General features: G+C 42.8%; 2 protein-coding genes and 1 long non-coding RNA gene across 4 annotated transcripts; 1 reads left to right on the forward strand and 2 right to left on the reverse strand.

Moving 5' to 3' along the window:
* Window positions 1-39,380: 39,380 nt before the first annotated feature.
* Window positions 39,381-41,891, reverse strand: LOC135984258 (uncharacterized). The gene is made up of 2 exons (XM_065599030.1): window positions 40,945-41,891; window positions 39,381-39,950 (listed from the first exon to the last, which is right to left on the reverse strand). Exons 1-2 carry the CDS (start codon window positions 41,519-41,521, stop codon window positions 39,475-39,477), a joined length of 1,053 nt encoding a protein of 350 aa, XP_065455102.1. The 5' UTR covers window positions 41,522-41,891; the 3' UTR covers window positions 39,381-39,474.
* A 54,923-nt stretch (window positions 41,892-96,814) lies between these two features.
* LOC122172314 (uncharacterized) lies at window positions 96,815-229,951 on the forward strand. 2 transcript variants are annotated; one of them, XR_010602179.1, is made up of 3 exons: window positions 96,815-96,921; window positions 223,860-223,985; window positions 229,594-229,951. It is a non-coding gene; the product is annotated as an uncharacterized LOC122172314 (long non-coding RNA). The 2 variants fall into 2 exon arrangements; XR_006172509.2 differs by lacking the exon at window positions 96,815-96,921 and adding an exon at window positions 181,686-181,775.
* On the reverse strand, window positions 208,949-212,577 carry HTR1A (5-hydroxytryptamine receptor 1A). The gene has a single exon (XM_005300975.4). The coding sequence runs from the start codon at window positions 212,216-212,218 to the stop codon at window positions 210,983-210,985; it is 1,236 nt and encodes a 411-aa protein (XP_005301032.1). The 5' UTR covers window positions 212,219-212,577; the 3' UTR covers window positions 208,949-210,982.
* Window positions 229,952-288,358: the final 58,407 nt, after the last annotated feature.

Genomic DNA, 288,358 nt, shown 5'->3' on the forward strand with positions numbered 1-288,358 from the left:
TATGTAGCTACACATACCCTATTGGCCGCCAACCCTGGTGTGCGGTGTAGACATAGCCTAAGGTATTGATTTCAATGAGAGAGACAGAGAGTGAGAGACAATAAGCTGTAGCTAGACATTCCTAATGAGGTTTCATCAACTTAGGAAATCACCTCCTCCAACTGAACTTTGATCCAGAACAGCATAACCTACAAGGCATGCTAGGACACTTCCTTTTGAGAGAGTGTTTGAGGAGGGGCTTGGAGTAGGTTTGTCTTTGGGAATTTGAGGAAGGGGAAATTTTGATTTTCTGCTGCCTGTTGTTGTTTGTAAGGAAGTGGGGATGAATGATCTGTTTTGGTCCTTAAAGGTTGTATAATGTATATTTAATTGATGGCAAGGTGCTAAGAGCCTGGAATAGGAATTATTTTATGTATCTTGTTTAAATCTAAATAAATAAACCATAGTTATTTGATTTACAATGGGGATGCAGTGCACTTGGTGCATTTCATGCAAGGTCTCTTTTTAAAAAAAATCTAATCTAACAAGATTCATATTATACACACTTTCTAAAATGTATGAGCACCCTAAAATACACGTACACTTCGAAAAGATTCACCTATTCTATGCTATTAAATTTTAAAGTGTGATCTATTACGTCTATATAGTAAACTACAAGAACAATTTTTTTGTAGCACGTTGCGTGGTGATTTAACTGTGCAACTCTCATTAATGCTTATGGATATTGTGTAGTTAAATCACACTGCACTGAAAATTCTATAGACCCTTAAAGTGTCATTCAGTTTTTGAACTGAGACGGAGCTGTGCTGGAGAGTAGGGGTGTATGTTTCAGTTAAAGGGCGGCTTAGTTTAGATATAAAGCCTGATTCTGATGTGCCTAAATAACTCTACTCGTGTGAGTATTCCAACTGAAGTCAAAACACCCAGGGTAGAAAAGGATTAGTAAATTAAATGGCATGGGTCAGCCTAAATAAGGAGATTATTGTCCCTCAGTGGGACTACTCAAATGAGTAGTTACTTGTAACACTTCGCAGGATTTATTCCATAGTTTGCACTAAGGCCATTTCTCTGATTCTCAGATATGGATTTATGAAATATGGGAGCAGAAGGGCAAGTTAGTCCTAAGTTTGTCTGAACATGGCTATTTAAATTGCTAATCCTTTATTAACCTTTCTAATTGTTGTTGTTGTTTTTTTTTTTTTTTCCGGTGAGAGGGGAAATGTGGAATATTTTATTATTTAGATCGCATTTAGAACCAAATTGTGCACATGCAGTCCTACTGCTTTCATTAACTGAGGTCAGAGAGTGTTGCCTAAATTGTCCTGTCCTTTTGGTATGGGATGAGGAAAGGTATTTTCTGCATTCCCATTAATGTTTTGAAATTAAATGAGTACAGAGCTCATAGAACTCTTATACTGTGGAAATCAGATTTCATGCAGAAACCCCTTCTATTTGGATGTAGCAGTATTGCTTTTGATTCCAATTCCAGTTAAGTACAGGCTGTTTCCTAGCTATTAAAAGGCATCAACTGAAATTAAAATATGCATTTTCCCCCCAGCAGTGGCACCTTAAATACTTGTTGTTGAGTATGTACTGTAAGAACTTAATTTAAGCCTGTTTTAGCCCTGGAATATCCATCGAGATCCCAGAAAAAGATGTGTAGGTATCTGGGTTAAAAATTATCTTGATCTATTGCGTATGTATAGTAGTACATAGTGCAGACACACACTGATAAGGATAATGGTTCCATTTAGAGTAATAGTTGGCTTGTGTGATGCTTTGTTAATATGTCTCTAGCTGTGCAATAATTGCAAGCTCTAATGAAGCAGAACCACAGAGTAAAACACTGAGCCAAATCCTGCCTGTGGTGCCTCAGTGCACATTGGGGGATGCAAGGTGGGAAGGGCAAAAGAAAGGGCAGAGAGGCATCTGTCTAGAGAGACACACACGAGTTTGTCAGCAGAAAGTGCAGCCTAGAAATCTAGAAAATGCTTAACAGGGGGCCCAATTGATGCATTTGGAACACCAGACTCCCAACCTCCCACATGTGTCCAGTTATGCACATATAAGCACTAGGGAGTGTGGAGAGGGAGCAAACAACTCCTTTTCAGATCAGCTGGAAGGTGCCCCCCATCACAGATCCTTCCTCTCTTCTGCCTGTGTTTCAGCAGGAAAACTCAACTGCAGCTGGTACCATTCCATTCTTTACCCACCCACTTAACGACCACTTTGCAAATGGCTGAGACTTTGTCCCATATTTGAAGGTGGGAAATTTGACACCTTCCTCATACTGGACAAGAACCCCATTAAAGTTGTCTAGTATTCTGTTACTAAAATCCTCCGCACTTGGTGACCTTAAACACAATGCTTGAGCAGCAGGTTATTTCTTTTGTAATTAGTCACAGAGAATAAATTGATAATTCCCAGCAGTGGATTAAAGTAGAATCCATGAATTTGTGAATCCAGGTCCTGGCCTACGTTGGGCCTATGGAACCATTAATTTTGGTTCCAAGAATTCATGGGCTAGAAGCAGTCGCCAGGGAGTCATGGAATCCTCCATAGTGACTAGGGAGCAGTACGTACCACTGGCAGTGAGCCACGCCTTTCTGTAGCACTCTGAGTTGTGGTGTGAGACCTTATATTTAGATTGGCTCCATCCAGGGCTTTGGAGCTGTGCTCCGGCTCCGCTCCAGCTCCAAGCAAAAATCTGCAGCTCCACTGCTCTGGAGCTGCTTCGTGCTCCAGTTCCGGGCTCCGCTCCAAAACCCTGGCTCCAGCCACTATTTTGGCTTAATCTCCCCCCGCCCCGCCCTAATTCCTTTTAACTGGCATCAGCTAGCATCTTGCTGAGATCAATGAAAGCATATTACAGGTTAAAATGATTTATCTGTAGTAATTTCATTGACTTCATTAAGCTCTTATGGCCATGTGGTGACATTAGACGTCAAAACATTACAGCTTGGTGAAACTAAAACTACAGAAGACAATGCTATAGAAAACTCCAGTCTGCTGGGACACCTTGATGATAAAATGAGAGAACTGAAATAATTACAGCCACTAAGAAGATGATGCCTCTGATGATTCTCTGTGGCTGCCAGAATGAATAGTTCTTTCTAATTTGTCTCATGTCCCTGTATCTTAATTTTTAATTATTTTTTAAAAATTACAGAATAACTTGTTTATGTGCTTTAATATATTTTTGTTTGCCTTATTTAATAATGAATAGCTCTGGAGTGAAATTCACATGTGGGGCTTTGCTGCCATTCATAAACCATTTCAGCAGCAGTTCTGCAGAGTCCCTTGAGTGAAGTATAACTTTATCTCCAATCCATGGCCACTTATTATCCTCGGTTGTAAATTAAGTGTTTCAATGCGGGTGGTTTTTAACTCTCTTCATTAGAGTTTAAGACTAGATGCTGCATTCTCAAGGAAACTAAGTCACAAAAACGTTACTCCAGATAGTGTCTTCATTAGATCTCAAGATAAATAGGGTAATGCCTGTTCACTGCTTGAAGGGGAAACCATCATGGAAAACCCTGTTGATTCTAGAAACAGTTTTGGTATAACTCAGCAGCTGGCATTCTTCCCTTAAATCAGTATACACTAATGTTCCAGCACTATGCTTTTAAAGGTTCTGGACCAAATCATCAGCTGGTGTAAATCTGCAAAATTCCATTTAAATCTTTTGGATGAGATGAAGACTGAGGTCCCAAACTGTTCTCACTATAGATCCTAGGGCATTTTGCCAAGAGTAAGGGATACTAGATTAGGTGTTGATACATTTTCAATTGAGATTATAATGTCTTGCCCAGATAAATTCAAACTGCCAGTGAATACTATATTATACCTTTCCTACACTAAACTGTTGCATATTGTTTCCCAATGACAGGTGGCTACATTTCAGTAGTGGGTGAATTGATTCCTATATATGTATGATGTAGAAATACTTACATTCAGGGTATGAATTAAATCCTCAAAAATCTAGAAAGGCGAAATATCAGGTTCAATGTACACCTCTTACTGCAGTGTGATCACAGGTTCTTAGAGACGCATGAGTTTGCGGGGGGGCAGGTATTTAAAAAGTATGTGCTCACATTCCTAAACTCTAATATGACTAAACAATTTAAAGAGAACTGTGGCTATTAATAACTCCTTCTATTTAGCAGCCATCGTACTTTCAGTTCTTCCAAGCCAGGCAAGCGTGTACCCTCTTGGGTTTTGCTCATCTTTGAAGATATATGTAGCAGAACAGGATTAGAAGTACCTGAGTTTTAGTCCTCCCCAATGAGAGGAATTTGTAGCATTTGGATTTTCTCTCTTCTAAGGCCTTTGGGATTCAGATTGGTGCCAGCTGAGACTGTGGCTGCCTACCATAAATCTAGCTGGTAAGGTGGCTTTGCAGCTAAATTCCTGGCACTACAGGAAAATTTGTCCATTAACAATAAATGATCTAGCAAAAATATTTTAAAATGCATTCTATTTTGACTTGATATGTTTTGATAGGGAAGCAGCCCGGGCTAGCATGCCATGTTCCCTGGTTCTGGTTTACTCAGGGAAATAAAGGCAGTGGTATGTGATTTATTAGTGGCAGTGGACTTACTATCTGCTCCTCTTTGGACTAATCAATGTATAGGGTTTTTAACTTCCAAAAGGGGATTTTTAGTTTGTGGTTCATAGACCCACAGGATCACTGGATGATTATTTTTGAATTCACCAAACAAAATCTTGAAGAGTTGCCATTTCCAGCTGCAGAGGGTGAGTTAAAAGAACTTGAAGATTCTTTGAAAAAGAATTTGAATGTAGTTTTTGTATGTAATTATGGGTGGGACTGGTAGCACCATCTCTTATTAAGGTTGCCCAACACTTCCCATTATAAGACCATGTTTTAAGCATCTTATAATTTTGCCAAACTTTAGCTGTGGGGCGGTAATTTTCCATGCTGGATGTCTGCCCCAGAGTGAATTATTTTTTGAAAATTTCAATTAAAATGGTCCAGCCATTTCTAAGAAATATGCTAGGGAAAAATAAATTGTTTCAGCTGTTAAATTCTGGTGACCTTTTCTTTGAAAACATCAAACACCCCCATGCTTTTGGAGCAGTGACTTGAAATTTGGTGCGGAGCTGGACTTTGCATCAGGGATGACGTCTTTTGCCATCCCTTTGAAAATCCCCCCAAAATTGTCCAAGTAAAGCCTCTGAAGAATCAATTTACACATGCTCAGTAAAGACTTCTTAAATTTTAGCACCTAAATTCCCCAAAGATTCAGCTGCACTGAGCATGCTTCATCCTGGGGCTAAGCAGACCTTCCCTGCAATTGCAGTTCTGGGCTGCTGCCCCTGCTGTGTCATGTAGGAAAGAGGAGGAAGGTGCCTGATTTGAATACACAGGAATAAAAGTTGGACCTGGGTGGAAGAAGGACAGATCTGTTGAGGAGCTAGATCTGATGGGAAACTGGGACTCACTGGGCAAAGGAACTGCGACAAGGAGCTGTGGGTGGAATGGTGACATTGGACAAGGGGACTGGAAGGAAGATTGGGATAGGAGCATGTGGAGAGGCAATTGAAGGAAGCAAGGGTATGTGGGAGAGAGACTGATCAGATAAGGAGCCAGGAAGCATGGCTCTAGCACTGTCTGGGCAAGGAGATGTAGATTGGACTGGGAGTTTAGATGGGGGAAACTCAGATTGGGATGAGAAGCCTGAGGAGTAGAGACTTGGCCTGGTTAGGTGAGGAGAATGGAACTGAGACAGAGCCAGGGGTGGAGAAGAGAAGGAATGGGACAGGGACAGGTTGGAGGTGATGGGGCAAAAAGAGTCCAGCTTGGGTGGTGGTGGAGAAACAAGCTGAAGAATTTGTGCCCACTAGAGAATAGCTTCCCTTCCAAAGCCTGGATGGAACCCAAGATCCCTGTGTCTCACCATTCCTCTGCTGTCAGCAAATAGCTGTGAAACCCACTGGCAAAGTGCCCCATCCTCTAGTGCTGGTCCACATAGAGGATAATGACCTACTAGTGCTAGCAATTACTCTGTTAGCTCAAGAGGCAGAGGCTGTGTGGTGGATCTAAAGGTTCCAATCCTGCTGATTACCCATGTTGATATCAATATGATACCATGTAATGGAATAGCTGATATTTTTTTTCAGATCTTTTAAAAGCCTAGGAAACAGCACCCAAACTATGTTAAAAGAATGTTGTTAAGGTTGCAAAGTCAAGTACTCAAAAGTTGGGAAATGCCAGAATTAAGGTTGCACAGGCCCTCTTACACATATCCGTTATGAGACCATTTTTAATTCCTTTATCACATACTGTTTTACCACAGGACTCTTGCCTCATTCAGTGCACAGGATGAACCTGCTCATGAGATGAAACAGGATTGTCTACTAAAGGAGGCTGTTTTTCTCTGAGTGATTGTTACAGGTGTGTCCATCTTGTACACCGGTGAATGAGATTTTTCCCTAGTGGTACTCATAGGTTGGACACACATTTGTCCTGCCTCTCCTCATGCCTGGAGCCCAGGGTATAAAGGTTGGAGCTGACCCACCCCTCCTTCATTTCCTTCTTTTTGCCTGTGGTCAGCTGTAGCAGATTGCTGTACTTTAGTACAGTCTTTGTCTTTAAAAATGTGTATATACCTGGAGGATTGATTGATACTGGGCCACTCCAGTCAGCATCCATGGAATCCTCCGTCTGTTCAGCTGCTTAGGCCTGATAATAAGCAGGGAAGAATCCATCCTATCACTAATTTAAATAACAGAGTTTATGGGCACTGTTCTAGACTCAACTTTGGCCAAGGCATATCTGCCAGAAGCCAGATTTCTGGTTCTCTGGACCTTTGTGCAACCTCTCAAGAAGCAGCCACAAACCAGAAAATGGCACTGACTGAGGATCCTGGGGCACATGGGCACTTGCACATATGTAATGCAATATGCCAGGCTCCATTCCTGGTGCATGCAGGCATGGCTAAGGTCTGTCTTCTGTCCACAGATACAGGTTGAAATGCTTCTTGCTACAATTGACAGGTTGCCACAATGTGTCTCTTATGCAGTCTTCAGTCCAGGAGATTTTGGACTATCCTTTGCATCTGAAAGAGTCAGGTCTGGCAATTAGTTTGATTAAGGTGCATCTGGCTGCAATTTCAGCATTTCACCCTCATAATGACTGTTTTCACTAATCCCATGGCAACCAGGTTCCTAAATGGATTGGACAGGCTTTTCCAACCAATTTGGGACCCAGTCCTACCTTGGGACTTGAATTTAGTTCTGTCAGCACTTATAGCACTTCCATTTGCGTCCTTAGCCTCTTGCTCAATGTTACATCTTTTGGCTAAGGTGGCCTTTATAGTAGCCATCACCGCTATGAGAAAACTAAGGGAATTGCATGCTCTGATAACTGATCTTCCTTACAGTATTCTACAAGGATCGGTGCAGCTTAGTCCTCCCACTTCATTTCTATCCAAAGTAGTGTCAGACTTCCATCTCAGTCAACCAATATACTTAATGGTCTTTTTCCAAAGCTGCATGCTCATAGGGCTGGACAAAAGCTGCATACGCTAGATATGTGTCGAGCTCTGACTTTTTCCCTGGACAGAACAAAGCCCTTTTTTTGTTTCTTCTCAACTCTTTGCTTCCTATGCGGGGAGAATGAGAGGTTCTCCTGTGACAAAACAGACTTTCTAAATGGATTACTAGCTTCAGTCTATCTCTGAGATTCCAGTAAGAAGGAACTGAAGGCAGGATGTTGCGACTCCTCCCTTTGTACCCCTCTGCTGCAGGGACAAGGGGAGGCAGTGTGCAGGTGTAGCTGCCCCATGGGTATTGCAAGGGAGGGACTCCGGCACCAGTGCATGAGACATGTACACTCCTACACTGGAATGAATCTATGCAATACATCGCAAAGAACATTAGTTATGATGAGAAGGTAAGTAACTGTTTTTTGTCTCTTGGATCCTTGCTTCATTTCTTGCAGAAGTTAGGATGATGTGCACTGAGAGAGGCAGGAGATTGCAGGAAGAGAAAGGATGGTCTCCTCTTTAAGGCAGTTGAAAGCTTCCTTGGAGAACAGGATTCTCTACCTGCCTTTGCCACAGAGTTCCAGTGAGATGCTGGGCAAGTCATTTAAACCAGACTTTTCATAGGTGGTCACTAATTGTGTGTTCCATCCAGAACCCAGAAAAATGAGGGAAGACCTGGGGTCTGATTTGCAGAAGTGCTGAGCACTCACAACAGTAACTGAAGTCAATGGGAGCTGTGACTGGCACACAAAGTGCTACATAACGCTAAGTGCTCTGAAAAGTCAGGTCCTAAGCATCTCATATTGGACACCCAAAGTTAGTGGATACCTTTGACCTTAGTCTCTCTGTGCCTCAGTTCCCCATCTGTAAGATGAAGATAATAGCACCCTCTCACCTAACAGAGGTGGTGTGAAGAGACATTAATTAATATTTGGGAAGCACTCCGATACCATAGTGATGAGCGCATATAGAAGAGCCCATGAGGCAACTAATAACTGCCTTCATAGCAGAGTTTGTATAGTGTGCAGTAAGTAAGGCCTAGGGCCACACTAAATAATGAGGGGAAAACACACTATTGAATAGCTGCTCGTTAAGTCAGCACCATCCATTCCATGCATTGAATGAGGCAGGAGTCCTGTGGAAAAAAATAGTATGTTATTATGTAATTTAAGAACTGTAGCATAATACGCAGAAGGGGGCTGAATTAGGGTTGAATGGGCAATCTTAATTCTAGCAATTTCTAACTTTTGAGTGCTTGACTTTGCAACCTTAATGTTCTTTTACCATAGTTTTTTGTGTGCTCATTTTCCTATGCCGTAATTTGGCCCCTTGTGTGTATGCATTATGATGCACTTAGTTCTCAGTAGCTACTAGAGTTGAAGTTGTGCTGCACTTTCCAACAGCAGGTGAAACTTCTCTGATGGTTGTTTTCCAACAATAAGGCAAGAAAGTCATTGTAATTAAACCCCTACAGGAAAAAAAATATGGTTGTGTTGGGACTAGTAACGTTGAGTTTGCTTCTGGAATTAGTGGCAGGGAGTGTAACACAGGTGACATTGAGAGTTCGACATGGTGGATCATTTAAAAAAAAAAGTCTAATCACCGCCATCGTATCCAGGCCATTACCTAAGCCCTCTCTGCTTATCCGTTAGGTTTCAGAAATGATTGCCCAATTTCACAGCTTTTTAATAAGGATTTTATTGCTGATATGTTCTTTGAATCATGGCATTCTCTCATGAACATTTTCAACCTTGCTTCTAATGTTTCACAAAGCAAAAATAGGCAATTTTACACAGGGTTAGCTTCTTGTTTTTTTTAAAGGCATAAACAAGATTGTTTTGTTCTGCTGTGGGAAAATATCTGGGGTGATTAATGTTTTCTTTGCTTTTTTTTAAATCAGGCAAAATGTATTTTGAAGTAGAGATAACAAACTTACTAAGTGGTTCTCCCCATAAGAAATTTAGTAAAGAAAAGTACTGGCTGGTGGTAGATTAATATCAAATCACTTCATAGACTTCAATTTTAGTGTGGTATGTTTAGAAATCTGGCGAGAGATATCAGAAGCAAGAGCTAAAAACCTTCATCAGTGGTACTTTTACAGGCATTCAGAATGTCATTGTACTCATCATAATTACAAGCAGAGGCGGATTACTGCATGGGCCCATAGGGCCCAGCCAATTTGGGGGCTCCCAGAAAAATTGCTCCTCAGCACGGCTCCAGGGCTGAAGGAGCTCTTGCTCCTGGCTTTGGCCCTATGGCCACAGAGCTTCTCTGGTCTCGAGGGGCATAGCAAGGGGGAGGCAGAAAGGAGCAAGAGGGGTGGAATGAGGCATGGATGTGGGGGAAGGGGAGGAATGGGGTGGGGCCCCAGGGAAAGGGTGGAATGGAGATGGGGCTGCAGGAAAAAGGGGAGGGGCAGGGTCAAGGTTCCGGCACCAGGCCCCCCCCACTTGCTCCAGCTCAGGGCGCCAGGAGACTTTAATCCACCTCTGATTCAAGAGTGCATGTAGCAAGAGGCTTGCTAAATAAAGTACTGATAATTCTTCTGAATGAAATGTATCAACTAAGGAAGGAAAATATTTAGGGACAAATTTTCCTCCTTAATACTGCTGCAATGCCATTAATGTCAAACTCTGCTTTCAATTAAACAGATGGCCCCACATCCTGTTTCCATTGGAGTGGTATTTTGTGAAAACAACTATTACTGGTTCATTCTTATGGAGAGTAGTGACTAGATCACTATTTGTGTATGATGTGATACACAATTTGCGTAGGATGTCTTCATTTCATAGCCTTTTCTCCTGAACACTGTTTATTTTTGATTTATGCTAACTGCAGAAGCATGCCTATCCCAGGTTCTGTAGCATGGATCTACAAAGGGACTTATGCATTGCAACAGTCAGGCTATGTCTACACTGCACTTTCATTGGTAAAACTTGTCGGTCAGAGGTCAGGCCGACAAAGTTACTGCCTCTTGTTGAGGGTGGTTTTATTTTCTCGGCAGGAAAGCTCTCTCCTGGCAACAAAGAGCAGCTAAACTGTGTACCTTACAGTGACACTGCTGTAGCGGCACACCTGTGTTGCTGTAAGGTGCGCAGTGCACACATAGCCTCAGTATTGCAACACAACTTTTAGGTGCCTATAAAATCACAGGAACAATACTGTGATGCACAAAGCCAGAGTTGGGTGCTAGACTCCCTCTACAATGAATGGGCCGAGATAGGTGCTTTAGAATATAATCCACAAAATCCAGCACGCGAGGTGGAGACACACCAGCCAATTAGGGTTTGTTGATAAGAGGAGTGTCCTGAACCCCTCCCCCTCTCACAGAGATAGGCACCACCCTGAAGCCCGAACTTCCCTGCTTATCTCTATTTGTGATCCATTAACTGCGGGAAGGTAGGTGCACCTCACCTAACTCTCTTGCAGGGCTTGATCCAGGAGGCGTGCTAGAGCCTGCCTAACTCCCAACAAAATGGTTGGGGTGGGGGCCGGGGCAGGAGAGAGAACCTCCTTTCAATCCTTTTGCACTGTGGCAAGGGTACTTTACCCAGAATGTGGGAGACCACCAGTTGAGTGAACAGGAGTGGCTAACGGGAGTTTTGTCAGGGAGTTTAGAGGCAGAGTCTGAAGGGGTGTTATATACACAACATTTTTTAAATGTAAAGCTAAAAACACCCCTGATAAAAACAAAACATCAACAAAGCTGCAGGAGTAAAAAGAATGCAGGCAGAAGTCCAGCAGCAGAGTGGGGGCTATCCAGTTTATTGCACCCAATGCAGCATGTATGATTATCTGCCCTATGGGTAGGCAGTATGTGGTATGTATTTGGTGCAAGTATCTCCTGGCCTTCAGAGACCATGTACGGGCTTTGGAGACCAGTGTGCCTTAACTGGAGGAACTAAGGGAGACATAGATGAGACTTTCCAGGACACATTAGAATGGTCCCACCCCCGGTCTGACAGCCTCTGTGCTGTTGAGGAGGATGAAATTCTCAGGAAGGAGAACATCCAACTGGAGGAGAGGGAAATGATCCCATAGTTGGGACTCTCCTTCCAGATGATGTCATGGTATCCTCTCGCACTGAGGATACCTCTCCAGGGGAGGGAACTCCAGTTATTGGGAAGAGACAGGTGTAGGGAGGAGGAGTTTATATTTATTAGGAACTGGGGAAACTTTTGGGAAAGGGGGAGTCTATACAGGAAGGATGGGTTCCACCTAAACCAAAATGGAACCAGTTTGTTGGCATGTAAATTAAAAAGGTCGTAGAGCAGTTTTTCAACTAAGGGCTGGGGGAAAGCCAACAGGTGCAGAGGAGCACGTGGTTTGGATGGAGACATCTCTTAGGGAAGGATCTATTAATGGAGATTCTCTATATCCTAGTAAGAAGGAGAGGATGGAAGATGATAAAATATGGGTAGAATCTGATGCGAAACAGTCAAATGAAAACAGTCAAATGAAAAAGGCCCATTCAGTTACATCATGTAATGGCAGACAGCTAAAAAGTCACAAGTTTTTAAAGTGCTTATATACAAATATACAGACCATATTATTAGTCTAAATAATATGGGTGAACTAGAGTGCCTCGTATTAAATGAGTATATTGATATAATAGGCATCACAGAAACTTGGTGGAAAGAGGATAATCAATGGGACACAGTAATACCAGGGTACAAAATATATCGGAAGGACAGAACAGGTTGTGCTGGTGGGGGAGTGGCACTATATGTGAAAGAAAGCGTAGAATCAAATGAAGTAAAAATCTTAAATGAACCAAACTGTACCATATAATCTTAATGGATAGTAATTCAGTGCTCTAATAACAAGAATATAGCAGTAGGGATTTATTACAGACTACCTCACCAGGATGGTGATAGTGACTGTGAAATACTCAAGAAGATTAGAGAGGCTATAAAAATAAAAAACTCAATAATAATGGGGGATTTCAACTATCCTCATATTGACTGGATACATATCACCTCAGGATGGGATGCAGAGATAAAGTTTCTTGACACATTAAATGACTGCTTCTTGGATCAACTAGTTCTGGAACCCACAAGAGGAGAGGCAATTCTTGATTTAGTCTGAAGTGGAGCACAGGATCTGGTCCAAGAGGTGAATATATCTGGACCGTTTGGTAATAGTGACTGTAATATAATTAAATTTAACATCCTTGTGGCGGGGAAAACACTACAGCAGCCCAACACTGTAGCATTTAATTTCAGAAAGGGAGACTACAAGAAAATGAGGAAGACAGTTAAACACAATTAAAAGGTACAGTGCCAAAAGTAAAATCCCTGCAAGCTGCATGGAAACTTTTTAAAGACACTGTAATAGAGGCTCAACTTAAATGTATACCCCAAATTAAAAAACATAGAGAACCAAAGAAGTGCCACCATGGCTAAACAACAAAGTAAAAGAAGCAGTGAGAGACAAAAAGGCATCCTTTTAAAAAGTGGAAGTTAAATTCTAGTGAGGAAAATAGAAAGGAGCATAAGCTCTGGCAAATGAATTGTAAAAATATAATTAGGAAGGCCAAAAAAAAATGTGAAGAACAACTAGCCAAAGACTCAAAACGTAATAGCAAAGAAAGTACACCAGAAGCAGGAAGCAGGAATAACCAATGGGACCATTGGATGATTGAGATGCTAAAGGAGCACTCAAGGACGATAAGGCTATTGAGGAGAAACTAAATGAATTCTTTGCATCGGTCTTCACGGTTGAGGATGTGAGGGAGATCCCCAAACCTGAGCCATTCTTTTTAGGTGACAAATCCAAGGAACTGTCCCAGATTCAGGTGTTGTAAGCTGAAATAACAGTTGCAGCTGTCCCTCATAACCCAACACAAATTTTACTGGGGACTGACTTTTTTAATGTGGCTCAGGCTGTCCAGGGGTCTATCAGCAACAAGGAGGAATCCTGTGCTGAAGCCCCAGAGGGAAAGAGTAGTCACAGAAGCTGCTGGGGAAATGGGAGAGTATCTCTTTAATTCCTCTTCAGCAGTAGAACACTGTCTGCTAACAAGGATTGGTGTGGTTGAGGCCTGCTCTTACCTGGAGGCTAAAGACAGTCTTTTCTTCAGAGGGAAAGGGAATGTTTTGCCTGACTGTAAGAAAACCGTCCAGGTTGAAGTTAAGCAGCAGGTGAAGATTCCATGGGTTCTGTTACTGGAGGCAAACCCAATTCAAAGAGGAAGGAGGGTACAGTGCTTACCAGTGAAAGGGCTGTTCTGGCTTTTAGCTGTGAGCCCATAGCTGAACAGGGGACAGATTCCACTCTAGAGAGAAGTTGTGTGTCTTGGAGGGGGGCCCAGAGAAGGAAGGTGGGGGAGTACAGGAATGTCTCCCTGCTAATTACAGGGAAGGGTTTGCCCAGGAGGATTTTGGTAGAGTGGCATCTGGGATCCCACACACCCAACCCGTGACTCAGGTTTTAAGAGGGAAGTGTGTAATTGTCCTCCTAGAGGGGAGGAGCCATACAGCTGACCTCTTGGGAACAGAGAAGGGTGACAGAGGGTACCCCAATCCAGGTCCCGCTTTTGCAAAATGTTGTTCCTGCTGTACTTGTGAAAACCAGCTCTGTCTCTTTAAGGCAGGATAAGAGTCTTTCCAATAGCTCCAGTGTCAATGAAAATGCTAATGACCCACCTGACAAAGGGGAGGAAACAGCCATTTCCCAGGCATATAAACCCCTCCCAGCAGCTAAGCATGGAACACTGTGTAATGGGAGTGAGAAACACAAAGGAATCCCAGGACAGGGGGCTGATTCACATGTAATTAGTCCTGGAGAGGAAATGCAGCTCCACAGGGGATGGCTAGTAACATACAAGGTCTCCATACACCCTTTCCTTGCTAAAACCCCAAAGACATATATGAACTAAGAACTTTTACTAAAGGGAAGAGAGAACCTGTATCTAAACAAATACCATGGTACAGGGAGGGGATGAGAAATACAATAAATGCTGAACAAACTGGATTGTCTAAACACAAGATGTGGTATAATAATCATACCTGGAAGCGCCTCCCTGTCATGAATTTGCTGGAAATTTTACGTCTCTTACTACACACACTATGGGTTAAGACAGAGAATTTAGAACTGATAGTAAATATTTTAAAAATATGTAACATGCATGATTTATGGAAGAAACTTTGGTACAGGCTAGGAGTGGTAACGAGGAAGTCCTATGAGAACACTGCCGCTCGGCTAATACCTGTAAACAGGCTTTGAGCTTGGCACAGCAAGGCAAGCATAACAAACTTAGACTGCTGTGTGGAAGGGCAAACTGAGACACGCCACCTCATGGCATTGGTGGTAAATGCCAAAACACCTACACTTTAAAAGATATTAATATCTATATTGTGTTAACAAAGCTTTACTCTAAAAGGCTTTCAGGCAACTTGAAAAAAGGCACCCAGAACTTTGTAAAAACATCTGTGGGTGACCCTACAACTTTTGGTAACACTAAGAAATTGGCTAAATAAGAACTAAAGAAAATTTTAGGCACACTGCCTTCGCACTGGTCAGTGACCAACCCTCTAGCAGTAATCTAAGGGGAGAGGTGTGACGCTGCACCCCATATTTTTCATAAAAATATTGTTGTAATATGAATATGGCATCACCAAGATATGGGTCATGTGAGGTATCATTGAAAAGGTTATGATTTGCTGAATATGATTATCCAATTTGTATGCATGTATCAGTTCTGTATCTGAAGCTAGGAATATTGACTATGTAACAATTACAACTGTGTGTGTGTACTTGGGAAATGCCTTCCAGACAGCAAGTAATCAGCCTGAATGGGCCGTTAGGAAAGACAATAAGTCTATGAAGATGCTGATCTCCCGTCTTCCTCCTCTAGGGTTCCATTTAGGACACATTTGGGTGCGATCATAAGAACCGCTATACTGGGTCAGACCAAAGGTCCATCCAGCCCAGTATCCTGTCTGCCAACAGTGGCCAATGCCAGGTGCCCCAGAGGGAATGAACAGAACAGGTAATCACCAAATGATCTATTCCCTGTCTCCCATTCCCAGCTTCTGGCAAACAGAGGCTAGGAACACCATCCCTGCCCATCCTGGCTAATAGCCATTGATGGACCTATTTTCCATGAATTTATCTAGTTAACCCTGTTATAGTCTTGGCCTTCACAACATCCTCTGGCAAAGAGTTCCACAAGTTGACTGTTTGTTATATGAAGAAATACTTCCTTTTGTTTGTTTAAAATCTGCTGCCTATTTTCATTTGGTGACCCCTAGTTCTTGTGTTATGAGAAGGAGTAAATAACACTACCTTATTTACTTTCTCCATACCAGTCATGATTTTATAGACCTCAATCATATCCTCCCTTAGTTATCGCTTTTCCAAGCTGACAAGCATACAATGTGCATTTTAATACTGCTAAATTTAAATGTATACATCTAGGATTAAAGAGCATAGGCCATACTTACTGGATGGGGGAGACTATCCTGGGAGGCAATGCTTCTGAAAAAGATTTGGGAGTTGTGGCAGATAATCAGTTGGACATGAAGTCCCAGGGTTGTGGCTAAAAGGGCTAATGCAAACCTTGGATACATAAACAGGGATACCTCAAATAGGAGCAGCAAGATTATTTTACCTCTGTACTTGACATTGGTGCAACTGCTGCTGGAATACTGTGTCTAATTCTGGTGATTCACAAATTCAAGAAGGGTGTTGATAAATTGGACAGCATTCAAAGAGGAGCCACAAGAATGATTAAAGATTAGAAAACGTGCCTTATAGTTATAGACTCAAGGAGATCAATTTATTTAGCTTAACAAAGAGAAGGTTAAGGGGTGACTTGATAGCAATCTATAAGTACTGATATGGGAAACAAATATTTAATAATGGGCTTTCAGTCTAGCAGAGAAAGGTATAAAATGATCCAGTGGCTGGAAGCTGAGTTTGTCTAGCTTCAGAGGGGAAATAAGGCATACATTCTTAACTATGAGTAAAATTAACCACTGGAACAGTTTACCCAGGGTCAGGGTAGAGTCTCCATCACTGACCAGTTTTAAATCAGGATTGGATGATTTTCTAAAAGCTACATTTTAGGAATTATTTTGGGGGTAATTCTATGGCTTGTATTATACAGGAGGTCAGACTAGTTGATTACAATGTTCCCTTCTGGCCTTGGAATCTGTGAATCTATTCATAATACTGAATAATGAGAGTAACAGCTCTCGGTCAGTTTCAAAGAGAGAGAGTTTCACATAGTTACTTAATAAACATTTACATTCAGTGGTGCTGGAACTAGGGGTGCTGCTGCACCCCCTGGCTTGAAGTAGTAATACCAAATACCAAATACATGGTTTCCATCAGCAGCACCCCCACTATAAAAATTGTTCTAGCACCCTTGGTTAGATTTCTAACAAAAGCTATTAAGTAGTACATCTGTAGGTGTTTTTTCCTATACAGACTTCCGCTGCTGTTGCAAATATTAGTGCAAGGTTTCAGCCTAATATTTACACTTCTATACTTTAGCACAGCTATATAAGCACCTTCATTCTTTACCTACCAATCTCTTTTTTCAGAGCTAATTCTCAATCTGTAGTGTGACCTAAAAGGTATTGTGTGTCCTCTGAATTTCTTTAGAACTTGAAAAGAATTGCAGTGTCTCAGTCTTCTCCAAACACTTCAGCCATGTCAGCAAACAAAAGTCTTGTGGCTCTTCATAGCTACTTCAGTCCTTTGATCATAGTTAACTGGTTCCTCAGCTTGTCCTCAGATAGGAGGTCTGTATCCAATAATAGTACAAGTACTGCAATAAGCATGTCAAATATCCATTTCCCTGGACTCTTTTATAAGGCTCTTGCACTATATCTTCCCCATTAGCCCAGCTAGGTCAGATAAAAATTTGAAAACCCAGACCTCATTGAACTCTGCCTCTGTTCGCTCTTTAACTGTGACAGAATCTCAATTTAAAGTGGATAGCTAAAAGCTATAGACTTCCATAAGCTTTGTAGTCTCTAGGGCATGGAAAACGCTTCCGTCCTATCTCTCCTTCTAAGTCCATGTAATACACTGCAATGGACCATGCATTAACCTAACTGAGGGTCTCCCAAGTAAGTAAAAGCTTGAATAAACACTGACCTGTATCCAAAAGAGTACAGCTATTGAGACCCATACCAGCAACAAACTCCTCTGGTGCTTGTGCTGATATTCCTCTGAGTCCACTTCATCATCCACTAAATCTGGTGTTTAAAATCTCCCCTGCTTTGAGCTCTGACTTAGAGCAGGACAACATTTTTCTACTGAAACTTTTTAAAATGAAAGATGCAGTTTTGGTGACACTGAAACATTATGAACATTTGTATGGATTTTGCCAAATTATTTTGGTTTAAAAAAACCTACATTCTTTTTTTGGAAAAAAAAATCAAAACTACTTTTTTGACATTTTTAAAATGAAACACTTATTTTTTCTATTCAAAATGACTTTTTGTTTTGAAATTTCCTTTACTTTTTTTTTTAATTTAAAAACATTTTAAAAGCTCAAAATCAAAATTAAACACTTCACTTTGGGTCAAACAAAATATTTTGTTTCCAAACAATTTTTATTTTTTTATTTTTCAATTTGCTAAAAATTCTAAAAAAATTTCATTTGACCCCAAGCAATTTTGTTTGTTATTCAGGATTGCCAGCAAACTGAAAAACTCAGTATGTGTACAGCTCCACTCATTGCACTTGCATCTAGTTGCATGTGCAAAATCTGGCACTTGTGTGTGCAAATGCATTAAAACTGGCATCAGCAAATACTGCAGGCACAAATGGGAAGGCTGGTTGAGAATCTGGGCTTTGACCCTATTGTATATATTCTAAAGGAACTAAATAACCTCACTCCATCTCATTTCCTAAACACAAAAGAACAGTGATGGTTCTGCTGCTGTTTGGGCCTTTCATGCTCTTGAATGTATGTTACTCATGTGCTAGCAAGTCACATCTGTTACCCATTTACCTACCTACTGCCTTGGCATATCTTCATTCTATGCTGCCTTGATGTTAATGGGAGTTCTAGACCTGGACTGCAAACAATATATGTCCCCATAAATGGAGATACTTGTATGTAACTACAAGGGAGCAGAGTTTAACCCCTGGAGAATAAATAAGGATTCCATAGGTGTTTTCCGATGGAGTATTAAAGGAAGCAATAAACTGCAAGATCTTTTTCTCCCATCACATATCCAGCAGACTCCCGCCTATCAGTAAAAAGTTTATTAAATCACATTCTAGCATATAATTTGTTAGTTTTTACATCATCTGCTGGCTAAATAAATACTCCTTACAGTAGGTTGGAAGAAGGTGTGACTCCTCTTGCATACAGAGTATATTAAGTATCAGATATTGTGAAATTATACACTCTGGATAAAAATAGTTGAAGGACAGGGAGTGGAGAAAGAGGAAGAGAGTGGAATAGCAAGTTATTAGCAGCTTGTTTATTTGTCAAGCAGCTGATAAAATCAGGAGAGAAAATAGGGAAGAAGTCATTGGGCAAACTGTGGGATTTCACACTGTACAAAGCTCTCCTTATGATGATTTCTCATCACAAAGAACCTCTTCCCTTTCCTTCAAGATGTAATCACTATTAAGTAACAACTTATCTGTTGCCTTTTTTGACTTGGAAGGGAGCTGATTACAAAATATACAGCAGGTGTGCACTTAAAAATCTGATTCTAGCCGCATTTCCCTATGTTAAACATAGGAAATCGCTCTGAAACCTGTAATATTTCCAAAAACAAAGTGGACTTTGTACTGTGCCAATTGGTTCCTGCCTAGTATGTGCTGCTGGGACAATATTCTCTCTTCAGGCCACTATATTTTCCTAAGAACTATGGATGAAAGCCAGTTCTCATGCACATTCATCATGCCAAATGCAGCCCTGCTGTTTCCGTACCATATGAGACAGCCTCTTCTGGTCCTTGCCATTCAACGGAGAGTCTTGAGTACATGATGTCTCCGGAACGCCCTGTGGTACTTCTCTTTAGAGTAGGGGTGGGCAAACTTTTTGGCCCAAGGGCCACATCTGGGTAGGGAAATTGCATGCAGGGCCATGAATGTGGGGCTGGTGCAGGAGGGAGTGTGGTGTGTGGGAGGGAGTGTGGTGTGCAGGAAGGGGCTCAGGGCAAGGGGTTGGGGCAGAGGAGGGGTGTGGGGTGTATGAGGGGGTTCAGGGAAGGGGGCTAGGGTGCAGGAGGGGTGTGGAGTGCAGGAGGGGGCTCAGGCTAGGGGTGCAGGGAGGAGTGCGGGAGAGGGCTGAGAGCAGGGGGTTGGGGAGAAGGAAGGGTGTGGGAGGGGGCTCAGGACAGGTGGTTGGGGTACAGGAGGGGAGTGAGGTGTGGCAGGGGGGTTGGGTGTGGGGTGCAGGGGGGGTTGGGTGTGGGGTGTGGCCCAGCGTCGCTTACCTGGAGCGGCTCCAGGGTGGCAGCTGCGTGCTCCCTGCCTGCCCTGACCCCACGCTGCTCCCTGAAGCGGCCAGCACCGGATCCCTGCAGCCCCTGGGGGAGGGGAGGCAGAGGGCTCTGCATGCTGCCCTCGCCTGTGGGTACCACCCCCAAAGCTCCCATTGGCCATGGTTCCCTGTTCCTGGCCAATGGGAGTTGCGGGCGCAGTGCCTGCAGGTGAGGGCAGCGCATGGAGCTGTCTGCTCCTCCCCCAGAGGCTGCAGGGAAGTGGTGTAGGCCGCTTCTGGGAGCCGCCCGGGGCCCACGGCTCCACGGGGGTGGCAATCCCGTGGGCTGGATCCAAAGCCCTGACAGGCCAGATCTGGCCTGCGGACCATAGTTTGTCCACCCCTGCTTTAGAGACTGTGTAATTCCCTCTCATGGGGTGATCTGTATGAAACACCCAAATTATCTCCCCTAAGATCTTGACTAAAACTCTGTTTATTAGAAATAGACAGAGAAGACATAGCACATGAAACTGAATGAAAGCCAACTCAAATTTAAGTCATTAAAACAAAACTATACAGGTGTAAGTGTTCATACGGAGGATAGAAAAATATTTTTTTCACAGCTTCAGCATTCTGTGTTAGTCGCTTCTCATCTGTCAAAATGTCTGACCATCACTCCCTCGCTGAGCAGCTGGAGTTCAGTCTGCTGCCATTGTGTCCAACCCTGAGGTGAGCTTCAATGACCCCCTGCACTTTCAGAGCAATTCTTCCAGTACAGCGTGAAGTATCAGTAAAGTAAAAATGTTACCTTTCATTTCAGCATTGACTATGGAGTTCTTAGACTGTGTCTGCCTAGCGCTGTAGTGTTTGTTCAAGTGCTCTTAGCGTGGGAAGCAGAGTAATCTCCTGTTTCTTGGGCAAACAGGCTTGTTTTGATTCAACTGTTTCAATACCTAATCGCATGTTTTAATTTCATTGGTTACAATAATGAAGAATTATTTTCATCCAAGGGTTTTATGATACACCAGAGGCAAAGCAGCCTGACTTCTGTCACAGCTCCCATTGAGTTCCCCTTCCTAGCCACCCCCTGGAATTGCTATAAGGGGAATCCAAGCCTCTGTGCTCTGGATCCCCTGGGTTGTGTTAGGTTTCTGGGGCCTCAGCAGACTGCAGCATTTTCCTCCCTTGGCCTCTCTGGCACGCTTCCTGGGCACTGACTCATGTCTGCTACCCCTGTCTGGAAATGGGACTCCTCCACCCACCTACCCTAGGTTCCTAGCACCAGCACTGACCCCTGAGGTACCCCACTTACTTAAACATACCCTTTTCTCAGAACTCTACCCTAAAGGTGTGAAGTTTCTGGTTTTTGGTTTAAATTTCTCAGGGGCACACAATAGTTGTAAAGCACTCAGCATGTGTGCACATACACATTTTGCACAGTTTAACACGTTTATCCTTTTTTACACTTACTCATATGAAGTACAGGAGAGTACAGATCATACAAAACAGTTGACACAAATGCATGTCCCTGCCTGAGTTTCCTCACCACTCCAGGGCATTCTTTGGGCTGAGATCTGAATTCCTTGGATTGTCCAGAGTGCTTAGAGAAAATCAGGGCTAAGGAAAGTGGGTAGGGCCCCTACCCCATGAGACTGCTACATGATGGGTGACCTGTCTCTCCTGTAGCCCTTTACCCAGCTTCTGCTCTTGCTATCTCTTGCCCCACACTTCCTCTTCCTGTCTGGCTCCCCCAGTTCCTGTGTGTTCCTTCTGGTCATCTAGTCTTTTTTTTTTGTTCTACTCCTTGCAAGTTTCCATTTCTCCTACCTTCCCGCCTGCATTCAGAGGAATCCGCTAAATTAGAATTCCAAGGCTTGAGCTTCTTTTTTAGCATAACTTTTGTGTGGCTAAAGAACTGTTAATCTTAGGTAGTTCCCTTTATATGTTTCTGGTGTGTACATGATACGTACCCCTTAGCAGTGGTGGATCCACATACATACAGGCATTCAGGATACAGCAGTTTCTCATAATACAACTTCACAATATCAATCAGAATTTACAAGTTGTACAGATGTAGCCCCAGTTCACTTCAGTTTCTATAAGGGAAATCATAGCTTTCCAATCTACTTTAGAGTACTTTAAGCATGTCAACAAACTAGCGAAGAAAGGAGAACCAGTTGATATTTAAACTTTCAAAAAAAATTTGTCATAGCTCCTTAAAGCAAGTTATGAAGGAAATTAATCACAGAACAGTTAAATCCAAGACTGCTTACACAGGTGCAACATTATTCATATGAATTGTCCCATCAGTCTCAGTGAGACTACTTTCTTTGGAATAAATATGGGAGTAAAGTTGCACAGGCATTAAGGTGTTTGCAGGATGATGGCCCACGAATTTATTCATAGAAATTATGACAAATAACTTTAATTAAAAAATGAATTCAGGAAAATCATGATCTGTTCATGGACAATTCATGAACAAACAAGCAAAAAGTAAAATTTGTCCAATACATTATTCAGAAAGAATAAATCTACCAACTCTACTCTTAATTTTCCTATGTAGCATCAGCCTTATTTTCAAAACACGTATTAATTTATGCATTTAATTAAATCTAGTTAATATCAAATTACTTTTATTTTGGACAATCACTGATTTTATTTTCTGCAAGTTGTCTGTAACACTATTTCCATGTATCTGTTGTGCCATGCTTTGCTTCGATATTTCATATGCTGGACAATTCAGATACTACAAAAGACTCTACACATTGCAGTGGGAAGAATTTCCCCTTTTTCCCCTTTGACATTCACAACTGCCAGTTTTGCAAAGCTAAAATTAGATCTCATTTGGAGAGTTTGGAAACATTCCCAAACAAAAAGGGATTTTTCCTCTCATTCATATTTCCATGTAAATTTATCTTTTTCTTCAATTTTATTTATAAATTCATGAAAACGAGTTTATAATGAACACACTGATAGACTCTTAAATTATAGCATTGATGCCCTAGCAGGCAGGCACTGCTATAATCAAACTAATTAAAAGGCCAAGTAAAGGATGGGAATCTGCATATGAAAAGGAACATCATTTTCCTGATGGAGGTTTTACTGTCCTTTTACATTTGCATACACCCTGTAGTGTATAACCACCATTTGAAGATGAACTACTTAAAACAGGAGGTTTTTTTTCCCCTTATCTCTTTAAACCAAAGCCATATTTCAAGGATTGGCCAATTGGGCTTGTGCCTTTCAAAGTTCGTTCTTTGAAGAACTGAAGCACTTTCGTTTATCCAGAACAGCAGATGCACAACACACTTGGGGACAAATAAAATGAGTTAGTTGTGTACTGAATTTTTAATGATGTTTTCCTGGTAAAGACTTCAGAAAGAACTTTTGAAGATTGCAAACTAACATGGCAATAAGCAGTTGCCTTCATTTCAGCCATGAACAGGACTGAGCAGAAGGATACATATTGGTTTCCATGTTCAGAAGTCACTGCAGGACATTCTGTTCTTTTCAGTTTATTAATTACCAGAAAATAAAAGCACTGACAGAAGATAGTGGATGATCACATACAAACCTGGTTTCAATCTTCAATTAAAAATTGTATTACTATTTTAATTTGGACTGCAATTCCTTTTATAAAATCCCAGTTTTGTTTTTGCAACATGTATCCTTGTTATCAAATCCAGGAAGTCTAGGGGAAGAAATGCTCTCAAACCTCTGACGCAGATACAGGTCTGGGATATATGGGCTTTGAGTCATAGGTCAGCCTAATGCTTGACCTTTGAGGAATGTAATGTTTAAAAGTAAAGAGAGGGGATGCTAGAGATTCCCCTGCCTCACCTTGAAAAAATTAGCTCAAAGATTTATGGCTGGTATGAAAATCACAACCATGTGCTTTCACACATGTGCCTCTCCTGACATTTGAAACTCTCTTTCATAGTGCCTGGTCCAAGCTGGGGAAGCTAATGATCCAATGAGCGGACCACATTTGGTGATGAATCCTGGTCATGTGCCATCTGAGGCATAAACTAAGAAGAAGATAGTGAGGGCACCTCCATAGGGCATCAAAGTTGTTCAATGCCCGGCATTGTACTATTTGCTCAGTGAGTACCTTTTTATAAATGTCACCTTGAACAAGCCTGTTAGCGGAGTGTGGCACTTCAAGAAAGTGACTCGAGCAACTGGTTATCTTTGACTGACACCCGCAAAGCTGTAGTTTAGATTAGCACTGCAAACTCAAATTACATACTCTCCATGTAAAAATTCCTCTATGGCTACATATGCTTAAGATACAAGCACCGAATAAGCCCTCTGAAAACTCTGAATTATTTCACCTTGGAAGCCTTCCTCTAAAAGTACTGCAAGAACATTGTAAATGTATCAACATTTGTACATTTAGACACCACACCATCTCTCTTAGCTGTCAGCATAATTTCAAAAGATGGATGACTATTAAGACCTCAGAGTGCACAGAGCACTATTGAGAATCTACAGTTGCTCAGCTGAGGTTTGGTATATAATGCCTTCTCGCCACACTTTGGTTATCTAAAACACATTTTCTGGGGATCATTTAGAAACTGACAGTTAATTCATATATTAAACAAGTTAATGCTGCCCAGAAAAATCCAAGGTGTTTTAGGAAATTTAAAATATGACTTCCAGATGTTGCTTAATTGAGTAATAACATAGCCTTGACTATGATTTTACAGGAAAATGAAATTTGTTTTAAATTCCTTGCTCTGTGAATACATTCTGTGACCCTGCATTACATCTGCCATCCTGTGAGGACACAGGCTGCATCCTGCCACGTCCTAGCACTTTATGTGACACCAAATTCCCTTTGGATGCTTTCATGTGGACTCACATTTTGGGAACATCTTGTTTATAACCTCGGTCTGGTTAAAGCAACTGACATCTTAAAATGACTGTGCAGTCTATTTATGCACATAGACCCATTCATTTCTAAATTAGGGATATTTCTAAGACAGGAAGGAACTTGTCCAAAAGCATGGAAGTACTGTATTAGCTCTGCAATGTGGGGGATGAGGGCATTATCTTTATACTAATGTTTTGCCTCTAGCTTTTTTGTATCAGCGAGTAATTGAATACGTCCTGGTGTAACATACAATGGTCCAAAGGTAAATATATCATCACAAAGATGAAGGCCTGTATTCATCACTAGACAGTACATGATAGTTTTAGATACGACCAGGGGCTGCTAACAGGGAGTTTCACAAGGGAGTTCTCCAGGTGAAGGAGGAGCAATACAGCATCCTTTTGGGGACCGTGTGCTGTGGCTGGCAGTTGGAAGGTTTGAAAGCTAGAAGCCTCTGGTAAGTGGCTGAGCCTTCAGCAGTGGGCGGGGCATTCATACAGGCCAGGGCTTTATAAAGCAGCGCACAAGCGACCAGGGAGCTTTGCGAACAGGGAGTTTCACAAGGGAGTTCTCCAGGTGAAGGAGGAGCAATACAGCATCCTTTTGGGGTAAGTGACTGTCTGTAGTGTGTGTTTGTTTGTGTTTGAGGGTTACTTGCTGTGTGCTGAGCTTGTGTTTGTCAGTCTGTTTGTTTGTTTTGGTTGTTTGAAGGACCGTGTGCTGTGGCTGGCAGTTGGAAGGTTTGAAAGCTAGAAGCCTCTGGTAAGTGGCTGAGCCTTCAGCAGTGGGCGGGGCATTCATACAGGCCAGGGCTTTATAAAGCAGCGCACAAGCGACCAGGGGCTGCTAACAGGGAGTTTCACAAGGGAGTTTGGAAGGGGAGCAGGAAGGGGGCGAGGGTCCCTTGCTGGTTCCATCTGTTTTCTCTTGATTCCCCTTAATACCTATAAAGCAACTACATTCATAACTTTTTGCTTAAACAACCCTTTCAGCTGACAGGGGGCTGCAGACGGGAGTTTGACAGAGGGAGGCTTACGATGGTTAGGAAGACCCGCAACACCTGTGCCAGCACTGCTACTGTCTCCTCCACCTGTGCCTGTAGCCAGACAGAGTGCCTAAGCATGGATGCCTCTACCCAGATCCTGGTGTGGTTTTGCAAAGACTGTAACTTGCAATTTCCACTTACTGATATCCAGGCTGGGGGGACCATCCAATGTGAGAGGTGCCTGCTGGTGGAATCTCTCAGGCAGCAGGTGGGAGAGCTACAGGAGGAGATGGCTAGGTTGAGGAGCATCCGTATCCACGAGCAATTCCTCGACAGTGTCCATGTGGAGACAGCTGAGGTAGCTGTCCCAGTACACAGGACTGCTGATACACCACTGGTGGAGGAGGAGATGGCTCAGGGTGGACGCTGGCAGCTGGTTACTTCTGGCAGCAGGCAGCGCTCCACCCTTGCTCCGAACCCTCCTGCCGTGGTTATAGGTAACCGTTATGCTCTTCTTGATACAGGAAAGAAGGAATCACTCCCTACAGTAAAGGAGGAGAAGCCTCGTACCCCTAAGGCTGGAAAGTCTGCTGCCACCACTGCGAATAGGAAACGTAGGGTAGTGGTGGTCGGAGACTCTCTGCTGAGGGGGACGGAGGCGCCCATCTGTCGCCCTGACATTTCATCTCGGGAGGTATGCTGCCTGCCGGGGGCCCGTATCAGAGACGTTACGGAGGCATTGTCGAGGATTATCCAGCCCTCTGACTACTACCCCATGCTACTCATCCATGTGGGCACAAATGATACTGCGCGGTGTGACACTGAGCGGATCAAGAGTGACTACAGGGCTCTGGGAGTACGGGTGAAGGAGTTTGGAGCACAGGTGGTATTCTCTTCAATTCTTCCTGTCAAAGGTAGGGGCCCGGGCAGAGACAGATGCATCATGGAGGTGAATGCCTGGCTGCGAAGATGGTGTCGCCAGGAGGGCTTTGGCTTCCTAGACCACGGGATGCTATTTGAGGAAGGACTGCTAGGCAGAGATGGCGTTCACCTTTCGAGGAGAGGAAAGACCCTATTCGGCCACAGACTGGCTAACCTAGTGAGGAGGGCTTTAAACTAGGTTTGACGGGGACAGGTGAGCAAAGCCCACAGGTAAGTGGGGAATATGGAGACCGGGGAGATGGGTCGGAAACAAGAGGGAGTGTGGGCTATATTGGCAGAGAGAAAGGAGAGTCAGGACAAAACTGGGAGGAAAGATCAAACCAGTATCTTAGATGCCTATATACAAATGCGAGAAGTATGGGGAATAAGCAGGAAGAACTGGAAGTGCTAATAAATAAATACAACTATGACATTGTTGGCATCACTGAAACTTGGTGGGATAATACACATGATTGGAATGTTGGTGTGGATGGGTACAGCTTGCTCAGGAAGGATAGACAGGGGAAAAAGGGAGGAGGTGTTGCCTTATATATTAAAAATGTACACACTTGGACTGAGGTAGAGATGGACATAGGAGACGGAAGTGTTGAGAGTCTCTGGGTTAGGCTTAAAGGGGCAAAAAACAAGGGAGATGTCATGCTAGGAGTCTACTACAGGCCACCTAACCAGGGGGAAGAGGTGGATGAGGTTTTTTTCAAGCAACTAACAAAATCATCCAAAGCCCAAGATTTGGTGGTGATGGGGGACTTCAACTATCCGGATATATGTTGGGAAAATAACACAGCGGGGCACAGACTATCCAACAAATTCTTGGACTGCATTGGAGACAACTTTTTATTTCAGAAGGTTGAAAAAGCTACTAGGGGGGAAGCTGTTCTAGACTTGATTTTAACAAATAGGGAGGAACTCGTTGAGAATGTGAAAGTAGAAGGCAGCCTGGGTGAAAGTGATCATGAAATCATAGAGTTTGCAATTCTAACGAAGGGTAGAAGGGAGAACAGCAAAATAGAGACAATGGATTTCAGGAAGGCAGATTTTGGGAAGCTCAGAGAGCTGATAGGTAAGGTCCCATGGGAATCAAGACTGAGGGGAAAAACAACTGAGGAGAGTTGGCAGTTTTTCAAAGGGACACTATTAAGGGCCCAAAAGCAAGCTATTCCGCTGGTTAGGAAAGATAGAAAATGTGGCAAAAGACCACCTTGGCTTAACCATGAGATCTTGCACGATCTAAAAAATAAAAAGGAGTCATATAAAAAATGGAAACTAGGACAGATTACAAAGGAGGAATATAGGCAAACAACACAGGAATGCAGGGGCAAGATTAGAAAGGCAAAGGCCCAAAATGAGCTCAAACTAGCTACGGGAATAAAAGGAAACAAGAAGACTTTTTATCAATACATTAGAAGCAAGAGGAAGACCAAAGACAGGGTAGGCCCACTGCTTAGTGAAGAGGGAGAAACAGTAACAGGAAACTTGGAAATGGCAGAGATGCTTAATGACTTCTTTGTTTCGGTCTTCACCGAGAAGTCTGAAGCAATGCCTAACATAGTGAATGCTAATGGGAAGGGGGTAGGTTTAGCGGATAAAATAAAAAAAGAACAAGTTAAAAATCACTTAGAAAAGTTAGATGCCTGCAAGTCACCCGGGCCTGATGAAATGCATCCTAGAATACTCAAGGAGCTAATAGAGGAGGTATCTGAGCCTCTAGCTATTATCTTTGGAAAGTCATGGGAGACGGGAGAGATTCCAGAAGACTGGAAAAGGGCAAATATAGTGCCCATCTATAAAAAGGGAAATAAAAACAACCCAGGTAACTACAGACCAGTTAGTTTAACCTCTGTGCCAGGGAAGATAATGGAGCAAGTAATTAAGGAAATCATCTGCAAACACTTGGAAGGTGGTAAGGTGATAGGGAACAGCCAGCATGGATTTGTGAAGAACAAATCATGTCAAACCAATCTGATAGCTTTCTTTGATAGAATAACGAGCCTTGTGGATAAGGGTGAAGCGGTGGATGTGGTATACCTAGACTTTAGTAAGGCATTTGATACGGTCTCGCATGATATTCTTATCGATAAACTAGGCAAATACAAATTAGATGGGGCTACTATAAGGTGGGTGCATAACTGGCTGGATAACCGTACTCAGAGAGTTGTTATTAATGGTTCCCAATCCTGCTGGAAAGGCGTAACGAGTGGGGTTCCGCAGGGGTCTGTTTTGGGACCGGCTCTGTTCAATATCTTCATCAACGACTTAGATATTGGCATAGAAAGTACGCTTATTAAGTTTGCGGATGATACCAAACTGGGAGGGATTGCAACTGCTTTGGAGGACAGGGTCATAATTCAAAATGATCTGGACAAATTGGAGAAATGGTCTGAGTTAAACAGGATGAAGTTTAACAAAGACAAATGCAAAGTGCTCCACTTAGGAAGGAAAAATCAATTTCACACATACAGAATGGGAAAAGACTGTCTAGGAAGGAGTACGGCAGAAAGGGATCTAGGGGTTATAGTGGACCACAAGCTAAATATGAGTCAACAGTGTGATGCTGTTGCAAAAAAAGCAAACATGATTCTGGGATGCATTAACAGGTGTGTTGTGAGCAAGACACGAGAAGTCATTCTTCCGCTCTACTCTGCTCTGGTTAGGCCTCAGCTGGAGTATTGTGTCCAGTTCTGGGCGCCGCATTTTAAAAAAGATGTGGAGAAATTGGAAAGGGTCCAAAGAAGAGCAACAAGAATGATTAAAGGTCTTGAGAACATGACCTATGAAGGAAGGCTGAAAGAACTGGGTTTGTTTAGTTTGGAGAAGAGAAGACTGAGAGGGGACATGATAGCAGTTTACAGGTATCTAAAAGGGTGTCATGAGGAGGAGGGAGAGAACTTGTTCACCTTAGCCTCTAAGGATAGAACCAGAAACAATGGGTTTAAACTGCAGCAAGGGAGGTCTAGGTTGGACATTAGGAAAAAGTTCCTAACTGTCAGGGTGGTTAAACACTGGAATAAATTGCCTAGGGAGGTTGTGGAATCTCCGTCTCTGGAGATATTTAAGAGTAGGTTAGATAAATGTCTATCAGGGATGGTCTAGATAGTATTTGGTCCTGCCATGCGGGCAGGGGACTGGACTCGATGACCTCTCGAGGTCCCTTCCAGTCCTATAATCTATGATTCTATGATTCTATGATACCTTAAAATCTGATAACTAGAACTGGTGATTTCAGATTATCTTCCTTGCTCTGTATTGTATATGTTAAATATTTATCACAGAGAAGAAATTAATAAAATTTTTGATACTCTTGTAAGAGCACTTGAACCCAATTCAGACCAGCTGATTAAGTGAAAATCTCCTTATCCCATTACCAACCTCTGAACCAGCCATTCCCCTCTTTGTTCTGATGGTACAGATTGGTTGTGATAGTGTTTACTTAAATTTTAAAATGCAAACCTGGCTTGCAGTGCTCTTATTATATCGGGACAAGATTTTATTTATTTATTTCTGCTAATTGTGCTTATTACATTGTTTCACTGATAAGTGCAAGGCAGAACACTGTAGTGTGGTAGCATGTTATCACTTCAAGTCAAGATATGTTAAATCCATATCTTGACTTGAAGCTGCTGTTAGGTTCTTAAGGTGTTGCATGCCATGAACTATTAGGTAGCAAAATGTGCAGTAAAATACAGTGGATAGTAACTCTTATCAAGATTTGTATATAGTGATGCCTACAATAAACCTTGCTGCTAAGCTGCTGCTAGAAAATGTATGATTTTTCACAGGTTCGTGGTTGCACTGCACCTTTTGCATTTTAGGAACCAAATCACATGACCAGATATTTATCCATACAAAGGGCCAAATCCTGCTCATATTACTCATATGAGTAGCCCCATTGTCTTCAGTCAGACTGTTCACGTGAGCAGGATTTAGCTCAAATTTTGGTGCCAATGAACAATACACACGTCAACAAAATTAATGTGCCTAATTAAAATTACCTGTTCCATGTTGCCGACAGACTGACAAATTTTGGCTGCCTCTGCTTAGTCAGGTCTTTCTTACTGTGAAGAGGTTTCTGTCTATGTGCAGACTGGGGTTAGACTGAGTTGACTTCATTTATGGTACCACAGCCATGGGTGTAGTGGGGGCATAAATATACTTGGTCGAGTCTGAGCCAGCTTTGTTCATAAATGTTTGAAAGGTACTGGAGAAGCTTCATTCAGTGACTTATGAACTGGATCCTTGCCCCTTGTGACTGTTAAAATCAAGTGGACCAGGGTTGGGTGCACCTGTTTTAGATTGCTAAACAATAGCAGGGAACAGAGTCTGCTTGTCACTAGGCTTGTTGAAGAGACCAGAGTTGGACATTTGCAATTGACAGTTGAGCTGGGTAAACACTAGTAATAAAGTCAGTATCTGACATTTACAAATGTATAGGAGTTTAGAGCTGGTCAAATATATCCCATCATTCAAATAATTATTCTAATATTGTTTGATCAGGCTTCCTCTTTCTGTGAGCCAACTATCAGCCTGTCTCTAATCTTTCCTTTACCAAAAAGAGTTCTTGCGAAGTTTGTAGTGAGGCAACTCTAATGTCATGTGGAGTCTTTAGATTGCTCTGTCGCTTTCAGTCGGGCTATCTCTGTGGATATGATACAAAGGCTGTGATGATTTCATTGACTGACTGTTCTTCTATCAATATATAATAGTCAAATGCCCAGGCTGTCTTGTAGATCTATTAACAGCCTCATCAAGTATGTATCCTGTTAACCTTTCTTTCAATGTGCAAGTGAGGCCAATGAAGGAGTCAGTGAAGTGATTTAAATCGCCATGTCATCAGTTTGCAGACAAAAACATGCATCGTTTTCATCCCATCCAAATGGCGTAGCGTTTTTCTTCCTAAATGGCTGAGATTAGGACTTGGGTGAGAACTGCTCTCTGAAGTTTAATCTAGCAAGACAAAGGTGATGTTAATGAGAGGGAAGGGGAGGATCTGGAGGGCATGGTGGAGACTTGTGTACCTCCCTACCTCTCAGAAGTTGTGAAGATAAAGTCTATTGATGACTGTGAGGTGCTTAGATACTGTGAGTATGGAGATAGTACATATACCTTTGTAGCCAGGCACACACTCATGTACAGGTTTAATGTTCCTTTATTAGCAGAATTCCAGCTGTTTGTTCCATATTTGCACATCAGTTGCACTCCATCAACCACCATCCGCGCTAGGTTTCCCAGGCATCTAGAAGGAGCATGCCATTACATCATTCCCCTATGCTATAGTGAGACAATAGGGGCGCATCAGCCTTACTTTTAAGGTACTCAGTGGCCTGGGCCCAGGATAGCAAAAAGATCACCTAAAACACCAGGCTGGGGACTGTGATCACCTATTCCATTCCACAGGCCCAATGGGAAAGCTCCTTTGTGCAGGAGACAAAGCTTTTTTAGGGGCCAGCCTTAGCCTGTGGAAGGAACTCTCCCAGGAACTAAGGACCATCACCAACTTCACCACCTTCTGCCTCAAATGAACACTTCTTCGACCTTCTCTTCTCTAATACACACATACAAGAGTGTGTACATATGAAATGAAAGAAACCCTACCAAAGTGAAACACTCCACTGTGTGCACAATTCTCTCTCTGAGGAAAGGATGGGTGAAAGAGTGAACTATTGGTAACGTGTTATTTGCATCACTTAATGCACTACTGGAAGGTGCTCAGATACCATGGTGATGAGGGTGGTACAAGAAGCTACATAGAATAGAATAGGGCTAATAAACATAACTATGGTTTTAGTTCTCATAAAATCATTTCTTCAATGGTCATCTTACTGTGATCACATTCCAAGGGTTTCTTGTCCTCTGATGTTTGCAGTGGTGCAAAGGTGGAACATTTTTCAAATGTTTCCTATGGATTGCTATGGTTTGGATTCATTTTACCATGAATGGGCTTCCTGGATTTTTGGTGGCTTCATTCACATTTTTTTTTCTATAAAGAATTTGCTTGTTTTCTTTCATGGTGTCCATGAATGATATGAAGTGCTAGGCAGGATTTGCCATCCCACTTCTGCCTGTTCGGCTAGTTCCTCCAGAAGCTATTTTGTGTTTCTTTTTTCTATGCTTGCCACTGGATTTTCACTTGCACGCTGATTCTCTACTTATTTTAATTCCTTTTTACTCTTCTTTTACAGTGCTGTCATTCTTTTTCCTTTTCTGTACTTCAGATTTTTTCATGGACTTTCTTTTAAACTGCAACTGCTTGAAATGTAGAGTTCACTTTGTAAAAATGACTTCCATCTTTTTCATTTTGGCTTCTAATTTCTTTTTCACAGAATCATTTTTGTAGGGTTACCATACGTCCGGATTTTCCCAGACATGTCCAGCTTTTTGGTCCTCAAATCCCCCTCCAGGAGGAAATTCCAAACAGCTGGACATGTCCGGGAAAATAGGGATGGGTCATGGGACTTGGGTCCGGGCTGGAGCCACTGGGGCCGTGGCCGGAGCAGCTGGGGTCGGCCGTGCTCGGCCGGGGCCGGGCCAGAACCGGGGCCGGGGTCTCTGGGACCAGGGCTGGAGGTGCTCGGCCGGCACCGCTCGCCCAGGGCCGGGGCTGGGCTGGAGTCACTCAGCCGGAACCGGGGCCTGAGCCGGGCCGGAGCCGCTGGGACCGGGACTGGGGGTGCTCGGCCGCTGGCCGGCGCCACTCGGCCGGGGCCGGTGCCCCGGGGCCCGAGCCGAGCCGGGCCGGGCCGAAGACACCAGGGCCAGAGCCTCTTGGCCGGGGCCAGCCGCCGGAGGGAGCCGCTCGGCCAGGGGAGCCGGACTGGGCCGCGCCTCCTCGCGCCCGCCACCGCCCCCACCCCAGCTTACCTGCTGCCTGCCTGTTTCAGGCTTCCCGTGAACATTTGATTCGCGGGAAGCAGGGGAGGGGGAGGAGCAGGGGGCGGAGCATTCAGGGGAGCGGACGGAGACTTTGGGGAAGGGGCGGAGTTGGGGCGGGGCCAGGGAAGGGTGGAGTTGGGGCGGGGCCGGGGCCCCGTGGAGTGTCCTCTTTTTGGAATATTAAAATATGGTAGCCCTAATTTTTGGTAATTTTGTCCTACACATGAGCACATTATAAGGAATACACTGCTACTGATGCTGGTACATGCTGAGAGACCTCTCTTTCTTTTCCAGTTTTCCTATCAGACTCCAAATTTTCTTGAAGGACACTGAAGTTCTTGCAGACTGCAAGCTGTCCTCAGTCATGTGTGTCTGCTTCATTCATTGCAAATTGTTTTCCTTTTTCCTGTCTTGAGTTTGAAGACTGTCATCTGAGAAAGCATTCATAACAGAATGCTTTGATTTCATGCCACATTCATGACACTCATTTTCCAGTGGGCAAACTGATTATTCTGGTAGGTGGAGGTATGACCCACCACACATTGCAGATGTTCTGCAAATGTTGCAGGTTTGCTTGCTTTAGTATATACACAATGTTATCATGGTTTTCTGTGTCCAAACCTCTTGTTCTACCACTCCTAAAGCTGCCATCCTACATCCAAAAGCCTGTCTGTTTTGTTTTATGGCTTTATAATGTTTCTTTTGTATTCTTTCAAACATGGGAAGTTGCAAGGACCTTCTTTAACCAAGATGTGTCCAAAGAAGGAGTTGAGAGTCTGATTCCTAAATTAGAGTTTTTAGATAAAAGGACATAACTGAGGTTGGAACTGTGATGTGTTAATTTAGTGACTGCTGAGACAAAGGCCAAGTGCTATAAAGGCAAGTACAAGTGAATTTATACTATATATACCTCATGTTGGACTGCCTTATTGGACCCAATCCTGCCCTCTGTACTCAGGCAAAATTCTCATGGATTGAACTGGGTAAATGAGCTCTGTAAGAAATTTCTTAATGAGAAGCAAGGCACTGTAATACATGGACCTCTGCAGAATCTCTCAGTACAGTGTGTTGCTCAGACCATATAAAGTTCAGAGGAATGGACTGTGCTGAATCCTGAATAGATCACTCATCTTCTCCTGTTCATTTTCTTCAGCAATCAGACTTAAAATTAATAGTTGTTTGAAAATAAAACATTTTACAACAGCATTAATTAAAATACTTGTGTCTAGCTGAGAGGGTTGAAGAGTGAAAATAATTGCACATCCCGTAGGGATGGGACTGTACAGTTCTGTAAGTATCTGCAAGAAGTCAATGTCCATACACTGAAAAGTATCTCGCAGAACTCATGGAAAAGATGCATTTTTCAGCAACTTCTCACCAGCTTTTAAAGGTGTTCTTGACTTTTCTGAAGCTGGCAGTTTACTTTTGTGTCTTTGTGCCTTCTTTCCCAAATCTCCATGTCTCTTAAACCTTTCTGTGTTTCCTTTATTTTCACTTTATTTTGCCCCCACTGAGATGATAAAAGAAAAACACTGTACATGAGGGATAATTCCTACCTTCTGTGGTGGCTTCACCATTTGTAATTTAAAACTGTAATAAATTGAGATGTGGAGGAGGAAATCAGGAGAGAAAGGAGAAAGTTCAGGGAAGATTCTTCTAACAAAAAAGGAATATATTATTTCCATTTGAAATGTTGGTTTTGAATGTATTTAAAAGTAAAGATTAGAATAAATCTCATTCAGTGTTGTGACAGCTCCTTTACTCTCCAGCAGTGTGGGCTGTCACACAAAAAAATTAAATTTATGCCCTATAAATATCCCCACATCAAGTTACAATGGGGTCTGTTCTTCTAGCCATGTGTAGAGGATTTGTATGCAAATCTCCTCTAGGAATGAATGAATGAATGAGAGTCACCCAATATTGTAAATCTCTTGCACATAAGTGGGGAAAAAGAGACTCCATATTAGTCCCTGTAGCTGGGTGAATAATTCATAAGAAACATCATTAATCATAATTATTCTTATTTATCCTGCAACAGTGCTTAGGAACCTCAGTTATGGACTGGCTCTCTATTTCACTAGGCTCTATACAAATGCATAACAACAAGATAGTGTCTACTCCAAAGAGTTTGCAATATAAATCTAAGACAGGCAACCGATGGATACAATAGGCAGACAGGAGGAGTGCAGGAAAACTCTGAGACAGTCCTGTCAGTTTGATAGCCAGTGGTAACAGCAACTTACTCTCTCTTGTTCTGTTCAAAATTATCTGGGTAGAGCTGTGATTTTATTGTGTTTATTCACTGAAGAATATGTCTGAATAAATAATCTCTAATAAAGATTCTTGTCCCACAGATAGTTTAGGAGCAGTTTGTTGCCAGTATTTGACATTCAGAATCAGATTGACAAGACACCTAAGTTACATGGTGTGTTTCTTCTTTCTGTTTGGTTGAACTCTTGGACATAAGTTTCCAGTGAGTATATTAACCATGTGTGGCGAGCACTATCTGTAACACTCGGGTCACTGAAGTGGCTGAAGAACTGGGAAGCCTGGCTGCTTCATTGAAGTTAGTTAATCAGTTTCTTTAGGGGATTATTGACCCTTGGGTAGCAATGGCTGGGCTAATGAAGCAATTGGGGAGGATACATTTGGGAGGAACAGGGTAGTAAAATAGACATCATAGGGTGAGCTGGGGAGAGGAGAGAAAGCAGCATGGAAGTCTCCTCTTCCTGCTGCACACCTGTGGCTGAAACTGAAGACTAAATGAACACCTAGTGAAAAGGAAATAGCCTGTGTGTGTTTGTGGACAGGGAACTCACAGGCAGGGGCGGCTCTAGCTTCTTTGCCGCCCCAAGCACGCAGGCAGGCTGCCTTCGGCAGCTTGCCTGAGGGAGGGCCGCCGGTCCCGCGGCTTCGGTGTACCTGCCGCCGAATTACCGTCGAATCCGCGGGACTGGCGGACCTCCCACAGGGGCATGCCACCGAAAGCTGCCTGACTGCCGCCCTCGCAGGGACTGGCAGGGCACTCCCCACGGCTTTCCGCCCCAGGCACACGCTTGGAGTGCTGGTGCCTGGAGTCGCCCCTGCTCACAGGATGGGTGAAGGGACCCCCTTTGACACCATTATAGATTAAAAATTCACTCTCTGTGAACATTCTGCAATATTTGCTAAAAATTCACCAACTTTTGCAGCTGCACAGCAGTGGGGAAGGTACAAGAGCTTGGCATGGGCAGGGAGAACTTTGGGGCTACATTTTTAAAGGTATTTAGGCACAATTTGGAAAATCCCCCTAGGTACCTATTGGCATCTCTAGCCTTGCTCACCGTGGAGTTCAAGCAAGCATTCTGCTTTTTTGAGGCAGAATGACTTCTACTGCATCCCGTGGGACAGGATTGCTGCAACGTAATCACCTTGTCCTAGGGATATCAAATTGCTTGACATTAATATCTCATTAGTGCCTGTGGTATAGAAAATCAGGTAGACACTCTAAGGGTATGTCTACACTACGAGAGTAGTTCGATTTTACTTAAATCAAATTTTTGGAATCGATATTGCAAAGTCGAACGTGTGTGTCCACACTAAGGACAGTAATTCGACTTTGTGAGTCCACACTAACGGGGAAAGCGTCGACATTGGAAGCGGTGCACTGTGGGTAGCTATCCCACAGTTCCCGCAGTCACCGCTGCCCATTGGAATTCTGGGTGGAGCCGCAAATGCCTTCTGGGTAAAAAAAATGTGTCGAGGGTGCTTTTGGGTAACTGTCGTCATCCGTCCATCACTCCCACCCTCCCTCCCTGAAAGCGCTGGCGGGAAATCAGTTCGCGCACTTTTCTAGTCAGTGACAGCGCGGATGCCACAGCACTGCGAGCATGGAGCACGCTGCGACCATCGCTGCAGTTGTGGCCGCTCTCAACGCCTCACAGCTTATCATCCACCTTTCCCTGAGGCAGATGCAGATAAGTCAGGCGAGGAGGCTACGGCACCGCGGTGAGGGCCTGAAGTCTGAGAGTAGCACAGACCTCTCAGAAAGCACGGGACCCAGCGCCGAGGACATCACGGTGGCAATGGGTCATGCTGATGCCGTGGAATGGCGATTCTGGGCACGGGAAACAAGCACTGAGTGGTGGGACCGCATAGTGCTGCAGGTCTGGGATGAATCCCAGTGGCTGCGAAACTTTCGCATGCGGAAGGGAACTTTCCTGGAACTTTTTGAGTTGCTGTCCCCTGCCCTGAAGCGCAATGACACACAGATGTGAGCAGCCCTGACTGTCCAGAAGCGAGTGGCCATAGCCCTCTGGAAGCTTGCAACGCCAGACAGCTACCGGTCAGTCGCGAACCAGTTTGGCGTGGGCAAATCTACCGTGGGGGTTGTTGTGATGCAAGTAGCCAAGGCAATCGTTGATGTACTGCTGCCAAAGGTAGTGACCCTGGGAAACGTGGAGGCGATCATAGATGGCTTCGCAGCGATGGGATTCCCAAACTGCGGTGGGGCCATAGATGGAACTCACATCCCTATCCTGGCACCGGACCACCAGGCCAGCCAGTACATTAACAGAAAGGGCTACTTTTCCATGGTGCTGTAAGCACTGGTGGACCACAGGGGACGTTTTACCAACATCTACGTCGGATGGCCGGGCGAGGTTTATGACGCTCGTGTTTTCAGGAACTCTGGTCTGTTTAGACGGCTGCAGCAAGGTATTTACTTCCCGGACCACAAAATAACTGTTGGGGATGTGGAGATGCTTATAGTCATCCTCGGGGACCCAGCCTACCCGCTAATGCCCTGGCTCATGAAGCCCTATACTGGCGCCCTGGACAGTGAAAAAGAACTCTTCAACTACCGACTGAGCAAGTGCAGAATGGTGGTGGAGTGTGCTTTTGGCCGTCTCAAGGGGAGATGGAGAAGCTTACTGACTCGCTGTGATCTCAGCGAAACCAATATCCCCATTGTTATAGCAGCTTGCTGTGTGCTCCACAATCTCTGTGAGAGCAAGGGGGAGACCTTTATGGCGGGGTGGGAGGTTGAGGCAAATAGCCTGGCTTCTGATTACGCACAGCCAGACAGCCGGGCGATTAGAAGAGACCAGTGGGATGCGCTGTGCATCCGGGAGGCTTTGAAAGCTAGGTTCCTGAGTGAGCAGGGTAACCTGTGACTTTTAAGTTTGTGTACAGAGAAGCTGAACCTGCCCCCGTTTCTTTACCCAGTTAATGTTGACTATCCTCTCCAGTTACATACCCCCTTCACCCCCTTCCAACACACATTTAGAAATAAAATCACTTCTACTTTGTTAATGAACACCGTTGTCTTTATTACTGTTTTCGCGGGAATGTTTTAAAACTGGGACGCAGACTGTGGTGGGGAGCGGGTGTAGTGTAGTGACGCAAAGGAAGCTTCTAAACTCAAGGATTGACAGGCTCCGCTGTGGTGGGCTGGTTGTTTCAACGGAGCCTGTCACCCTTCCTGATCGGGACTGTGTGTATGGGGGGGCTATGTGACTTTGTGGCAGGGGGAGGACGGTTACAGATCCCCTGCTGCGTGGCTCTGTGATCCAGGATAAGGACCGCCGCTTAAGATCTGTAACTGCCCTCCCCCGCCACAAAGTCACAGAGCAACCCACCCCCCACCACATAACATGAAAACCACCTCACAGACTGACCAGGGTAACTAGTCACTGCACTGTGTATGTGCCCTGCTGCTGTACCTGCCCCCGCCTATGTACCCTGCCAAAGGTGACTGTCCTGTCCAATTACCAACCCCCTTTCCCCTCCTCCTCCAAAAGAACATGATGGAAACAGTAGTTAACAGAAACGTATTTTTTATTATCAACTACACATGGAACTGGGAGGTGAAACTTGGACGGGGGCTTGTGTCAGGCGGGAAGGAAAGAACTTGTCAAATTTTGGGGAATGAGAGCCTTCTACTACTAGAGCTCTCTGCAGGGGTGGAGTGAGAGTTAGCACGGACTCTGCCGCCCCTCCTTCTTTGGACTTTGGGTGAGGTGGGTATGGGACTTGGTGGCGGGGGAGGGCGGTTAGAGATAGACTGCAGCGGGGCTCTGTCCTCCTGCCTCCGTTCCTGCAGAACATCCACAAGGCGCCGGAGCGTGTCCGTTTGCTCCCTCAGTAGTCCAAGCAGCGTTTGAGTCGCCTGCTGGTCTTCCTGCCGCCACCTCTCCTCCCGATCCATGTTTGCTTGGTGCATTTGGGACAAGTTCTCCCGCCACTGGGTCTGCTGTGCTGCCTGGGCTCGGGAGCAGGCCATAAGCTCCGAGAACATGTCCGCCCGTGTCCTCTTCTTCCTACGCCTAATCTGCGCTAGCCTCTGGGAGTGTGATGCCAGGCTAGGTTGTGAGACAGTTGCAGATGTGGCTGTGGGAATGGGAAAAAGGGAGTGAATTCCTCAGAAAGATAAATGTAGTTGTGAACAAAGAACATAGTCTTTCTCTGTGAACAAGACCATGCACAGCACCTATCACATGCGCACTCAGCACAAGGTCGAATTCTCGGCCTTCGCATTCAGTGCCTGGGGTCTTGCACAGCACATTTGAGAAGCGGGGCAGGACAACGGAATTTCTGTTGCAGGCAGACATGGTAAGCCGTAGACTTGTGGCAGCTTAAAACTTTAATATTAGAAATGGCCTCATTTCACATTGAAAGCAATGTCAGTCCCTGCTGCCAGCAATCCGGCAAGCAGGAACTCTGCCCCTGTCCCACCCCCTCGCGGCTGTCCCCGGGAACGATCCCTGTAGGCTGCCACTCTCCCGCCTCCACCGCGTGGCTGCAAACCAGCGGTTACAGTTCTGTAAAGGAACGGGCAAGCAGTCCCAACACTAACATTCCCCTACCTAATTCAAGGCAGGTTACCATGAGCAACATCACCCTCATGAGGATCTCTGACAGCGAGAAAGAGAGAATGCTCCGGGAAAGCCTCCAAAGACCAGGGCCGTATGCCGCCCTGCTGTGCAGAGCAATGATTCCCGAGTACTTGATTGTCTCATGGCGCGGCAACGTGTCGTACTACGGAGGACCCAATAAGGCCGCTCTCCCCAGGAACCTGATGCAACGGCTTTCCAATTACCTCCAGGAGAGCTTCATCGAGATGTCACAGGAGGATTTCTGCTCTATCCCCGGACATATAGACCACATTTTACTCTAGCTGCACTAGCAGTGACTAAACAGTAGAGCGGCTTGGGCAGGACAATCATGCAAAACCGGACATTGTTAGATTTTTTTTCAATAGTTGCACTGCCCATGACTGAACCGTTCAGCGCCTAGGGCAAACTAATCATGAGAAACCCATTTTTGTTATTGTTAATATTCCTGTTCTGTTAAAAATAAATGTTTAGATGTTTACAACACTTACTGGCTGATCCTTCCCCAGATTCTGTGTCCGGGGTAACGGCTGGGGACGGTTGGTAGGGGATCTCTGTAAGGGTGATGAAGAGATCCTGGCTGTCGGGGAAATCAGCGTTGTGAGCGCTGTCGACTGCCTCGTCCTCCTCATCTCCTTCCTCATCTTCCCCGTCCGCTAACATGTCCGAGGAACCGGCCGTGGACAATATCCCATCCTCAGAGTCCACGGTCAGTGATGGGGTAGTGGTGGCGGCCGCACCTAGGATGGAATGCAGTGCCTCGTAGAAACGGGATGTCTGGGGATGGGATCCGGAGCGTCCGTTTGCCTCTTTGGTCTTCTGGTAGCCTTGTCTCAGCTCCTTGATTTTCACGCGGCACTGCGTTGCATCCCGGCTGTATCCTCTCTCTGACATGTCTTTAGAGATCTTCTCGTAGATCTTTGCATTCCGTTTCTTGGAGCGCAGCTCGGAAAGCACGGACTCATCGCCCCACACAGCGATCAGATCCAAGACTTCCCGATCAGTCCATGCTGGGGCCCTCTTTCTATTCTGAGATTGCACGGCCATCACTGCTGGAGAGCTCTGCATCGTTGCCAGTGCTGCTGAGCTCGCCACGATGTCCAGACAGGAAATGAGATTCAAACTGGCCAGACAGGAAAAGGAATTCAAATTCAACTTTTCCCGGGGCTTTTCCTGTGTGGCTGGTCAGAGCATCCGAGCTCGTACTGCTGTCCAGAGCGTCAACAGAGTGGTGCACTGTGGGATAGCTCCCGGAGCTATTAGCGTCGATTCCATCCACACCTAGCCTAATTCGACATGGCCATGTCAAATTTAGCGCTACTCCCCTCGTCGGGGAGGAGTACAGAAGTCGAATTAAAGAGACCTTTATGTCGAACTAAATAGCTTCGCGGTGTGGACGGGTGCAGGGTTAATTCGATGTAACGGCGCTAACTTCGACATAAACGCCTAGTGTAGACCAGGCCTAAGCTGGGCCTCTTAGAAAACTTCATTTTGGAGATATCTCTTCAATGCTAATTAACATTGTCTGACGCAATTGCAGCTGTAAACATGTTATAACCTCTTAGTAGCAGGAGTGTCAAAACAGTTACATTCTATCAACTTCTTCCATTGCCCATTCAAAACATTAGTCTGACAATTGAATTACAATGAAAAAGACTCAAAATATTTCTTTTTTACTCTCTATAAAGAAAAATACATTCCTGAAATCCAATCCTGCCTGGCTGAGTCAGGGTACAGTTTGCACTGGCCTGGAGAGGAGCAAGATTGGCCCTTGCAGATATAGGTCTTGTCTACACAGTATGGCAAATCACATTAGAGAGGTGTGATTTGTAAACCACTCTAACTGCCCTGCGTAGACCCCGCTGACATGCTCCAAAAGGTACCTAGTTTGTGTTGTGAACACACCTGCAGGGTCTACATGGGGCAGTTACAGCACAGCATTTCAGAGTGCTTTACAAATCACACCTCTCTAATGCACTTTGCTACACCGTATAGGCAAGTCGTTATTCTTTTATTCTTTAAATTTACAGCCAAAATGGAAGGCAAATGAGCAGCTGAAAAACTACATCTCTGTACTTTCTTTTGAAGTTGCAACCAAGGAATTCTTTCACTTCACCTTTCTTCAAATGCACATTCTGGTCAGGTATGTTTTAAATTAGAAAGTAATTAGTCGGTGTTTAGAAGATATCTAAACAGAGCTGGTGAAGTACATCTGCATACTAATGAGATGGTATCATAAGTCTTTGTAGCCAGAAGCAGGATTTAGAATATAGTGATGTCAAAAATGTCTAGATCTGAGTCTGTCAGGCACTTGGCCTGGGAGGAGAAAATCCCAGAGGGAGGAATGTAATCTTGCATTTGATTGAACAAGCGTATGATTCAAAAACAGTAGGAACATTACTAATGTAGTACTGTGAAGGGAAGAACAATGGCCTGGCAGTGGTGATTGTTTTTGTGTTGTACCTCTATGTGAGGTATGTATAGAAAACTAATAACGGAAAAGCTGTGTTATCCGGCACTTCACCAACCGGAAAGCTCTATAAACTGGCATTTCTGATCTTCATTGAAAGTCCGTTTTATAGTCCACTTGGCGCGGGGCCGGCAGGGGGTAGGGCCGTGGGAGGGGGTGCAGAGCACGGGCTCTGGGAGTGAGTTTTGGGTGCGGGAGGAGGTTTAGGGCGTGGCAGGCCGGTCTGCGTGTCAGCGCTCGGGGCGGGGCAGGGTGGGTCAGTGTGCAAAGCCTTCTGCCCCGCCTCCGCCTAGGAGCAGCCAGGACAGGGCGCCGATTGCGGGGAGCCACCTGAGGTGAGTGCCCCCCAGATCTAGCACCCCGCATCCCCTCTTACACCCAAACTCCCTCCCAAAGCCCATGTCCTGCACCCCATCCCACACCTCAACCCCCAGCCCCGCACCCCCTCCCACACTCAAACTCCCTCTCAGTTAACTGGCATTTTTCACTTACCAGCACCCCCCCATTTCCCCAACATGCTGAATAAAACAGCTTTTACTGTATACAGAAAAATAAGCTCCCAAGTATTATTGATTAGATCAGGACAGGGTCTGTTTGAAAGACAGCGTGCTGCTCATACTATGGAAAGTTGTAAAACAAAATGTAAGGATTAATACAATATATTTAATAGATTTTTCAGATTGGTCAAAGAATGAGTAGTTTGCTTTAGTCCTCCCTCTGGTGAAAGAGGATTGGACTCTGCTTCTTCTTTATTGTCACCACCTGAGTTTGCTGGAGAGGGTCACCAAAGAATAATTCAAAGCACTCCTGGCCTAAGAGCAAGAGGCCAAGGTTAGCATTCGAACTCCAGTATTTCACATGGTAGCCAATGCATTGCCCAGTAGCTAGAACACTGGATCAGTCTTGCTTAAGAAGCTTTAAGGAAAAAATGTGTATTTTTTTACATTATACATTTCTAGGGATTTAGGGCTTAAGAAAGAAGAAATGAAGAATCAGTATTAGTTACATATTATTTTAGAATGGTCGTAAAGAAATATGTGGTTGGAAATTTGAAATAGATTCACAAAAGTAAGTCATAAAACTGATTATTAATCTTAATAAATGAAAAATTGGTTGTGTTTTGAACAATATGTTATTACTCACTAGCCCTATCCTCAAACTGGAAGCAGGACTCCAGGAGATCATGTAGGTGCAGAACTCCCTTATGGAAAAGTCTTATAGATTTTAACATGGATGAAGTCCATGGGGTTCTATAGAAACATAATAAGAGTTCTTTAGCAATTACTCTTTAAAAAAACCCTATAGAACATATTATAGAGTAATATCCTTCAATAGGATTATTTTAACTATCCTATCTAATTGTATAGAATTGGTATAATTTCTCTATTCAGTTCTATAGGGTGGTTCAAAAGAGCTATGAAAAAGTTGCTATTTTCTATTAAATTCTCTGTAGGACTTTATAAACAAAAGCCATATCCACCGATACACCCTGCAGAGTAGTGCACTGAGCTGGGCGGGGATGGGACATAAATGGACGGAGGAAGTGGCAGGGCCTGGGACAGAGGATCTGCTACTGTGCAGATTCCCCTTCATGGACAGGCTTTTCAGCCGCTCTGTGGCTTAGGATGGGGATTAAACCTACCCAGCTACTAAGGTCAGGTGCTGTGTTGAAGGGATGCCCTGATGAGCTTGATGCAAACAAAACAAATGTTTTGCCCTATATGACAAAATGGTGAACATGTTTTTAATTGACTTGGGTCCTGGGAAATCTCACTGATGCTTCCTTCTCATTCATCTTATTCTCTTTCACTACAGCCAGTGGCCAGGGAGGCCAGTCGTGCTCTGGCTTAGCCTATTAGTGGAGCTATTTCTCAGAGTCTGCTACTGTCAGAGGAAAATGCATGATGCAATATAAAGCATTTGAACTCGACTGCAAATCAATATCAAATGTTGACACCTTTTGCTATTCAGTACTCACCGGGCGGCAGAGAGAATGATTTACATTACCAGCTTAAACATTTATGAAAAACGATAAAAGTAATAGAAGACAGACTGGTTATACATGAATTACAGTTTGATAGTACTGGGGACCTAATCCCAGGCTTCATGCTGCCACAGTAACTAATTCATTAAAAAAGCTTTCCTGGATCCCTGGTGTACTTTTCATGACAATGAGGTGAGTATTTTTGTTGTTGTTTTTTGTTTTCCCAAATGAGTGAGCACAGAAGGGAGCTTTTGCAGAATTCCTTTTCTGTTTTGATTATTTTGTTTATCAAAAAGGACTTTGTCAAATTAATGCCTTTTTAAAAGGTAGAAATGCCAGCTCATGCTAACATGCTATAAATGCTTGCAGACTTTGGGCCTATCCCATGTTCTTCACTTGGGCAAAACTCCCACTGGCTTCATTAATTTAAAACTCTTTGAAACACTTTGCTTGAGTGAGGAGTCAAGCCCAGATAAATTGAATCTCATGTAAAACACATAAAATATGTATGTTGCTTTTTTTGTTTGCTTCTAAGTATAACTGATTTGAAATAAATTGAAATCGGGCTCGGTTACCATCTAATAGAGGATAATAGGGAAACACTATGGTCTAATGGACAGTACACAGGAGTGAGAGACAGGGGAATCAGTTTTATTTCCATCTCAGGTACTAATTTACTATGTGACCTTGTTTTCATGCCCCATTTTGCCTGTGTCAAATGGAGATGATATACTTACCCATATTTGTAAAGCACTTTGAAAAATATGAAAAGTACAGTATCAATGCTATGAATTCTTGTTTTGATTTGGTAAGGGATGCTTTGTGGCCCCACATTATGGACTTGCATGGTCCAATAGAAGTGGGGGAATAGTACCTCTATCAATGTGCTTGTGGAGGGAGGGTGCTAGTTGATGTGGTGGTGGAGGGGATGTTCAGGGGATGATGCTTGGGGAGGGGTAGGTGCTTGATTGCATAGCAATGTACTTATGAATGACATGACGACTTACGTAATGGGGGTGTGGTGGGGGATGATTCACAGTGTGGATTCATATAAGGAGGTGAATGAAGTATGGATTGTTGTATTTAACTCTCTAGAGGAATAGTATTTGCTTACTAATTCCCAATTGTTTCTGCTCATTTGTTTAGCTTTATTATTTCAAATACTGATTGTATGATGAGATACAGTAATAGCAATAAGCATTCTTGAGGATATAAAAAGTTTTATTTGTAGATGTGTGTTAAAATAGTACAACAGTCACCCATTGTCAGGCGGGCCAGCTGCCATTAGAACACCCAAACACCAGTTACAAGAGAACATTTCCAAAACAAACAAACAAGTGTGTCAAAAAGTGAAAACATGATAGAACCCCCCTACTGCTGCATGTCACATGGCCCATGTTCTCCTTTCCCTGTTTTACACACACTTGATGCCAGGGGCTGGAGGTATTTACAGGAGAGGGGGTCAAGATGGAGGGCTGCATGGGGTTTAGTTACCCTGCCCAGCTGTCCATAGGACCCGATTGCATGGGCCACCCAGACATGGAGTTTTCCAATCTGTTTCTGGCCTAAGGGTACATCACAGGGTCATCAGGCCATGATATGGGAGAGGCAGCAGGAGCTGGTACCCTTGCAGCCATGATTAAGATGAGACAGTCAAACAGTTCTCTCTGCTGAGCTCTGTCCTCCTCCCTCAGCCGCTGTTCCTGTTCTAGGAGCTGCATAGCAAGTACCTCTCCTGCACTGAAACCCTGTCCTCAAGCTGTGCAGTGAACCTGAGCCTTTCCTCCTGCCTCTTGGATGCTTCTTCTACAGTCTTAAGTCCCTCTGCTTCTGGTACTGGACCTGCTTGTTGACCCTCTCAAAAACTTCAACCATAAGTTCATCACGGAAATGCTTCCTCTTGGAACCGTCCATGAAGGTACATTGGGCCAAGCTTGTACTGCATTGAGGTTGAGCTGTGAAGGTAAAGCAGCCAGTAGAGGTCGAGGGGCATGCAACAGAACAAGAAACAAATAGCTCAGTAGAGGAGCACAGAAATAATTCTTGTGGAATTTAAAGGGCATAAAATGTTACATTTCAAAAAATGAACTGCAATATATTGTGAAAGGGATACTTCAGTCCACAGAATCGCCCTGGACACAGCCAGGTTAATCACAGTTAAAGTAGTGCTGAGATCCTGGTGAGTTAAAAATTCCAAGCTGCTTCTGTTTTATAAGAAATGCATAACTTTTTGGGGGTGCGGTGGATGTGGTCAGTGGCCTTGCTGCAAAAGCATGTTCTGTCCATTCAGGTCTTTCACATTTTGGAGGACATAACTGGCAACGGAAGATGTTATTCCAAGCTGCTGGTGGGGAAAAAACTGAAGCACATGCAGACAAAGTATTTAAAAGTATAGTGACTTAACAGAACATCTATGAGTGGAGTTGTATAGCCTCAGGGTACTGGGTTGCATAGTCCACCACTATTAAAATAAATGGGTATCCTGTGGTGCTCTTTTTCCAAGGAGCTATGTCTGAGGGTCTGACTTGCCTTCTGAGCTCAAAAAGTGTGCTTACTCATGAGAGGGGAACCAAGGGAGCTTTCTCTGTTGGCCTACGGGCTGTCAGCTGACATTCTGGTCATGAAGCACAAAAATTCAGAAAGTCTATATAGACTCTAGGCCAAAAAAACTGGGCTAGAATTTGAACTAGCATCTTCTTCCTCTGAAGGTGCCCCATGAAGGGTATGATGTGGGTCAACCACATAACTTCTTGCTAATGAGGTCTGGGCCTCAGAAGCTGGTTTCAGACTTCCTCGGTCTGATGGTCCTTCTCAAGGCGTTATAAGCAGTTGCCCTGAATTTCAAAGTGTGGGAACAGTTCAGTTTGATGAGGTTGGAAGGTTTCCACATTTACCACCACCATTTGAGTGTATGTTTGGCTCAGCGTATCATCCACTTATTGTTCTCAATGATGATGGAGTACTGGGTTAGGATCTCTGACTCAGGTAAGGGAAGGGCCTCTGGTAGTTGGATGTCCTCTCTCCAGTAATGATGATCTCCCCCACACCTGCAAGGTTTGCTGGTTCAGGTGGAAACTGAGGATAGTGGTAGGAAGGCCATGGTGGCTGGAAAGGGTCCTGAAGTCTCTTTTAATAGCTCTGTAAAATAATTGCAATCTCAACCGATAATAATGGGATAGGTGATAGTTGGGCTAGTCCAATCATCAGGGACTTCATATGTTCACCCACAGTTAGCATCACTTGAATGCAGGGATAAGATTTCACATCCCCATGCACACATGGTAACAGGATGGTGCTTTGGGCCAACTCAGAGTTTGGGACCACAGTGCTCCATACCAGGGTCTGAGCACACCCTGAGTCCATGAGCCCTTCCACTTCTGTTCCATTCCTCCTGATGGGAATGGTCAGCTTTGCAGGTTTTCCTTGTCAAGCTTGGAACCCCAGGTCCAGATTTTCCCCAGGATACACTGCATATAGGGGAAATCTTGGGACCAGTGCCCAGGACAACCACATGCAAAATACCCATCTTGGTCCTTGCTGCTGTGACTAGACCCTCCTCTGGGTACTGAGGAGGCTTCCTCCATGTGGGATCCCCCTAGTTCAGGAATCAGCAATATTCCCTTCTTAAACTCCAGTGGATTGACAATCTCTCAGACTGGGCCCTGGGTCAATAGCTCCGGACATTTGGTCCAGGGTATCTATGGTCCCCTCAATGTCCAGGCCTGAGTCTGGGTGAGGGGAGAGTGGGTTGAAGCCCCTCAAGATGTCTGTTTCCATGGCCCTCTTTATTATTTTGTGGCATGTGGCCTTTAGTCCCAGTGGGTCTCTGGTGGGGCATCATCATGGGGGTCTTGGCCACCGGATAATTTTCCATGAGACAAATGGCATCAGTCGTTGTTTCAGGATGGTTCCATAATACAGTCCCACCCACCCCCACCCCCGAGCAGTTTGCGCAACCTCAGTTAGGTATGGGGCCAGCAAAATGGCCCATTGGTCTAGGGGCCATCAGGCTACTTTGGCCATTCACTTGACGGTCCCAAGAAAGGCCTTAGGATTGTCATCAGGCCCCATCTTGGTAAGCCTTACAGGGGTGGGGACCACTTCTGGGACGAGTCTCACTGGCTCTGTTGTGGCAGATGGCTGTAGTATCATAACCACCTGCTGTATGGGCTGCTACTGTGGTTGTTACTGTTGTGCTCTGGATCACAGATCAACTGCTGCTGCTGGTTGGCCATTTGTTGGAAGAGTTGCTGTTGCTGATGTTGTACATTCTATTCAGCCATCCATTTTAGCAGCTGATCCATCTCCATTAAGCTATAGGAGGAGGGTGTTTCCTTAAGGTTCCCACTTTCCCCTCCCCTCCTGACTCCCTTATGCAGAGATTAGGGCATCTGCCTCTATTCACCCTTTTTTGATAGGGTGCTTAGAGGGCAAGGTAGCCTAGTGGTTAGCATACCTGATTTCCAGCCCCTTGTTTCTCTGACTAGGTGGCAGAGGTGCCTCGTTCCTGACTTAAGCTTGGAATCTTCTGGCCTCTACCCACATCTGGACCTCAGCCCTTATGGTGGTGTGGTAGGGGGACCTGGGTGCTCCCTCTCCACTGAGACCTGTAATGATCTTGGGGTTCATTAAGTAACAAACCAGTGAATGAGAATGGAATACAATTTTAATGAAACAAACTGGAGAGCATCGCTGGTGAACTGCTGCACACAGCCATGCAGTGTTCCCAAGTCCCGCCTTCAGGGCACATTTCCAAATTCCTATGTTCATAATACTGTCCCTTATGAGGGAGCATCTGAAAAATATGATCTTCTACAAACATTTTTCTACATCTTCCCTCTTAAAAACAAATTAACTCTTATATGCATATATTAAAACAGCTAACAACTATCTAATAATACATGCATTAAATTCTTAACCCACGTAGTACACTTCCATAAACCCAATGTGTCAACTACCTAGAGAGGAGAGGTTACCAGCACATCACTCTCGAGTTAATCTTTACCACTCACTTTCCTCAAATAGCCCATCTCCAGGCCAGTTAGCAAGTCTCTATGAGTCTTTCAGGACATTTAATCTCCCGCTGTGATCTTCTCAGTATCAGCCTTTCATTAGAGTCTGAGTTGTTCTCTTGTTCCTTGGCAGTTTCTTCTTTGTGCATTGATGATAAAGTATCAGTCAGATGGGAAATGCCAGAGTCCACATCTACTGTCAATGTGTTGGAACTTTCTTGGATTAGTCGTAGATCCCTTTGATTATGTCAAAATGTGTCCCCCTGGTCTGTCTGGACTATATAAGACTTTGGATGCAGCTGTTCTTTAATGGTACCCCTTTGACCTCAAGTATTAAAGGTGTGATTCCTCAGGCACGCTCTATCACCTGGGTTAAGAGATGGGAGATCACAAGCCCTTTGTCAAAATAATATTTCTGCTTACACTTCTGATTTTCTTTCATCTTCTGTATGGTTTCATTGTTATGAGATTTCAATAAATTATCAGTAATTTGGATATAGAAATAGAAAATAGATCTGATCCTTCTTCCCATTAATAACTGAGCTAGAGAAAAGCCATTCTCCAATGGTGCCAGCAATGCCCCTCTGCCATGTACATTGGCCAAACCGGACAGTCTCTACGCAAAAGAATTAATGGACACAAATCTGACATCAGGAATCAAAATACTCAAAAACCAGTGGGAGAACACTTTAACCTGTCTGGTCATTCAGTGACAGACCTGCGGGTGGCTATATTACAACAGAAAAACTTCAAAAACAGACTCCAACGAGAGACTGCTGAGCTAGAATTGATATGCAAACTAGACACAATCAACTCCGGTTTGAATAAGGACTGGGAATGGCTGAGCCATTACAAACATTGAATCTATCTCCCCTTGTAAGTATTCTCACACTTCTTATCAAACTGTCTGTACTGGGCTAGCTTGATTATCACTTCAAAAGTTTTTTTTTTTTTCTCTTAATTAATTGGCCTCTCAGAGTTGGTAAGACAACTCCCACCTGTTTATGCTCTCTGTATGTGTGTATATATATCTCCTCAATATATGTTCCATTCTATATGCATCCGAAGAAGTGGGCTGTAGTCCACGAAAGCTTATGCTCTAATAAATTTGTTAGTCTCTAAGGTGCCACAAGTACTCCTGTTCTTCTTTTTGCGGATAAAGACTAACACGGCTGCTACTCTGAAACCTTTGGTAAACCAGTAACACTTTATACAGATCATCCCCACTGTCAAAAATCTTTTTCATAATGTTTTTCACTGTCTGCATAGACCTTTCCACGTGTCCATTTGATTGGGGTAATTTGGATTTGATGTTTTTTCATGAAAAACATCTATGGCAAATCTATAAAATCTGCACTGGAAAATTGTGGCCCGTTATTGCTAAAGACTTCACCTGGAATTCCATATATGGAGAAGATTCCCTTCATGCCTGATATCACAGACCTACTATTAGTACTGTGTAGTGTGCAAATTTCTGGATACAGAGAATAATAATTTGCGACTATTAAATCATCCGTTGATTTCCAGGTAAATAAGTCAGTGCCTACCTTCTCGTAAGGCCTTTGTGGGACTTGATGAGATCTCAGTGGCTCTGCTTGTTGGCATGGCTTGTATTTCAAGCATGAAAAGCAGTTTCTTACCACATTAGCAATGTCATGATTGATCCGCGGCCAATACAGCACTTCTCATGCTCGTCGTTTGCGTGTCTCAATTTCTAAATGACCCTCATGGATCTTCTGTGGCATTTCTTTTTGGAGGCTCATTGGAAGTACAACCTTACTGCCCTTGAAAATCACTCCATCTATCACCGTAAGTTCATGTCTGCAGTTCCAATAGACTCTTATACTTGGACAGCAGCTGCTTACTTCATCAGACTACCCTTTAATAATCACTCCAATGATTCATCTTCCTCCGTTTCCTCTTATTTGTTGCAGTTTCCTGTTAGCTATGGGAATTGACTTTACAATCAGATCTACGTAGGCTTGCATCTCTGTATGTAAAGTCTTCTCTGATTTTGTGGGAGCCACTGCTCTGGAAAGTGCATCTTCAGTGAACATGAATTTGTCGGGCACATAGGTCACAACCAAATCATACTTTTGCACTTTATCATTATTCTTTGAATCCTTAAGGTACAATCATTTAGTGGTTTGCTAAATAATGCTTTCAGGGGCTTGTGGTCCATTTCAACTTCCACTGTCTGTCCATAAATATACTGATTGAATCTCTCAGAGGCAAACAATATTCCTAAAAGCTTCTTTTCGGTCTGTGCGTATCTGGTTTCTGCCTCAGTCAGTCAGTGATTTGGATGCATATGCCACTGGTTGCCAACAATCTTCATGTTTCTGTGAAACCACTGCACCTAACCCAGACTGTGAAGCATCTGCTGAGATTTTAATAGGCCTTCCTGGTGCATAGAACTTCAACATTGGTTCTTCTATCAGTTGTTGTTTTAAACCTTCCCATGATTTCTCTTGTTCTGCACCCCAATACCATTCATTTTTATTCTCAAAGCTACTGCTTTGGTAGATTAGGTATGGATTTTCCAAGATAATTAATCATTCCCAGGAACCATTGGACCTTTCTTTGACTGAGGACGTGGCATCATTTCAAGACCCAACCCCTGGCCCTGTGGGAAGCAACATAGGCACAGTCCTCCTGGCAGTGAGCCTAAGTCTGCTGCTCTGGGCTACTTCTTACCTATGTCCTTTCAGTTTGGGGCATGGGCCCTATAGTCCAAACAGTCTGTAGTGTCTCACCTGGAGTAGCACCCTCTTGTGAACCTTTTGCCGCATCCTGCCTTGGCCTCAGGGTCCCCAGACAGGGGTGGATGTAAGGTTGGATGGGCCTAGCCCCACAATGTCCTTAAGGTCCAATAGTAATGTTCCCTCGCTGCTGGGTGTTCCCCAGTCTCCTCAACCATCTCTCTTAGTCAGAGACTTGGTGCTGCTCTCCTAGAGGTTGTCTCAGTTGTCAGACTTGTCATGAAGCTTCCATCATGTAGAGAGGCAGAGCAGCCTTCTGCCTCTTTGCCAGTCAGCCCTGAACTGAGGCAGATTTTCTCCTTTTCTTCCCCCCCTCAAAGCCTGGCATTGGCTTTAGGTGTAGTGGGATGGGGCTAGCTGGGCCTATAGGGTCTCTTTAACCCCTTTTCTGCTGGTGTTAGGTTTCTTTGCTATATCATAAGTGCCGTATAGTGATAGACTCGGAGACCTCAATCTATTTAGCTTAAGAGGAGGTTGAGGGGTGACTTGATTACAGACTATAAGTACCTACATGAGAAACAAATATTTAATGAAGGACTCTTCATCTAGTAGAAAAATTATAACATAATCCAATGGCTGGAAGTAGGAGCTAGACAAATTCAGTCTGGGTGTAAAGCATAAATTTGTAAGGGCAAGAGTAATTAACCACTGGAACAGTTTACCAAGGGCAATGGTGGAGTCTTCATCACTGGCAATTTTTAAATCAAGATTGGATGTTTTTCTAAAAGCTATGCTCTAGGAATTATTTTGGGGAAGTTCTATGGCCTGTGTCATGCAGTAGGTCAGCCTAGATGATTACAATGGTCCCTTCTGGCATTGGAATCTATTAATCTAATGAGGCTCTTGTAGGCTGCGGTAGCTGGTTTCTCTCTCTCTCTCTCTCTCTCTCTCTCTCTCACACACACACACACACACACACACACACACACACACACACACACACACACACACACACACACACACACACACACACACACACACACACACACCAGCAGGTCTGGCTCCTAGGCAGGGAGGCCATGGGGCCTCGCGCACTGTTCCTACCCCGAGCACTGGCTCCGCACTCCCATTGGCAGGTTCCCAGCCAATGGGAGCTGGGGGGGCAGTGCCCATGGGTGAGAGCCATGCAGAGCTGCTTGAGCACCTCCACCTAGGAGCTGGACGTGCTGCTGGCCGCTTCCGGGGCGCAGTGCGGTCCACAGTGCCAGGACAGGTGGGAAGCCTGCCTCTGCACTCTGGCTGGGAGCCACTGGAGGTAAGCCCACACCCCAACCCCGTGCCCAATCCCCTGCCCCAGCTCTGAGACCCCCCCAAACCCAGAGCCCCCTCCTGCACTCCAAACCCCTCCTCCTCAGCCCCACCCCAGAATCTGCACCCCCAACCTAGAGTCCTGCCCCCCTTCCACAACCACCCCCAACCCCTGCCCCAGCCCAAAGCCCACTTCCACACCCTGAACCCCTCATTCCCAGCCTCAACCTGCAGCCCTCACCCCCACACCCCAACCCTCTGCCCCAGCCCTGAACCCCGTCCCACACTCAAAACCCCTCATTACCAGCGCCATTGGAGTGTGGGCATCAACAATTTTCTTCAACTGGGTCACCAGAATAAAAGTTTGAAAACCAGAACTGCAAATCCCATAAGCCTGCTAAAGTTTCTCATTCTACAGTGTGCTTGCATATAATTCTTTGTGGTCAAGCAAGTCACAGAGGGGTTAATCTCTAGCTCAGTCATAATTGTATGGTCTCATTATTTCCATTCTTCGGCCACTTTCTGGTTTTCTGTAATGTTTTGCATTTTAAATTCTTCATTGATTTATATTATTCTTCATGGGCTTGGATCTTCATCTTATTTTATCTCCTGTTCCCTTATACTGCAACACTGAAACACAAACTGGAGATGGCAGAAATCAGAGCCTTTGAGTGTGCTCCAAGACTGGGCATTTTTATGTTATTACATCAACTCCTTCTGTCTCTGTTTAAAAGTAGGTTAAGAATCTGTTTCCTTGATTATTTTAATTGGCTTAAGTGAGCTTTGAATTCATTTGATCATATACCACTTTGTAATGTGTATCCAGAATGACACTATTAATATATATTTATGAATGTCAGCTAGATATGGAAGGAAGGAAGGCATGTTTTGGCCTAAGACATTGATTTAAGAAATTGTCTAAGCAGAATTAATTCACGTGAAGAAAAATATTTCCCATATAATGCTTCCAAGGTCAGTGTTTGTATGTTCTCTCATCTGTTATGTAAATTCTGGTAGTGCAACTTTCAGCTACCTAAGTGGCTTTAATTAGTGCAGCTGAGATTTTAGTAACTTTTAATTTTTACTTTATTGAAACAATAAAACATACCCCTGGATGAAAGATTTTCCAATTTTTCTGTATTCTATATTCTCTCCCTTTTTTGTACAATTACTGTAGAGACCCTCTTATCCAATGTACAACAACCAAATGTTCCTTTGTGCAGCAATAGTCCATGTTCATAAGTAATGACTCTGTGCAAATTACAGTATGGGACTTAACAGGAAAGCACTGTAGGAAATTATTTCTTTTAAATTACAGTACTATGACTTCAATCTAAGGAAATTTCAGTCCTGCTAAAATGTGGAAAGAACAAGTAAATCTTGTTGGTTTGTTCATTCATTCAGGTTCAATTTCAAATACTGTAGAAATAAAGAACTATCAAAGTAAAATATGTGCCTTGTCCATGCAGCTAGCATATGTACTTTAACATAAAATAACCAGTACAAGATGGAGGATAGATGTTAAGATTTTTTATCTTCACTTATAAAATGGGATAATTCACTTGTTCTGTAAATTAGCCCATCTCTAGTTGCTCATGAAGATCGCATAGCAGAGGAGCTAAAGAGTAGATGATTGATGTCTATTATTGTACGTATCTTCATAAACAAAAAAGAATGAATGAGTGGCACAGTCATGAGAGAATTATCCACCACGCTTCTCAATGACAAATTACATAAGAGATCAGCATCAGACAACATCATTAAAGTTCAGGATTGTACAGCAAGTAACATACATGAGAAATAAGTAAATATCAATAATGTTATAGTTAAAAACCTTAACTCTTTTAATGTATGGAAATAGTGAAATGTACATAATGATTCAAATCTCCTTGCAGATTATATAGTCTCTAACAAACCTACTCATGTTAAAATTTACTATAGAGTTTCCAATAACAACCTTAACTCTGACCCCATTTGAAGTTTTTCATGTAATACAAAAATGACATGTCTAAATGACTAAGGTATGGGATAGGAAGTCAGCTGTGCAAGGTGCACACATGACAATAGCTTTGCCCCCTTGTGTATTGGGTGGTATGATACATTCTTTAATTACATGATTACATACTATTTTTTTCTTCTGAGCCCCTCATCCAGTGTTCGGGCTATGCTGTTCAAAATGAATGAAACCAGACTTTGGTGTATTCTTGCCTCATTGTGAGCCAAATTCTGTTCATGCTTAAACAAGAATAAATCCGGATTAACTCCATTGAAGTCAGTTGAATCATCCAATGTAACTGGAGAAAAAATTGGCTCAAGTGAGGATTTTGGATGGTACATAGCTTGGTAAGCAAGACATTGTAGAGAAAACAATAGTGGTCATGGTGAGGCTTGCAGGCTTAACAGGGGCCAATGGATGAGGCAGGAGTGTACTTGATAAACGAGCAGCAAGGACTAAATTATTTTATGGCGTAGACTCTCTGGTGCAGCCCATCTGGCCCTAAAGCCAGTGTAATCAGTCTAGGAAGCCTTACCCTGGTGTAAGACTGATCATGGTAGTGGCTTGGACCTTAAATAAACGTTCTTATACTACTGCCTTTCTTATGGTGGCATAATTAGGAAAAGGGAGCAAAGCTAGGGCGTATCTGAACTTTATGGATCATCAGATGCAATTCCAGCATCTTGTGGTTGTTTTCAGCTGTCTGAGGGCAGCTCTAACGTGGTTCAAGGAAAGCAGAGCTGCAGCAGGATCAGATGAATGCAAAGGTGAATTTTAAACTACCTTTGCATCCCTTTACCCCCTTGGCCTGCATTTTGTGTGCATCAGCACACTCCAGGATCTGGCTTATGTATTTAATTTAAAAAATGATTTTTAAGGAAGTATTTAATGTAAATGAATTCATATAATTTTGACAGAGAAAATTAATTATTTGATGCATGAGCAATTGCATTTTGTGCTGCTTTCCCTGCATGTCTGTTCTAATAAATTACCTAAAAAGAAATGTCCTCCTCTGTCTCGCTCAACATAAAATGAATGAGGCAGGGGGTCCTGTGGAAATAATAGCCTGTGATCTTGTAATTAAGGACTTTATTGTAATGCAGACACACACAAGGAGACAGAGTGTAAGTGTGGTTCTGATATGAAAAGTGACTTTGTATAAATGGCGTTGTAGGGTTCCAGTGTCATTGTCTCAACGATCTCCAAATCCAATGTGCGGAGTGTTCAAAGAAAAGGCCTTGTTTTTTCTAAGTGCCAGCCCTGCAAACTCTCAGTCTGTGTTCTGAGTGTCAAACTGGGTTCTTTCCATCTTGCACTTCATCAGCGGTAATAGCTTCAGCAAGACAAATTCTACCTTCATTTATATCTTTCCAACACTATGGTCTTCACTGCACTCATACAGGTATAATTGATTGGAATGTCGTAAACAATTCCACTGATTGAATAGTGAGAAGGTGACATTGTTACATACTTGTTTTGAGAGGGGAACCCCATTTTAAAGTTGCACAGCTATCTTTAAGTTAGACAATTCCTAACTTTTGAGTGTTTAACTTTTCAACTTTTTTGAAGTATGCACACGCACACATCCCAGACCCAGATCTCTAATCCATTTTGGGTGCTCTGCATTGCTCCCGCAACCTGAGGATTCCCCCTTTGTAAGGAGAATCTCTGGATAGCATGAAATCAACATAGCATCTCTACCATCTCCCATCTTGCCCCCAGGTTAAGAGGCATTTCCAAAAGAAAGGGAGCACGGCCAGTGTGTCCCACACCTCAGTGATGCCACGTTGTTCCTTGAGGCAGGGGGCAACTGGGCACAATTTAGAGCAGCCCAGAGATTGTTCTAAATTACATTGGGGAGCATCCTGGTCCTCAGCCAGCATCAGGATTGCAGTAAAGCAGAGGTGCTGTTCAATCACTTTTTGCCGGGCCTTCTTCAAGCTGCATCAACAGTATCCAGCCCACAGCTGAGATTCTGGCCCTCTATATGATGGTGATATCCACGTCATGAATTGCTTTTAGTATGGACTCCTTGAATGTCTCACCTGCACTCTGCTCATTAATCAGTTTTAAGGACCAATATCTTGAGACTCTTTAGCGGAGTTTTATTACATTGAGGAGAGAAGATATCCAGCTTTCCAACAATTTCAGGTAATCAGAAAGGAGCTGCATACATCTGTATAAGTATTTAACATTTAAAATGATTCAGAATAACATCAACTTAGATATCTCGTGTATTTTTGGAGCCAGAACACAGAATTGATTAATGACTTACAATAAGCTTTCTTAATGTTTAATCAGTCGATCCTGGGTGAGGTTTTGAAAAAGGATATGGTACAGCTGTAAGTTGATAAATATGTTAATAATAATTGCCCAAAAGGGCATTTTTAATCTTTTAATTATCCGAATAGTTGTTCCAAGATTTTGTACTAGTCTATTCTTGCATTAATGTAATCAGATACTTTTGAATAAAGATAGTTAATAGCCATATTTACGATATTTGAGCAAGTAATTTAGGACAGGAGATGAACTTGGTTCTGTCTGCATCTCTGTGATGTCTGACGAAAGCTTACCAAATCAGTGGAAGTATATCCACGTATATTTTTAAATAAACTAAGAATTATTTTTGTAATAACTCAGTGTCTGATATTTATAAGAGATCTTGAACAAGATCACAGAACATCCTTTTTCTCCCAGTTCTCTGTAGGCTAAAAACTGCCTTTAACAGGTGCTGTGGAAAAAGTGGTTGGAATCTGTGGATATAGTTAAAATTTTAATTAACTTGCAGGGCAATATTTTCAAGAGATAAAAGGCCAGATCTATATTGTAATGTGGTATATTAGCCCTTTAAAGATAAAGGGGGCCATAAGACTCCATTCCGTGGAGCTGAAATGACAAAGGCACAGGAAATGGCCACTGTTCTTTTAAGGACCCAGAATCGGGAACACTGTAGAGTAGGGTGGGGGCAGGGATCTGCTGTCTTCTAGCCAATGGGGAGAGCTCTCTGAAAGAGGGAGCCTTCTCCGTCAGAGCAGGGGAGAGATTGGCAAGAGAAGGAAGCCACTGTCTGAGCTATACTGCTAAATTCCAGCAGGAGACAGCTGTGCTCAATAAGGGAAGATCTCTTTGTGGGCGGCAGAAGAAGTGGGAACAGGTAAGTGGGAACCTTTGGATTACAGTGATGGATTTTATTGATAGGACTGTTGTGATCATTAAACCAGTCCCAAGTGGAGAGTTTAGAGGGTTTTTCTTATAAGAAAGGCTGTGGTGGATCTGTAAGGGGTTTTGAAGACTGAGAACAGAGGGAAACTGCTGCAAAAGGAACGCTGGTCATAGGGGACTATTCAGGAAATGGCAGCTCTGGTACATTCACATAGAATATGAATGCACAGATATTCACCCAGGATTATGCATACGATCATCACAGTTGTTTGAGCAGGTGAAGAAATCATATGTACAACGAGCTATTTAGAGGCCTAATTAGTGTTTTCATTCACATTTGCCTGTGCATCACAGTAACATGCAGTCATTTGTGGTTGTGCTTTTGGGTCATAGTCTGAAAGAGCTTGGAGATTGCTGTGTGCAAACAGCAGAACTCCAGTTTAAAAACAAAACAAACAAAAAACCTTGGCCCTTACATTTATCAGAGAAAACAAAACATTTTAATTCGCCTTCTCAAAGGTCCCTGGGTGGCTTTTTTAAGATCCCTAATTCTGGTTTACTTCACAAGATTATTTCAAAGTCTAGCATGACTGACTTTTTTATACTATATATTTTTTATAAACCTAAATAAATAACTTGAATTAACTGGTGCTCTCATTGGCAGTCTCCATCATTATTAGCACCCTTAAAGTCTGCAGGGAGTCCAGAGTCCGAAAGGACTTGGAGATTGTTAGACTTTCTCAGCCTTAGACAGACTGATCTAGGAGTATGTCTCCATAGCAGCTGGGAGGATGCTTTCCAGCATGGGTAGCGAGACACATGCTAGCTCTGATGCTAAAAATAACAGGTTGGTCATGGCCGCATGTGTAGTAGCTCTGGCTATTCACATTAGTACCTACCCTGGAGAATGGGTAGGATTGTACTCAGGCAGCTAGCCCAAGCTGCTACCCATACTGTCGTGACCACACTGTTATTTTTAGTGTACTAACACAAGCAGACCTAGTCCATGTCCAACTGCTATGTAGTCAGCATCCTTCCAACTGCTATGTAGTCAGAGCCTAAGAGTAAGCAAGTAAATGTGCTGAGTCACACTGATGGGGCAGTGTTCTGAATATTGTACTGCCACCGTTTGTGCCCTGAATAAAGTGCTCAGGGCTTTCAAGTAGGCACCTTCCACCAGCGCCATTGTCCCAGCTGTTTCCTGTTGTAACCTTAAACAAAAATTAATGTTGATGGGTTTAGATCACAGAAATGTAGGGCTAGAAAGGACCTTGAGAGGTCATCTAGTTCAGCCCCCTGTACTAAGACAGGACAGTGCAGAATAAGAAATATCTCCTAATCTTTGGCCGGAAGCATACTGTGAAAGGAAGAACAGAAAAAGAAATGACAATAACAGCCTCCTAGCACAGGCCAGGGAATGTCACTCTGGAGATTAGTGAGATGCAAATTGGGTTTAAAGTTGTCTCAATAATTAAATGATCTTGTAATGATCTTTATGGTAATGAAAGATTTCTTGAGACAAATATAACTACACTTACTTTATTCTGAACAATTGTAATAACTACAGTAACACTGAGAGGTAGGTTTTTGGTTTTTTTTTTCAGCAAAGTCCTTTGGTTTTCGGATATCTAAGGTTACATTTGAGTGTGAGTTTTGCTTATTGAAACCATTATTTTCATTGGTAAAATATAATTCTTCAAGATCCAGCCTCCAGTGCCAAAACAATCATTCCTCTTTTGTGCTCTATTGGCAACATCTATTGATTTGGGGAGGGAGGGGGAGGGAATACAGCAACTGAAGGGTCACTGAAAAAGCAATACCGAGAGTGTGAGGAGGATGAGTCTAATCTACCACTTTCCATTTTTATTATATTCAGTGTCCCAATTCCTACTCTTGCTACACAGCTGCGAGAAGAATTTGGTGTTTTGTGGTTAGAAATAGGCCAAACAGTTTGGCAAACATCAGTTGTCATTGCAGGGGGGGATGTCATATTATATTCTCAAAGAGTTACAGTGGATATTTTTCTGTGTATGGCCATGGAATATGGGCCAGATTTAAGAAGGTATTTAGGCACCTGCAGATAGGCACCTAATTGGATTTTCAAAAGTGCCTTGGTGCCCAACTCCCTTTGATTTCATTCTGGGCCATTCATTGATTTCAATGGGAATTAGGTGCCTAATGATATTTTCAAGAGCACTTATCTGCATCTTTAGGTACCTAAATACCTTTAAAAATTTGGCTCTACAAAATCCTATGACCATGAAATTATGAGTTACCTATCTCAAAAAAGCATACAGGGATGCTCAAACTGCTCTGGGCTATGCACATGCTACTCCTTATATCTGAAACTACATCCTCTCTGAACAGCACTGCTAAATACCCATGTTTCTGGATTAGTTTTCCTGATGAGTTGTGGGATTATTTTTAGGTAACTACAATTAAACCCGCTTATACATACCTGATGGATTTTTACTATGTCTGAGAGTCTGACTTTGTGTATGCAATTCCCAGTCCACATAGCCATACCCTGGGATAAGCTAAATTTTCAGCATTTAACCCTTCCAAATGATTTGAAAAATTCTGTAGGATGACTAATCACACAACCACACCCAGACTGTCCAAAAAGACATGTGCCTCTCCCTAGTACACACAAACATTGTGTGTTCGCATTGGACCACTTTCTGAAAGTCCACAGGCAACATATTGTACTTTTAGATGCTGAATACAGCACATAAGTTCCCATTCAGGTGTCTATGCAGCTTTGAAAATTCTGGCACTTGTACTGGAATTCTCTTGTACTGGGTTTGTCCCCTAATGAGATCATAGCTCTGCACCATCTCTTCTTTCTGCTTCATCTCACCCACAGAGGTCACTTTTATAACTCCATAAGTTTGTTCCAGTGCATCTAATGCCTAAGACCCTAAAAGGACCAACTGCAAAGTGGTTTCCTATAGCACCCCACCAGCAGCAGCGCAGAAGTAAGGGTGACAATACCATACCATGCCATCCTTACTTCTGTGCTGCTGCTGGCAGCAGCTCTGCCTTCTGAACTGGCTCCTAGCCAGCAGCCGCCATTCTTCAGCTGCCCAGGTCTGAAGGTAGCTCTGCCGCCTGGAGCAGTGCAGAAGTAAGAGTAGCTGTACCGCAACCTCCCCTACAATAACTTTGTGACCCCTCAATTGTAGGACCCCTACAATTACAGCACTGTGACATGTCAGATTTAGATAGCTAAAATCATGAAATTTATGATTTTTAAAATCCTATGACCATGAAATTGATCAAAATGGGCCATGAATTTGGTAGGGCCCTCATAATGATTGTTCACTGCCTAAGTCACTTTGACAGGAATTCTATCTTAGCTGCAGAGCTGTTGCCTATGAGATACCCAAGCAAACACATACATATTAACTCTTCCCCACCCATACCAAAAAAAGAAAAAAATGGGGTGTGTGCACATGGCTGTAAATGTTTCAAAAGCTCCTAAGTGTCAAAGATTTTCAAATGGACTTGGGCTCCAAAATGACTTACGTGGTCTTTGAAAATTGGATTTAATTTTTGAAAATTCTACCCTACACTCCTTTAGTAACAACATCAGAGTTCCACATTAGGCAAGTAAATGCTTTCAGGAAACAAGCCCAGGTCTCTTCAGGATGGTAGGGCTGGACTCTCATACAGGGTCACCAGTTCAATGACCCTTTGATATATAACTCTAGATCTGAACCTAACCATTGTTTTAACAGTTAAATCCTCTTTAAAGGGATTTTTAAAAAGTGAATAAGGGGTTAAATGTGCATGGACTACAAACATTTATTTTAACATACTTGTGCCAATGTTAAATGCTATAAAAAGAATAAATACATGTATCCATCTGAATGAGACAGGAAGGAGGGGCTTGTGGTTAAGGCCCTGAACTAGTTCTTGAGATCAGCATTCAATTTCTGACTCTACCTTAGACTTAATGGGTGGTGTTGGGGCAGTTTCTCTGCTACATCCAGCTTCCACTGGGCACAGCAGAGCAAAGGAGCGGTCAAGGATCCCATTGTGGCCTCCTGATTCTCTGCACCTGCCCTAGTTTAAGGAGCCTAGAGTCTGTGCTAACTTGATCCAGTGGAGATAGCCACACCCAGTATACCCCTTGCACTGGTCCTGTGATTTGTGTGTGCTGCCAAAGATATCCCCAGCAGTGGAATTAAGGGTGATGTCCATTCTCTGTTTCCCAATGAATCTGCTCCTTTTTCTTTGTAACCTGTCTGTAAAATTGTTTATAATCCTTCCCTTATCTGTGGTGTTGAAGTGCAAGCTCATCGGGGCAGGGGCTGTCTCTCAGTAAGCATTTGTACAGTGTCTGGCAGGGTGGGGCCCTGATCTCATTTGGGGCCCTTAGGTGCTACTGTAATTCAAATAATTAATAATCCTGCCATTGATACCCTTATTGGCTCATTTTTAACATAGCTGGTTGGGGGGAGAACTTATGTGTCAAGCTTGTAATGAAAACGTGTCTAGACACTACTGCTGCAGATTTGTGGTTAAGACCTCAATCTTCCCGTCTGAGCAAATCCTCTTTCTAGCTCAATTGTTCTAACAGACAGAGGCTGCAACTCAGTTAAAAGCATTTCTAATGCCTATAAGAAAGTAACACATTAATGGAGAATATACAGCACATACAGAAAGAACATTCAGCTCATTTACAGAAAGCACTGGATATCAGTACATTGTTAGATGCCTGAAGCACAACTCCATTACACAGATTTTTAAGATGGATTCTATTCATTTCATAAGCTTTTGTCAAACTCAATTAATTTAAAATGCTGCCTGCAGAGCCCTTGAAAATTCCATGGCTCTTTAGGTCAGTTTCTATGGCCAGGGTTATAAAACTCGGGTCAGGCTCCCTAGGTAGCAAGTTCCCTACAGCATTTACACACCAGTATTAATAACAGTCCACTCCCATCCTCTCAATCCCTTCAGCTGTAAGATTCTTGAGTTCTCTTCAATACCCAGTTAGGTGTAAAATATGTGATGTATCCTTTAATCTCCAGGGGAGGTTCCAACCTAAAAATATGCCCAAAGGAAAGGAGGTTTGTTTATTTGCATTTTACCACTGACTGACCCACTCACATCATGAAATGAAAGCTATGCTGATTATCTCCACTTCTTTAATCACGAATCAGACCTGAGGCAGGTAAAGAGAAGCAGACTTGATAAATACTGCATTTGTATGGAAGGATTTTGGCATTAAATTTCCCCCCTAATAACTATAATAGCTGCAGGAGAGAACATAATATTAGCAGAATGCCCTTGGAGTTTATTTGATAGGCTGTGGATTTTTTCTGTCCTGTCATTGGATGTATAGTTGTGTCTGCCAGCAGCACTGTAAACTGAAGTCCTGTCAGAGTTTACACCTAAAGCACTTACTCCCTAAAAGTTTGTCTCTGTATAACACCATTCATCTCAAGAATCCCGGAGAGCTTTGCAGACTCTTATACAAGATATTTACAGGGACTGTTTCATCAGGCTTTGCTTGGGTGCAGCAGTCCACCCATATGGTGTAATTACATGGATTGGGCTCTTAGATGAAAGAACTACCCATACCACTTTCTGAAGCATGTACGTTACAAGTCATGGAGGGTGGGGGGAAATCAGTATCTGACAACTGTGTACCCCACAGTTTACATCCTAGATGAAAAATACAGAGAGTCGTGATATCAAACACCAGTCTGTGGTAAACCTGGGCAAACACTGGCTGTAATGTTGATCACTGTGTGACTTTATTGAAGAGGCTCCCCCATCCAAGTACTGATCTGATCCAACCCTACACACTTTGTGAAATCTGACCAAATCAAAACAAACCCTGCAAAACACACTTTAAAAATGGAATTTTCTATGCTGGTCATCTAATGCTGATGCCTTTTATGTACAATGTAAAAAATTGAGCAGTCAAATTAGTCAAGATTTGGAGACAGGCTACTTCATATGGACAGTAGATTTTCCTTTATCTTTCTAATATAAATTCCACTTTGCAGGCATGTTGATATCTGGATTAGAGAGACAAGGTGCATGCAATATCTTCTATTGGACCAACTTCTGTTGGTGAGAGAGACAAGCTTTTGAGTTTACGCAGAGTTGTTCTTCAGGTCTGGGAAACTAAGGCCTGGTCTACACAACACTGCTAGGTTGACATAAGTTGCCTAGGAAATTTTAGGAAGCTGCTGTGAATCAGACCTGAGAACCTAATTGTAATAACTCTTATCATATACCAGGTACCCTGTAGGACCTAGCTAACACCTCCATACAACCATTTTAAGGTGGGTTGATATGATTCCAAACTCTGTTGGCTGTGAAATACATGTCAGTACCCACTGCAAAATGTGGCAATGGTAAAGAATCACAGAAGGAATCACACTTAATTATGAACAAGGAACAAAGGCCCAGATTTTTAAAGGTATTTAGATGCCTAAGTCCTAGTTGGAGATAGGCACCTAACCACAGCTGGAATACTGTGTCCAATTCTGGTCATCAATGTATAAAAATGATGGAGAGAAACTGGAAAGGATCCAGAGGTGAGGGACAAAGATGATCAGAGGGATGCAACTGAGTATGTTGAGTTGGAAAAGAGGAGATTAAGGGGGGATGTGATAGTGGTCTTCAAATACTTGAAAGGCTGCCATTAAAAAAGATGGAGAAAAGTTGTTCTCTCTTGCCACACTGGGCAGGACAAGAGGTAATGGGTTCAAACTACAGCATAGCAGATTTAGATTAAATCTCTGGAAAAATTTCCTAATTTAAGAACAGTAGGATAATGGAACAGACTGCCTCAGGAGGTTGTTGAAGCTCCTTCACTGGAGGTTTTCAAAAGGAGGCTGGATAGCCAGCAGTCTTGGCTGGTTTAGCCACAAGAAATCCTGCATATTGGAAGCGGGTTAGACTAAATGGCCATTGCAGTCCCTTCTGACCCTATTCTATTCTATTGAAATCAATTGGAGTTAGGTGCCTAAACACCTTTAAAAATCTGGCCCAAAGACACCAGCACAGGACAAGCAACTTTATTAGGAAAACATTATTTCCTCTGAAGCTTCTGCCTCTGCTTCACTGGTGAGCTTCAGCTGAGTACCTTTTGTGGCTGTATTTTACCTAGCTTTCTGTGACGGACTTAAAGAAACAATGAACATCCTTATAGGTACTGGATATTTAAACATACATTTATTTCTTGTCACCCTGGAGAGCTATGTTACCTGAGTTCTTTCTCACACAAGCCTAGAGAATTATCAGGGCCTGAGCTGGACACAGCAAAAAATCATAATGGTACTATTTTTTTCCCTCTCTCAAAATCAATTTAGACCCTTTTGTGAGGGGAATAAAGCATTCAGGGAAGTGCTGATGTCTGAGGTAACCACAATCCTGCGGCACCGGAGCCACTTAGTCTTTGACCTCATTTGTGATATCTAAGAAGGTATCCAGCAATAACCACACAGCTGTTTATTCCTCATTGAGTAAACATGCTATCGTATTCATTTTTTTTAGAAATAAAATTAATAGGAGTAAAGCTTTAAACAGAAGCATCAGTTCATAACTTAAAGAATTTTATTGTATATAAAAGAAACCATTTCCTAGTGTTCATTCTGAAATAGAAAATAATGAAGCTACCTGTTTTCTATCTTTCAATCAGGGCCGGCTCCAGGCACCAGCTTAACAAGCAGGTTCTTGGGGCGGCCAAGGGAGAGGGGCGGCACCTGCGGCAATTCGGGGGCGGCAGGTCCCTCACTCCCTCTAGGAGCGAAGGATCTGCCGCTGAACTGCCACCGCCGATCGCGGCTTTTTTTTTTTTTTGCTTGGGGCGGCAGAAATGCTGGAGCCGGCCCTGCTTTCAATGGCTGTTGTTATCCTCTGCAGGAAAATAATATACTAATGACGAGAAAATATGGAACAGAAGGTGGTGGATTTGCTAGATGCAAATTTGTTTTCAGGACCTAATGTTCATCTCTTTATTGACATTGTATCAAATCTGTTTGTGCTGTGTTACAGGCTCAACACTTTGAATAATTATGAGCAATACAGCGGTAGGATAAATGTGTTGCCATTTCAAAGCCATCCTGTGTAGCTGAGTATCACTAGAATGGATTAAAAGTTCTCAAACCTGACCATCTTGCAGCTAACAGACTATAAATTTAAGTTGTTCTTGTAAGCATGAGCTGGGGAAATGACTCGTGATGAATTGGATTTAAAAATCCATATGTATCCAGTATTGAATCTTTAGGTTCTCTTTATCACTGAGCTAACCATATTTGTTTTAACTGCTTCCAAAAGTACCTACAGTAGTTACAAGAAGGGGTTTAATTCATTTTCTAATTATGGGTAAAGTTGTTTGCACACATTAAGATAAGCAAAATGAAATTTTAAACTGGCAGTATAATTGGAGGAGACAACTGTGCTTTATTTAAGTCTGGGAGCAGAATTCCAAACCCCTGATGGTTTGGGGGGAGCCAAGATTTATCAATCCTCATGAGTCTTAATTTAACCCAGAATTTCCAGATCATTATGATAAAATAAAAATATAGCAATAGCATGATCCGTTTTTGGAAGACTGATTTAATTATATCTGAAAACTATCTATATTCCTGGCCAATGCGCTCCCCCCCCCCCCCAAAAAAAAACCCCAGCTTGTTAAATCCAGTTTTATTCCAGTCTCAACTTTAAGTTATGTATATTGGCTTTGTTCTGATTCTCTGCACAGGGATGAATTTTGTCCTTATTTTATGTAGTAGACCTTACCCTGTTTCTTATGTACCAGATAATATTGGTTTGTCGTATTGTTATACTTTTAACATTAGAAACTGGCTTTCTTTAATATTCCATTAACTTATTTACCTGTAGACTCTAACAAAATGTTCCCCAACAGAATAGTGGTTTAAACATAGACTCTTGGAGAAGTCTATTGTCTATTTCCCCTAATGCAGCTAGATTGACTCACCTGACACAACAATTCTAATTTAAATAGGCATTCATATAGATACTGTTTTATTACAGGTAAACAGAATGATTATAGTATCATTTTTTTATATAACCAGTAGAAGTGTACAATATAAGAATATATTACAGTGGAGGTCAAAATTCCTCATTCATTTCTGAGAGTTAATAGTATTTCAATTCCTACTAACCATTCATGTATATCTACAAAAGACTTCATGCATATTAACTTATCCACATAGATTCATTTATTTGCAAAAGAATTCTCCACTTTTACATTAATGCAGATTTATTTCTCCATCCGAGTCTCAGACCCTTGTTGGGACTCTGTATGGAAGGGAGACTGTGCAATAGGAGCAATAGGTCTAGAGGCAGGATGGGATGAAGCAAGGAAATAGCCATTCTTTATGTATCTGGCAGATTTCCATGTGGAAAACAGTCAAGAATAAATGCAGCAGAAGGCCACGGACTTCTCCATCAGGCTTACCTATTCAGGGGACTGGTAAGCCTGTTGCATTAGACAAAAATGACAAAGCACAACCCCCTGTTCATCCAGGACTTGCATAGCAGTGTGGTGAATTGAAGCAAATGATATCCTTTCCTCACATTCTCTTTATGCCTGGTCAGTGGTTGTTTCCCTCCCCCCGTCCAATTCTTCAGCAATGAAGCCAGGATAGGCAACGAATATCCCATTGGAGGAGCCATTAGATACAGTACAACTTTTTGGCCCAATCCTGTGACTCTTACTTCTAAAATGGGACTACTTCTGTAAGGAATAAGAGTTACAAACTTTATATTCTCAAGCATCCTTCATATAACCTGTATTGCAAATGCATTACAAAAATAAATAAACTACTAATAAGCAGAACTGAAGATTCTTTCAAAACCCAAAATACCAGGCATCCTGTTCAGTATGTAACTTGTTCTCACAGCAACTGAGTTTGATTACCATCATGGTACAGAAATATGCTATCCTCTTTATCCTAGGAAGAAAAGTAACAAATATGATCATAGAATACAGTGGGTTAACATGTCATGTTAGGGATTTGTTATAGCTCAGAGCTTAACCTCACCATAATCCATATTTGTGCCTCAAGTACAACAGAAGAAAACAGCAGAGTTCTTTTTTCTGACAAGCTTAAAGGACCAATTTTCAGACCCCAAGGAAAGAAATCATTGTGATTCATAAAAATTCTTTATGACTAAGCTGCATATATTTTAATCAGATCTGGACACATTAAAAGAAAACGATCTAAGAATTATGATCTGGTATACAGAGTTCTATCAAATGACAAGCCTATTTCCATGGTTCTGAAATATGTTGTATATCATGGGTCAGATTGACAGCCCCACCCCACACACAGAGACTTGGTGCTGCAGACTAAGAACTAGATATAGCTCAGTTTTGCTCCAATCTCAACAGAGTTCAGAGCAATTATGGGGCTTCTCTAAATTCTGCTAGCTGGTATTAGTTCCCAAGAGAGATTCCTCCAGTTAAGATAGCCAGAACAGAGCTATCTGTCATGCCCCTACCCAAAAACACTCTCTACAATGGTGGGGAGTTACAACTGTTTTTAGCTCACTTTGTACCACCAGAATCATGAATTTGTTTTGGATAATGTGAACAATTAGTTTGACTGACTGCATTTTCTCTCTCTGTTTTTATTATACAGTGTGTGTGTGTATTGCGCACACACACAAACTTCTTTAAAAGAACATTAAGTTTGCAAAGTCAGGCACTCAAAAGTTACGAAATGCCAGAATTAAGGGACCTCGGGCAACCTTAATTCAGTCCCTTTGTGCATATTCAGTATGATACAGTTTTTAATTACATACCACAGGACCCCTGCCTTATTCAGTGTACAGAGATGATGATGCTCAATTAATGAGCAGCTATCAATATTTTGTTCTCTCCTTATTGTTCAATGGGTGGATCCATGCCTTATTTATTGCCCACTATTCAAACCCTGCTTTGAAGGCAGAATTATTTAATTTTCTCATGGGCTTTTTTATGGTGCACATCATTACAGTATCCAAGTGTTTCACAAACCTTAATGAATTTATTTTCACAAAACCCTTTTGAGGAGAAGAGGTGGTGTTATCCCAACTTTACAGATGGGGAAACTGAGGCACAATGTAGCGGTCAGAAGTTTCCACTCATTTTGGGTGCCCAATATGAGACACCTAGAACCTGATTTTTCAGCGTTCTTAGCATTATATCACTCTTTATCTCTGCAAAACACAGATTCTGACTTCAGTTACAGCTGTAAGTGCTCAGCATTTCTGCAAATCAGACCCCAGGCTATCAAGTCAGGCACCCACAAAATAAAGAACACGCAATTACTTGTGTTACATAGACACCTGTGAAAAGTCTATTTTAAGTGACTAGTTTAGAATCACACAGGAACTCTATGGCTGAGGAAGGGATAGAATCCAGTTAGCCAGGGAAGCACTCAACTGCCTTACTCCTGAGACAGTCTTTTCCCCTCTTCCTGCCTCATTCCCTGCACACCTATCTCTGTGGGCGGGGCTTGCCGCTGCTGTTGCTGCTGCTGAGCTACCCCTGCTTTGCTACTTTTGGGGCGTGGCATGGAGCACCCCTTCCCCCCCCAATTCCATCCACTCCCCCACTGCTCCTGCTGATGACAACCCTCTGTTGGCGCTACTAGCCTGCCCGTCTCCACTTACCTGCCCTGGGACTATTGCAGCAGAGACTTCTATCGTAAGCACATTTGGGTGCACGTGCCCCCTTTGAACTTTCCCTCTCCTTCCCTTCACCTCAGTTTGCACTGGGCTGAGGGACCTCCTTCTCCTACCTGCCCCTGCTGGCCACCCCCCAATGAGTTTTTGTTTGTCCCCTCCTTCCCCCTGCCCAACATAGCTAAGCAGGGAAGAGCAGTTAGCCTCCATTTTCCATACGCACATCCTGCCCTTTATCACTTTTATCCCTCCACCAACCCTCCTACTTGAGCTGTTCCCATCACCTGCGCTCAATGGTGGACCACAACTTGGCCACGTGTGAGGCTTCTGTTGCCTTTGTCAGGAAAAAGGGGTGGGAGACTGAGGGAGGGGGAGCTGTACCCACTGTTGTCCTCCCACTGTCCCTGTGGCTACCAAAACCACTGCTGGTACCATCAGCACCCCCACTGGCATGACAGCAGCAGGCACAGGAAGGGACCCTACTGCCAAAACTCTTGCCACCACCAAGGGAGCCCCCTCTGTGAGTAGAAAGGCTCAAGGAATAAAAAAAAAAAAAAAGCAAGAACCCTGCCTGGAAGGCTCCTTCCATGGCAGCAACTGCTACAGCTGTGACTCCGCCAGTGGCCACAACTTCCTCTCCCCTGCCATCCCTTCCATGTCCAGAGGGCTGCGGCCCTACCTTCTGCCCCATCGCCATCTGCCACCACCACTTCTTCTACCACCAATGGTGGCCAGGGCCCCTTCCCCATCCTAATCAGGAGGCATAGCATCTGATGACTCCTATTAGCCCAATGAGCCCAGTATCAAAACCTATGTGCAGGCATTGGCACAGGTGGGGGGGCCCGTGGCCATCATGGTGATCTCCAAGAGGTATGGGAAAGTTGTCTTCTTCCTGGCACTGGAGGCAGCTGTCCAGGAGGCTGTGGAAAAAGGCATCTTGGTGGGCCCCTAGACAACCTGGACATATGGGTGGTCTTTCTCTCTGTCCCACCCTTCCTCCCCAGTGCTACCCTTCTGACCCCTCTCGCCACATTGATGAAGCTGGTCTCCACCATCAGCCCTCTCCCACTAGGCTGTAAGGACCCCTACTCTCTGCCACATCCTCTTGTTCTGCTAGCAAGACACCGTCCCGCTGCTAGCAGCAGGGCATGGTGAGGGGAGCTTGGAGGAGTCCTTTATAGTGCTCTATCAGGGTTCCTTGTACCAGATCCACTACTGGTCCTGGGAGACTTAGTGCTTCCTCTGCCAGGCTTCACAGCTTAGCTGGAGGGACTATCCCTAAGACCAGCAAGGAGGGATGATGGGTGCCCCCAAGATCAGGAAGGGCATTGGCCCTGCCACTGCCAGTGACCCCAACTGCCTAGTTCCCCTCCTCCTCCTCCTCCAACAACCTTGCTTGGCCATGGGGGGCAGCCCCTCACATTTCACCAGCTGAGCAGGTAGATCCTGCAGCTAATAGCCACTGGGCAGGGTCCATAGAGAAGGGGGCTGTGGTGACCTCTGGGAGCCCAGGAGAAGGCCCAGCTCAGGGGGAGACCACCCTTTTTTTGCCCCATCCCTGTCACCCCAAACTGTGATCCCATCTCCCTTTCATCCAGGATCCACCCCTCCTGGCCAGCCCTCTAACACCACCACTGAGGGCTCGGTACTAATACTGGGGGGAAAGCATAGCAAACATAAGTCACTTCCCTCTTGAAGAGGGGGGGGGAAAGGCCTCCCATAAGGCATCTTGGGGGGCAGCCACTCAACTTTCCTCTGTGCCACCCCAAAAAAAGTGGAGCTGGCCAAGAAGGCTCTGGCAGAGATGGGGGTGATGATGCCCCATCCTGGACTCCCTTAAGGAGGAGGCCTCAGAGAGAGACCCTGCTGCATCTCTGTCACCTGTCCTTCCCATCTGTGTGCCAAGGTAGAACTCACCTTGGTCACTGATGGGAAGGACCTCTTTATGGTGGGTGGGGACCTCTAGGCCAGCTGCCAGGACATCAAGGCCTTGGGTGTGACCCTGATAGCCCCCGGGGAGGGGGGAAAACCCTTTGCAACCAGGCCTCAATCTGGGCACCAAGTCCATCATGACTGCCCTCCTCCTTCTCCCCTTCCCCAGCCTACCACCAGGGAAGCTGCCCCTGCACTGGTTTCTGGGGCACCCTCCTGCCCTTTCCACTGGAGGGCACTGTGTTTGTGGCTGTCAAGCCTACTGAGGCAATGGCCAGTGCAGAGAAGCCAGATTTAGGGCTTTCCAGGGTACCTCTTCCTGCAGTGGGGCAGTTGTTTCCAGAGCCCGAGCCGTCCCTTGGGTAGCATGAATTGGGGTGACCACTCTGGGTCCCGCACTTTGGGGAGCCCCGCGCTTTGACATCATGGTGTCAGATGGGGTGAGGACAGCAGCTGTCTGCCTTAAGCAGAGCAGGCAGAGGCAGCCAGCAAGCAGGAGGCAACCTGGTGTGTCTGGCCCCATCTCCTCCCAGCGGCTCATACCATTTGGCATAGCTGAGGTGGGGGGGCTCAGCAGGCCCATGTCAGGGGTTTCTGGCTGTCACACAGACAGCTGGGCTCACCCGGGGCACCTGTGCACAGATCACGTGGCCCCCACCTCCTCCCTGGGCCCTGCCAGGCCTGGGGCAGCGCTGGCAGGAGGGTGCTGCGCACGCAGCTCCCCTGCCCTGTGCGCCCACCCCAGTCCCGCCATTATTCGAATGTGGAGGCTGCGGAGTGTGGGGGTCCCAGCCCAGGCTGGGTGGGAGGCAGCACCAGCACCCAGCGGTTGGGCACCCCCACTACCAGTAGGTGCCCCTTGCTCTAGGTAAGCTCCACAGCCCATGCCCTGCGGTGCAACTGGAGCTCCATCTCCCCCCTCCCCCCACTGCCCCAGGGGAGTGCACCCCCTGCTCCATGAGGGGCCCATACAGGCTGATTTGTCCCGGGCCCCACACCCCGGCCCTGTCCTGACCACTTTGGGCGCCCCACACAGTCAGTATCCAACCTGATGCCCAGGCTGTGGGCACCGAGCCCATTGCAGTACCCGAGCCTAGTGTCATAGCCCTACACCTGCCCGTTCAACACCTGTGCCTGGTTGAGGTGGTGCTGCACACTGGTGGCTGGGTTGCTGGGAGCCCTAATCCCATTCGCGACCCTTCCCCTTCCACCTCCCATGCTACTGCCACTCCTGAGGTTATCGTCTTCCCTTTCTCAGGGGGAACCTCCAGGAGGTGGTCTTCATATTTCCTTCCTTGCACCATCAGGGGTTGCTGTGTTCCCTCTACCACGTGCTTCTGTGTCAGGGGCTGAGGTGGACAATGTGATGCAGGTGGTGCAGTACTCATACCTGCATGAAGGCCACAAGGTCATTGATGGGGGGGACTTTAGTCTTGTCCTTCAGGCCTCAAAAACTTTGATGGTAGAAGACCAAAGGGACCAGAAAACCAGAAGCTGCAGCTTACTAGCCCCTGGTTGCCTTTGGGATTGACTAGGGGTTGCTGTGTGTCATCGTGGGGGTGTGTGATGCTCCCATCCATGAGGATCCTCAACCTCCTCCCAATGAGAGCAACTGTCTTTGCGCAGCTCATCAGGGCCTGTATGGTGAGTCTCCACAGGTGCCAGGCACGCTGTGATCTTCCTGCAGGTGTCTCTCACTGATTCAGCTGCCCAAGCCACATGGGGGGCTGGAGTGGCGGGGTCAGGGTGTACTTCATACACATCACCAAAGTTTCAGATGGGGGTGGCAGCCCTGTTTTCCTTGGATCTATGATGCTGGGGGTTGCTGAGGTTCTGCCGGGACACCTGCTGGACCTCTGGGTCTATGTGGAGGAGCTGATTCTCAACCTGGTTAACATCTATGCCTTGATTCCAACACAAGAGTGGGTTTGGGTCTTTCAGCAGGTTCTTCCTCAGCACTCAGGATCCCCACGAGTGCCTGGTGTTTGGTGGGGATTTTAACACTATCCTGGAAGTGCAGGACCACATTGGAAGAGAGAAATGCCAGGCTGCTGTGGATGTCCTCAGGAGGATTGTTGACCAGCACTCACTGGTGGACATCTGGCACCATCCCCACCCAGACAGTTCTACAACCTTCACTTACCTCTTGGTGGAGGACACTCCCAGTTGGACTGCATTTACATTTTCCATCTGAACATCTTGCAGGCCCACTCCAACAGCATCAGGCTGGCCCCATTCATGGCTGTGGTGGCCTTGCTGACACTTGAGTGGCCAGGGCGAGCCTACTGGCACTTCAATAGCAGCCTGTTGGACGATGCAGGCTTTGCGGCCTCCTTTTGTGAGTTCTGGCTGACCTGGTGGAGGCAGAGGCACACCTTTGCCTTGATGCAGAGGTGGTGGGATGTGGAAAGATACATGCCTGGCTCTTCTGCCATGACTACACCAGGAGGCCAGTCAGCAGCAATAGAGAAGTTGGAGCAGGAAGTTTTGGAGCTGGAGAGGTGCTTGGCTGCTCACCCTGGAGCTCCATCCTTCTGTGGAGAGTGTCAGGAGAAGCATGATAAGCTCCAGGCCCTCAACAACCATCGGGCCAGAGCACTTTCATTCAATCTTGCAACCAGCTCCTCTGGAAATGGATCACGGCTCCTGCTTCTTCTATGCCTAGAGAAAAAGAGGTACCAAAAAACATATCACATGCCTAGTGAAAGAGGACAGCAACCCTCTCACAGACCCGGTGGAGACGCAAGGAAGGACCAGGGCCTTCTATTCCTGCAGAGTCCTGTGGGATAAATCCCTATGGTCATCATGAGTGGCCAGATTTGTTTAGAGCAACCTCTCACCAGCTGAGTTCGCAGAAGCCTTCCATTTGAAGCTCATCAACAAATCGCCAGGCATCAATAGGCTGACCATGGAGTTCTACCGTGCAATCTGGGACATCCTCGGCCTGGACCTCGCCTCCATCTGGGCTGAGTTATTGGGGAGTGGGTGCTCCCCCTATCATGCAGGTGGGCTGTCGCCCTGCTGCCTAAGGGGGACGTCCAAGATTAAGCAACTGGTGCCCAGTTTCACTCCTCAGCACAGACTACAAGGTCATAGTGATAGCTTCTCATTGCAGCTGAAGTCTGTGCTGGCGGATGTGATCCACCATGATCAAGCCTACACTGTTCCTGGCTGGACCCTCTTCAATAAATTCTATCTGGTTCAGTACCTACCCCATCTAGGATGTAGGGATGGTCTATTACTTGCCCTCTTGTCCCTAGACCAGGAGAAGGCCTTTGACAGGATGGATCATGAGTATCTCGGGGGCACTCAGTGGGCATTCGGTTTCCAGTCTCACTTTGTGGGGTTTTTCCAGGTGCTGTATGCCTCTGTGGAGCATCTTGGTGAAGCTCAAGTGGGCCTTGACTGAACCTGTCACCTTCAGTTGAGGGGTACATCGGGGCTCCCGTACCAGCTGTGTACCGTCACTATCGAGCCCTCCTCCATCTCCTCTGCAAGAGGATGATGGAGTTGATGCTTCTGGAGCTGGACTTGCAGGTGGTCCTGTTGGTGTATTCTAATGATATGTTCCTCGTGGACCCAAGAGACCTGGTGCAGGTGGAGTCTTGCCAATCCATCTATTTGATGGCCTCCTCTGCCCAGGTCAGCTGGGTCAAGAGTTCTGGCCTGGTGGTCGGGGATGGGTGGCAGCCAAGCACCCTCCCATCTGTGCTCCATGCCATCCAGTGGGACATGGGTCTGCTGCTCTATCTGGGCATTTACCTTTCTGCCAGAGATTTCCTCCCTGCTGGAGAATTGGGTCGATCTCGAGGCCAGGGTGACTCACTGGTTGTGCAGTGGACAAGGCTGCTCCAGTGTCTTTCCCTGTGGGGGAGGCACTGGAGCTCAACCAGCTGGTTCCGTCCATGGTCTGGCACCTGCTCAATACCCTGAGCCCACTCCTGGGAACCCTGGCTAGCCTTTAGAATAAGATCCTGGAGTTTTTCTGGAAGGGGCTGCACTGGGTCTCTGCAGGGGTCCTGAGCCTTTCCTAGAGGAGGATGAACAGTGCCTGGTCTGCATCCCCAGCCAGGTCCCCAACTTCAGGCCCTGCAGAGACTCCTTTACAGTGCAGGCAGTCCAGCATGGAGCATGCTGGTGCATCGCTTTTTCCACCACTTCCAACGGCTCCTATATGACCAGCAGCTCTTTTATCTCCCTAGAGAAGTCTCCCCCATGACCTCTCTGAGTTGCAGGTCTTTTTACTATGACCTCCTCAGGATCTGGAACCCGGTTTCAGTAACTAGAGCTGTAGTGACCGCAAAGGAGGAGGACCTCCTTGTGAACCCCTGCTACACAACCCTCATCTCTGTGTGTAGGTGGTGGGGGTCCCATTCGATGCATGGGAGGTTGGTCCTGGCAGGTACCACTAGAGTCAGAGACCTCCAGAACTATGATCAGAGGGAATGGGTGGACCCTGGGGCACTCAGCCAGCACATGGGGCTGTCCATCCAAAATATCCCCCATCATGAGCTCCACGAGGTGGGGGCAGCCTTGCCTCCTGCTCCTCTTGTTTTCCTTGAGACGGCCCTGCAGGAGGGTGCTCGCAGTCTGCCTCCTATCCCAGGCCCTCTGGAATTTGTCATCAGGCCCCTGCTCCAGGAGCTTCTCCGGCCGCACCCAACACACAACCTCAGTTGGCTACGCAATATCCTGCCAGTCCACCGCTGTACTGCACCCAGGAAAGATCTCTACATGTTCGTGCTTCACGCCACCTACTTCCTCATCCTCATGTCCCATCCTGACACCAAGTGGCAGGACCTGCTGCTACCTGAGGAGGGCAAGGAACCCCAGTGGGCCAGTCTGTACTCCAGTCTGGTCCTATAGCCTGCTGGGGATGTTAGCTGGTGGCTCCTTCACGGAGCTGTGAGCATGAGCATGTACCTGGAACAGTTCATGAATGTCCCTGACACCTGTCCTTTGTGGTGAGAGGGAGTTCCTGATGCATGTGTATGTAGGGTACATGAGACTGCAGCCCCTCTTCCAGCTACTCCAGAACCTCTTCTGAGGTTCTGGCTGCACTTCTCTCTGCACCTCCTCATTTATACACACCCCATCCATTGCCCTGCAAAGTTGTGAGACTTCCTTGTCAACCTCCTCCTGGCCAAGATAGCCATCCATCACTCCAGGAGAAGGAACTGCATGGAGTGGGGCTCACTGCAACTGTGAGGCCTATTTCCGATCCCTTGTGAAGTCATGTCTCCAAGTAGAGTTCCTCTGGGCAGTATCCACTAACTCCTTAGATGCCTTTGAGGAGCAGAGCAGTGGGGGCTGATGGCTTTTCCACTTGCTGTCCTCTTCCGGTGCCCTGATTTTTTTTCCCTTTGACATTCACTCCCATCACTACTTCTTCATTTGTTGTCCCCAGTATTTACTTGTGGCCTGTGTTCAGTGTCCCCTCACACTCAGATGCGTGGGCTTTGTGTGGGCTTAGGCCTGAAGTTTCACACCAATCCCCGTAGGAATACACCTTCCAGCTTCTGCAACAAATGAGGCAGCCCTCTTTCAGACAACAGCCTCTTTTACTACACAATCCTGATTTACTGCAGAGCAGGTCCAGTCTGTGCATTGAATGAGGCAGGGGTCCTGTGGAAAAATAGTAAGTGATCATGTAATCAGACTGTATCATAATGCATATGCACAAGGCAGCTGAATTAAGGTTTCACAGGCAACCCTAATTCTGGCATTTCCTACTGGCCACTACCTATAATGGAAGAGGCTACTATATTTGGAGATAGTAGGTGGGTGAGTTCAGGGCGAAGGGCAAAAATGATTGAGCTGAGCAAATTATTAATTAATAATATAGATGTATTTTGCCTCTATTTCTACTCATGAATTTTCCCTCAACTGATTGTGATTTTTTTTTGTGTGAGTTTATTCATTATTCGCCAAAGAATTTATAGGAGGAAAAAATTGGTCTGATTCATGAGCAGTTTACAGGGATATCTGAAATTCAAGTTGTACTGACTGGATGCATAAGTCATATGGTTCTGTACCCTCATTGGGTGAGTATAACTGTTTGAATCAAGTTCCTGGTGCATATACTCATGTTTGTGACTTCAAAACTTGCTTTCGATGAAAACTCTTAAAATTCAGTGTTGTCAAGTATTCTGTGTAGTCACTAGAATATTAATGGAAAGCAAACATGAAAGGGGAAAGAATGCAGTCAAAGCAAGTTTGCTTAAAAATCAAATGCATATTCATAGAAAATGGTTTGATATATTTTCCCATCTCTACAATTATCTCTGTATGGTATTTGGAAAGGGGAAAACAATACTTTTTTAAAAAGTTGCATAACAATAAGAAAAAATAATTTACACATATGTTACCTTTCATCTGAGGTCTCCAAATGCTGTAAAGATATTAATTAAGCATATGGATATGAGAAGAGACACTCCCGAAAAGAGTGTGGCAAGGATCTAAACTGAAACAAAATTAAAGGATCAAACAATACACAGTATTGTATTTTTCTGGGGGAGATTAAGGACAATGGAAAATTTGCAAAGTCAGTGATTTTTACTGCCTGTATTAAGAAATATTACAGTATTCTACTCTAAGGACCATAACTCGGTGTTACTATAACTCATTTGTAAACTGCTGTGTCCACACTGTGGAATTCTGTAATACTTTTGATATGGGAGACAAGTAGTGATAAATATATGGATTCCTTTTTTTTGATAGGTTTGAATTCTTGATAGGCAAGAGGAAGTATTGCAGTGATCTCCATTGTAGTCAAGTTTAAAAGAAGCTACACAAAGAAGGGGCCGTTAATAGAGAAATTGGAAGTGCAGCAGCATTCATTCATGGAGGAAGTAGATGGCAAAGGGGCTATCAGAACAGTAAAGCTCAAGTACTGCTTAAAAGTATACAACAAGAGGCAGCTCCATGCACTGAAAGATGTTTAATCTTCACTGACAGTTATCCATGAAGCAGTAAAAGACACCTTTGTAGTAGAGATCAAAATAGCAGTTAAAAAAACTCCAGGGACTATAAAGTTGCCATGGAAGAGTGACTGTATTTTAGAGAGTAAAGTTAACTGTGCAAAACAGTGCCAGTATATTTATGAAATTGAAGAGATCTACCTCTGTCTCCTGACCCATCAAAATACCTGAGCATGAGTACACTTGAAGGTTGTAACAGGAATCTAATCTAGATTTAGGCTAACTGTTGCTTTGTGGCAGTGCATCACTGCAGTACAGACAGCCTTGTAATTTTCACTCCATGGTGAGTGGAGCTCAACTGCGCAGCAGGGATGACAGGTTCAGAGTGTGTCAGCCACACAGCACTTTGAAACCCCTGCTGGTTAAATAATTAATGGAGCTGCACTGATAGCATTCCTAGAGCAGGTGGTGGATCCTGGCTTTCCCAAACCAGATCAAAACAAGTTCCTACTGTACTTAGATAAACAGCAAATGCACAATACACCAAGAAAATAAACTCACCCGACAGCACTCCAGCGGTGTACTCATGCTATTAAGCTATTATTGCAAAGAGGCACCATTGTCTAATATACTGAACATGGGCCTGGGAGCCAGGAACTCAAGTTCTGATCCCAGCTCTCTTATGAAATCTCTCTCTCTCTCTCTCTCTCTCTTTCTGGGCAAGTCACTTGGAGCCAAATTTTCCAACAATTTCCACTAAATTTTGGATCCTTTTTTTTTTCTGTTGCTTTGTTAAATAATGTACTGGCCATCAAACACCTAACATGGAAACAATTTCTCTCTCTGCCTCCTGTACATACAGAATTCTTAATGTGCAAGCTAGCAACGGTGGCCCAGGTACATTATCCCTGGTGCTTTGAACTCATATGGGGTATGTAATTATGTGTTGTATAACAAAAGCTTTTCGCACCTTGTCAAATGTATACTGTATTTCTATATAGGGTCAAACCCAGGATGTAGTCAGGATATTGCCATGCCTGGGTCTCTTTTCTGTTATGCTGTCAGCAGGAGAAGCTCCAGGCTTTTTGTCACCCTAGGTGGCAGCGCTCCTCCTCTGAGCAGTTGGCGGCAGGTGTCCTTCCACTCCGCATCTTCGGGGCACTTTGGCGGCGGGTCCCGGAGCGAGTGAAGGACTCACCGCCAAATTTCCACCGAAGACCTGGAGTGGAAGGACCCCCCGCCGCTGAATTTCCGCCGAGGGCGGCAAAATGCCGCCCCCCAAATCCTGCCGCCCTAGGCGACCACCTAGGGTCACCTAGTGGAAGCGCCAGCCCTGGCTGTCAGAGTAACATAACATAAGATATATAACATAAGAACAGCCGTACCAGGTCAAACCAAAGGTCCATCTAGCCCAGTATCCTGTCTACCAACAGTGGCCAATGCCAGGTGCCCCAGAGGGAGTGAACCTAACAGGCAATGATCAAGTGATCTCTCTCCTGCCATCCATCTCCATCCTCTGACAAACAGAGGCTAGGGACACCATTCCTTACCCATCCTGGCTAATAGCCATTAATGGACTTCACCACCATGAATTTATCCAGTTCTCTTTAAATGCTGTTATAGTCCTAGCCTTCACAACCTCCTCAGGTAAGGAGTTCCACAAGTTGACTGTGCACTGCGTGAAGAAGAACTTCCTTATATTTGTTTTAAACCTGCTACCTATTAATTTCATTTGGTGACCACTAGTTCTTGTATTATGGGAATAAGTAAATAACTTTTCCTTATCCACTTTCTCCACATTACTCATGATTTTATATACCTCTATCATATCCCCCCTTAGTCTTTTCTTTTCAAAGCTGAAAAGTCCTAGCCTCCTTAATCTCTCCTCATATGGGACCCGTTCCAAACCCCTAATCATTTTAGTTGCCCTTCTCTGAACCTTTTCTAGTGCCCGTATATCTTTTTTGAGATGAGGAGACCACATCTGTACGCAGTATTCAAGATGTGGGCGTACCATCGATTTATATAAGGGCAATAATATATTCTCAATCTTATTCTCTATCCCCTTTTTAATGATTCCTAACATCATGTTTGCTTTTTTGACCGCCTCTGCACACTGCGTGGACATCTTCAGAGAACTATACACGATGACTCCAAGATCTTTTTCCTGACTTGTTGTAGCTAAATTAGCCCCCATCATATTGTATGTGTAGTTGGGGTTATTTTTTCCAATGTGCATTACTTTACATTTATCCACATTAAATTTCATTTACCATTTTGTTGCCCAATCACTTCGTTTTGTGAGATCTTTTTGAAGTTCGTCACAGTCTGCTTTGGTCTTAACTATCTTGAGCAGTTTAGTATCATCTGCAAACTTTGCCACCTCACTGTTTACCCCTTTCTCCAGATCATTTATGAATAAGTTGAATAGGATTGGTCCGAGGACTGACCCTTGGGTAACACCACTAGTTACCCCTCTCCATTCTGAGAATTTACCATTAATTCCTACCCTTTGTTCCCTGTCTTTTAACCAGTTCTCAATCCATGAAAGGACCTTTCCTTTTATCCCATAACAGCTTAATTTACATAAGAGTCTTTGGTGAGGGACCTTGTCAAAGGCTTTCTGGAAATCTAAGTACACTATGTCCACTGGATCCCCCTTGTCCACATGTTTGTTGACCCCTTCAAAGAACTCTAATAGATTAGTAAGACACAATTTCCCTTTACAGGAACCATGTTGACTATTGCTCAACAGTTTATGTTCTTCTATGTGTCTGACAATTTTATTTTTAACTATTGTTTTGACTAATTTGCCCGGTACTGACGTTAGACTTACCGGTCTGTAATTGCTGGGATCACCTCTAGAGCCCTTTTTAAATATTGGCATTGCATTAGCTAACTTCCAGTCATTGGGTACAGAAGCCAATCTAAAGGACAGGTTACAAACCTTAGTTAATAGTTCCGCAACTTCACATTTGAGTTCTTTCAGAACTCTTGGGTGAATGCCATCTGGTCCCGGTGACTTGTTAATGTTAAGTTTATCAATTAATTCCAAAACCTCCTCTAGTGACACTTCAATTTGTGACAGTTCCGCAGATTTGTCATCTACAAAAGCTGCTCAGGTTTGAAAATCTCCCTAACCTTCTCAGCCATGAAGACTGAAGCAAAGAATCCAGTTAGTTTCTCCGCAATGACTTTATCATCTTTAAGCGCTCCTTTTGTATCTCGATCATCAAGGGGCCCCACTGGTTGTGGGTAGTAGAGTAGAGTAAGGTCATCTTCACTATAGGAAGTTATCCTATTACCAATAGAACATTGCTATATGCTACTTAACATTACATTTCTCCCTCAAAAACAAAGCCAGTTAAGTGCTGCTGCCTCAAAGGCCATTTATCACTATAATGCCATAAGTCACTTTTGGCCACTGTCCCACAGCATAGAGCTGACCTGCCCCAGAGGAAACACAAGAAGATGCAGAAAGAATTTGCTTACTGTGACAGCCCTTCAGGGTGAAGCAACTGGGGGATGGAAGAAGGGTGAATTTCCTCCCCCCTCCTCCCCAAAAAACTTTTTGCACTTGCTTAAAGTTGCATAGGTTGTGGAACTGGGGAGGGAAGGTGGGATTTTGCATCCTCACCCTGAGAAAGAGATCTGAAAAGAGTGTAGAGACAGCAGCTCGACTTCCTTGAGGAGAGGAGGTTAATAGGAAACAGGTTGAAGTGTGTGTGAATAACACATGGTGTGGAAAGGGAAAGTAAGCTGAAAGGGACGGAGCAAAAAAGAAGAAAAAAGAAACCAGTAGAACTAGGGGGGGAAGTTTCACAGAAAGAAAAACCGGTGATCTCCACCAGGAAAGATAAGGCTGCTTCTGTTTCTCTCTCTGCATTGAGGGTGAGAGTGGGGTCTGAAACTGCAGCTTGATTTATCTTTTTTTTTGTTTTTTTTTAATTATGAAAACAGAAAAGTATAGGCCAAATGCTGCGAGGTACTGAGTATCTGCTGCTCAGCACCTGCGATTTCCCACTGAGCCCCTTGAGGGGAGGCATACGTACTTAGCGTCTCTCAGGATTCGGCCCTCTATTTTACACACTGAATAATTCATTACCTCTAAGACAGCAGGTAGTTCTGGTGAGCAGTAAATACATTGGGCACTGAGGTGCTCATGTAGCAGAATGTGGTGTGCCGCCAGGATTTGCAATCAAAATACGGAACATTAGAACTACATTTTTCAAACTTGAGTGCCTAAACTTAGGCACCTAAATCCATATGCAGACAGCTAAATATAGATTCAGATGCCTAACTTTTCCAGGTCACCCATCCTTAGTTATATTGCAATGGAATGAATAAACTCCCTTCTAGGTCACAAGGACTGGATGGCACATCAGATGGTTAATAGAATATGGAGCTTATTACTTCTAGGTTGCTAGTCTGAATCTGGCTTAGACCTGCATAAATCTATACCAGCTGTTTGGTGGTCCCAGTCCAGTTGCTAATGCACACATGATTGTCTGCTTTTAGCACTAATTGGCACCTTTGGTGCCAATCTTAATAGGGAGAACAAGGAATGAATGGTCATAGAGACTGGCATACACTTCCACCCTTATATTTAAAGGCTGAAGTACCTTGGCAGATGAGGGAAGCTGCTTACTTTGCCAATGTTGTATCTATTCTAAAGAGGATTTCAGTCTCCTGAGTTCACAGTCTGGCACCTTTCACAAGTATTAAATTCAGCTGAAAAAATGGGAAGGAAGCAACCACCTCCCACAGGTCTTTCTCTGGTAAATAACCTTCAGCAGCTATAGGAGTGCCATGTTGTAAATGTAATTAATTTTTCTGCAAAGGAATTGAAGCTCACCAAAATATAAGCTGTATCTCCACAAACTCTACCCTAAGTACTAGGGTGTGCTGCATCACAGATTGTTAACCATTATATTCAATGTATCTTTCATATTTTAACAGATTTCTTTTTAGTTTCCATTGCATACTTTTCAGTACATTAATTAGGAATACTGTAAAAGCACTGCCAGGGAGATCCATAAAAAATGTATCTGCAAAAATGTTTTAAGAAAGTTTTGTCCCAGCTTTTCCCCAGCAGTGTATCAATTGGAAAGAAGCTTAAAGATAATCTCCTACTGTTTCAAATACATTAGGGGAGTCATCTCACATGCACTGTTTTGAAAATGCAATCTTGTGTGTTGTATAATTCATTTTTAATATGTTAAGGTATACATTTTCAGTTTAAATTATGCAGTTATGGGGATAAAAAACTATTCTTAGGCAGCCTGGATGCTAAGAAACCCTGGCCACTGGTGCTGACTTTTGTTTTTGCCTGTGGGTGATCCTCTCCATCCCCTCCACCCCGTGCAAGCGGTGGGCGGGGCCTTGGGGGATGAGGCTGAGCAGAGTCGGGGCCTCAGGGCAGAGTGCAGGCAGAGCAGGGGGAAGGGCCACAGTCCAGGCACCGGGGCCCACAAAAGATTAATCCAGTTCTGCGGGTGCTGAGCACCCCCTATTTTTTTTCAGTTTTGCTTGAGCTCCGGAGCACCCATGGATTCGACGCCTATGACACTGACTTCATTTTATTATCATTTTCCATAAAAACTTCCTTAAAGAATATAATTACATTTTTCTGTTACCTGCCTAAATTGAAATGCACACTTCCATCTAAAGTTGTGCTGTGGGCATATTTTTAATCCACATCAAAACTAGATGCTATAGTTCTACATCCTGTCCTTTCCTGTCTCATTTTTACTGTTGCTTTTGGACTACTGTCAGGGCAAAACTGAAGTAGTTCTTTAATCTACCTCATAAGAGTCCTTCTGTCTATTGGTTGTGACAGCAACCTATGTGCCAGCTCAATAGTGTTGAGTTTTTCCTCAGTGTCCTTAACGAAGCTCCTGGAGAATGTGTGTTAGCTCAGAATGCCTTTTTATATAACCTTAAAACATTTGATGCCCTGAGAAGTTTGAAACATAGTTAAATAGTGAAAGACTTAGTATTAGGGCAAGCAAATTACTCAGGTATATTTAGTAATTACCTTAATTGCTTGAAATTATACAACACACAATTTCACAATTTGAAATTGCTTAATTGCTCCCTACTTAGAGTAGGGATGTAGTATTTGATTGGTGTTGTCCATACAAACTGGAAACCTGGGTGTCTAAAAGAAACAGCGGTGCCTGCATGTACAATATAACATTACTTGGACCATGATATCTTGAGAATGGTAATAGAGGTAACACACATGGCCCAGACACATATGGCCTTAAACTACATTTAATCTTCTTGCCATGGGCTGAGTGGTGCTCTGTGCTGGTTGACCATGCAGGTGCTAAGTGTTTAAAATTAAAAAAGCAATAAGCAAGAAAAAAGACCACAAGGAAGCCACATACAACATACATGTGATTGCTGCTGTGTGGCTACCAACTTATTCCTGTCTGGTAGCAGAAGAAAGGCCAAAGAGGGAAGTGCATACCTAAGCACCTTATTCATATGCTTGCTGAAGATCATGCTTACCTCTCTTCAGTCTTCTGTTTGTATTAATTATTAATTATTTTATTATTTGTATGAGTACATCCTACAGGCCCTAACTGAGATCTGGGCTATTATTTGCCCATACTCCACCTCTCTTGTACCCTGTGCTCTTTATAGTAAGGAGCAGGTATACAAAGGGATTTAACATTTCCCTCCACTCAACACAAAGAGCTATGTCTACCACACAACCTTACTTGAATTGGGTTCCACTGTCACACGCTGGAGCACAACAACCGTGTCCTTCCAACTTTGCACAAGGCTATGAAGGAACAAATGCATCACTTGAATGCTGGATTGTTCAACTACTAGTTCACACATTGTGACCAGATGGAAACTGAGTGGTGACACAAGTTAAATAATAGGTAAATTACGCAATTACTGCAAATTACTGTATAAATCTAAGGGATGGGGTCCAAATTGTAAATAAGATCTGAACCCTCTGGAACTTTGGCCCCAGAATTGAACTCATTGTTCAGGTCTATCTCCATTGAGCCAAATCACAAACCCAAACTCCCTTGATTTTTTTATAGCACTAAGTCTGCTTAAATTAAAAGGAATCTGCTGCAGTGCCCTGTATTGTGTAAACTGACTTCTCACAGGAGGGTTATTGTGTTATCATTTGAAATACATCCAAGGGTCACCCTGTCCTAAAACCACTCACCAAGATTTAGTGATGGCCCGTCACAGTGGTGGTATAATTTACTCTGCAGGTGAGAGGTGTGGCGGGGCTAATAAAAGGTAATTTAATGGTAGACAAGATATTTTTTTGACAACTAGTTCTATTAAATAGAGATTTGATTTAAATCAGAACTCATGGAACTGGATTCCACCTACCTACAATAATAGTGACTATATGAAGAGTATAACAAAAAAAGATTTGAATTCTCTTTCTTTCTCTCTCTCTCTCACACACGCACACACACACACACACACACACACAGTAACTTACTATTAAATGTACTAAACTAAATAGAAAACCCTCTAAATATAAAAAAAACCTATATCTCTGTATGCACAGGCTACTCTCTTATAGATTAATATTATTCTTTTATTTTTAGTTCAAGTTTGCCCTTTCTCCAAATATCTCATTGGATTCTGTCTAATTTCCAAGTCAGTCTTTGAGTCTCAAGCGCCTCTTGTCAAGTCCATCTCTTCAGGAATTTACTTCAGTGATGTTTGCTTGTGGGGGAGCACATTAGACCAGACCCAAGGGGTCCTCCTGTTCTGGATCTGCAGGACAACATGAATCAATGACTGGAGATAAGCAGATCTGATGCTGAGGAACATACAGGAACCAATGCACCATCAAACACAGATTGACTTGACCAGCCAGCTTTAAACTGATGGGACCCTCTCCTGCACATCTGTCTGTCCTGCCCAATCTCAGCCTTTCCACTCACTCTTGGTTTCTCCCAGTCCCAGTTTCCCTCCATTCCTCTGGTTGCTCCCTCTTCCCTCACCCTGCATCTCTCAGGTTGCTTATAATGCTCCACTCACTCTCTGAATCTCTCCATCTCTCTCAGGTCAACTGTCCCGTTCTTCTCCTTCTATTGTCACTTCCCCTCCCTCTGAGGAGATGGGCCAGATCCTCCCACTTTCTCAGAGGGAGGAGCTACCATCTCTCTGTAGCATAATGACAGCATATTCACCCTGAACACACCCTAAATCATATATCCCCATACAGTGTTGAGTCCATTTATCATATTTACATTTGAAATGAAGCTTTCATTGTCCACTCCAATAGTGGATGTAATAAAATAGCTCATTAAGAAAATTAGTATTAGTTAAAAGTGATATATATATTAGATATAGAACCCCCCCCCCAAAATGTTAGGTTAGCACATGTAGATGGGACAGGGGTACTTCTTATAAACGATCTGCTTTATTAGGATTTATCTCTCCCATTCTATACAACTTTTCTTTACTAGGCTCTCCAAAGTGGAACAAAACCACAATTACCTTCAAGTTCAAGTCATTTTTTTAAATCCTTGATGTTCAAAGTGTACATGTTTTTCAGACTATTTACAAACTATGGCCCCACTCCTGCAAACCCTTATACATTTCAGTATTCTTAGGCTAGTGAATAGTCCCATTTGGTTCAATGGTAACAGAATCAGGCCCTTTATTACCACAGATTTCTTTCCCAGATGCCCTACTATCAGACCCATTCAGCATTTGCCCATCTACTGCAGCCTGTATACTCATGTGTTTATAGTAGTTTGAAATACCAAGGTGAATAACACTAAAGTCTTATTACATGATAGTTACTTCAAAGAACATTTGTGTAAATCAGCAATAAAAGTTTGTGAGGAACTCCTGTCACCAGTTCTGTCAACCCCTTACTCCACCTGATGAGCAGGTACTCATAGGAATAAACGCACTGACTTCAATGGGACTGTTTGTGTGAGTAATTGCTTCCCTGTTGGATTAAGAGGATCATAATCTGGCTCATAATCTAACCTTTAGAGGCTGAGAGGAGAATTTTGCTCAGAGGCATCTGTGTGTTTATGATTAAAGTGACCTAACAACTGCAGTTGCAGGTTAAAGAGTTATCTTTTTTCAAGTGTTTTAAATAATTTAAAATCTTTAAAATGTTATTTAATGAGCATGAGTTTGGAATCTACCATTCTTTTGGCAGCCTCCATTATTTATAATGTGCTTACTATAGATGGGCCTGAACCAATACCCCAGATCCAACTGCTCCCCCTAAACTTTAGTAAGTTTGGTTCCAGATCCTCCATGGACATAGCATTCATTCTTAGGTAGAGCAGTGTTTCTGTTAGGCCAAGGACATGTGTCTTTGGTGATTTGATTTTAGTTTTTGTGTCAAGGGCCTGTGACAGGGCGTACCAGGCAATCCACTGCCCCCTGCCAGACACCCCACTGCCTTGGTGCTCCCTTCACTAGAAAGCAGACCTTTAAGTGAGTTTGGACCTCCAGAGGTTGCCTAGAAAGGCCTCCTGAGGAACTGTGGCTGGTTTAACCAGAAAGACATGGTCCTACAGAAGCTAGAGGGGCTAGGAGCATCTGGTGGCCAATTGGGGCCCAACAGGCCAGATAAAAGGAACTGGCTGCTTCTATCAAATGACAGTTCTGATTGATGCCAGAAGAGGGGAGGAAGGATCATCCCACAGCCTTAACACAAGATGCCAGGCCTGGTTAAGGCCTAATTCTGACCGTACTCTTGCATTTAGCTCAGTGGCAGACTTTTGACATATTTTGTGGAGTGTAAGGCCCAGGCTGGTGAGCCTTATAGATAATAATTGGGCTACTGAAAATTAGGCAAGCTCACTGCGTGACATACCCATTGGTTCAGGCAACCTGGTAACAGGGCCCCTGAGCCCTGGAAGATGTGTGGATATGAGCTTCAAAGTTCATGAAGTTCCTAAGTTTTGCTCAGCTACTACATCTCCTGTGGGCCTACTGAAGTACATTGGAATTACCCATCTGCAGGCTTTGATGTGCTGTAGAAAGACCCTGGTAGATAGAGCTACCGCAGTGTGGAGCTCAGGAGCTTGGCCAACTTTGGTACTGCTGCTGCTACATTTCCTGAGGACCTTTTAGGGCATGTTGAATCTTGGATGTATAGAAAGGCAGCCCCAGTGTGCCTTAAGTTGCTCACAACTCCTAAACCATTTTTATGGATGAGATTTGCAGACAACACAAACCCACAGTCCTTGAAATCCGTCTCAGAAACACCAAGCATCCAATTCCTGTCTCAGTTCTACAGTATCTTCCCGGTTACAACCATTGATGTTCACCGAGAAACTCTATTTCCACAATAGTGAAGGAGGAATACGAATTTTTCATTAAACTATAGTTAGTTCTCACCTACAAGACATTTATTATAAAATAGCTATTGAATCAAGAACATCTATGAGGCTTACCTGAGCTCCAAAACATCCTCCTAAAATTTCTCAGGGTTAGGTAGTTTGAATCACAAATCATTTGCTTACTGAAAATGTAATAATCTTCTCTGTTATGTCCATTTCAACATGGGCACTTGGCAGCTGATCTGGCATAGGGCTACCATTCATATCTCTGATTAAGTTTGGAAAAGCAAAAAAATTCTCTAGTCCCTCAACTCTCTGAGGAAAAACATGTGTAGACATCCCTTTTCAATTCCATGGCATTAAGAAAGTCATTAAGTGTAAAACTTTCAGAAACCCATAAGTGACTTAGGCTCCTAAATTCCATTTAGAAAAGTGACTTAAGTATTTGGGAGAAATAGTAGGCACCTCAATAAGCAGCTTCAGTTTCAGAAATTCTGAGCATCCGCTACTCCCATGAAAACTAGATATCAATTAAAAATTCCACTTAAATGCTTGATATAAAAATGATCACCAAAAGGCAACATAATAACAAGTATTACCTGCAAAAGGTAGCGGTGCCCTCTTTCAACTGATCCCTGATATGTAGAGCAGGAAGTGCTAACAGTCAGCACTCCACTCACTATTAGAGGGGAAACCAGAGGCCTTGAAGGTTATGTATATTATTACTCCACCACAGACCCAGCTTTCTGGGTTTATTGCCATCCGCACTTTGTCCATCTAACTAGCAATTGACCTGCAGGCATGGCTCGTAGAAGCAATAACGGATAGACATCTGCTCATGCTGTTTTTTTCAATGGCCATAAGGTATGTTGTCTATTTGTTTAGATTAAATATATTTGGTCTTTGGGTACTATGTGGTTATATTATTCCAAAACTGTAATACGGAACATCAGTATTTCAATCTGTGTCATGCTGAGCATCCCCAAAGAAAACTCATATTTGACTGTTTCAGGATAAAATAGGGTAATTTGGATTCAGACTAAAATAGAGTAACCTGGATTCAAAGAAATAACCAAGAATGCAAAAGTCAATGGACAAACACCACAGCAATCCATCCTTTAGTTGCATGTATGTTGATGTGTGAAGACATATACTATTTTTTGTGGGGAAAAGGGTGGAAACATTGGGGAGAGGAGAAGGGGAAATATCAATAGTCAGATCAAATACAGCCTTTCATATGTGTGCTCAAAGGACCAGGCTGATAAATGAAAACGATCCTTTCCCCAAAAAATCTTTACTCAGCTAGGAAATCAGGGAAAGAAATGGGCTATTGCTTTCAATAGCAAAATTCACAAACAATTATGTACTGTAATGTCTGGGGATAGGATTGCTATATGCAATCAGATATGGTTCACAAAGGTCAACAAGTATCAGAGGGGTAGCCATGTTAGTCTGGATCTGTAAAAAGCGACAAAGAGTCCTGTGCACCTTATAGACTAACAGACGTATTGGAGCATAAGCTTTCATGGGTGAATACCCATGTCTGGGTATTTCATGGGTGAATATACGTCTGACGAAGTGGGTATTCACCCATGAAAGCTTGTGCTCCAATACGTCTGTTAGTCTATAAGGTGCCACAGAACTCTTTGTCACTTTTTAAAAGTCAACAATTATCTTCTGAGGTTTCCAGGATGAATAGGGTAGAATGGTTCATTATGTTCTTTCTAGATATTTTTATGTCTCCTGCTATGGTGGGGCAGCTGCCCCATCCCCATGCTAGAGGGGGCTGCAGCAGGCCAGGGGGCCTGTGCAGACAAACAGCCAATAGGAAGAGGGCTTATTGGGAGCCAATCAGGGCCCAGATTGGAGACAGCCAATCAGGGCCCGGCTCAGCCCTATAAAAAGGCTGCTCAGGAAGGAAGCAGTCAGTCTGTCCCAGACCTTCATGGGGGAAGGTCTGTCTCCAGAGCAGGAGACCAGCACCTCAGACAGAGCAGTGCTGGGCAGGCTCAGGGGGAGCACAGTAGGGCTCTAGCCCAAAACCGGCCTTAGAGACAAGGGGCTAGACTTTGGAAGTTGTGGTTGGCCACTGAGGCCAGTGCAAGGACTGCTCAACAACCCCCCCGCCCCTGGAAGGGGGTGAGGATGGACTAGGGGGCACTGCCAGAGGGCAGTGGCCTGAAGAGGATGCCGCCGAGCGAGGAGCAACGTGGGTCCAGACATCAGTGAGGAAGAGACGACGGATGGGACACCACCAGAGCAGAGGGTGCTCCCCATGGACTGAGCTAATTCCCGGAACAACCGGTGGGAGGTGCTGTGGTGATGAGTCCCAACCTGTCACACTTGCCATCATAGTATCTTGATACCACACAGACAGTAAGAATTTTATCCTCCCAGCGTGAAACAGAGAAGTATTGGCAGCTGCATTTTACAGAACGTTACTGAAGCGCAGGAAGATTAAGTAACTTTCCACAGGTCAGCTGAGCATCACACTTGGGTCTTAACCATAAAATCATTCAGCCTCCCTCAGCTTTTGCTTTTATGGATATCTGATGATTTTGAGGTTTCATGCTCTGATATTTCTCATCTAGAAAATAAGTCTCCTCAAGAACATTGATTCTTTACCTGTCTCCCCTGTCCCCCCCGCCCCCGCCACACACACACACCAAAAAAAATGAATAAGGTATTCAAGAAACAACTTCAAAACAAAATGCCCTAATACACAATTTTGTGGCTTATCATCCACCATGTTCTGAATGTCATAATCAACCAAGTAGTCACTGTTATTCCTGAGACTCTATGCTGTTAACACAGAAATAAGAGGGGAATGTAGTGCAGTCTGATGAAATAATTAGGTTGGTGATAGTATTGAAGCTATCTATTACATATGTTACCAAGTCCTATCAAAAACCATACGAGGGAAGAGTAACTTCCTTACTGGAAATATGTGTAGCATAGTATGTAACTTTTTAATTTTCACACCTGCTATGACTGAGAACCCATTATGCATATTCCTGAGTGACGACCATTCAGTGGCCAGCTATTTCAGTTCTGCGAGATCCACACATTGGGCGATGACCAGTCAAAATTCTCATTGCAGAATGCAGCTGCATCACAGACAATTGAAAATATCCATACATCAGAGGATCAGCTGGTAGTTCTCTAGTCACATAGGTTGGCATTGTAAAGGGGTATACTGGCCCTTTAAAGTAGAATGGGCTCTTCTGGCCCCTCTACAAGAGCTGGATTGAATAAAGGCTCAGGAAATGAGCATCAGCCTGCACTGCCCGGTAGCAGAAGAGAGAAAGTGGCCCCATGGAATTAGGAGTTGGATGGGGGGAAAACCCCAGGACATTGTTCCTTTAAGGACCTGGGATCCAGAGCCTAGCAGTATAGGGTGGGGGCAGGGCTCCCGTCTCTTCCAGCCAATCAAGAGAAGCTCTTTGGAGGAGGGCAGTATATGGACTCCCTTCTCCCCCAGAACAGGGGAAATACTGAAGGAGGGGGAAATGTAGGGTTCTGTACCAGCCAGAAAGGGCTGGGCCTGGCAGCTTTGGGGAGAGCTGGCTGACAGAAGAAGAGCTTTTGGAGGGGCAGACGAGTTGGAGCTAAGTATTAGGTGTTGTATTAGGATTTTGGACTTTCTGTAGGCACTTATTGAGGATTGTTTGGTTTATTTTGTGATGAAGGACTCTGGGGACTGGGAATTTTATATGATATTAAACCAGCCTCAGGTAGGGATGCTATGAGCTATCACAGAGACTGTGGAGTGCTTAAGGGGTCCTGCAAGAGGAGGTAGAGTGCCTGAAAAGCAATGCTTGGCCATGAGGGTGCTTGGGTAACAAACCACCCTGTTACAGATTCAAATGATTGTCCAAGATGAGGTGGTTCTGAAGAGGATGCACTCAGAGGTGGCCCACCCATATATTTGCATGTAAGGCCTTTTCCAGAAAACATAATTGCTGCAGGATAATGATCAGGGAAGTGACACATAGTAGGCATTCACTTCTGATGAAGACATAATTGTCCTGAATTTAAAAAGACACTGTCCATATTTCAGTGACTCAGCTATGACCAGCAAACATACCATGGGACTAGAACAATCACCCCCTGATGTTACTGAAATAGACACCACGCTCAGCAGCACAAGCACAGTACAAAATGAATTAAAACACGAGCAAGCATGAGACAGATGGGAAGGCACAAAGCATACAGAGCCTCAGAATGTAGAAAAATCCAAGGAGACAACTGACAGAGACAGCTATATGAATACCTCTAATAGTGTGGAAACAGAAGAGATGAAGACAAGCTCTACTGCCAAGCATGAGGAGTGATTGGAAAAATTGAATGAAAATGTATTGGAGATTGTTAAAATCTAAAATGTCCTGCACTAAAAACATTCAGGCTCACTTGTATACTATCAGGGGTCTTTGTGTAACTGCCCATGTCAGCTGTCTCCTTCCCTTTTGCTACATTCTGATGCTCTGTGCTTGGGCTTATACTTGCTAGATGGCTCACAGCATTAAATCATGATGCTGATAAACTGGAGAGGGTTCAGAGAAGAGCCATGAGAATGACTGAAGGATTAGAAAACGTACCTTATAGCAACTCAAGGAGCCCAATCTATTTAGCTTAACAAAGAGAAGGTTAATGCGTGACTTAATTACAGTCCATAAGTTCCTACATCGGGAACAAATATTTGATAAAGGGCTATCCAGTCTAGCAGAGAAAGGTATAACATATCCAATGGCTGGAAGTTGAAGCTAGACAAATTCAGATTGGAAATAAGACATATATTTTTGGCAGTGAGGGTAATTAACTATTGGAGCAATTTACCAAGTGTCAGGGTGGATTCTACATCACTGATAATTTTTAAATTAAGAGTGGAAGATTTTTGAAAGGATATGCTCTCGAAATTATTTTGGGGCAGTTCTACGTTCTGTGTTAGATACTAGGTCAGGCTAGATGATCACAATGGTCCCTTCTGTGAATTTATTAATCTTTCTTAAAGTTTTCAACTTCCTGTATATGATATCATTTGAGTCAGCATGCCCCATAGGCCAATAACAAGAATACATCCAAATGGGAGCAATCTCCCCACAGTATGCTTTCACAGAACTATGTTAAATGTACTTTCTTTTCCCTTTCAGAACAAGGGATGGATATGATGGTCCTCTGTGTTCACATTGCATTTCTTAAGTGGCTGGAGAATGCCCCTTCATAGTTCCCCTGTGTGTTAGGGGAATCTCTGCCAGCATAAGCTTGGCAAAGGTAGCTCCGCTGCCTCCTGCACCAGCTCCATCACCCAACTCTGTTACCTCTAGTGTGGAGGGTGTTGGGGGTGTGTGGAGGAGACTCTGCTGCCACAAAGCCCATATGCCACTGGCATAAGTTAAAGATGTCTCCCTGCAGCTGTAACTCACTCTGGGGCCAAGTGACTACTAATCAAGGAGCTGCAATCAGCTCCCTGTCAGCCTAACCCAATGTGCCCAAGTACTGCTCAGGCATAGTGGAGAATCGTGTCCTAAGTACTAACCAAACACACACACACACACACAGAGACAGAGTAAATACATAGCCTGCACTAGAATCTTTGCTTATCTATGTTTGGGTTGGAGTCAATATTGGTTGACTGGAAGCAATACACAACTGGCAACTGTTCCTCAGAGTGTGGGTGATCATTGGACCAAAAATATGGCAGCAAAGGATACTTCATTAAAAAGGAGCATGGGTATTAATGCAGAATCCCACACCCTGGCAGTGAGGGATTCTACAATTAATTACAAGTGCGTGGGCAGTTAAGTACCATAGCTTTTAAGTTAATGAAGCATTCCTCTGCAATCAGTTATTGCCGGCATGCCAGAGCACTTGCTGCCCTTATAAGTTCAAAGCAGCAGCAGGTGATTCCCATACAGTGTTTCTCAGGTTTCAATTTTGATATTTGCAGTTCTTAAATACTAACCGGCCATGTGTGAACAGCTACTACCGGCAGAGATGACAGCCAATAACTTAGATTGTTGGCAAGCATGTTTTGAGCAATGGGTACTACCTTTTATGCTCCACTTATTCTGAGTGAGGCTGAATTTTAAAAAGATGGGGCATGAAGAGGGCAGATTCAGAAGATCTGTCACAGAAACTTGACAGACTTGTGCCTTGCTCATGCTGATCCTTTCCCTCAGGCTGAAATGCTTATTTGACAGCAATACTCCGATAAAGCAGCACACAGCAAGGAATTGATTAAGAATTTACCTTTCTGAAACTGGCAGTCCAGTTGCAAAACCACACATCTACATATAATCCCTCCCTACAGAAAGAATGTTAATTTGGCCGACAGTGGGTCTCCACTGTTAAGACATTGCTGTGGTTCCCCAGGGCTGAGCTATTTATTGAGAATGCCTGATAAAGGAATGATGTGCATAATTGCTTGCCCTTTTGAAATACATCTACTGAGGTATGGAGGGACTTTTATAATCCACTCCATACATTGGATTTGATGAAGTCTATGGTCTGAGGTGGTTCATCCGACATAATTGCCTCCATAGGAAAGCAACAAGCTCCATTTGTGAGGCAAATATTCATTGAATCCCTCCACCCCTGTTCATACATACATAAACTCACAAATGTGTATATAAAACCTTGATTTTTTTTATGAGCTCCATTAATGCAAATCACCATGTTATCTAAAAATGCCTTTATGGCCTCAGCCTAAGAACTGCTTCTCTAAGATTGCCTTCTTCCGATCAATGGTGCTATGACCTCTGTGTTGGCACAGTCTGCAAAAACAAAAATAGTTTGCAGTGTTGCTGTATCTTCCCCAGACCTTTGTTGTACCTTTCATCAACAGAAGCTGGTCCTGACAATAACACTGCATTTGATCTAGCAAACAGTATGCTGTCCGTTTGTGTGAGTGCTGTGGCCAAAGAAAGTGAGCTGTATTAGATTTCACACACAAGCTCAGGATAATGGGGTGTTTATAAAATACACAGACAAAAAAACTGTTACTCTGAAAAGGCTGTGAGTACATATAATTTTAATCCCTACAAGAATGTTATAGTTGGTTGTTTGAACTGTCTTTAAAAGCCTGGAAATACTGAGTTAATACTAAACTTGCATGAAATCTAAGTATTTGAAAGTTTGTAAATTCACAACTCTGGGGACTAAACTACCTTCGCTCTGTCCTTGCAGTGGGTCACTGTTAAAAATAGCTTCACAGCTGTATATTCATGCGTGTGGGGGATTTTAAGCGGTGATGGACAGACAGAAAATGTTCAGTTCCATAAACTTTCCACGCTTTTGGATTTTACACCTGTCTATCTGAATGTCCTTGTGCTAGAAATTGAGATGGAAGTCTCCCCTGAACAAGTTCTCAAGATTGCTTCATTTCTGTTGAATTTGAAATCCTCTGGGAACAGCCTTCTTTCAGTATCTTGTTAGCCGTGTTTGCATTATCCAAGTGGAATCCATAATATAGTCACATGGGGGGAAAGAAGCATAAAAAATAAAATGTAATCTTAGGCCTGGTCCACACTAACCCCCCACTTCGGACTAAGGTACGCAAATTTAGCTACGTTAATAACGTAACTGAATTCGAAGTACCTTAGTCCAAACTTACCACGGGTCCAGACGCGGCAGGCAGGCTCCCCCGTCGATGCCGCGTACTCCTCTCGCCGAGCTGGAGTACTGGCGTCGACGGCGAGCACTTCCGGGATCGATCCCAGAAGATCGATTGCCTGCCGCCGAACCAGGAAGTAAGTGTAGACCTACCCAAAGTTTTAAAGTATTAAAAAAAGGTTCTCTTTGGGTGTGGATGAAGGTTCCTGGTAGCTTTTCTTTCAGAACCAGTTCATCCATACAGTACTTAACTTGAATGTCCAAATATCTTTATGGCAAACTTTTCAAAAACATCCATTGATTTGGTGCACCGCAATTTGAGTGCCCAACTCAAATATCTACATCTGATTTTCAGAGGTGCCGAACTCTAGCAGCTCTCATCAACTGGCTTTAGTCAGAGCCACGGATGCTCAGCATCTCTGAAAAATCAGGATTAGGTCTGTAAAGGCTGGTACCAAAAACTGAGTTTCCCAAATTTAATGGACACTTTTTAAAATGAGACAATGTTTTACAAAGGCAAACCTGTAGGAAGATTTTTTTTTTCTTGTGAAATGCTCTTGAACTAATTTTTTGGTTTGCCAGTACAACAAAATGTAGCTCTGTCTGTAACTCAGGAACTCTGTTACTAAGTTGTAGGACTAAAGGACCCTGGATTACAAGGTACTGTAAACAAAAGCCCACCAAACCTTTACCATTTTTAATTCTGCATTTAATACTGAAACATTTCTGACCTATTTGAGTTAAAGTACATCACAGCAGTATTTAAGACAATTTATTTTCAAAAGGAGATTAATGAATCAAGCTGATATGAATTAGCAAATTAGTAATACAAGGCAGTTTGCTAAAAGGCACCATAGTTTCAATGAGTCACATAAATATAATGTTTTGCCATAAGGCCTAATTTACTAGTACTTAGAATTCTGATTTGTTGGGGTTTTCTAAAATACAATAGATTGATTGGTACTTCAAAAACTAATATTGCTTTGAAAGTTTGGATCACAGCTTGTCCTCCTATGCCCCATCTGGTCAACCATGATGTTTTAAATTAAGTTCTCAGAAAGACCCAGTTTGAGTCTTTTTAAAACATTGTGTTACATTCTTGGAATTAACTAGAAAGTAGCTACTGCTCCTTTTATTTCATCCAAATAGTAGCTCTCATTTGAATGTATCAGTACCAAGTCATCTGATTTCCAATTTTGTAAAATTACAGCTAACACATGTTATCCTTCTTGTTGAGGATGAGTTGACATGTCCATAATAATGCAAACATCCAAGTTCAGAGGGTTATAACTGAGGGCTTGTCTACATAGTGTGTTAGTACGCATCAGCTGTGGTTTAAACTCTAGTGCACACCAATGTATCATGTACTAACTGGCCATGTGGATGTTGATGGTGCACACTAAAAGTTCTCTTGTGCACATACTAGGAACTTTTAGTGTTACCCAGTAGGGTCCACACAGGCTAGTTAGTGTGCATATAGTTGGAGCACACTATAAGTTACATCCCAGCTACACAGTAAAATAAAATAGTGTGGGCCTAAAATCTCGGCAAGCCCAGATGTAGATTTAGGGGACATTTAATGGGGTGGCACCCACCTCTCACAAGCACCCTCTTCTGGTGACCCCTATCAGGGTTTCTCAGGCAGTTTTTCAGTGACTCAGCCCTCCAGCTGAGTAACACACATTGTCTGTATGTGAGTCAGACCAGACCCCTTCCAGAGTGTATCAGTACCCCTCAGCTGGTGTCTCTCTAGCCCTCCCTGGGCTCAGTCTTTAAGTAGTCCCCAGCCTTAATATGAGCCATACCCCCAGGGCTTCCTCTCTGGAGACCCTGGCTTCCTGCAGCCCTCCCCAGGCTCAGTCCTTACTCACTCCTAGCAGCCAGCCAGGAGCTCCCTCTCCCACAGTCCTTGCCAGGAAACTGTGTTAGGGTCAATCTCAGCAGCCAGCCAGGAACTGCTTCTTAGCTCCCCTAGCCCCTACCCACACTGAGCTGTTCATGGCCTTGCTACTCTTTCAGCCAGCTAGTAATCCAGTCTTCTCTGCTCAAGCTCCAGGCAGTAACTAATTTCCATTCTGCAATTCCTTTTATATGTCCCTGCTGAGCCCCGATTAGCTGCTCTCTGCAGCCTCTCTCATTGGCTGCTTTCCCACAACCACTCTAGGCTGCTTGGAGGACTTCTCTTCTGCTCCTCTCTGGGACAGGGTGTGGCAGGACCCAAAGGCCTCCAGCAGCGGTGTCTCTGGGCCTAGTCTACCCCGTCACAGGACACTTTTACAAAATACAAAGTGATAAGGGGAAGTGGGATACCAGGAGGAAGCACAAGGAGGAGGGTGCAATGGGGGGGGCCTCCTGATTCATACTGAGAAAGCAGGGCAATTGGCTAGTTATCTTAGATGCACGAACACAAGAAGCCTGGGAAACTAGCAGGAAAAATTGGAAGTCCTGGCACAAAGAACTATGATGTGATTGGAATAACAGAGACTTGGAGGGGTAGCTCATATGACTGGAGCACTGTCATGGTTGTGTATAAACTGTTCAGGAAGGACAGGTGGGGAGGAAAGGTGGAGGAGTTGCACTGTAAGGGAGAAGTATGATTGCTCAGAGCTCCAGTATGAAACTGGAGAAAAGCCTGTTGAGATTAAGTTTGGGTTAAGTTTAGAGGCAAGAGCAACACGGGTCTGGTGGTGGTGGGCGTGTGCTATAGACCACCGGAACAGGAGGATGAGGTAGACAAGGCTTTCTTTGGACAAGTAACTGAAGTTTCCAGAACACAGGTCCTAGTTCTAATGGAGGACTTCAATCACCCTGACGTCTGCTGGGAGAGCAATACAGCAGTGCACTGACAATCCAGGAAGTTTTTGGAGAATGTTGGGGACAACTTCCTGGTGCAACTACTGGAGGAACCAACCAGAGCCATTCTCCTCTTGACCTGCTGCTTACAAACAGGGAAGAATTGGTAGGGGAAGTAGAAATGGGTGGCAACCTGAGAAGCAGTGACCTTGAGATGGTTGAGTTCAGGATCCTCACGAAAGGAAGAACAGAGTAACAAAATATAGACTTTGGACTTCAGAAAAGCAGCCTTTGACTCTTTTAGGGAACTGATGGGCAGGGTACCCTGGGAGGCTAATATGAGGGGCAAAGGAGTCCAGGAAAGCTGCCTGTATTTTAAAGAAGCCTTATTGAGGGCACAGGAACAAACTATCCCTATGTGTAGAAAGAATAGCAAATATGGCAGGCCACCAGCTTGGCTTAACAGTGAAATCTTCAGTGAGCTTAAACACAAAAAGGAAGCTTACAAGAAGTGGAAACTTAGTCAGGAAGGCCAAAACACAGCTGGAGTTGCAGCTAGCAAGGGATGTGAAGGGTAACAAGAAGGGTTTCAACACATGTTAGCAACAAGAAAAAGGTCAGGGAACGTGTGGGACCCTTAAAGAATGGGGGAGGCAGCCTAGTGACTGATGATGTGGAAAAGGCTGAAGTACTCAATGCTTTTTTTTTTGCCTCAGTCTTCACAGACAAGGTCAGCTCCCACACTGCTGTCCTGGGCAACACAGTATGGGAAGGAGGTGAGCAGCCCTCAGTGGTGAAAGAACAGGTTAAGGACTATTTAGAAAAGCTGGACATAAACAAGTCCATGGGTCCAGATCCAATGCATCCGAGAGTGCTGAGGGAAATGGCTGATGTGATTGCAGAGCCATTGGCCATTATCTTTGAAAACTTGTGGCAATTGGGGGAGGTTCTGGATGATTGGAAAAAGGCAAACATGCCCATCTTTAAAAAAGGGAAGAAGGAGAACTTAAGGAACTACAGACCAGTCAGCCTCACCTCAGTCCCTGGAAAAATCATGGAGCAAGTCCTCAAGGAAAGCATTTTGAAGCACTTGGAGGAGAGGAAGGTGATCAGGAACAGTCAACATGGATTCACCAAGGACAAGTCTTGCCTAACTAACCTGATTTCCTTCTATGATGAAATAACTGGTTCTGTGGATATGGGGAAAGTGGTGGACATGATATATCTTGACTCCCCCAGTATTCTTGCCAGCAAGTTAAAAAGGTATGGATTGGATGAATGGACTATAAGGTTGATAGAAAGTTGGCTAGATTGTTGGACTCAATGGGTAGTGATCAATGGCTCGATATCTAGTTGGCAGCCAGTATCAAGCGGAGTGCCCCAAGGGCCGGTCCTGTGGCCGGTTTTGTTCGATATCTTTATTAATGATCTGGACGATCGGATAGATTGCACCCTCAGCAAGTTCGTGAATGACACTAAACTAGGAGGAGTGGTAGATACGCTGGAGGGTAGGGATGGGATACAGAGGGACCTAGACAAATTAGAGGATTGGGCCAAAATAAATCTTATAAGGTTCAACAAGGACAAGTGCAGATTCCTGCACTTAGGATGGAAGAATCCCATGAACCGCTACAGGCTGGGGACCAACTGGCTAAGCAACAGTTCTGCAGAAAAGGACCTGGGGATTACAGTGGATGAGAAGCTGGATATGAGTCAGCAGTGTGCCCTTGTTGCCAAGAAAGCTAACAGCATTTTGGGCTGCATTAGTAGGAGCATTGCCAGCAGATCAAGGGAAGTGATTATTCCCCTCTATTCAGCACTGGTGAGGTCACATCTGGAGTATTGTGTCCAGTTTTGGGCCCCCCAGTACAGAAAGGATGTGGACAAATTGGAGAGAGTCCAACGGAGGGCAAGGAAAATGATCAGGGGCTGGGGTACATGACTTATGAGGAGAGGCTGAGGGAACTGGGCTTATTTATTCTGCAGAAGAGAAGAGTGAGGGGGGATTTGATAGCAGCCTTCAACTACCTGAAGGGGGTTCCAGAGAGGATGGAGCTCAGCTCTTCTCAGTGGTGGCAGATGACCAAACAAGAAGCAATGGTCTCAAGTTGCAGTGGGGGAAGTCTAGGTTGGATATTAGGAAACACTATTTCACTAGGAGGATGGTGAAGCGCTGGAATAGGTTACCTAGGGAGGTGGTGGAATCTCCATCCTTAAAGATTTTTGAGGCCTGGCTTGACAAAACCCTGGTTGGGATGATTTAGTTGGTGTTGGTCCTGCTTTGAGCAGGGGGTTGGACTAGATGACCTCCTGAGGTCTCTTCCAACCCCAATCTTCTATGTTTCTATGATAAGAACATAAGAATGGTTGTACTGGGTCAGACCAAAGATCCATCTTGCCAAATAGTATGTCTTCCAACAGTGTCCAATGCCAGGTGCCCCAGAGAGAATGAATAGAACAGATGATCATCAAGTGATCCATCCTCTGTCACCCATTCCCAGCTTCTGGCAAACAGAGGCTAGGGACACTATCCCTGCCCATCCTAGCTAACAGTCATTGATGCACCTATCCTCCATGAATTTATCTTGTTCTTTTTTGAACCCGGTTATAGTTTTGGCTTTCACAACATTCTCTTGCAAGGAATTCCACAGGTTGACTGTGCATTGTGTGAAGAAATACTTCTTTTTTTGTTTGTTTTAAACCTGCTGCTTATTAATTTCATTTGGTGAGCCCTAGTTCTTGTATTATGAGAAGGAGTGAATAATACTTCCTTATTTATTTTCTCCACACCAGTCACGATTTTATAGACCTTTATCATATTCCCCCCTTAGTTGTCTCTTTTCCAAGCTGAAAAATCCCAGTCTTATTATTCTCTCCTCATATGGAATCCGTTCCATTCCGCTAATCATTTTTGTTGCCCTTCTGAACATTTTCCAATTCCAATATATCTTTTTTTTTTAAGACGGCGTGACCACATCTGCATGCAGTATTCAAGATGTGGCTATTCCATAGATTTACAGAGACAATATGATATCTTCTGTCTTATTATCTGTCCTTTCTTAATGATTCCCAACATTCTGACTGCCGCTGTGCATTGAGTGGATGTTTTCAGAGAACTATCCACCGTGACTCCAAGATCTCTTTCTTGAGTGGTAACAGCTAATTTAGACCCCGTCATTTTATATGTATAGTTGGGATTATGTTTTCCAATGTGCATTACTTTGCATTTACCAACATTGCATTTCATCTGTCATTTTGTTGCCCAATCACCCAGTTTGGAGAGATCCTTTTGTAGCTCTTCGCAGTCTGCCTGGGACTTAACAATCGTGAGTAATTTTGTATCATCGGCAAATTTTGCTACCTCACTGTTTACCCCTTTTTTCCAGATCATATATGAATATGTTTAATAGGAGTGGTCCCAGTGGAGAGCCCTAAGGGACACCACTATTTACCTCTCTCTCCATTTTGAAATTTGACCATTTATTCCTATCCTTTATTTCCTATCTTTTAACCAGTTACTGATCCATGTGGAACTTACTTTGTTATCCCATGACAACTTACTTTGCTTAAGAGCCTTTGGTGAGGGACCTTGTCAAAGGCTTTCTGAAAACCCAAAATCTGTAAAAGCCTGATTCATAGGAAAGTCAGGGTTCCCAGACTGCCAGCTGCTGCAGGCAGAGGAACCTCTCTGATACTACCTACTTGCTGTGAGGGGACATTGGCTATAGCTTGGACTCCAACAGAAATAGCCTGAGAGGGAGAGTTTGTAGGGGGGAAGTGGACACCCAGGGGGTGGAGGCATAGCAGGGACTAGATGGGGCATTATTAGTGGGCAAAGCAGAGACCCAGAGAGGAATGGAGGCTGGTGGTGGAGAGTGAAGCAGGGACCTAAAGTGGGGGAACTGGGTAGGGTGTGTGTGTGAAGGGACTGGTGATGAGGAGGTAAAAGGATGGTCCTGAGTGGAGGGGAAAGGGAGGGGTAAGTGGGGAGCCAGTTGTGGAAGAAGTGGAGAGAGGTCAGGGATCCACTCTGACATGGAGGGGGGACATGGAGATGGGGAGGAAAGAATGAGACCCTGCCATGGAGGTGGGGAGCAAATGCAAGATAGGGGCACACAGAGCCCCAGGCAAGATTGAGGGGGTGTGGGGAACTTGCAGGGAGTCCCTGAAATAGAGAGTGGTGGGAGTGGAGGACACAAGGAGCTTGTGGTGGGAGACAGGGGAAATGGAGGGATGCAAGGAATCCCTGGTGCATGCAATAAGCTCAGCCTATAGAAGCTATGAAGTATGTGACTCCCAAGTTAAAACCTGTGATCAGTTGGTTAGAGATGATCATCATGGAGAATGCTAACAAAAATAACATTGATAAAATTATATTATTCTTGGCAATGCAACCTGAAAAAGGAAAATGTTAAGGAGTCTCTGTATGTCTTCACATTAAATGTTATTTCTAGATTTTGCATGTCTGTAGTTCAGGATCTGTTTATAAGATTTTTATTAGTCTGCATTAAACAGAAATAAAATAAAATATCATATCTAGCTAGGTACAAAGGTTAGCATTAAAATATTTACAAATGCAGTAATTGAAGTAATTAGTGTTACTGTGATATTCTCCTTGGTCTGAATTTAATAGCAACCACAGAACAAACCCTTCTGAATTTTTTAATTTTTTTTTTGTCTATTCTTTGCAATATATACAAATGCAATTGACAGGGGTTTATTTTAAGACTAATATATTGTAATTTTGTGAGCTGAGTATTTAGCCTCCATTTAAAAAACTTTGGAAAGTAGTATGGAGGATAAAGAAGGAAGACTATCAGTCCTTCTCTGCCCTCGGCTGGAGGCATCGGTGCCCTGACACTCAATGCCCAAAGAAAATCCACTTAGACCCGACAACCAACAGTTCTCCACAGGCCTAGATTGGCTGGGAAGATATGCTGACTAATCAAGACCCAGCAGGCCAGTTAAGAAGGCTTGCCTGCTTTTGCTCAGGAGCAGAGCTGGGTCAGACTGGGACAGAGGAGGAGGGGCCAGGGCCTTACCCTTACTGCTGCAACCAACCACCTGCATTTGTACCCTTTCTGGTTAAAGGTTCAGACACCCAATTCCTACGTTGCTATTTGGTTGATTGTTTAGAGACTGATACCAAACCCACTGCGCAAGCTGCCCTGCCCCAAACAGGTGGCCAGACTTTGCAGGCTAAGGCGAGGAGCACCTGCAGTACCACATGTGACCCTGAATGGGGCACTGCAGAGCAGCACCACCTCCCGCAATAAATCATAAATTCTAATATACTTCTTAGTAGCAGTACTATTGTTAATAATATATAGTTCGAATCTTTAGATCACAACACACTTTACAGAGGCAGATAAGTTTCTATATTCACATTTTAGAAAGAGGGGGAAATTGAGGCAATAAAGAGAAGGGTCTTGCCCAATATCATATAACAGGTCAATGGCAACATTGAAAAAAAGCACCCAGGCCACCTCATTATCCTCGAGACTATTCTGCCTCTCAAAATTATTTCACAAAATTGGACAAAAATCAGCAAAAGTTTCAACACTTGCACCTTTTGAAAATGTTTTTCTCTCCAGGTTGTTTTTATTGGTCTTAATTCCCCCTCCTTGTACACCTTGTGTGCTGGCCACTGAGAGTCACAGCGTTGGCACTTGGGAGCGGAGAGGCTGCTCCTTCATTGCACCCTGTGGGTGCCCATCACCTCCTTAGGGCCGGGGATCGCCAGGCACAATAGAAAGGAGTTGGGGAGGGATTAACACAGGTCCTCCCAGCATTCCCCCGGATGATGTTACTTGTCACCATCTTCATTCAGGGCTGTGGCTCCATGTCACAGTCTAACCTTTCAGAAACAGAAAAAGCCTTTTTGTCTTTAAAAAGCTTTTCTTAAACTAACCCTCCCCACACATGCGCACACACAATTTCACTCAGATTAAAATAAATCCATTTTATTGAGGAAAAACTGAATAGATGCCTGCTTTTTGGCCATTGCTAACCAAAATGTATTGTTGCCCTTCTGTTGAGTGGTACCAGAATTCTGGGCCCTTTGTAACGAAGGAGAAATTGATGATGAGGAGTCTGAGTATACTCTAAGTATCATTTGCTTTATTCATACAAATACATCAGTCCTGGAACAGAAATGCCCAAACAGCATATAGACCAATCCCTCCTTTCAGGAATCTCAGCCCAACACCAATGTCTGCTTCTCACAGAGCATCTCTGCCTCAAGAACTGATCCCAATCAAGCAAGAGAGCAAACTCTTGCAGCTCATACAGCTTCGTGTTTCAGGAACGTAGGGTTTTTTAATGGTAACACCAACACGCTACATGTCATCCCAAACTGACAATTCACTGACAACACTAAGAAAAAACTTGGAATATTATGTGTAAGTGTCCCACCTGGCAACAACTGTTGTTACTGTATCTTCCTATTAGAAGTGTAATAGATGGTCAGTACAGCCCACGCAATAACATGAGGGTATATGTTCTCTCCATAGCTTCTGTATGACTCTTGTAGCCTTTGAAAATGGGTAACTTTTCTATCTACAAATATATATAACTTGTGATGTGAAAATTTGTGTGTGTAGCCACTAGCACTGTACATATAAAATCATTGTCATCCACAGAACCTATTTGCACATGTAAATTGAGCACAAACTATGTTTGCATATGTAAACAAATCCTGCCATTTGTGTGTCAAGCAATAATGCACAAAACTGGTGCCAGCATGTCACCTGGGCCTGTAAACAAGTGGAAGTTCCTCTGAGGCCCTATTGGAAATTTGGCTCTGATATTTGGATTGGATCCTAAGATGCTGAGTGGCCACAGATCTGTTGATGTCAGTGGGATTTGAGGGCACTCAGCTTCTTGAAGGATTAGACTCGTGATGCATAGACAAAATGGCTTGTTCCCACTCTTTCATCGCACTTTATGAATAAATGTCTTAAGATGGAGGTTATGCCACAAAATTGCACCCATGATTGCAGGCACAATTGCTCAATTTTTGTGCTCAGTCATAGCAATGGAATGAATTGTTGTGGGTCTGCTTTTATGCCTGTATTTTGGCCAAGCACTTCAGGCCTTCAATTTTTTTAAATGCGGCCCTGAAACTTTCTTTAGATTACATGTTATCTGTTGTATGAATTGCAATTATGTTTTTATAATATCTATAAAATATAAAACAGTCCTCATAATGCCATTGGCATTAGTGAGAAATATTACCATTCGGAACTCCCTAAATAAAATTCTGTTTCCTTCAGATTTAACTTATCTCACTGAATAAAATACATGTTTTGATTAACTGAAGCATCTGACTAGGTCAGGCTGTCCTGAGCTCTAGAAAAAAATATTTTGTGTAGCCTGATGACTCTCTTCTCAGCTTGTCTACTGGGAAAATATAGCTTTATGTAAGCCATCTGTAATGTTTCTTTTCTGTCTTCCACAGCTGAGAGAGGCAGTTGAGTTTTCCAAGGTTGCCTGGTTGGCAAGAGAGAATTCTTTTCCCTTAGGATAAAAAATAGTGTCCATGGAGCAGATGGAACAAAAGACGTTATTTTAATTCTCTCCATTGTACTTGTAGGGATTTTTCTCCTACTATCTAGTGTCTGCCATTATGGCACCTTAGCTCCAACAAAGAATACATGAACAGGGTTTGCTGAGCTGTATTACTGTCTGAAGACCATAGAAGATTAGGGTTGGAAGGAGGTCATCTAGTCCAACCCCCTGCTCAAAGCAGGACCAACCCTAACTATATCATCCCAGCCAGGGCTTTGTCAAGCCTGGTCTTAAAAACCTCTAAGGATGGCGATTCATAGAATATCAGGGTTGTAAGGGACCTCAAGAGGTCATCTAGTCCAACCCCCTGCTCAAAGCAGGTCCAATTCCCAACTAAATCATCCCAGCCAGGGCTTTGTCAAGCTGGGCCTTAAAAACCTCCAAGGAAGGAGACTCCACCACCTCCCTAGGTAACCCATTCCAGTGCTTCATCACCCTCCTAGTGAAATAGTGATTCCTAATATCCAACCTAGACCTCCCCCACTGCAACTTGAGACCATTGCTCTTTGTTCTGTCATCTGCCACCACTGAAAAGAGCTGAGCTCCATCCTCTTTGGAACCCCCCTTCAGGTAGTTGAAGGCTGCTATCATATCCTCCCTCACTCTTCTCTTCTGCAGACTAAATAAGCCCAGTTCCCTGAGTCTCTCCTCATAAGTTATGTGCCCCAACCCCCAATCATTTTTTTGCCCTCTGCTGGACTCTCTCCAGTTTGTCCACATCCTTTCTGTAGTGGGGGGGCCCAAAACTGGACACAATACTCCAGATGAGGCCTGACCAATGTCCAATAGAGGGGAACGATCACGTCCCTCCATCTGCTGGCAATGCCCCTACTTATACAGCCCAAAATGCCGTTAGCCTTCTTGGCAACAAGGGCACACTGTTGACTCATATCCAGCTTCTCGTCCACTGTAACCCCTAGGTCCTTTTCTGCAGAACTGCTTCCTAGCCATTCAGTCCCTAGTCTGTAACAGTGCATGGGATTCTTCCGTCCTAAGTGCAGGACTCTGCACTTGTCCTTGTTGAACCTCATCAGGTTTCGTTTGGCCCAATCCTCTAATTTGTCTAGGTCCCTCTGTATCCTATACCTACCCTCCAGCGTATCTACCACTCCTCCCAGTTTAGTGTCAAATAATGAATAACGTGAGTTTATGCTTTGATGGGTTTTCTTTTTCACTTACTATAGCTTTGCTAGAGATAAGCAAATAACAGGTAGAAAAAGCATTAGTTACATTATTTGCAAATTTCTTCTAAGAGTAAATCTTGGTTTGTAGCTCAGCCATATTGTTCACAATTTCCCTTGTGAGAGTTGATTTTTGTCATGCACTCAGGGAGCACAATTGTACCATGTGACTTTTGGAAGTAATACAGAAGCATTTTTTAATTTTATATTAAATTATACTATACAATTGCAGTGTATTGTAATACAAAATTGCAGTGCACAGTTTGTCCTGCATGTGTTAACTACAGTATAAACCCTATTTTATTAACTAATTGGGAATTGAGGAGTTCAGAAAATCAAAATTCATAAAATTGAACCTCTCACGATTACAGTAGGTATGATGCATATGTTGCACTATGGTGCTCTGCACTGCTTTCTTATCCTTCAAACCACTGCAAAACAATTTTTAATACACTGAAGGCATCAGCATCTGAAGGGATGTTCACTTGTTCTTCATATAACTGGTCATGCATAAGATTGGTTTTGTCAAATTGAGGTTCAACTGTATATAAATAATGCGGTGTTTTTTCGATAGTTTGTCCAGAAGACTTGTACAATTAACCAGCACAGTATGAATTAAAAATGTCACAATCAAATATACAAGTCAAGTCAGAATTTGCTGTCAGCAAATATTGAGGCATTTAATCTTAAAATTTGCTTTTTGCAAGTATTTGCACTCGTAAAGCTTGAGCAGACAGATGTTCTCAAACTGAACACAAAATGTTCATGACCATGGCTGAATCAAAAATCACTCCTGAATATGTAAGACAAATATTTCCAACTATTTGTCAACTCTAATATTAAAGTCTTTGAATAAAATAACATGAACCCATTTCCCACTTGGTAGTGATAGTTTGAGAAGCTGACTGTAAAACTAACATTGTAGGGTTCCAGATCAAATTTGATGGATCAGAGTAAAATTTCAACTACCAACCTACAAACTCATGACACAGCTTGACGTTCAGATCCCATGCTTTGTGTATTGCTCATCCCCCGTAATTAAGGCATCAGAATTTGATTAACAGTTCTGTAGAGATTTTGAAAGAGAGTCCATCTCTCTCGTAGCTTTGTTGGCCCTGCCATGCTAACAGGAATGATTTGTAAAGAAACCTACTTTTTCAGCAAACAGATATGATTCAGAATGCACACTGCCAAATCCCATTCCTGTTGAAACTGCTGGCAAAACCTAAGGAGTTCAGTCAATTTAGCTTATCAAAAAGTAAGTTAAGAGGCAACTTGATCATGGTCTGCAAGTACCCACACAGGGAGAATATAGTATTTGGGGTTTTTTTTTGAGTGCTCTTTAAGTGTGCAGACCAAGAGCCAACGGCTGGAAGTTTGTTAGAAAAAATTCAGATTGAAATGATCCAGCTTTTTAACAGTGAGGGTAATTATCCATTGGAATACAAGGGAAGTAGTTTATTTATCATCACTTTTTCAAAATGAGCCTGAATAGTCTTCTAAAAGAGATGCTGTGATTCAACCACAAATTACTGGATTTGATAGTGTTAAATTACGTAGTAGGGAAGGATAATCCCCTCCACTGCATGAGTACTGAGTGAAATTCACTGACCTATGCTATGCAGGTGTTCAGAATAGATCTGTCCTAGTCCTTTCTGATCTTAATGAAAATTTCATAGAATCATAGTTTATCTTCAATGGAACAGGGAATTGATCTGAGTAAGATAGTTGCCACCATTATTACATTGTTGTTTTTTATTTTAACCTGACTTTAATCTTGCTTAGATCACTCAAAGTATTTTCTTCATTCCCTGAGGACAATATGCCCAATGTGTACTGTGTTTATCCTTTCTTTTTAACAGGTATTTTTAAAACCTAGAATTGTTCTAATAGTGTTTTAATAACACCCTTCCTGTACAAAGATCAACAAGAATAATCATCGTATTCTAGATTGTTTAAGCAGAACCTTGTAAAGTAAAAAAATTATGTTTGATTTTGTTATTCATAGATTCATAGATTATAGGACTGGAAGGGACCTCGAGAGGTCATCGAGTCCAGTCCCCTGCCCACATGGCAGGACCAAATACTGTCTAGACCATCCCTGATAGACATTTATCTAACCTACTCTTAAATATCTCCAGAGATGGAGATTCCACAACCTCCCTAGGCAATTTGTTCCAGTGTTTAACCACCCTGACAGTTAGGAACTTTTTCCTAATGTCCAACCTAGACCTCCCTTGCTGCAGTTTAAACCCATTGTTTCTGGTTCTATCCTTAGAGGATAAGGTGAACAAGTTCTCTCCCTCCTCCTTATGACACCCTTTTAGATACCTGAAAACTGCTATAATGTCCCCTCTCAGTCTTCTCTTTTCCAAACTAAACAAACCCAGTTCTTTCAGCCTTCCTTCATAGGTCATGTTCTCAAGACCTTTAATCATTCTTGTTGCTCTTCTTTGGACCCTTTCCAATTTCTCCACATCTTTTTTAAAATGCGGCGCCCAGAACTGGACACAATACTCCAGCTGAGGCCTAACCAGAGCAGAGTAGAGCGGAAGAATGACTTCTCGTGTCTTGCTCACAACACACCTGTTAATGCATCCCAGAATCATGTTTGCTTTTTTTGCAACAGCATCACACTGTTGACTCATATTTAGCTTGTGGTCCACTATAACCCCTAGATCCCTTTCTGCCGTACTCCTTATGTTGCTCTTTTGCTTTATCTCAACCAGTATCTCTTGACTCTTATCTCTGTAGCCTAATGATCTTTCTATTTTAACTAGGGCTATCGATTAATCGGATTTAGCTCACACGATTAACTCAAAATTTAATCGCGATTAAAAAATTTAATCGCGATTAATTGCTGTCTTAATCACACTGTTAAATTTCAATTGGTATTCTATTGTTTATTATAAATATTTTGAGATGTTTATCTACATTTTTAAATATATTGATTTCAATTAAACAAATATCATGTGTTCAGGGTTCACATTATATTTTTATTACAAATATATGCACTGTAAAAATGATAAACAAAAGAAATTATATTTTTCAATTCACCTCATACAAGTACTGTAGTGCAATCTCTTTATTGTGAAAGTGCAATTTACAAATGTAGATTTTTTTTTTGTTACATAACTGCACTCAAAAACAAAACAATGTAAAACTTTAGAGCCTACAAGTCCACTCAATCCTACTCTAGAATCATAGAATACCAGGGTTGGAAGGGACCTCAGGAGGTCATCTAGTCCAACCCCATGCTCAAAGCAGGACCAATCCCCAACTAAATCATCCCAGCCAGGGCTTCATCAAGCCTGACCTTAAAAACCTCTAAGAAAGGAGATTCCACCACCTCCTTAGGTAAGCCATTCCAGTGCTTCACCACCCTCCCAATGAACAAGTTTTTCCTAATATCCAACCTAATCCTCTCGCACTGCAATTTGAGACCATTACTCCTTTTTCTGTCATCTGGTACCACTGAGAACAGTCTAAATCCATCCTCTTTGGAACCCCCTTTCAGGTAGTAGAACGCAGCTATCAAATCCTCCCTCACTCTTCTCTTCTGCAGACTAAACATTCTCAGTTCCCTCAGCCTCTCCTCATAAGTCATGTGTTCCAGCCCCCTAATCATTTTTGTTGCCCTCCGCTGGACTCTTTCCAATTTTTCCACATCCTTCTTGTAGTGTGGGGCCCCAAACTGGACACAGTACTCCAGATGAGGCCTCACCAATGTCGAATAGAGGGGAATGATCACGTCCCTCGATCTGCTGGCAATGCCCCTACTTATACAGTCAAAATGCCATTAGCCTTCTTGGCAACAAGGGCACACTGTTGACTCAAATCCAGCTTCTCATCCACTGTAACCCCTAGGTCCTTTTCTGCAGAACTGCTGCCCAGCCATTCAGTCCCTAGTCTGTAGCAGTGCATGGGATTCCTAAGTGCAGGACTCTGCGCTTGTCCTTGTTGAACCTCATCAGATTTCTTTAGGCCCAATCCTCTAATTTGTCTAGGTCCCTCTGTATCCTATCTCTACTCCCCCAGCGTATCTACCACACCTTCCAGTTTAGTGTCATCTGCAAACTTGCTGAGGGTGCAGTCCACACCATTCTCCAGATCATTAATGCAGATATTGAACAAAACCAGCCTCTGGACCGACCCTTCGGGCACTCCTCTTGATACCGGCTGCCAACTAGACATGGAGCCATTTATCCTACCCGTTGATCCCGATGATCTAGCCAGCTTTCTATCCACCTTATAGTCCATTCATCCAGCCCATACTTCTTTAACTTGCTGGCAAGAATACTGTGGGAGACCATATCAAATGCTTTGCTAAAGTCAAGGAATAACAAGTCCACTGCTTTCCCCTCATCCACAGAGCCAGTTATCTTATCATAGAAGGCAAATAGGTTAGTCAGACATGATGAATCCATGCTGATTGTTCCTGATCACTTTCCTCTCCTCTAAGTGCATCAGAATTGATTCCCTTGAGGACCTGCTCCATGATTTTTCCAGGGACTCAGGTGAGGCTGACTGGTCTGTAGTTCCCCGGATCCTCCTTCTTCCCTTTTTTAAAGATGGACTACATTAGCCTTTTTCCAGTCATCCAGGACCTTCCCCGATCACCATGAGTTTTCATAGGTAATGGCCAAAGGCTCTGCAATCACATCTGCTAACTCCTTTAGCAGTCTTAGATGCAGCGCATCCGGCCCCATGGATTTGTGCTCATCCAGATTTTCTAAATAGTCCTAAACCACTTCTTTCTCCACACAGGGCTGGTCACCTCCTCCCATGCTGTGCTGCCCAGTGCAGCAGTCTGGGAGCTGACCTTGTTTGTGAAGACAGAGGCAAAAAAAGCATTGAGTACATTAGCTTTTTCCACATCCTCTGTCACTAGGTTGTCTCCCTCATTCAGTAAGGGGCCCACACTTTCCTTGACCACCTTCTTGTTGCTAACATACCTGAAGAAACCCTTCTTGTTACTCTTAACATTTCTTGCTAGCTGCAACTCCAAGTGTGATTTGGCCTTCCTGATTTCACTCCTGCATGCCTGAGCAATATTTTTATACTCCTCCCTGGTCATTTGTCCAATCTTCCACTTTCTTGTAAGCTTCTTTTTTGTGTTTAAGATCAGCAAGGATTTCACTGTTAAGCCAAGCTGGTCGCCTGCCATATTCACTATTCTTTCTACACATCAGGATGGTTTGTTCCTGCAACCTCAATAAGGATTCTTTAAAATACAGCCAGTTCTCCTGGACCCCTTTCCCCCCACATCCGAAGAAGTGGGTATTCACCCACGAAAGCTCATGCTCCTATACGTCTGTTAGTCTATAAGGTGCCACAGGACTCTTTGCTACTTTTACAGATCCGGACTAACATGGCTACCCCTTTGATACTTTCCCCCTCATGTTATTCTCCCAGGGGATCCTCTCCATCAGTCCCCTGAGGAAGTCAAAGTCTGCTTTTCTGAAGTCCAGGGTCTGTATTTTGCTGCTCTCCTTTCTTCCTTGTGTCATTTTCCTGAACGTGAGGATCCTGAACTCAACCATCTCATGGTCACTGCCTCCCAGGTTCCCATCCACTTTTGCTTCCCCTACTAATTCTTCCCTGTTTGTGAGCAGCAGGTCAAGAAGAGCTCTGCCCCTAGTTGATTCCTCCAGCACTTGCATCAGGAAATTGTCCCCTACACTTTCCAAAAACTTCCTGGATTGTCTGTGCACTGCTGTATTGCTCTCCCAGCAACTATTGGGGTGATTGAAGTCCCCCATGAGAACCAGGGCCTGTGATCTAGTAACTTCTTGTTCAACCAGTCGCTAAGACAAGTTTGTTTACTTTTACGGGACATAATGCCGCCCGCTTCTTATTTAGAATGTCACCAGAAAGTGAGAACAGGCGTTCGCATATCACTTTTGTAGCCGGCGTTGCAAGGTATTTACATGCCAGATATGCTAAACATTTGTATGCCCCTTCATGCTTCGGCCACCATTCCAGAGGACATGCTTCCATGCTAATGACGCTCGTTAAAAAAAATAATGCATTAATTAAATTTGTGACTGAACTCCTTGGGGGGAAATTGTATGTCCCCTGCTCTGTTTTACCCACAGTATGCCATATATTTCATGTTATTGCAGTCTCAGATGATGACCCAGCACATGTTGATCATTTCAAGAACACTTTCACAGCAGATTTGACAAAATGAAAAGAAGGTACCAATGTGAGATTTCTAAAGATATCTACAGTCCTTGACCCAAGGTTTAACAATCTGAAGTGCCTTCCAAAATCTGAGAGGGACGAGGTGTGGAGCATGCTTTCAGAAGTATTAAAAGAGCAACACTCTGAAGCAGAAACTATAGAACCTGAAGCACCAAAAAAGAAAATCAACCTTCTGCTGGTAGCATCTGACTCAGATAATGAAAATGAACATGTCGGTCTGCTCTACTTTGGATCGTTATCAAGCAGAACCCGTCATCAGCATGGACACATGTCCTCTGGAATAGTGGTTGAAGCATGAAGGGACATATGAATCTTTAGCGCATCTGTCACATAAATATCTTGTGACGCTGGCTACAACAGTGCCATGTGAATGCCTGTTCTCACTTTCAGGTGACTTTGTAAACAAGAAGTGGGCAGCATTATCTCCTGAAAATGTAAACAAACTTGTTTGTCTGAGCAATTGGCTAAACAAGAGGTAGGACCAAGGGACTTGTAGGCTCTAAAGTTTTACATTGTTTTATTTTTGAATGCAGTTATTTTTTTGTATGTAATTCTACATTTGTAAGTTCAGCTTTCATGATAAAGAGATTTCACTACAGTACTTATATTAGGTGAACTGAAAAATAAAATTTTTGGTTTTTACAGTGCAAATATTTGTAATAAAAATAAATATAAAGTGAGCAGTGTGCACTTTGTATTCTGTGTTGTAATTGAAATCAATATATTTGAAAATATAGAAAACATCCAAAATATTTAAATAAATTCTATTCTATTATAGTTTAACATCACAATTAATTGTGCGATTAATCACAATTTATTTAATTGCACATAAGAACGGCTGTAGTGGGTCAGACCAAAGGTCCATCAAGCCCAGTATCCTGTCCTCTAACAGTGGCCAACGGCAGATGCCCCAGAGAGAATGAACAGAAGAGGTAATCATCAAGTGATCCATCCCCTGTCACCCAATCCCAGCGTCTGGCAAACAGAGGCTAGGGACACCATTCCTGCCCATCCTGGCTAATAGGTCATCAATGGCTATCTTCCAAGAATCTATCTAGCTCCCTTTTGAACCCCGTTAATCGCGATTAATTTTTTTAATTGTTTGACAGCCCTAATTTTAACCCCTATGTATTTTTCCTTATCAATCTGCACAAATGCTATATTTATTAAGTTTGGTCTCTTAGGACCTGATCCAACTCCCCTTTTTCCCAAAGGAAAAACTCCTATTGACTTCAACTGGATCTAGGCCTTTAGTCCATTTTCAGACTTATTTGGCAATATTTAATTTTATTTCCAATCACTGGCACATGTCCCTAAGAAACACACATCTCTGCCAGTTTAGTCACATTGTTCCTCATAATTTGTCTTCATTTTTGGAACAAACTGCAGTCTTTAATACTGCAACTTCCTTTTTCTTCATTTTCACCAATATCGTTTACAGGCAGTATATTGTTAAAAAGAGGGGCTCCTAAAACATCCCTGGGCTATCTGTACTTCTTCCTATAATAATAAGTAGGGCTCTGTGTTTGTCACGGAGGTCGCGAAAGTCACAGATTCCATGACTTTCCGCAACCTGTGACTTCTGCAGTGGCCAGTGTGGCTGACCGCAGGGCCGCCCATGCAGCTGGCCACAGGGCCAGACACACCGGCCACTGCTGGAGCGGCTCCGCAGGTTGGTGGCCCCAGGGCTGGCTGGAGAAACGGCTGCTCAGCAGCCCCCCGGCAGCTGGTGCAGCTCCCCGGGTCTGCCCTTCAGCAGCAGCCCCCCCAGCTAAAATTTAGTCAGGGGTATTTATAGTACAAGTCATGGACAGGTCATGGGCCATGAATTTTTGTTCATTGCCCATGACCTGTCCATGACTTTTACTAAAAATACCCATGACTAAATTGTAGCCTTAATAATAAGCAACTATTATGACCATCTTTACTGAGTGAAAGTATCAAGGGTTGGGTTTTTTGTTTGTTTGTAGGCACAGGCAGCTACTACTGTACCAATTTAAGTGTTTTCAACCAGTAATTCTATTCCTATAGCTAATAACTCAATACCAGTGATTCTACTCAGAACTGCTAAGCATTGTGCATCTCACAGGCAGGCAATTGTTCCTGCAGACCTGGTGAAATGTCAGAGACAGTCTCTATCACCACAAGCTACCCTGCCTAGGGGAATGCTCACTGAGCTATAAGCCCATAGACTGTCAGATGTCCTTTTACTGACTTCACTTTTGTGCACTTTGCAACCCTTTATTAATCAAGGCCTCATGCCCCTGCCTAAACAGGAGGTAACTCCTCATTCACCAGTTTTACAGATAAGGTAACAGAGAAGGTGCAGGTTGCTACCTTAGGTAGCACTCCATATATAGAGATTTGAGTCTGCCAGTGCCTACATACCAATGGACCTGGTCCTTAGCTAAAGTGGTAGGGGCTCATGCTTTTAGATCCAGAGGTGTCCAGTTCATTCTCCACAGATTGAGAAGTGGGGATGTTAATCTTGGCTATGTTGTCTCTAACCATTATCCCTCTCTCAGCTGCTAGACTCAGGAATCCTGATACCCAACATTCCAGGGTATTTCCACAAATAGTTGCGTAACCAGCTAACAAAGTGTGTGTCCTCTGTCCTTCTGTGGGTTGGTCATAATTGGTAACTGTCTACTACTTCACTACTGTATCTGAAGCAGAGAAGGTCAGTGCCATGGCAATGAAGGTTGTGGCATTTAAACCTTTGGGATTATTCTAGATGAAAAGCAAATATCCTGTAAAATATTATTGTCGTGCCAAAGATTTTACATTGAGCCACGATGGACAGACTTCACTGAAATGCAGCATTACCCACGCAAGTCACATTACTAAGAAGTAGACTCACATTTATGCATTATATTGCAACCTTTGTGGAAGCAGACATATTTGTTAAGCCTTGTTGCTGGAACATAAACTTTCATTTCCCCACAGAGCTCACAGAGATATTTATGAAAAAGTATTGTGCAGACCCCAAAACTGTGAAGAATCTAAGCTGTAGAGCACAAAATCCATTTGCATGGCTTTCTACCAAAAAGATGTGTTTGCTGCATACCAAATTAAATTATTTTTATATGTACATAAGAACAACAAAACTATATGGACAGATTTTTTTTTCCTTGTGAAGAATGAGCCATGGATGTATTTTCTGGAAATACCCCAAAGTCTATTGGAGCAGTGCAAGCTATATTTGATTCCTTGATGGACTTACTGAAGACAATTGACATACAAGTTGAGCAACCTTGCAGCCTTCAGTTCAGACAATGCTGCAGTAATGGTGGGGGGAAATTATTCAGTAGTCTTGAGGCTGACGACAGTGAATCTTTCTTCTGTCAATATTGGCTGCCTTTACCACTTGGCAGATCTGTGCGGCAAGTCTAGATTAAAGGCATTATCAGCTCAGTCAACATGCTGATCTCTGACAACGGTTACTTTCCAAGCAGTTCCAAGAGGCGAACAAGTGATGAAGGGCATTTCTGAAGCCAATTAAAATATTTACATCTATATTTACAATAAGGCTTAGGGGGCCTGTTCTCCTCTTGGTATACAAATGCAGGGTGCAAGGTGCCTCTTTTGCATAAGGTCAGGAGACATGGAACTCCCTGGGCTGTGAGTACAGGAATCATTTACCAGTGCTCACAAAGCCATGAGTTACAAAGCACCTGGCATGCTCAGGTGACACTATATCATTGTCCTAACACATCAATAACCTGTTGTATAGGGTTAGATGTTCACAAGAGTATACATATAATTGTGTAAAAAACAACAGAGAGTCCTGTGGCACCTTTAAGACTAACAGATGTATTGGAGCATAAGCTTTCGTGGGTGAATGCCCACTTTGTCGGATGCATGCATCCGATGAAGTGGGCATTCACCCACAAAAACTTATGCTCCAATACATCTGTTAGTCTTAAAGGTGCCACAGGACTCTCTGTTGCTTTTTACAGATCCAGACTAACACGGCTACCCCACTGATATATAATTGGATGTGCAGTAGTTGTATGACATTAGTGTCACACACATGCACACACACTTTTTTATGCCCAAGCCATCCTGGAAATCTGGCCTGAAATTACTTTTATAGACTTACTTTCTTTTCATTGCTGCTTAGCAAGTTATGAGCATAGAGAGGCATGTGTTTCCTTTTGCTTTTGATGGTTTCTCCTCCTTGGTGCCTTCAGTACTGTGTCTGTGACATTGACTAACCCAGAAATGATTGTGCTAGCAATGGTGTTGGATTAGGACATCACTGAATGAGTCAGGCAGAGAAAGCAGGTAAATTAGGAGGAGACAGAGGTTTGCAAACAGACAGTAGTTTATGGGCAAAATGGAAGAGGAGTAAGCATAGCATGTTAAAGTGTGCAGCAGTGCAGAAGAACTTGACAACCTACTGCATGATTTCTCTATTTACTAACCCTCAGAAACTGACATTGTTATGCAAGGGCCAGTAAACACAATAATGCTCACATAAAGAGGCACTGACCTCCGAGTGATGTGTACAAAGGGTTTGGTTAGAACAGTTTTATGCGTTTAAATATGGAGCCTGAAACAATGTTCTGCTGGGTGGGAAAGAAAAGGACTGAATTTTGCAATTCCCAGTGTTCAGCTCGCTTCAGGAGATTCAAGTGACGGGAGACCAGGCTTGATTGAATGCTTGATAGTCACGAAATTTCCTAAAGGCAGCAAAGGATGCAGCAGTTGCTAACAAAAAATAGGCAGCAGCACAAGCAATTGTGTAAAGCTGTCTGTAGTCCTCCTGTGTTCATCGCAGACAGTATGATTCTTACTACATTGCATGCTACAGTTTGCCCAGAAGTGGATGCAAAAGGCAGATGGGCAGTGCACCACCTCTGGGGCCACAGGGAGACTGCTTGTGCCTCAAGATCCTTGTGATAGTGTAGGGTTAGGGAGGGTAGGCAGCATTGCTGAGCAGGAGACAGATGAAATGGAGTGACGGAGGGTGCTTTCAGATATTTCAGTCTAATCACTTCACAAAGGGTAAAGGGTAAACATTTTGGGAGGTTACTCATAGATGAAGACCACAATTTTCAAACTTGGGTGACTAAAATCCAGCTCCTAAATCTATATTCACATTCCGAAATACAAGAAGTGATTTTCCCAAAAGGTACTGAGCACCTGTAGCTCCCAGAGATTTCCACAGGGAAGGGGGTTGTGATCCATGCGTCTTAAAAATCAGGTCAATCCTCTAAGTTAGGGTTACCATATATCCAGGTCTTGACCTCCTTTTGGTGCTCCAATCTCCATCGGGTGGATTTTTGAAATTCAAACACACGTTTGTGATTTTTTTGTCCTTGCTCATTTTTTTTCCCTTGCCTTCAGAGCTGGGTGGCTGGAGTGCAGTAGCCGCTAGACAGGCACCCAACTGTGAAAGCAGCACCACTGCCAGCAGTATGGGTGACATGGTATGGTATTGCCATAGAAACTGTACCCCCTCTTCCTGCAGCTCCCCCTCCCACTGTCAATGTCCTCTATTTGGGAACTTGAGATGTGTAACCCTACTCTAAAGTCTAAGGATTTAGGAGCCTAACGTTCAGCACCCAAGCTGGGATTTTCAAAGGCAATAAGGGAGTTAGTCCAAAACACACAAATGTAATGGGGGTTGGGTGTCTTGCTCCCTTAGGGTCCTTTGAAAATCCCAACCCCAGATTTGACAATGTTGGCCTCAACTGCATTGTTGCTACACTGAAGCCCAAGAAAGGGCTTTTTCATCTATTTTAGAGCAGGCTTAAGCTATGTAGGGGCTGAGTTCTTTTTTTTATTATTTTCAGTGTCACTGTTTTAATGTTTAGAAATTATTCAAAAGAGTGGCTTGCTGACAAATGTGCATCTGTTACTCAATAGCTCCAATGAAAACACCAGCTCAGGGTGTGTGGGGTTTTTTTTTTTGGCCAGTCTGTCAGCCATCTGTAAGAGACTGAAACCATAGCAGGGAAATTTCATAGTCTGGGCTGATCTAGGGCCTGATCCTGAACGGTACCAAGCACCCTCTGCTCCCAGTCAAACAAATCTTGAAAGTGGAATCTGGCTCTGTATCATTCACTAAAGTCTGACATGTTGATGAATGTCTGCCACACTCCTTCATTCAGAACAAGCAGCTGCTTTCCAAACTGCAGGCTATTACATTACTGAGAATGAAGGAGCTTTAATTGCATTAAGATCTTCCAGGAACATAACCACAGCAGAATTGCTAAAGTTTTTTGCTTTGGCTAAGCAGCAGTGTTCTTTCCTTTTGGGGTGTTTTTTAGTCTATATTAAAATCCAAAGGCACTCATGATGATGCGCAGAACTAGAATAATTACTGGAACTGCATTGACCTGTACTGATTGACAGGTTTTGCAAATTGTTTACTTTATCAACTCAAATTGTCTTCTTATAACCTAGCAGACTTTGACACGTACACATATGCATTACGGATTTACACCAGGAACTATGGCTTCCATCAGCAGTGGAGATAAATGAGTCATCTAGACTCACAACGAACATTCTCCTGCTACTCGGAGGGAGAAGCAAGGCCAACGTACCTGCAATTAAAAACACTAGTCAGGAAGAAAAAATAGACTTTTTCATTCTGAGGGTAGGAGACTCAGCTGGTATGAATTGATGTAGCTCTATTCAAATCAATAGAATGATACTAATTTACACCAGTTGAAAATCTGGCTCTGTGTTCCTACCTCTGTCACCATGTATCAACCAGACTGACAAGTGGAATGACAGCCTGGTGGAACTTTTCTTTCTGCTCTACTACATCAGGCTTCCTGCCGGCTTGCCTTTTTTAGATAGACCTTTTTGTTTGTTTGTTTGTTTGTTTGATGGAAGGCACAATTGGCTGCTTTTCAGTGTTCAGTTTAGAAAGTAAAACTGAAAAGCTAACGATCCAACTTTGTCCCACACTAAAAGTTATTACTGCGTGATTACTAACCTCTGAAAAGCACAGATTATAGTGGTGTTGGTGTGGGCACCCCAGGCGGCTAAAATGGGCTTTACTTCGCCCACCTGGCCCTCACTAGGTTGTGTATTAAAGAGGTTCTCACCTTCCCACTAAGGGAAATTCAGAAACTTGGTACATCAGAGTGGTAACCATGGTGCCTTCATCCAACCCACCATTCTGGGCTGCTATTTTTCCAATTCATTTTTCTGTCCCACTCCCTGTGATCACATTACAGAGCTCTGTGGGACAGGGACTATCTTTTTGTTCTGTGTTTTGTATAGTGCCTGTCACAAAGGGGTCACTACACAAATAACAATAATTAATAATTATAATAATTGTAACACTGACCCTCAAGGCAAAAAGGTCAGCAGGCTTCCCCAACTCAACAGTTTTATTCTAAGGGTACGTCTATACTTACCCGCTGGTTCGGCGGCAAGCAATCGATCTTCTGGGATCGATTTATCGCGTCTTGTCTAGATGCGATAAATCAATCCTGGAAGTGCTCGCCGTCGCCACCGGTAATCCTGCTCCGCAAGAGGAGTAGGCGGAGTCGACGGGGGAGCCTGCCTGCCGCGTGTGGACCCGCGGTAAGTACCTTTAAGTTCAAACTAAGATACTTCAACTTCAGCTACGTTATTCACGTATCTTAGTTGAACTGGGGGCTTAGTGTGGACCAGACCTAAAACAATCACAATTTGAGTGATTGAGGTTTCAGCTTCCCCCCAAACCACAATTTCATGCTATGCACATTATTTTCTGGCTCTCTGCAAAATAAATATTAGAGTCAAATGAGAAAAAACATCATCCCAACCAGCTCAAAACTCACCCCTCCTTTCTGAATCTCAAAAAAAAAAATTCATCAACATATTTTCTTTATATTTTACTCCTGAAACTTCTCTGCACATCTGAGTTCTGGTCCAACCAGAAGTTTTAAGTATGAGCCAATTCTGATGAAACTTCCAGCTCACATTTGCAGACCCAAGATATTCATATGTCTTTTCACAAAGCATTCAAGATTTGGGATAATTTCGGAAGCTGTAAACCTTTTCAGATGCACCCCTTTCTATTACTCCTTGAGACAATAGGGGCTAAATTTTGCTGTTATGCAACTTTGGAGTCAATGCACAGGTTTAAGTGAGAGCAGAATATGGCTCTATTTATCCCAATCAGCTAATTAGGCTGCAAAGGGGGGAGCTTTAGACTGGAGGCAGCTAATTAGAGGGCGGTTCACCTGTGCAGGAACAAGGTGGGGCCGATAAACCAGATAGCAGGCTACAGACTTGGTGGCTGTGAAAGGGCAATTGCTCCTTAGGAAGAAGGACATGTGTTTGGGAGCTGCTGGAAGAGAGGTGGCAGCAGCAGCAGTCATTCCCTCCCTGCCTCCCTGAGAAGAGGGAGAAGGGTTCTTGGAGCTGGTACTCCCTAAGGAAAAAACAGTGTGGTAGGAAGCAGTGCAGGGAAGAAGCAGAGAGGAAGCCCAGAACTGCTGAGCTGAGAGTCCATGGACTGGAACCTGGAGAAGAGGGTGGGCCTGGGTTCCTGTACCAGCCACTGAGGGTGTGTTGTAGACCCGAGGCAGTGAATGGGAAGATTGCCTAGGACTGCTGATGGACTGTACCCCAGAAGGGGGAACTCTGAGTGACCTAGCTGGAGGGCTAAGTCATGAAGAAAAGCTGAGGGTTCTGGAGTGAGGGAGGAGCTGCAGGCCACAGAGAGAGTCGGAATGACAGTATGGAAGGGTGTGTCTACCTTGAGAGCCAATCCCCAGAGTGACCAAGAGGAGGTGCCAGACCAGTGGTAAGTGGAGCATCCCATAACAATGACTTTTTGAAGAAAATTGAGTTTGTGTTCTGACCCAATATATCAGGTAGATATAGATTGCTATGTAGGTAGGCACTGCATCACATCAAAACAAGATTAAAAACGCAATTTGTGTCCCTAGTATTTTGGCTCTATACATAGGGGAAATGATCTCTTCTTATACACCTATTTGGTGCAACTCTTAGCACTATGTCACAAACTAGAAGTGGAAAAAAATAAATGTTCACTTGGCCAATGGTACAATTATGTGCTAGTTAAGAAGCAAGGAGTAGGGCTGGTCTACAATTTTCAATCCAACTTTTTTTGTGGAAAACTGGGATTGTAACAGAACAAAAATATTAGCAGGAAGGATCTGTTTTCCTCAAACTTTCAGGATTTTTTGGTAAAACCAAAATATTGTCTCTAAAATGAATTTGGGGGTCAGGATTGGCAGTTTTCAGCTGAAATGTTTGTTTTTTGTGAGATTTTCAATGAAAGGTCCAAAAAAATTGTTTTTGTTGTTTTTCAGGAAAAAAAACAAATTTTGACCAGTTCTAATAGGGGTAGCCCCATAATGCCCCAGCATGCAGAAGAACATGCCCTATGCCACCTCTCTTCATGGGTTGCAGCCTGCTGGCTACATGTTGGTCCTGCTCCATGATGGGGAGCCCTGCCTCTTCCTGTACAGTCCCTGACCCCATTGGCAGACTGTGATTCTGCCTAGCCCAGATGTTGGCCATGCAAGAAGAAGCTTTTCATGTTCTCCTCAACCCTATTGTACACCCATATAAGTGGGAGGTGGAATTTGGCCCTACTTTTTTATGAATGGAAAATAACAAAAGTGACGTTGATATTCAATGTAGCAGAGACTATGAGATTGCCATCCAATGAGAAGTAATTTTGCTGTGGGTTAATAGAAGTGGAAACACTTTTTCATATGGTTTCAGGTTATTATGATTGTGATGTAACTGCTATATATGGTTTATATGAGCCTTCAAAATGGTTTGAGTTCTTTCTCTGTTTCAAAGTTCATGTAACTTAAACAAAGCTGAAATAATGAACCTTTCTGCACATATGAGTTTGAAAGAAAACCTTGCATGAACGGAGGAGGACCTGTAAGAGAGGACTGTTCAGCAACCCTTTAGTTTGCATGTAGAGTGCATAAAGTGACTGAAGTATCTATGGTTTAGACTTGAGAGGACTCAGAAACTGGGAGAGTCTAGACTCAGCCAAACAAAGGAATTGAGGAAATGCTTGACTGAGGAAAAGCCTGAAGTCTGTACCTTTTCCTGCGATCTGATGGTTGGAATTGTTGCAGTTCTATGAGCCTGTTTCTCACCATGTTACATCAGTCTTTGGCCAATGTGACTGACTCCACTTAAGTCAGTGGAACCATATGGGCATAAAACAGGAGAGTCAGGCCACATGTTCATTACAGCTGCACAAGACCAAAAAAATTCTAAGGTAGAATACTGTGGGCCAGAGCTTCATGGTCTCATGTAAATCATGAAGGTACTCTAGACTCACAGCCCTGTATGTAGGAGCAGAATCTGGCACAGGGCCTTGTTCTAGAGCAGGAACTTTGGCCTGATATTCTTACTTTTAAGATTTTTTCCAAATGTCTGCTGCTCAAGTTTCAGGAGCAGTATTTTTTTCCTAGGCATTTGATTTTTATTAGTGCAGGATCTGTGAGCCTTTGCAAAAAAATCCTAAACATGTTACACATTGCTGACAGTGGGTTACAATATGTCAAGCAAACATTTAGGACCTGATCAAAAATATCTGCGGGCCTCTGAACTGCATGAGCCTGAGTTCCTGAATCTGCAACAGGCTTATGTTTTCCAGTTGTGATTTGTCTAGTGTATTTTTGATATGCGTGCCCTGATTCTGCTCTCACGTATGTTGGTTCTTTTGGGGAAAAGAAATTAATATAAATGAACTGGAGTGGTTGCTGCTGCTGCAGTTTGATTTCATTTCTTTTAGGCTGTGTTTAGGATTTAGCTGGTGCTGATAGAGGTAGTAGTGGTATCTAGGTCCTTTATTAGGCATAGTCTAGTTAGGATTTTTTTTATTTTTTTATTTTTTTGTGGATGATGAAGGCCTGGGGTCCTAGGAGATGGTAGGCATGGCAGCCATGATGGTAAAGGTAACTTTAGTAGCCTTCATCTGTTCTCTTGTTTTCCTATCTTTTTTTTAATTTCCCACAAAAGTCTTTTCTTTTTAAAGGATCCAGAAAGGAAGCGATGGGTGGAATAGCCCATTTTCCCTTTAGTATTTTGTTCACCAATTAGGCCTAATAGACACCATACCAATTTCTATTATTAATTTCCAATTTCTTGTATTTTCTGTTTCTACCAAGCATGATTTCAAAATAGTCTTTGAATTACATTAATGTGGCTCTTTTTTGTTGTTGGGAGCAACTTATTTTTTTCTGACATTTTTGCACCTGTTTAGAACATTTATTATTGAAAGCAACTTGAGTGCCTTTTCATTAAGATTTCTTGTTATGGGTTATTGTAAAAACTTTTTAACATAGGGTAAATTTGGAGGTCCGATTATTATAACAGGTCTGAGGGTGCATTCTCTGAAAAACTCCTAATTCTCAATAGATTGGGCCCATCTGTGGGCTTTGAATTATATACATGTCTCCTCCAAAGGATGATACACTTGTTCAAAAAACAACTTTACAGTGAACCAGAAAGAAAGTGAACAAGAGGGTACACAGAAAATTCATATCAACTCTGACTTCAGTAAAAAATGATCAAAATAGTCCTTTTAATTTGACATAGTAACTAATATTACCCATTTGACAGACAATCCTTAACCTCTTTTAGCTAGCTCAAACCTTTTCATAGGCAAATCCAGGTTAATCAAATCACAGAACAACCATGTATGACGGGAACGAAATTTCCCCAGCAATGAAATACTTTGGAAATAGTTTTATTTATAACAACTTTGACAGATTATTCTATGACCAGTGTGTTCTTCATAACAACTGCAGGCCTGATTCTCCATTGGTCTGCATCATGCTAGTTATTTGCATCCACACAAATGTGTAAAAAGCTGCCAAGTCAGAATGGTAGCACTGTGCCCTCACTGTGTACCAGGGTGAATTACCACATATAGTGCAGGGTAATGTAGAATCAGGCCCTAAAGATATATTCTAAAGAATAAAATGAAGGAATGTTGCTTTATATTATAATTATGAAACCAGTTACCTGAAATATTGCCTGGGTTCACAGCCAGATCCTGAGCTGTTTGTTTCACACTTTTCCTTATTAGGCAACCAGTGAAATCAGTAGTTGTTTTCCCTGGGTAGAGACTAGGTGGAAACGGAGTAAGGATTACAGGAGTTGGCCCAGAATGTCTTAATAGCCAAAAAAAACCCACCCCTGTATCCAGTGTGAAACTGAAAAAAAAATCCCTGCTAAAGTCACACTAAAACTTGAATTCTACTTTAATCAACATTATGAGCAAAAATATGACCTGATGCTGAGCCCCATGGTTCCCATTTACTTCAGTGAGACTGACAGATGCACAGCACTATTGTGAGTCGGCCCTTTAGGTCCAATCTTGCCCCTTCTGAAGCTGATGGACGCAGAATTAGGACTATGATTTACATCAATGTGTTGATTTGTTTTCTCACAGCTATGGGAGTTAATTATAGGATCACACTTAGCTATGAATTTCCTGGTTTGGTTTGATGATTGGCTTGCATCACAGCTTTTATCCTGCTCAAATGTAATTTGTCCATATTTTGATGTAAAAATATTTTTGGAAACTCTCTTCATAGAAACAAACACAAACAAAGAGGGATGTTAAACCATGTTAACAAACAAAGGGGACGTGTAGAACTTCCTAAGGTAATCCCCTAACCACAAACAGTAAACTGGGGCATGACCTGTGCCCACTTGACCATGCCCACTTAAATTCTCCTTCCAGAAAAAATAGTCAAAGCCCCAATATAGAAACCTTTCTCCCAAAGCTCTCGATCATGCAAGAGCCTAAGCACTTTCTGCAAGGTGCTGAGCACACTTAATTCAAGCTGATTGAAGCCAATGAACTGAGCATTGACTTCTAAAGTCAGTAGGAATCAAGGACACTTAGCCCTTTGCAGGATCAGGCCCTTTGTAAGTTATTTTAAGGCAACATTCTAAAGGGACTGTTCTTTCCTGGGTGAAGCACATCAATCCCATCAAATATACAGGAGATGTCATCCTTGCAGTAAAGGGAGGATCAATAGACCCCTAACTCATATACCTCTACTGTATGTAATAGACACAACTTTTCCTTACTCCTTTCTGATCTCAATTGACAGTTACCTTAAAGATTTATAATTCCCATCTGAATAATATGATTTTAACCTAACTTTTAAAATCTTCCATATGACAGGGTACATGTTTTACCAAAAAAAGGTTAACTATGATATTGCTTAAACTTTCTGTTAGGACAAATAGAATTAATTTATAGCCTGGGAGAAAAGTGCAAATATGTGAATACCAAAAGCTGCATTAATTTAAATAATTTGTTGCATGAAACCTAAGTAGTACCTAATTTTATATAGGAAGTATTCTGAATATATTATTCTTTAAATATTTAGTGATCTTTAAGTACATCTGCAGCTGGATGTGGCAGTAGGCAGCAGCATTAGCACAGCTGGAAAGTCATTAGGCTTGTACAGTAAGTCCTAATGTAGGTAAAGTCTACTGATGACATCCTGCTACAGTCTTGAGGGGCTTATGACACATTTTGCTTAGACCGGTGGCTGTTTTGTCTGCTGTATTTCTCTCCCTCCCCCCCCCCCCCCAGGTCTTTCAATAAAGCAGCTTAACATGAGTTCCTGTCTCAGAGCCCTTCTGGGAGCACTAGAGTGAATGCATGAAAACTGCTAGGCCATCATTTGATACTGTACTAAGCTCCGGAAATTGCCCTTTGACTCAAATATAGTTTTGTTGGAAAAAATCAAGGACCACATTCTGTAGTCAGGTAGGAAATGTGTGTCTGTAAACTTTCACACTAAAGAGTGTGAGCAATTTGAATCATGTCACTTGGGTAAAATGTGTGTGTGAATGCTGCTAATGGAAGAAGCTGCAACGCTAGAAATTTAGAGGCAGCAGAGAGGTGTAATTGACAAAGGCAAAGAATTAAATGAAATTGTGTATCTTGTGAGGGCCCAATTCTGCTTTCACTAGATTACATAAGAGTTTTGCCACTGACTTGTCCAGAAACATGTATCAAGCCAAAAAGGGGCAGCTACAAGGCCAAGTTCCTATATTAAAATGTAGTTATATATGGAGGTTACTTAATGCAATCACTTAAAAAAAATTCATTCTTTATTAAAGTTATAAACAGACAAGGGTTAAATAATGCATAGTGTGTGTGTGTGTGGTATGTGTACATACATAATATTAGAGAAACAATGCATGGTATTTCAATGTGGTTCAAAGAATATCTTATGTATGAGTTTGTGATGACCACAGTTTTTTTCACTTGTGAGTTATGTGGGTCATCGCAGACAAGTGCCAATAAAGCCTTTTAGACCACATCTCAAGTGCCAGATGAGTTGACCAATGGGGTTATAGTGAAGATACAATCAGAGAGTTCCTTTCTTTGGTAGTAACTGGTGTGGTATCACACTTCTATCTGTGCCAAGCAAAGTATTATGCAAGATCATAGTCCAGCATATATCAGAGGCAGTTGATAGCATTCTCAGAAAAGAGCAAGCCGGCTTTCGGAAAGGGCGTGGATGCACAGACCAGATCATCACTCTACAAAACATAATAGAACAAAACTTAGAATGGCAATGGCAACTCTACATAAACTTCATAGACTTTAAGAATGCTTTAGATAGCATTCACAGGACCAGACTATGGCACATTCTGCAGGCATATAGAATCCCTCTCCGTATAATCAACATCATCAAAAGCTTTTATTTCAATTTTACATGCAGTGTTGATCAATTTTGAAGTCAAAACAGGAGCATGTCAGAGGTGTGTCTGCAATCCTCTTCAACATTGCCATCGACTGGGTAATGCAGCATACAACAGAAGACATGCCAAGAGGCATTAAATGGACATCCTTCTCATCCCTTGAAGACCTGGATTTCACAGATGATCTCGCTCTCCTATCACATACCCAACACCATATACAAGAAAAAACAACTCAACTCGATGCATTCAGCCAGCAAATTGGACTGAATCAATCGCAATAAGACTGATATCATGACCATCTGTATCACTGTGGCTTACTCTGCTCTTCACAAGCTTTGTGAACCAGAGTTGAGCCATTTCCCCATGAATGGACCTATGACAGCCAAGGACCATTGGATCGGTACACTCAACCAGAAAGTATACCTACCACAGCTGGAGCTGGATGCACCCACACAACAGAAGTCAGGGATGCTTCATGCTCCCATATTATACTTGTATAGCCCAATGGAAGAAGGGGAATAGTATCCCTATGAATGTACTTGTGGGTGGTATATGGGGGCTGATTGATTATGGGGAAGCAGTTCCGCTCCTGGGGAGTGGGGGAGTTAATTGCCATGCAGTGTACTTATGAATGACATGACCCATTATGAAATGGGGGAAGGGGAATCGCAGAATGGTTTTATGTAAGAAAGTGATTGAAGAATGTATTGGTATAGATTATTGAGGAATGGTATTTGTATATTAATTCTCAATTGTCCCTGACCATGTTCATCTTTATTGCTTTAAATAAACATTGTTACCACTGCATCACTTCATACAATCAAATTTAGAAATAAAAAATTTTATTTCATCAAATATGTATGGTAAACATACATTATTACCACATCTGTAAGAATCTTACTGGGGGGAAATATATATCTATATATAAAAGGTGCATGAACAAGTGCAAACAGTGAAACCATGTACAAGACAAACTCCCTACCCTAGCATGTCCTCTGGCCTACTGTTCTTTCCCCCTTTTGCCATGGACTTGGCATGGGGGGGAGGGGGTCAATATAGAAGACTGCATGAAACAAGGTTGCCCTGCCTAGCCACTCATGGAACCCGATTACATGGGCCACCCAGCCATGGAATTTTTCAGTCTGTTTCTGGACTGCATCACAGGGCAATGTGCAGGGGACTCAGGCCATGGTGTGTGTGATGCAGCAGGAGCCGGTACTCTTGCCATCATTAGTGATAGCAGCAGCTCGGCTCTTTCTGCTGAGCTCTGTCCTCCTCCCTTAGCTGCAGTCCCAGTTCCAAGAATGGCAAAGCAAGTGCTTGCTCCTGCACAGAAACCCTGTCCTCAGGCTTAGGCGGTCTGCCCAGCTTTTCTTCTTATCTCTCACCATGCCTTTCCTCTAGCCAGAAGTCCCTCTTTGATACTGGACCTGCTTATTGGCCATGTCCAGAATTCAACTATAAGTTCATCATGGAAATGCTTCCTCTTGGAATGGTCCAAGAAGGTATGTTGGCCAAGGTTGGTGTGTGTGTGTGTGTGCGCGCATGCGCTGTAGAGGTACTGCAGCCAGTAGCGGTCAAGAGGCCTGGAATAGGACAAGACACAGAGCTAATGTCTCAAATAGCTCAGTGCAGAAACACAGAAAAAATCCTTGTGGAATTTCAAGGACACAAGGTTACTTCAATATCTTGTGAGGGATACTTCAGATAACAGAAGCTCTCTGGACACAGTCTGGTTAATTGTAGCAAAAAGTGCAGAGACAAGGGCAAGTTTAAAAATTCAAAGATATTTTCAGTTTTCTGAGAATTGCAGGACTACTTGGGTTTAGGAGGATGCCATCAGTGGCCATGCTACACAAGCTTTTTCTAGCACTTCAGGCCTTCCACACTTTGGAGGACATAACAGTTCTTGTGGTGTCTAGTTGGAGATGTTATTCCAAGCTGCCACTGGGAAACTGGCAGTGTGTGCAACCAAAGTAATCAAACACATAATGACTGAACAGCATATCTACAAGTGGAGGGCACTGGTGAGTTACCAAGCTGGCCCTGCAAAATACAATTCAGCCCTTCCCTGAAATGTGACTACCTATCTAGAGTTGCTGCTTCTAGCAGATTTTGCAGCTATCAGGACCTGGGAATTGGGTCAGAATTCATGAGGGAATCAACAGGATGATGCATTAGCTTCCATATGGCTTAGCCTGTTATGGCTGCATGTATGCAAACACACCACTCCATAGACCTCCTCCTTACCCACCCACCCCCACCCTGTGCCACCCTTCTGGAAATTTTTTTGGAAAAAGTTGAATTTGGGACAAATGATTTCATCACCTACAGCCACCCTCTAACTGAAATGGACTAGATTTGTAAATGGAAAACACTTCCATCTCCCCCTGTGTCTAGGTGCCTTGTTACACCAGTGAGTGGTTACAGAGTGGCATACTTACGGGCACAGCAATGTCAGGTTATTTTTAAGAAACAAGAATGCCATCATAAAAATCTGCCTTCTGAAGGGAAAATTTGCTTTCAAGGTGTGTTTACTGTTTGCATTTCCTGGCTCCTATTTTTGAACTGCATGTGGGGGAGGGTGGTGAAGGGAAGGAGCCAAGCTACTGGGATATAATCCACCACTTGTGGATACACACTGCTTGCTGGAACTTTTTTACTTTTGCCTTGGCTCATAAAATGGAAATCCCTCCCATTACTGTATTAAACATTAAAATGGAGCCAGAAATTTACTGAACTGAGGGGAGGCTTCTGTCCCTTCTGTGTCTGCTGCTCTTCCTCAGGGGAGGCATCAAAAACCTCTTTCAAGTACAGCCTCTCGGTTTGGCTTCAGTAACAGAGTGACTTCACTGTCCTAACTTGGTGCCTGCTGCTGTTTCCCATGTGGGATTCTGGGACCAGCAGGTTGCCATCCCAACTGACCAGATCATCATGTACCACCACTGGCTCCGCTCTCAGCACAAGCTCCAGCAGCTAGTCAAACTCCTCATAAAATAAGCACGATGATGGCAAGGTGTGGTTGTGGTACCTGGTTTTCTTGTGCTCTGTCTTGAGCTGCTTCATTTGCTCTCTGCTCTGGTCACCTGTCCAGTAAATTTGTAACGTTTCCCGCTGCTTTGCTATTTGTGGGATGCATGATCATTCCTGGTACTCTTATTAAAGTCCACTGTTTTGCTGGCCTCACAAGAGATTTACCAAAATCTGGCTGTGCTCCTGTGACTATGAAGCAGCATGCTTTGCAAAAGGCTGCTTCTGTTCAGTCTCCATTGCAAACACAGACAGCTCTCTGGTGTTGTGTTTGCACCTCGGTGGTCAGAAGAAATAGAAGGGTTTATTGCTGACTCACTGAGCTGCTGCAGTACACTGGGGGGTGGAGTTCCATTTTCACTGAAGTCAATGGGAGATTCTTGGGATAGAGAGGCTAAAGGAAGTTGGTCCATGGGATACTTTTGGCAGACTCCCAGTCTCTGAGTTTGCGGGGGTGGGCACTACATCTACAATGCAAAGCAATAAGGCTTGAACCCTGGATCTCAGCTTGACTCGGGTTTGGACCCTCCACCCCAAGAGCATCCTGGGACCCTAGATCTGAGCCCAAATCTGACAGATGTGTGTGTATAGACAGAAGTGGGTGTTTGGGCTCAAGCCTGAGTCCAGACTTACATGGTGGTGTAAACATACCCCCAGTGTGTCTTCTCTGTACAGAAGTGCACATTCCTAGATGGAGCTACTATAAGGTGGATGCATAACTGTTTGGAAAACCATTCCCAGAGAGTAGTTATCAGTGGTTCACAGTCGAGCTGGAAGGGCATATCAAGTGGGGTCCTGCAGGGATTGGTTCTACGTCCAGTTCTGTTCAATATCTTCATCGATGATTTATAATGGCATAGGGTATACTTAAAGTTTGCAGACAATATCAAGCTGGGAGGGAGTGCAAGTGCTTTGGAGGATAGGATTAGAATTCAAAATGATCTGGACAAACTGGAGAAATGGTCTGAAGTAAATAGGATGGAATTCAATAAGAACAAATGCAAAGTACTCCGCTTAGGAAGGAACAATCAATTGCACACATACAAAATGGGAAATGGCTGCTTAGGAAGGAGTACTGCAGAAAAGGATCGGGGTTATAGTGGACCACAAGGTAAATATGAGTCAACAATGAAACACTGTTGCGAAAGGAGCAAACATCATTCTGGGATGTATTAGCAGGAGTGTTGTAAGCAAGACACAAGAAGTAATTCTTCCTCTCAAGCTGAGGCCTTATCAGTGCAGACTAGAGTATTATGTATAGTTCTGGGCACCACATTTCAGGAAAGATGTGAACAAATTGCAGAAAGTTAGAGGAGAGCAACAAAAATGCTTGAAAATCTAGACCTTGACCTATGAGGAAAGATTTAAAAAAAATTGGGTCTGTGTAGTGTGGAGAAAAGAAGACTGTGGGGGAGAGGACATAACAGTTTTCAAGTACATAAAAGGTTGTTTCAAGGAGGAGGGTGAAAAATTGTTCTTGCTCGCCTCTGAGGTTAGGATAAGAAGCAATGGGCTTAAATTGCACCAAGGGAGGTTTAGGTTGGACATTAGGAAAACCTTCCTGACTGTCAGGGTGGTTAAGCACTGGAATAAATTGCCTAGGAATGTTGTGGAATCTCCTTCATTGGTGATTTTTAAGAACAGGTGAGACAAACACCTGTCAGGAATGGTCTAGTTATTACATAGTCCTGCCTTGAGTGGGGGCACTGGACTAGATGACATATTGAGGTCACGTACATGAGTCTATGATTCATGGACTTCTAACATCTGCATCACAATGAAAGTTTTTAGCATAATATTTATGGTTTTCACAATAGAATTAGACAATCTGTATCACAAAAAGAATAATGTACAGAAACCATTTGGATTTACTAGTCTGGGCTTTGAATTCAGTGGGTCTGGGATTTGGCCCTGTATATTAAACAGAAGTTGTGCTTATGGGGCTTGATCTAAAGCCTATTGAAGTCAATGACAACATTCCCATTGACTTGAATTGATTTACAATCAGGCCCATGTATAATTGGTCAAAACTGGTCTTCCAAAGACTACCATAAATTACTCATGCTAAAGGTAAGTATAATTGGTGTTTTAACCCTGGACTTTATTTTTAGCTATACCCCCTTCTTTATTTTTTATCAGTCCCTTTCTCCTCTTGGTCTAAAACCTATAAAAACTCAAATATAATTTTGTTCACATAAATTTATCCCATTGGCCACCCCTTAAAACTTTATTTTAAGCCTTTAATCCTCTAACTCCCTTAATTAAATTCAGGGTAGTTTAAATTGTTATAAACATCCTCTGGGGATTATACATTTTAATTGTACTTATATGATGAATATTTAATATATATGGTCATATAATCAAGAACAAAAATTATAATCCAAAATAAAATGTTCAGTAAAAATGGAAACTATAGGAAAGGTGTTAGGGAATTAGAAATGACAAATAAAAGTGGCCACATAGTAAATATTGTGACTTCACACTTAAAAATCCAAACAAGTTACCACAGTTGAAAAGATGATGGCCTCTGAACTTTATGGAAGCTTGTGCTGTATATCGGGGTGGCCAAACTGTGGCTTGTGAGCCACATGTGGCTCTTTTACAGCTAAAGTGCGGTTTGCAGAGCCCCCAAGTCCTCCCTCCCATTCTCCACCTACCAGACTGTTGTGGGGAGGGGGAAGCTCAGGACCTCTGCCTTGCAGCTGGATGATAGAGTAGGTGCTTCTGCCCAGTGGGGAGGGGAATCTCAGGGCTTCAGCCCCATGGGGCTCTCCTGCCAGGGGTTGGGACTTCAGTGCCAAGCCCAGGCAGGTGCCTTCCATGGGGCAGAAGCCCCAAGCCCCAGCAGACACACCCCAGCTTTCGAAATTCTGAAGATTGTTGTATGAGGCTTGGAGGGTCAGTAATTTTGGCCACCCTTGCTATATATGATGGACCTGACTGTGATCTTATTTACACTATTTCATGGACTTAAGTGGATTAACTTCTGAGTCTCATTAGGATGAGAAGACAATGAGGCCAGATGTATATAAAAGCTGCCTATATCATAGTGCACCAAACTTAAATGCATATTCTACATGATGAACAGCAGCTCTTTCAAAGTACTATGGTCTGTCATGTCAGCTCTGATAAAATCCATGACCCAGTCCTGCAATTAAATGCACAAAGGGGCAAGTCAGGGATGCTCCACTGTGGTGGTAAGAGTCCATCCATATGGAATTGGGGCCTATGAAATATTTTTTTTCTTTCTAAACTACTCAGTACAAAAGGAAAGGAAACTACTAACCCCAAAATCATAACATTCAAAGCTGAGAGAAACATTTTAGGCCCTGATTATGAGAGATAGGGAAGATCTTTCAAAAGCAATAAGTGATTTGGAATTCCTCACTTCTTGGGTGCCCAACTTGAGACACTTTAGAACAGAGGTTCTCAAACTGTAGTCCGTGGACCATCAGTGGTCCGTGAGCTCCATTCAGGTGGTCCGCGGGTAGTTCCCTCTAAGGTGTGCACCTGAGCGGCTGCGCACAAGAGAATGAAGGGCCACCCACCTAATTAGTGAAGCCGTGCAGGCATGGCTCCACTAATTAGGTGCCTGGACCCTGGAGAAGACGCATATGTAAGATGAGGTGGTGGCCTTGGGGGGAATAGGGGGTAGGTGGGAGGGGCCAGTGGGGTGAGAAGAGGGGATGGGGGGAATTTGGGATGTGCAGGGCTGCAGTGACCAGAGAAAGTGGCACCTTTCCCCAGCTTCGGGACTGCGGCTGCTGGGGAGAGACGGTCCTCCTTCCCAGCCCCAGCTTGGGGGCTGCCGCAGAAGGGGAGAGAGGGCACATCCATCGCATTAGAAAGGTAAGACTACGGATATTAAAATATGAGTTGTGTGCTTTTATTTGTAGAACAAAAAATGTTTATTATTAAGGGGGTTTTTTTATATAGCGCTTTTATCCAAAGAGTTTTACAATAGTTAGCTAATGGTACAAACAACATTTGGAAAGATCATTAAGTGGTCCGCCGAGACCCGCACCAATTTTCAAGTGGGCAGCGAAAAAAAGTTCGAGAACCACTGCTTTAGAAGAATCTGATTTCAGAAAGTACTGAGAACCGAATCCCTGAACGTTATGCTCAGGCAGAGTGGAGAGCTGAGCCCACAAAGTCAACCAATAGAGTTTGGGCTTGATCCTGCACATTGCAGGCAGGGAGTGTTCCATGTGGTGGGACCTATCCTCTGCCCTGTTCTTCACCATTTGCACTTTTCCCAGAGTGGAGAAATCTTCAATAGAGCCTGTCTAGCCAGTTCCTACATTACCCTCCTCACCGCCACGTCTGAGGCAGGGAAGAGGAGTGACCAGAGTGCGCTATGCTATAGCCTTTTGAAGGTTTTTGCCAGCGGCCACCATTCAAATCAAAAGTCAAAGTCTTTGCGTGAAATCCTGGCTCTATGGATGTAAAATGACAGGATTCCCATTGATTTTAGTGCAGCCAGGGATTTGCCCATTATGTGTAGCAAATGAAGTGTAGATTACTTGATGGTTGTGTGGTCAAAATTTGATTTAATTTCCATATCTATTAGGAGATACAGAGGTGTATGTGCTAACAGTGGTGAGCTTAAAGGGCTGGATAATTTTATCATTTTACTAAATGAGGTCAGGAAGGATTTTTCACCTAACTGGCTAGGGATACTATGCACAATTGTTTGTTTTACCTTCCTCTGAAACATCAAGTACCGTATGGTAATAGCTGGACAAATAAATCACTAATCTCTGCTGTGAAGGCAAATCTTGAAATTCTGAGACAGTGTAAACTCAGTGTTGGACTAGGTCATATGGAAAGACGCTGCTAGTTTGGAGTCATGACTGGGGAGTTAAAGAAGGAAGAATAAACTCTTAAGGAATCATTTTAAATGTAAGTGGACTATAAAGGATATGAAACATTTGAAGATTAATATCCCAGTTTAATAAGGTCTTTAATGGTCTTCCCACTTTTAAGCAAATTAAATGTTCGCTATTTTGTCATTACTCTTGTTGTTTATCAGGTTGGAAGAATGACCATCATTCAAATTAATGAGATGCTGAGTTTCTATAATAATAATAATAATATAATATATTTTCACATAACAAAGGATTAACTGGAGAGAAAAGTAATTGCAAAAGCCTCTGATAGAGGAATCCTGTATCACAAATCACCAGGCCTATCTATCCAAACGCACTCTGCATGTACATACCACCCTTTTGTGTGTTCAGTTCAGATACCCAGCATTACAAAACATTTATCCTAATGGACTTCGTAGGTACAAAGTCTAGTGCTTTTGTAGTGGAATTTTGTTTCTAAATACCATTTCTTTTGCAAATTTAGCTGTCTTGACCATAAAAAAGAGAATAATTGCCTGATTTGAATAGAGATATAATCTCACATGTTATGGATAGATTATCCAGTACAGGAAGAACTGAATTTCCAGATATAAGTGATCCTATTTCTAACACGGGAATTCTGGAATACTTATCTCTTTCTATCAACATACTGTGATCACATTTGACTGGTCCATGAAATTTTTTACCCCTTCTTCCAATACAGTAGTTGGTAAGATTAACATCTGTAATGTCTCTCATCTTATTTGTAGGTTAACCAGTAGGCAAAATCTGCAAGATTTTATTACTTCCTCTATCTCTCTGTCCATTTAAGGAAATCACACCTTTTCTCACAATCATTGCTTGGGCTTCATTCTGCCCAGATGACTGAAGTGTACTACAACCAGTATATTTTAGAACACCTTATGAATATGTGAAATATTTTTTGTATGCTGTGGCATGTGCTATAGAATTCTTGTTAGGAGTGCCATCCATTTGTATATTTAAAATTCTGAATTAAATTAGACACCCACTCGCCTGTTGGGCCCAATCCTGCTCCCATTGAAGCTGATAGGAGCTGTCATTGGTTTCAATGGGAGCAGGATCTGGTCCTTAGTTGCCTGTTTAATCATCTGTAAATGTTGAGGTGCATTCTGCCACTCTTGCTCACACTGAATAGTGCTTCAGGACCTGATCCAAACCCTGTTGAAGTCAGTGAGTTCAGGCCCTTAGTCTACAAGTAGACCTGATTGGTTTCAATGATAGTGCTCACAGACTGGGTTATTACATATTCTAAAGAAGTGGTCTGTAGTCCACGAAAGCTTATGCTCTAATAAATTTGTTAGTCTCTAAGGTGCCACAAGTACTCCTGTTCTTCTTTTTGCGGATACAGACTAACACGGCTGCTACTCTGAAACCTACATATTCTAAGTAAGGATGGTAGAATTTGGCTCTTTGACTCAAATGCTGGGCCTAGGAACCTATGTTGTTGAAATAAGCTATCCCCTTGTCATGGAAGGGCTAGTTGTTATGCCATAGTGAGTGTTTACAAAAATTTGCAGCAGTATTATCATTTCTATGTTTGTGTACTATTGCATATCAGGTTTCAGAGTAGCAGCCATGTTAGTCTGTATCCGCAAAAAGAACAGGAGTACTTGTGGCATCACAAGTACTCCTGTTCTTATTGCATATCATACTCTTGACATTTCAATCTTTGTCTTCCTGTTCTTGTTGGCTGTTTAGCCTTGGCCTTCCAAATGAAGAAACAATAGCCTGACAGTTTGTAAGTACTGAGAAACATTTTCCTTAAGGAAGTTCATAAGTGTTCATTCCTTCAAATAAAGCTAGTACTCTTTTAGCTACTTGCCATTATTTCTGCTCCATCTCATTTATGCAGGGACTAGCATTTTGTGCTTGGTATTGCTTGTTTTCTGCCTTAAGATTGCTCCTCACCCATCTGGCATTTACTCTATTTGTTTCTGCTGTTGGGTCAAAATAAGGCATTGTTGCAGATTCACTCAGCTGAAGTGTTCTGAAATGCCTCTCTCATTCTCTAATCTGTCTTTTTTTTAGTTATGTTTCTCAAAGGTGTACTTAGAAGAATAGTTCTTAGTAAATCTATCTCACTAACTCACCATGCCCAGAAATTAGTGGCTATTAGAAGGAGAGCTAGATCTGTCTACATAATCAATTCTTCCCACATTCATAGAGTTTTGGAAAAAATCTCTCACTGGAAAAAATAGATACCCAAAGAATAGCAATTTCTCCTCCCAAACCCATTGTTCAGAATTAGTGTATGGCTTTAATATAATGGTCACATACTCATGACAGGGTTCTGTTGTGCTCTTTTATTCATTTGCCATATGCCAAAATAACACAAAAAGTAAGTGTATTGCCTGTCTGTCTTGGAGAGGTTCTGCTGCAGAGCAGGTTCCAAATGGCAACCTTTTATATCGGTAATGTGACTTGAGAAGATAGTTATTGATCTGTAATCCTCTCATAGCTCTAGCTTCGTTAAGATTCTTTTTTGAAACCAGTTGGGCTCCATGTACCATATATATGTGTAATCAATTTTGAGTGCTATGTGCTTCTCCTTTTATAGATTATTTTGCACTTCCCATGTTGAAATATATCTTGATTTTGATCATTGCTTGGCCAGTTTCATGCTGCCTCTTGTAGCTGGGGAAGAGAGGAGGGGAGTTGCAGTGTGGAAAACTGCTTCAAGATTCACTCTGCCTAAACTGATTCAACTTCTCCCTGTTGCAGCATCTGCCAGGAGGACACCTATTGATCCCTCTCCTGGGACCACAACAGATGTATAGGATATGTCTTCCCTGTCGAGTTAATTCAGATAAGCAACAACATCTGAGTCGCCACACTGCAAAGTCATACTTGTGTCTCCACTCAACTATATCCACACTGGTGCTGTAATTGCATGTGTGAGGCACTAGGATTTCTGGGATCATATCCTTTGGGTCTTAGCACTGCATTGAGCTGAGCCACACTATGATTCTTCCCAGTGAACTATGGCAGAACTTGTCTATCATTCTGGGCACACAGGAGGGGGCGGGAATTGTGGGAAGGCATTGGAAGACTATCAGCTCTCAGGTTGGGTAGCCTGAATCAACACTGCAAAATGGGTAGGTTACCAGCCTGAGTTTAAGCAACACTTGGGCTTTAGCTTATAGCCGCAGGTATAAAGCCTGTAGACCAGGTATAGCAGTACCACCACACTCAGGAGAGACTGTTTTTTTGTGTGTGGACGACAGCCGGGTTAGAGGTAACACCTAAGTAAGAGCCCAAATTAATTTGGCAGTGAAGACAGACCTCTACAGGAGGCATGTAATTTGTATTTCCCTTTGCCAGCAGGGCAATCTAACCCACTGTGTGACTTAAGTAGGATATAACCAGTAAGGGTGATAGAATCCTAGAGGGTAGGTCCAGGTACCATCTGAGAATATTTTGCTTCATTTGGTTGTGCTAATTTCTTTTCAGTGCATGGCCTGAGTTTATATTACTGGAAATACTGCTTTTTTTTTTTTACAGCATCTGTGGCTTGGTTGTCTGCCTTTCCATTTACCTATGAAAAAGATCATTACGTTCCTGATCTCCTGAACAAGTGCTTCAATTGTGTATTTATTTATTTCATAATGTATGTGGTTGCATCCATTTGTGCCACTGCATTTATGAGACCTAATTGCCACGCTGTCTCGTAGCCTAATAGATTACCATGATTGTACTCAGTGACTCAGAACATTGCATTTTAAATATACACCCTCTTTCTCTTTTCTGGAATTCACACTTCGAAATAAACCTTTACATGGAATAGACTCATGCTAGGGCTTATGTGTATACCTTGCAAAAACCTATCAGCTATTTTCTTGAAATTGAGATAATCCATTATATTAACTGATTCTCCTGACTCAACTATGAAGTCAGCTAGTTTGTGTTAATCTTGAAGTAACTCTTGGGTTACTGATTTTTCTTGCATGGTGCGTAAAAAGTACCTATCTGTTTTAAAACAACTGTCTTGTTCATCTTCATCCAGCATTTCAGTAAGTTGTCTCATCCCGTGCCCTCTAGATTCTCTTCCGTTTCTTCTTTGACATCATGCCCAGCTAGTTTCCACTGTTAATTGTTCTTCTAGACATGCCCCCACTAGGACATACAGGGTCACAATTTGCTATGTGTTGGTTAAGTGGATATACCATCCAATCAGGAATGGAAAGGATACCAAGTGTTTCATGAAACTCACCAACACAGAATGAAATGCAAATTGCAAATATTTGAAGAAACTGTTTGTTCACCATTTGCAGACATTTGATGAACATATCCATGAATAATTTTGAATAACACAATTTCATGATCTGTTCAAGAACAAACTGGCAACATTAAATTTTGTCTCAACAAATTATTCATTCTGAACTATTTGCTCAGCTCCATCTGTGACTGAAAGGAGTTCTTTCCAGATGTGTCCTACTGTCATTTTACTAGAGGAAAAAGTATTTTATACAAGTTCTGTTCTGCCAAATATCTCAGGGGAAGAGGATGTAACAATTTTAGTCATTAAAAGTCCACATACAGGGAATACGACTGCAGAGGTGATTGTGGGAGGAAATGTTATTAAAATGTCCTCTTTCAGCATCTTGATGCCTGAAATCATCAGTCAAATTATTTTAAATTAAATCCATTCTCCTCTTCCACTGGCCTCTCAGAAGCCCCAACTTTCCTCCTCCTCCTTCGCCACTGCCTCACCCAGCAGCGAAGAGACCCTTTTGTCTGTCTCCTTCTCATTCTCCAGTAGCCTACCCAACAAGCAAGATATAAAGGGCTGGCTGCTTCTTCCAGTGGTCAGTTCTGGGTGAAGTTAGGACAGCATAGGAAGGATCTCCTACTGTGTGAACCCAATAAGCCTGGCCGTCCCAACACCTTTTTGAGCCAATAAAAGACTGTTTTGTTTACTTTGTGGGATGTAAGGCCTGGGTGGGCTGTCCTGAGTTGAATATTAATTTGACTGCTGTAAGATTAGGTGAGCCTGTGACAGTATCCCCCTTAACATGTGCATTAATGATAAGGGCAACCAAAATTTTCACATGGACTATGAAAATTAGACTTGTGGTGCCATGTTGGAATAGTTGGCTAAAAGTCCATTTATCTGCACCTATACCCAATTTTTAAAGTGATTTTTTTAAAACAAGTTGTGTCTGTTGCTGGCGATTTAGTAATCGTAAGATAAAAAGTATAAGGGATAGTTTTCATGTCACAGCATGTAAGCCAACCACTTATGTGCCTGGGGTTAGGAAAAAATTTCCTCCGTACTTACACTATTGCAAATGTGTTCATGGTAGAATTTGCACATCTTTTTCTGAAATATCTGGTACTAGTCACTCGTGGAGATGGCATAGCTAGACTGGCCATTGGTTTGATCTAGGATGGCAATTCCTGTTCTTATGTCATAACTGGTGTGTGTGTGTGTGTGTGTGTGTGTGTGTGTGTGTGTGTGTGTGTGTGTGTGTGTGTGTGTGTGTGTGTGTGTGTGTGTGTGTGTACAAGAAAAACCTTATGGGGGCCTTTCCATATTTCATATCATGAATCAATTAGGTATATCATGGGCACTCCCATGAAGGTTTAAGAAAGTCTGAGCAGGCCTCTATTTGTGATCCATGGACAGAGGATTTTTGTTATTCCCATCCTTTATGTGACTGAGGCATAAGCTTTGATCTAGTCAGTGTTTCTGATGTTACTACCCCTACGGACACAGCACATACCTGAATAAAATTTTCAGCATCAGGAAAATGTTCTTCACGGTACTGAATGTAACTGCTAAAAATGCTGCTTCTTAGAGCCATATACTTTCAGGAACAAGAGATCTCAGTGGGGTGGATTCCACAGTTCATCAGGCAGTAAGGGAGGTGCCAACTCATAGATCCGGGTAGCAGCATTTTATTATTAAATGTGCATAATGCACAAAGCTTTAACCACTGGCATTAATGGATATTGCATGGCTTAGTCTCCATCTATTGAATTGAAAGTGCACCCCCTGCTGCCAGTCGGCATTAACCTAACCCTGATAATATCACCGTGTCTGCATCTGAACTGAGTTGCGGTTTTTCTGGAATCAGCACTCTGAGTTGCTTTTTGTGTTTATATCCAGATCAAACACTTGTATTAAAAATCATAAAAGTGTGTTATTTTCCAAAATCCACACTTTGTATACGCTTTACTTTATTATACATAAAACACAAAGTTGTTAAATCTGCTGACTTACTACAATATTTTTCTCAGGATACAGAAGTTAAAATTGGCATGAAATCAAAGGCAACATGCTCCTCAAAGGAGAGACCATATCTGTGTAGAATACAGACTCCTTCCCTTTTTGTTAAATAAGAATGAGAGATTTTTTCCCCTCAAGATCTAAATGTTTATAATGGGCCTGAACTCCCAAGTGTCATCAAGACAAGACCACAGTTACACAACAGCCGGAAGTAAGGGCATAGCCCTGTGCCCATTTAATTCAATAGTGAAACTGCTGTTTTCAGTGGTGCAGGATCGGGGCCTTAATGTCTAGCTGTTTGTGCATCGCCTTGAACATGGAGCTATGGCCAAGGCTGAGATGGCTTTAAATATGGGGATTCCCTGCAAACCTACTAAGAGTGGATATTTGGCCACTTGCTACAATATTGACTGGTGTCAGGGTCATTCTCTCACTGTGGAGACGTTTAATATGGAGGTTGCCTTTCCCAAAATGATGCTTTAACTCAGCAGACACAAAGAACTTGATGCTCCCACTGAATTCACTTGGAGTTTTATCGCACAGACAAGCTGGGAGAAGAACCAAAGGTAGTAGCTGTTAATGGTTGATTCCAGCCCATCTCTATTAAACTCTTCTTCATTCTGTAAATAGGATTGTTCAGGCAGGTGCTATCGCTGGCCGAAGTTGGGGTCAGAACGAGCACAGACAGGCACTATACTTGCATCTGTTATAATACAGCACCAGCCCTGGAAATACCCCTAATATTTTTATGCTGAATCCTCTCCTAAACTGACAGTATCAAGCGACTAGCTGGAGATGGCTTTCCGATTACACAAAATCACTAGACTAGACCGAGAGACCCAGATGCCTTTATTCAGTTTATTTATAACCAAAAAGCAGATTTAAAACTAACTCTAAATGAAAAGCTTATTTCCTAATGAAAAAACTCTGTAACATTTTAAAATAAGTTAAAATTAATTAATACTAAATTATAGTTGAATCCCTATATAATTATGTATTCCACCCACTTGAAAACCTAAAGAACTCAACACAATTTGTCATGATGATGATTACCAATGGGAATAATAATAGTTAGCCACTTTTTGTAAAATGTACCAAAAAAAGCAAAAGTTTGGTTGGAGACTTAACAGAAAATAAATATTTAAGTTGGCACTGTAGCTGCTGCTACACCCATTAAACCCAAATTTGAAATATCAGAAGATTTTCAAAGACACAAGTCCGATTGTCTCTAGTCCTTCTATTCTATATCGGTTCTTATAGCACGCTCATCAACACAGTATCTGAGCACATTTCAGGAGTTTATTCAGCAACGTGACTACACGTTTGTCACATGCTGTTTGTTTTCTCATCCTCTCCCCACATGGAGAAGAATGTGCAGTGGGTTGTCTTGTTTTGGTAGGCTATGTAATTTTGGGGGGAAGTCATTAAATATAGATATAGCTGTTGCTATGTGTTTATATTAGAGAAGGAAAAGTCAAAGAAATGTGACTTGCATTTAGAGGAAAAAGTTGTGAGGATTCTTAGTTCCTAGGGAGTTCACTCCACAGTCTTGAATCACCCCCAGAAAAAGTTCTCGCTCACACAGACAAGTTTTCAACTCATATTGTTGAGATGTTGACCACAGTCTTCATGCCAGAGTTTTAGATACCCTCAGAACAGGTCATGGTGCGCTTTGAACATAAGGACTGCAACCTTGAAATTGATTTGAAATGCTAATGGAAACCATTGTTGAGAGTGGAGGACAGGTTTGATATATGTGCAGTAACCTGTGTGACTGAGAAGATGCTCTCAAGCATTCTGAGCTAGCTGGAGTTTCCTAAATGTTGAAGGCTTCATGCCCAAGTATACTGCATTGCTGTAATCCAGCCAAGAGGTGACATAGGCATGAATAACTGAGGCCGGGTCTTTGTCTCCCAGGATGGGATGGAGTTTCCTAGCTGAGCAGAGATGGTAGGAAGTGTTAATCATGGATGATACTATATGAAAGCTCAGCATCAGTGAGGAATCCAAGAGTACTCCTAGACTATGGACTGAACTGACCGGTTGTGGATGTGTATCTTCAACCAGTGGTGACTTCTGAAGAGCTTATAGCCATCGTGCATACTTTCCTCTGTCCACTAGCATCACCTCTGTCGTCCTCATCCTAGTACTGAGCTATCTTGGTGGTAGTGGTGTGGTCATATATGGTGAAGGATAATGTATCATTGCATATTGCTGGCACTTGAGTCTATGTTGTTTAACCAGTTAACCTAAGGGTTGCATGTAGATGTTAAAAAGGACCACAGAGAGAACCAATTATTCTGGCACCCGTGCAATTGAGTGGTGAAGATGCAGTTTCCTATCTCTGCTTGTTGGGTGTGTCCCTACAGGAAGGACTCCAATCATTTTAGCACATTACCCTGGACCCCATCACCTTTCTCAGGTGAGGCAGCAGAATATCACAATCAGTAGTGTTGGATGCTGCAGAGAGTTCCAGGAGGATGAGAATGGATATCTGCCCTCTATCCACTGACAGATCATTCATCAGCACCACAAAAGCAGTTTTGGTTCCATGTCTTGGCCTAAATCCAGATTGTTCCAGATCTAGAATGTTAGCTTCCATTAGATAAGCTGGTAGTTGGTGTTTGGCTAGCTTCTTTATAAATTTGCTCAGGATAAGGGGGATTGACACTGGGGAATGGTTCACATGGGCTGAAATGTCCAGGGTGGGTTTCTTCAGTGATGCTTGGACCATTGTGTATTTGAAGGAGGAAGGCAAGATTCCTTCTCTGAATGAGGAGTTGGCAGTTTTGGGTCAGAAATGGCACCAGTTGTTCATGACTCTGTTTCACAAGCCAGGAAGGACCTGAGTCAAGACTTCTAGGCTGTGTAGAACTTCTTGATGAGTGAATACTGAATTCTGAGAATGCAGGTGGGCTGTTGGTTGATGGGTATAGGTGAAGCAGATCCATGCTGTTCAAGAAGCCTTCCCAAATGAGCATAATCTTTTTTTCAGCGAAGTAGGATGATAGCTCTTTGCAGCACTTGGTGCTTGGCTCAGATCCAGGCACTCAGAATTAATGAAGTGCTCTACCACCCTGAGTCACTCCTTAGGGTAGGATTTGGCAGCCTCAATGGAGGCTAAAAGGAAGATTCTCTTGGCTTGTAATACTCAGCATATGCTTTAAGGAATTTGTTGTGGTTCCTGTGTGAATCACCCTTTGTTTTCTGCCATCAGTGCTTGAGTTTCCACCCCACTCTCCATCCCTTGCAGTGTCAGAAAACCAGAGAGATCAGTGTGGGGAGGAAGGGGCCATTTTGGGGCTGAAGCCAGTATAGCGTGATGGCAATTCACTAGGTCCTCAGCTACCTGTCTTGTGAATGGTGTGCTGGACTTTAGCAGGCTTTGGAATTTGTTGGCATCCATGAGTCTTCATGGTCAAATTAGGATCTGATCTTTCTTGTTGCCTTGATCTCTGAGCACTGCCTAATGAAGAGATGGTCCGCCTAAGACAGTGACTGGATTGGGATGTCCTCTATCTTGACATCTGGGTGGAAAATCAGGTCCAGGGTGTGACCAACTGTGTAGGTTGGACCAGAGATGTCCTAGGGAGGCAAGTGAGGAGATGAGTTTTAGGGCTTTTGTATCTGGGGCCTTGTCCTGGGCGATTTCAACATGCATATCGACAGCAAACCTAGTGTATTTTGCCACTATTGCCAACAAGATACCAGTGATCTCCTTTTTTAATTCCATGGATATGCAAGGTCAGGGGGAAGATAGCCTGCACAATGATTAGGATTAGTCACCATGCTTCTGCTCAGGGGGTTTGTAGGAATTATTCCCACTACATGCCCCTGGGCAGAAATCCAATTGACAGGAAGGATATGGAACAATGGGGCCAATCCTCCCTTCACACAGGCCCATAGACCTGGCTACACCAGTCCAAAGGATTTTGCAGCTTGCACACTCATTTGTGTTCTGGTGAAGGATTTGAGATGCTATTCCTTTCTGCTAGTTGCTCTGGGGTTATGCAGCTCATGGAGTTTCCCATCCTAATTTCTCTGCATGCCCTCAAATCCCTTTTTCCACAAAGAGGTCATTCAGGGGAAGCTCCATCAAATTAATTTTGAATCTTCTTGGGCTTCCTGTCCCCCTCCTGGCAGTTTTACCACAGGAGAGAAGGATATGTCCTTTAGATTTTTGGCTTTGGCAGCAAACCCACTATGCTTGTGCCAGTTAAGCTGTCCACAAACTGCAGAGCTGGCTGAATAATGCAAGAAGCTATTCACAAACGTCCATTTGAATAAAACTTGTGAAATCACTTCATCGGGGTTCACAGCTTTGTTTCTTGTTTGCAAATATTAATATGCACACATTTTTATTCACAAATGTAACCTGCTATTTAGTGTGTGTGTGTGTGTGTGTGTGTGTGTGTGTGTCCCAATCCACAGAGGATGTGAGTCTGTTATAGCCCCAGCGACAGACTCTTTTGCTCAAGCAGGAGAGACTTGTGTTTTTTAGATCTAATTCCCTGATTCAATCCCCAGTTTGTCAGCCAGGATGGCAGCTGTCACACAGGAATGTTCACAGAAGGCAGCGTCTTTGGTGAATATGTGAAAATAAGTATTTTTGCTAAGTTTCAATCCTGAAATGATTTGTTCAAATTCCAGTTAGGAAACACCACTCTCACTAAATAACAAATAGTGTCCACTTGTCTCTTGTCGGATACTTAAACTGTAAGCTATTTGATGCCATTACTGTATTCTTGTTGTGTATGTGCAGTATCTAATACAATGAGGCCCAGATCATTGACTGAGGCTTCTAAGAGTTACTGCAGTACAAATATTAAATATCAATAATGAATAGTGAACACATTGAGTGAATAGTCACAGGGAAGATTGCAAGTTAAATTGGTGGGAAGTTAAATTGAGAAGTATTCTAATATTGACTTTTTAAAAATCTTTCAGAAAATTCTTTTGATTTCCTGTTTTGTTTTTTTTTAAACTTAGTGCCTTTTTTTTTTTGGTGGTATATGTACTTGTTAGTTCTCATGCTAATTTCCCATCTCCCTCCCCTTTTTGTGTTTTTTTGTCTTGGTATCTAGGGGTAATCAGAAATCAGTCTTAAAGGCATAAAAGGCCAGCTGCCAAGATGAAAGATTAATGTCCTCTTCCCTCCCTCTCCCCCCCGCCCATATACACATTTCACAGTTGGCCAAGGCTGTAGTATTCAAAAACAGGTGCCTAAAGTTATTGCCCATTATGTGGATAGTCTCTGATATTGCAGAATGCCACACTTGCCGGCCCAGTGCTCTGACCCAATATAGCTAAACATTTTGTTCCTTTTGAGTTCCAGTGACTAGGAAGGTTCTTCCCGCCCCCCCACCCCCAACTCCTTCTCTCTTTTTCTCTTCATCTTTACTGAACTGTTCAAAAAACAAAGCCAGAAAGAAAAGCACAGACGAGAGAATACATTACATTATTATAAGTAAATGAAGCAGGGGGTTCTACTGAAGAGCAATGTGTAGCATGTGTAATTAGGGTTACCATATTTTAATTTTTAAAAAGGAGGACACTCCATGGGGCCCTGGCCCCGCCCCAACTCCGCCCCTTCCCCGCGCCCAGCCCTGCCCCAACTCTGCCCCCTCCCCTGAACGCTCCACCCCCTGCTCCTCCCACTCCCCTGCTTCCCGCGAATCAAATGTTCGCGGGAAGCCTGAAACAGGGGAGGCAGCAGGTAAGCTGGGGCTGGGGCTGCGGCGGGGTGCAGCGCGGCCCAGTCCGGCCCCCCTGGCCGAGCGGCTCCCTCCGGCGGCTGGCGTAGGCCAAGAGGCTCTGGCCCCGGTGTCTCCCGCCCGGCTCGGGCCCTGGGGCGCTGGCCCCCGCCCAAGTGCCCACACCCCCGGCCGAGCACCGCCGCGCCCCCGCACAAGTGCCCGCGCCCCCAGCCCCGGCCCCCAGCCGAGCACCGCAACCCCGGCCCCCAGCCAAGTGCCTGCGCCGCTGGCCCCGGCCCCCGGCTGAGCACCGCGCCGGCCCCAGCCAAGTGCCTGTGCCGCCGGCCCCAGCCCCCGGCCAAGTGCCTGCGCCGCCAGCCCTGGTTCCAGCCGAGCACCGCACCCCCGGCCCTGGCTGAGCACCGCGCCGGCCCCCACCGAGCACTGCACCGGCCCCGGCCTCCGGCCAAGTGCCCGCGCCCCCGGCCCCGGTCGAGCACCGCCCCGGCCTCCGGCCAAGTGCCCGCGCCCCTAGCCTCGGCCAAGCACCGTGCCAGCCCTGGCCAAGTGCCTGCACCGCCAGGCCCGGTTCCAGCCGAGCACCGCACCCCCGGCCCTGGCTGAGCACCGCGCCGGCCCCCACCGAGCACCGCACCGGCCCTGGCCTCTGGCCAAGTGCCCGCGCCCCTGGCCCCGGTCGAGCACCGCACCGGCCCCGGCCTCCGGCCAAGTGCCCGCGCCCCTAGCCTCGGCCGAGCACCGCGCCGGCCCCCGGCCAAGTGCCCGCACCCCCGGCCCCGGCTCCGGCCGAGCACCGCGCCGGCCCCCGGCCACGCACCGCGCCGGCCCCCGGCCACGCACCCACCGCCCCAGCCCCTGCCGAGCACTGCGCTGGCCCCCAGCCCTGCACCGCCGGGCCCTCCCTCCCTCCCTATTTTCCCGGACATGTCCGGCTTTTTGGGATTTCCCCCCGGACGGGGATTTGAGGCCCAAAAAGCCGGACATGTCCGGGAAAATCCGGATGTATGGTAACCCTAGTGTAATACATGGAGTGCTATTTGCATTTTCAGCTAATAAGTTTTAATGAAGAGTCCGGAAGGGTCCAGTCTGTTGTTTTGGGTGACACAGTTTGTTTGTAAGCCAAAGAATGGAGTGAATCCAATGATCTACATGTATGTGCCGTATGCACGATTTTTTAAAAATAATGGTCAATTTTTTATGGATTTTGCCTGTTTTGGAAGACTTGTTCTTCCACATTTGTGATTATGTGGCATTGCAGATAAACATCTGGACTATGTTCCTGGGTCCCCCTTATTAAAATGGCAGGAATTCCAGTGATGAACTCTGAAGACTGACATCTGCCCTCAAATTTGCTTCTCACCCAATACTTTCCACTTCTCTCTTCCTATTGTACAGCATGAATAGAGGAGCTGTAGCTGCCTTTGAGTGGGAGATGAAGCAAATCAATCACTTGTCACTCTGCAGAAGTAAACTAGTCACAAATGATGAGTGCAGAGTTATTGATTTCTCCCCTCTCCCCTGCAAGGAAACAGCTGTTCAAAGTTTAACAAAGGAAAGAAGGCAGTGTGTGGAGCCTTCTTTCAGACTGGAGCCATATTATTGGTGCAGCAAACACTGAGGACACACTAGCACGACAGATTAGCCACAGCTAATCATAACCTCAGGGGTGAGAATAGCCTGTGATTCTAGGTCTGACTCTTTCACTTAGTCTCTCTGCTTCTGTCTACTCATCTGTAAAAGTAGTATAATACCACCTGCCTCATAGGGATTTTATAAGGCTTTAATTAATTATTTAAAGTATTTTGAGATTCTCCAGTGAAATATTCTATACCAGCACAAAGTGTTGTTTATTTATGAGGACTCAGTATTACATGTGAGACTATTGCAGGGAAAGGCTGAAGAAATTTGGGAGAGAATTCGAACCATCAAGAAAAAACAGCCTGTCTCTGTTATAGTCCCACTAACTATAACAAAACAAATGTTATACTTGCACATCTGCTGATATAGGGTTCCATCCTGCTCTCATTGAAGTCAATGCTAGAACTTCCATAGGTTTAAAGGGTGCAGGATCAGGTCCTCGTGGAAGATGGCACATGGTGATGTCCATTTAAAATTGACACCAAAGAGCAGACTTGGGGAGAAGGGAGGTGGCTAATAACACTGAAAATAACAACACGAGCTGTCTGAATACTGACAAAAAAGTATTAGTAAGTAATCTATTTTCTGATAGACCGGAAAAGTTGACAAATATTGTTTGGCCATTTGTAGAGGTGGTCAAATTATTTTAAAAATGATTTGTTAATTGGTGAGTGGGAGGGAACTATTAACAAAAATTATTCCCCAACATTATTCACCCAGCTATGCTAATGCTAACAACTTTGCATCACCTCACTCTCAAAGAGAAGCCTCTGCAATTTGGGACTTATGCCTCGCCAGGGTCTGGCAAGAGGAATTTTCAGGTTCCATTCATAATGGTCAAAAGCAGCCAGGTGTATTTCAGTCTACTTAGATCTGTGATGTCATCCAGGCCAGCAGACATTATGTGCATTATCTTTCACCAGGGCCTCCAAACAATAAGAAACATTTCTTTTTCTGTACAACAAAGGGAATTGCACATGCTCTGGATGCCCACTTTGCCGATCACGAGCATAACCTGTATCTTAGATTCTTCTATCATGCTCACTTCATACTGTTGGCTGACAGAGTATGTCTACACTGCCGACTCTACACCTGTCCAGGCATGGGGTTATGCCCAACACACACACACACACACACACACACACATCTGTCCTCACTGAAACCCCTGAGGCATGTGTCTTGGGGCAAGTAGATGCTCATCTGAGGGGTCTGGGTAGGTGCTCAGGTGAACTGTGACCTGCCCCTGTACCTGTCCCACTTTCCAGTGTGGATGAGAGGTAGGTGGAGGTACCAGTTCTTGAGTTCCAGTAGTCCTCCATTTCCATTCCCCCAGTGCTCTGTACCCACATCTTCCTGCCCCTCAGTAAAGGAAGTGGAAATCTAATTAGTCACACAATGACTATGCAACACCTTTAGATGGGGTGCTCCAGAAGAGGAGGTTCAGGCTGGTGGGGGGAGCCTGAGAGGGAAAGAGGAGGGTCAGGCTAATTATAAAGGAGAGAAGGGGGCTGAGAGTGGAAGAAGTGGATTAGGCTGGGAATAGTGCGGTGCCTGAAAGGGGAAGAAGAGGGTCAGGTTGGTGGGGGAGGGGAATTAGCCATTTTTTTCTGCCTCTCAGAGGTGGCTCTGACCAGGTCTGGTCCGGCCACCCGCCATATCATGACTAATGACAAGGATGGATGAGCTAAACTTCAGTGAATGGCAGGGCCACTCAGGTTTGATGCCCTCGCCAGATGCACAGGCAGGTCTGGCACCCAAGGCAGCTGGGCCTCTTCTCTGTCTAGTTTAAGAAAGATGTGGGGGCTGTGGGCCCAATTTCCACAGTGCACAGGGCCCCAAAATGCTGACACAGTGCTGGATCTAGGGGAAGAGGGAAGGGCACAGAGGCACATGTGCACCTCGTCTATGCAGGAGAGCCCCATGCAGAGGATCTCCATGCAGATCTGGGGGCCATAATCCCCCCTAGATTTATGCATCACTTGTTGAGTGTTGTTTACCATTGTACAGAACGTGAAAAGAGACCCCATCCTCCCCAAAGAGCTTACAGCCTCAGGCCTCCATACTGCAAGAGGCCAAGTCCCTTCTAAAAGGTGCCAAAGTTGGCATGATCAGATGTCCCGATTTTATAGGGACAGTCCCAATATTTGGGGCTTTGTTTTATATAGGGACCTATTATCCCCCACCCCAGTCCTGATTTTTCACACTTGCTGTCTGAATTGTGAGGTTAAGCCCCAAATTAGACACTGACCTTATCTGACATAAAGAGAAAACTATAGGAAGGAAACCTGCCTATGGAAAACCTCCACAAACTTTTATTCGTTATGTATGTGTTGCAGCCCACGTATGCTAAGTTTTAAAAAAAAATGTTCACAGAAAAGGACAGAAAGAGGCGATGAGCAATTCTAGCTCTGTTGAACCTGAAGTGAAAGCCAATAATAACCTAAATGATTTCAGGAGCTTTCAAGAGCATTTCTCCATTTTCTTCTGCTAAATTAAAATGAACCCACATGCTCAACTGTGCTTAAGCAAAAATAGTTACCATGGTTACAGTGGAGTTATTCTAAATGTAGTACAGTATATGAAGTAATCAGCTAAAATGACTATGTACAAACTGATGACAGATGGGCATGCAAGTTAAAAATACCTGGTAAACAGAAAATCCCCTCAGTAAAAATAGATCTTTAGGATTTATGCCTCTGCCTTTATTACGTAGTTACTGAGGTGACAGTAATAGGGGAGGGGGTGAAAATGAACAGCTGAAATTTCATCCAAAGCATTTTTAGTACATTTATGAGGCATCAAATACAAAGTAATAAACTAATAATACATGTAAACAAACTAATCACGTTATTATGAAAGTCAGCAGAACAACTTGTTAGAGAAAGTACCACTTGGGAAGCATAAGGAACATAAACCAAAGAAAATGCATTGACTGATACAAAAAAAAGAATGCAACAGACTATATTTTACCAAACAAGCTACAGTATACAATAAAGCCCTCCCCTCGCCCCCCCCCAAAGTTTTCTACCCTTTCCTATTTCCACATCAGAGAATAGTATCCAAGCCCTTAACAAAAGAACACCGGGAATTGCTGCTGTTTAGAGAAAAGTAACTTGGATTGTAAAATGGACCCCTTTAAATTGATCTCATCCATACCTCTTTGCTCTGACATCATATTCTTTAGTCCTCTTTCTTGGTCTGTATCTGGGATATAAATTCTGTCTTTAGATATGCAGAAGGGGAGTTATGTATGTGAGGGCAGGATTTGCTCCAAGAGTACCTGACATTTTATTGAAAACATGGAAATGCATTTTATTTAGAAATATGCCTATTTATATCTTACACAGTACATGTTCTTTTATTGCCCCCAGTAAGAGAGTAGAGAAATCTGACCCTGTACCAGGGCAAGAAGGGATTAATGGCCTATCCTGAAGAAAAGGGGCTGGAATCAGCCTCACTCTTCAACATTTGCCAAAATGATCAAGCCTGGAAGGAGAGCCTCCAGCTGCATTTAATAACCAGGAGAGGACAGATTATATAAAGGTGGATGAAGCAGGCCTCCGTGATGACTGTCCTAACAATGGGGGACACATTCTTAGAGGGAGTAGGCCTGGGAACTATAGGCAATTGGTGAAATGAGAGCTTTTCTTGAAGAGAGTGCTTTGTCAATAGACTGATGGACCATTCGGTGTGAATGAGACAGACTGTCCCCTGGCAGTTCCTTAAAGAGAGGCAGAGCCTCAATGTTCATTTGATTTGTTTTCTTCTTGGGAAGGGATCTCAGCCTGGACAGTGGGACTTGGTTGGTTGATTGGCTTGTTTGAGTTAAGGTGGTGGATGATGGTGTCCTCCTCCAACTACCACCACCATGTGCCCATTAACCCTTGCTGTGGTTAATGAGCATTCCCGGATAGGGCACCTGTATGTCTTCCTTGTATATTGCTAGGAACACCTGTCTGGGAATGTCATCTCTGTTTCTTAACAGTTCATTTGTTCCTGTTGTTTATTCCCTTAAGTGAGATAGCTATTAATAATGGGGAAACTCAGTAGACTCACATGTTGTTTGAGTAAGCATTCAAAATGTGATTGTTTATCAAAAGCTCATCAGAGTGATCTGAACTTTCATAGGTAGGGTGACCAGACAGCAAGTGTAAAAAATCAGGATGGGGGTGGGGGGTAATAGGAGCCTATATAAGAAAAAGACCCAAAAATTGGGACTGTCCCTATAAAATTGGGACAGCTGGTACCCTCCTCATAGGTCCTAAATTGTAGGTACCCTAAAAAAACCATGATAGACTCTAGACACAGACTTCTCATTAGTTCAGCCAATACAGGATGTTTGGAAAAACTATCAGCAACAGAAGGAGGAAGCTTGTCACCCAAGTTGGAACTGAGCTTTAGCTATAGTGGCCACTACCACAACCACTTGACAGAGTAGGATCTTATTAATTTGCACTGATAACTGGGAGACTCATTGCAAAGTACAGGTTTGAGAATTAGTACATAAGAGAACAAACAGAACAAATGTAAGGAGATTGCTTCACAGTGCACCCTGTTCCTTTGTTTAGATAAGTGCCGTTTAGTTTTAATTATATCACAATATATTAACGAATATTCTGTAGTATTACTCCATTGCTTTTTCCAGAGATATGACCCCACTCAAATACACTATGTTGTGGAAAATTGACCACACGATTGATTTTGGATCAGATCAGCCTGAGGCTCCTTTATTGATTAATCAAACATGCATGCTTGGGGGAGTCAGCCAAGGCAGTGGACCTCACCCACCCACCCGCCCGCCAATAGACAAAATACAAAAGCTTATATAGGATAAAACCACAAAAGTACATGTACTTCCCTAAATTTTAACATCCATATAAGGAATAAAGCAAAGCAAGTTTTCCTGTTTTTTTCTTAGTTTTGCCCTTTGCTGTTTCTTGCTCAGTCACTGGGCAGCTATTAATCACAAGCTGTTACAAATGGTTAGTTTCGCTTTTATAGTTTCTTTCTGCCCTTTTTCTACCCCCGCCCCCTTTCCTGCATCCAGGCCATACATACAGTTTACTGGACCAAAGGTTTGGCCCGGACCTTTTTTCACTCACAACTACTATTAAAGTTATACAGACTACCAGTCCTTTAGTGTAGGTGAATTATGAGAAGTATGAAATAGTGAGTTTCTATTATGTTAGAATTAGAATTTGGTAAATCACAAGAAGAATCTCACCAATCAACCAATATCTAAGACTAGGATCAGGCAAAGTTGAGGAGGGCACCTCAGATACAGGTGTGCTTCAGAGGTCAGCTTCCCTATCACTCCAGGCAAGTTTATCTAGTGAGACTGGATCTTGTAATCCAGAGGATGTGGCATTATTTTAATAACTTTAAATAATCTAATCAAAAATGGGAGGCAAAGCTGGATAGTGTTGGATACCAGAAGTATCAAAAGTCTAGTCATTGGCTGATCACTTTAAAAGAATTTCTTTGTCTCAAGGAACATAGGAAAATTTGAGTTAAGTAACTAAGACATTGCCTAATACCCTATTTCCAAAAGTACTGTTAAAATAAATTGGAAATGCTAGAAAGTAAATGTAGAGCTGTTAATCATTACTCAATACAGTTGAGAAAGGGAGCAGTGGGTACTAATAAATTAATTTCGTTATTGAATTTTTTGGAAGCAATATTGGATAGTCCATGTAATTGGCTAATATCAGTTGATGTGTCTCCTGGTTATCTGAATTTTAGTAACTGTTAATGGAATAATAAGAAAGGAACTTTGTTGAACACTCTTAATTATCTTTTTGAGTATTGGTGATAGAGAAATCTTTAGCTTTGTATTTAATAAATTCAAGCCAGGTATTCTAATATGCCCCAGTGGGACAAAGAAAACACAGGCATTTTTGAGAATCAGATTCATACTTTTCAAGGATGACTTTACCAAATTAGGTGCTGAAGTAGCAATTTTCTTCCCAGTGACATTATGGAATTTTTTTACACATTCAGTATAGCGATGCAAATCACTTGCAAACCCCTGCACTCAGGGAGTGACACTGAAGCCAGTGGGACTTCATAGGGATGCAGGGGTTTGTATTTGTGGCCACATTCTGTGATCAGGTCCTTAGAGAAGTAGTAATTACTGACCATACAAAAAAATCATGAATGGCCCATCATCAACATCATCAGTTTGACAACTCGGGCTCCTTCCTCACTTTCTTCAGTCCCAAGAAAGAATTCTTGTCTTCTAGAATTTTAACTACAGTAGAACCTCAGCTTTATGAACACCTCAGGAATGGAGGTTGTTCATAACTCTGAACAAAACGTTATAGTTCTTTCAAAAGTTTACAAATAAATATTAACTTAATACAGCTTTGAAACTTTATTATGCAGAAGAAAAAAGCTGCTTTCAATCATCTTAATTTAAATGAAAAAAGCACAGAAAGAGTTTCCTTATCTTGTCAATCTTTTTTTAAAACTTTCCCTCTCTATTTGCTCTGTGTGTGTGTCTAAGAACATAAGAATGGCCGTACTGGGTCAGACCAAAGGTTCATCCAGCCCAGTATCCTGTCTACCAACAGTGGCCAATGCCAGGTGCCCCACAGGGAGTGAACCAACGGTGAAAGTAGAAATAGGGACTTACTGGCACGGGGCTGGGTTGGGGGCCAGCTCTGGCCCCTGGAAGGGGTGGGGCCTCAGGCGGAAGGAGCAGGGATGGGGGGTCAGTGCCAGCCCCAGCCCGCCCTGTACCAGTAAGTGCCCTCCCCCGCCGGGGTCGCAGCGGCAGCCGGGGGCTCCAGCAGGAGTTTAAAGGGCCCAGGGCTCGGCCGCTGCTACCTCCCCAGGCCCTTTAAACCGCAGCCAAAGCCCCCGGCTGCCACTGCTACCCCAGGGCTCCGGCAGCAGGGTTCCAGGCGCTATTTAAAGGGCCCGGGGCTCCCCTGCCTCTACCGCCCCAGGCCCTTTAAATAGCCACCAGAACCTGCCGGAATGGCGGTGGGGAGCCAGTGGCTATTTAAAGGGCCACGGCTGTAGAGGCAGTGGGAGCCCCGGGCCCTTTAAATAGCCTCCGGAGCCCCACTGCTACTCCAGGGCTCTAGGGGCCTATTTAAAGGCCCCAGGACTTCCCTGCTTCTACCGCCCCAACCCTTTAAATAGCCCCCGGAGCCCTGGGGTAGTGGCAGCGGGGCTCTGGGGGCTATTTAAAGGGCCCAGGGCAGTAGAGGCAGTGGGAGCCCCGGCCCTTTAAATAACCCCCAGAGCCCTGCTGCTGCTACCCCAGGGATCCAGCAGTGGGGCTCTGGTGGCAATGTAAAGGGTCTGGAGCTCCAGCCACTGCTGGGAGCCCCAGGCTCTTTAAATTGCCGCCTGGGGAAGCCGGGCTGCCCTGGTATGGCACACGGGCTTACTTTCACCTCTGGAGTGAACCTAACAGGTAATGATCAAGTGATCTCTCTCCTGCCATCCATCACCACCCTCTGACAAACAGAGGCTAGGGACACCATTCCTTACCCATCCTGGCTAATAGCCATTAATGGACTTAACCTCCATGAATTTATCCAGTTCTCTTTTAAATCCTGTTATAGTCCTAGCCGTCACAACCTCCTCAGGCAAGGAGTTCCACAGGGGTGTGTGTGTGTGTATGTATGTATGTATGTGTCTGCTGCTGCCTGATCTCATTTGAAACCAGAAGTATGCAGTGTGTGGTTGACCCATCAGTTCGTAACTCTGGTGCTCGTAACTCTGAGATTCTAATGTATTGCTTTTCCTTAGGATAACTAAGGCCATAATCCAGCAAGGTGCTCGGAATGAATGGAGTCCCATTGGTTCAGTGGGACCCCATGTGGATGCTGGGGCCCACCTGGCAGGGTCACAGATTATGGCCTTTAAATAAATGTACAACTGGAAGCAGCAATGTTCTGAAGTATCTTGGTAACTTTTATGTATGGTGATGCCATCAAATCTCAGTCTAGTAAGCCACAGTATTTCTGGTCTTTTGGGTAAATTTTCCCTGACTCTTGAATATTAACCATACTGTGTGAGGCTAGTTTTTAACAATTTGTAATTTATGCAAATCCTTAAAGGGTTGGATTTTCAAAAAAAAGCTCAGCATTGGCCTAACAGCTCCTATTGAAGTCAATGGGACAAGATGAGCACCTTTGAAAATCCCACCTGAAGTGTTTTAGAACAAAGAGTACCATTTCAACTATCTGACCACATGCAGCTAAGGAACACAGTTCAAATGTCGAACATCAAATAGTCACAGCAAATTGCTTGTGAGCAATCAATAAGTGTTTTTTTAAAAACTACTGACATTCAAACAATGAATAAAGTTGAGGTACAGTACCTGATATTTGCACACAACTGTTCCGCAGGCAGAGAAAGATGCTGAATTGTTAGGTAAGTTATTCATTGCAAATCATTTGCTTGGCTTTAATTAGAATGTATTTCAGAGTTTTCCATAAAGGGAAAGTCTCACTTTTTCTTCTAATTCTTTGTCATAACATATTACGGAGGTATCTAAGTTGGGTGCTTGATTTCATTTAAGTTACAGGACATACAGTAACACCACTTGGAGTCTGTATACAATATTGCCTATATAACTTATTACATTATTACATTGTTGAGCTAATGTGCATTACTGAGTAACTTCTCTGTGTCCTGAATGAGGTGGAAAGATAGGTTCTAGTCACTAGAGAGCACTACCATGTTCAATATCTAGCCAATAGAAGGCATCCTAGAATACTGGAGAAGAAGGCAATAGCCTGAGGTCAGGGACCTAGAAAAGCAAGCTACGTGTAGAGTTTGATCCAGTATTGGAGCAGTAGCAGCAGGCCAAGGGCATTTTGTGAGGTTCAACAGTCATTTTAACTTTTGTTGTGATCAAAATAATGCAAACAGCTTCTGTTAGTGAATATTTTTCCAACAGGTACTGATTTTTCTATAGTAACTTTCTTAGTGGGATAGTTATAACGTACATTTGTAACAGGAATCTGGGAAAATGCATAATTATTCCTAAGAATCCTTGTCATTCCTGTTGAAAGAGGAGGCTATTGGGTAAACATTTGTATCAAAAAGAGTGTTAATAGGCTCATTGCCCTTACAGTTAATATTTCCCCTATTTTGCCCACCTTTGGAAGATGAGCATGCTCCCTAGTTGATTAGTAAGTATTGAAAAGTTAGTGTCAGCTGGATCCTGTAGTCAAGAGGGTTGGACTTCAGGGCATTCCCTCCAGAAATGTCTTAATGTGCCTTGTTTTTGTGACAAAGGAGATACATAAAGGATGAATTTAGCCCCCAATTTTTAATTCAGGAATAAAAAGGAAAATTAAGAAAACTCGTTCATCTGAGAAAGCTTTTGTAAGGGTGTCACAATGCAGTTCTGGGTCATACAGTTGGTGACAGGATGAAAGGCAAAAAGAAGTTAGGAGAAAATAGGATATTTGAAAGTTACATACAAATAATTGAGACTTACAAGATTCCAGTGACAAAATTCAGGTTATACATTTTTTAAAAAGAGTGCCTCTTTTAAGACCCATTCTTACAATATATGAAAGTACTTAGCATGAGCCAGGGTCTAACTACCACTAAATTCTAATTTGGACTGAGCTTGGGGAGACTGAAGACTATCTTTATGTTCCCTTAGCTCCACCTCTAGTCTCTAAAATGGTAGTGTATTAACACTGCCTACACAGTTCAGGTAAACCCACAGAGCAGAAATGGGGTTAACAAATATTTAAAAAAAAATCTTAGAGTTAATAGAGTAATACAGAGAATTAGATAGTTTTCCTATGAAAAGGTGAACATAGTTTCTAGATGTGCAAGTCACTGTGACCTTATGACTTCCTTTGATTTTCTGTCCTGCTGTTGATATCTGTCTGGACATCACTGTGATCTCACATCAGATTTTACAACATTTTAATGTCATTGACTTCAGAGGCATTCTTATTTTCACATAGGCATAAGTGAGATCAGAATCAGGCATTCATTCTTTTCGTGCAGGCATAACACGCAGCACTAAAGCCACTGAGGATTTGATTTCACAGTAACTCATAATTTCCTTTCTTGGTCAATATGTGGCATGATTGTTCCAGAGTTTGTTCTAATTGATTGCTCCATGTTTATTTTATATTTGACTACATGATAAAAACATCATTTTCGATTAAAATGGGTAATAAGAGAATCCATCAGCCAAGAAGAGATAGAAAACAGTATTCTAATATTTGTTGACATATCTACAGTTTGTAGAGTTGTCGTTTTCACAAATTACAAATAAAAATCTATTATGGTTCCTCTGGGGGGTCCAGAGGCTGAACTGACTCTTGCATTAAAGAAAATTGGATTTCAAATATCTTTGGGGAAAAGGGCTCTTTGAATGACCTGCTATGCTAACTAGCCTATCTAAAAACAGTTTTTGAGGCTGATCAGGAAAATCTTATACAGCAAACAAATATGATAAATTGATGGAGGGAAGTTCTAAAACAGTGTAGCATGTGAATTTAAATTACAGTTACTGAAATTGCTGTATAAAATGTACTATGCTGGATATAAAGTTATATTGGTGTTTCTAATATAGAGGAACTAAATTCCAGTCTGTCTTTGAGCTGCATGGAAGAGAAAGGTGGCTTCTTTTATCTATGACTTCCATCTATGCTGAGAAATGTAATTTTTCAGAGAGATATAGAAGTCATTTTTAGGCTAAAAATTTAGGTATTTAATCAATTTAATATGATGGATTTTGTCAAACTGTAAAATCAGAATGCTGATACATCTGTTTCTCAAGAGTATTATTAGGTTCTCAGATATTATAGAGATGAGTGCCATAGAAATGCATATAAAATAAATCACAGAGACTAATTAAAGTTGTACACATTTATAGAAAGCTCTGAATGAACAATCAATGCTTTACAAAATTATGAAAGCCAGATTTCATACTTCCCCATCCACACTTTTACTAATCTGAATTTATGCCAACACATTGTTAAACTATTGTATTTACAATAGATGAAGGAATTTGAGCACATGGGACACAAACCTTGCAAATCCAGGCAGGGAAGTTACAGAAAAGCATGAGGATTGCCACCTCTGATGCATCATTCCCTTTTCCTCTGATTTCCTGGAAGTGCCTCTAGCTGAGAATTGAACTCTACAGATCTAAAAGAGAGAGAGGAAGAAGGATGGCCAGGCAGAGTTTGGGGAGAATGTCTGTTCTCCACAGTATTGGACTTAGACCAATTCCATATAACTTTCATCCTCTATGATGTGAAATATTTGATCTCCAGGGCAGTGACAATGCTGCTGAGGTGAGGCACTGAAGAGGGGAAACAAGGATGCAGTGTAGAAATCCAAAGTTAGTAGATCTTCAGAGAGCAAAACAGATCATTAGAGATCTTGTTGGTTTGGGAGTCGGAACCTCTGCCCACTTGTTGGAATGGGCATGGGCAAATCCCACAGCCTAAGAAAAGAATACATCAGAAATTCTGCATGTGCAAATTTTAGAAGCTTCCTATCTTCTACATAGGTGTAGCTCATGTAAAAGCTGATACAGCCCTGTGTTGGAAGGGGTAGGTTTGGAGGATGATATGGTGCCATGTTGGGGGGTTGGAAGGGTTTAGAATTACTTTCTTTTTGTGGTGGTATCCTGTGCATATTTTACAAATTATTTTGTTGTTCTGCAAGATGTTAGCTCTTTTTTACACTGCCAGTGAAACAATCCTTTCCCTCTCTCAAATTCAGATTGTTAGTCCCTAGAGGTATTAGCTTTCTGTACGTTCCTGAACAAATATTGCAAAATTGTAATACATTTGTAATATTTTTCTAATGTTTGATATTGAGTTACTGTACTTCCTATTTCTTCCCGCATCTTACAGCCTCTTTGGGAGAATATTAATGTTTTATCCTGACTTCAAGGATTTGACTTTTTTTATCCAAAAATATCTTCCACCAATGTCAACAGTTTGCTCATTTCTCTTAATATTTTGCAGTGTATTATACACACTTTGCAGTGTATTATACATATGTGTGTACGTTAAGAAGTGTATACAATCTTTTCACAAAAATGTCAGCCCCACCATATCTGGAAAGAAGATCTTATTTCAGCAGTACTGTGGTCACTCCACTGCAAAGAGGGAGAGAAAATAACCTACTAGTTCTCCCACTGTTTGTAGTTGATCAGCTTTCCCTTTCGTTTATCATTTAGTGATAATGTACACAAAGAAACTAAGTAGTTAAGGAACAGTGTATTGGTTTTTTGCACTTCTAACTTCCCTTTAACTTGTTTCTATGTAGGCTGACCAGACAGCAACTATGTATGGACAGAGGGTGGGGGGTAATAGGTGCCTATCTAAGACAAAGCCCCAAATATTGGGACTGTCCCTATAAAATCAGGACATCTGGTCACCCTATTTCTATGCTAGATATGGTTATAGATGTCCTAATCCTCTTTACCATCTTGTTTGTTTTAAAAAAAAATTCTTCTTACCACTTTCCCTACTTGTCCATCCCTACTGAGCCATGGTCATTGACCCTTGTAGCTCTCTTCCTTGGTTAAATTCAAAGGGGCTGAATTTCAATTGCAGTGTCTCCAACGATTTCTGAAAACCCTCCCAATGTTTTGTAGAAGGGTTCACCTGTGCTTTAAAGGATTCCAATCAAAATTCCTTTGGGATATCATGAAATATGGATGAGCTAGTTACTGTATATTGAAACTTGTAAAAAACTATTTAATTGATTGACGATTTATTCGTTTTCTGTCTCTAGGTACACTTTCCCCCCTAATTATCTTTTAAAGTATTTTTTAAAAAATATTTTAAACAAGGTCCCTTTGGGAAATTGTTTCCCTTTCAGCTTTCTGAAAGTCAGAGTTGTTCCTGCTCCTTCCATTGGGATTTTGCTCTGTACATGACTTAAATCAGATAATGCTGTGACCACCAGATGACTTATTTTAGTAGGGAGATGGGGACTTAAGACTTTAAAACATTGTTCGAGTCTCAAGAGAAAAGCAACTAGAGGAACTCACAGAAACCGAGCTGTTAAATGGGGTGCTTTTATTCCAGTTACAGAAAGTCAGTCTCTCTCTCTCTCTTTTCCTTAAGAAACTTGACTCTCAGATGAACAATTGAGTCAGATACAGAAAACTAGGCATCTTGCAGGCTCGTTTTCATCCACAGCCAACTGGATGAGTCCACAAGCATTTCAAGTAAGCCTGGAGAACTGTATGCCAGGAATTTCATCTCTAGCATATGGCTCACTGCAGCTCTACACATTTGTATCCACTGTCAGAGGTACTGTAAGGATAATTCTTAAGTAAGTATATGTCAGTTCCTGTAACTGGTTGTATGTGACTTAATGCATCCCTGAGGATAGAGTAATGATGTCAGCATTTCAGTTTCAGTTTAAGGAAATACATGGTACAGTATGTACTTCAGGGTTTAAAGCTTGGAAGTTGCTGTTTTCGTTTGCCTCTTCCATCTTTGAAATGCTGTATAGCCCCAGTGAGGCACGACTGAAAAGCATTATTTAGCACTTCAGAGCAAAGGAAGGCTAACCACACAGAACAGTATAAGCCATATTTTCCCAGCACAAACATTGTGAGCTTTCCATAAATTACTGAGGGGAATTTTTTTTATCAGAGCTGGGGCCACAAAACATATAATTCTGGATGGTCACAGTGCTGTCCCATGCCACATTATTTATGGTTCTGAAAAAATTCCATTATATACTACAGTGTTCATGATTTTTTTTACCCAATTCTGTTCCCACTAAAGTCCATGGGGGTTTTGTTACAGATTTAATATAAGCAAAATCAGGTCCTTAATCTCAGTCCTTGTAAATCCCATCAGGCAGAAATGGTTTTGCAGTAAATGGATATCCATCCAAATTCACATTGGCTTCTCAGAACACTTTTAGTCTATTAAGCCATTTTTTTTATATAGGAAAGCTATTAGAATCAGATTAGAACCTTATCTGAATTTGGAATTCATCTTGTATTTAAAACATTAGCAATGGGAAGGAAATATGGGAGATGGAAGGTTGGCTCTGGTCATGTGCGCTAAACTCCTCAGAACACATAACTTAAACCGCATAGCACGTATATACTTCTCTCTTTGCGGCACTCCCTTTATTTTCCCAGATGCCTTGCCTGAATTACCCAAACATGACTTGCTGGAACATAAGAACGGCCATACTGACAGGATGTAAATAGTATTGAATTTAGTGTGATCATGGTGTAAAATAGTATATCAGTGTTTAAATGATTAAGCACCAGCAATGTGCTCTGCCTTTTACAAGAAAGAAAATGAGGTGTTGTTCCCTGTTCTAATGGGCTTCCACAGTGTGACCTTAACCCAGACAGTGTCTTTTCAGGGCTAAACCCATGAGGGAAGGAGCCCTAAGTGGTGTTTCTTCTGACTTGCTTTTCCTAAGTTTACATGAGTCAGAGAGAAAATATCAAATTAATAATAAAAAGAGGGAATCCTAGCAGAACAAAGATTGCAGTGCACCCTGGCTGGTGCCATGCTACTACTGAACACGAATCCCTTATGGATTTTGCCTCAGCATAGTAGGGTATTAACTTATAAACAAAAAGATAGCAAAAAGTGGGAAGGAGATAAGATCGTGTTACAGAATGTAGCCATTGGTGACTGCACTCCTCTTCATGCTGCGGAATACTGCAGTTCATACTCCTCTTCATGCTGCGGAATACTACTAAGTTAGTGCCTGTAGTTGGGTTTTTCCAGTTTACAGCTCATTCCTAGCAATGAGGCTCTCTATGACCAGCTGAGCCAAGGTTAAAAAGGTTAGCGAAATGGAGACATGGGCCAAATTTTACAAAATTTGGTACCTAAAATCTGTGATTAGGCAGCTAAGCAAACGTGGCCTGGTTTTGAGGTTCTGAGAACCCACAGCTCCCAAGTTTGAAAGTTTTGGCCAAATTCAGTCCTCAAACTTTTTCAAAGCATGGTGTGGAAAAGGAGGGAAATCTATATTTTGTATGATTATTATGGGTGCCTCAGTTTATCTGCTTGATATTATTCTGCCTGACTGCACATCATTAAATCAACAGAGGCCGTGAAGGAGGAGTAAGCAGGAAATGAAACAATGACAGAGATAGGTATTTCCAGGGAAAATACCAAGGGCCCTTAAGGGTGAGTGAGTTAATGGAAAAATCCCTACCTGCCTGTCAGGGGAAGGGTGACAGGCCTTATTTTTTCAAGCCAGAAACTAAGACCTCTCTAGGATCCAGTTTACAAGTGGCACCCTGTAGCGGGGCCGTAACCCTGGGAGAGGCTGTGGTAGGGGAAAACCTGGGCTGGTTGGGGAAGTAGCCACAGCTGGGCTATGCCCCAATCAGACCTCAGCTGGCCCTTATAAGAGGGCAGTGGACCAGGAAGCAGTCAGTCTCTCTCTGCTTTCAGAGAGAGAGAGAAGAGGGCAGGCAGGCAGGCAGGCAGGCAGGCAGGAAGGAAGGAGAGAGAGAGAGAGAGAGAGAGAGAGAGAGAGAGAGAGGCAAGCAAGCAAGCAAGCAAGCAAGCTCAGGGTACCTAGAGTAAGGCAGGGCTGGGGAAAGATCAGAGGGGCTGGGGAGCTCCAGGCTGGCACTCCCCAGGCTGCAGGGCCTTGTCCAAGGTCCCACAGAGGTATTGGGTTGCAGAGAAAGTCAGCAGGTCCCAAACCCGCTTGCCTGTGATGAGTGGCTTATACTGCAGTCTGCCCCAGGGGGTGGGGGCTAGTTGGTGACTGTCATAACTATAAAGGGAAGGGTAACAGCTCTCCTGTGTACAGTACTATAAAATCCCTCCTAGCCAGAGACTCCAAAATCCTTTTACCTGTACAGGGTTAAGAAGCTCAGGTAACCTGGCTGGCATCTGACCCAAAGGACCAATAAGGGGACAAGATACTTTCACATCTTGGTGGGGGGAAGGCTTTTGTTTGTGCTCTTTGTTTTGGGAAGTTGTTCGCTCTTGGGACTGAGAGGGACCAGACATCAATCCAGGTTCTCCAAATCTTTCTGAACAAGTCTCTCATATTTCAAACTTGTAAGTAAACAGCCAGGCAAGGCCTGTTAGTTTATCTTTGTTTTCTCAACTTGTAAATGTACCTTTTACTAGAGTGTTTATCTCTGTTTGCTGTACTTTGAACCTAAGGCTAGAGGGGGGTCCTCTGAGCTCTTTAAGTCTGATTACCCTGTAAAGTTATTTTCCATCCTGATTTTACAGAGATGATGTTTACCTTTTTCTTTAATTAAAAGCCTTCTTTTTAAAAACCTGATTGATTTTTCCTTGTTTTTAGATTCAAGGGGGTTGGATCTTGATCCACCAGGAGTTGGTGGGAGGAAGGAAGGGGGATGGTTAATTTCTCCTTGTTTTAAGATCCAAGGGGTTTGGATCTGTATTCACCAGGGAATTGGTGGAGAGTCTCTCAAGGCTACCCAGGGAAGGGAATTAGCTTTGGGATGGTGGCAGCGGACCAGATCTAAGCTGGTAGTTAAGCTTAGAAGTTTTCATGCAGGTCCCCACATTTGTACCCTAAAGTTCAAAGTGGGGAAGCAGCCTTGACAGTGACTGACAATAGCCTGTGACTGAGGTGAGGTGGGGATAGGGGGTAGGGGTTCCCTGGGGAGGGGAGACCCTGAGACTGAGGGGTGTACTGCCAGGGGGCAGCACCCAGATAATGGGGCACTGGAGTCCTGGGAGGGACACAGGGGGCCAAGTGGCAGTGGGACCCTGGCCTGCAGAGGGCGCTCCGGAGGCTGGAAATGCTAATTCCTGGAGACGACCAGCAGGAGGCACTGCAGGGGTCAGTCCCGCATTGCTACACACCACCACAGGGTGAAGGTAGCCTGATGATCCAGTCTGAAGTGGGATGAACTGCAAAGTTCCACTCTGGAAAGAGTGCAGGTCAAGGCCTGTTGCTTGCAGGGAGTGTCTAATGGAGTGATCACAGTTGCAGCTTACCCCCGAGTCATGTCCCATGTGAACAACATGTTTTAATAGAGATGGTCTCAGAGACCATCTCACTTCCCATTTGTAATTGCATATTATCCCTGTGGCAGCTACAGCACTTGCATTCACGGGAAACTAATATTAATGTATTTTAACTCTTTGTAGTACGACTTAAGAAATGGAAAAAGAGAGTCAACACCATGTAACCAACTGGCTCCCCATAGACCACTAGAGGTGCATTAACCACAGTTTAAGAGCCTCTCTTTTTGCTACATGATGCCAGGAATTGATAGTGGGTTTCAGAGCCTTTCATAGATCTTTGCCAGTGCTCATCTGGTCCAAGTCAGCAGTAGCCAATTGCCCCTACTATCTGATGGCTTTTTGTTGTTTCAATTAAGTGAATTGGTGATCAGAGTTCAGTTTCTGATGGACATCATACCAGGCACAAGTGGTGATGGTCGTAGCAGAAAGAACAAGAACTGAATAGTAGAGGTAGTCCTGCCATCTCCAGTTTGATACACACTTGACAGTGTGAGGAAGTTTGGACCAACAATATCCATGCAACATCTGTTCTAAAGATAGAGAGGACCTGAACATCGAAAGCTTTCAATCTGGCATAGCTTGATTAATATTAAACTCATTTTAAAAGTAGGAGAGAGGGTGAAACAAAAATTAAAATATTTATGTGCAGGAAATCCAGAAAATAAAGACATTCTAAGCTTTGTCATGCTAGCTTTCAGCATGGAATAAATTATATTTCCTCAGAACAAAATACATATTTATATACTGTATATAGCAGAAGCATATTTATAGAACACTTCATTGTCCTATGAAAAATGTGCCTTACACTTTATGCAGCAATGAGATATAGATACGGGTAAGCACTTGTGTTTTCTACAGAAAACCTACCTGTTCTTCAACAACTGAGTTTATTTTGGTAAACTGCAGTGTTAGGAATTTGTGGCCCTGGGTGAAACATGGCAGCTACCTCTTCTTTGTCACTTTTTTCTTCCTGATGAAGACCCAGTTCTGAAGCATTCTCTTAAGAACACTTTTTGAAATAAACAACATATTAATATTTTTCCTCCTTCATCTATTGTAGTGATAGTTTCCTCCACCTCCCAGGGGGAAGGACACTAGTCATTCTACTTGTAAAGGCATAGGATCATATCTCCTATCACAGGCTATGAAGTGCACTTCAGTAGGAAGTTTACAGTTGCTAGCATGGCTGCCTCAGGAAAAAAGGATCGAAGCCAGGCCTGGTAGAAAAATTCTGGAAGGACCTTGGGATGAGGTCTAGGTTTTAGAATGCATATTATGATTTTATTGTATATGTAACCATTTGTTTCCAATATTTCTACGTGCCATCATTTGAATCTCTTCTCTTTGTTAAATAAAAGTTTTTCTGGGTTCATTATAAATATATCTGAGTGCTGTGTGTGAAGAGAAGCGGCTAGCGGAGGTAGAACTGGTAAGCTGGAGAGAACTGCTTCTTTTGGAGCAACAAACCTGAATACTGTACCATGCGTATCCAGTGAACCAGGGGCTGGACGCTCCAGAGAGAGGTTTGAAGCGTTCAAGGGTTGGATCATCCCTATCACAAACGTCCAGAGGGACAGCAGAGGTTGGGGAGTGCTTGTGTTGCCCATAGCCAGTGGAGTCAGGAAGCTGACCCATGTGAGGTGCAGACATGGCTTCCTCATGCTGAGGACAAGTGGTAGTGAGGTGTCTTACAACCCTTGGTGCCCCGGGAAGCATCACACTAGGGTATTTGGTGCCTTGCACAAAATTTCAGCTATTCGTCTGGAACTGGAAGTTGAAATTTAAAAAAAAGCCAAAAATCTGAGAGAAGCTCCCCTTGCAGTATTTCTGACCAGGGCAAAATTGGAAAGTACTAGAAATCTTATGATGCTAAGTGTCCATACATCTATTGCAGGTGAAATGTGCCAGACAAAAGATTGAGTTCAGGCCCTGAAGAATTTATAATCTGCAGGCATAACTGGGTGTAAAGCAGCATAAAACAAACAATCACAACAGATACCAGACAGGCAAGCCCAGTGCAGCATGGTTGTATGAGGGCTAGAAGGCTGCAGGAAAGAAGTGGGTATTGAAAGAGGAAATGGAGGAGCAAGAGGGGCTGTTCTGAGCTTAAGGGGCTTCATGAAAGAGACACTAAAAGTGAGCGTGGGAGAAAGACAACAAAGTAAATAGAGAAGTAATGACTGAGTTTTGTGAGAGATCCTGGGCTGTTGAGAGCTCCTACCTGGCTCCTCAACCAAGGCGTTTGAATAAGTTGTGATAAACAAAACCCAACAAATCCCTGAACCTTCTTCGGGTCACTCATTCCTGCTTATGTCACTGTAACTTCCAGGCAGCAATAAATGCATATTGCCAGTTTGCATAGAATTTGCACACTTGTTAGTATACAAGACAAAACCTTATTATTTCAGAAATGGTCGTCTTAAGTATGGCATAGTATTATGCACTATTTATATACTATTTGGCTGTGACATAATCCCACTGTGGCCCATTCTGTAACTGCCTCCGTTCTGTGACAAGAAGCAGAGCTGCCTGGCTGAGGAAAGGAATAGATTCTGAATCTTTCTAAGGAGTGGCACACTATGTGCGTTTTCCATGACACCGCAGTGAGCTCTGCACAGCCCACTATGTAGGGGAGTAATTAACTGTCGCTATCTGTCCCGATAGGAACACTCTTGCCAGGGTATAATTGTTTAGTGCCATTTCCAAAAATAAAAATAAGTTTGATATGTTTTATATTATTTGTTGATATTTGTTCTAATTTACACAATTGTAAAAATGAAATAATTCCACGGTGTGCTACTGAACAATGAAGTACTGCCAGCCCCCAGAGGGTATTTCACTCTTCAGGCTCATCCCTGGCCACTCTACAGTGCCTGCTGACAAGGTTGCCGATTAATGCTAATTGTGAGAGTGGTTTAGTGACTGGACTCAGATCAGAAGCTCATTTGGCATTTTTATATTTTAAGAGTGACTCTGTTCATATGACAAACCTTAAGCTTAAATAATTGCATATTAGACTCATATTTCTGTACTTTCTGTACTGGCATGATGGGTTTTTTTGTCATTTCACAAATTAATATTTTCAGTCTAAGGGAAACAAGAGTGGACAGATTTTATGTCAGGTGAAGCAGAAACATAGTGAAAGGCACAGCTGAACTGTGCACCCGGGGATTTAGGCGGTTGTCTTTTGTGCTACTGTGTTGTTGCTTGATGGAAACCAATCACCCACAAAGTCATAGGCCAGATTCTGACTTTAGTTACCTCAGTGTAAATCTTCAATAACTCCATAGTTTGAATAGAGTTACTCTGGATTTACACTGGAGTAAATGGATCAGAATATGGCTTAATATATGGAGATGTAAAGTCTATAGGACATTTTCAAGGTAAAACTACAGGGTCCCACAGTGATAAAAATTAATGGATTAATGCAACTTGACAGTAAAGGAGATCTTTTTTTGCTACTGGGGGTTAGCTGGGAGCACTAATGTTAAGCTCATCTAAGAAATTACTTTGATATGGAAACTGTAGTGTGGGACAAATTCATCCCTGGTTCACATTACCTTTCGCAGAAAATCTGGTGTGGTGAATGTGTCAAATTGTGGTATTCATAGGGATTCAACGTCTCTCCAGCGGTGAGTGTTTGCAGCTGATCCATTCAGTCCAGAGTGTGGGCACAATGGCTGGGGATGGGGCATTTTAAAGGTACCACAGAGATGTGGTGATTTAGTATACTTGAGCAGCCTCTGCTGGTGGGGCTTCTATAGAGCTCTCAATAGAGATGAATGGCCTGATTTTCTGAAGTGCAATTCCAGATGAAGTCTGGGGGAGATTTTCAGCACCTCTGAAAATCCTCAGCAGAACCCCCCATTCCCAGAGCACAGGCAGCAGTATGAGAAGCCATCCACCCCCCCCCCCTCATCTGATAATTCTCTGATCACAGCTGCCCAGACTGGTTCAGGGAGGGGCATTTTATCCCTCCATGCAACAAATGGTATGAATTGGTCCCTGTCTCTTCAGGTGAGGATTTGTGAAATTTCAAGTCTGTTGTATACTTTTGGTGAACAGTTTCCTCCAATCAATAATGCCACAAGCATCAAGCCCAACTTAGCCATCTGCTCCTGACATTCTTCTTTGAAAAGCAATCAACAAAATATTACTGTTGGACTGTGGACAAGGGAAGTATGTGTTGTAGTGTCAGCTTTCATTTAACTAGAGCTGCAAAAACCTGAGAAACCCTCTAAAATCTCCCTTCTCGGTGAATCTGCTCTCTACAGCTCTCAAGCCCTGGGAAACTTGCACTAAAATGCACGGCAAATTGAAAAGCAGGATGTCATTTAGGACAGAAACAAACACCAGAATTAAATCACAGACGCCAGCAAATCTGGTGCTAATTACCGGTGATGGATCAAAGGACAAATGTACGGTTTAAGAGGGAAACTTAGCACTCGAAAATTCAGTAGTTCGGCATCTTTCAGTATCTCAGCCTATAGGATTCAGATGCCCAAATCCCATTAAGGGCACCTTTTGAAAACCCCAATTCACTTTACAGTTTACAGGAATTACTCACTCTTCCTCTTTTGTGCTCAAAGCTAGCTGAAGAAGTCAGCATTTAGTATCTGTAAAGGAGTCCTGCAGTCCCAGAGTATTTCAGTGAAAATAACAACTCATGTTTGTCCATCACCACGTTAATAAAACGCAAGGGGGAAAAAAGAGATAAGAGTGGCCGACATTTCGGCTGACTCTGCCTTCTTCAGGGCTGCACAACATATCAAGGGTAGGAACTAAACTATTCCCTTTGTGCTGAGGCAGCACAAAGAGAATAGCGTCCAGCCACTTACCCACACTGCCAGAGCAGAATGTCAGTGTATAGGATGTGTACTCACTGCTGGCTTCATCTTTAGCAAGAAAAGCAAACACACAGCACTCCCCCACCCCCAGTGTTATAGCAAATCACTGTAGAGCAGGATCTGAATGGCCCTTACATTGCTATGCAGTGAGGGAGAAAGTATAGCAGCAGGCTACCCCTCCCCTGTGAAGCCTGTATAAAGGCCAAGCAATTCTTATGTCTCTTGGGGCGGAGGGGTGCACGATGCCCCAAAGAGGCATGAGGAGGAATAGGAAATAGAGAAGGGGCTCTGCCCCCCAAAAATGTGCTGGCCAGCCAGTGGGAAGCAGTATGCTGCACCCAAAAGGGGATTCAGTAGAGAGGTGGAGGCCTCTAGGTCCCATAGTAAGACTGTTAAATAAAGAAGAATGCAGCAGTGAGCATGTAGCCAGTGGGTGTGCCTAGAAGCAGTAATAATAGCTCCTGGTGCTTCTACTATGATGATGTAGAACCACACAGTCCCTGACTGGGCTGTGCCTAAGTGGCACATTCTAGTCCTAAATTGTCTCTTCCATTATTCACCTAGTTCCCTTAAGGAAAGGGCAAATGTATACTTAACTTAGTGAGGGGTACTAGAATAGATACTTGGATCAAGATATGGCTTTATATTTTGGCATGATCACTTATTATTGAGGTTCTTAAGGTAAACTCTGTAGTTCTATTTATAAGTTTATTTTCCTTTTGGGGGGGGGAGGGGTGTAGACACATTTATTTGCATGATCATCTTTTTAAATGAACACTAAACTGTTCTTGGTTTGTATAATACAAAGTGAACAAAGAGAGACAGAACAGATACTTTTTTGTCCGTTTGGTCAAGATGACCAATGGTTCTGATTGAGCCTTTTGTAAAGATTCTGTTGTTTTTTAAATTGTATGATTATTTTGAAATTGGGTTTCTGTGACTGATCTATAAAGAGGTTAACTGTCTTCATACAATATAACCTCTTTCCCCTGAAATTCCTTTGGAAAATATAGTTTAACTTTACCCATAGTAAAGTCTAGTAAAAAATCTTTTATCACAAACATCCAGTATGGGTGGATATTTTGCAAGATCTGAATCACAATTTATTCATGAGAAGAGATTTGCTGTGTCAAGTTTCATAGCTTTAGCAGTCTCCAGATAAGTTTAGCTTTCACAATATGATGAGTTCATCAGAAACTAAACTATGGTCTGTCAAGAGAAATAAGCCTGGCAAATCCTTAAATAATGGTAAAAGAATAAAGCCATGATGGTTGCTCAAAAATATAAACAAAAAGAGATTTCTCATTGACAGCAGATTCTGATATTTTTCACATTTAAAAAAACCTGTGATTATAACAGGAAACAGATAAATCAAATAGATAAACTATTTAATGAGAACTAAATACAATTATTTATTTATTTATTAGTTATTTATTAGTTTGAAGTATCCCAGCTCACAAAGCTGTATGCAGAGAGTTCCAATTGAAACGAAACTCATTTCTGATCTGCTCTCCTGCTGATAAACTGTAATTGGGAGCTGATTGAATATGAGGAGGCTTTCATTCTTTTCCTCCCAGTCTGACCTGACAGTCCTGGTCATTTCCTGTCAGAGGTTGAAATAGACCTTCTCAATCATCAGCAAAATGCATTTAGCTTGCTGAGAGAAAGCACTTCAGTTATATCTTGAAGCACTTCTCATTTACTAAGCAAAATGGGATGCAGCACATGATGGAAGCAATTTGAAAGTTAAAATTGAGCATTTTAAATAGAAATTTGCAATCAGTGCTGCATATTTGATTATTTCCTCAACCTCTGCACAAAGGCTATCCTAGAAGTCATCTAACATTATCGAAGGCAGGATCTTTCACACCTTTATCTGTTTTGCTTTAGGTCTAAAAAGCCCCATTACTGGAAGATAAAGGACAACATTTTCATCTCCTACAAATGCAACTGAAATAAACAAGCAGTAAATATGATCACGTTGCATCAAGTCTGGAGCTGGGCTTTACTCCCTCCCTGATTTGGGGGAAATAAGAAACATAAAGGAGACTCTCAGCTTTCATTAAAAAGGACATTTTTAAACCAAAAATAGCCTTGAAAATCTAAACCAAGTGCTAGGGTTGAAAGCACCTCACTGATTCTTCATAAACAGGCTTGGCAGAATCTGATTTATTTTTTAAAAATGTCACTGGATAATATTGATGTTTGTTTTTAAGCATTTTTTCATTTTTATTTATGTAAATGATCACAGTTGTGGAGAATTCTGGGGGTTTGTGTCAAACAGTAATTATTTAATGACAGTAGATGTTGAGATTCCAAAAGTTAAAGCTTTATAACCAGTAAAACACAAATTGGCAACATCACATGTCAAAATGTACAACTATAAATATCTTTAAAAGACACACTGTCCTCAAGCGGCATTTTCTTACTTTGCCAATCCATACATTTCACTTATCACTGATGGAAATATGTTGTTGACAGTTTGTGTGTGTACAGTGAAATCAACGTTGGCAACATTTACCGATAAAAAGCTAATCTTTCCAAGCTAGTTCTCAGAGAGCACTGGTTACACACGTCGTTACCTCACAGTGGGGCAGAGCTGGGCTCCAGGGTCTGGAACCATAGCCCACTGATATTTGGGAACATCTGGCAGTGATGGCCAGGTTATTGCTGACAGCACTAAGAGTATGTCTACACTACAATTAAAAACCCATGGCTGGCCCGTGCCAGCTGACTCGGGCTCACAGGGCTCAGGCTAAGAGGCTAAGTGGCTGGTTAATTAGGGTGTAGATGTTTGGCCTCAAGTTTGAGCGCAGGCTTTAGGACCCCGTGAGATGGAAGGGTCCCAAAGCTTGGGCTGTAGCATGAGCTGGAACATCTACACTGCAATTAAACAGCCCCTTAGCCTGAGCCCCATGAGCCCTGAGTGGCATAGCTATACTAATATAGGTCTGTAGTGTAGATCTGGCCTGAGAGAAAGGGACAAATCCCAGCTCTGACACTAAATCCTTCTCTAGCATTTAATAACATTTAATAGCATAGGCCAAAGTTTTCAAACACATAAATCCAGAGGTGTGGCTTCAAGTCCTTAACTTTCATTTTGACTTTCACCCCTCTGTGTCTCAGTTCTCACATTGTGAAATGGGAATAGTATTTCCTACTTCACAGAAGGGTTATGACAATTCAGAGATTTGCAAGTTTGTTGTACCAGTTCTGTTGTAACCTGGTCTACTTTAAACCCATACACCAGAGTCTTCAGATGGGCAAGCGAGGCAACTCCAACCATGTGTATTGAGAAGCAAGTTTGCGTGTAGATAGGTTACACGCTGACACTTCTTAAAGAAGAAAACCCTTTGTGGTCACCTTAGAACCCTTGAGGGTATGTGGAGGTATTCCGAAGGCACATCAATTCATCTAGATAGTTGCCTAGTTTTACGACAGGCTACATAAAAAGCACTAGCTAAGTCAGAACAAACTAAAATTTCATATAGACAATGACTTGTTTATACTATTTTAGATACAATACGCTGAAATGTAAGTACAATATTTAGAGAATTTTTCACTTGACCAGAACTCAAAGAGCTTGACCAGAGCTCCAGTCGATTTATTTTCTAATTATATGGTAAAAATGAGAACGTAAGCAATTTGTCAGTAATAGTGTGCTGTGACACCTTTTTATATTTTTATGTCTGATTTTGTAAGAAAGTAGTTTTTAAGAGAGGTAAAACCTGGGGGTATGCAACACCAATCAGACTCCTGAAAGGGGTACTGTAGTCTGGAAAAGTTAAGAACCACTGCCTTAGAACACACTTCTGGATAGTTATGTCTGGGTTTATTTATTTCTTGATAGTCCACAGATTCTGTACAAAGAGGTCATTCAATTTGTGGATCAGTTGGTAGAAGAAAATTAAGGGAATCTCTGAATCTGGAGAGGCAGTTGACCTGTTTATAACTTTTTTTCATTTTTGAATACTAACTGTTGTTATAGAGTCAAAACTTCTCATCACCTTCAAAGCACTGTAACTCCACCCTGCCTACATCTATATAATTGTCTCGTGCACCATTCATGAGTCCCTTACTACCTTTGGGCCTCTTCCAAGATCTATTGAGCCAATGGGAATCTTTCCTTTTACTTCAATGGGCTTGACATTAGGTCCTTTTTTTCCCTTTGAGAACTCCTGACTACTTCTTTCATGCCTCACTCATGATTGGAACGGCATGCCAAGTAATGTACCTTGATATTCTGCTAAGGACCACTCATGAAAATCTATCTGTTCCACAAAAAATTCCAGCTGTAATCACCATTAGCCATTCTGTTTGCTTGCTCTGTGCTGTTATTAAGAATACTGTATTGTACCAGCTCTATCCTTTAGATAAAAGTTTTTAAGGACAGAGATTCTTGGCTCTTTGCCACATTCTAACTATAGCAATGCACCATTCATTCTTGCAGCTCTATATAAATAACAAATAATACACTTTTATTTGGTAATGCATAACAGTGCAACTGACTCCAAAAGTAATGGCTCACATAAATTTAACTCAGAAAGTGCTGAATCTTTATATGTAGATAATTTTTACAAGTCTGATGACAGTACTTAATGCTAGCAGCTCAATAATCTGAGGAAGCATAAAGAAATTTAGTTGAACTGTAGCCACAACATTGGGCTTATGGAGTTAAGGCAGACTGGTGAGATGAGTGTTTTGGAAGGTGTCTGATGGCTGCCTCCACTATAGGTGGAGGTGTCATCTCTTCTATACATTTTATTTTTGCATACATTTATGCTGATAAAGCACTGTGTAGCAACATTAATTATCAGTTTTATTATGAGATGGAACCAAGCTGCAAAGTTCAAGTCCAGATCCAAATTTCACTAAAATTTGTGGGTGTTGGGATCTAGGTTCAGACCCATCTCTAGATGTACTTAATAAAAATTAGATAAGTGCTTATTGAAATCAAAAAGTATTTTGGAGTGTTCATTTCTACAGTGTACACTTTTGATAGAACCTCCTGGGCAGTGGAGCTCATTGGACGTGTGCCTCGTTTTTGGTATTTCTTAATTATTTTTAACATTCAGATCTACTTTCCTTAGCCACACTCTTTTGCAGCAGAATTACAGATCAATGATGTTACTCTTTTGTGTCAGAGATTAGATATGAAGATTTATCTCTATTGTATTGTTAAAATATTAAAAAATCTATAAACAAATATATAAAAAGCCCACCCCCAGGTATTCAACAAGGGTCAAACATTAACATCAACAGTGGAAAATGTGTGTGTGTAATGTGAAGTGGCCCATGTTTGGTTTAGTTGCCACCGTTTGATTTATTTGTTGGCCCTCATACTGCTGCTTGGTGGTTTCTGGATTGTGTAGGGTTATTAAAGAAGGTACTAACAGTGATTCCCCCAAGTGACAGTGACCCCCCAATAATTTGTCCCCCACACTTTAAAATCCAACAGTTTCACCAAATACAAAAATCTCTTGGGTCTTCTGTTAAAACTTAAAAAGAACAGGAGTACTTGTGGCACCTTAGAGACTAACAAATTTATTAGAGCATAAGCTTTTGTGGACTACAGCCCACTTCTTCGGATGCATATAACGTGAAACATATATTGAGGAGATATATATACACACATACAGAGAGCATGAACAGGTGGGAGTTGTCTTACCAACTCTGAGAGGCCAATTAAGTAAGAGAAAAAAAATTTTTTTTGAAGTGATAATCAAGCTAGCCCAGTACAGACAGTTTGATAAGAAGTGTGAGAATACTTACAAGGGGAGATAGATTCAATGTTTGTAATGGCTCAGCCATTCCCAGTCCTTATTCAATCCTGAGTTGATTGTATCTAGTTTGCATATCAATTCCAGCTCAGCAGTCTCTCCTTGGAGTCTGTTTTTGAAGTTTTTCTGTTGTAAAATAGCCACCCGCAGGTCTGTCATAGAATGACCAGACTGTCTGTAGAAACCATTGATTGTATCTGTCCTGTGAAAGATACTTTATCACTATGTAAAACTTACAAACAAGTTAATTGACTTTGTTCTTGAAGTAATTGATACAATGTAAACAAACGCTATAAGCCCTTAAGTGACTTTCACTTCATTATAATAGCAATGGCTCCTAGGAACAGACCCCCACCCTCTGTGATTAAAGGGCCGGGAGTCTCAAATGAATTAGCACACACCCCGAAAGTGGTGGAGACAGTAAATTAAAATATGGTTAAGATATGGAATGTATGTTGATGAATGCTTGATGTACATGAATGGTTAGGGAGGTGCCAGCCTAGAAAGGGAGTAGCCATCGGCCGAAGAATGTGTAAAGTGGACCACCAGAACCCCCGGAGGGTAAACTGGGATCCACCCCATCACCTGGAAGGATGATAAACACAAACTTTGGACAGAGTGGAGCCACCAGGAATGTACCACTTTGGACAGGAATGTGCCATCTGCTGATTGAGTCAGCAACAGCAGGATGAAACAGCTCCCATAGACTAACATAGGAATTAATTCCTATAAGAATGAACTCTAAAGACTGATGACGTTGAGTCTCTGGTTCTGCTGCCAACCTCCAGGAGCATCAGGTGCACCTGACACAGACTCGGCTCCATCCTCATGACCAAGATACCTGGCCAGTAACTTGGCATGAGCAACTTCTAGGCTGGTAACTATAACACCTAAACAGAACTTAAATGAATGAGTGTGTGTGTGTGTGTGTGTGTGTGTGTGTGTGTGTGTAAGAAATAAGTAGTAATAGGAATAAGTAGTCAAACAACTTTGTTTACTTTTATCTTTTGCTTTACCATTACATTTACAATAAATGTGGCATCTTTGCCTTATCCCTCTTAATAAGATCCTGCTGGTTTTTATTCTATTGGTATAACAATTGTTCTCCTAACAATAAGTACCTGATAATGATATATGAGAGAAAATCATTCTGGTGGAGTACATACAGAGAATTCAGGAGTAAAATAAGCATTTTGAATTGATGTCAGTAGGTCCATGCCAGTCCAGCCTGCATCCTTGCCCAGTCTGACCTCATAACCTCGGCTGTTTTGGTCTTAATTTCTGAGGTAAATGTGGGCACACTGATATCATACTTATGCATCCTGAGATTTCCATATGCAACACCCCTCTCCTGTTCTGTTCACCACGTGTGAATCTGAATTAGTCATAGAAGGATTTTAGTGTTATACAAACTCCCCACAAATCATTTCCTTCATTTGGCCAAAACACAATGCTACAAAGGAATGAAACAACTTACCACACTACTTTAGTAATATGTAATGTAAGAAAAATATGAGGAGAGGTTAATAGAGAAGTTAGAAATATTTAGCTACCACAAAAGGTGGGTGAGGGACACACACACACACACACACAGATACACACACATGCATAACGCTCAACCAGACTACTCTCCTAAAACAGCACAGTGTATGACATAGAAAACAAGACATTCTAATTAACCGTAAATGCTCTATGCCAACAACAAAACAAGATTAAAAAGCACCATTTCTTTCTAGGCAAGAAATCAAATAAAAACATCAATTTAATCTCAAAATCACAGTAAATACAGTACATCATGTAGTCCCTGTGAAGAACATGTATTATCTGAATAGTGTTTTCCACCTACAGCCCAATCCTGCAGTCCCTACTCAGTCAAAACTCCCCTAGTTTCATTTGATCTTCAATGCTTTTCCCTCTGTAGAGCAGTATCTAGCACTGTGAATAAATTTCACTCCAGGAATTCAATCTTATTTACCATTCTTAAAATGAGTTGTGCATACTATGTTAACATACAAAAAGTTATGGATCCTTGCTGCTTAAGAAGCTTAATTGGTTTTGCATTATTAAGGAATAAATTCCTGTTCTAATTTAGCTGGCTCCTTGGTGGGAGATTGTCCTGATCCCCATTTTTTCCCCACTTGTATAATCAAATTCATCGTAACCAAACAGTGCCAGTTTATCAAAGGTAGTGACAATGCCATTCTATTATCTTATACACCTCATTTCATGGTTTTCTACTGGTGCCCATAAATATGTCCAGTGCCTTCCACATAAAACAGATTGCTATTGCTAAAGTCCCTGCTGGACTGCTTGGTGTTTCTAGCTCTTCTTTTTTTTCACTTATAGAAACTGTGCTTGATGTAGGACTTCTAGGGGGCTTTTTGAGGTGTGGTTGATGTTGTGAAAGCAGGAAAAAAACTGAGTTTTGTTAGCAACCACTCTAACAGCACATTCTCTATATTGATTTACTAATTTCACTTAATCTAACTAAAAATAGAAATTAGCAGCTGGTAACCAGTTGAGTGTATACCCATATAAAAGAAGTCAGGGTTAAGATTTAGGTGACTTAGATATCAAGTGTTCAGCATTCATTCTATTATATTTCATTCTCTTATGCCTAGGTTTTGAACTGATCTCCAAATAATGGCCAAGCTTTCATATCTTATGTCCAGACTGCTGCAAAACATGGATGCAATGTCATGAATTAAGGGTAACATTTCAGATTTATCTTTAATTTACTTTGCTTTAATCAGTATAAGTTAAACTCTTTGCTTATTTGAACATTTTTCCTATTCCTGTAATATGTTACCTACTAATCTCTTTGATTTGTAGACATCTTTTCTATGCTCCTTTACCATGCAAGGTAACTGTAGGTTGGCAAGTAACAATAGTCAATAGAAGTTGTGGCTTCTAAATGAAAATATGTAGTTCATATTAATTGGATGTGCATATGTGAGTGAACATAAATTAAATGATATATGTGTGTATATATAATATATATTCTCTACAACATTGTTCTAAATATATAATTCTGTTAACTTCCCTGTGTATCATGTACTTTTGATGGAGATATCAAGTTCCTTTGTTTTTGTGGGAGAGTTTTCAAGGAAAGCTATCTGTACATTAACTGTCATTTCGGAATGACTCCAGAAAGCCATCCCTTAAATCGCCAATTAAGTCTTTCTGACAGGCTCCTACTCTCTGCAAATTGTTGGTAAGAGCATTGAACCAACTTGTCAGCAATTTAATTTGAAGAGATGTGCAACAAGCAATCACTTGGCAGACACTAGAAAGTTATGAATGCAGTTACATGATCATCTCATAAAATACAACATTTAGTGATCTGAGATTTACCTCCATTGAAAAAGGTTGCTGGACCAGTTTGTGCTTAAATAAACTTTTGTTCCTTGTTGATTCTGGGATTTCCCTTGTAAAAACCTGTATCCGGAATTGGAGATTTGTATAGAATGTATCACTTCTTGTGTGAGTAGCTTGTATAAATTCTAAAAGAAGCATGTTTACTTAATATTCCACCCAATGTTCAGAGAATATAGCAAAACCCGGCTCCTTTTTTAGTATGATTTCAGTCCAATATTGTGGTTCTCAAACCAGGCATGTCTTCTTTTCCCTCCCAGTCACTCAAACGCCTCCTCCCACCCAAAAAAATAAATAAAACAACTAACCAAACAAAACAAATAAACATTCCTTTCTGGTCTGTAGTTAGGCAAAAAGATAAGGCCTTGATTTTCAAAATGTGCATACATTAAAAAGTACATACAATTATATGTCAAATTTGCATGTACAATTGTTGTGATTGCATATGCAAATGATGTATTAACACATATAAATCGTAGGACTGGAACGGATCTCGAGAGGTCATCTAGTCCAGTCCCCTGCATTCATGGCAGGACTAAGCATTAGCTAGACTATCCCTTACAGGTGTTTGTCTAACCTGCTAATGGTCATTAACTTAATGTTTCTGTGTGCCATTATCCAATTGGCACATGCAGCCTATAGGTTGCATTGGATCCGCACCTGCTTCTGGAGAATTAGCAGGAATTTACAGAAATGCTGTCTTTTGCCTTTGCCTACCTTGGTGGTTGGAACATTTCTGTTCAGCTGTGTATTTCACCACAGTAATTCATTCTTTTGTCACAGCTATATTAGATTATTGCAAGGCTCTTCACATTAGTTTTAGCCTAAGAGGTACTCAGAACCTACTTCTTTCTCTGTGTGATTCAACCTTTGCTATCAGCTGAGGTGTTTGAGCTAGCAGACCCACTGCTATCACAAGCTGAGTGGCCTGCAAATTTCTTGCTGCTTAAGAACGGGCAACTTTACACCCAAAAGACTATCATAGTTCATTTGTTACCCGATTAGGAGAATGCCTCAAAGCAGGTGGTGGTTTGGATGTGTACAGTTTCTTTAAATGTGCCACACGGCTAGGGAAGGTTCTGGGCAGAAGGTCTACAGTGAATCAGGGAGACAGAATATCTTCGTGGATAAACCTGTTTGTCTTAATCTAATGAAATTCTTTGTTTAATATTCCATTAGTGTCTCTTTCTGCCAGTCATTAGCATAGTCACAATACAGTGGAGTCTTTTAATAATGGAAGCAGCTTTTAAAATAATTTAACTAACACAAGAAATTATTAATAGAGCTGGTTGAGAATTTTCTGTTGGAATGATTTTTCCTATGGAAAATGTAGTTTCCACAAAATCAAAATTTTCTGAGGAGTAATAACAATTTTGTTGAAAATTTTCAAATTTCCATCACAAAAAAATCTAAATTCAATATTTCGTTTGAGGTCAATTTGACCTTTGAACTGACCTGCAACATTTTGTTTCAAGTCAGTTCAACATTAGACTGCATTTCCCTATTGTGGCACAGTGCCTAACAGTTGTCATTGAAGTGCCCATTCTCTCCATGGGCTGGACTCCCCAGCAGGCTACATCTCCCATGGTGAAATGCAGACTCCTCTCTGACCATGATGCATGGTGCATCATGGGAGTCACATAATTGTGGAAGTATTGTGAAAGAAGTAGTCTGGCCTGGGAGCCTGACACATAGAGGAGAATGGGACATCAAGCTCCCGAACTACAACTCCCCTGAGGCAGTGCACCACAATAGGGAAATGAAGTGTAATTTTGATTTGAGCCAAAATGAAGCATACTGAGTCAGTTCAACAAACTGAAACAAAATGTTTCTATTTTGGGAGCACAGAAATGTTTTGTTTCAATTGAAATTGTACTGTGAATTTTTCAGAATTTCACTCTGTGAAAAAAAAATCACCTTTTTGTCCCAATTTGGGACACAAACAAATGTTGAAATATTGGATTTTCCTAAAGGAGGGAAATTCCAATTTTTGAGTAGCTTTACTTAGTAAGCACAACACTGATGCTGCTGTAATCTAACCTGGCTGTATTCTCTCTCTCCCCATCTGAGTAGACCAGGATGGAATTTTCAATTAAAAGGTTAATTGAAAATAGCCTTTTAAAAATAATAATTAAAAAATACAGAAAAAGTATTGGTTTCCAAATGAAAAATATATCAAACATTTTTTCCAAAAAATTGGGGGGAGGGGAAGGGGATATTGGTTCATTTTGAGCCTTGTGAAATAAAAAATGGGTCTTTAAAGTTTGTTTTCTGTGAAGTTGATTTTCAGCTCTCCCACTGACTGTGTGTCCCAGAGTGTCCACTGTTAGAGAGTTTTATGTCTGCATACACAGTTACAAGATATAAAGAGCAGCATCTATGAGCATATAAGTTTAGGGTATTGTTGATAAGATTTTGTGGGCAGAATAAAGTTGTTGTCACACTGCAAGATAGTTTCTCAGCTGTGCAGCTGTTAACACCTGTAGAAAGCATAGCAACTTTAAACTTCCTACTAAAGTGCACTTCATAGCCTGTGATAGAAGGAATGAATCTATGCCATTACAAGCAGAATGACTAGGGTCCTTCTCACTGGGAAGTGGAAGAAACTATCACTACGACAATAAGTGAAGGAGGAAAAAAAATTAATATGGTGTTTACTTCAAGAAACATCATGCTTCAAAAGACTTCATGCAGTCTCCTCAGTGAAGGATGCAGGGAGGTACCTCTGGACCCTAGGTATACACCAACAATGTATTGTCTTTACACACCAACGATGTCTCCTTCTGCTGTTTTATTTCTTCCTGTACATTTCCTCTCTTGAAGATTTCAGAATCTCTTGATGAGCAATGTTCAGACAGGGAGATATGCATCTATTACTGCATGTCTGGAAGGAACCAGTCTGAGGCATATCACTCCCTGTTTACCTGCCTTCATGCCAAGGCTTTGAGAACATACTTTTTCAGTATAGAGACATAACTTCTTAAATATTATCCATACATATTTTTCAAAATGATTGATGACCAATGGGCTACTGGTTCTCACATGCCACCCTTTGGTGAATTATTATGCATATACCTAACCGAGGGGGTCCTTATAAAGCTGTATGCATCCCCTGTGCCATCTACCAATTGGCCTTAAGAGGTCCTTGGGTCACACCTAGATTTACCTGGAAAAAATTGTAAATGTTAGATAGCACAGACTTGTGCACTACTGCCTAAATCTCAGGATTTGTTCCAGGGTTTTGATTTCACCAGTGAAAAGATGGAATGGTCAAATAAATTAACAGTGAAGGAAAGGAACCAAATTCCATATACCTCCTGGTATTACATAAATGCTCAGTCAACTCCAGATGGAATTTAACCTCATTTAGAGCTTGAGTAAATCCTGAGAGAGACCAGCATCGAGATAAATGGAGAGGCCCAGAAAGATGATACAAAAAGGTGTCACTTAGGAGACATGTCTTCTTCACTGGCATTACCTACAGAGTTCCCTGAGCAGCCTCTGTAGCATGCTGGGTAAATGCCAGGAGAGATTCCTGGAACCAGTCCCATCACAGCTTCTTAAGCAGCAAAAAGACCATGCTGATAGCTATGCGGAGGTATCTGAATTTGTGGCTCAGTTTCCAATGGGTTGCAGACATTCTTACCTATAAGTATCAGTAGTTCCATATACTGACACCATCTCACCCTGAATTCTAGCAAATGACATCACCATTGTCATTTATATGCAGCTTATGGGCTCACTCCTGCTCCCACTGAATTAATGCCATGCCTTTCCACTGACTTCACTGGGAGCTGCAGAATCAGGCTGTATCTGAGAATTCACATCCAGGTCAGAACTCTGCCTGGATTTGAGAAATGCATACATGCATGAAAATTAGAACAACCAAGTTAGTCTCTTTTCCAAATGCAAAAAAAAAAGTTCATGTTTGGTTGGGATCACTTTGTGTGAACATGTTGTTAGTCTAATTTTCTTGCGTCTAAACCCATCATACTTACAACTATTTTATCATTTTTTCCCAATTGGCTTCAGGTTTTTCTTTCATGCATAACTTTATCTTGTGCACAAGGACTTGAATCAAAAGCTTAGTTAGCCCTGGTTTTCTGAGATGCACTTTATTTAACATCAATAAAATGGTCTTGTCTGTGCTAAATCTGCAATGTGCTGTACTGTATATTGCTAAGAACAATATTTTTTTAAAAGAAAGGTCATATATAAATATTGTGCTTCCTTTTTTTTTAATCTTAACACAGAAGCTAGTGTACATGAATTATCAATACCTTTAATCCTTTAGGAATTGTGGCTTTTTTAACCATAAATTGTCCCAAATTTTCATAAGCATTGTACTGATATCTACAGTATGTTAGTGTGTTGGGATGTCTGCTTGGTTCCTTCCCCTTTTGACTGACTTCAAGGGAGGAAAGAAAGAGTCATTCAGCCTTGTAAATGGGAGAGATCAGAAGCTCATGTTGGGTAGTATGTTTTTATGTTCACATCCCTTGTCTGACTTTTTTTGCATAGTTTACAGTTTGTCAAGATCTCTTCTCAATGGATCTGAAGATATAAAGCAATCCGTGGGTGTTCAAGATTCTGATGTAATTTGAAGTGTCAGTCATGGTCATATAATTACATGCATATCAAACTTATCAAAGATGTTTACAAGGGCAACCTGCATTTGACTCTTATTGTAAGACTTGCAGCTCTCTAGTTATACTTTGCGATTACATTTTATCCCTCCTTTGCCAGAAAGTTAATACAGTAGCTGCTGCCATAGCATCATAGCTGCTTAAACAACAATATGTTTCAACAAGTTAAATATTTGTATAGATTCACAGGGAAACATTTTAAGAACTTCCTTTTTAAAAAGCTGAAACTTGTTAAAAAGAGACAATAAACAGAGGTAAAAATATGACCTCCTACCTCTGCAGCCTCACATCTTGTTGTAAATTAAGGGCGATATCTGCAATCTTGATGGAGCTTAGACTTCTGCTTACTAGACTGGTAGATGGGGGTATGCATATTTATGGCACGATCCAGCCTTCCTTGCACATACAGAACTCTCATTGACTTCAGTGGGTATTTTGGCTAGGCACAGAATGTATGATTGGGATGAGACTTGGGACTCCGAGAATCTATACTCTTGGATTCCAGTTGGGAAAAGAGGTACTGATTGCTTTTGCAGTGGTATGTCTCACAGTACCTGTTGGATGCTTGCCTGGCCTCTTGGCCAGAGGGAGATCAATGGGAAATAGGCACTGATTCAGACATCAGGAAAGGGAGTAGCAATTAGGTGAGTATACGAAGTTTATTCTTATGTAGAAAGAAGACTATTGCAGGAGACAGAGACAAAATACTGCCAGAGAGGAAAATTTTTAAAAAATATGAAGTGATGTCTCTTTACATTTCAAAGTTTGGGCAGATCCTCCTAACACTGTGTGTTCATTTTAATTTGCTTGTTCAGTGTGTTGTGTGTTCAGCAACTTACCTGAAAAATTACTGGTACAAAAACTAGGGTGGAAAATCTGTCCCTTGTCTGGATCACACAAGCCTGCAAAATGCCATGGAAGGCAATCTTATTTTTTAAACTTCTGCAGCAAGTGCAAAAACTTGATAGATCGTTGGCTGAATCAAGGCTCAAAGAGTGTAAATGCCAGGACTAAGCAATATGCTAGGATTGAAGTGCCCATTAACAACATTGGTTTGCTACAAGCAGATGAATATGGAGCACAGAGCAGTAATATAACCAGCTAATTATCTACCAAAAAAAAAAGAGAGAGAGAGAGAAGAAAAGACAAGCCAAATTTCTCATGGTAATAGCCAATCACATTTTATTTTTCATTTAAAAAAACAAACAGTACTTGAAACACAACACAAGAAAATTCCCATTGATTAATTTGTTTTTCAATTTGTGGAGCTTTTGTGAAGCTGTCAAGTTGTATTTGGTAGCATTAGTCATGATGATGAAATCCAGTTCGTACATCTCAATATGACTGACAATACCAAGTACAATTAACCCACAACAGGTCATTAGTGGGGATAGAACATAGATTCATAGACTTTAAGGCCAGAAGGGCCCATCATGATCATCTAGTCCAGAGGTCCCCAAAGTGTGGGGTGTGCCCCCCAAGGGGGACATGGAGGAATGTTGGGAGGTGCAAGGGGCCCAGGCCAGCCCCCACGGCAGTAGGGAGGGAGCACCATCGAACCCCTCCCCCCCCAGCTCTGCTCCCCACCCCCAGCTCTGCTCCATTCCTGCCCCCAGCCACGTCCCCAGCTTCCGACCCCATGCCTGGCCCCATCCCCAGCACTGGCATGGCTCCGCTCTCGGCCTTATGCCAGCCCCCAGCTTTGGCTACTGGCTGCGGCTCCATTCCTAGCCTGGGGACGAGGCCAGGAGTGGAGCCACACCTAGCTGCAGGCCCGGCTGCGGCTCTGCTCCCGCCCCTGGCCGTGGCCCCAGACCCCTCCAGATGAGGCCCCAGCCTCGGCCCCCTTACCCCATCCATGTCCTCCTCCCCAGGAGCTGAGGGTAAGGGGAGACGTGTTCCTCAATAGTTTGGGGACCGCTGATCTAGTCTGACCTCCTGCACATTGCAGGCCACAGACCCTCACCCACCCACTCCTGTAATAGACCCATAACCTCTGGCTGAGTTACTGAAGTCCCCAAATCATGATTCAAAGACTTCAAGTTACAAGGGGCCAGGGGTTGCCTCCCCGAACAGGAGGTTCACACACTGACCATGCACAATAGTACTGCAGAAAAACATTGCAAGCAACACTGCAAGTCCCCAGCACTAGCCCACTACCCTGACCTGGGCAGACCAACCACAGGGATCAAAGGGTAACTTTGTCTCCATGGCCATTTATTTGTGAGATTGTTCATAGAAAGCAAATGTGCCATGGATTTTTGTACAAGTTTATATCTGTGTCATCAGCAGTGCTCATGTTGCCATCTTGATAGTTCTTTCACTTTCCTCTTCCTGGCTATACAAATATCACACAGTCAGTGAACAGAAGCAATATAACATGACATTTACCCATGCAGACTGCAAATGGGTGAATATTCACATAAATGCCAATAGCAAATAGCCTGCCAACAGTCTACAGGTTAAAGTTTGTTCACACAATTGATTCATCACAAAATTGCACAAGGGGGCAAATTGTTAAACCACAAACTGTGATAACTTCCAAACAGGAAAAGAGGATAAATTCATTCGATTAATTGTTGTGAATTGTTGAGCCAGCTGTATTTACACTACCAAGAACTGCATTTGGTTGATGGGAATGAGGTGAGATCAGGTTGTTCAATATTACAAAAAGGAAGAAATAAATTGGTTATGTGTAGGGACATATCCTACTCCTATAAACAGGACACAATTATTAGGAATGATTAAATCTATAGTTTAATACTGATCCTCTGTTTTTGCTTGGACAGGTCTTAATTCATTTTAAGCATATATCTAATATGTATAGTGAACGTATTTAACATAACTCATAATCACAGTACTCATAAACACAGAATTAGAGCTGGTCAAATACAGTGGAGGGAAAAGAAAACAAAACAGTGTTTGCAGACATCCATATGAATTCCAAATGGCTGTTCATTGCAGCCAGGTGCTCTTTTTAATTAGCTATTTGTGCACATCTGTATCAATGAGGACCGTTGCATGAATGTTTAGGAAATGATGGTTCTGCATACAAAGGTCAATATTGCATGTGAGCAAGGAGAGAATTCAGAACTAAGTAAGTGTTTTTTCACCGTTACTTGGCATTTATTTGTTATGGACAATTTATTTTGCTATTTAAAAAGTGCCTCATCTAATCTGTGAGTAGAAGCAATATAATGTAACTCGGGTGATCAGTCACACCCCACAAATAGGGAATAGCCAAGAGGCAAAGCTGATATTTGTGAACACCCAATAGGATAAAACTTTTTCCCGTGTTCAGCAAACATTTGTTTGTTTCTTATTTACAATAGGGTTCCTTTGCACTAAATTTGTAAAAATCCAAGTAGCTTGAATAGCTTGTGAATAGAAAAAAGAGCTAAAATTTTCAGCTCCTTTATTTATTCACAATTAATCATTCAGCCAGTTCTAACCAGTAAAACAACGTTTGCAACACAGCGAAAATTATCCTCTGAGTCTACAGTGAAAGTACAGAAGCACGTAACTGCTCTAATAACTCGTCTGGGTCCCCAGCTACCATCACTGTCGCTGTCTATGTACAGATGGAACACCCTGTTCTGAACATCATCCTGCAAAGTCTGCAAGAAATAAAACACAGCTTAGTGAGTCCTGTGCCCTGGCCAACTTAATGACTGGAAGCCAGTCCCTTTAACTCTCCCCTCCTTGGAATTTTGTCTGCAGAACTGTTTGCAAAACTGCAGCCTCACAAACAAAGCCTGGATGTGACTAAAAGTTCCTGTAGCCAGCTGCTACCTGGCTTTCACAAATTCCCTTTTTATAAGTCACAAATAGTTTTAGTTATATGGCATTACAAATCCCCAATGTAGAAATATGACAAATTATTAACCAGCTTTGAGGTTTAATTTAAGGGAACTAAAATTTTAAAATGTTAAATTTATAAAACATGCTGCCAAGAATGCATCAATATTAATCCAGGCACAATAATGATAATAGTGATAATTCTAACAATGTCTCGCTAGTTACTAGACAACACATAATTAAAATATAGGTGGGTGAGTATTGTGCTCTGGCCAATATAATCAATGGAAGGTGTTCCTCTTAGTTGGCCCTTCTTTAGGATTTTATTAGGACTGGTGCTCTAACTCATACCATTTGGATTTATAGCAACAAATACTAATAACCTAGTGTTCCAGCACTGGCCAGTATAGCATGTTCATTATGCCCACCAGCTCTGACAACTTTTATGAGATAGCCACCCAGTCTAACCATCACTATATTGAACGTATTTGATTTTGTGTTTTTACTATCTGTCTGCTCATTAGTGTCATCAGCTTTCATCCATAGTAATAACTACAGCTGGTGCACAGTGCATGAGTAGGTTATGTATATAGACACTTGTCTGCTAGCAGCTAAATTCAGACCACCAAATCATTTCACATAGATCACCAAACTTTTGATCACTAATTAAATGGACCAGATCTGAACCAACCACTTAGAGTTAAATGGTTTTCTAGTCCATTATACCCATTGTTCATTATATTATCCCCTTCAAAACATAGTCCTTCTAGAAATGTCCCAGCAGTAGTTGTAAAATTTGCATCTTAACACTGAGATCACAGGATGATGTGACAATTAAAGACAGGTGAACCTCAGTAGCTGCAGAGTCCTGGTTCACTTCAGAGGAACATCCAAAAGTTTGGCTATTATCCAAAGCTTAATTAAGCTATATGAATCTCTGCCGTCTGAAAAATTGGGTTGGAAATTCTGTATTAATAATATCCTAGTAACTGCTAAATACATAGTAAGAACCATTCTAATAGTATTTTAGTTTTTCTGGTGCTAACATTAGCCAGTAAACAGTAGCGGGGGAAATTTTCTTCTCAAGGGAAGGGATTACTAATTTTTTTCCAATGTTTCACTGAGCCCTATTCCCAGACTGGTGACCAGATATATCTGTATGTAAATTCTTATTCCAATGAGGAGCGGATATTTGCTGGCTGTCTCATCTCTAGTTATATCACAATACAGTTCTAATGCATGTGGTGGGAGCTATTGTAATATCTTCTTTTTTTTTTAATCCTCCTTTTAACATATCACAGTATCGGGTGGATGAAGGATACTGTCAAAAGCCCAAAATTAAAATACTGAAGCTAACCTGGCTCCTACCTGAATAGAGAAATGCTGAGTGCAAGCCTAATAACTTTATCTAATTGCTAGTACTGCACACAGTGCACAGACCCTATTCCCTTCCTTCCTCCAGAAACTGCAACTTTGTCCAATGGATAACAGCAAGATGCTAAATCAAGACTCATGTCTGGGGGATTTTGTAAGTGCTGATATTGCCCTGCAATTGCCCTTGCTGCAAGTAATCTATGTACGGAAGGGACATGGCTCCTTTTTAATTTGCCCCTTTCATTTAAAAAAAAAATGCTATGTGGGCTGCTATTGCCATTGTTGGCAATAAATGGACTAAAAAGAGTGTGTTGCTATGGCTCATGCTTTGGGTTCCAAGGGCAGTGGAAAGGGAAGGAGAGTCTCAGACTAGTATTGTGACAGGGTTTATTAGTTAGTTCTGCGGATTGCTGTAGATAGCTGAGCATGAGGAGCAAAGCCATTTACACCAATCCTTTAGCTTTCCACTTGAGCTTTAAATTAGCTGTTGCTTTCCATTGGAATTGCCTTGTGACCTAATTCCTCACCCCTTCTGGCTGTCTTCTCTACTAGTTTCTAATCGCAACCCCTCAGCGCAGCCAAGTTCACTTGACAGGAATGAGCCTAGCATCACTCTGAAACACCATGGCAATTAGAATTGGTTGGAAAATCAAAACAGTTTTTCTACAACTTTTTTTTTTGGGGGGGGGAGGTGTTCCAACAAAAAATTCCAATTAAGCGGAAAATTTTTGTTCCACTTCAAATTGAAATTTTGGTTTTTGTTTCAGGATTCAAAAAAACAGAATAAAATTTCGTTTTCAAGTTTCACTTTTGGGGGCAGTGTTCCCTTTTCTTTTCCTCTTTTTACCCCTCCCCCTTTTTTCCACTGGACAAAGGGAGAAAGACTTAGAGGAGAAAGAGAGTGCGGGAGGAGAACAGGTTTTACTTTTTTGTTCCCCCATCTCTCTCACACAGTGGCTTGCCTCTATTATAGGAGAATTTAGTCTTTCCCAGTCAAAGGTTTAAACCATCATCACCCAGTCAGTGTTCTAATCAGAATGGCCTTCAGTACGGCATTTGTCACAATGCCTGAAAAATCAGCTTTACAGGAAACTGACAGCCCAATCATCCTGCTGTCATTGAACTCAATAAGCATTTTGCCATTGATGTCCACAGGAGCAGGATTACATATCTGGCTAATGTTGATCAGCTGTATTGTCCATGTGTGGTATGTGGGATAGAACCCAGGGGCTTTAGCATCAAAACACAGACCACTTGAATTAAAATTATCTCTCAGCTGCAGTAGGACTAGGGTTTGATTACATTCTCTTGGAATGTCAGTCATTAGAGGCAGATATGTTCAAACACACTCAAACAGATCTGATACGCATCCGGCAAAGGACCTACCCAATCCAGATTACAGTAACACATATTCAGTATGGAGCCAGCATATAATTTTGCTGTCATCTTTTTTCACTATTACTACTGTTTCTATTCATAAGAAGATATGGATTCCATGCCAAAACTGACAATCCTCCAGAATAATAATTACAATAGCTTGCTTTCAAGACATATTTTCAACAAGTAACTAGGGCTACTATTACAACAACACAGCAGTGGATGTCATGTGGAAATTGACAACCGTGTAAACTGTGAGCTAAGATTGAAATGTTAAAATCTCTCAAATCTACAAAAGAAAAAACACACCCACATGCATACCTTTATACCAATTGAAAAAAGGCTTCCCTCACAGCTGCTATATGTGCGATAGTTTGCAATCTGCCATAACCTGCTCTTGTAATAAACAATGTTATTTCCTGGACAAACGACAGAAAAATATCACTACAACCAGGTGGTTTCTAGTATGTTCCTGAAGATGAATACTACTGTGTTACTACCATTACCTTTTACATACAAATATATATATATATCTATCTCTGCCAAGGAAGGAAAAGGAGAATTCCAACTGCTTAGTGAACAGTAAGCTTTTCATATACTGAGCTCTGATCATAAAATTCTTTCTTGTTAATGCAGTGCAAGAAGAGTTCTTTATGTTCTGAGTGAAATTACTTCATTCCTTTTTGTTTCTTTATTTACTGGAGTCTGAAGTAAATCCTCTGGATGAAATATGGTATTTTCTCTTTCTGGACTATATTTCATTAACTCTTATTTATTATTAATAAAATATAGCTACTGAAAATGAAAATATCCTCTCCAGTTTGGAAAATGAAAGTTGTTGTAATGTGTCATGATTAAGGCTTTCCGTATCTAAACAAAGTAATAAGATGCATAAGTGCTGTATTATGGTACCACAAAAGTTCTTTCTCTCTGATTGCTGCTGTTCAGATCTATTGTCTAATCACCTGTCTGTGCCACCCATCAGTTCTTTACATGGACAGCTCATATTACCAGTACTCTCAGCAATGACTGATGTTTCATAGTCCTACGTAAAGTAGCTGCTTGTGAGATGAAAATGATGATTATGGCCAGTTCCTTTAAAAAAAAAAAAAAGAAAGAAAGAAAGAAATGAGGCTACAACTTCAAATTGAATTTCATGTCACAGACTTGCTCCAAATCTCTTGTGTCCATGCAAAAGTGTAAAAAGCAATAAGTATTTAAGTGAACCTTTATTAAACTTGGAGCTGTTCCACGCCAATGTGTATTATTATGCTCACTGTTACTGATACAGTGCACTGTACATGAGCTATTAAGAATCACACCTTTTTAGACTCGCATTTTCTTCACTTTTTAGCATTTGTAGGTTAGATTGGTTGTTGCCTTGTAAATAATCGGCAGGTGCTTCTTGTAATGCCAATAGTCCCCGGTTGACAGAATCGAATCGGGGATCTCTGGAGCTTAGTGCATAAGCTTCTACCGCATGAGCTAAAAGCCAACTGGCTCTGAGATAATGCTGTAGAGCGCACGCACTCTCTCGCTCTCTCTCTCTCTCTAGTCTGTCTAGTTCTGTCCCACTAGATGGGACAGAACACCACACCCAGGAGGTGTGTGGATTACACTACCTCTCACACATTTTCTTTACATACATGACTAGACATGTAATCTCTGTAAGTGAGAATGACGCCCTTTTCTCAATTTTTCTAAGGGCTCCATCCTGCCATTGAGGCAAAGAACTGAGTAAGAGGAAGTGCAGAAACTCATGGTCCTATGGAAACTCCAGGAGATATTGTGCCTCAGAAGGCAGGCCTCTTTTAGAATTGCCTGGTACATGGAGGGATTCTGCCTTCTGCACTGTAGCTGGATGCCTGGGTCATGGCCACCACAAATTAATTGCACACTTTGTGAGTGTCTGATATTAATGGGAGCACTCGCAGGGGCTGTACTTGGCCGAAGTCCTTGTGAAAGAGGGTAAGAAAAAGGAACGTTCCTTGCCCCCTCCCTATGCTCCCACATTAAGGCCAACCAAAACTATCCCTAATTTGTATAAATATGTTTGTGTAGATAATATTACACTTATTTGCTGAAACATGTAAATACTCTGTATTTGTAAATGGCTCCTACCCACACAGGAACTCGGCATGAGAACGCCACATTGGGGGACCTGCAGGATCAGGCCTCAGCTTAAAATGATTTAAAGACTGAATGCCATAGACATTTAAAGCACAGAACTAATTCTCTGCCTATTTGCAACACATCTCATTTCTTCTAAGGGGTCTGATCCTGAAAGTGCTGCCACTCCAAATTCCTCTTGGCTTCAGTGGGAGTTGGGTACAGTTTACTTGCAGGATTAGGACTTTGTCAAAATCTCCCAGATCCTAATTTGTAATTGGTTTTTGTTTTTTAATGGTCTTAGAATTGAAATACAGAAAAAATAACGAAGGTTGGGATTTTCAAAAGGTCCTAAGGGAGTTACACAGTGGGATTAGAACCTCTGCTTCCCTTGGGCTTCTTTGGAGATCCCAGTTTAGCCATACAAATATAGGGTTCAGTCCTGCAACCTTCACTTGTGTAATCCCATGGAAGGATAAACATTCTTTGAGCTATAAATGCAGAAAAACAAGCTCTGATGGGCCCCATACTGGCAGGGTGGGAGCTAACGAGGGCCTGTGGACACAATTGCCCCCCTCTGCTATATCAGCAGTAGATCTCAAGAGTGCAGAAGTGTCTTAGGAAGAAGAGACCCAGATCAGTTAGGGACTGACCATGCAAGAAAGCAGAGCTCCTCTTCTTCCTCAACAAGGGAAGCCTGCTTCCAGCCAAGAGTCTGAGGCAGCTTGCTACCTGCATGAGCCTCCTGGGGGATGGACAACTGGGCCAAGGAAAACTGAAAAAAAGTCCTGGCCACATGGAGACAAGCTCTGAGTCGAAGAGCAAGGTTCTGCTGATGAATCTTTGGATGACCCTTATTTTGAGTTCACTGTTTTCCTTTTATTTTGGACTCTAATATCCTGGAAAGGATGGGGCTCAAGTGTGCTATAGCCAGAGGGCTAAGGCACCATGGCACTGGACCTGTAAGGATTGGCACCCAACTCTGGGGGACCCATAGCTGGGTGAGTCATGCCCTGATAGGACACAAGAGGATACCACCTAGGCAACTTGCAAATTTGTAGGCATGGATCTAGCCCCTGTATAAGGGAGCAGGTCAGGACTTAAACCTCCCTAGTAGCATGAACATGGAACAACTATTGAAATGGATGGCAGACCAGAACTCCTGACACCAGCAACTCTTGTAGATACGGCCTCCCAGCAGCAACCACTGATCTGAGATTTAACTACTCAGCAGCAACAGCAAAAACAACAGCTGGTACAGCAGTTCATGACCATATTGCAGCTTCCTGCAACAACTATGCCATCTGGCATGGATCCAACAGGTCCCCAGTTCCCGTCAGGCTGACAAAGATGGGACTTGAAGATGGTCCAGAGGCCTTTCTTGAAACATTTGATCAGGTAGTGGCAGCGGTAAAGTGGGCACTGTACTAATAGGCAGTCTGACTGGCCTCAAACTTCACGGATGGTGCAAGTACTTATAATGAGTTAGACCCAATAACAGCAAGGAATTATGCATTGTGAAGGCAGACATTTTGGATTTGTTAGACATCTCAGAGGACACGTTCTGCCAGTGATTTGGGGATGAACGATTTCCTCCAGGCACGTGTTCCCACCTGATGGCACAGAAACACTGAGACTGATGTTTGGTGATGGCTCAGACCCAAGGCAAGGACAGGGATTCAAGTAGCGGAAACAATTCTGCTTGAACAATTTACTTGGATATTCCCTGCCCGGGGGAGGGATTGGGTATTATACCACCAACCTGAGACAATGGCTGAAGCCATCTAGCTAATGGAGAACTATATGGCAGCTAGGACATCTGCAGCAATATTCAGAAAGAGATCTCCTGGGACCAGAGCTAGGGAAGTCAACATCCTGAAAAATCCCACCCAGGTCCTCCCTTGCCAGGATTTAGACCTGGGAAGTTACAGGGCTAAGGCACCACAGCACAAGACTTGTGAGGGGCAGCCCCCAACCACTGGGAACCTGCAGGCCACAAGGAGGAACCGTGTAGGCAATGAAGTTACACCAAGTTTTCAATGAATTGACCAGATCAAATGACAAGCTCTTTCCCTAAGCAAATGTGCATGATCATATAGATACTAACTTTATGATACAGATAATACGTTGGTAGTTTCTGATAACTTTTCAGCCACTTCTTCAAAAAAGTCCAACACATGTAAGGTAGAATACATCACTCAGGAGTGCTATTTGCTCATACAAGCATCTATAATCCAACAAAACAATGGTAATGTAATTGGACTGTTAATTGCCTATAGTGTTCATGTTAATTTAAACTTTGGTTGAAATTGTTTAGCTTTTTATTGACCAGATCCAGCAATCCTTACAGGAGACGTTCCATTGTCTGCAATTTTGAATGAAAACTACATCCTGCAATAGGTAACTTGATGGATTTTAATGTACAGTAGTATGTCACTATACAATACCATTAACAAAACCATTCAAAATTATTAGAGGTTAAGAAATTATTTCTTAGGGTTAGCATTCACCAAATTAAAGTGCTAACCTTTCCTTTCTTAGCTAAGTGCTTAAGCTAGTAGCCTTCTGTCAACTCCCCAATCATCTCTCACACAACATCTTTAGCCAATTTGAATATGGTTTTCATGGTGGCAATAATGTGAACCCAATTTACCTGTAATGTTGACATGTATTGGTGAATGATATTGTTATATTGAGAAAACAGTAAGGAGATGGAATTGCCTGTGAGAGAAACGTGGTCTGAGTACAGGCTCAAGAGCCAGGAACTCCTGAGTTCTAAGCCCACTTTTGTATTGGGCATGTATTGTCACTTCTCTGCCTCAGTTTCCCCATCTATAAAATGGGGATGAGTATTTACCACCAATATTCACAAGGAGCATGAATTAATTAATGGTTTCTAAAATGCATCACATACCAGTACTAAGAAAAATAATACATAAATAATAACCTGCACCCACAGAAAAATCCCAAGGCACTAATAATTTTACTTTTATTCATAAAAGCCAAGCAAATTTCTGGGCAGCGGTTTTATCCCAGTTTGGGTATATCACTTCATACATAAAGTCAAGTATCAGAGGGGTAGCTGTGTTAGTCTGAATCTGTAAAAAGCAACAGAGGGTCCTGTGGCACCTTTGAGACTAACAGAAGTACTGGGAGCATAAGCTTTCGTGGGTAAGAACCTCACTTCTTCAGATGCAAGACATCTGAAGAAGTGAGGTTCTTACCCACGAAAGCTTATGCTCCCAGTACTTCTGTTAGTCTCAAAGGTGCCACAGGACCCTCTGTTGCTTTTCATACATAAAGGTATTTTACCACCCACTGCAGATGAAAATATCAATTAGTCTGAGAGCGAGACATGCTAACCAATTTGGTCTTCAAGGTGTATCTGCAGTAGGCATATGCCTATAATGGTCAAGACTTTGAACCTGGGAGTCTCCTACCTTACACCCAAAAGTGCATTGTTAACTAACCAAAAGGACAGAGGCTACAAGCCATGTGATTATGGTTCTGAGTCCTTAATGCATTCATATCCGAAGGTGCAGTTTGTGCATCTTGTTAGTTTGTTTGTACAGCATCTAGCACCATGGGGTCCTGGTCTATGACTGTGCTGTCCATGACTGGCAGTAATACTGCCACTGGTGATGATAATCTGTGTAGATATTTTTTACTTACTGGCAGATAATTTCACTGCAGAGCAGAGCATCTCTCTCTCGCTCTCTTAATGGGGAAAAGGAAACCCTTATGACATGTACTGCCTCTCAGAGCACAAAAAACAGTGAGTTAAGCACAAACCAAAACCACAATACTGACCCTTTAGGAATCTGTTTAGTCACATTAGCCATCCTGGAAGCATTAATCCCAACCCTAGTCACCATCAGAAACTGTGACCCTGACCCTTCTCAGCTGATGAGAATCGAGAACATCCGGGGGCCCTGCTAACCGAGATTGTTCAACATCTATGAGAAGCCAGTGGGAGAAATTGTGAGACAATATGGACTGAAGTGCCACCAATACATGGGCAATACCCAGCTGTACATTTCATTTACATCAAACATAGATTGCACCATCTCCCAGCTTGCTTGATGCCTGGCTGAGATTCATTTGCGGATGAAAGGCAGCTGGCTGAGTCTGCGCCTGGGCAAGACCTCTGAATATGGCACAAGTACTGTATCTGACACATTGGGTGTTCTGGAGTTCAATCAAAGCCCAGCTCTGTTCTCCTGGCAACATTATTTCACAGTATAATTTGAAGTGAAAGTCTAGTGACATTTTGAACATTAAAACAAAATGTTTAGGTTCTAAATCTAACAAATTCTAACAGTTTCACAACTATGCTTGAGCCCAAAAGACTTGTGGTTGGGCTGAAAGATCGTCCAACCTTTTCAATGCTGTGGTTTGGATGTTAGTTTGGAGGCACCCTTGTGGGACACATACAGAAATATAATTCCACATTCTAGAATCAGATTTATTTATTTTTTTAGTTAGGATTTAGCCATTGAGGCATTGATGGGGCTAAGAAGTAATAACATTAAATTCAAATAAGAGAATAGCTCACCTCTTAGTGAGAACCTGGGGAAAGGTGGGGAGGCGGAGTTGCACTAGTATCCCAATGTGGACATCAATATTTCTAATAGCAAGTTGGGGACAGCAGCAAAGGGTCTCACATGCTGGCACACAACGCATCATGGTTGATCATTACTCTCAATGAACAAGCAATCTTCTTCCCACTTAGTTTGAAATACTCTTTTCTCTGCATTACCTTTTTTTTCTTAGTTGCAGCCATTGCAGTTACTTGCACCCTGTTGCACCAGATTGGAACATGCCATGTTTAATTCCTCGCAGCACACACCACAATAAACACAATACACAGATATTCTCACAGCAGAGACTTGAAAGCAACTATCCTGATTCAGGGAGGAGAGTCTGGCAATGGCCTTACAGCTGCCACGGAGCATGGGGTCACAATGGGCCTGCAGGGCTGCACACAGCTGAAAATCATTCAGGGGCTGGACAAAATCATCCTGCAGGATCCAGCCCTCAGGCCTTAGTTGGACCACTGGCATCTCAAATAGCTAAATATTCAAATTATTATCTTTCGACACCATGTAGCGTTAGATCACAACCAACTACTTTCTTTCAAACCAGAGAATGACATTTGACTTTAGAGTCACCTAAACAGAATATCACAAAGCCAGATTTCCAGTTGCCTCTGCAACCTTAATTTTTCTGCATCGTGCATATGCATTATGATACAGTCTCTTCACATAATTGCATACTATTTTTCCACAGGAATCTTTCCTCATTCAGTGCTCAGGAAGGACAGAAGGCAGAGTTGCATAAGGAGATAGGATTGAGATTGTACAAGCAACCATGAATCTGGAATTTCCTAACTTTCAAGTGTTTGACTTTGCAACCTAACTGTGTGTGTGTGTGTGTGTGAGAGAGAGAGAGAGAGAATATTTCTGACGTTGGCAGTGATTGGTAGCTATTTAGCACCAAAATTCAGGGTTTAAATGCAATACCACTGAGATTGACTCTAATTCTTTCTTAAAAGACCAAACTCCCTCTGCCAAGTGTAGGTATGTGACTGTAAAAACACCTGCACGTAATTTGCCCTGCTATATCCCATTTACACATAGTTAACTGATGAACTTAAGGAATGTCAGTATTGCACAGCTAGTTTGGGGTGAAATTTTCCCTCTGATTTCACATGCTGTCTTCAATAAGTCTCTAATACCCAGTTTCTTTCTCTGAGTTTACATGCTGCTGTTACGCTTCCATCCAGGCTACACCCTTACAGAGGCAGCTCTGTGATAATTATCCCTGCATGATAGCTCAACATGTAAAGGGAGGTAGACAAGTTATATATAGTGCCAGCAAGTCTATTTAAGTAGCCAAAAACAACCCATCAGGCGGGTTCAAAATCTATGAAACAATATTTCACTCTCAAGTCACTGAACGTGTAACTGGCTCCTTTTAGCAATCCTCACACTGGTATTCAGTGGGACAGCTTGACTACTGAGCGGGTGGGTGGAAGGGGGATTAACTAGTAGATGATTTAGGGTATCTGTCCCAAACTTTGTCATATTTTAATGTTTGGAAATTTTCACCAGCAGCCTCCTGCTGCTCACACTGGAGTCTGTGTGCAGCCACCACCATGAAAAATGTTTTGCAAGGAAGCTGGAAACCACAAGGCCTCCATCTGCCTGGGCATTTTGTGTTTGTTCTGGTGAATAGAGAACTTAATAGAGGGGTTTAAAGACACTCCACACAACCACCTTGTAAGGTAGGTGAGCTCTGCCCATTTTACACAGAGGGGTTCTAAATCATTTACCAGCTAGCCAGAGATGAAGTCATTGTGAGAGCCACGATAGAACACGGGAGTCCCTTGTTCCCAGCAAGCCACAATACATCTCATGATAGTCCCTCCTTGTGGTCAGAGGTGACTCTGACTGCTCAGAAAGGAAATTAGTTCAGCTGCAGGTGGCTGGCTAGGATGGAGGTTGCCCCAGCACAAATACCGTCTGTAGCAAGCTGGGCTATCTTGTACCCCATAACTATGGACTGGTCTGGGATCCTCTCCAAAACAGGGAACTACAGCCCAGGGGTTTCCTGACCCCAAAGGCCAGCTCTGGGTATTGTAGGGGAAAAAACAGTGACAAACTTTCAAGTCTAGCAATTATGCTCTAGAATATTTTTCCAGAAAAAGGGTTAGGAACTTATTGGGTATTTTAGAGAAAGCTAGGGTATTTCTAGGTCTACCATACTGGTGGTAGGAAGCATGGCCAGGAGCCTTACAGCCCTGAACGATTGGCTCTGGAAAGTGGCAAGCATCCAGCTCTCTTTCTGCATCTGTGACTGACTTTGATTAGTGTTTAAAACTACATGTTCAGCAGCATCCTTATCTTCTCTTCCCTTCTCCCAGATCTGTGCATGACTCAGGAGCTCCTTGCAAAGTATAGCCCAGAGAGAAAAGATGTTAATTTAATGGAACATTACCCCTTCACCATTCTTGATGTAGAAAGCCCAGTCCTTCAGTTATTAGCAGTAAGAAATCACAGAGAGTGTACATTTGGGAATGGGCACCTAGAACAATCCATTGCAGTCACATTTGGTAGCCCTCTTCTGTTCTTGCATTTAGGATACCACCATTTTGTTACCAACTCTCCTATAATTAGACAACATTAGTTGTGATGTAGGAATAATGGGGTTCTTTGGAATTGCATGGTCTTTTGCCACTTCCACCATATACAAATCTAAAAGCCCATCCCAAAGTGACAGTTCAGAGTGCAGAACCTTTACACATAGCACTTTCACTTAGAAAGCATGAAGCCAGCAGGACAATGACAGGATTTTTGCCCATTCCAGCGCTTTTGGATTTTCTCACGGATATATTTGAAACTTTAAAAAGTGCACTTGAATTGTTAAAAATGTTTCTCTGAGAAAGCATAAGGGGCTGCAAAATCTCTCTCTCCCGGTCATCATCTTCCCTATGAAAAGTGATTCCCTGGTGAGCTCAGTTCTAAAAGTGAGTTTCAGGATGTTTCTTGGAGCAATGTTTGGAGAAGCATTTTGAAACTCAGTTTTAAAGCTTGAAACATGACTATTAGGACTCCTTTCTCATGCCGGATCTACACTAGAAACTTTTCCTAGTATAGTAATATTGGTTAGGATTGAGATTTTTTTTTTTCAAAATAACTTTTTTATACTGACAAAAGCCATAGTACAATGGATGCAGTTATACAAGCATAAAAGTGCTTTTGCTGCTGTCGCTCATTTTGTTTGGAGAACTGGTAGAAGCTATACTGGCAAAAGAACTCATTTGCTGGTATAACCTGCATCTACACAGGGAGGGTTTTGCCAGCATAGCTATACCAGCAAACCTTTTCTACTGTAGATGAGGCCTCGGGCCCTGGTTCAACACGTTTGAAATCAGTGGAAAGGTTCTCATTGACTTCAGTGGGAACTGGATCGATCCCACACAGTAAGAAAAATTCCTTCTGCCAATGTTGACATTTTAAAATCTTTCCTTTAGTTTTGCAGAACCCCAAAGAAACATTTTAAAATGAAAAAGAAATTACAGCCTCAATAGCTGCCATAGGGAATCACTTGGAATTGACTACGTTTGTTGAGGATCACTTCCCTCCAGCCCCATTTCAGACTTAAAAGCTTTTGCTTTCCATTTAGAATTTCTCTGTATTCATTGTCTGGGCTTAAACAACCATCTTAAAAAGAAAATAAAGCTTTCTAAACTGTGAGGAAGTTGCTTGTTAGTGGAGCAAATCGAATACTGCAACCAAGCACAAATATTGATTTGATATAGATTTGATTCTTCTTTTGAAAAGAGTAAGTCCTTTTTTAATCTTATTGGGAAATCAAAGTAAGATAGTGTGAAAACTACAGCACACAAACAAAATGTCCCATCCTTGAAAGCAGGCTATTTATTCTGTATCAGAGATGATAAACTCAGGGCAAGAGAATGGGAATTTTGCCATTGACTTAAATGGGGCCAGGATATCAGCCTTCATGCTTATTATATACCACTTCTGTGCCACATTTTCTGCATAGTGAAATTTTTCAAAGCCGCCTATAAAGAATGTCACTGGCAGCTGGGCAAAGGCTGATGATTGGTAAGAAGTTGAATTCTAGTAAAGCTAAATACAATTCAGGAAATTACATCAGTTAGTGAAAGCACATAGCTGACCCATTTGTCTGAACAACATTGTCTCTTAAGGTTTACTCAAATTAACTCCAATTGTATCACATCAAGATACTGGAAAAGAAAAAGCTCCCCACAAGCTGCTGTACATATGTGATAAGAGAGCTGATCAGAAGTCAGACCAATATTATTCACCTCAAATACTCTCAAGCCCTTGTTGCTTAGCAGAAAGGTAGATTCTCCTTAGGATTTCTGCCTTTTTTTCTACTTGCTCTCTCTAGAGTTTTTTATTTAAGAGCTGAGCATACTGCCTGATAGCTAATTAGTCTTTAGGCTAGATCCTGATGTCCCTGCACATGCTGAGTAGTACCAAACTCTGTGAATTCTCCTCTTTATTTCAGTGGGACTATTTTCAGAGTGAGGTACTATTCAACACACCTGAGGGCATCAGAATCTGGCTTTTTGATCTGAATAATCTTGTGTATCCTATCGCTCACCTCGCCAAAGTAAATGAGGGATAATGGAAGTGATATCGCTCAAAGAGGTGCCCGTTGTGGAGGTTTTTTTTCTCCTGCGTCCATCATTTCTCCACTTCCTTCCTAAGGCAATGGGCCTGCTGGTTGGCTGCACACTGTACAGCTGTTTCTTTCCCACTAGAGCATGATACATTTTCAAGTGAGTTCTTGTGTCAGAGGCTTCTGTGTGAAAACCCTCCTTTCCCATATATTTTGTTTCCATCCTTCATTGTTATGCCTAAGGAGGTTGTGGAATCTCCATCATTGGAGATTTTTAAGAGCAGGTTAGACAACCACTTGTCAGGAATAGTCTAGATAATACTTAGTCCTGCCATGAGTGCAGGGGACTGGACTAGATGACCTCTCAAGGTCCCATCCAGTCCTATGATTCCATGATTCTATAAACAGCAGCTTGCATAGCTGAATCTTTTTATTCTAGGGTGGGGAGGAAACTTCTCTAAATTATATGGGGTTTATTTCCAGGTGGTTTATCTTCTCCCTTCTCCTCCAATACCAGTGCCCTGTTGCTGCATAAAGATGCTACTTATTTCTTCTTTAGTCCCTATTATTTTTTTGACATTATTCCCTGGGGAACCTTCAGAACCTGGTTTTGCCCTAAGCCTCTGACTTTGAGATCTTGGATTTCTCTGAATTATCATACCAAGTTCAAAAGTGGAGCGTCTGACCCTTTCTTCTGACATGGTGTAGATAATACCAACTTTCTAGAAGCCTTTCCATAAACAGGCACTCTGCTTTGCTCCATGCTTAATGACATTCCCTTGTCTCAACTGACAACAGAACCCAACCCTGTTTTTGTGTTTTCCTGCCATGATCCAAGTTTTAACGTTCCCCAGCAGCATTTTTTCACTTCACAGGTACAGACCCCACCAACTGAGTTTTCTCAGTGAACTAACTGTTTATCTCTTCCATGTACATGTGTTTTTCCCTGCTCCTCTTTTATTTTATTGAGGGGGGGGTTAATCTGTTCTTTTCTAGTATCGGGGGTAGCCGTGTTAGTCTGTATCCACAGAAACAACAAGAAGAACAGGAGTACTTGTGGCACCTTAGAGACTAACAAATTTATTAGAGCATAAGCTTTCGTGGACTACAGCCCACTTCAACAAGGAGTCTTTAAGGTGCCACCGGACTAACAGATTTATTTGGGCATAAGCTTGCGTGGGTAAAAGTGAGGTTTTTTACCCACGAAAGCTTATGCCCAAATAAAGCTGTTAGTCTTTAAGGGGCAACCAGACTCCTTGTTGTTTCTGTTCTTTTCTGTATTTCTACTGTGTTCGCTACTTTCTGCTATGTAAAAGAAAAAGATGGTAGAGTTATCAGGAACAACCTGGAAACTTGAAAATAAAATGTCAATATTTTGTGCCTACCTATTTTTAAATGTAGTTAATACTCTCAGAACTCTTTTTCCAACCTGGCCCTGGGATGAGTGTCATTACTGTTGATGATGTGGAAGACGGGGAGATCAGTTATACAGTGGTTTGAGCATTGGCCTGCCAAACCCAGGGTTGTGAATTCAATCCTTGAGGGAGCCATTTAGGGATCTGGGGCAAAAATATATCAGGGATGGTACTTGGTCCTGCTGTGAAGGCAGGGGACTGGACTCAATGACCTTTCAAGGTCCCTTCCAGTTCTATGAGATAGGTAATCTCCATATAATAGATGCAGGCAGGGGTGGCTCTAGCTTTTTTGCCACCCAAAGCACGGCAGGTAGGCTGCCTTCAGCGGCATGCCTGCGGGAGGTCCCCAGTCCCGCGGATTCGGCGGCATGCTTGCGGGAGGTCCACCGATCCCGCGGATTCGGCGGCATGCCTGTGGGAGGTCTGCCAGTCCCGCGGATTTGGCATACCCGCCGCCGAATCCGCGGGACCGGCGGACCTCCTGCAGGCATGCCGCCGAAGGCAGCCTGACTGCCTCCCAAGCAGTGATCGGCAGGCCACCCCCCACGGCTTGCCGCCCCAGGCACGTGCTTGGAGCGCTGGTGCCTGGAGCCACCGCTGGATGCAGGCTCCTTGAGTGGATGCATATTTTTAGGTTTTTTTTAAAAACAACAACACAGGGATAAAATAAGCAAAAGTGTTGAGAGTATATTTTTCATCTTTTTGTGAAACCAGTGGAAAATCTACACTAACATGCTCTGGTTTTAAACCTCCTCCCATCATTATATATCTACCACAGCAGTTACACTCATTTTCTTTAACATACATATCAGAGTGAGTATTATTACCTCTTCCTGTAGTGCTAATACACAGTCTTTACTAGAACTAGTGCTCCTTTCTTTTAGCATTTTAATCCTCCCTTGGAGCACCCAATTATCATGGTCAATTAGCATGGACAGACTACTAAAGAGGCCAGAGTGCTGTCAGTCTGGTAGCTACCATCCCCTAGAGACAAATCACAGCATCTGCATTGAACTGAATTTCTCTCACTAGTTCTCCAGAGTTTTGCTTGCAAGAACTCTCTGGAGTCTGGGTACAAGAGAACAAAATCCCACCCGGCTAAATCCCGAGCGATTGAGTGAGAGGTGCTGGGGCTTCATCTCCAGTGATCAGCTTGGAAATAAGTTTCCCGTCCCTGAAGAAAAGGGAAACAACTCCAGCCCTACGCGAGTGCTCTGAGCCTGCCATGAGTACGAGAGGTGAGGCTGCCCCCTTCCCCTCTGCCAGCTGCTGCCCGTCTCTTTGAAGTGGAGATTGTGAGGGCGGCAGTTGAGGGGCCAATGGCAGACACTCATGGTTTTAGCAGAGGGCTGCAATCCTCGCCTTACTACTGCGCCTGGCCCGTAATCCTCTTGGAGCTGCTCTGTAAGTACCCGAGAGACTGGGGAAATAGAACCCCCTGCCCCAGAGAAGTCCCTCTTAGGGGCAGCTGAGGCACCCCGATGACTACAAAAAGAGGGGCTAGGGAGGGGAAATAGATTCCAGGCTGAAACGTGCTACTGCCCCTTTAAAACCAGTTCTTCTGGGCTAGGGCTAGGTCTGAGTCAGTCGTTAAAGCCCCTTACTCCCCAAACTGTCGCAAGCAAAACAAGCCTGCACTCATGATCCAATGCTAATGAGGGGTGTTTTTGTCAGTTGGCCATTGGTGGCCTGCCTCCTGCCCGGGGGGTCAGCGTGCTCAGGGGAGGCCCTTTAATTAAGAACTCTGCCTCAGTGCAGCAGTGCTCTAGCGTAATTGAGAATGGAATTACGCTGGCGCGTGCTGCACTGATGACATTTCCAGCCCTTTCACTCTAGACACCGACCTGCTGGCCAGATCAATCGAGTGACCTTAGAGATGGCTCCCTCCTGCAAACACGTCCTCGGTTTTTGTCCTTCCACCCCAGTGCAAAGCGTGGCTGACTGGTGTCTTGGCGCGGACGGATCACAGGGTGACGCTGGAGGTAGTTGGAAAGCCACACAGTGTGGAGGCACTAGCTAGTTCCAAACGGGACAGGAGGACCACCTCCTCTGGAGCTATCGCTTCTCTTTGAATAAGAGGGGGAGAGTGAAACTGAAACACCGATCTATTGGCTACAATAAAAGTTTTCAGCGTTAGCAAGTTTTTTAAAAAGTTTCTGAAATGCCAGGGAGATTCTGACTTCTGCTGCAAGTAAAAAATGGGGGGAGGGGGAGAGAATACACCGTTCAGATTAAATTTAAACAGGTTTAAATTTGAAATATAAGTGAGATATACATAGAACCATCAACCCACTCTCTCTCACATACATAGTCGCACGTGTGATTGTATCATTGTTTCAAACACACGCCAGCCTACTGGATACGTGTATGTGGAGATAGATTCCTTATAGGTTCAACAAAATTAAAACCAGTCACTTATAACGCACTTGCTGGTTCTTTGAACTCAAGTCACAAGATCTTCGATTTAAGTGGTAGGCTAAATTTTCAACTCCTTCATAAATGACTGGACATTAATTTTCCTTGGTATCTTTTGCACTTAGAAATACAACTTAGTTTTCAAATAAAGAAAATCCAGAATGTGCGCGTAGTTAGGAGTGATCAGAGAGAAAGGGGAAGAGAAGATCAAAGTTCACTTTAATTGAGAAAATGAGGTCAAATAAATTTTCTTATAATAAATTAGACTATCTGAACATATTCAAAGCATTGCTATCATTTAACTTTGAAAGCTGTTTAAATTCATAAACGACTTGACATTTACATTCACGTGAAGCACAGAATTAACATTCCCATGTACCTATAGGTAGTACAGATTACGACAAACTAAAGAAGAAAAATATGTATTTTTGGCTCAAGCATTCGATCTCAAACTACCTTCCCAAATACAAAGAATTCAACCCGTTTAATAGTGCAAAATAATATGCAACCCTGTCAGATCTGAACAGAATAACAGATCACGATGCATACCCTGTATGAAACTAAGAGGCACTGTACAAAATAGACATTCTGGCAATTCAGTTGAAATCACAGTTTAGGCTACCCCAATTTCTGACTTTAGAAAGAGCTGTTAGTAATACCTTTCAGTACAAATCAGGTTATTTCTTCATTCTCATCAAAAGCAAAGTATCAAAAAAAAACCCACCTCTATAACTTTCTTGAGTTAAAGGTGGGGTTTTTGTTTAAAGGGGGAAATTAGCATTGGGCCAAGTATTCAGGAAAGTTTTGTTGAACTGCCAAGAAGTCAGAGCTGACAGTGTTTGTTTACTTTTCCACACTTTGCAAGTGAAGTGACTAGTACACTCTTTATTCCCTGCTATAGTATGAGTGTTTGTTCTGCAACAATACCGTAGCTAATCACCTGTGCTGGGAGAAAGACTCACTGATTTACTCACATTTGCCCTTTTCACTACACAGCATTAAAATGAGATTACCCTGGTTTGGCGGGGGGGGGGGGAGAGATAGGGCAAGAGAGAGAAAGCAGCACCTAGCAAATAGTTTCAAACTTCAGTAAAATGCTGCACGGCTGTTTGTTTCCGAAACGAGCAGTGTGATTCCTAGTAATACTTTTAAGGTGCTTTTCAAAATGAAAACCTGCGTCTTATTTTCAAGAATTTTTAAACAATATATTTATTTGCGCCTGATAGTCACGAAGATGGGTTCCGTGGGTTTTCTTAATGAGAAATCCTCGTTCTATTAGGGTGGGTTTTTTAAAATCTGTTTTTAATTTAGGTGAATTGTAATGATTTCATGTTTAGCAAAATCCCTCTCGTGTAAACAACGTAACTCCCATGCACTGAAAGGTAGTAACGTAACAAGCGGGCTATTATAAATACATGATACAGACATATTAGTATGATACAGTTAGTAATGTGATCAGAAGTACCTTGAAAGGTTATAAAATTATGTTTTCCCCCAAAAAACGAAATTCGCTTTTCAATCTCGCTGCCAGCGACGTAACTTTTAAGCCCCTTCTTCCACTGTGGAAAGAACTGCTTCAAACCCTCCACGTTCGTACTTACTCGACCAGATCTAGGTTAGACTCAGAGCGCTCTGCAATCTTCTTTTAATCCAAGAAAAACAGACAAGAAGGTTTTATGCATAGGATGGTTTATTTTACCGATGCTACCCGGGCAGACAAGGTGGTTAACAGCGACCACAAGCAACGATCTGCAAACCCAAGGTCTACCCAAAATAAATACAAGTGGCGAAATAGGGTGTCATTACACAGGCTGAGTACTGTGTAAACTCAGAGGAGCAGACGGTGCTCAGGTTAGTTCGGGAACACGTGCTAGTCAGTTTTCCAAAGCGCTGAATTGCAAGTGCTAAGTTTGCAGTAGTTCAGAAAGGGGCTGACTCCGTTTGTAACGCTTTGAGAGGTGAGGGATTGGAATCCGGAGCGGCATTGTCTCCCCGTGGAACGATGGCAGACGCTGCACGGGAGTCTGAACTACTTGGATTTGCCGCGCGCCGTGTGTTGTAACAAGGAGGAGACGCTCCGGTGCTGCGTGGTAAAGTGGAGCTGCCCCTGCCGCAGTCCTGGGGAGAGTGGTCACCGGTGGGGGGAAGGAGGGCACAAGCAGAGACTCTAGTAGCAGAAGAGATGTGGAGTTTGATGAAGCAAGCGCAGGGAGCCCCCGAGAAGGGAGTGTCCTTCACTGCCTGCAAAACTTGCATTTGATAATTTTCTTAAAAGCACTTTGGAAATCTTTGTTGAAATAGGCGTAGATGACGGGGTTGAGGAGGGAGTTGGAGTAGCCCAGCCAGTTGATGACTGCCCCCAGCCAGTCCGGCATGTAGCACTCACTGTCACAAAAGGGCAAGACCAGGGCCACGATGAAGAAGGGCAGCCAGCAGAGGATGAACGTGCCCATAATGATGCCCAGGGTTTTGACCGTTTTCCTTTCCCTGGCCAGAGCCATCTTTCTCTTGGCCTCGGTGCTCCTCTCGTTCTTCTTCTCGAAGGATGGCGCCAGCGGGGTGCTGCAGGGGTCGCTGGGCAGGGGCAGGTGAGTTTTGGAGGAGTTGTGATAGTGCTGGACCTCGATGACCTCCAGAGCAGCTCCATCCTCCCCGTGTCTCACGGCCCCGTTGACACACGCGCTGGGCTTGGGCTCCACCGTCCGCTTCCAGCTCTTGCTGGGCTCCCCGTTGCTTTTCCTCTGCTGGCTGGCCGGGGACACCGTCAGGCAGGTGTCGGCGATCTTCTTCTTCTCCGCTTTCTTGACGGTCTTGCGGATCCGGAACCGGGCCGCCCTGAAGATCCGTCCGTAGAGCACCAGCATCAGCAGCAGGGGGATGTAGAAGGCGCCGAAGGTGGAGTAGATGGTGTACCCGTGGTCCTTGCTGATAGTGCAGGCGTCGGGGTTCGACCTGTCCTCGGGCGTCCGCCAGCCCAGCATGGGCGGGATGGATATCAAGAAGCCGATGAGCCAGGTCAGGCTGATGAGCACAGCCGCTCGCCTGGGAGTCCGCTTGTTGACATAGTCTATGGGGTCGGTGATGGCCCAGTACCTGTCCAGGGCGATGGCGCACAGGTGGAGGATGGAGGAGGTGCAGCACAGCACGTCTAGGGAGATGAAGATATCGCAGGTGACCTGCCCCAGCGTCCACTTGTTCAGCACCTGGTAGAGGGCGGCCATGGGGAGCACCAGCACCGAGACCATCAGGTCGGTGACGGCCAGGGAGCCTATAAGATAGTTGGCCACGTTCTGCAGGGAGCGCTCCAGGGCTATGGCCGCGATCACACAGGCGTTGCCCAGCAGGGAGCAGAGGATGAGGGTGCCCAGGAAGAGGGAGGTGAGGAGCTGGTAGCTGAGGGTCACCGCGGCGCCCTGGCCCCTCGCGGAGGACTGCTCGGTGGGGGAGGTAGTGTTGTTGGCCACATCCATGCCGGGGCAGCTAGGAGCGCATGGGCAGAGCGCGGCACTGTCACTCCTCCGGGCTCGGGCTGGCAGGTGGGGAGCGCTCCGCTCTCCTGCCGCGAGTCATCGCCTCGGGCCCCCGGGCGTGCCGCGCCGCCAGTGCGCCTGGCCACGCCGGAGAGCCACGGGAGGGAGCGGCTGCGGGCATCCAGAGAGCGCGCGGTTCACAGGGCGTCAGGCGGCGGAGAGAGGCTGTGCCTGTCCATCCCGATCCGGCCTCGCCACTCTCCTCCCAGCAGGAGCCTGCCGGGCTCCGAGGGGCTGGCACGGAGCAGCCTCGCTCGCGCTGGCTGCTTCTCCCCTTCACTCCCTCTGGCGGGTCCTGCTCCCCCTCCTCTCCCCTCCCGCTCGCTCACTGTTTGATCTGCTCTGCCCCTCCCCCCGCCCCTGTCCCTGCTTTCGCTCTCTTCCCCCGCCCCCTCTCCTCTGGGGTGGCTCTCGCTGCTGGGCTGCCATTGTACTCCTGTCCCTTTCATCAACAGCGCGGGCGGAGCATCCTCTGTACCCGCTGGGTCAGTAGCAAGCGATGCGAGTCCCCTCCTCCTCCCCCTTGTTCGTCCCTCCCAGAGGAAAGCCCAGGCAGCCCGTTTGGAACTAGCTGGTGCCTCCACATTGTGTGGCTTTCCAACTACCTCCAGCGTCACCCTGTGATCCGTCCGCGCCAAGGCACCAGTCAGCCCCCAGGGCCTGAGCTTGGGTGCCCGGGCGGTGGCGTTCCTGTTTATTGAGACGTGGGCTTGCAACGTCCCCAGCCCTGTGGCCCTTCAAGGGCCCGGCACATTGGCGGGGGGAGGGGGGCGCGGCGCGTTCTGGCTATGCGGTAACATGCCCGATGTGGCTACATGCCAGGGCTGAGGAATCGGGGGGACATGTGCAGGCTGAAGTGGATGAGGCACATAACTGAGTGTGTGGCTGACTCCTATTCCCCTCCCCGCGCAGCTTCAGCCCTTTCCTTCGCGGTTAGCTTTTAAATGCAAACTCCTGCCCCAGCGGGAGTCGCTCTGTTAGCCGTGTGGAACCGGGAGTGACAGGGAAGGATCCCCGGCCTTAGCTAGAGCAGCCCACGCTGCAGACGCTTTTCCCGAGACTCAAGTGAAACTCTTCGGCCGCTGCCATGGGCCAGCTGTGTTCACTCGCTTCGCGTTCCGCCTTCAGCACCCGGGACAGCGCCAAACTTCAAGGGCATTTGTCGCCACCTGCAGGTACACGGTGTCGGGCTTGCCAGGGATCGCGGCTCTCACATACCTGAGGCGACAGGGGTCCGGCACACCCTCCGGGAAGAGCTCACACAAGGCAGCTGGAGGTGACTTCTCCGCAGAAGTCATTCTCTCTCTACAGCACTTCAGTTCCTGGAACACGCGGCTTCGCTTCTTCAGGGGGGAAACTTTAAATCGAATTGCCCTTCCCCGGGGGCCCTTGCAAGTCGCGCTGCAAGAGATGCAAAGGCGGGTCGCTTGGAGCTAAGCAGAACCAATCCAAACACGTACTTTTTGTATCATATACTTGGGGAAATTCTGCGCTTTATTAGCATGCCACACAGAGATCACAATACATTAAACAATTCCCCACATTGCAGTTTATCACTCCGATTTGAGATTATAATTATTTGGCTCCTCTACTAGACGGCAATGGGTTTTTATAATTGCTTGAATGAAAGGAACAAATGAGTGGCAGTCTGAATTACAAAGGAAAACAAATGTATGCCAATATGGTGAGTGGCATGGGGAAATATGCATGCCTGGAATCTTCAAGATACAGGTAACGCTCTCATTTTATTGAGTAATGTATTTTAAAATCAAAGTAAATGGCAAAGTGCTACCAAGTGAAGTGTGCGGACCATGACGTGTGTATAGATAGGTACACACACACGCTACAGGTAATTCCACCTACACTGCGTCAAATGATGGTTCTGGCATCAGTGATCATGAAACTCTTGGGCTGTTAGATGGGTAGCAGAGCAATCAATAAAGCAACTTAAAAAAATCAAGATAGGTCGATATACAGTAGTGTGGTGTAGATGTCCTGAGATGTATTGTTTGTGCACAGTTCCCACTCAATCATTTCAAAGCGCTATAGTAATGAACCCCCTATTCGTGGTGTTTCATGTCATTTCAGCCAAAGCCCTGAAACAAGCAGGACAGTGTATGTCATCGGAGCCTTGGTACCAGTGCGCGGAAATCTGATGTCAAAGTTCTATTTCCCTCCAAACACAGCAGCGCCGAGCTATCTTTCTTAAAGTTGCATTACAGGAAATTACAATGCAACAAACTATTGCAATCACGATCCTCAGAAGATAAAAAATAACGTTACATTTGCGCTTGATAAAAGAGGGAAAGGCTGGGTCTGAAAGAGAGAATGAAATGAGAAAAATATCACTGGGAACAATCTTAAATAAAAATAGTATCAGGTTGACGTATCACAAATAAATAGGTCAATATCCAGTAAACATCCCAAACAGTCAGAAGAGTAGGAGACAGCTTCTGATCAGGGATCACATGCAAAGTTTTATGATTGAGAGGTTTAACTTTTGCTTTACTTGGAAGGTGACATTACTGGGAAGCTTACTTGGTATGATTTTTATCCTCCTGTCACACAATAATTTTAATATCGTGAAAGGCTCTTTCAGATTAGTTTGCGTTGCTGCCATGCAAATGTCTTGACAGCAAGATTTTTGACAATTTCCAAATAAATTACATTTATAATTAGGACCAATGAACCATGTACACACGCCTACTTGTTAATCTGTACTTAGGAGTGGCCCTCAAAGATACCGCTCTGTTCAGAACTTTATCAGGTTTGGATAACCTCTTTTAGTTCGGGTGTGACTTATTGTTTAGAAGAGAGGCAATGCAGCTGCAGAACTGAACTTTCAGGCTTTCAAGCTTGAAATCCCTTGGGCACGTAGAGCTGATGGGCAGACATGGTAGTAGCCTGCAATGTTTTCTGGTTATATACCCTGCGCTCCGTTATATGAAAGGTGAGGGGAAATAGGACATGTCAATGACTGATACTTAGGTATGGCTTACTCTTAACACAACAGGGCTCAGACATTATTTCCCTGCTAATAGCAGGTGAAATTCACAGCACAGTAATGGCTTCCAGGGGATTAGATCTAGTTTTAAAAAACCAACAACCCAGTGCCTCTGGCTAAGAGGTAATTTTTAGCGAGCCTGGGCAAACGGGTGGAGCACAACATTGGGAAGCAAGAAGCCCGGAGTTTGAATGCAGATTCTGCCACAGACTCCTTGTATAGCCTTGGGAAGATAACATAGGCCAGAACTGCCAAAGTGTCCTCTGATCCTGGGTGCTTCAATTCTGGGCTGCCCAAACATGAGGCAAGTAGGGTTTGTTTTTTCAGAGGCACTGAGGCCCCCAATTGATTGTTGAGGGAGGGGGTAGCAAAAGTGATGGATGGTTCTGAAAATGGGTATCCTATCTAGAGCAGGTCAAACAATGGGGAAATGTTCAAACACACACACACACACACACACACACTTTTTTTTTTATTTGAAACTTTTCAGCCACCTGTCTTACAGTTACATCAGTAACATGGACGTGTTCTGGGGGGGGAGGCTGAGTTAAATTGTGGCCAGTAGAGGGAGCCACCTCCATGAGAGGGAGAAGTGGTGCAGGCAAAGGGGCATCTCACTCCTTAGTGGTGTGATGGCCTAGGCACTTTAACATAAGTCTCAAATATTACTAAGCATGTAAATGACTGAACAGTCCAAATGAGGGCCCCCCAGGCCTAGCTCCTCTACTGTTCCCTCCAACCATAGCAAGATGAGGCCTTAAAGGACTCTGCTGCCCTTGGCAGTCTCTACCTGGGCCATAATCCCCACTCCGGATGGAGGGCACAGGGTACAGTGAGAGTTAATTCAGTTGCTAGTACATTATCCCACATGGATTTCCACTCAGGCATCCATCAGGTCTCAGGAGAAGCATGTCATGTAGCATGCTCCCCAGATTTGTTCCTGCCCTACTCCTGACGTGCCACTTCCCCACCTTCAGAGTAACAACCCTGCAGAGATGCTGCTTCCCTTCCCCCCTCAGCCACTCCAGCTCCCACAGAACACTACCAAAGGCATATCGTGCTCAGCCCTTGAATATTTGGGATTGGTGCCCTGGATGAGCATGAATGTGATTATTTATTTCATTTCAAAGATTATTCTGTATTTCAGAAAATTGATTTCAGTTGCTCAATATAGAGAAGGGAACAGCCTGTCTCTAGTTGCACTGTTCCTGGTTATGATGCTACTGAGAATGGTGTCACACATTGCTTTGAATTTTGTATTTGAATACTAGCAGGTTGCAGTTAGCTACCTTTTTGTTTCACTTGCAGTCCTAAATTATTATTGGTGCCCAATCAAAAATGGTGTCAGTGTTCATAGGGTGAGTCTCCTTTATGCCAGGAGCTCTCAGAAGAAACTAAAGTTATAGCATAACCCTGAGTGCGGACAATTTACACCCCCTTGCACTGGTCCAGAGAATCTGGGTCTCTCACTTTAGTGACTGAAAATTACATGATAAACATTAGGCCAGATCCTCAGGACTGGCACTTCTGCACCTGCTGCAGCTCTGGTGGGGGAAAGGGCTACAAAGGTGTTGTAAACCATCCCTGCACTTTCCTCATCTTCACACTGTTGAGCACAGGTCTGGTATCACAGAGCAAAAAAAGCCTTAGTTGTGTCAACTGCAGTGATATTCAGAGGAGCATTCTGGCAACCAGAGGTCACCAGTCTGCTGCAGAGTTCTAGCCACACCCCTATTTTCCTAATCATACCACCTGTGCTTGGGTTTAGGATCCAGTATTCTGGGATTACCCTTTGTCAGGGGAATACCCATGCAGTCAGTTAAACCAACGTTAAGGGAGCTTTGCACCACCTGAATGGTCTGAGGCAGCCTTAAAAGGCCAGAATGTAACCCAATGATTTTAAAAGATACAATGTTATGCTTGTAATTGCCTTAGACAAATATACTCTCCCAGGTCATTTTTCTCATCTGACATTAGCCAAATAAATCTTTATAATAAGAGGTCACTGTTACATAATTCTAGAATGGCTGACTACAATAACACTACTTCTTGGTTGAATCAGTCTTTTACTAGCTGCTAATTAAGATGACTGCATCTACTTCTCAGTAAACATTTACATTCATCTTTTAAGAGCAAGCCATAAAACCAGTCTACTATTAAAATTATCCATTTTTCTGTAGTTGAACGTATACACCAGATTCCAGTAATTTGGCAATTAAGCTGTAGCTGGACAATTGCTAAAATATTAACAATTCATTCTAGGATTTATAAGGATGTTCTCAGCCTTAAATGTATATTTATTTTTATTCACTTCACTCTTAATCTTTCAGCTTTCCACCCTCCCCTTTTTTTGGATAAATTGCAAGAGATTTATTTCCCCCCTAAAAATATAGAATAGCCTGTACTATATGCGAGAGGGACCTTTATTCAAATGGCATGAAAAGGACTTTGAATAAATATTGGCTTCTAGATAATGATTTGTGAAGAAGTCAATAGGAATTGCCATTTCTGAAAGTAGGGGATGTATAGCAGCATTCAAAGGAGCCAAAGTAATAGAAAGAGAAGTGTAAGTGTTTTAGAGTGCAGTGGCAGTTCATCATTTCCCTGGCTATGTTTTTATAGGTCTCAGCTTTAGGGATGTAATAAAACAGTAAATCTGTTTATCATTTTATCAGAAATAAAAAAAAAATAATGTTCTTGCATTAAATCACCAAAACGTAGATGTTACTGGTGGCGTCCGGCTGCTGTCATGTCAGGGCTTTATGCAACATGGAAGATTAAAGATGAGTTATGTAGGATCTGTTTTTCTCCTTAATCAATAAAAATGTCTGTTCCAGTGTTAAACAGAACAGCTTCTGAGAGAAAGAGACTCTATTATTCCATGTGTCACACAGGATTTTCCCACAGGAGTTCAATGACTTAGTAAGTTAAGTGTGTGGTTTTATTCCCCAAACAAAGGTTTGTGTCAGTTTGTGAAAATTTGCTGTGCAATATCTTACTTAGCTATGACTAGAAATACTATTTTAAACCAAATCTGTGTATAATCTCCTAAAACAATCACAGACTATACTGTATGTGTAATGGTAGAAAAGCCTAGTAGAAGAAAAGGTATATTCAGTGTATATACGTTACATTTTAGGAAGGAATGAGCTCTACTGACTGAATTTATCCTGTTAATTGAATACAGTTCTTGCAAGTGTATATAAAACAAATCATTTGTTTTATGTCCAAATAGCATTAATGTCTAATCACAGTGAGGACATGGGTCAAATTCCAAAACTTATTGCAAATATAGGGGAAAATACTTTTCCAATGACATCTGCCAAGACCATCAAAACTGTATTATTCTAAAAGTTGTTCTAGTCCAACTGTTCATATGTTCATACTATCAGAAACCTCACACTTGAGGTACTTATAAATTAAAAGTACTACATTATTGAAAAAATTAGTTAGAAAGCAATTTGCCCTTCAATTATCCATCAAGTCTTGTGTCCATGATTCTCTTTTAGCTCCAAGAAATGACAACTCAAGCAATTAAAACAGCCCAGGGAATTCTTATTTCACTTACTGCTCTTTACAGCAGAGGTTAATGCTCACGCTTTCCATACTAACAAGTGCAACACAATTATGAAATTAAAATAAAATCATTCTTAGGTTTGTGTGTCTATCTTCATCTTTTGTATTTCTCTCATGGGACACAAACAGCTGGTTGAATCCCTGAGATCACTTGAAACTGCTGGAAGTAGCTATGTAGTGAGTGCCATGTAATTGCTTTGTGTGTCCTGGGAATAAGTACAAAGCAACTGTATACACTTCTTGGTTTTACTTGATGCCTCCTATAAAAAGAGCCTGCACTTTTTATCTGTTCACAAAATAAAATCCGAGAGCATTTCAAACATGCTGGTGAGAACGTTCTGAACAACTAGAGTTTGAAATAGCTGTTAGCCAGGCCTTCACTTCAGTATTTTTAGAAGTCATAGTTTATGGCCATTCATATTAGATCATCAAAATGGATTGTACACAATCTACTCATTTCAAGATCTTCCATTTTCATTTCAAACTGTTTTTCTAGCTAATGTATGTTTCATGTTAATCATTTGGGGCTTGCCAGTCCTTTTCCCCTCTACCCCAGGGTAAGGGGTGGCACATAACTGCATGGTCCCAGAACAGCCCAGGGAAGGAAGGAATTGTGCATCTAAGAGGAACAATTCCTTCCCTGCTTTCGGGGAATAGTAGTAAGCTACTAGCCTTTACCAGAAGTTGATTAATTATCATCCACCCTAGGACTAGCTCAACTATGCTGGCCACCGCAATGGGGGTGGATGCAGAATCTTTCCACCACTGCCCTTCCAGGGGGAGAAGTACCAGGTATGCAGCCTCTGCTTTCCTCCCAAGCCCCTGCAGCAGATATGAATGGAAGCCATGCAGGGTCATAAAGACCAATTTATTCCCCATTAGTCCCCATTTAACCACATATCAGACTACAATCTGAATTCAGTTAAACCAAAAACTTAACAAAAATTCTTCATGGACTTTTCTAAATACAGTTAGTTGGAATTCATGCTACAACCATATAGAAATTTTGCATGTCTATACACTTCTACCACTCCTGTTCCACCTCCTCTTCCTTTTTAGGAAGAGGTCAATATTGTGATCCTTGACTTTGAATTCAGGCTCTTTGCAGCTACATTTTATTTGCTCTCCATTTTCTGTTTCTGTGGACCTTTCTGTGAAATTTTATACGTTAATACGCCAGCTAAGGCTTCTTGGGGGGGGGGGGGGAATTAGGAGTGAGATGGTGTTTTTTGAACAACACCCAAATAAATCTGGTTTTGTTTACCTCAATGTCAAAGCAAAATTGCCATCTTGGGGATAAATTATGTTGCATCCAATTATTACTGGACAAGGAGGGATAAGGAAGAAGATATTTATAGTTTCTTATTCCGGTGATAATATGATCCAAGGAAAATAATCTGCCTGGCTTCTAAACCATATAGAACTGGGTTCTGGAAAAACAGTATCTATGATCTTGCTTGTATAGCTCAAAGGCTAGAGGGATTTTCTGTTGAATTTGGGATTTATAGCCTATAAACAGTGGTTAAAATATCATTGTTCAGTATTTCAGTCTAATCACAAATTAGTTAGAATGACAGTTAGATAAAGCAGGTTCTGAAAAAAAATCAGGGATGAAATCCTGGCCCCACTAAAGTCAACAGAAAAACTGCCATTTGAGTGGAATGAAGCCAAGGCATCACATCAGGTGCCTCCAAACACTGAACCAGATTCTCCTCTCAGCTACAATGAGGCAAATCAATTGGCTTGAAATTCTTGAAATCGATGGGGTTGCACCAGTGTAACTGACAGAAGGATTTGGCCCAGGAGCTCTTCAGAAGCTCACAAGCACACAGGCGGTTTTCTATCTGCACTTAGGCAATGCCCTACCAGTTCAAACCAATGGTTCCTCTTTCTATGACAATGGCCAACACCAGACGTTTCAGAGAAAGGTGCAAAACTGCATAACAGACAAGTATGCACTAAAATATCTGTGGGCTATATCCTAATCCCAGGCAATCTAAGATTGATGTATGTTCTGAAGCAGGAGGATCTAGATTTATATCCCTTATATACATTCTTATTCTAGCTAATATAAATGAGAGTGTTCTTCTTAGTGATATAAATCTCTTACTCTTTTTGGAACCCTCCTGTGCTCTTGGCATCAGTGCTAGAATTGGCAGTGAGTTCCACAGATTAAGTATGTGTTGTGTAAAAAAAAATGTATTCCCTCTATCACTTTTAAATTTGTTACATCTTACATTTAATTGGATGGCTTCTTTTTCTTCTCTTAAGAGAAAGGATATATATAGGAGTATCAGAATGATCTTCTATATAATAACGATAATTTTATATATCTCTCTCATGTCCCTTTTTATTCATCTCCTTTCTAAATTAAATAATCCATGTCTTTTCACTCTCGCTTCACATGGAAATCTTTCCATCCCTCCAAGCTCTTCTTCTGAACATCCCACTTGCTGCCATGTTTTTTGTTGCAAAAGTTCCATCCCCAGAAGCAGTACATTTGTGACTAAGGCTACGGGGTTAAGTTCTTCCCTTTTGTGGATAAACATGAATAAGTGTGAAATTTTCAAATACCTATGCATGACATCTGGGCAGCTAATTTACTTGATATTATGCTCTTGCTTTTCAGAACTATGTATGCTTCTGTAGGCAAGGTTTCTCGCTCCTTGCAGTAGGCTACCCAAGGCATGTGTAGTCAAGTTTTAACCCTTACTGGGTTATGTACAACTTTCAGTTTCTCCAGCATGTTTCTCTCCTACTTTTAAATACACAGCAGGCTTCCTAACCATTTCTTATCAGTGATAATGTTGACCATCTTACTAACTCTGAATACATTACCTGATTAATTGTTGACGTTCAGATGGAATAGCAGGGTCCTAACAGCAAATCCTAAAGAATGTTCCTGAATTAAGAAGCTTGAGAAATGGTTAGAGTTAACCCTTTAAATGTATGGGACCAGATCCTCAGCTGATGTAAATCAGCATAGCCTCACTGAAGTCAAACACGTAATTAACCCGTAGAACTCCTTGCCACAAGCTATAACAGAGGCCAAGAGCTTACTGGGATTCAAAAATGAATTAAACATGTCTATAAATAACAAGACTATCCTCTGTTACACAAGAAAGGGTAGAAAATGAACACTGATTTCCATTGAGTTATATCAGTTTACACCAGCTGAGGATCTGGCTCATTCAGATATTGTCCAGGCTTCTCTGTTAGCTGTGCGGAGGTAAGAAGAAGAGGCTGAAAAATCAGCTGACAGAAGGCACCCTGCAGTGCAGGGCCGGCTCTAACTTTTTTTGCTGCCCCAAGCAGCAAAAAAAAAGCGCCGCCCCCCCGAGCCCTCCCCTCCGCCGCCAAGCGCCGCGCCCCGCCCCCGCGCCGCCGGAGCCCGCCCCCCCCAACCGAGCGCCGCCGGAAACCCCCCCCGAGCGCCGCACCCCACGCCGCCCCCACGACGCCGGGCGCCGTGCCCGCGCCGCCACCCGCCCGAGCACCGCGCCTGCGCCGCCACCCGCCGAATGCCACGCTGCCGGAGCCGCCCCCCCGCCAAGCGCTGCCGGAAACCCCCCCCCCCGAGCGCCGCGCCCCCCCCCCTCCCCGCCCCCCTGAGTGCCGCGCCCTGCACTGCCCCCCGCCCGAGCCCGCGCTGCCACCTACCGAATTCCGTGCCGCTGGAGCCTGCCCCCCCCCCGCCGAGCACCGTGCCGCCGGAGCGCCCATCCCCGCGGAATGCCACGCCGCGTTCCCCCCGCCGCCCCTTACCAGGTGCCGCCCCAAGCATGTGCTTGGTTGCCTGGTGCCTGGAGCCGGCCCTGCTGCAGTGTCTCTCTAGTATGCATTTGTCTTCAATTATTCTTTAGCACTCAGTAAAGCAATGCTGGTAGTAACATTTTAAACCTGGACATTCACGGCCCCATTTTTATAGAGATGGGGATTAAGACAGTTTCATGAGACACAAGAAAGTGAATGGAAATCCATGATTATGCTAAGGCGCGTGGACAATTGTGAAAATACGTGTCTCTATGAACATGAAAATATTTTTTTTTTACATTTTCCATTCAATTGCCGATCTTTGTTCACTGAGGATGGATCTGCTTTAGTTTCTTCCTTCTCTGATGATATTAGATGTGTGATCCACCTCATAGGTATCAGAAAAGTGTCCCAATTTATATCTTAATTCTCAATAGAGGAATATCAATTAATCATAAATTAGGGGCAAGTCATACAGTCTTTGCTCAGGAAAAATCCCCACTGACTTTAACGTGCATTTTGCATTCATAAGGGCTGCAGGATTAGCCACTATTTATGGAAAGCTGCCTAATGCCACTCTTTTCTTAAAAATAATTTGATAATCAGGATTATGGAAAACATAAATCCAGCCACAAAGGGTCTTTGGAATCTACGTTCACATGACAACTATTTTCTTCTAGGCACCACTTAAATTCTCTCCAATCAGAGTGATTACTTGTATTGAAGATATGGACCTTGAGTCAGCAAGGTATTTAAGCACTTGTATAACATTAGGCACTTCAGGAGGCACCCGGCCAATGGAACTATTAAGTATGCCCCTGAATTTGGGCTCATACTCAGGAAAATACTTTCTAGTACTCAAAACTGATTAAAAATAACAGGTAAAATCCAAGCCCCAATGAAGTCAATAGGAATTTTACCATTGACTTCACTGGGACCAGGATTTCATCCAACAAGTATTTCAGGCTTATCATTAATTGAATCAGGATCTTGTTCATTTTTCCAGGACACCACAAAGCTCAAATCCAGAAATGTTTGAGCATAATCAGAAATTAAAATCCATAAACACATATTTGACTCTATCTAGAAGAAAATGAAACTTGAGAGGACAAAGAACAGCAATAGTATTCCTAATTCAAGACATGGCCTTGTTATTATCAATACTGTTAATATTGTTAGTTTATTTTTCACTTCCCAAATGCATGTTAGATACTTTGAATAACTACAGTGTCATCTCCTCTTATGTAGATTGCGTTAAGGCCCCAAAAAGAAGATGAACCAAATCCTGATCGCCTGACTCGTGAGGCATGTGAGCAGATATTAACCTTAGGCTGATTTGTACATCCTGGAACACAAGCATCTTTTACTTCACAGGTACCCAAACCCTGTTTTTATCACAGACAGATGAAAATATTATGTTCAGGAATTGACAGTCTCCTTTGCTATCCCAGAATTATTTCTCAGTCAAATCAGATACAGTTGTGGGACTCAAAAAAGACCAGAAAATCTAGATACATTTTCAGTAAAGACCAGAGCATCAAAAGTTGTTTTAATTATTTGTTTGAAGTGTTGCTATAGCCGTGTTGGTCCCAAAATATTAAAGAGAGAAGGTGGGTGAGGTAATATCTTTTGGTGGACCAACTTCTGCTGGTGAAAGAGACAAGCTCTCGAGGTACACAGAGCTCTTCTTCAGGGACCTCTGTAGTTTGAGAGCTTGTCTCTTTCACCAGCAGAAGTTGGTCCACCAAAAGATATTACCTCTCCCACCTTGTCCTTTTAATAATTTTTTATGTTATAACCGATTCTCTGAAAATAGTCTCCGCTCTTTCAATTCCCTCTTCAACCTCAAAACTCTGATTATTAATAAACATGTATTTGATTTTCTAAAATTCCTACTTTTGTAGGCAAAAAAAAAATTGTAAGATATACTAAGGATGAATCTGACTTAACTGACTCAATTTCAGATTTAAAGCTCTCTGGGGTGGTACTCACTCATAAATTATCCTGCACTGTCTCAAATGTTGTTTCCAGTATAACCAACCTAGGGCCATATTCTTCAATGTTGGCATCCAAGAGGATCCCCATGGAGTTGATTGCAAACAGAATAGTTTTCATGGAGATCTGAATTTCTAAAATTCCAACAGCAGCAAGTTCTAAACTGATAGCAGAGCAGGTAGGGCTAAGTCATTATTTAAACGGATGGTTTAGCAGCTACCACAGATGAACTACTATTTGTAACTGCTTCTCCAATAGTGTTGGACCCTGTCCTAAAACAGAGTTCCCGGGAGCAGTGTCTCTGCCAAGGCTTCTCTAGAGACATTCGTCTATGGATAGCATAAATGTAATTGGCTGATTTGTCTCTCTCACAGAATGGATTTACCTCAGCATAACTCCAATGACTTCAATATACTTAGTCCTCAATTATACCAGAGTAATAAAAGTCAAGGCCAATGGGTACTGCAAAGCTCAAAGGCAATTTCCAAGTGTCCCAGTAGCTGAACAGGACTAATAGGCCACAGGCTGCAAATCCACAACCTAATTGAACACTTCCAGCCTCTTTAAACCGTCTTCCTAATACAAGTGGCCTGATTTCTGATTTCATACTGGTATAAATCCCGAGTAATTCTATTAGAAGTACATTGGTGTAAAGCTGGTATAAATGACATCAGGACCAGGCCCATAATACCCAGCATGCAACTCTCTCCCATCAATGAGCCAGAAACAGCCAGTGTCCTAAGGCTGTGCTGCCACTGCTTCCCTTCAGCAAAGAAGCTGGTTTTATACAGACCCTGGAGCAATATCAATAACAAGTGTTTCTCATGGAAACTTGTTGGCCCCAATGGCAACTTAATTTGTGCATCTTGTTTTCAAAGGAAAACTATGACAGGCACAGAAAGCTGCCAGCTATTTGGAATCTATGATAATAATAATGAAGGATGGAGGAGGGTTTGCAAACCCCTCATCTTATGTCATCTTAGTTTTTGTTGCTAAAGTTTAGAAATAAGGTGGTTGGCACAAACATACAACCTAGATGGAGCTGCTATAAGGTTGGCATAACTGGTTGGAAAATCATTCCCAGAGAGTAGTTATCAGTGGTTCACAGTCATGCTGGAAGGGCATATTGAGTGGGGTCCTGCAGGGATCGGTTCTGGGTCCGGTTCTGTTCAATATCTTAATCAATGATTTAGATAAGGCATAGAGAGTACACTTATAAAGTTTGCGGATGATACCAAGCTGGGAGGGGTTGCAAGTGCTTTGGAGGATAGGATTAAAATGGTCTGGACAAACTGGAGAAATGGTCTGAAGTAAACAGGATGAAATTCAATAAGGACAAATGCAAAGTGCTCCATTTAGGAAGGAACAATCAGTTGCACACATACAGAATGGGAAATGACTGCATAGGAAGGAGTACTGTGGAAAGAGATCTGGGGGTCATAGTGGATCACAAGCTAAATATGAGTCAACAGTGTAACGCTGTTGCAAAAAAAGCAAACATCATTCTGGGATGTATTAGCAGGAGTGTTGTAAGCAAGACACAAGAAGTCATTCTTCTGCTCTACTCTGTGCTGATTAGGCTTGAACTGGAGTATTGTGTCCAGTTCTGGGAGCCACATTTCAGGAAAGATGTGGACGAACTGGAGGAAGTCCAGAGAAGAGCAAAAAAAAATATTAAAGATCTAGAAAACATGACCTATGAGGGAAGATTGAAAATATTGGGTTTGTTTAGTCTGGAAAAGAGAAGACTGAGAGGGGACATAGCAGTTTTCAAGTAGATAAAAGGTTGTTACAAGGAGGAGGGAGAAAATTTTTGTTCTTAACTTCTGAGGATAGGACAAGAAGCAATTGTTTTAATTGCAGCAAGGGCAGGAAAAACTTCCTAACTGTCAGTGTGGTTAAGCACTGGAATAAATTGCCAAGGAGGTGGTGGAATCTCCATCATTGGGGATTTTTAAGATCACGTTGGACAAACACCTGTCAGGGATGGTCTAGATAATACTTAGTCCTGCTTTGAGTGCAGGGGACTGGACTAGATGACCTCTCCAGGTCCCTTCCAGTTCTGTGATTCTATGATTCTGTGTTTGCGTGCCCAATTCTGAGATTTTTATATGTGTGAGAACTTGGACATCAGATAATTATTAGTGCACAATTGTACTTGCCTCTTTACAAGCTACTGTTTGAAAATTTGACCCAAACAGTCTGGCAGGGGAAAAACAAGTGGAGCAAGGGGAGGCTCTAGGCACCAGCAAAGCAACTACGTGCTTGGGGCAGCCCATTTGCAGGGTCGGCAGGGATCCAGCATGGGAGCTGAGAACCAACAGGGGGTCCTGGGAGCTGTAGTTCCTTGGTTAGCTCTCTGCCTATAGAGCCAGCCCTGGAACAGGGAAAGAACTACATGTCCCAGCATTCCCTTGGCCACTACCAACAGGAAATAGGGGGAGGGAGTGAGGAAGCTGAGACCTCATGCTGCAGCCTGCCGTGAATGGAGAGCTGCACTGTGAGTAGGGATACCATATTTTAAAATTAAAAAAATAGGACACTCCACAGGGAGGGAGGGTAGCCCCACCCTGCCACCATACACTCCCTCCAACTGCTCCCCACAGAAACTCCAACCCCCCCTGCTCCTGTCCCCTGATCACCCCTGCCAGGACCCCACCCCCATCTAAGCACCGCTGCTCCTTGTCCCCTGATTGCCCCCTCCTGGGACCCCTGCCCCTAACTGCCCCTTGGGACCCCATCTAAGCCTCTCTTCTCCTTGTTCCCAACTGCCCCCTCCTGAGACCCCCCGACTTCCGCCCTAGGACCCCACCCCCTACCTGTCCCCTGACAAACCCCCGGGACTCCCACGCCTATCCAACCGCTGCCTGTCCCCTGACTGCTCCCCCCAACCCCTGACCCATCTAACCCCCCTTCTCCCTGCCCCTGACTTCCCCCCCCCAACCTCCGCCCCATCCAACCCCCGAGCCCCCTTACCATGCCACACAGACCAACATGTCTGGTTCCACGCAGTGCCAGTCACACTGCTGCATACATGCTGCCGTGCTCCCCCGCAGAGCCACAGCCCCCTTCCCCCGCCTTCCCCCAGCACCTGCCTTCCAGATTTGAACACCTCAAAATTCAGGAGTGTTCAAGCTCAGTTTGGGCAGCTGTTACTTCATTTCTCTCAAATCAAATATACTGATCCACTGTAACTTGCTGTAGAAAAAGTAGGATAAAATTGAGCAAGAAATGCTTCCCAGTGGTTATTAGGACTGGAATTGCTATTTTCAACAGTCATTGCCTTTTTTGTTTGTTTGTTTGTTTGTGTAAAAGGAAGACAGTGATATTGCATTGGCAAATTCCCCATAGAAAGAAAGAGTGGAGCAAAAGAATAATAAAGGCACCTCAACTTTTCCTCATTTATGTAGGACAGTCTTATAATATGTATCCAGAGATCCTCCAATCACACAAGCTGAAAATTGTTCCACTTTACTGCAGTTCTGAAACCATATGGGAACCAATCCTGTCTGTGTTCTGTGCACATCTAAAATTCCTGCTGAATGACCTGCCGTGGGAGTGAGTTACCAGTGACCGAGGGCTGCGGCGGAAGGAGGGTGCAGGTGGGGGGGAGAGAGAGCCCAGGGCTGGGGCAGCAGGAGGTGTGTGTGGGGGGCAATGGTGGGGAGGAATGAGGGAACCTAGAGCTGAGGCGGCAGGGGATATGGGGGGGGGGAGAGCCCAGGGCTGGGGCAGCAGGGGGGTGCGGCGAGGAGCCCAGGGCTGGGACAGGGAGGCAGCCAAAATGTTTTTTGCTTGGGGCGGAAAAAAACCTAGAGCCGTCCCTGAGCAAGAAACATGGAAGCTTAAAATAAACTTGGAGACTTACAAAATAACTCTTGTAGCCTAGAATATGAAGCTGGTGGGTGAAATCCTAGCCCTCTGAAATCAATGGCAAAACTTCCACTTGACTTCAGTGAGGCCAGGATTTCACCCAGGATGTTTTACCAAAACTCCTAATTTGTCCCAGATATCTGTTTAAACTATTGACTCCATACAATGGCCACCAGCTTGTCTAGTCAGGGCTGAAGATGACAACTGTAACTCAGAGCAGTTTACATACTGACCATATACCTTATCTGTTGCAAAGAAATAAAAGGAAATTGAACTGCTGGGATCAATTAGGCAGCCACCAGGAAGAAAAGTTTTTCTTTTTAAATAAATGAATAAAGGCACTAAATTTATTATGATTGGCAAACAGGAGCTGCCAATCTGACATTTTTACAAACAACAGTAAGAAAAAGACTTTAACTGCCTGGGTCCCATTGAGAAACCAACTAAAATCTGAGAGGGGGAGAAAAGAAGCAGGAACTGTAGGGGGCAATTGTGGATCTGGCAAGTTTTGTCCTGCTGTTTTCAACACCTTTTGTAAAGAGATTACGGCCCAAATTCAGCAAGGCACTTGAGCACTTCCCTAACTTTGAGCATGTGAACAGAGCTAGTGACTTCACTGCTTGCACGCTTCAAGTGAGGCACATGTTCAAGTATTGAAGGGTTAAAATCCATATGCATTTTATAGAACAACCTGGTATATGGATTGTGCCAGCTCTTTTCCAGACCCAAAGTCCAGAGTATGATCAAGAGAGCAGAGGCCTAGCAAATAGTGATCAGCTAAGAGAAAGCTGGGGTAAACAAGGTAACGTTGCCTTTGCTAAGATATGCTTGGTCAGTAGAAATGCCAGATGTTGAAGCAATAACTGAATAATTATGTTTCATCCAATGTTTCAAATTGAACAAAGAATCCCTGTTCCTATTGTGTTAGTCTCTTCTGTAGGGAAACGTTCGTCTCACAGATCCAACCTTGAGTTTATGAAAAGTTGGCACATGTCAGTATAAGATATGGCCTCCTTCCACTTCCCTTCTAAGGGACCAATGCCTTGCCTTAAGACGTAAAGGAAACAATCTTTATTGCCATATACTTTCACTGTTTCTTTGCTTTAACCCCTAGGAATGTACCTGTTGGACAGTCAAAGGAGTTGCTCCATTCCTATGGACCCCAAATCAGAATTCAATATATATATTTTATACTAATAACATTTTATCACAGTATTAATTAAATGTTAATTTGCTAACTTGAGACCATGGGCGGAGACATTATGTAACCTGTTAACCATTGGCTAATGTACTATCTTGTCTTGCTGCAAAACCTATCCCGGGGTGTGGAACTGCCTACTCTGTCACTTTCCCCCACCCATGGAAAATCTATATATTCTATTGTAATCAATTGATTGACAGTGTCTCTGAGCCTAATAAGTAAGGTGACACTCCGCCAGCGCTGTGTGTAATAAATTCCTATGCTTGATCTCTACACGGTGTGGATTTATGTCCTTCAAGTATCTTGCTGAATCAAGGGCCAAAACAGCAAGTATTTTAATTCCTTATTGTTACTGAATGCAATCACACACTTGCGTAAAACCGAGTTGATACACTTACAATTCTTTACTGCACACACATTAAAACTTGTTGAAAAATGAAAAGCCATTTTTGCAAAAATGTTTGACATTTTGAAAATCCAGGAAATGTTGTTGGGATTTTAAAATAAATTGGAATAGTCTGGTTCATAAATTGAAAAATTACATTTACCAAAAGATTTATTTGCAAAATCTGGAAAACAAAATCCAGAGTATCACCCATCATCCTCATTCTTTAACCTAAAAGTGCTTTACTGGTTTTACTGTTAATTTGCTTAGGGAAAATATAACTCTTAGCCAGACTCTTGTCCACCACTCATGCTGCACAAAGGAGAGTAGAGAAGTGCACTAACAGGGCAATTGGAGTCTCCCCTTGTGTAGGAGAATCCAGGGGTGGCATAAAAGTCATTTATTTGGCTCTATCCCACCTGCTTCTGGCCCCACCAATGTAGGGGGTGGGTGTTAGGAGTCAAACGGGGTGTGCCCAGAGACTACAGTGCTCCAGTAATCCTGAACTGGTGGAAGAGCCTCTGTTGCAAGAGTGTCTGTAACTGGACATATATAAATAGTTAATAGATCAAACGCTGATAGGTGGCACTCAAGATCATGTACTATAGTTCCTAGGTTTCATAGGACCCAGAACATACTGTTGTACAATGCAAATAGCTTCCTCTTTGCAGCTCTTTCCATGAAGCCTTTAGCAGCCCCTACAAGACATTCCATCTCAAACTAGAACACCCCGAAGGCTGAACCAGTTCCCAACTGCTCTAAGGACTGGGGGAGGCAGAAAAGTGTTGGAAAGCCCCAAATGCTACTCCACCTATCCTTTGTCACTTGGCAGGGCTCAAACACACCTGGAAATGTTGTAGTCTGTGGAATTTTTGTGGCTTCTTCCTCCCTGCCCCAACTTTGGTGAATCTGAGCCAAGGGAGGTATTATTTGTGCAAGACATTGTGAGAGCTGCCATGCAACCGCACATTGTCCCAGATTTGAATCCTTTTTGGTACTAAACATTTGGAAACAACAGTGGAGGTCCAGGAGAATTCTGCTTGGAAAACATTTAAAAGTTAACCTACCTCTCAGCCTATTGAGTGTGTAAATTAGTCATTCATCTACAGAAATAACAAGAACGGCTTTCACACTGAAAAAGAAACAAGTCTTCCATTCCCAGATCAAACAACAAGCCCAGTGATCTGGCTGACTGGAGCTGATAAAACTTATAGCTGAGTTGCGAAATGGCCAAAATTCGTCACATCTTCTTGTGACTAGTACTTGGAAAAGTTGGGCAGAAACCTTAGTAATGTAACAAAAAAGGGGGTCAGGAGGACCCTGTCACTAAATAACAAGCAGTTAAAGAAAGTGTTAAAACCGTGACAAAAGTTTGATGTTAAATGTTTCTTAGTTGGAATTACAAAGAAGTGCAATAAAGACCACTGACTGGAACTTATATAATCCAACAATAATGAAACTGGTAATTTTAAAGAATAATCTTTCCATTAAAAAGGAAAAGACAGGGTTTAATGTAAATGGGTTATAGTGCTCACAGGGAACATGCATAAGTATGGAAGCCTGGGGTAAAAAGCAGGAAAACCCATGGCTAATTCTCCGGTTCTCAAAATAAATGCTAACGCATCTTCAAAGACGATGATTAAGACACTCGTAATGAAACTACATCAAGGGAAAACTGATCCAGTCTATACTCAGTAATCCTGCCCCCTCCACCCTGCGGGCACAGAGGCACAGACAGTAGAACTGGTACAGTTTTGCTGGGTGGAGGGACCAGGATGCAGGAAACCCAGATGTTGCCTTGTTTTGCAGGGCCTTCATCTCTCAATCAGTAGGTGGGTTGTGCTGTAAGGCCAGAGTGGGGATGGAAGTTTGTCTGATGGACCTTTAACGATACAGATACTTTGTGCAACCCTCTGTGTGAGTGAGAGGGTCACAGCTGCTAGGGGGGTTGCCGCAGCCATGACAATCTTTTTGTGGGTGCTACACAGTTGACTTCAATGGGCACAGAGTTAGGCCAGGGCTGGGTTCTTTTGAAAATCCCACCTCAGTGTTAAGAAAGTACTCACTGGGGAAGTGTGAGCTTTAGATATTAAATTATTATTCCCATTGTTATTTCTGGTGTGAAAAGATTGGTAATATCCAATGGCACCACTCAATTCTGCAGCTACAATCATACAAAATAAGGACCAAGACAGGAGGCCCAAGGTCCAGTAAAATTGCACACTTACATTTTCCTGTGCAAGTGCCACATACGCACACACAGCTAGCTGGTGCCTAAATAGACAATTACACTTGCAATTGACCAGTTTGTCTGCTCACTAGCAGTAATTGCATGGGCAAATGTGGGTGTATAAACTCATGTCTCCTTTGTTATGAACTTCAGGCCTTTTTTATCTTGACAGTTTGTCCAAAGCGACTCAGCATCTGAAGTTCTCTCTGCTAGAATTAGTGAGGGCCACATGAATGATTATGATGTTGGACTAGAACTGCTCACATCATTGCACTGTTCTATAGCCCCCCGTCAAACTGCTCATGAAGTAGTATCCCCAAGGCATTTATGAACTTGTATTAAGAAGCATGTTTTATTCAGCTTACTAACTGATAATCTGCAGAAAATGACCTAAATGGAACCTGGCTTGTCATTGGCTAGCCTTGATTGATTTAAACAGTGGTGACTTTAGGCATAGGTTTTAGTCATCCTCCCACACTTCCTTGTTGCCTGTCTTCATGCCTGTGGCAACACATCAGTATCATTACCGGCTAGTTGGAAGACATCTTTCACTCCTCCAACCTGAAAGTATAATCTGTTTCTCTCTGCTGAGAGGCACTATGCAATGCTGGGTGGTTCTTCCTCAGCCCTTATTCTACAGACCCAGGTAGGAAGAATTAGGGATAATGAAGGGGATTTGAAAAGTGGAAGATTGACAAAGAAACCTGGAAGGGGTTCCTCTGGGTAATGGGGAATCTTGGAAACTTTTGCCTGGTTCTGAGTTTCATCACAAAAGTTTTGGGCACAGCATCTGCAACTTCCCCTGTAACATGCTGCCAAGAGCATATTGGAGGGAGGGTTGCTTTATCTTTTATCTTAGCACATAGGATTGACTTTCCATTGGTTATAGGACTTGGGGGATTTTTATGTTTTGCTTCAACATCTAGAGGGGATTTTTTCCCAAACGACAAAAAAGAAAGTTGATTGAATTTGCTTGACAGTGACACTGAACTTGGCTCCAGATTAGAAGCATTTGGCAGCTTCACTGAAATTAGAGATGAGACTTCACTGAAATTAGCAACATTCACAACATAGAAAAATGTTTGGTAGACGGGAATGACAAGACCTCCCCCGCCCCTGTACATATTTGTTGAAGTAGCTTCGATTTGGTTAGTGAAAGAGCATGTTGGGAAGTAGAGAAAAGAGACTTTTTTCATAGATTCATTTTCAGGCCAGATGGGCCCATTAGATCATCCAGTCTGAGCTCCTATATCTCACAAATCATTACCCTTCACCTGGTCCCCATGCATGGAGTCTGTGATGGGGTGTTCACCCGACACTTGCCCTGAAAGGGTTAATGCAGACTGAGAAAGGAGCTAAGTCACCCAACAAGCTGCAGGTGAGGGGAATCAGGTAGCTCAATCCCCTGATTGAATGAGGGAGCCCAGCTGAGGAGGAAGGAGCTGGGCTGGATTTACAAAGGCAGGAAATTGTTAGTAGAAGAGAGGCTGCTGGGAAAGTTGATAGTCATGCCCTGGGAGGAGAGTTTGGGGACTGCAGAGATGCATAGCCTTTTGTTACTTCCTGGGAGGAGGGAGCAGTGAAGTTGGCAAACCCAGAGAGGGCGGGAGTGCCAGATGGTAAGGTAAAGGGCTCCAGGAAAGGCAGTAAGGTCCAGGAGAGAACAGATCTTCTCTTCTAGTAAGAGGGTCCCTGAGCAAGAGCCTGGATTAGGGGGTGGGCCTGGGTTCCCCTGCCAGTCTCTGAGAAAGTGGTGTTATGAGTAGGAAGATTGCCTGGGATTGTGGAAGAAACCCTTTGGTACTGCGGAAGGGGAAAACACAAATAGTGACCTGGCTGACTCACAAAGAGGCAGCTCCTGGGTGAGAGAGAGGCTGCAGTAAGAGAGAAGGATGGAGAAATGGTGTGCAACTATGGGATGGGGTGTTGACCTCATGAAGCTAATCCCCAGAATGGCCAGAAGGAGGCACCATCCTAGCAGTGAGTAAAGCACCCTATCTCAGAGCCCAGTAACTTGTGTTTTTGACTAAAGCATAACTTATGCCTAGCTAAAGCATCTCTTCCATAAAAGCATACAGTCTTGATCTGAAGACATCAAGAGATGCAGAATCCACTACTACCCTTGGTAGTTTGTTCCAGTGCTTAATCACTCTCACTGTTATGAATTTGTGCTTAATTTCTAAACTGACTTTGTCTGGCTTCAACTTCCAGTCACTGCTTCTAATTTATGGGAATTAGAATCTTTATAATTTTTTCCCTTCCAGTATATGTTCTGGATTTTTAGCTTTAGGATATTTCAAAGGACATAGTCAATGTATTTTTAATAACTTCACACCAATATTTTCTCCCTATTTGAGTATCTCTTTGGAAGTTTGCAATACATTTCCTCACCATTCTCTCCTCTTCCCTGCCCCACTTTCCATTTTTCAGCCATGCACACTGGTTTGTTTTTAGGCTTCTGACAAGCACTGAACTGCTTCCACTGATTTCATTGTTTAGAGTAAAAAGTGAATAAACAATCATTCATTTTTGAAAATAAAAACATTAAAAATCGCTTTTGCAAGGAAGAAAAGGCATATCACACTTTAAACCTTGACAAAATCCCTTTCAGCTTGCGATGCTATAATTAAATGAAAATTAATTCCATGTTACTGCATGTTACAGATACATATTTAACCCAAACAACCACAAAATCCTTCACTTTTTTTAAAGTATTTTGGCAGTGCTCAATATTAAATTATAGAGATCACTTTGCAAAGCAATGACTTTGGAATCAGATAATGGGTATTATTTGTGCTAAGCAACACCAGAGCTGGTGTACAAGGGGTAAAACCAAGGAATGGGTTGACCTAATACTCAGTGGAGTGACATTCTGTACCAGCACAGATCTGTTCTTTCAGAATGTAGGTTTAAAAATCTATCCTTTCAAATGTGAATGAATGGCCATACAGTATTGCCGTATTGAGTCTGTAAACAGACAGATTGAAACAACAGCCCCCAGAGAGGTGTGAACTGCTATACTCCTCTCACTATGTTGCTCTCTCTGAAACCTAATGATGACAATTTAAATATCAACCTGGTTAGCTGTTTCACTGCCAATCATTTGAGGATAAACAGCAGCCTTATGAGGGACACCTGCAACTATGGATTGAGTTTGGGTTTGTGGAAGTAGAATGCTACCACCTTTTTTCCTCTGTGTTGCCCCCTGCGTAAAGTACTTATTCTATCAACCAGTATCTACGTGTAGCATTTAGAACTCGGACGTCTCTCTCGTATGCTTGAGTGTATATCCTTCCATTGTCTGTTTCACTGCCTACTCTACCCTACAAGCTGAGAATGGTGGGCAGGAATCCTTCCTTTGAGTTAGGAATTGTTAACAGAGCAGTCCTATGTCACTCTTCAGAACCAGTTATGATAGTGTCTTTTCTAGCGCTAACTGAAATAGATGCTTTATGCTGTTCTTTTAATTTATCTAATAATTAGCGTTGACTTTTATCTTTGTCAAAGGAAAGTGTTTAATGATTAGAGCAAGAGTCGCTTGCATGGGCGTGCGTGCGCGCTCTCTCTCTCTCTCATGCCTGTACAAACCCACCCACCCTGGGCTAAGAACACTGCCTCCACAGCACTGCTGCTGCTAGACAAGATCGGACCAAGAATTCTACTAGTCGTAAGATGACCAAAGGCAAAATAAATCCATAGAGTTCCATCAGTCTCTCCTGCCTTTCAGCCCAAGAAAAATATTAGTGTTCTTAAAGGAACATCTCCTCCCCATCTACATAATACAAAATTTCTGGGGTTACACCTTGTGAAACATAAATGTAATGGTATATTTTTTCCAATTTATAGAATAAACACGCAGTGCCATATTAAGGCCAGGTTCACATTTATTTCCACGAGTGGAATGCCAGGAGCAGGGCCCTGGAGGCAGAATGTCAGGCAGTGGCAGAAGGCAGCTACAACTTGCTCTCCACTATTTTTTAGGGGGGTTGGGAGTGCACATAAGGAGCCAAAATAAACCAAAATATTAAATGCACTGGAGAGGGAGTAGATGCAGCTAGGGTAGCTGGGGAACATGCTGATTCAGCACATCCCATAAGGATCCCCCCACCCCCCCCGCCCTGCCCCTGATTCTAGAAGTGCCTTTTCCCAGTAAAAAGCCCTACAGGGAGGGCAGGTATCAAACTTCCTCTTCTGCCTGTCTGATCAACTCCCATATATACCTCTACCCTGATATAACGCTGTCCTCGGGAGCCAAAAAATCTTACCACGTTATAGGTGAAACCACGTTACATCGAACTTGCTTTGGCCTTGAGCATTTCCGTTATTAATAGTCAGCAAATCATTTTTGTTAGAACTAACACGGTGCATGCAGTAAATAAATCTGTTCTACAATGGTTAAATTGTATCTCCTTTCTTTAGTTACAACAATTATTTTATAAGCTTACTTAAAAGATAGTGTATTAACAACACTGGTACTAAACACTGCTAAATGCAACCATGGGTTAGGTTTCATCAGACATCAATCGTTTGGTCTGTGTGTAATGCTTAGGAAAATGCAAAATTCACATCAAATATCAGAAAACACTTTTAATTACACATCCTTACAAATAGTTGTAAAAAAGAATTTTGGTATTTTAGCAAATAGGAACATGGGCCACTTTGTCACTTAGCCAACTACTATATGTTATAAGTAGATTGTTAAGTAATATGAACTGTTACCTATTAAATAGTTTGAAAACATTTTGGAGATGGGAGTTTTTACTTATAGAAAAAGTTAAAATGAAGCTAAAAAGGTAAAGTAATCAAGTTTTAGAGACATTGATAAAATGGTAAATACCTCTTTTTGGGGTACAAGATGTTTTCTTATTTAAGATGCACCCCTTAACATTTTTTTAATTTAAAAAAAAAACTTGTTATACTTTGTTGCTTCATGCTACTGCGAGCTTTCTTCTTTGCCAGGTCAATTATGGATTTTAACTGCTATATTTGCAGCCTATCCACATCCTGGCTTTCTAGCCACTTAAGACCAATCTCTAACCCTACAACCGCATCAGCAGCTTTGGGCGGTGGCTCTGAGGGTTCTTCGGTCACTATCCTCAGGGTTAGACACATTTTCTGAGGTACCAGGTGGTTGAGGGGCAACATTATGAATTATATCTACATCTGTAAGTCATTCATAGGTTGGACACATAGCATCCACCTCCATCCACTCTTGAACATCAGCTATCCCACTTTGAGCCATAAGTTCCCTGTAGACTCGTTCTGCCTCCATGGCCTCTTCCGTAAAACCTTCAAAGTTGTTCTCATCTTCGTCTTCTTCCTCCTCTTGGTTGTCATTGCTTTCAGTGACAAAAGCACTGTTGAGACCACAATGCCAACATTTCTCTATCATTGACGGAGTGATTCCTAGCCAGACTGTCTCGCCTAAGTTAAACACATCCAGCAAATTCAATTTCTTGATTACATCCATTATGCTACTGTTGTCCTCAACAATTTTCTTTACTAAGGCTTTACGATAGTTCATTTTAAATATGGCTATAATGCCTTGATCTAGGGGCTGTATTTTGGATGTCATGTTCTTAGGCGGGTAGCTCACCTTTATCTTCCCGTCTTTGCTGGTTAAGGTCTCAACTGGGGGGTGGACGGGACAGTTGTCAAGTAGGAGCAATGCCTTTGGCTCCAGGTTTTGTCTGCGTAGGTGGCTCCGGACAACTGGTACAAAATATTTCTTAAACCATTCCTCGGAAATATCCAATGTCATCCAAGCATTTTTTGAATAGCAATAAATGAATGAAAGTGAATCCATGTTCTTATGGTGGAAAGCCCTAGGTGACCTGGATTTGCCTATGCACAGAGGTTTAAGTTTATGTGAACTGGTTTTATTCACGCAGAAAAGTATTGTCACTCTCTCTTTTATCACCTTAAAACCTTCAGCCTTTTGTTGTTTGCTCCTAGAAGCAAGTGTTCTATCCGGCAGCATACGGTAACATAAGCCAGTTTCATCAGCGTTATAGATTTGCTCCGAAGCATAGCCACCCTCAATGATGATCTCTTGTAACTTTAGCGGGTATTCGTCACAAGCTTTTATATCTGCGGAGTGCGTCTCTCCTGAAATTGCGACTTGCCAAATGCCATGACGTTTTTTAAAATGATTAAGCCATCCACTTCTAGCTTTAAATTTGTTACCTTGATGTGCAGAAGCGTCCTCGCCCGAGCATATAAAATCAAGATCCTTCTTCAATTTCTCCGCTTGTTTCCTTATAATGTCACCAGAAATAGTAGTGTAGAAAGAATAGTAAATATGGCAGGTGACCTGTCTGGCTTAACAGTGAAATCCTTGCTGATCTTAAACACAAAAAAGAAGCTTACAAGAAGTGGAAGACTGGACAAATGACCAGGAAGGAGTATAAAAATATTGCTCAGGCATGCAGAAGTGAAATCAGGAAGGCCAAATCACAGTTGGAGTTGCAGCTAGCAAGAGATGTTAAGAGTAACAAGAAGGGTTTCTTCAGGCATGTTAGCAACAAGAAGAAAGTCAAGGAAAGTGTGGGCCCCTTACTGAATGAGGGAGGCAACCTAGTGACAGAGGATGTGGAAAAAGCTAATGTACTCAATGCTTTTTTTTTTTTTTTTGCCTCTGTCTTCACAAACAAGGTCAGCTCCCAGACTGCTGCACTGGGCAGCACAGCATGGGGAGGAAGTGACCAGCCTTCTGTGGAGAAAGAAGTGGTTCGGGACTATTTAGAAAAGAGGGATGAGCACAAATCCATGGGGCTGGATGTGCTGCATCCGAGGGTGCTAAAGGAGTTGGCGGATGTGATTGCAGAGCCATTGGCCATTATCTTTGAAAACTCGTGGCGATCAGGGGAGGTCCCGGATGACTGGAAAAAGGCTAATGTCGTGCCCATTTTTTAAAAAGGGAAGGAGGAGGATCTGGAGAACTACAGGCCAGTCAGCCTCACCTCAGTCCCTGGAAAAATCATGGAGCAGGTCCTCAAGGAATCAATTCTGAAGCACTTAGTGGAGAGGAAAGTGATCAGGAACAGTCAGCATGGATTCACCAAGGGCAAGTCATGCCTGACTAACCTAATTGCCTTCTATGAGGAGATAACTGGCTCTGTGGATGAGGGGAAAGCAGTGGACATGTTATTCCTTGACTTTAGCAAAGCTTTAGATAGGTCTCCCACAGAATTCTTGCCAGCAAGTTAAAGAAGTATCGGCTGGATGAATGGACTATAAGGTGGATAGAAAGCTGGCTAGATCATCGGGCTCAACGGGTAGTGATCAATGGCTCCATGTCTAGTTGGCAGCCGGTATCAAGTGGAGTGCCCCAAGGGTTGATCCTGGGGCTGTTTTTGTTCAATATCTTCATTAATGATCTGGAGGGTGGTGTGGACTGTACCCTCAGCAAGTTTGCAGATGACACAAAACTGGGAGGAGTGGTAGATACGCTGGAGGGTAGGGATAGGATACAGGGGGACCTAGACAAATTAGAGGATTGGGCCAAAAGAAACTTGATGAGGTTCAACAAGAACAAGTGCAGAGTCCTGCACTTAGGATGGAAGAATCCCATGCACTGCTACAGACTAGGGACCAAATGGCTAGGCAGCAGTTCTGCAGAAAATGACCTAGGGGTTACAGAGGACAAGAAGCTGGATATGAGTCAACAGTGTACCCTTGTTGCCAAGAAAGCTAATGGCATTTTGGGCTGTATAAGTAGGGGCATTGCCAGCAGATCGAGGGACATAATTCCCCTCTATTCGACATTGGTGAGGCCTCATCTGGAGTACTGTGTCCAGTTTTGGGCCCCACACTACAAGAAGGATGTGGAAAAATTGGAGAGAGTCCAGCGAAGGGCAACAAAAATGATTAGGGGGCTGGAGCACACGACTTATGAGGAGAGGCTGAGGGAACTGGGATTGTTTAGTCTGCAGAAGAGAAGAATGAGGGGGGATTTGATAGCTGCTTTCAACTACCTGAAAGGTGGTTCCAAAGAGGATGGATCTAGACTGTTTTCAGTGGCACCAGATGACAGAACAAGGAGTAATGGTCTCAAGTTGCAGTGGGGGAGGTTTAGGTTGGATATTAGGAAAAACTTGTTCACTAGGAGGGTGGTGAAGCACTGGAATGGGTTACCTAGGGAGGTGGTGGAATATCCTTCCTTAGAGGTTTTTAAGGTCAGGCTTGACAAAACCCTGGCTGCGATGATTTAATTGGGAAATGGTCCTGCTTTGAGCAGGGAGTTGGACTAGATGACCTCCTGAGGTCCCTTCCAACCCTGATATTCTGTGACTCTATGAAATTGGCATGCCGTTGAAGCATTCTTGGGTAAACTACATAAATATTGCTCTATCTAGTTGGTTATCCTGGGCAGTTTTTAGGCGTTTCCTTTTCAGGCCTTCACTTTCATCCAGTTCAACTAGCATTGATCATAATTTTTCCTCATCTTTGATCCACCCTCTTAATGTTGATTTCCCCCACTCCTAGTTCTTTTGAGACCTTCGCTTGGCTCATTCCTGATTTCAGTCTGTCCAAAACTTCCCATTTTTCTTTGACTGTCTATGCCTTTCGTTTCCATGGCTGTGAACTACTTGCCATCACGTCAATGGTATTTTAATACTGTATTAATGCTAACAATTTTTTTAAATTGTTTAGAAAATGTCAGCACAGAGTTACAATGTTTCCAAAATACAACTAGTGAGACAACTTAAGCTTAGTCTATACTGCACACAATTTAGAAATGAGATTAAAATAGGTGGGAGAGATGAGAACGCCTAATGCAGGGGTGGGCAAATTTTTTGGCCCAAGGGCCACATTGGGATTCAAAATTGTATGGAGTGCCAGGTAGGGAAGGCTGTGCCTCCCAAAACAGCCTGGCCCTGCCCCCTATCCAATCCCCACCTACTTCCTGCCCTCTGACTGACCCCTCAGAACCCCCGAACCATCCAACCCCCCCCTGCTCCTTGTCCCCTGACTACCCCTCCAGAGACCCCCCCCCTGTCCCTAACCACCCCTCACAAGACCCCACCCCTATCTAAACCCCCCTTCTCCTTGTCCTCTGACCACCCCCTCCAGAGACCCCCCCCCCATCCCTAATCACCCCCAGGACTCCCATGCCCTATCCAATGCCCCCATTCCCTGTCCCCTGACCGCCTCACCCCCAGAACCTCTGAACCATTCAACCCCCCCCGTCCCATGACCGCCCCCGAGACCCTCTGCCCCTTATCCAACGCCAGAGCGCTGCTTTACCGCGTTATATCTGAATTTGTGTTATATCGGGGTACCTGGGCTACCATGCTAGCCAGATTGTATAAGTTACACCTCTCTTCCCCAGCTTCAGTAATATGGCCAGCCATTTAGAATATTTTATTATCCTTATCTGTTGCTTTGAAGCTTCCCACTTTTTCACTGTAGAGTTTCTGTAATTGATTCCATCAATTTTGTTCAAGTTCCTTCATGTTCCATTAGCATCTGCCCTTGGAACATATAATTTTTATGAACAGATCTCTGCATACATCTTACATTGGATTATGCTTGATTGCTGGGCCCTAAAAGTTCACCACAGTTACTCTCATTTACTAAATCTAGTTTGTTCCTTTGGAGTAAGTCAGAATAGTTTCTAATTTCATTGCTTGCTCAACAAACTTTAAAAGAAAATAGTCTTGCATTAGGTGCAGAAATATGGTTGCTTCCTTTGCCATTTTGTAGTTTTTAATGCAGTCAGATTCAGGATCATTGAATTCTCCAATGACTAGTGAGTGGTTTTTTTTGTTTTGTTTTGTTTTTTTTCCCCCCTTAGGAAATGTTTACATATTCTCAGGGCCGGCTCTAGGCACCAGCAAAACAAGCTGGTGCTTGGGGCGGCACATTTTTAGGGGCGGCATGGCCAGCGCCAGAATGCCGCCCCTAAAAATGTGCCCCGGCCACCCTAGCTCACCTCCGCTGCTGCTGCCAGGGCCCGCGAAACAGCTGATTCGCACGCCACTGCTCGCCCTCACTCCCAGGCTCTCAAACCTGGGAGGGAGGGGGAGATCCCGAGCGGCCATTTCGCGCACCGCTGCTCTCCCTCCCTCCCAGACTTGAGAGCCTCTTAAACGTATCAATTACTGATAATTACATGTCCACAATTACAACAATTGTGATATTACACTCAGCTGAATAAGATGGTCTACTTTTGATTCTATCTTCTTACATCCTAATAATTTACAGACACACTTTCATACAGTGAGGTCCAATGTCTGTGTAGCTTTATGTATGCATTTGTAGGCCTACATCTGTGTGAACAGGTAGGATATTTGCATGCACAAATGATAGTCAAGCATCTAAATGTCCATTTGTCACTGTAAATGCAGTACAGGCCCAGACAAACAGGCAATGCAAATGCATACTCAAAACATCATGTTCTTTATGTCCATAATGTCTGTCAGGTATGTTTAGACAAATGGCAGTTACCTCACTTCTTTCATCTTTTTCTTTCAATGCTGTATGTTTATATTCCTTTAATTTTTGTAGCTGTAACCATCAGTGAATAATACTTTGGCCTTGTAATGCTTTACAAAGAGATTGAGTGTTGAAGGTGGAATTATCTCACAAGTTCTGTAGTAGAAGGAATTCTTTCCTCCACTCCCACAAAAAGGAGTGGGGTCAGCTTATATCCATTAGTCTGTCTCTAGACCCACAGAGAGCCCTCTGCAGGCCCAGTAGCCCATATGTTGGGTGGGAACAGAGAAGAGGTAGGAGGGGCGGATAATTCCCATCTCCAGCAATCAGCTGGGATTCTGGGCAAAAAGGAACATAACCCCAGTCTGTCTTACATTTTGTGGGCCCCTCTCTAACTGTGAGGTTCAGCAGACTAATAATAGTGAAAGGTAGCAAAACTAGGGTGCTGTGATACATGGTTTGTGAAGCTGGTGGTATTCCTTGCACTTGTGTAACATGGTCTAAAATCTTAGACAGCTTGTCTGCTTTACCCTCTAAGATCATCTGTCCTTTCTTTATGCTACATAAATCATACAGAACTAACATAGTGATGCAATATGAAATCACTGTACTAGTTGGTGCCCAAATACCACAATGATGGGCAGACTAGAAATATATAGATACGGTGTTGTAAATCTATCCATGTTGCATACATAATTCTATAATATACATTACTTGTTATATCTTATGGGCTTTATTCCCCACCACACTGTACACCTTTACCCCGATATAACGCTGTTCTCGGGAGCCAAAAAATCTTACTGCGTTATAGGTGAAACCAAGGTTATATCCAACTTGCTGTGATATGCCGGAGTGCGCAGCCCTGCGCTGCCACCTCCCTCCCCACCTCCCAGAGCGCTGCTATACCGTGTTATATCTGAATTCATGTTATATCGGGTCGCGTTATATCGGGGTAGAGGTGTACTTAGTATATTCATTTACATTTGTACAGAGTAGGTGCTAAAATGATTCCAGATCAGAGTAGTAGCATTTTATGTCCACTCTGTTTAGGAGTAAACCAGTACACAGTGGAAAATAATAGAGAATCCAGGCCTATATATTTTTTTATCTTCCTTACCTTCTGGAGTTTGGTAAAAGGTGAGAATTTCCTTCTTTATTGTATTTCAATACCTCTTAAATATGGCTGTAAATCATATCCACCTGTCAGTCATGCTTGCTATGGAAGATGAAGCACTTACGGGTTGCCAGCTATGTCTTTTGAGACATCACTCTTTCAGAATTGCTACCCCAGTATTTCTTCACTGTAAAAATATCTCACCCTCATGACCACACTTGCAGATGGTTCACACAGCTTTATCGGAGCCTCTCACGCAGAATTATTCAGTTATTCCTCTTATGATAGTCTCTGTAATTGAAATAACTTTCAGTAATGAATTGCTTTCATCGGAACCATCAACACTGCATGAAGTTGTTAAAATAAAATCCAGTTAAGATTGTACAGCAGGCTCCAAAATATTCAGTTTCAACTGAGTGCTCTGGGAGCAAGCATTGTAATATACTGTATATGGAGAAGACATCAAAGAACCTGATCACATCGTACAGCAAACAAAACAATTAAAAATACAAATCAGTTACCAGGTTAAAGACTTGCCTGTCAAACAGGTGAACCCTTACACTTTTCCATGACTTTATATCACCACACATTACAAAAGAAATGAAATTTCAGTTCTAATCCAGGACAAGTACCAAAATCTAGCATAACTGTAACTTGTGGGGTAGCAGAAGGAATAAAGGGCCACCATATTCTCTAAAAATCCAACAAACTTTCATAGAGCCAGAGCCACACTGCTCACCAAAAGGACTTTTGGTTTCAATTCTGTGCTTCCCTCCCCCAGCCTCTCTCAAACCACAGCCACCAGCAGTCCAGCTACTGAGAGGGGAAGCCCATTATACTGCTCCCCCATCACCTGCCCAAGAAACATTCAGTCCTGATCACAGTGCACTGTCCACCCACAAGAGTATGGGTGGGTTAGGGTTCTATGGGTAGGCAGGTCACTTAAGATGCATCTACACTGCAGCTGGGAGCCAGCCTCCCAGCCTGGCTCACACTAGCATGCTAAAAATAGCAGTGTGGACATTTTGACACCAGCAGAGGCTTGGGCTAGCCACCTGAGCTCAAGCCCACCCTGCCTCCAGAGTCTGAGCTCAGGCGGCTAGCCCAAGCCTCTGCTGGTGCCACAACATCCACACTGATCACTAGCGTGATCCCCACTACCCCAAGTCTGTCTACCTAGCCTCAGGGTAGCTAGACCCTTAGAATCCAAGCAACATGGACATGTCTTGGGTGGCTGGCAGATCCTTTGCAGTCATCCTGAGAGCTCTGAATTGCTCACTGGGTGTACATTTGCATCACATCTGTAATGATACTGGATTTCTTGAAGGCCTGCTCCATTAACCACTCAGACACAGCTGGTGCCTCACATAATCTTATTGGCATTGCAGTGAACTGCCACAAGCCCTGCCCTCCCTCCTCCCCCCCCGGGAAAAGGCAGTCTGGGCACAGGGCAGCTCTGCTACCTCAGCTTACCAGCACTCATTGTGGAGATTCAGCAAAGTGAACCATTGGGAGCTACTCATGCCTCCAGCATATTGTCAGTGCATGGGATTGGGTGTGAATCCTTGTGGGTCACATCGTTCAAGTGTCAGTGAATGACACTGAATCATGTCATGCCATCCTTCTTGCCCAGCAGTACCCTGGGGGATGCAGGATGGTTCAGTAACTCCTGCAACTGCCATCCAACAAATTTTCTGTTCAGCTTCCTCTCTGTGGAGCAGGCGCATGTGACATGGGTTTTGCTTAATACGCTAGGCATAACTATGCTGATCTCACATTTAACTAGGCTAGGTCACCCCAGATCATCTGACTGCTGGGAGAATGCCTGTCAACTGCTATAAAATCATCCTTTGACCTTGTCAGCTGAGTTACTGCATGTGATGCATCTCCAATGAGCCTGCCAGAACCCATGTGCCTTCTATTTTGAAATGGAAATCCACTTTCAGCAGACAGACATCCCTCCTCACCATTCATTACCAAAATATAAATAGGTTCTGCAACAGCATGAAACAGCTAATAGGTTAATTTTTATTTATTTGTTTTGTTTTTTAACACAGGCAGAGACTGTCACCAAGCAAGGGATGGGCAGAAACAAGCAAAATTATCAATGTAAAATAAATGGAAGGAAATATTTCCCTAAAGCAATGAGAGAGCACAGAGAAAATACAGTGTAAAGCACTGAAACTTAAGCAATTAAGCAGAGGCAAACTAGGGAACAAAAATTCACTGAGAAGATTTCCCAAGAAATAATGATAGAGGGTTTTTTTTCTTTGCAAGCAATTCCCATCAGTGGCTATTAAGAGCTTTCTACTCAAAATAAATCTCACTTAGAATCCTAGCAATGAAAAGATAGTTGACGTGTTTTCATACATGAACCAGTTTCCATAATTTCTGTATTTTATTCCCTTTAGCTCACAGCTGAGTAAACTCTTTCATCAGCATAGCGTTTTCATAGTAGAGTAATAGAACTGGTCTAATAAATTTTCTTTGTCATTTGAAATTCACTTATGAAGTCTATGGCTAGATCTCTTCCCCTCTCTTTTATCCAACCTGACCCTCTCCTGTGCTATTCACCAGTGCACAATCATAAAGTTATAGGGCCCATACAGCAGAACTCGCCATTGGTTTCAATCTCCTAGACCACTGCAAGCTCTGAAAACCCTTTCCCCTTTGTGAAATGTATCACCAATTTGTCGCCCTACTCATTACAATTCAGTAAATCATCTCCTATCCTTTAAATTACTTGGCCATCTTCTTGCTCACATTTGCCCATAGAAGTATATTTTTGACACAGCTGTGCATGAAGAGAGCTTTCTCTGTACCTGAGATCTGGGTACTGAGGCAGTTACTTATTCCATACTCTGCTTCCTTAAAATTGGAGTGCACATTTTAGTCAAATGCAGTGACTGCAACTGTCCCAGATCACAGCCAGATACCATTTCAGCTTTGCATAAAGAAAAGGGACAAATCCTGTGCCATAAAGCCTGGCTCCCACAAATTCTTTTATCTTGTAACAAAATGTACTGTAATTTTTCAATCTTCAGACATATATCATGACTCATTCTTGATCCCACGAGGAGCCCAAAATTACAAGAAACCCTCTGGGAAAGTTCTATGTGATGTAATAAGGAAGAAAACAGAGAAATTACTCTCTTGAATTTCATAGAGAATGGTATCCTTTCTAAAGGGCTTTTTAAAACAATTCTATAGAATTCTGTAGAAGGAATTTATTCTCAAATTCTATAGGGTGGTTTAAAGAAAAAAAGTTCTATGGAAAGATTATATTTTCTCCTTTATGGAACTTTCCCATATAAAACAGTTCTGGGGAAAAGAATAGAATCTGACAATAGAGTACACTGACTTGTGATGGATTTTTTTTTTTAATCTGAAGCAGGTGGAATTCATAGGTAGGTAAGGCAGTGGTCCCCAAACTTTTTCTGTCATGCAGCTCCATCCCCCATAATGTAACCTGTCCACACCTGTGGTCTGGAGCCATGGGACTTGGTCAGGAGCTGGGGGTGGGGCCAGAGCACAGCTGGAGCCAGAAGGGGGTTGGGTAGCATTCCCTCCCAGCCCCCCCAGGGGGCTGGCCCAGACCCTGCCGAGCCCCTCTGAATGTTCCTCTGCATCCCTCTAGGGAGGCACATCCCACAGTTTGGGGACCACTGAGCTAAGGCATTTAATACTCTAAAACTATCAAAAAGCTTATTCTTATCTATAAAGTTGGGAAATTTAAGAATTCTATCATCACAGGATTTCACTAAGTTTTCCATAGCCTCAGGCTTGCTGTGTACTAAATTCAACATGGGTTCTCAACTTGGGGGTTGTGAACAGGTCCCCGCAGGTGGCGATCATCCCCCTTTTCTTGATAGCTAGATGAGAGAGAATATGGGTCCCACAATCTTTTTTCTGTTGTATCAGGGGGAGTCCCAGAACACAAGGACAAAAACCATTATTTTTGGTTGCTGATTCTCTTTGCTGTTCAAGATTTCTCACTTTAGGAGAAACCAAATCTAGTCTTAACCCAAAGGACCTACTTTGCAGTGATTGAATCCAGAAAAATTATTTTCCAGGGAAACTATTAATAGCAGCTATCTATGTCTGCCTGGAATCTCAAAACTCCTCTCTGCTAACTTGCCTAGGGGGTTACAGCCTATGGGACGATGAGAGAGACTGGTGCTGACGTGGGGCAGGACTATGACACTGCCTCCTCCCCATCCTTCTCTGTCCCCTTTTTGGTGACATGCACTCCCAAGGGCAGGGAAGCTCTTGTGCAGTTGCTCAAAGGGTCTCTGGTGCACCCCACCACCCTTGTGCAGACTCCCACAATGGCCACTCACAATCTGGTCCTCAGCTTTTCTTTCATCCATTTGAGAATCAGAACCCAATCTTGTCAACTACACAAATGGTTGTTTGCATGTTGAATTCAGTTGAGTCATCCATGTTATGTCATTTTCTATAATGGGAGCTGTGAAGGCCCCAGGCTGGACAGCCAAAGGAAAAAAATTCCTTTTATGGTACATATTGCATAAATCATATGCTCTTTATCACATTATATTATACTGTGTATTTATTGTATAATTTATAACATAGGGTGACATGATTTATGCACTGTGCATCATACAAGGTTCTTGGCTGATCACCTCACTGTCTAGCCTAGAGCCTCCCTAGCATTATGTTGAATAATGAAAACACACGTGTCATGGATGATTTCATCCACTCAGATGCACTGCAAGAGACTGCACAGGGATGATTGAAGATTACAGTGGTAGTTGCGTATATTGTATACTTCTCAAACAGGCCCCACTGTGCAAAGACAAGCTGAGGCATTCATTACTCTCCAGCAATTTTTTTTTTCAATATTGTGCCATCCATTGTAAAGCACCAGCAGCTTGTGGAAATACCTGGGATTCGATGAGTCTCCTATTCACTCTCAACATGGTATATTTACAGAGAAGATTCCACTATGAACAACTAACTATCCCATGAACTCCTGCTGCTTTTCAGAAGATTACATTAGTTTAATGTCTGTCTGATGCTATTCTGACATGCTATGACATGGCATGGCATGTTACACACTACCACTACTGACATGGCATGAACTATGTAAAAATAATAAAAATGAAGAAAAAAAATTCAAAACAAAACTTTCATTGTGAAGCAAATTTTTGAAATTTCTCCCAAACTACATTGTTGGAAACAATATTTTTTAAATTTCTAAACAGTTGTTTTCATGGGAAATGTTATCAAAATTATACGATTTCAGGACAAAAATTGGTTTCTTCAAAATGATGTTTTCCGCTGGAAAACTTCTCATGGAAATTTTCTGACCAGCTCTTACTGTAAATTCAAACCCTACCTTTGGAGAAATCTGGAAATTATCTGCAGGGAAGTTGTTACCATCTACCTATCTAAGAGCTTTCTTTGTGTGTGTGTGTGTGTGTGTGGCGGGGGGGAGGGAGAAATATGTCCTCCTAATTTGTACAGCTAAATTAAGAGGGGCTCTCACTCTTTTCTTAAAGATAGTAATTTGTACATGCTCTGTGCGGATATGGGAGAATGATAGCTGAGCATGTTGCTAATTTTCCACCTGTAGGGGGGATTATTAGAGCACACAGCCACCATTGATTAGTCAATTAGCATTGATTAACTAGAGGGAAGTTGAAAAACAGGATATTGTAATCCTATTTCCAGTGTGCTGAGGATCAAGGAGTTCCTGATCTGCAGCCCCTACCACGAGCTGCTTATAACTTTATCAGGTTCTTATACCTCTTATGGCGCAGAGCTAGGGAATATGGGGGATTGGAGCAGTGAGGGGGAATGTGGAACAATTCTGGGGGGGGGATTGGGAGAGTGCAAAGAAGGGAGGGGATCAGAGGGTGGAATAGATGAGGGGGTTGGGCTGCAGAAAGGGGAGGGGGGATTAGGAGAAGAGGATCAGTGGGGATGGGTTGTAGGGGAGAGGTCGAGGGGCTCAGGCCATGAGGAGAGGGTTAGGAGAGTGGTGGGACACTGGGTGTGGGGACATGGGGAGTGACAGAGGCAGAAGGAGGTGATTGGTTCAGGAGTTCCTGTCAACTCCACATTCTCTCCTCTCATGTGTATGCTGGAAACTGAAGGGGGCCTGCCCCTCTGAGCTTCCCTCCCTGCCCTTCCATGTGAGTTGACACCCGAAGAAGCCCTGCCCCTCTGGGTTGCGGGTCTGAGCCCCTCTCCCTAATTGCCTGTGTGAACACAGCTGGAGTGCATGAGGAGAATTCCACTGGCTATTGCCAGCTCTAGGGGGCAGAGTTAAGGTTCTGTTAGCATGTACCTTAACTCTGTAATTCCTGGTTCTCATAGGTTTAAATTTAGCTGAACTGAACATTCTGGAAGGGCACAAAATACCAACAGGCAACCTTAACTCTGCTTTTAAGGGTTTTTTTAACGGTGGGACGGGGACTGGTGAATACAGTATATATTGTAAAATCCGCCACTTAGAAAGGTTTACATCCTTACTATTACATCAATATTTAAGTACTCATAAAGCCAAATTTATTTAGCTAATTAACATATGTATTTTTCTGTCACTAGCTTGGTTCTACTTGTATCATTTCAGCAAAGGATTCTGTAGTACTGTAGTACTGGGATTCTCTTTCTTCTGAAAAAAATGTCCCAGGTGTCCATGATCATGTTAAAGTATCTCAGTGGGCTTTCTCTCTCTAGCTAGGTATTGATTCTGTGCTCATCACTTTAGTATGTCAGCACAGATTTTTTTAATTACATATCCACAAAATAGAGAATGGATTTTAAGGGGGTAAAAAATATTGTAGGGAGCATTACTGGATGTTTGCCCAACTCACAGAAGTTTGCATTGTGGGATGAGGGAAGGGAGAGAACCTGCATAGATATGAGAATGGTAATTCTGTAATGTACATGAGCACTGAATTTACAAAAGTCACCTGGTGGTGGTTACATGTCTTGCAGTGTAACAAATCTTGGGAAATCCATAACCTGCACAAAATCCATCTCATTCTGTCCATTTAGATCGAAGTACAGCTGTGGAGGATGGGGAAAATGTTGGTCAAACTGAAAGGATAATTTATTCAGTCTTTAGGAAAAAGATGCATGAAATTCACAATTACGGGGCCCTGTACTCCTGGGACTAGTGAGGTGATGTCTGCCTTCGCAAAGCATTAAAGGAAAACTGTATCAATTCAGAACCTCATAGCCTTTTCTTCAGATAAAGGTACAAGCAAACAGACCCAAGATTACTAATCTTGATACAGGTAAACATTAGCCCTCTGTGCAATTTAACAGTTAATATTTGTATAGTAAAGTATGAGCTAGTGGTTAATGCAAAGGACTGGGAGACAGGAGATCAGGATTTTATTTCTGGCTCTGCCATAGACTTCCTATATAACCCTGGGCAAGTCACTTAATCTATTTTTGCCTCTAATTCTCTATCTGAAAAACGAAGATTATCTACCTCACATAAATTTTGAGACTTAATTCATTAAGGTTTTAGAAAGTGCTTTGACATTCTCAGATAAAAGTTACTCTGAATCTATCGTTAACAATTATAATTGTCAATTGTCATTATTGTAAATTCACTGATATCCTTCCAGTGCCTCTGGTAAGGAAGCTCATGAGAAGGCTGAACAGACTTTAAGAAATCATTATATGCAAACTTGATTGGATTCTGCTGAATCTGGGTGGAATTTATATATATAATCACTTCCCTCTCAATCATAGAGAAATCTGAAAGTTGAAGGAATTTGTATTGCTTATTAATGTTATTGCTTTTAAAACTTGTCCCTAATCACTAATGAATTAAATCTTAGAACTATTATGTGTTGCCATGGTACCTGATTTTCAATATTTCTTTTTATGGATGTCTCATACTTTTTAGTCATAAAGTCAAATTAATTTTCTTTCCATAGTATCCTTTAGAACCCCTGTATCTCTATAATCAAAAACTGCAATACAGAGATATCAAGTTATTACCATATAATGGAGATATTGCTATGATTTTATAACTATATGCAGACAGATTGCTACAAGAGGCTGCATTAAGTTTACTTAAGCTATTATGGTTTTACATCTATTTGACAATCTTGAAAATATGAATCCTTTAGAGGAGGTCTAAATGAGGTCACCTGTGTCGTTTTACCAAAGGAGTTATACTGGTATCTTTGCTAGCTATTACTGTTGTTGGGTATATTTAGACCAGGATAAAAGATGTTGGGGAGGAGGGAGGGACTTAGAATGTGTTGGCTAACGCTTTCACTAACAGTTTTTAAAACCCTAGTGTACATAGTGCAAGTTGTATTTTAACTGGTATTAGCTAGCTAAGGGGTCCCATAGGGGAATCAGAAGGTTAATCTTGACCAGCTAATACATGTTAAAATACAACTTGTGCTGTCTACACTAGGGTTTAAAAAAATGTATTAACATTAATTTTTTTTTAATGTATTAACAAACATGTCTTTTTAAAACACCTTTTATCCTATTCTAGAGATACCCATACAGAAGATCAGGTATGAAAATAATCTATAGGCCTGTACTGACGAGAATATTGAAGAAAGTCCCTTTATATGACTGTTTGCTGCAGGTGTTTCACATGAATTCTGCAAAACTCAACTGGTAAACTTTAACTGTCAAGAAAATCTGTGATTGATGGACTTGTCAGCTGGGCATATCTGATAGGACAATATCAATTTGAAACATTAATTTTAAACATAGCCATGTGACGTTCGGTGCCGAAATATTTCTGTGGGAAATATTTGACACAAATCCAAACAGCACTGATCAAATTGTCTTTCCAAAATTCACATTGGCTCCACCATGCTTTACAGCCTCCTGTGTAAATCCACAGTGAACCTTCAGTATAATTAGGAAAGTGATGTAGCTCAGATTTAAGTCTCTGATCATAAAGAACCTGGATGGTTGGGTAGCAAGTTATGGATGTCAGGATTTTGAAGCTTAGCCGATATACTAGATGCAATTAAGAAGTCAATTCTTATTTATAAATAGAAATTGGCCAGACTTGTGATAATATTGTGAGAGTTGACAAGACGACTAACTTATTAACAATAAGCCTGTGATGCTTTGAGGGCCCACCCAGACCAGGAGGAGTTCTGTCACCACCTTCCCTGTAAACCCGGGTGCTCCTGTGCTGTGCAGCTTTGTTCCGAGCCCTGACACCGGCAGCCTGCTTATAGCTCAATGGCCTCACTCTGGTTTGCACCAGCCTGGTTACTCCTTGAGGGTGACCCCAACAGCCTTCCAGTCCCAAGTCACCCCCAAACCGTCTCCCCTGCAGTGTCCAGTCCCTCTCACTGGACCCTGGCAGAAGTTATCAAGTTTGCTGCCTCCAAAGAGAGAGCACATATCAGCCTATTAGTTTGGCTTCAGATTTTACCCTTCAGTTTGAAGCACAGCACTGAGAAGGTTTTGTAGTAAAACAAGATTCAATTTATTAACAAAGAACAGATTTAAGTGATAATAAGTAAGAATAGGAGACAGAGGAAAGGTTACAAATAAAACAAACACAACTTGCTTTCTAGTGACTAAAACTTTATTCTAGCAATTTGCAACCTTCGCCTAAGCAATTTCGTTACTTGCATCCAGTTTTCAGCATCCTATTCTGCCAGATTAGGGGCCCCACTTTTCACAGGCTTGAAGGGTGCTGCATCCTATCATCCCCTCAGTAATGAATACCCCAAAGTCAGTCAGCAGTTCCTTATGTCCCCAAAGTTCATCTTTGTTTTCAAACTCAGGAAAACCTCCTCCTGTTCTTCCCTTCCTGATTGATTTCCCATCCTCCTGCTGATTTGATGTAAATGTGGATTCCATTGTTTGGATTCCACAATGCTTAATTTACACTAGAGATAAGTAGATGGCTACCTTCCCTCCTGTCTGGGAGAGAACCTGTTTTCTCCCTTTGTTTAGTCACAGACTTTAAAGCATAATATCAGTGAGTATCCATAATTCCTCATGTGTGTAATAACCATACATTTCATTGATTAAGTGTCACCAGCTTAAATAAGACACATTTTTACAGTAAAGTAATATTGTGTAATCTCAGTTGATTCACTTGCATATTCTTTAGGGTTCAGACCCTCTGTTCTCCTGATGGATGTCTGGGTCCTGACTGTGAACAACAATATTAAGTCCATAGTCTTGTCCCAAGGCCAGACTGCTTCTAGGGCTGATTGTTCAGTGTTGCTCAGTCCACCTCAGACCGAGGAGCAGCCCACCTTTTTATAGCTTCCAGCTAGAGGGCCCTTCTCTTAAGACTGATATTCCTGGCACATATTGCAGTACAGGGCTAACTTCAACTTGTGTCTGCAAGAAATCATGGATCCCCTTCCTGCCTTCCAACACCATCACTGGTTGGTTTTTTCCACCACTACCATCACGTACATTTTTTGCATGACAATAGTATCCTGGTGCAGCACTTCGGTATGGAGACTGCTGCTAGCCTCTCCCACATATATATTGTTCCACTTTGCGTTGAGAGATATGATTCTCAGGCATCAGAATGGGGCTCATAGGCCATTGAATAAATCCTTTGGTATTTGAGAGAGAGGTGTGTCCCCAAAAACTAAAAACACAGTGAAATATATACATATTTTTACACAACATTCATTACATTTAAATTTAAGAACACATATCCCCCTATGACATGTTTCCTCACCTGAAGATAAAATAGTTTATAACCAAGGAATAACTATAAACAAATCGCTATGAAAGAAACAAGTGAATATGGAAAGAATACTTTCATCTTGCTTTTAAAAAAATTGTTCTTTATTTTGGTCTTTTTTGTACTTTTAATTGCCTTTTTGAGTCATGTAATATAACTGACCTCCTCAGGCACAAGTGATACAATTTTTCATTTTCTTAACATTAATTTTATTAACTTCAGTTCTCCTTTTTTCTTCTTCTCAGATTAGTGTTCTGAAACAAAATTAAAAACATGATGGGAAGGCAATCATGAGGCTGGCAGAAAGGAAGAGACAACAACAGAGACACATGCCTTGCTTATATACAAAAGTTGCATTAGTTTAACTAAATCAATTAAAATTGATAGAATTAAACTAGTGTAAACACAATATAGGTGCACTTAAACCTGGTCATCCCATGTGTATATTTGTTTAGCTTACATAGGTAATTTACTGACTCAAGCTAAACTGAGTTAAACTAGTTTAAGTGAATCTACATTAGGATTTTAACATGGTTTAAGTAAATTAATTTTAAACTGTTGCAACTTTCATGTACAGACAAGGCTACGCACACTCCAGCCACAGACACAAGCTTAATGTAGGCGAATGCTAAAGATTGCAGTGTTAAAATTACACTTATTTTAACATGCACAATGGAGCAAATCCTGCCCTTGCCTTTGTCAGTGTGGAAAGTCTTCTGGTGGTGGCAATGGTGACGTTCTGCTCTGCATGAGTGGGTAAAGTTAGTAGAGGCTGTGCATGCATTCATGCCCACACAAACCTTTAGCTTCAGGCTCTCTTCCCTTAATCTACTTGCCCCAAATTCCACTTTAACATTACATGCATTCCCTAGTGGCTTCCCTCTTGGGACCCTGCTGCATGTCCATTGAAGAGGAGTGCCCAATGACAGGACTAGCAGTAGGGTATGGAAGAGGTAATACAGCAAAGGAGGTTCTTGCGTTGGCTGCATCCACCCCATGAGTGTGCAAGTCGCAGTTACAATCAGCCACAAGATGCTGATCGCTAGCTGCACAGTGACAGGATAAGCCTGTGTCTCTTGCTGTGCAACCAAAGCTCCTAGTTGTCCAGGGCCTGCTCAGTCATATAGTGTGTGCTTCTAGGCCCCAGTGCCCAGTTGTATCGAGAGAATGTAAACCTAAAGCAACAGAAGATTATGTGCAACTAGGCTACAACGTGCAATGCAGTGGGACAATCTGACAACTGCTGCACCACTTGTAGTTGCCAATGCCTCAGCGTGAGCTCTGGCTAAACCCTGGAGTGGGAAATCTTGAGACCCAGAACCTAGTACAGATCTCTGTGCCACCTCTGGAGGTGGACACAGAGTTCTTATTTCCCTGGCCCCTTCCTTTCTTTTCTCTGTGAGAAAACAGAGAGAGAAGAATTGTGGAGTCTATTTTAACTCCAGAGAAGGTGTATAAACAATCTGAAAGGAAAATGTCTAGCATGTAAGGCTAACAGACTCTTTAAAACATCATTAAGAAAACTCAGCTGAATCCAAAAGAGAGAAAAGCACTGGCCAAGTAAAATATGAAAAGACAGAGCATTGATTTGAGTGATAGAACAAAAAAGCATATCCCTTCAAAACATACCAAGTGGAACAGGCTGGTAGATTTAAATGGAAAAAATATCCTGTAAAAACTACTTGTAAAAAGCAGAAACATGAATTGGATGACATGACAATCCAGTACTTCATCATTTCCTAGACATTTTAGTAGAGAAGACATGCAATGATTTTTACTCTACACTCCCACTTAGTCAAGGAAACACCTGAGGTATTTCACCATTGTTTCCAATGCCAAGCTAAAGACCTTCACAGTTACCCTCTTCAGTACTTTTCCTCATGTGGAGAGCTCAGCCATTTGGCAGCGTGCCCTGAGCTCACTTGGGAAAATGTCTCTTCTGTTAGCTGTTATTTTTCATTACTGTTAGTGCAACAGGGCCCAAACTCCCAATGTCAAAACATCAGCCTGGGAAAAGAGGAGACATTTTGCCATTTCAAAGTAAAAACGATACCCCATGAATTTATGGAGCTCAGTACCTGCAAGGAGATTGTGGCCATGAGTGCACTGCCCAGACCGTCTCAGGCACACCTCTAATTTAGCTGAGCTGTACTCAGCACAATACCATTTTCTGGCCCCTCAGTACTCGTTCAGTCAGCATTGGAACAGTCTCCCAGTAAAGCTCATTGCTGCCCGATATCTGCTGTAAACTACCCAGGCTGCCAAGAGCCCCCGGGACTGCCTGGCAGCTGGGAATCAGTCGCATCCACAGTCCACCTTCTTTTCAGTAGGGAGACTCCTTGCAGTCGGGACTATGGGGGGGGGGGGGTAGTGTAGTAGTCAGTAAGGCAGCTGAAAATGACCTGGTGATCCCTTTCACAAGTGATACCCTCCACAGGCTGGATCCTTCCTCTTTAGGGCAGTTTCACACCAGGATGCTGGAACAAACGTATCCGAATTGACTGTCAAATCTAATCCTTTGCCATTAATTATTGTCTTAATGTGAGTAAGAGAGTACAGCCCCCAACGTTTCTGACATGTACAATGCACATTATTAGGTAGTGCACAGATTACATTAGTGTTAGTGCTAAATTCTGCCCTCATATACATTTCTTACTCCATTGAAGTCTGAGAGAATTTGACATTCAGTGATGCATCAGAGAGGTCTCCTATTCACACAGCAGAGCTAGTTCAGCTATAGAGGAGAGACCAGGCCTCAGTTCTGCCTTGTGCATCATCATGGGGGCTGTATGAACAGAAAGGCCACAGTTTGACTTTCAGATCCCAGATGAGTTTGAAATGTTGGTAGTTACAAGGCAAAAATGCTTTTTTCAAAAGCTGAGCAGATCTTATATGGAAGTCATTGAGAGCATACTTGTGACAATATTTTATAACCACTTACCTGAGTAAAAGCTGACTTTATAGACTTCATGAAAATAATAGTGCACGGAACACTGTAGCAACAAAACTAACTATGGCCATTTCCAACTGCTCCGGGCTTTTTGTATAGAAACGTAAATGTAAGAAAAGCAGAGCAGAGGAAAAGAATGTATGTCTCTAACCATTTACTTGAATTAGACTCTTAATAGATGGTAATGAAAGTGTGCAAACTGGCTAATGCATAAAATTGCTGTAGCCCAGACAGGAGAGGTTTAGTTAAGCTATACCTGGCTCACCTTGGGACATCAATAAGATCTCAGATCAGACTTCTTTTAGGGATTTGTTAGTCAAAGTTCAAGGAAGTGGTTGGAAAGAAAAAAAAATCAAAAAGGATTTAACTGTGGAGTGATTTTGCTTTACTTTTCTTGTGAACTGCAATTTTTATGCTATAATTATAGGAAAAGGGGAAGTGCTGAATTGTAGAGTTTTGCCTATTTGCTTATGTCTATGAAAAGTGGTTGGTTGTTTGCATTACCGCAGTGCATAGGAATCCTAGTGATGGACCAGGACTCCAAAAGTAGCATCTAAACAAACACAACTATCAGACTATTAGTAACCTAGTGAAAAGATGCAGCGGGGGGGGGGGGGGGGGGAGAAGAAAAACAGTTGCAGGCTAGGGCTTTTCCCAGGCATTCGTGTTTACAACACAAAAACAAACTACATCAGTTTACTCAGAAAGATAACAGAGAAATTCTGCAGCATAGGGTTCAAACTAGTCTTCACAAGTATGGAGCCTTAGCTCTTCATTCCCTTTTGTTTCCCAAACAGTCACTTCTCGAGCCTTTCTCCTAAACACTACAAGGGGAGCTGGAGTTAATGCCGCTTTCTCCGGAGCCTGGGTAGCACCAGTAACATGCTGCATTTTATACTAATTAAGGGATTTGTGATTAAACTTGTAATAAGAAAACAATGTTTAGAAAGCAATTAAGATGAATATTGATTTTTGCACCATATTTCTCCAGGATCATAAATGTGTAACTGATTGTACAAGCAATTATTGTCCATTAGGAAAATGTAATTTTGATTAACTGAATTCTGAATATTAATAGTATAATTAGAATAATTACACTTACAATTATTCTGATATTCAAAGTGATAGGGAAAAAAAACTATGTAAGTCAGAGCCCAGAAAAGAGCTGGGGAAACCAATGAAATTGGAAGGCCAAGAGGCAATGAGGTAGGGTACAGATGACCCAGTCTTTTTGCAAGCAAGAATCAGACCTATGGCTTGCAAAGCCAGGTAAATATGTGCACCAGATGCAAGCAGCTCAAAGCGCTGGGTGCCCCAGTGGAATGTCACAAGGCTATGATTGCAGGCAGGGAAGATACCCACAGATCCCCTCACTGTACAGCTGTGTATCTTAGAGGAACTCATGAACAGAACTGGATGCCATAGTTCCTCAGATGAGTGAACCAGAAACTTATTTTATTTAAACAATCAACAAAAATCTTATTGGTTCTTCAAAAGATCTTGTGAAAAACCTTAACAATCTTAAATATAGCAGTTTAGCTAAGGGCCAAATCCTGCTTCCCTTGCTCCTGGAAAGTCTCACTGAAGTCATTTGACTGCTCGATAGAGCAAATGTGTAAATTTTTTTACAACCATAATTCCTCTGCAGTAAAGTCAAATGATTGTTTCAAATAGAAAGAAATAACATGTGAGGAATACAGTTCCTGAGGTTTTAAGATCAAAATGCAGTGTATGTAAGTGCGTATAGAAGATAAAAATGAATGTTTTTAATTATTGAACTACTTTTTCAATTAAAAAGCAACAGAGGGTCCTGTGGCACCTTTAAGACTAACAGAAGTATTGGGAGCATAAGCTTTCGTGGGTGAGAACCTCACTTCTTCAGATGCAAGTCCCTTGAGGTTCTTACCCACGAAAGCTTATGCTCCCAATACTTCTGTTAGTCTTAAAAGTGCCACAGGACCCTCTGTTGCTTTTTACAGATTCAGACTAACATGGCTACCCCTCTGATACTTTTTCAATTAGAAACATAAGAGAAATGTATTGATACCCTAGAACATTTACAGCTCAATGCCATAAGTTGGCAAATCATTGTTAATGTTTCTATTTATTCTGTGAATGAAGATAGTTTAGTCTCCTGACTTTGTTTCTGATGTTCTGCCAATTATACCACCTATATTTTATTTTCCACTGACTTGTTAAATTCTGTAATATCTTCCTATCTGTTTTATGCCTACTTTGCAGCAAGTGATAGAATGTTTTAAAATAGGAATCACAGATAATCCTCATAAATAATCTCCTAAACCAGTTAAAACAGAAGAAAGACGTTCTAGCTCAAATTAACTGTGGCGGTAAGTAATGGAAAAAAATAAAATTTCATTTTGGTCTGTAACTTCATTATTTCAACTGCTCTTCAAAGGATCTGTCAGACAAGACAACTAGTTCCAGGTCAAGAGTGTGTTGTTGTCAGTAGGCATAACCCTAGGTAACTCGGGAGGGTGGAAGACCACGAGTGTCGATGAAGCCTTCCTGCATTAGGCCTAAATGAACCAAAGTCTCGACCAGGGGCTGCTAACAGGGAGTTTCACAAGGGAGTTCTCCAGGTGAAGGAGGAGCAATACAGCACCCTTTTGGGGTAAGTGACTGTCTGTAGTGTGTGTTTGTTTGTGTTTGAGGGTTACTTGCTGTGTGCTGAGCTTGTGTTTGTCAGTCTGTTTGTTTGTTTTGGTTGTTTGAAGGACTGTGTGCTGTGGCTGGCAGTTGGAAGGTTTGAAAGCTAGAAGCCTCTGGTAAGTGGCTGAGCCTTCATCAGTGGGCGGGGCATTCATACAGGCCAGGGCTTTATAAAGCAGCGCACAAGCGACCAGGGAGCTTTGCGACCAGGGGCTGCTAACAGGGAGTTTCACAAGGGAGTTAGGAAGGGGGCGAGGGTCCCTTGCCAGTTCCATCTGTTTTCTCTTGATTCCCCTTAATACCTATAAAGCAACTACATTCATAACTTTTTGCTTAAACAACCCTTTCAGCTGACAGGGGGCTGCAGACGGGAGTTTGACAGAGGGAGGCTTACGATGGTTAGGAAGACCCGCAACACCTGTGCCAGCACTGCTACTGTCTCCTCCACCTGTGCCTGTAGCCAGACAGAGTGCCTAAGCATGGATGCCTCTACCCAGATCCTGGTGTGGTTTTGCAAAGACTGTAACTTGCAATTTCCACTTACTGATATCCAGGCTGGGGGGACCATCCAATGTGAGAGGTGCCTGCTGGTGGAATCTCTCAGGCAGCAGGTGGGAGAGCTACAGGAGGAGGTGGCTAGGTTGAGGAGCATCCGTATCCACGAGCAATTCCTCGACAGTGTCCATGTGGAGACAGCTGAGGTAGCTGTCCCAGTACACAGGACTGCTGATACACCACTGGTGGAGGAGGAGATGGCTCAGGGTGGACACTGGCAGCTGGTTACTTCTGGCAGCAGGCAGTGCTCCACCCTTGCTCCGAACCCTCCTGCCGTGGTTATAGGTAACCGTTATGCTCTTCTTGATACAGGAAAGAAGGAATCACTCCCTACAGTAAAGGAGGAGAAGCCTCATACCCCTAAGGCTGGAAAGTCTGCTGCCACCACTGCGAATAGGAAACGTAGGGTAGTGGTGGTCGGAGACTCTCTGCTGAGGGGGACGGAGGCGCCCATCTGTCGCCCTGACATTTCATCTCGGGAGGTATGCTGCCTGCCGGGGGCCCGTATCCGAGACGTTATGGAGGCATTGTCGAGGATTATCCAGCCCTCTGACTACTACCCCATGCTACTCATCCATGTGGGCACAAATGATACTGCGCGGTGTGACACTGAGCAGATCAAGAGTGACTACAGGGCTCTGGGAGTACGGGTGAAGGAGTTTGGAGCGCAGGTGGTATTCTCTTCGATTCTTCCTGTCAAAGGTAGGGGCCCGGGCAGAGACAGATGCATCATGGAGGTGAATGCCTGGCTGCGAAGATGGTGTCGCCAGGAGGGCTTTGGCTTCCTAGACCACGGGATGCTATTTGAGGAAGGACTGCTAGGCAGAGATGGCGTTCACCTTTCGAGGAGAGGAAAGACCCTATTCGGACACAGACTGGCTAACCTAGTGAGGAGGGCTTTAAACTAGGTTCGATGGGGACAGGTGAGCAAAGCCCACAGGTAAGTGGGGAACATGGAGACCGGGGAGATGGGTCGGAAACAAGACGGAGTGTGGGCTATACTGGCAGAGAGAAAGGAGAGTCAGGACAAAACTGGGAGGAAAGATCAAACCAGTATCTTAGATGCCTATATACAAATGCGAGAAGTATGGGGAATAAGCAGGAAGAACTGGAAGTGCTAATAAATAAATAAATACAAAATAAATACATTGTTGGCATCACTGAAACTTGGTGGGATAATACACATGATTGGAATGTTGGTGTGGATGGGTACAGCTTGCTCAAGAAGGATAGACAGGGGAAAAAGGGAGGAGGTGTTGCCTTATATATTAAAAATGTACACACTTGGACTGAGGTAGAGATGGACATAGGAGATGGAAGTGTTGAGAGTCTCTGGGTTAGGCTTAAAGGGGCAAAAAACAAGGGAGATGTCATGCTAGGAGTCTACTACAGGCCACCTAACCAGGTGGAAGAGGTGGATGAGGCTTTTTTCAAGCAACTAACAAAATCATCCAAAGCCCAAGATTTGGTGGTGATGGGGGACTTCAACTATCCGGATATATGTTGGGAAAATAACACAGCGGGGCACAGACTATCCAACAAATTCTTGGACTGCATTGGAGACAACTTTTTATTTCAGAAGGTTGAAAAAGCTACTAGGGGGGAAGCTGTTCTAGACTTGTTTTAACAAATAGGGAGGAACTCGTTGAGAATGTGAAAGTAGAAGGCAGCCTGGGTGAAAGTGATCATGAAATCATAGTTTGCAATTCTAACGAAGGGTAGAAGGGAGAACAGCAAAATAGAGACAATGGATTTCAGGAAGGCAGATTTTGGGAAGCTCAGAGAGCTGATAGGTAAGGTCCCATGGGAATCAAGACTGAGGGGAAAAACAACTGAGGAGAGTTGGCAGTTTTTCAAAGGGACACTATTAAGGGCCCAAAAGCAAGCTATTCCGCTGGTTAGGAAAGATAGAAAATGTGGCAAAAGACCACCTTGGCTTAACCACGAGATCTTGCACGATCTAAAAAATAAAAAGGAGTCATATAAAAAATGGAAGCTAGGACAGATTACAAAGGATGAATATAGGCAAACAACACAGGAATGCAGGGGCAAGATTAGAAAGGCAAAGGCACAAAATGAGCTCAAACTAGCTACGGGAATAAAAGGAAACAAGAAGACTTTTTATCAATACATTAGAAGCAAGAGGAAGACCAAAGACAGGGTAGGCCCACTGCTTAGTGAAGAGGGAGAAACAGTAACAGGAAACTTGGAAATGGCAGAGATGCTTAATGACTTCTTTGTTTCGGTCTTCACAGAGAAGTCTGAAGCAATGCCTAACATAGTGAATGCTAATGGGAAGGGGGTAGGTTTAGCGGATAAAATAAAAAAAGAACAAGTTAAAAATCACTTAGAAAAGTTAGATGCCTGCAAGTCACCCGGGCCTGATGAAATGCATCCTAGAATACTCAAGGAGCTAATAGAGGAGGTATCTGAGCCTCTAGCTATTATCTTTGGAAAGTCATGGGAGACGGGAGAGATTCCAGAAGACTGGAAAAGGGCAAATATAGTGCCCATCTATAAAAAGGGAAATAAAAACAACCCAGGTAACTACAGACCGTTAGTTTAACTTCTGTGCCAGGGAAGATAATGGAGCAAGTAATTAAGGAAATCATCTGCAAACACTTGGAAGGTAGTAAGGTGATAGGGAACAGCCAGCATGGATTTGTGAAGAACAAATCATGTCAAACCAATCTGATAGCTTTCTTTGATAGAATAACGAGCCTTGTGGATAAGGGTGAAGCGGTGGATGTGGTATACCTAGACTTTAGTAAGGCATTTGATACGGTCTCGCATGATATTCTTATCGATAAACTAGGCAAATACAAATTAGATGGGGCTACTAGAAGGTGGGTGCATAACTGGCTGGATAACCGTACTCAGAGAGTTGTTATTAATGGTTCCCAATCCTGCTGGAAAGGCGTAACGAGTGGGGTTCCGCAGGGGTCTGTTTTGGGACCGGCTCTGTTCAATATCTTCATCAACGACTTAGATATTGGCATAGAAAGTACGCTTATTAAGTTTGCGGATGATACCAAACTGGGAGGGATTGCAACTACTTTGGAGGACAGGGTCATAATTCAAAATGATCTGGACAAATTGGAGAAATGGTCTGAGTTAAACAGGATGAAGTTTAACAAAGACAAATGCAAAGTGCTCCACTTAGGAAGGAAAAATCAATTTCACACATACAGAATGGGAAAAGACTGTCTAGGAAGGAGGACGGCAGAAAGGGATCTAGGGGTTATAGTGGACCACAAGCTAAATATGAGTCAACAGTGTGATGCTGTTGCAAAAAAAGCAAACATGATTCTGGGATGCATTAACAGGTGTGTTGTGAGCAAGACACGAGAAGTCATTCTTCCGCTCTACTCTGCTCTGGTTAGGCCTCAGCTGGAGTATTGTGTCCAGTTCTGGGCGCCGCATTTTAAAAAAGATGTGGAGAAATTGGAAAGGGTCCAAAGAAGAGCAACAAGAATGATTAAAGGTCTTGAGAACATGACCTATGAAGGAAGGCTGAAAGAACTGGGTTTGTTTAGTTTGGAGAAGAGAAGACTGAGAGGGGACATGATAGCAGTTTTCAGGTATCTAAAAGGGTGTCATGAGGAGGAGGGAGAGAACTTGTTCACCTTAGCCTCTAAGGATAGAACCAGAAACAATGGGTTTAAACTCCAGCAAGGGAGGTCTAGGTTGGACATTAGGAAAAAGTTCCTAACTGTCAGGGTGGTTAAACACTGGAACAAATTGCCTAGGGAGGTTGTGGAATCTCCGTCTCTGGAGATATTTAAGAGTAAGTTAGATAAATGTCTATCAGGGACGGTCTAGACAGTATTTGGTCCTGCCATGCGGGCAGGGGACTGGACTCGATGACCTCTCGAGGTCCCTTCCAGTCCTATAATCTATGATTCTATGTTTAAACTCTAATCGACCTCAAAAGCCAGATGCAGAAATCTGAATGTGTAACAGCCAGTTATCAGTTGCAACACCGCTCATACCAGTACCAAGTGGTAATAATGAGGCCTGCATGTTTCTGGCTGAAGGGGAGATAGCAGTTCAAAGGGAAAGGGACAAGATAACAATTCAGAGGAGAGTTACTAACAAGCTAGACTTATAGCTGCCAAGATGACTTAACTGCTTAAATGTAATTGCTATCTGCTTAATGTAACTATTATAGGTTGTTTAGTCTGTCCAAACGAAGGCTGAGGGGGGATATGATTGCTCTCTTTAAATATATCAGAAGGATAAATACCACGGAGGGAGAGGAACTATTCCAGCTCAGTACTAATGTGGACACGAGAACGAATGGATATAAACTGGCTGTGGGGAAGTTTAGGCTTGAAATAAGATGAAGGTTTCTGACCGTCAGAGCGGTGAAATATTGGAACAGCCTTCCGAGGGAAACGGTGGGGGCGAAGGACCTGTCTGGTTTCAAGATTAGGTTAGATAAGTTTATGGAGGGAATGGTTTAATGGAAAAACATGATTTTAGCCAAAGGAATACCAAGCAATGGCAGGTAAATAGTATAATGGCTAACAAGGGTCAGGCTGGAGACTCTTGCCTACACGCTCGGGGTTTTACTGATCGCCATATTTGGGGTCGGGAAGGAATTTTCCTCCAGGGTAGATTGGCAGAGGCCCTGGAGGTTTTTCGCCTTCCTCCGTAGCATGGGGCAGGGATCACTAGCAGGAGGGTTCTCTGCCAATTGAAGTCACTAAGCCACAGGATTTGGGGACTTCAACAGCAGAGTCAAGGGAAAGGGTAGGGACGGCTTTGTGGCCTGCAACATGCAGTGGGTCAGACCAGATGATCATAATGGTCCCTTCTGACCTTAAAGTCTATAAGTCTATAAGGAGGAGGGAGGGGGGGAGAAGGGAAGAGCTTAGCTGCAAAATGTATAAAAAGAGAAAAGCTGCTTATGATGGTGTGCTTGATCTGAGACGTGCCAGTCTCCTTGCACCGCTTTGAGATCTCAAATAAACTTTGATTGCTTCTCCACCCTGGTTTGTTCATTGGCGCGAAGCACACCGGGCAATGAACCCCACTGTTGCTTTCCTCGGGCACTCTGTCCGGCAACAAGTGCAATAAAAAAAAAATCAGGTCTATTGTTAAGAAACATGTTATCCCTGGAATATTTTGTCTGTATCTTTATAGCTCAGCCTGTGCAGTGGCTGCAATGCAGAGCCTTAATCTGACCACTTGACTCCTCCTGTCTGGTGTACCATTTAATTGCAGAGTTATTGGTATATAAAATGCAATCCTATTACAGCAGCTTCGGAAAATATTGCTGTACCTATAGGTCTGTGTCATTGCCAGTATTGATGCACTAGGAGTGCACAAGACATAGGAGTTTGCTAAGCTGGAGATTGTATTGGTTTACAAGAAGAAAAAAGCTTGGCGGTGGTGCAGGGGGAAGGTTTGTTTTTGTGGAATTTTACAGATCATTTACCAAAGTCTGTTTCCACCAAAGTCAATGTAGCAAAACTGCCATTCAATGGCAGCAGAAGCATTAGCGTGCATTGAAAATCATCTACCAGGCAAACTTGCTAACATTTTGTCACAATTTTTAATATAAATGTCCAATGTATAAGAATTAACATTTATAATTGCATGCCCTTCCCCACCTCCTTTGTCTCTTTTCTGTGTCTGGATTGCAAGCTCTTAGGCTGGGGACTCTGACATTTAATAACCTACACCAGGGATCGGCAACCTTTGGCATGCAGCCTGTCAGGGAAAGCCACTGGCGGGCCGGGACGGTTTGTTTACCTGCCGCGTCTGCAGGTTTGGCCGATTGCAGCTCCCACTGGCCGTGGTTCACCAGCGGAGTTCCCTGATGGGCCAGGTGCCAAATGTTGCCAATCCCTGACCTACCCCTTTATAGAACAGTTGCCAACTTTCACACGGTAAATAAGCACCCAGACTTTCGCAATAAGCCAAAATCAAGCTAATCCCATTTCAAAACAAGGCCAAAACAAGCCGATCCCTAAGATTTCCCCCCACCCCACCCCCGGTGTGCAGTCTGGGACTGTGTTGGGCCCACTGTAGACCCTTGACTCTCTCCCCGCACTTGTCCCTTGCCCCTGCTTGCCGGGAGCTGATTTAAAAAAAAAAAAAGGCAACAAGCTACAAGCCACAAACTAGCCAAGAAGCAACTCACAAGCCTATTAAGCCAAAACAAGCCGGGGGGGGGGGGGTGTTTTTTCGTGGGTTTGGCATGTCTACTTTGTAGTTGTGATGAGTCAATATACTTCCTATCTGTCTGAGCTATATAATATACTTTATATGCAGGGGAGAAGCTGTAGAAATTACCCCTACATGCCAGCTATAAGTGGTCTCTTCCATTACTCAAAGGGCTTCCTTCTGCAGCCCATACTCAGGGAAACCTCTGAAATGCATAGGAGTTGTGAGTCAGAAGGCATCTGGCCTTAAATGCTCATTCAGTTCCCATCCAGAGGCAATATATTTCCCTCTTTTTCTGAGGTTTGCATTATAGTTTACTGACTACATTGCACACTATTTACAGTCAGTAGTCTTCTGGTATTTGTGCAGCATTCACCTCTAGAAAATTCACAAATTGTTGCAGTGTGAAACTCTTTTTAATATCTTTTCTGAATAGCCTTTCTTGATGTAGCTTTACTTGTGTACAAGGGACCTGAACAAAGCATACTCAGATTCAGAAAGGATGAGTAACACAAAGGCAGATAGAATCCCTCTGTGGGAGGACACTCTATTATATTTCTGTTTAGGATTTACTTTTACTTGGTGTTAACAACTCTTAGCTTGATGGCAAGGAAGGAAATTCAAAATGTGTTTTTGAAGCCTTTGATGAGAAGATTTGAAATTACATAAATTTGAACAATCAACACTTCTTAATACTTAGGAGAGGAGAGAAACACCTTTAGATCTTTAATATGTGGGAAGAACAGGTGTACTTGTGGCACCTTAGAGATTAACAAATTTGTTAGAGCATAAGCTTTCGTGGACTACAGCCCACTTCTTCGGATGCGAAAGCTTATGCTCTAATAAATTTGTTAGTCTCTAAGGTGCCACAAGTACTCCTGTTCTTTTTGTGGATACAGACTAACACGGCTGCTACTCTGAACCCTGTTAAAATGTGGGATAAATCTTTAGCTTCTCTAGCCTGCAGGTTCATCATATTGCTCTTTCTCTCTGGTTCCCAGAACATAGACTAACTTGGCAATTAAAGAAAATCTTGTTCCATCCATGTCTGAAGGTTCTTGCTTCAACCCAGCTCCATTGATTTTTCACAGCCTCAAGAGGACCTGCAGCTGGTAGCAGCATGTGCCAAGAAGAATACAACTGCAATATATTTTCCAGTGATGTAGGCAGATGTTAATGTGGTCTACAGGAAAGCCTTACCAGTTTTAGATTTAGAATAGGACACCCAAATGTTCCTCCATCACTGCTGCATGTGCCATCTAGGGCTTGAAGCATAAATAGAGGGATTGGATTGGATTTAAAGAGGGAGTTCCCCTTGTACTAGTGATGGGAGCCCTGCTGGGGGGATGATGTGGTTGAAAAACACTTGACTGCTCATTTCAGACATATTTGGAATATATTTAACTTAAACTAATGTGATTAACAATTTAATAGCTTTAACTTGCCTTCCTTGTGTTAAAGTGCTTCCCTGACACCTTTGTATTTAATCAAGCAGAATAATGTCTCTGAGAGTTAATCATTGTCTTCTGATTACATCATTGTATTTAATACATTGGTTGATCATGTAGAGTGCACAACATCAGGGGGGTTGGCAAAACAATGGCCCTCTTGGGTCATCTCACATTATTTACATAATAAATAATAGCCCTGGAATGGAGGAAATAGTTATGGCTGCCACTCAAGTAATATGGCAGAGAATTCTCAGGCTTCACTGTCCCTCTTCAGAGAGAGTGAAGTAAAAATCTTGCTCTTCATTGTTGAAAGTCAGCAGGGCAAAAGCTGCTCTCAGTAGTCATCACAGTGGGAGGGAAATGGACCTGTTGGCTGTATTTCTCCAGCAGAGCAGAAAGACTATAAGGTAATGAATTAATGATGGCTCATTTGATAGCACCACATCAGCACCTCTGCCCTCAAAAAAAATATATTAAAGTGATAAACAGTGATGGTGTAACTGTTTTAGTGTTCCCATTTACAGGGTCAAACACAGTCTTTACCAGATTGACAAACACCTCAGAATATTTTAAGTCAGATATTTGTAAAGAAGGTACTGAAATAAAACCCCAAACCTGAACAACCCCAGACTGTAGGGAAGTTCGGATCTGATTTCAAACTCAAGTTGTCTATAAAATACTGTGTTAACTTCTTATTGGAAATTGACAAGATATGCAGCAACGATCAACAGCAATGAGAAACTCCCATTGACTACAATGGAGATTTTTTTCCCCTTTAGTCTGCCTATTTTTCCAACCGTGCAAGTATTTTTGTACACTGCTGCTGAAGAAGCATAAAAATGGAAAACATCTTAAGAGGATGAGCCACTTGGCCAGATGGACAGATTATTTTTGCATGCCCAATTTCCTTTTTCTAGAGTATCTTCTGGTTTCACCTGTACACGAGAGTTCTCATAAAAGGTAAACTGGAACAAATGAGCTTCCCAATGGAAATCATCAGCATTATTTAGGATTTAAATGAACAAAATATTGCCCCAGTAGAACAAAAACAGTGAACATACCCAAAAAGACACCTTCAGCTTGGTCTTCCACATTGGCTCACAATCAATGGGAACAGTATTATCAGAAAGATAGTTAGACTGTGTCATGGAAATTCCAAGCTTTTACAGATTTATGATCTTCTTCTGCATTTTTGGTATCTTTAACATTTTCTCCAGTACTGTACTTAAACTTTTTTTTGCAGAGGTGCTGAACCCCAACAGCATTTATTGACTTAAAGTAAAGTTCTGGATGCTCAGCCTTTCTGAAAATCAGGCCTTAAGTTTCTAACTTGTACTTGTGAAATATTGTTTAAATGTGAAACCTGTGTGTCCTCTAATTGAATGGGGCTGTGGTAGGACATAAGCCCCACAATGGCAAATAAATGGTTAACATGGAGTCTGAGGGACCAGTTAGCCCATTCTATGACAGCTGGGGGGGAGATTTCTAATTAAGGCTTAGATCCAGCTGGGGAGAACCAGACTGGGTGGTTCTTATAAAGAAAGGACTTCAGGCCCAATGGGAGAGAACCGAGAGAGGACAGCTGTGGTAGGGATGTTATACCTTGGGGCTGGTCCTGAAGAGAGAGGACAGCAATGGTGAAGGGGTTTCAGGCAGCTGCCAGAGAGGCTAAGAGACGCCCAGAGGAAGCTCCTTAGCAACAGACTGGGAAAAGCTGCACAGAGAGATGAAACTCCAGGAAGAGGGGACTAGAGGGTGAAGCTCCATGACAGATGCCTGCAAGCAGGCAATGGGAGGAGGAATATGCAGTAAAGACACCATAGTGCAGCTGATATACTATAGGATGCAGCTCACTTGGCTGCCGCTGGGGACTCCTGGCCCTGAAGCACACAGATTGCAGGCAGCAGTATGAGGAAGGGTAGAAGATGAGGAAATGCAAACTTTTGAGGTGCTAACTCAGATTTCTGCCACTGAGGCAAAGAACAGGGACTCTTCCACGTGCTCCCTGGAGCCCCTCAGGTGCACAAAGAAGGGATAGAAATTGAAATTCAATCAAAAAACCCCAAGCAAGACAGTAAAGGTTTCTGTGCACTTGCTCCCCCAGTTCTTCCCTTCCACCTCTGCCCCTGATTCTCCAGCCCTCAAAGTAGGGCTTAAACTGGATGTAAGTGGTGCAGACAGGGCCGGCGCTTCCACTAGGTGACCCTAGGTGGTCGCTTAGGGTGGCAGGATTTGGGGGGTGGCATTTTGCCATGGTTGGCAGAAATTCGGCGCGGCGGGGGGTCCTTCCGCTCTGGGTCTTCAGCGGAAATTCGGCGGCGGGTCCCGGAGCGAGTGAAGTGCCCCGAAGACACAGAGCGGAAGGACCCCCACCGCCGAATGCTCAGAAGAGAAGCGCTGCCACCTAGGGCGGCAAAAACCCTGGTGCCGCTCCTGGGTGCAGGGGAGATGTGCTGGCCCTCTGCTCAGTGGTGAATTTCACCCATGCTTTGGGGAAATGTCCTCAGAGATCACAATGCTTTTGTAATGGCTCTTCAGTGTTCTCTCAGCTATTTGGGGGGTATCATACACCAGGACCAAACTCTAACCCACTGAGAAATACAATGGAGAGTTTCAGATACACAACTACAAATGAATAGAGCTGGTAATTGTCAGCACAAACTCACAGTATTGCTATACAGTAAGAAAAATCCTTTTCAGTCTGAACAGGGTAGGTAAACTGACTGTTAGTTGTCAAGTAAGTGACAATGTAGCTTATAAATCCAGTAACTGATGGTAGGTTCATGATACAATCCGTGTTCTTTTAATAGGATTTATTACCAGAGTTGCTTTTATTGATCAGCCTTCTGCCAATAATCACAGCAGATCTTTATTTGAATGTATATAGAGAGGAGCTGGGTTTGATGCCCTGAATCCAAATCAGTTACTGCTGGTTTGGAAAATATGACTCTATGTACTTATCCTTAATGCATAGATAGTACTGGACTAAAAGTTGCAATAGTATGAAAATAATATCCATCTATTATTATCCATCTATTCAGATGTTCAAACCTTGCCCATCACAGTGAAAACTTTACATCTCTATGGAAAGGGTTAAAAGCTGCTACAGGCCTTCCAATACATTAAGTGTTGAGTTAACAGCCAACAGCTTAAGCCCCTTTGGGATGGATTGGCAGATATGAAACTAATTATAGTTGCCATTCCTCCTTTTTTCTGTCCATTTCTCTCCCACTTCTCCCATGAGCCAGCCAACCGACAGATTAGAGAGGCACAAGTGAAAAATAACACTTGGCAGAAACAAACTCTTTTCTGCCAAATAGGGTGCAATCAAAGCTGCTTTTACTTCCTGGGGAGGAGGAGTTTATTACCATGGGTTGGGACTAGGCTGCAGTTCCTACCTAACATGGCATCAATTGAGCATCAAAATCAGGACCATACAAAAGGTGAGTAGGAGGAGTTTTTATTTTCCTTCTCAAATGAGCAACATTCTGCAGACCTTAAAAGTCCATTTCTCTTAAAGAAGACTTAAAGCCAGGTAATGTCTGATTAAGACACATTTAAGTGCTGCTAAATTTTGAAAGTCCTGCAGAGCACAGACCTTTTCTTCATGCACTAACCTACTTCGTTCATCTAGGTGCTTGTGCAGTTGCTGGAAGAGAGCAGAGCCTGTTTTGGGTGTGCTTGGTCTTTGAGTAGGTTCCTAAGACTGGGAAGGGAGTTCTTTTGATCGCCCAGTGTTCACTCATGTACTTCCTTGTTCATACAGGGACTGGCCACCATCTGAATAAACAGTCATGGGCTGTGGTGAAAGCCATGTTAAGCCTGGGGTTGGTAGTGAGGAGTGGAAGGTGGAGCTGGCCTGCTGAACAGTAGTTCAGAGGAAGAAAAAATAAAAATCTTTTAAAGACTAACAAAATATTTTAATAAAATCCCAGAGGGAAACAAGTGCATTCTTCATTATTGGTGTTTAATATTGTATTTCTGTTGGTTACTTTAAAAAAAGTCTGAGACTCCTGGATAGCCTTGGATGCTTACAAATCAGGGAAAGCTTTCGTTTGTTTATTTCAACAGCGAAATGAACACATCAGCCATAGGGAGAGACACTTGATAGGTGATTACTGACTGACCAAAGCCATATAGTCTTTACACATAGAAACAGATATAGCCAGTAAAAACCAATAAATTCCCTCTCCTAGGGGAGGTAATAGAGATACTGAGATGATTAACAACCAAGCAGGGAGAGGGACGTGAGAATGTAAATGTGGCAACAGTGGAGTCATACAAGGGGGATCAAAGGAGAAAAACTATGAAATAGAAAGTACTTGGTGTGCCAGTCGCATTATAAGACTAAGTACTCAGTAGTCCCCAAAAACTCAACCAGCAGCACCAGGATGTGTATAAGGTTTGTTCTTTTATCTTATGAAATTTCAATAAAGATAGTTTTATAAATTTTACAATGACAAAGGAGGAAGTACTCTTGCTTAGCAGAGACTTGCTATGGTGAAGCTTGAGAAACCCTGTATTAGCTTGTGGAACAGTGCAGTGGTGAGAGGATTTTTATCAAAATGCCGGTGCAGGAGCTACTCAATGTATTTACCTTTAGCGCTAAATACATTTTCCCATGTTGATGTTTTCAGAGGGAAACCAGTCTAATGTGCTTTTATGGATTTATTAAAAGGATATGACGCTAAGCTAATATGTCATGAACCAATTTACTTCTAATTTCTCTAATCCAATATAAAGCAATGCAAATTAGGGTTGTAATTGAAATTAAATCAATAGATCAATGGTTCAATGTATCTGGCTAGCCAGTTACTACAATGAATAATGACATCAATTTATTAGGTTAACACAAGAATTATTCAATACTTCACATGAAAGGTAAGAAAAAATGCCTTTATTTTAATCTAATCAATTGGGCTAAGGGTCTGCTAAAAGCAATCGCTGAATCTCCCCTTTGTTTTAAGGAAGGTTAACAGATTTCTTTATAGCTTCCCACTTTGGTGTTCCATCTTAGGCTACACTTCGCACCTTACAACGGCACAGCCGCAACATTGTAAGGTACGCAGTGTAGCCGCTCTTTGTCACCAGGAGAGAGCTCTCCTGAAACAAAATAAAACCACCCCCAATGAGAGGTGGTAGCTTTGGCAGCGGGAGAGTCTCCTGCCAATGAAGCGGTGCCCACACCGGCGCTTTTCATCAAAACTTTTGTCATTCTGGGGTGTGTTTTTTCACACCCCTGAGTGACAAAGGTTTTAATGACAAAAGTGCAGTGTAGACATAGCCTTAGGGACTAGTCTTGGTCAAGCAGTCTCCATTGTCTATGTGCTCTCTCTGAGAAGTCTTCTGGAATGGCCAGTGGGAGAGTGGATTCCCTTTAACGGGCCATCAGCATATCTGGCTATTCTATTGTTGTACCTGAAAGGCTGGTTGTGGGTGTTCCCAACTTCACAACGTATTTCAATAACACATACACACAGCAAAACTGCATAACTCCATGTAGGACGATAACATATACAATCCAATAGGATATTAATGTTCAACGGATCAAGACTTTTAAAATGATACCTCACAAGGCATAGTTTGTCCAAAACATATGATTATATGACAGTGGTGAATGTGGGTGTTCTAGGATGCTGCTTTGAAGTATAGAGAGTCACAAAGTTATTAACTGTCTTTACCTTGCAGGTGAACAATAGGTGCACCCCAGTCTGAGATCGCCTTTGAAGCATTCCCCGGTGATATCCGGACGCTGACACCAGCTAGTCTCAGAAATCCCAGCTCCTCTGCCCCAAAGGAGCAGTGTACCCCGGTTTTACTTTAAATCACTGCTCCTGTACAATGCACAACACTTATAATAAACCAAAAGGTGGTTTAATTAAGAAAGAATAGAAATTCACTAGAAATTAGAGTGAATGGAAACAAATGGTTACAAAAAAACAAAATTATAAAACATAAATGAGGGCTTACGCTAATTAATAGTTACTTTTCCTTTCTAATAAACTAGGTTTCTCGCCCCCCCCCCCCCCAAAGTTCAGTCTCTTGAAGAGCTTGGCTGGCTTCAGAGGAACCAGGATCCAATCTTTCATGAAAATCAGCCTCACTCGCCTAGACAGACCCTCTGCATCCATTCACTGAGCAGCTTTCTCCAGCCTGTGATGTACTGAGTCAAGGCTTTTGTCTTTATTCGCAGACAGAGTGATCCCTTGTCTGTTGTAATGTTCCTTTTTACCGCCATGTGGTTTTGATCATCTGTGGTTGTCTTTGATGGTCTTCCATTGACTGACTGACTTCTAGACTGGCCACCTTCATTACATCACCAGCTGGCCAGGGAGAGGTGACCATTCACTCCCATTTGAATGGGCCATCGCTGAGACATATGATTCCTGGTGCCTGACTTTTACTCTAAGACCACACCGCATAATTGTTAATATAGTTACATTATTCCTTAAATATTATTCCTACACCCAAATCACAGTGATTGAGTATTGATAAGTTACAGTAGAGATCTCACATACTACCCTTCATGGATAAATACCTTGAAAGTGGGGATATTGAATGTAGTGAGTTTGATAGGTCTGAGGCAGGAGTTGCTTGTAAAGAACAGTGAACGCTGCCTGTTGGCACTAATGGGCCTCTGTGTCACAATACCCTATCCGCTAGGCTAAAGATTATAAAGGAGGTCATCCTTTTGAGCCTTGCATGCAACTAGGGCATTCGGCTACCTATCTTTCCCTGGCTTATGGATCACAAGCCGAGATAAGCACCTCCCTGCAGCCAGACTTAGGTGCTTATGTCTGGAGGGGCTGGGCACACCCACCTTTAGGTCAGCATCTCCCATGGGCTGACTTAGCAGTCTCCTCACCTAGCATGCTGGCTTTGTGGATCACCGTCTAAGGTGCCTATCTCTCCCCATTCCTTATATAGAAACCCAAGTGCCTAACTGAAGCTTTGTGAACTGCAGTGTCATTCCTGTGATTCTTTTTTCTAGATGTCTAAAATTTAGACACCATGATGCCACATCTAACTGTGAGGCTCTACGGGTCTGGAATCTATGTCTACAGGCAGCGGTGGCTCTATGTATTTTGCCGCCCCAAGCACGGCAGTTAGGCAGCTTTCGGTGGCATGCCTGCGGAGGTCCTCCGGTCCCACGCCTTCAGCGTACCTGCTGCCGAATTGCCGCCAAAACTGCGGGACTGGCGGACCTCCTGCAGGCATGCCGCCGAAGACAGCCTGACTGCCGCCCTCACAGCGACCGGCACACCACCCCCTGCAGCTTGCCGCCCCAGGCCCACGCTTGGTGTGCTGGTGCCTGGAGCCGTCCCTGTCTACAGGTTCCAGGGCAGCTGCCAGGTCAACCTGACCATCTTGGTGAAGCAACAAATAGCAGCCTATAGAGCCCTACAGATTTAAGCACCACTGGATGTCCCACCCACACAGGTCCTGACTAGTGGAGCCTACTGCATTCCCTGATTGGCCTAGGCATGCTATTTAAGGCCTAGGGAAGAAACATGGAGGCTGTCTGTGCAGCTAGGTAGATCCCTGGCTTGCTGCTGCAATCAGACCTTCCTGATTCCTTGCCTTGCTCCTGACATCTCACTCTTACCAGCCTGTAATTGCGAGGATCATGTCTGGAGCCTTTTTTAAAAAATCAGCATTACATTAGCTATCCACCAGTCATCTGGTACAGATTTAAGTGATAGGTTACATACCACAGTTAGCAGCTCTGCAATTTCATATTTGAATTCCTTCAAACTCTTGGGTGAATACCATCTGGTTCTGGTGACTTATTATTATTTAAATTATGAATTTGTTCCAAAACCTCCTCTGACATCTTAGTCTGGGACAGTTCTTCAGATTTGGCACCTAAAAAGATATTAGAATCGGAAAATGTACAGAAAAGGGCAACATACATGATTAGGGGAAGGGAACAGCTTCCAGACCAGGAGAGATTAAAAATCAACAGAAGAAGTGCTTCTTCACACAAAACACAGTCAACCTGTGGAATTCATTGCCAAGGGATGTTGTGAAGGCCAAAAACATAACTGGGTTCAAAAAAGAATTAGATAGGTTCATGGAGGGCAAGTCCATCAATAGCTATTAGCCAAGATAGTCGGAGACACAACCCCATGAGCAGGGTGTCCCAAAACCTCTGATTGCCAGAAGCTGGGACTGGACGACAAGGCATGGATCACCTGGTAATTGCCCTGTTCTGTTGATTCCATCTGACATTGGCTGCTGTTGGAAGACAGGATACTGGGCTAGATGGACTACTGGTCTGACCCAACGTGGCCATTCTTATGTTAATCCCCAGGAACTGGTTTTGCTCTGAATGCAGTATCAAAAAATCAGAGAAACTAAACTTGGAAAGGCCTACTGGGTCATCCAAAAACTATATTCCCTACCAGTGCTGGATTTTTATATTTTGTACATTTTGTGCTGAACAGAGACACATTGCACTGACTTGTCATATGGATCTCTCCATTAACTTTAGTGTTTTGATGATAATTCCAATGACAAAAATGCATTCCCTTTGTGTGCTACCATTCCTGTTTGATCTTGATTTTCTATTTTGTTGGAGGCAAGTTCAAACTCCTTTATCTTTGTAAATGTTTTATTTCTTATTTTAAAAAGTCTTTGATTGACAAGCACATAAATAATTGAATAATACTTTTTGTTTGATTTTTAAGGTGCATTTGTTATCTTTCGCCCTCTATGTTAGATGTACTGAATTCTAGAGACCAGTGAGGGTAGTTTCTTGGGATTCTTCTGTGTATCAAATCAGTTGTAATTAATTATTTAATTGAAATCTTTATATATGTGGAGAAAGTTATCAAAACAAAATATCAAGGTAAAAATACCCTTTCCCTTTAAACCACCCTGACAGGTACTTTTACCTACAGGTACTGCCACCGTGCAAACAATGGGGTGTGAAATGCAAAGCACACCTAACTGTTCCACTGTAATTGCCCCATGTGGACACTACTGGCACAAGCTAAAAGGTACCTGGTTTGTGTCAACGTAGTCCTCTTTCAAACAGGACTGTATTAATGTGGACAAAGTACATAGATGAATAGAGAAGAGTTGCAGCATGCTCTGAAGATCACTGTAGTTAGGCTTCCTTAGACAAGGAGTTGGTGGGGAAACTATTTCTGGACTCTAAGGCCATCTGTTGAGAATGCCTTGTGCCCAGTGCCCTGTTGTACAAATCAGCAGCCTGTCAGCTCCTGTTCCCCAACTCTAAACCATTGCATAAGAGGATGGAGATGCACCTACCTTCCTGTAGCAATACAGTCATATCAAACCATGTATATTTCACATAGAAAAAGTCATTACCCCATTTTATAGTTGAGAAAACATAGGCAAAGAGAAGTTAAGGTCTATGTTTTGAAATGAGTTTACTAATTTTGGATGCCCAAATTGAGACATCTAGGAGTCTGAGTTTTGAGAATGGCTGAGCACCTGACATCCATTTGAAAAAACCTGAAGTTGTGAATTCTCAAATCTCTAAAGTGGACTCTAAAGGCTAGACACACAAAAGTGCTTAGGTGCCCAGCTGTTGCTTTAGCTGCATAAATCCCAGAATTAGGCACCACTGGTATTCACAAAACCCCCACTCAGATGCCACCAAATGCTGTAGGCACGTAGACTTGCTAGGTGCCTAAGTTTTTGCCTAGGCCTCAGTGCCCATGTTTCTACCTCTGAGCAGATGTACTACTGCCTCACTCTAGGTGACCAGATACCTAAGCCCCAGTAAGAGGCACAAACTTGGAATAAGATAAGCATTCACCTGCCTAACTCATCTGTGGAATCAAGCTTGTAAGTGTGCTCAGAGCAAGCTCACACAAAAGGAGGCAGCAGGCCCCCCCTCATAACTTTTTGCCCAGTGGCTAGGGTACTCACCTGGGATGTGGGAGATCACCAGTTCAAATCCCCCTCTCCATCTGAAAGGGGAGAAAGAATTTGAACAGGGAATCTACTACCTCTTAAGTGAGTGCCCCAACCCCTGGGTTATGGGATATTCTAATGTTGGGGTCCTTCAGCCTCTCCTGTAAAAGTTGTTCCACTGTGGATAAATAATTGGAGCAAGGGCACTGAATCATGGATCTCTTACATTTTGGGGGAGTGCTGTAATCACCTGGCAATAGCGTTCTTCTCATTCTTGTGTGAGCTTTCACTTTTTGTCTAGTCCAATGACTCTTTATGTATTTATCCACATTGGAACAGCTTCAACCGGAGACTGAGGGACTAAGAGGGTGAGTGAGGGGCTAAAAATCCTGAGCACATCTCTTCCCCTTTCCCCCTGTGTTGCAGTGCCTAAGTTCCTTTGTGAAACTAGCCCGAGGTGTCTCAAATTAGGCACCTAAATCAGTGAGTAGTCCTGAAAATGTATCTGTAAATTACTTGCTTAGGACGCACTGTGATCTTGTGGGCTACCTGTAAAAATGGAAGACAAGAGGCCTGTGTCCAAATCCTGGTTCTGACAGTGACTTCATGTGTGACACTGGGCATTTCAGTTAACTTCTCTTAGCTTCAGTTTCCCTGTTTGTAAAAGAGAAGAAAATATTTACCTCTTTGACATTGGCAATTTGAGGCCCAGTGAGAGAAAGTACTTTGCTCTTATATAGGAACATTAGAGTACTGGCAGAAGAGAGAAGATGGGGAAAAGAACTCAGGCCTCTCTGCTCATTAGCCTCTCTATCACAAGGATTTTGGGACAACTCCATCTTTTCCTCCAACTTTTTCAAAACTCCCATGTTCAAACTTTCACACACAAGTAGCCTTTCAACTTTTTTGTATATTTTACTAAAAACAAGTTTTATAAAAACTTGAAATGTCATGGGTGAAAAATCAAAAGTGCAATAAAGTATCCTGAAAAAATTCATTATTTTTTTGTTTGTTTGCCATTTTCACCTGGGTATATTCTTCTGGTATATTTCAAATTATAAGTGTATAGATAATAATTCAAACAATTCTTCATTATTTCTACTCTGTACTTGAGTGCTGCATATATAAGCTGAATCTCATCAACATATAAAAGATTTGCTTTCTGAGACCTCCAGATCACTCCATAATTTTCTTCTATCTTTTGTGCTTGATTCCAAAGTAGGAGGCAGTGCATCACAAAATTTTAGCAATCTACAAATTAATATATTCTCTGAATCATTAATGAGAAATACTGAATAGTACTGTTCCTACTACTGATTTTGTTGAACCCTATTTCTTACCTCTCTCCAATGTGATATACTTTGACCTGTTATTCTTAGTTCATGGAAACCAAGTAAACTGATGTTGTACCTAAACTATAGAAGCAAGAGAACATGTTTATGATTTCCCTATTTTCACGTAGATTTTTTAACAAACTTCTGAATATATGGAAGGAGAGATACCTAGCTGGTGACTGGTAAAAAGCAAGCCAGATTTTAGGCATATTCAAGGCTTAAGCTGAGGTTCAGGCCCATATTTATTTTGTCTGAACCAGTTCACCTCTGTCTACCTACTCTTTCCTGTTTTTAGTAGAAACTGAAGGAAAGCAGTTGTTGAATACTTCACCAAACTCCAATGTCCTCCGCTTTTTGTTTCCACTCATTATTTAACAACAATTCTTTCTTCCTCATAGACACGTTCTGAGAGCGGAACCATCATGTTCATCATTGATCCCTACATTTTACATACATGTTCAAAGCTTAAACTAATAAAGATTAAAGTTACTTAAGCAACAGCTACTGAGTTGTATGTTCTATGCTGGGGATTAATGACTGGTTGTGAGATGTTGATGGCCCATGGAGAAGTTGAGGGTCATTAACCCTATTAATTTCCAGGAAATGTCCTTCATGGCAGTCCATCAAAAGTATTAAGAACAAAAGTTCAACACTATCATTTTTCGTGGGCTTTATATTGTTGCTTGTTTACAACATATTGATCATTATGGAATGCCTAGTTTTCTGGGCATTACTACAGAATTAATTGCGTACTGCGCCAGTCAATCTGCTTGTATGAGGTGTTTGCTGCTTGTTCATAATCTTTTTTTCCAAAACAAGTCATAAAATTAATGTTAACCAATAAATCTTTCTGCACAAAAAATCATTTCTATCTACACTCTAATGAACAGACGTGAAAATTATATATTCCAATAACAAAATAAATTGGCCTATTAAAGGCTTAATATCATTCAGCAATATTTGATTTGTAGCAACCATCAATAATAAATGTCATCACAGTCCAATGATTTAAAATAATTCCTCAGTAATGTCTTACACTTTTACTCAAATAATCATTATTTCTGCATCCTTAGTTCTTAGTCTCTTTAAACTTCTTTTCTAAGATGAGAAGAATCCCAACCAATGCAAGAAATTGCTTTCCCTCTATATAGTTTGGAACCTGGTTGTCTTTGACACCTCTCCCCCACACCAATGAATCATCATCACCATTATCCTTGCTTTGTCAGTAGAGGTGCTATTGATTACAGTCTGTTGGTGTTCTCATGGGTTTGAGTCAGGGCATTTTTAATGGAGGGTCACTGACAGTGGAACTCACTCCCTCTGCTGGTCTGTTAGAGGCTATGGCATTTGCAGTGTGATGAAAAGTTCATATTGTCAGCCAAGCCTTTGCCAGATGGGTCTAAACTAAAGTCTACACATAAACAACAACAGCAGCACAGCTGCAGCACTCAGCTGTAACACTTCAGTGCAGACACTACCTATGCCAGTTGAAGGGTTCTCTCATCGGCATTGGGAATCCACCTCCCCAAGAGGTGGTAGCTATGTTGATGGGCAAATTCTCTTGTTGATCTAACGCTGTCTACACTAGGGGTTAGGTCCGCAGAGCTATATCTCTCAGGGGTATGGATTTTTCACAGCCCTGAGACATGTAGCTATCCTGATGTAAGTTCCCAGTATAGACTAGCCCTTAGGCAATGTTTTCTGATCTCTCATCTGGTTGGAGGCTGATTATCTGGAGCAAAGTTAGTACTGGCAGCCATTATGTTTGCCTTATGTAAGATACTCCTGGGTGCACTGTGGGCCACAACATGTTTCCGCTGAATTCAACTAAGGAAAGGGAAGGAAGATAATAGAAAGAAAGAGATTTAATAGAGAAGGGAGACGTTTGACAAAGGGAAAAGAAGAAAAAATAAAACAGAGCAAAACACCAAATTGGAAAGGGAGAAAATATGGAACATAAATAAGAAATTAGGAGTGTATAAAAATGGAAGAGACAATATCAGAAAGGAAAATAGGACTTTGAAGATAGAGGAGATATAAAGAAAGTCTTTGAGGGGGACAAAAAGAAATTTAGAAAAATGTTAAACAGAGAAAAATGACTGAGGTAAAACACATGTTAGAGAGGTAAAGATGCACCAAAATATACTGTTAAAATAAAAAAAAGAAAGAGAAGGATGAAAAAACCCAATGGAAACAGAGAGCCAAATTCTGTACTTATTTTCATCTATGCAACCCTATGGAATGCTATGGATTTATCTAGGTTCAACTGAAAGCAGAATTTGTCCTCCTGAGTTTATTTTATAAAGATATATCCCCAAACGTTGTCAAAACACACATTGGCGTTTACATACTAGAAAATGAGGACAGGATGGTGGAGGAGGAGGGGCTAATGAGATCAAGTGAGGGATTGTTGAGGGCACATGGGGACAGGAGTTCAGTCTTCCTTCACTTTAAGGCCAGAATAACCACTATTTCTATCTATTTAGGTTCTTTTAACGATTCCCAAGGGTCCTGGAGGGACAGAATTTTTGATAGTAGGTCTTTACCTCTGGAATTAAGAACTGCAAGAAATTCATTTAGGCCTGAACCTACCTACATTCAGGTAAGTGACTTTCTCCAGGTGTTTAAATAAATCCCTCATTTTCCTTATCATATTGTTAAAAGGTCTTCCTTTTCTCTGTTCTTTTTAAAGTTGTGGTGGTTTAGCAAGTCAATAGATGTTAATTTTTATATGTAGGAAATGTTTTTAACTTAATCTAAGATGTGTATGGTGCCCCCAGATACTGTCTGGCTTAGTGCTGTATAAAAGTTTGCGATAAATTAATTTTGATTGTAAAGTACAAACAATTCCTATCATTTATCCTCTGATCAGGGCAAGTAAGGAGAATCAAGCATCTTTATCATGGGGTATCTCTGTGGAAATATAAATATGTTGTGTTACTCAGGATTCAAATACAGGAAGATTCAATTGCTTCACTTATTCCTCATTAATTACAATATTTAAAATGTGGTGTAGCATGCTAATTTATAACAAAGTTACTGTGCTGTGTTATCTCATAACATAGTAGGTAAGTAACATGTGCCTCCCTGGAACGAATAACAATTTTAACACAGAAATCAATAAACCATTATTTCCTAGAATGTCAGTGATGTTAATAGTCCAATTAAAAGGAAAAAGATTCCCAATGCCTCTTAAAGCAACCTACTGGGACACAGCCAGGGATCTTGGAATTCTGCAGCAAAGAGGAGGGAATACTGTAGCCGATATTTGGTGCAATGATAATGAGAAACCCGAGGATCAACTGTTCTCTGAAGAATGGCAGCTCACCTGAAACAAGTGAGTGCCTACTAATTTATTATTATTATTTATTGTTTGTCTTCTGGTAGCACCTACAAGCCCCAGTCATGGACCAGGACCCCACTGTACCCCAAAGAGCTTACAATCTAAGTAAATTATAGTGGACAAGAGGGTCACACACACTATCATTAAGACCAAGTTCCAGGGGTTTCCTATATTACAAACCCTTCTACCCAACCATTGTTTCATGCACACAGCCTACTGAAATAAATTCCTTTTCTATGCACAGTAAAATGTAAATATCACATCATTATAAATTGTCACATTCCTTGTCCTCACTTTAATCCAATCCCACCACGTCTCCCTTTACTTCTGAATGCATAAGGTCACATGTAGATTATAAACAAGTGGGGAGTGAGATTGTCTTTGTCTGTAAAATGCCATGTACACTTAGGCTCCAATCCTGCAATTTACAATGCACAGAGTCCCCTTGTCTCCTGCCCATTGTAAATTTCAGGATCAGGACCTTTAGGCACTCTATAAATGGATACATACTCAGATACCTACTGTATTGTATTCTTTTAATGCATGTTCTTGTATGCACCGCTTAAATCTACCCAGATTTTTCCCTCTATCCAATTTACACTGTAAACTTTCATATATTTGAAATCCTGATATAGCATTAATCTAGATCAGTGTTTGTCTTCTTAATATAAGTCAATTTAGTCTGTCCCTTGGCGTTTTCAATAAAATGGCACAAATACAGTGATTACAGCCTAGATCTTTCTCCAATCTTACTCTAGTTCAAACTAGTATCTGCTCCTAGGTTATATATTGACATGTAAGATTACGATCTCATAGACTTCAAAGTTGGAAGGGACAATCATGATCTCAATAAAGAATCGATTTAACACTTTAATCGGTTTTCTGTTTACATAATGACTTTTTCCTGTCTGGCCTTTAGAACAGATATAGAAGATAAACCTAATCAAAACTAGCTTTTATACAAGTTTTAGAACAAGCATTCCAAGGTGTTTTACAAAAGGGCGAAATCACAGAGCTGAGTTGGCCAACTGAAAAGCTTTAGAAAATGAACATTTTCATTACAAGTCTACTTATAAAACAAAGATAGAGCATTAGATAGTCCAGTACCATTGATCAGGGAACTCAAAACTCTGACAGCCTAAAAGGTTTAGGCTCTGATAAACTGAAGTTCATATTTAAGAAATATAGATATGATCAAATATTATGGTCATGGAAGCCATCTAGACAGACAAATAACTAAGGGAAACAAATCATTCATTGTAGATCTCACTGCAGAACATATTTTAGATCAGGGGTTGGCAACATTTGGCACGTGGCTCACCAGGATAAGCACCCTGGCGGGCCGGGCCAGTTTTATTTACCTGCTGACGCGGCAGGTTCGGCCGATCGCGGCCCCCACTGGCCGCGGTTCGCCGTCCCGGGCCAATGGGGGCGGCGAGAAGCTGCGGCCAGCACATCGCTCACCTGCGCCGCTTCTTGCTGCCCCCATTGGCCCGGGACGGCGAACCGCAGCCAGTGGGGGCTGCGATCGGCCGAACCTGCCGCGTCAGCAGGTAAATAAAACTGGCCCGGCCCGCCAGGGTGCTTACCCTGGTGAGCCGTGTGCCGAACGTTGCCGACCCCTGTTTTAGATGAACATATAACAAAAAGATTACTTGGTATATCTGTGAGATGAAGTCAGAGGCATCATACTATGATTATTCATGGTATACTTGTCATTATTAGACATGAGTGTGGGAGGTTCTTTTGAATATAACAGGATATTTGAACACAGCATCATCTTAGAAAGACGAAGCACCAACACACACTTGTGTTTCTTTTGATATACTGTAAAATTACAAATTCTAAGGTCTTCACAATATTGAATATTTCCTCAGTTGAAAGTAAGGTGTGATTGGAGATGTCATGCTTTGAACGTAAAATGAATGAGTGCCATCATCAGACATTCCCAATTATTTGTTTGATTATTGAAACTGAAAGCATGTACTTAAACGTGCTGATTTTAGAGTAACTGCTAAATATCTAAATGACTTTTACTTGCAAATTGATTATTGTTACATATTGAGGGTTATTTAGTTTTATAAAGTATAATGCATTTAAATATACTGTACACCTTAGAGAGGGAATTCAGAAATATGCTAATGGAGTCTATTGAAAGAATGTGAAACAAACATAATGTGCACCTGAGAGTACTCACTAGAAATCTCTGCAAAATAATTATTATTCATAGAAAATACTTGACCGGTAGTGTGTTCATTTAAATTTGCATTATGAGATAGGTACATAGGTCTATCTTCAAACATCATTATCTGACTTCTAAATTGTTTGAAAACAATGCAGTTTTTCAAGATGTGCATAGCTGCATTTCTTATAAACATCCTACCCGGCCAAGGTGATTTGTCCTTTGTTTTCTAAACACAACATATAAAAGGAGAAATTGTGCTTAAAGCTGTATGTCTTAAAACAGAAAATAGATTGTATAGTTTTCTTTGTCAGTCAAATGACTTATTCATTCTCTCGACTTCTTTTTCTATTTATTTCACATTTGTCAGATACAGGATCAAATTCATTAGACATATGTATAAACACTGATTAAAAACTAAATTGATTTAATGATTCTATAAACTCAAAGCAATTTCCAGTTTGACAGGCATAATTCATTTAATTTACATGTATCTCAGCTTAGAAGCAACTGAAACTGATATGATCTAGGGGGAGTTATGTCAAGTTCTGCTCTCCAAGGCTATTTCTACAATGGAGAAAAAGATAGTGGTAAAAACATCAGAATTTACTGGAGTCTTGTGTAAATTAAAGCTCCCACAACTAGGAATTTTTTAGCAGAACTGGTCGGAAAACTTTGGAGCGGGTGGTTTGTGAAAAATCTTCATTCCCATTTTTGTCAACATTTCATTTTATTAGGAATTTTCCAACAAGGTCTACAGCTGAATAAAAACTGGCAGTCCACAGATGCTTGGGTCTCTTATAGATTCATAGATTCTAGGACTGGAAAGGACCTCAAGAGGTCATCCAGTCCAGTCCCCTGCCCTCATGGCAGGACCAAATACTGTCTAGACCATCCCTGATAGACATTTATCTAACCTACTCTTAAATATCTCCAGAGATGGAGATTCCACAACCTCCCTAGGCAATTTATTCCAGTGTTTAACCACCCTGACAGTTAGGAACTTTTTCCTAATGTCCAACCTAGACCTCCCTTGCTGCAGTTTAAGCCCATTGCTTCTTGTTCTATCCTTAGAGGCTAAGGTGAACAAGTTTTCTCCCTCCTCCTTATGACACCCTTTTAGATACCTGAAAACTGCTATCATGTCCCCTCTCAGTCTTCTCTTTTCCAAACTAAACAAACCCAATTCTTTCAGCCTTCCTACATAGGTCATGTTCTCTAGACCTTTAATCATTCTTGTTGCTCTTCTCTGGACCCTTTCCAATTTCTCCACATCTTTCTTGAAATGCGGTGCCCAGAACGGGACACAATACTCCAGCTGAGGCCTAACCAGAGCAGAGTAGAGTGGAAGAATGTCTTCTCGTGTCTTGCTCACAACACACCTATTAATACATCCCAGAATCATGTTTGCTTTTTTGCAACAGCATCACACTGTTGACTCATATTTAGCTTGTGGTCCACTATAACCCCTAGATCCCTTTCTGCCGTACTCCTTCCTAGACAGTCTCTTCCCATTCTGTATGTGTGAAACTGATTTTTTTTTCCTAAGTGGAGCACTTTGCATTTGTCTTTGTTAAACTTCATCCTGTTTAACTCAGACCATTTCTCCAATTTGTCCAGATCATTTTGAATTATGACCCTGCCCTCCAAAGCAGCTCCAATCCCTCCCAGTTTGGTATCATCCGCAAACTTAATAAGCGTACTTTCTATGCCAATATCTAAGTCGTTAATGAAGATATTGAACAGAGCCGGTCCCAGAACAGACCCCTGCGGAACCCCACTCGTTATGCCTTTCCAGCAGGATTGGGAACCATTAATAACAACTCTCTGAGTACGGTTATCCAGCCAGTTATGCACCCACCTTATAGTAGCCCCACCTAAATTGTATTTGCCTAGTTTATCGATAAGAATATCATGCGAGACCGTATCAAATGCCTTACTAAAGTCTAGGTATACCACATCCACAGCTTCTCCCTTATCCACAAGACTCATTATCCTATCGAAGAAAGCTATCAGATTGGTTTGACATGATTTGTTCTTTACAAATCCATGCTGGCTGTTCCCTATCACCTTACCACCTTCCAAGTGTTTGCAGATGATTTCCTTAATTACTTGCTCCATTATCCTCCCTGGCACAGAAGTTAAACTAACTGGTCTGTAGTTTCCTGGGTTGTTTTTATTTCCCTTTTTATAGATGGGCACTATATTTGCCCTTTTCCAGTCTTCTGGAATCTCTCCCGTCTCCCATGATTTTCCAAAGATAATAGCTAGAGGCTCAGATACCTCCTCTATTAACTCCTTGAGTATTCTATTTGTTAAATTTGTTAGTCTCTAAGGTGCCACAAGTACTCCTGTTCTTTTTGCGGATACAGACTAACACGGCTGCTACTCTGAAACTTGAGTATTCTAGGATGCATTTCATCAGGCCCTGGTGACTTGCAGGCATCTAACTTTTCTAAGTGAGTTTTAACTTGTTCTTTTTTTATTTTATCTGCTAAACCTACCCCCTTCCTATTAGCATTCACTATGTTAGGCATTCCTTCAGACTTCTCGGTGAAGACCGAAACAAAGAAGTCATTAAGCATCTCTGCCATTTCCAAGTTTCCTGTTACAGTTTCTCCCTCTTCACTAAGCAGTGGGCCTACCCTGTCTTTGGTCTTCCTCTTGCTTCTAATGTATTGATAAGAAGTCTTCTTGTTTCCCTTTATTCCCGTAGCTAGTTTGAGCTCATTTTGTGCCTTTGCCTTTCTAATCTTGCCCCTGCATTCCTGTGTTGTTTGTCTATATTCATCCTTTGTAATCTGTCCTAGTTTCCATTTTTTATATGACTCCTTTTTATTTTTTAGATCATGCAAGATCTTGTGCTTAAGCCAAGGTGGTCTTTTGCCACATTTTCTATCTTTCCTAACCAGCGGAATAGCTTGCTTTTGGGCCCTTAATAGTGTCCCTTTGAAAAACTGCCAACTCTCCTCAGTTGTTTTTCCCCCTCAGTCTTGATTCCCATGGGACCTTACCTATCAGCTCTCTGAGCTTACCAAAATCTGCCTTCCTGAAATCCATTGTCTCTATTTTGCTGTTCTCCCTTCTACCCTTCCTTAGAATTGCAAACTCTATGATTTCATGATCACTTTCACCCAAGCTGCCTTCTACTTTCAAATTCTCAACGAGTTCCTCCCTATTTGTTAAAATCAAGTCTAGAACAGCTTCCCCCCTAGTAGCTTTTTCAACCTTCTGAAATAAAAAGTTGTCTGCAATGCAGTCCAAGAATTTGTTGG

This window comes from Chrysemys picta, chromosome 6 (genome assembly GCF_011386835.1).
Source record: "Chrysemys picta bellii isolate R12L10 chromosome 6, ASM1138683v2, whole genome shotgun sequence".
Taxonomy (NCBI): domain Eukaryota; kingdom Metazoa; phylum Chordata; order Testudines; family Emydidae; genus Chrysemys; species Chrysemys picta.

Excerpts from the sequence above, each read along its gene's own strand:
- LOC135984258 (XM_065599030.1), bottom strand. The coding sequence starts at position 41,521 with ATGCAGAGCTCTCCAGCAGTGATGGCCGTGCAATCTCAGAATAGAAAG. Across the intron at positions 39,951-40,944 it reads ATCTGGGGAAGGATCAGCCA|CCACATCTGCAACTGTCTCA; the intron begins GTAAGTGTTGTA and ends CCATTCCCACAG.
- HTR1A (XM_005300975.4), bottom strand. The coding sequence starts at position 212,218 with ATGGATGTGGCCAACAACACTACCTCCCCCACCGAGCAGTCCTCCGCG.